Below are 243793 nucleotides of genomic sequence, written 5' to 3' on the forward strand. Positions count from 1 at the left end.
GTCTGAAAGATTCGTATGAAGGTGCTTATATCCTATGGCTTCCTCACAACAGGGGCAGGTAGGATGTGCATGGAAAGCGGATTGAATTAGGATTTGGAAGAAAGGCTGAAGGGGTGGGCTGACCCAATTTGCATGGCATAAACCACGTCGGTCCTTGAGATTCAATTTAGCAGGAGGGGCATACGTACAGAGCTTTCCTTGATGTAAGTAATATAAATCGCTTTTTGGTGTTTTCTATATGCACATGTTTTTATTACAGATCAGACAGACTGTTATCATCGGAATTATTATTGCTCTTACGAAAATTTAAATTATATTGACAAGAAGGGTTGACGAATACGTATCACTTAAATTATTTTTTATGTTAATCATATTTCTCATTTTCTATCGATTTGTATGAAAATAAACGTTGAAAATTGTAATTTGATGTTTTAGATATCTATTATTACAATGTTTATTTTTCTACTGCACAAATTAATTTATTATAAACTTTTATGCAATGTGCTACCAAAAGTACAATTTAGAGAATTATGTAATATAAATCGTCTAAATCATATTTGAAGGTCTCTTAAATTATGTCATCTTTAAAATTCGAATTTATAAATTACAATAATTAAAATATAGAGCATTATTAATTAATGCTTATTTTATTAATACTTTATTTAAAAAGGCTAAAAATATTTAATTATTAATAAATATTAATAATGAACTGATGACTACGGAATAAAACTTGAATTTATTTTTGCAATTAACATTTTTTATTCATATAAATTATAATAATTTTATTATTATCACTTATTAGACTTACATTAATATAATTTGTTGTAATAAAATTTGTGTACGATTTAGTAAACGTAATAATTTTTATAAAATTATCAAATAATTTTTATAATAATTTTTATAATAATTATAAATAAATTTGCAATTTAAAATTGCATGTCACTTTTCCCTTCATAAAATTAATAAAATATCTAATAACAGAGTCACAATCAAAGTAATATGATGTTTATATTTTAAATATTATTATATCTTTTAGAAAGCATAAATCGCCACAACTATATCTTTATTACTCGGTATTCATGATCCAATCTCAAGATTGTCTTAGGTACGATCTTACGAGATCTCTGCAGCTATACAGTCATTTCATTGAAGTCTTAAAACTATCCATAATCGGACTTAAGACGATCTTGAATCATCTGACTGTGGAATGTACAGGCTGCAGTTTACTCAATTTTGTTTTAACATTGAAAACTGCTTTTAAAATAAACATATATTGCATACCTCTCTATTTTCGATTTCTTCTAAAATATGTCTACGACAAGGAACGTAAACACGCGTACGCGAATCATAGGCGATGATTTGCTAAACACAGGCTCGCTTCTGAAGACAGATGTACGAACATGTGTCTCGCCGAGAGGCGCTAAATGCGCGGCGGATTTATTCAGTTTGTCATCGGATCCACCGCACCATGAAACTGCACGCTTATTTCTCGTATTACACCCACGTACTGTTGGGTAATCATCGTGTAATAGCCGAATAATAATTTCGCCATCGGAAAGAGAAAGAGTGAGAGGGAGGGAGCCCGAGAAGTAGACCCCCGTGCCCCAAGAACGAGGCAGATTACCCGCAGGCTAGGGGACCAATATGGGCACCTTAAACGTCCGCTCGCGTTCGGAGGCAGGACGAGAAAGAGAGGGAGAGACCATCCGTATAAAACCCTATGTATCTAACCCCACTGCGATGTTTATTATTCACTTAGAATGCTCACGTTCTACTTGTTCCCCGCAGAGCTCGATCCAACATCGGCTTACCCCTTGAACACGATGCGGATAAATACTGGATAAAAGTGTCAAGATAAATGTTACCGTAATCGTAGATTGTAATAAGAATGCTGCTGTGCGATTGTATAACGACAAAAAAAAATTAAAAATAATCTTTTGATCAAATGTAAAAAAAAAACTATATGTAAAAATGACATATCTTGAAGTAATAGCATTAAATTTTTGGCCACAAATTTTTTTATAAATTTTTGTAAAGGAAAATCTTACAGATATTTTTTTTAGTATCAATGATATTAATTATTAATTTATTGTGATATTATTGTTTAGCTCAGTTCAAGAGATGCGTTTCAAGACAGAAAGTAACGGCACGTAGTTTGAAGAATTAAAAAATGTATATAAAATATTATTCGTACACTACGTTGTTGGTTTTTTCTCAATTTTAATTTACTTATTTTATTACATAAATGGAAAACATACGGTTACGTTCGCACGTTTCCACGAAATCTATCGTAGCAATTACCCTTTTCCATCAGTGTAAAATACCTCCCTCTCGGGATTTCACTGATATGAATAATTTCCCAAGATATCGGTCGATCATCTCGATCGCGATATATATTATAATATTAATAGGCAATATTCCATCCATTTTAATTCCCCCTAGATAAGTAGCGAGTGCTAAGTATAATGGCGAGATTCGCCATTGGGATTAGAGATTAATTGTAATTATATTGTATTAATTGCTGCTTAATCCATGTACTTGTGCGTATGCGTGCGTACATGCGTACGCGCGCGCGTGCGTGTGTGTGTGTGTGTGTGTGTCTTTTTATTTGCATTTTCCATTTGTTTCCATTTTACGAAAGAACTTTACGAAGTTCATTTCGATCCTTCATAATGGAACCAAATAAAATGAACGTTGAAAAGTCCGATGGAAGCGTGCGATGGAAGAAAGGCAGAACGGAAACATCTGGACATTTCGACTTGTATCTTGTAAAAATCTGCGACTCTCGATCGACACGGGAACGTTTGCGAAACACGCGCACGTATACCACGTCACGGCGAACGATACATGAAACTGGCAGACAGTTCGCGCGAGACGATTGTTGTCGGTCCTAGATTTCAACAGATAGCAGACAGAAAGACGATAACGTCGCGTGTCGACGGACTCGTTTACCGTATTGTAAGATTAATGACTGTTTTTACAGCAAACCCGTGCCCGACCGGCTCAGGATGTTCCCTTTGTCATTTTTCGTTAGATTGAAATCAATATTTACATTCAAGGATTAAAGCCAGGTCTCTCAGGTCTCCCTCAGATTCTCCATTCAATCCTTTCTAACTCAATTGAATTAATATTGTTCGTTTAAAAAAAAGAAAGTTAACAAATCCGACATTTTAGAGGGAATCCATTCTAATATTTCAGAAAGATGCAGTCTAATACTCTTTCGAGAGTCTTTTCAGAAAACTACAAGCTGGACCTGTTTTGAAGGGTCCCTCCTTACTGATGGACATAAAATGTCTAAATCCCATATTTGCTTGTCACTTCTACTTATTTATTTTTTGCCTTAGCTGTTGCAATTACTATTTATTTTTATATTTGTTAATAATTTTGTTATTACATGTTACGTATTTTTTTATTTCTTTAAATTTACTTTTATCTTCCATATATTTTTCTATTTTCTAAAAAGAGAAAACTTTTATTTCTGTTCTAATTGAGACTTTTAGTTTGATCCTAGCTAAAGTTCTTTCACTTCATAGACACATTCTATTCTCATGTTCTCTCGCGATTTCACGGTCCTTTCGACAATTTCACGGGTACAACGAGGGACGCACAGGGGTGCCTTCGGAGGCGTGACTGCTCGATAGGTATTTAGTTAGGGGTGCCTATTGAGAAGCGACAATACACACCGGCGGTCGTCATTGTACGACTCGTCTCAACACGATGATTGTGATGAAGAGTGCTGCACACGAGCCTCGCCGACGGCGTGGATAATTCGCAATTGGATTATCCTAAGCTATATCTGGGAATCTACGGAACCTGGTGGTTCTCTTAAAACGGTATGCTTGGACGATCCGGCGTGAATTTCGCACGATTATGTAAAAATGAGTGTAAATAAAATTTGTCACGAAATTGACGTGTAAGCGTGAATAACTTTATCAGGCGAACAAAGCAGTATTACGAAGAAAATTTGATCTACCCCTTTGAGAATTATTGATAGGCGGAAATAAGTTTATTTAATCTCACCGTGATAATAGCGGGATAATAAAAAAGAGCGATTGTTGTCATCGTAGAAAATTGTTGAGTGACAAAGGTGATCCTGCGTCGTTAATATAACGACTGAGCGCATCGCAATTATGTATTTTATTATATTTTAATTAATAATTATCTCGATAACCATTAAAAATTTAAATTCTTAAAAGTTAAGCATATTTAGCCATTTTTTTTTATTTAAACATTAATTTTACTTATCAAAATAATTAATATAAATTAAAGCATTCTAAATTTAATTAATAAATTTAAAAAATAACAATTTAACGAGTTGCAAATTTTATCAAAACACATCATATTTAAAAGTAGTCTATTTTTTTTAATTGCAATTTAAAATTGTGTTTTCTAAATATCTTAGGATGATATTTTCTCAGTATATATAATATCGAGTTGTGGAACTACAGTTCATAGGGGAGGATTCCTGCTTTACCCCAAATGCTTTATCCCCTTGTAGCATTCACATATCGATCTTTCTGCTATGCCATCTACCACGATGTTTTACTACGAAATAAATTCTCTAAACGTTCTCTGACTACATCAAGTTGCCGCCTTTTCGTTTATCATACAGACGTATTACCAACTTCTGGCAATGTATGAAGAAAATGGATAAAATCGAGTACGTATTAATGAAGACAAAATTATATTAACATTTTATATATATTATATTATATTTATATGGTCTGCACTTCTAGTGCCCTCTATTCTTTTGATCATCAGTGGATAATAGTCGATCTCTACCCATTATATTTCTACTTTCCATCTATCAATACAGTTACATCAACATTTTATTAAAGAAATCTACAATTTCGTGCAAAGATATATATGTCTAATGCTATTTCCATCAACAAGTTAAAAATAATTTAAATTTTTTAATTTTAAATTTATTTTTTACTTATATTCATATTTTTAAATATATTTCCTTATATTCTTTATCTCTACTTTTATTTTTACTTTTATCTTATAACCGAAATAATCTTAAAACTACATAAATATAAAAATACTTTTTATTTCTTGTAATAAAAAAAATTCTGCATAAACTTTATAGTTTTATATTACTATTATCTTTGCAATAATTTACATACGTTAAATTACTTAACATAACATTCAGATATTTGATTATTGAACAAAGATTAATTCGTAAAATTTATTAATTTTTTTGTAAGACATTAAAATTAATTTCTAACTCTGATTATATAATCTTTTTGAATATTTTGTACATTACATATGTATATATGTATGTGCAAAATATTATTTATGCATACATATATAATTAAGTGCAAAATATATACATTTTATAAATATAAGATTTCTAAAAATAATTTTTAAAAGAATACTAAATGCTCAAAAATATTTCTTTTTTCAATGTATGTATATTTAATTAATTTCACATTTAGTTGTTGCATTAAAAAAAATGTTATTACAAGTATAGATTAAAATAACAATTTTACAATTCTAAAAAAACACGTTTTTTTTTGCATTTTCGTAACTTATGACAAAAATACTGCAACTGTTCGCACCCCCATGGACGCGTCTCGCAGATGACCGCATAATAAAACCATTATTAAGATATTTAACATCCCATTGCGCGCCCACCAGCCACGTAAGTCGAGGTATCGTCGCAATCGCGAACAAAAGCGCCGCTCTCTCTCTCTCTCTCTCTCTCTCTCTCTCTCTCTCTCTCTCTCTCTCTCTCTCTCTCTCTGTCTTTCTCCCTCTCTTTTTCTTTATATAGTTATGCCGGGGCACGTGCCCGACATAATTCACCATTGATGGTTATATTCCATTGTGGGCCGAGCCCATTATAGCTTGTACGTGCGAGCTTCGAACAAAACGTCGAAATAGTAAATATAATACCTATCCCGGCGCGCTCGCCACTCTGACAACTATTTTCCCAAGATATTTCCGCGTTACTTTGTCGCCATGTCCGCGAACGATTTGTATCGCGTAATCCCCTAATCGATCTCGCGTCACGCCATGTGAATTAATCAACGACGAACGTAGCCGTTGCTGCGGGAATAGAAAAACAAGATGCGATGTTTCTCGAAATTAATAATAACAATTAACAAAACTTACAAAATTTTTTTATTTGATATATGACAATTAAACATAATTTAATTAAGTCAAATTAAAATTTTTCCATTTGCTTTATGCAATAAAACCAAATTGGTTGAATGGAACAATATTTGATAGAGGTTAAAATATAGGAATAGTTAAATAAATAATGAAAAGAGTGTGATGCTCTTTTAATTTTTTTCAAGAAATAAATTTTTTCAAGAAATTGTATAAAAAGTAATATATTTTTAATTTTTGAAGACTATTTTTTATTTATATTATATTATTATATATACATAAATGATAATAAAACAGCTGCTCAAGCGGTGAAAAAGACTTTACGCAGATAGCGTAGATGAGCCCTTCGTCTACTTACCGATTTAATTCTCACAATACTGTCGTTAATTGCGACCGTGCGCGTATAGAATTGAGCTTGTGCAATGCACGTGTCAGCGAAAAGCAAATCTTTAAAATATGATGCCATGCTTGTTTACGATCTTTGAAGCACTCGATGCTCTCGAGTCCGAGTGGCTCGTAAGGGTGAAAAGGGTCAGCCGCGACATAAGGGGTTGGGGAACAGGTTTTGTTGCTACAGTTAACACTTGTTGGGGGAGTGGTTTTGTTTGGGACTCGATCTGTTCAACCCTCTCGTTCGTAATTTGCCAAGAATGGGACGGAAGACGTGAGTGGTAAAATTGATGATAGATATATATATTCGTGATTGATTTAAAGTTGTCTTCAAAGATGGTTCAGTGAACAATAACAGCTTTTAAGTGTACGTATGTAGAAAGTTTAAACCGTACATTTTTACATGTAAATGGCATAAATCTAAATTTTGTTGATCTGGCGACATTACAAGTATTAGAATACGTCCGTCCGGCGAAATAGTGACGGTAATCTGAAAACGAGGAAGCGTTCGACCACAAAAAGTTGCCAAATTGTGATGCGGACCGGTCGTTACCAAACGACGAAAATAATTTTAGCCGCAAAAGGTTAATAAACTTTATTGACCGGATTTCGTTGAATGGCAGCTTGTTTTACAGATTGACTCGTTAAAATAATGCCGCGTAAAGCCTCAAAATTATCGATTTACATTTATCGAGGCATATTTCACTAATGAAGAAATATTGAACTTAAGACTCAAAAATAGCATTTACGAAAATTTAAGAATTACTTTAAAGTTTAATTTATATTCAATTTTGGTTTACATTAAAATTACGTACAGTTAAAATATGGTACATAGAATTACATGTTAAGTAATTAAATAATTACCAATAAATAACTGTTTAAATAAAATATTAAAATAATAAATTGCAAATTAACTGATATCTTTTTATATTCAATTTTTATATAAATGTGATTACAATCTCGCTTTTTACTTAAAATGTAATTATATTGAGTTGCTTTTATTTATTGACTCTGATTTTTTGTTTATTGACTCTGATATGATCTTATCTTTGCTCAATATATTGCTCAATGTAATAGCAATTTAGATTTTTGCGCAGAAGCGAGTCCGGAGAATTCTAATCCGAATATTCGATTGATGTTCCGGACCATGTAATCTTTGCATAATCGTTTTCTGTCAATTCCGTACCACGGAAGCGAAATCCGCATTTTGTTTCTCGATTGCCGTAGGAAAAAAAAAATAGTCGGGAATCGATTTCCCGCGGAGAGTGCTGACCACGAAGAAACCGGCCGTTGCCGATTGCTTCAGGAATTGTTTCAGATTGCCATTCGAGTGGCAAACACGTTCAGCACGGAGTAACGGCAGTGGAATAGGGCGGATTCGTCGGCGGTGGATACAGTGGTGGAGGGAGGGAAATGCGCGCGAGGGGGTTGTAATCTGTATTATCCCTCGACTATTAGTGTCGAGAGGATCGAGGGTGCACGGATTACAGTTATTACAACAGATACGAGGAATAACATTATGCGTGACGCTTCCCGTGTATACCTTCGACCAGCGGGACCGGCAGTCTCCCCTTTAAACGAACTTTAACCTGTTCCAAGATAGTGGAACTCTTCAAAAATTATGCCATTGCGCAAGGATTGTGTTCAATCGGGAAAAATCTGAAGTTGTTGAAAGAATCTCGAGTCACAAGTAGATAGAGATTATTATTGCTTAGCACTAGAACAAATTATAATTGAAATAAAACCGTGATATGTTTAACACGTGTTTAATTAAAATTGGAAAAAGGCCAACAAATGATTATAAAAGAATCTTAGTGCTTGATAATATTTCTTAATAGTTCTTTTATGTTCTATTTTTCTATAAAGTTTTCTATTTCTTTTAAACTATACTTTCGATTACTTTCAGTCTTAAAAGTAATGGAAAGTATAGTTCTTATATTGAATTAGAATAGTAATATTACAATATTAATTACAATATTAATTGATAATTAATAATAAATGCTAATAATCTTCTCTAATTAATGATGTCAATAAATATAGAATAAATTGTGTTATGAATTTCTTTGCAACATTCTTCTCAGGAAACTTTTTAATAGACTGAATAGTTATCAGTGCATACATTAGATTGATACATATTATCGATACATTAATTTAAAAAAATAGACTGTTTTTATAAAATATTTTTACAATATTAAATATTACTTGGCAACAAGTGTGTTAGAGATACTTTCCGGATTGCAGTTAAAAAATATTAATTTTGTAAAATTAATATTTTAGTTACAATCCAGAAATGTAATAAATATAAGAAATTATACTAATCTCTCATATTATAAATTTCATCTCTTAATTAAAGATTGTAACATAGTACACTCTTTTATTTATGTAATTAATATAGGACCGATAGGATCGATACCGCTTAAGTTAAACAGACAAAAGTGTTTATTGATGCCTCCCTAAAAAGTGACCATCCCCGGCGGTAACGATATCTCGTAAGGGCGTGACATTCGATGCGCAGGGCCACCCTTCCTTTCGACGGCGGACAACACAACTGTCGGCCTATTAAACTAATTGACTGCGCAGTATGCCGATGGCCGCAGTGTCGCGTTCGGGAATCGTGTTGCCTTTACGGACATACGTATTGTTGCCTCTTTCTTCTACCCCCGGTGCGCGTCGCGGAAACCTCGGCGCGTCGATTACGACCCTCGCGCGAAATTTCGCACGCATCGTCGCCCCTGAACGGGCCGATGTCGCGCCCCGAGACCAAAGCTCGTTATGCAAATAGCAAACATGGTCCCGCACGCACGCTGCCAAGTGTAGCATCACCCCCCTCCCCCCGAATCGCATCGGTAATGTTGGACAATGATACGGTCCGGCGAAGTTCTTGGTTTCGAATCAAACCCGAAAAGGACGCGGTAATGACCAGAAAGAATTAAAATCGAGTGTCATAATACTGTAATATGGATTTAAGAATGTTTCTCTCTTTGATATTTTTTTCCACTTAATTTTAACAATTTTGGGAGAAGGAATATAAAAGTGAAACTACAGACTTGAAACAAATTTTAATAAAATTATGACTTTCTACCTTAATATAAACAATGTTTTTCAAAATTAACTTTTAATTCAACTTAAGTTTGACTGAGTCAATTTAGTCTTCCAGTTTAGTTTTTTGTAACTTTTGACTTAAGTAGATTAATTTTATAAGCCATTAATTTTAATTTAACTTAATTTAATTTAAAAATAATATTAATTTACCTTGATGTACACCTTCTGAAATGAACGCCAATGCTCCTTAATAATGCGAAATTTATAAAGAAAATTAACCTGCATAATTTGTAACAAAATATATAACAAAAACTAGTATTGCGCATTGAAATTCATTAAACGCTCGCTAAAAGGAAATTTGTCAAAAGAAGCCCCTGCGTATAGACGCGATAACTACGAGACACCGAGTCCACCCTGAAAGGCAACGGAATACAGTTGATATCGCGTTGAACACATGTCGATCACCGATCATACAAATGCCACAATTGTCAAAAGAAGCTTCTGTAGTACCTAGTTATTGCGGCAGCCGTTGTTCGGATCCTCCCTTCGCTTTCGGATTTGATCGGTATCGAACTTACCAATGCAATCCCCAACAAAGAGAGAAATACAGGGAGACAGAGAGAGAGAGAGAGAGAGAGAGAGAGAGAGAGAGAGAGAAGGGGAGAGAAAAGAGATCAAGAGAGTCGTTTCTCGTGCAAATCGACCGCGTGCGGTCGAACTGGTCGGCGAAGGTAGCTCTAATACCCGACACGCGCCCTCATCAAAGCGATCCCCGGGCATTGGCAGTCCATTCAGGCCCGCGCGCTTAACCACTTCATCTTCTTTCGGTCTTCGGCGCGGCGCGATGCGCCGTTCGGAGCAGAGCGAAGCGGATTCGGAGCCGTCACCGCGGTATCACGCGGCTCGTTACCGCGATCGTTTCGGCACGTCGTTATTCCGCGGCGGCCGGCCGCCGGTAATAGAGCCCGTTTAATTTTATCACCGCGGAAATCAAACGTGCCCGCTACGGGTAATTGGCCGCTAACAAGGAAACGTTTGGTTCCCCTCCCCCTGCCCCCTCCCCGCTCGACCGGTTTTCACGAGCGTCGTCGGGGACGACGTTGCGCCGCGTCAGCTCGAGCAGATAACACACGCAATAATTTCCCCTCTAAATACCGTTTGAGTGAAAATTTGATAGTGTGCGCCGCGAATATATCTCGCAGAGTTATATCCGAATGTTTCCACCATGTGAGGTCACTTGCCTCACATTTAAACGTAGCATTTTACGCTGATAATGTTTGCATCTAATAATACGATATTATGCAGATAAGAGAGAATTAAGCAGCAGTTTAATTATAATATAATCTCCCAGTTTAATAAAGATTAAATCAAAATATGTTATGCATATTATGCAACGTAATGCGCGCGCGATCCCTCGATGTTAAAAATTACAAAATATTAATTTCGAAATTACCCGTTTCTAGTTGCGATTTGGATTACGCGCTGCTGAAGGGTCCTCGAGCGCGTTTCAATTTTACTTAAAAAGCGTTTCGCTTAATTTCGCGAATTACGTGGATTTAATCCGCTATCTATCATCAGCGTCATCGGTACGGTGTGTTAGCGGCGATGTCGGCGATCACGGTGGGCATTAATAAAATAACGCAGTCACGAATTTCCGAGCACTCGACTGCGCGGAGGGTGCGAAAGGCAGGCGGAGAGACGGCGGCAGCCCCGAGGGGGGTGACGATGAAACTCCGATCGGACCTTATGTTCGCGCATTGTATGACTTTTCGCCGAGACAGAAAGAGAGAAAAGGAGAGGGAGATGGGATGCTGGTAGTCCGGCATAATTGGCAGGGGTCCCCGACGTAATATTTATTACGGATCCAAAGGGGCGGCAAAAAGAAATATCGTAATGGCCAACTGGGGTATAAACTGCACCGGCCTCTTTGCGGTTCGTTAAACGAAACCTTCGGCGAAGGGTTCGAAAAAAAAAAAAACATACGCGAATCGATCGTGAGCCCCCTTCAAAAAATTCTAAAAAAAGTCGACCATCAAAATTAATTTTAATTAAAAAGAAACAATAATTGAAATAAGATTTCGAAATTGAGAAAAACAACGGAGAAACAAAAACCTTTATGCTCGAATAATAATTCTTACGATTTTACACACATTTTCTAATTTTTCTAGCTCTTAAATTAAATTAGAATTTCACAATATTAAATTGACAATCAATTTAACAATACCGACGCTAACAAGCATCTATAATTAATTATTTACAAAGTATGTTCTTAATTTTAACTGACAATTTTCAAGTTGACGCTTGTGCGAGAAGTTGTTCCCTTTTTTTTTTCTTAGAAGTTATCTCGAGGCGAGATACGTCCGATTGTGAGCGCATCCCTTTCCAGGATGGCGTAATGTCGTTTGTTTGTCACTGTTGCTAGGACAAGTTATTCTCCGCTTGGTCAAAAGCGTCTCGGCAGATCGCTCCTATCCCCCTTGCAGATCCGTGTTAAGCGGATTTAATTTGCGTCACGAGAGCGAACAGAGACGCTCGCGCGCGCACCCTTTTAAACCGTCTTGAATATCACCGTTGACGTAGGCGCACTCCTCAGCGACGTTGGAGAAGGTTGTCCTACCGCTGTGCGCACGGAAAAGACGTCTCGAAGGTTGTTTTCCACAAAAACTATCCCCTCGAGTCCTTGCGTAATACTCTGAATGTATAACGCGGTCAGTCCGTCGGCGATAGATTCAAGTAGCTGGCAAGCTCGTAACGCGTTTAATGTACCTCAGCAATTAGACATATAAATCGGAAACACTTCCAGAGAGACAGAGCACTCTTGAAATTATACAGAAACCTTCTGTATTTCTTTTTTGTATTTAGATTGTGTTTCAATTAAATTTTTGAATTTCTTACTTCTTGTAATTAGAGAAATATTAATACGGGAAATTCTTTAGAGAAATTTGAAGCCAATGTCTCCTTAAAGATCTACAATTTTCTATTACAAATAATATAAGTGTATATACGTGAATAATTTCCGAGAATATATTTATTAATATCGCGACTTTGAAACAACGGCAAAATTTTCTCGATTCGGACTTTGCTGGATCTGAATACAATCTGGAATATCCTGTAAAAGTCCATGTAAATGCAAGTGCGCTCGCACGCGCATATCTGTTATCCTCTCTTCTTTCCTGTGTGTTTCCCACTCTCCCTCTCAGTCTCTCTCTCTCTTTCTCTCTCTCTCTCCCTCTCTCTCTCTCTCTCTCTCTCTCTCTCTCTCTCTCTCTCTCTCTCTCTCTCTCTCTCTCTCTCTCTCTCTCTCTCTCTCTCTCTCTCTCTCTCTCTCTCTCTCTCTCATCCCCGTTTGTACGCGCTCGTGCGCACGCGAGTCGGGTGCGGGTATAATAATAACGTTCAGTAAGTACGTGTAAGTACGTGTTTGTAGTTACCCCTGAGGTGAGCCACCCCCGGAGAGGCAAGAGAGCCAGGAGGCTCCGCCTTCGTCGGCATGGGGTTGGTTGTCACGGGGGTGGGACACTCGGGGGCGGTTCTTTGCTGCCCCGAGTCCCGATTTAGCGCTCTCGCTCACCGCGGGGTGCCGACCGGAGAGAAAGAGGGTGACGCGAAAGAGGCGCGCGAAGTACGGCCCGATAGAATACGCACCCCGTGCGCGGAGGACAATCGCGAGTAAACCACCCTCGGGCGCGTTCCGCAGTTCCTCGGCCGCGACAAGTACGAGACGAGTATCGTCCCCCGTCGGGACGCGAAGGTTTTGATTGCCCGTAGTTAAGGTAGTTCATACATCATAACAGGAGCGTCACAGAAGGAGCAACGTCGGTGCTGAAGGGACGACGAGGCTTTGTCATGGCCGAAGAAGTAAACCTTTGAAGTGAAAAGAAAACAAAAAAAAACACAAATCGTCGTAGAATCAAATTAAGGGAAGAACTTGAAGAAACTAGTCTTTGATGTAACTAGACAAACGAACTTTTCGTCATCGTTGTAGAAACGAGTGTTCATTCGGAAGTCATATCCGCGGAGAAAACTGTTCGTCGCGATTGAATCCACAGAAGAATACTGATTTGGATCAACGGCCGGTGATCGTGAACTTAAATTGTGAAATAGCCACTTCCCACCAACAGTTGGCACTGTTTGGCGACTGAACTGCATTTTCAGGTACAAATCGGCTTGCACATTTTAACATAATTCTTAATTGTATATATGTTTTATATACTAGAAAGTTTTTTCCTCATTTCTCAGATTCTTCTTATTATTAGATTTTCTATATCCTCCTACAACAAATCTCCTTCCCTTCTTGTCACTTTAAACTTAGAAAAGCCTAGGGAAAACGGATGTCGAATGCGTCGTTACTTTCTTATTTGAGATTTTAATCACCACGCTGTGTGCTTTCGATATCGAGAATAATTCTAACGACTCTCGCCGAACTCGAAAACGGAATCAGTGTCGTAAAGAGATCCCACCCTCGGACGCTGCTAAATAAATTGATAGTCGATTCGCGCGGGTCCTAAGCAAACTGGTCCCGCGGGAATACGCGGGGTCGTTGCGCCGTAGGGGTGCCGAGCGAACAAATACCGTAAACTGTTTGTGCTTGGGATTAGCCGTTGCTGGTTTGCCTCCTAAAAATATCCGAGGTGACAACCTGTGAGCAGATAGACACTTTAAGCAGAAATTGGAAGAATATAATAAAGCGGTCAGATTAAGTGGACATTTATTGTCGCGATACTTCAAATTGTTAGACCAACAGTTGAATTATGAGTCTTATCTTAATGCTGTCATCAAAGATTTATGTGGCAATTTACTGGCAAGAAAATTAAGAGTAAATATAAAAAGTATAAGAATACGTAGTTTAACTTAATGGTACACTATAAACGTTCAAAAGTATTTCCGTTTAAGCTGAAATAATAAGCGCGAAGAGCGTGTTCGGTCCCAGGTGCGTTATCCCAAGAAAGTTTCTCCGAAAGTTTCTAGATGTTTTCGGAAAGACGTGTCTCGACTAATTTTTCGGTTGGCTACGCGAGCGCGATTTATAGCGCCGCTGGACACATTTAAAGCCCTTGCCAAGCGAAATCTTTGGAAAGTGGAAGGATAAACGTCTTTAAGCTTTAAGTGACCCGAGAGCGGATTAACTAACATCTTCAGAGATGTTCGAAAATGTGCTATAAATATTATTTCAAAAATTGAATTTCTACGGAACTACTTGCTTCTGTGAGGAGAACGGATACATTAAAACATTATTTTTATTTATTTAATATTCCATTAATTCTTACATTTAATATTCTCATATTATTATTATTATAAAAATCTGTTCTAAGAAATTTCTAACAAAACATACTTCCATAAATAATTTACATGTTTGTCAATAATGTTCTTTTATTCCGCTAATTTCCCTTTTTCACTTTATTTCGCTTTATCTTCTCGTAGTCGTTCTTTTAAGCAGACTTGTAAAGTTACATGTAACACACGGTGAATCATATCGGCTTGGCATTTGTGTAATTTTTGAGTCGTGAAATATAAATGCGGCCCCCGGGAATAACTGAGCGCGACTCGGCGCACAAATCGGTATTGTAAAAACACACGCGCACACACACATACACCGGGAAGGTAAAAGATCCATCCGTTTCTCCCTGGATGTAGCTAAGTACTTATGATGATCAGAGAGAGAGTGCATTCCGGTTATTAAAATTATTATCCGAGTGGCACTTAATCTCCTGATCCTCTTGACGGACTCCGATAGCAGCCCGCGGCATTGTGTTTGCCTCTGATGCCACTTCAGATGATAACATTTTAACGCGTATACAGATACAAAGGCCAAAGGATTATAAGCATGTTATTGGCAAGGCCGATACACTTCGCCGTGAGAGATGAGAAGTATTAAGAATTAACTATACATATAAATTAATATACGAAAGGGTGAACCTGGGGAAATGGAATTCGCAGAATCGCGGCGATTGTCATTTAAAATTATCTTCTGTGACATGTTATATTTCAAGGGTTTATTGATAAAATAATTGCAATACAATGGTGTAACGATGTAATGGTAATTACGATCTATTTTGAAAATGGAGACAAAGACATTTGTTTCGAGCTCGAAATCCCGGGGGGAAGAGCTCGGCGAGATTTTCGCGTGATCTAATCGGAAGCCAGAATTAAACCCGGCAGCCAGATCGACGGATTAATTGCGGGTGTCAAGCGCAATCACCGCGGCGAGCGTGCGACGCGATGACGTCGGCGTTATTAATAGCGATTTACATCGCGCGTTTGCGCTTCGTTATCCGACAAAATTACGCACTCGCTGTCCCGATTTACATCTCCGTCGTGCTTCGACAGGAGCGGAAGGAAGCCGCTCATAAATTATGCGAAGATTCCGGAAGACGCGTACAATTACCGAGAGAGAGAGGGGAGGGGGAGAGAGAGAGAGAGAGAGAGAGAGAAGGCCGGTATCGTGTTCTCTATAAAGAGCAAGATAGGGAAGTCGTGTCGAAAGAAGAATGGGAGGAGATGGAAGAAAAGGGGAGAGGAAGAAAGAGAGAGAGAGAGAGAGAGAGAAAGAGAAACAGTGTCCGGAGAGAGGCGGGAGATAGTCATGATGGAAGGACGGAGATTTAACAATGTTACAATGAACGAACGACCGAGCGAGCGAGCGAGCGAGCAAGCCCTGCCGTCGCCGCCTCCCCGGCCACGTCGCGCCGCGTCGGCGGAGCCCCGGGATCGCAGATTGAATTGTAAAATAACCGAGAGGGGAACAATGCGCCCCGGTACAACATTGTGTTTGCATTTAAATAATCCGCGAGGCCGCGGGTACGTAATCCGGGCGAGCGCTTCCTCGTCGCGACTTTCTCGTCCCCGCGTCTATCCGTCTATGCGCGCGTGCAATCTCTCGTCTCCGGGTTTCCGCGATGGACAATATTTCTGGACACCCGCGAGACACGTGTCGTGACGATTGTTAATTGTTAAATTTAATTGAACTAAGTCCCCGTTGAGCGCAGCTGAGATTAATCGAAGAACAATTACGGGGAAAATTCGGAATATATCTACATGGCGCGATTACTTTGATAACCGGCGATAAACTTAATTATTATATTTTAATTGAATTACATTCGGAATAAATTGCCATTAAGGCGATATTAAACTGTTATCTGAATCGAGGTTCGCAGATATTTTTTTTTTATGGAGAAACTTTGCTTACAAAATTAGAAAGATTAATTTTACTAAATCTAGAATGGTTTAATATGAATTTATAAAATTATTAAACATAAAATTATATGATCGTTTTTAATTACCGGACAACAACCCTCGATACGTTTCTTCTAATTTAAATGGCATTAATATACATAAAATAACTTTTGCCAAGTCAACAAGCAAATATCTCGTGATCGTCACGACGAACGACCGACCGACCGACCGACCGACCGACCGACCGTTCGTTCGTTCGGCCTGCACTATAATTGTAAGTAGCGAGTAATTAATGCGGTCGATTCGAGTCCGATCCATCCGACCGCTAACCAACGGAATCCGCGAGGCTCGCCAAAGCACGGGCGGCAAAGGGAACGAGGGATGGAAGCGGAAGGGGGAAAACTCGCGACGGCCGGGGGGTTGTTCCGGGTCGGGTACCGACATTGTTTCACGGTGGATGAGAATTTAATTTGCACGGTACCGAAGAGAGGAAACGGTGGAGGAGAACGAGGAGAAGGAGGAGGAGAATGAGAGAGTAAGAGAGACCAGGCAAAGAGGAGAGGTGTGCAGAGAAAGAGAGAGAGAGAGAGAGGGGTGGGATGAGGGAGAAGGGAGCGAAAGGGAGGACGCTCGGATGGGTGCTGCCTTGTTTAAGCGTGGGTGGGGGTGTCAAATTGAATTACCCCCTCGTACCACGGCTCCCCGGGGACGTTTGCCGGGGCGCTGGCGCTCTCGCGCTGCCTCCGGTTGTCGGGGGTTGCATCGGTATCTGTATTTGTGTGCGCGTGCAACAACACGTACACACAGACACACACACACACACACACACACACAGATATACATATATACGTACGCGCGCACTACCTTCTCCGCGGAGGCGTTTTCAATTAAAATCAACACCGGGGGTTGGCCCCGACCCCGTACTCCTCTCGCTCCTCTCCTCGTCGACACGGACCGTTTTGATCTCTTCTCCTAATCGGCGTACCTGTTCCGCGAATGCATCCCCCATCCCCCGAACCATCTTCCCGACTCTTTCACCCACCTCTTTCTCCGTGACGCATCTCTGTTGTCTTATGTGCATTGCGTTATTAACTCGGTTATGTATAACTGTATTACGTATAACCGTATATAACCGCATGGTAACGGCCCGAATTTCGTATTACGTTATTTGGTAGAGGTATACCGGGACCGCCGCAGTGATTCATTTATCATGCATCCGTATTCACGATCTATTGTGCCGACTTTTTTCATGAAAAATTCTCTCGTGTTGGAAATTATTTTTGTAATTTACCATTCAACGTGTACACGCTATCCAAAATTTTTATGTCAGAAATTGTTTTCAAAGAGTTCATTTAAAAGTATTTTTTATCTTTAACACTTCCATTTTCTGTGCGTGCTAACAACACTTAAAGAAAAAATATAATGTCTTTATTTTTTATCAATTTATTTTATTGATATTAATATAATTAGTAATAAATGCAATTTTATATTAAATTTTAATATTTTTAAAAGATTTATATTGCATAGAATATTTTACATTTACAGTGTACATTTGCAATTATTTTGTAAAAATTAAATCAACATTTTTATAAAATCTAATCAAGTTTTTCAAATTGTACTCCACCAATTATTACAATAAATGATAATAATACAAGACTGATAAGTGGATAGAAACAAATTATTGATAAAAATATGCCACCTGTAAATATAAAGTCAATTTGTTTTAATGTTTTACTTTATTTTTTTATTCTTGTTATTTATTAATTATTAAATATTTGATTTGTTTGGTAAATTATTAATCTACTAAATGCTAATTAATAATTTCTTATATTTTTATTTAATTCTTAAATTTAATACTTTCAAAGATGAAACTTATAGACACAATTTAAGCAACCAGTTGTCTAAATTTTACTTCTCGCAACATATTGCTAAAATGCTTACAATAAATTAATTTATTATTGATAAAAGGTTAAATATTGTTGTAATAAACACTTGAAATATAAAGCTACAATTTCCAATGTTCATTTGCGTATGAGTTAGTACTAAATAGGAAATATAATAAAAATAATTTAATTAATATACATTCAACAACTCTTTTTTATACCGCTCATATTATTTATGTTTATTATTATTATTATCTATTTCTGTTGTTTGGTACACATTGCAATGATTTTTAATTATTTGAAGATAAATATGTCACAAAGCTATATACAGAAAGATGAGAGATTTTCTCTTACATCATCTTTCTCTCTTAAAAATTTACTCTTTCGAAAACGCATTCCCGAACGTCTCTGTCGCACGTTAAACTAACGGCGGGGAAATCTCCAGTCACTTATTACAGGCACTTGAAATTTTTTCGGCCTCTTCTCCGCCGTCCCCCGTTAAGAGGATAAAGAACTCGATTCGCGGAGCCGATTCTCATTTTCGCCTTTAGCATTGGTTTTTTTTTTTCTTAACCGGTAGTCGCAAAGGAAGTCTCCTTCAAGAAACCCGACGAATCATTCTCTTTGAGGAAGGCTTCTTTCGCTTGCATTCCTCTTTTCGCGAATTCTCCGTAATTCCTTGTTACTTTGACTTAAAGAAAAAATTACAAGACCATGCCGATTGACAGTTCGACATTTCAAAATGATTTTCTCTTTATTATATTTGTCATGAAAAAACGTAATGCTGATTATAAAAACCACTAATTATAAAGATTAGACGTGCTTCTGTATTATAAAATATAAACATGTAGGAATACGAGAAAATGTTTTTTTTTTTTTTGTTAGATTTTTAACGCAATACATTAAAAGTAAAATTCTATTCTGGCATTAAAGATAATCACTGAATTATATTACGTTTTAAATACACGATGCGATCTCAGTTAAATGTACGTCTGATTAATGTTTAAAGCTATTATCCTTAAAATTAAATCGTTGCAATTGAAAAGAGAAATTGTCTTGATATACTTCGACTTACTTTTTTCAAAGGAATCAAGAGATCAACAAGGGACATCATTGTCCTCGGTCCGATTAACGAATCAACCAATTACCGATTACGGAAAGAAGCCGGAAAGAAGGTTAAGCGAGAGAAACTGGATTTAATCATCCTTAATTCTGTTCCGTAAATTTTCGAGAAACAGAAAGAGAAATAGAGAGAGAGAGAGAGAGAGAGAGCGCGTGAAAGGAGGAGAAAATACGGCGACCGGCGCTTTGACCGCGCGAGTTTAATTTCAGCGGGTCTTTGGATTCGCTTAATCACCGCCCGATAATTAAGGAGGGCCCTTCGAGCGACAACGACGACGACAACGATGACGACGGCGATGAGAACAACTTAATCACACCATTTAATCGGCACGCGTGTTTTCCGAATCTCGGATAAACGCGATCGCGCTTTCGCCCCCCGCCGATTAATCCGGTCTTCAACGTGGAGCGGTTCCAAAGAGTGGACCATATCAGGTGTAAAGATAACAGAAATGCAGCGTCTGAGAAGGTACAAAAATTACATAATTGTGAATAATTAACCGTTAGATTTGTTACTCGCCAATCTCCAACTGACGAGATATTTAAAATCAGAATTTATAGAGAGAGAGAGACATGGAAAACATATTCTGTATAAAATAAATGAGAAAATGGTTTTGTGAAGCATAGTCCTAGTTCTCTGGAAACGTCATTTATAATCCAACCCTCCGTTTTCATATCCGCTTTTATGAAATTATTATCGAAAAGCTCCGGCCTTCATCCTTTTGTTAAAAAAAAAAAAAAAGAAAAAACAATCGAATATGAAATGATGGTCTGAGAGCAGCGCGCGTTGTCGCTTACGTTATGAAAAGTCGCGTTACTGTTCGCGATTTAATTGGCCGGCGATCGGGACGACAGGGCAAAAACGAGGAGGGCCCGATTTAATTGAGCTGAATGCACCGCCGGACACATTCGCGGCGGCACACATCGGGAGAGGGAGAAAGAGCGCTGATCGATAAAGTGTAATAAATATAATTACAACGAGGGTGGAGGAGGTGGCAGAGCGGAGGAGGATGTTTTTTTTATTCCCCCTGCGCGCGAGCGGAAAACACGGAATTTATTATCGGACACGGGCGCACGAGCGCGACCGTAAAACATCAGAGATTATAATCAATCTCGCCGATGATGATAAAAACCGCGCTGAGAGGCAAATTATTGTCGCGTCGCATCGGCGATGCATTTTCCATTAGGTCGAATAGGCCCGGGCGCGCTGGATAACGCGATACAGCCCGGCACGAAATTACAAGCAATTCTTAAAATGTTGTTGAAACGATCACAATTTTTCGGGCAATTATTACACTGGGAAAAAAATGTGTGATATTTGCGACTACAATTGCATAATAAAATAAGTCAATAAAATTGAGTTAAATAATATAGTCAAGAATATTATCTTTATAGTAATTGTTACTGTAATATTGATAATGATAAATATCTGCTTATAATGGATGCTTATAATAATGATTGTTTTATGATACAATTTATTATATTAAAATCTCCATTTTATGACAACCATATCATAAGTTGTATAAACTAATATTATGATTATGAGAACTTTAATATTTATACAAACAATAATTTATATTGTTAAATAATAATATGACTGGGTCTAGAAATCACTATAAATTATAGTGATATTACGGTTACTGCAACTATTTTTTTCTCTCGATGTAGGAACATCATTGAAAGTTACAATTTTAAATAAAAAAGCTTAAAAATTGTGAACTGGGCGACATTACTTGTCGGAAACTAAGATGGTTTTCCCCTCTATATTAATTTTAATTCAATTATATTTTTACAAATACAGTATGTTATATATTTTGATAATTAAAATGAGTAATTCTTCTACATACGTCTACCATAATATTAAGAATACGTACCAGTCTAAGTGTATCTCAATTTCTATATTTTTACTTGCAATATTAATATAAGTAACAGTAATAAAAATATGAAATACATAAAAAATAAATAATACAGACAGAAATGTTACAAATTACATTTTATTTTGTACTAACAAAATAACTGATCTTTTAATGTAGAAAATAGATTTAAATAATTTTAAACCTAAAAAATATTAATATATTTCGCTGTATATTGCAAAAATATTTAAATTAATTTGTCGTAACTGCAAATAAATATTATTTTAGTAATACATACTTAAATTTCCAAAGTTTTTATTTTTATCAGTATTGTCTTAGTAAAATTAAGAAATATAATAAAAAATAACTTAAATGGTATATTCAAGATTCTTTCCTATAATTCATATAAATTTACACTTTGACCCAAGTAACCTAATTATAAAAATTAATTAATAGAGAAACAGGCAAATACTAATACTGGATGTTGTATCAAATGTACTATATCGATAAATCTAACAAATAAACATTTCAAGCTGTAATCAGATCATTATCAATATTAAAATACAAACATAAAGCGCAGATAAATAATATATAATTTAAGTCAGAGCAGAATAGACGTAACAATTTTTTTCAATAATAGTTAAAACAAACTGTGTAGATAGCAGAGATTCATAGATAAGAACGTCACGTAAGAGATGTCAAACTGTCTTATCAAAAAGACTTATTTCCGAGATGCTACACATCAAATGGCAAAAAATAAACTTAAATGAGCAAAATGACACAGAATTTCTACCAGAATCGTATTTACAGATCTTAGATACATTACCGCAATTATAGTCTTAACTCTGATCAGTTGTTAAATTTTTTTATTATATTCACTGCCTTGTCTCTTCCTTCCCTAATTTATTCCATACTTTACTCTCTTTTCCCTTCCTTCTTCTTTATCTCCTTGCTCTTACCTATTTTTCTCACCATAACACTCATGACTCATGTTTTTGACACCAAGAACCACGTTTGTTTCTTTTATTTAAACCGTTGGTTCTCTTTCCACCTATTAAGCGCACGTTTTAACTACAGCATAATCAAACTATCTAGTTTAACTCTATCTAGTTTAACAATTTACATCAAACATATAATACTAAAAAGACGGCCATATTTACAGTCCATTTTTACATCGCATAAAATAAAATATGTAACTAACGAATTTCTCAACACTCACGTTTTTTAAACTTTAATATCTGTTACAGGACATTCTTATCTATGAATCTCCGCTAATTACAACGCTAATTAATTTTGTTTTAAATATTATTGAAAGAAAATTGTTACATGTCTATTCTGTTCCAACTTTAATTATGTATTATTTATCTGTGCCTTTGTACGTTTGTATTTTAATCTTGATAATGATCTGATTACAGATCAAAACATTTATTTGTTAGATTTATCGATATAATACATTTAATACAACATCCATTTGGTTTATTTGCCTGTTTCTCTATTAGTTGATTTTTATCATTAGAGCCTTATAAAATATATTTAATTTCTAAATATAAAAATTACAAACGAGATTGCGATTGAATATCTATAGAGCTCTATAGCTTTTGGTATTTAATTTGGTAATAATTTCTTTTTCAGGATGGATGGGCCGGCGGTGCTGTCAATGCCGCCGCTGACTTCCTCCCAAAAATCGGCGCAATCGCCGCAACCACAATCGCATCCGAAACAGAATCAGGTAACACAGAGCTACGAGAGTCTCGAAATTAATGGATTAAAATTCTAGAAATAAATCTAGGCCAACATAAAAGGATTACTCGCGCGCGAGAAAGAGGAGAGTAAAGAGAACATTTAAAAGAAACCTTTTTTTCCAAATTAGTTTATAGGAATAGTTTACACTAATTCAAAGATCTTTTAAAATTTTGTATCTAGGATTTGCAAGCTGTAAGCTTACGATAGGATTGGCTTGCCTGTCCTTCTCTCACGATAAGCAGAAATCTAATATGAATCCGTAACTACCAGAATTTAGATGGTCACCATAAAGTTTACGATATGAACAGATATAAGATCAAAGTCCAGCAATGCTCCCGAATCTGAGGACGCCGTAGTACATCTAAACCGAATAGGAGTTGCAGGTGGGCACCGTGTCGCTTTACGGGATCCACATCGTGTCGCTGGTGATAGAGGGCCAGGAGCGACTGTGCCTCGCGCAGATCAGCAATACCCTGCTGAAGCAGTTCAGCTACAACGAAATCCACAATCGTCGGGTGGCGTTGGGCATCACCTGCGTGCAGTGCACGCCGGTGCAGCTGGAGATACTTCGCCGTGCCGGCGCGATGCCAGTGTCCTCGCGTAGATGCGGCATGATCACTCGCAGGGAGGCGGAACGCCTCTGCAAGTCCTTCCTCGGCGACAACGCGCCACCCAGGTCGGTGTAAGGCAACCCGTCAAAAATTAAATCACTTTTGCGAGAGATCGTGCAAAAAATCTTGACGAGTAACTTTCGTTTTAATTTATAAAAATCTATGTAGAGTCTCATAGTTAAGTCTGCGGATGGGACTTGGTTAAATTTGGAAGAATTTTTTAAAGGAGCTTATTTCAATTTAGAGAAGAGAGAAGAAAATGTTATCTTTTTGTACACATTCTTTATTAATTCCCTTAAAAATTTTTATACAATAATTTTGACAAATTCTATTTCGTTTTTTGATATACATGGTTGTTTAAACGTCTTATACAGATTGCCCGAAGATTTCGCGTTCTCCGTTCATCACGAGTGCGCTTGGGGCTGCCGCGGCGCCTTCCTGCCCGCCCGTTACAATAGTTCGCGTGCAAAGTGCATCAAATGCGCGTACTGCGGCCTGTTTTTCTCGCCCAACAAGTTCATCTTCCACTCGCACCGTATCGGCCCGTCGGACAAGTACGTGCAGCCGGACGCGGCGAACTTCAACTCGTGGCGCCGGCACATGAAGCTGTCCGGCACCCCGCCGGACGAGGTGGTGCACGCCTGGGAGGACGTCAAGGCGATGTTCAACGGCGGTACCAGGAAACGCCTGTTGGGCAACGCGAACGGTTCCCACCGGGAATCACCGAGTCCGGCGAAGCAGCCGAGATCCTCGCCGACGAGCGTCGCGCAGATTCCCACCCTGGTGCCGACCCCGGCGCATCCCCGGGTACCGCCGTTCCCGGAGCTACCCCTGCCGCTGTCCCGCAGCCTCGTAATGGACTACGTGTGGCATCAGCATCAACAGGCGGCGGCGGTCGCCGCGGCCAAGACACCCAGCCCATTCGCATTTCCGTCCTACGCGCTGCCCTGGTTGGCCAAGCGGAGTCCCGTCCTGTTCCCCGGTAAGGCGAGATTTTCAGGATGACGGACGGATAAAAAATAATCTCTAAATAATGATTAAAGAACAATGTATAGAGACCCTTGAAATATTTTAAAGAATCTAGTCTTAGAAATAAGCGGTCTTTTCCAATAAAAAAATCTATGGAACACGAGTAAAAAATATTCCTGGCTTAAATTATTTTTGTTTAATTAGTTTAAGTTCAAAATTTCACTTATGATAATTAAAAATAGCGTTATTTCTACAATATTAATCAAGTGTACTCAGAATTACTGATAAATGTTCATCACATAATATTGAGTCCACGTTTTTCATTCCTTATATCCGAAATATAAAACTATCGACGTAAAACTGAAGCCGTAAAAAAAAAACTCATCATAAACTCAATCATAAAGCATTCTCTAGTTACTGTCACCCATTTTGTCGATCAATCCCGAGGAGGATGATCGACTCGACCTTAATAATCGCACGCTATTTTCCAGGTCCGCTGCCGCCGCCCATAAGCGGTTCCAGTCCCACGGAGCCGCTGATTCCCGCCGTCAATCCATCCTTGCATCAGTCCGCGTTCCGTCCGGTGATCCGCGGGCCGCCCATCATCGAACCGACGGTCATCCCGGAGCGACCGACGGACGTCAGCCAGAAGGAGGACAACTCCGACGACGAGGTTGACATCGAGACGACGGAGGACGACCCGGTGACGCCGCTCAACGCGAGCCTTCAGAATCTCCACTCGGCCTCGAATTCCGCGAACAGCCACAGCGGACGAAGTACGTCGCCGCAGTGCTGGAGTCCTCCCCGAGAAACGGTGAGTCCCAGGAGTCCTGGCAAGCTTATCGGGAGATTTTTGCGATCGTCGACAGATTTGTAGAGGAACGAAGAGACGGGCGGAAAAGACGGTTTTGCTGAAGAATCGAGAAACCCCCTGGTTCGATCTGAAAATAATTTTATTGGACCATCCGAATAATTACGCTCGTGTTGCTTGTTGGGATATCAAAAAATGTTTTGCAGCATTGCTCGTCATACTTGAACTTTCTTTATTTAGGAGGCTTATGTCAATATTCGCAATATTGATCTAATTAATATGAAAATATTGCTAAGACTAAGACTCGCTTCAAGAGATGACACTGTTCCTCTGATTTCTCAAGTTTTTAGAAAACCTGTTCTATTTCCGTGGAATTTGTACTCGCGAAAATAAAGAGCGAGAGGAATCGAGTCAGTCGAACAAACGAGTGACAGTCCTCGTGTTCCATTTATGCGACGTACTTCTCGTCACGATTGACTCTCTCGAGGAAGCCGGTGCACCATCGTCCTCGCGTGCAGCGAAGTCGATCGCGTGCGCGGCGCGGCGTGATTGTGTTTGTCGGGCGCGCGCGATTACGTGTTCTCGTACGACAACGGGGAGGATTCGCCACGAGGCGACGCTGGACAATATTTCCAGCTGTGTATGATATCCACCGCTTATCGTCGAGTGTGTTTGCGATCGACCGATAATAGTCGCGCCGCCGTTGCGAACGATCGCACGTGCGACCGGTCAGCACGTGGCCGCGATCTCGAGCGCTGTTCTCGAGCGAGGATCTCGAAACAATGATTCTTTTCTTTCAAATACATTACAGAATTAATTAGTTTTAAATGTGACAAAGAAACTCAAAGATTCTTGGATAATCGATTTAAATTTTTTCTAAAATTTTCTGTATAAGATTTTTCAATATTAATCCTTATTCTAATTTCTAATTGTTTTCTAAATATTAAAAAAATGTTCTAAATACTTTTAAATTTTTCTAGATCTCCCTTTGATTATACACGTATCTCTTAAAAAATACATTGTAAGTACAATGTTTAAGAAATTTTAAATTTATTTGTCACATTTAAAAGATAGCTCAACGTTTGTAATATATTTGAAAGCAAAAAAAGAAATTATCGTTTGCACATTTATAATACGCGAATGACTCATGTAAATAACAAATATGTGAATTTTATTCTCTCCTTTCGAGAGGATTGACGTTACCGTGTGCGGTCTGCACGGCGCAACCCGTCGATTCTTATCCCGGGAAGCAATTTATTACGGCGTGACTCTTATTCACTCGCCGGTGAGTGAATAAAGGTATACACGTCTGCGCGGTTTAATAACGGAGTATGTTTGCATTGTAAGGAAAGTAGCTCCGCGCCCCCGCGTAATGCGTGACCGTGCGCGCGCGCCTACCCTGTAAACGGCCAGCGAAATATTTTCCCGCAACACGACACCCAACGGCAAACAAGCTGCCGCCGCAAAGTTAATCGAATTAACGTCGTATCCGACGCACGCTCGTTTAATCGAGTCCTCCCCCTCGAGAAATCGCTTGCCGTGCACACGAAAATGAAGTATTTAGGCCACTGCCGGTGTCAGGAACCAGTTGATTCCTTGCACGTTCCTCTTCGGCCGAGTGTTCTGGAATCAACGTTTCTTCTTATAGCTAGAATTTAATTAGACGAAAAGCGAGCTAATTTGTGCTTCGTTTCTCTCTCACGTTTGTCCTGGAGATAATTATTAAACATAAAACGCATGCAATGATCTAATAATTAACTAACAGAACTTTATTCCTTGCTTAAACTAAAGCGAACTTTAAATATTGAGATTTTATTGTCACATAGCAAATTAAGCGGAAATAAATGGCCAATATCGACATAAGTTAAACATTGCTTTATTAATATTGATAAAAATACGATCTACTTAAGTAATTAAAGAAGAAAAAACTATAAGTCATTTCATCCGCTTACTTTTTTTTATATAAAATATGTTAAAAACGAAAAATAGATTTTCAAAAGTGAATTTAAAAGTATGATTTTTTTAAATAAATAATAAAATAAATAAAACAATAATGAGTAACATTATTGATAGATTAGATCATATTTTATTTGGGTAGCATCTGAAATTGTTTTATTCATATTTTTCTCATAATATAATTTTAAACATAAAATCAAAGTACAGCTGAATACTTTATAAAGACAAAGTATAAAATAACGAAAATCATATATATATAAAATAACGAAAATCATATATATATAAAATAAAATAAAAATCAGGGTTGAGCGTTTACGAGTGAAATATTAATAATTTACAAATTATGAATTCAGGCTTGTTAAAAGGATTAATCTTTTTTGCGATAAATTCATTAAATTATTTCTCTGTTTTTCCAATTTTTATTAATTTTTCACAGAACAAATAACAATTTGAATACGTTATGTCTTGTCTGGAAGAAAGCATTGATAAATCAAGTGATACAAAACGATATTGGTCCGTCAGATTTTTCTCCAAAAAGATAATTATTTTACACATGCACTTATTAGCAAACTTGGTATTAAAGCAAACCTTACAGGACCACTTCTGATCAGAGTTGATCAAAATTATGTTTTTTTAAACTAAACATTGTTTTTTTGTTTAAAATATGTTTTTAATACTCCAGAGATATTTTAAACAGCATTAAAAAGAATCGTGTTTAAAACAAAAAATGTTTTAAACACATTATTTAAGTTTTATATATTATAATTATTTTTAGATTTAATTTTATTTTTATATATAAAAATTCAATATTAGTATTATACCATTATGTTGTACGTTAGATCCGTATTCGCAATATATAATATGACACTATAACACAGACTTGAGGCTTAAAGTTTATTCTACAATTATGGCTGTGTTCACTGTCAGGACTAAAAATCAATAATATACGTAACGTGAACTATAAATTTTTAGTAGTGGCAGTAAATTTTGAAACGCAGCTCATACTCAATTTTTTTTTCATTTTTAACTATAATTGGTCAATTTTTACAGCTTATGGCACTCATTACTTTCATTAGGCGTTATGTTTGAATTAATGTAATATTTAAAACATGTTTAAAATATAACAACCATGCTTCTGATCACGCAGCTCGGGTATCATCCGCTCTAAATAAGCCTTCGTGATTCCGTTCATGACGGATTCGCTTCCGTAATCCGTCTTTGACGGATTCGCGGCGACCATCATTAACCGCGTTGGCAACCGCGTTCATCCGGAAACCCGCGATATGTGCACGTTATATCTCGCATACGCATCGTTTAATCGTGTCGCACGTCGGTACCGTAAGTGCACACGACCAGGCCAGGTTTTCGTTTGTATGTACGCGCCGGGGGTATTTACCGACGCAATAATTATCGCGATTGATGATGACGCCGGGTCACCCACCACCGGGGCGCACCGCCGGCGCACGAGCAGTCAGACCGCAGAGCAAATTCTAGGGATGGAGTCGAGTAGTATTACGTTGCCTGCTACGATGTAAATGGCCGGGGCGGGCACGTCGCTACAATAATTCTGCCAGGCACCCAATTGCCGCCGCCGCCGCCGCGCTGGCTCGTTACCGGCTAAATTGCCGCGGCATAATTAACCCGAGAGCACCGTCGAAAATTCCACCGGCGACCTCGATGTTAATTGCCGCGTCGCTGATGCTTCGCCCTGGCTACAAACGTGCGGGTAATGATCATATCGCGCATGATGTTACGTCGAAAGGAAACCTGGAAAATGTGGAAATAATTGAAAGTCACGGATTAATTCCTTTCTAATGGATGACATTAATTCGAGCCAGTTGAGAATTTCACGTGTGCCGTTAATCGTTACATTACGTTGCTCTCCGTTCTCGCTTCGCAATTCGTGTCACAACGAAAATTTGCCTCGAGGTTTCCTTCGTCTGCGGTTTTGAAGGTTTCTCCTTTGATTTCAAATTACTTCAAATTAAAAACATAACAAAATCCGATTGTTAAAAATATCTTGAAAGGAAATCATACCTTCTGGATCTTTTTTTTTTCCAGACTCAGTTCCCTTCCTTTGCGCACAGACCCCTCAATTAAAATCCCCTTCGCACTTTTCGCTCGAATCTGCTATTAAGAATTAAAGAGTTAATGCCGGTCTCTTAGGCGAGATAACCGATTAACGTATCTTCTATCAGTCTAGAAAAATATATAACTAGCAAAGTGGTCCTGGTAGTTTATCGACACTCGAAAACGTTAATCGGTCGCCGTGCATGCTCGAGAGAAAGAGAGAGAGAGAGAGAGAGAGAGACCGAGATGATACCAGTAAAGGGTCGTTCTCCCTTGAAGAGTAGAGCTCGCGGGAGAAAAAGAGAAAGAGAGAGGAGGAAAAGAGAGAAAGAGTGAGAAAGACCTGAAGAGACGACGGGGATGGACCGGGATAAGCCGTCCGGATTGCCAGACAGCTTTTCAATTCCCCTTGTCAGTGAACGTGTCGAGTGGGACGTATTTTGTCCCGAATCTCTCTCTCTCTCTCTCTCTCTCTCTCTTTCTCTCTCTCTCTCCCTTACCCTGGCTGAGAAGCGTGTACATATACGAGAGATATTTGTCACAAAGGTGCAAGCTTTCTCTCACTCACTCACTCACTTTCTCTCTCTTTCTCTCTCTCGCTCTCTCTCTCTCTCTCTCTCTGTGTATGTGTATCAGATAGGAAACCTAGTTACTGCACCACGGTCCACGATGGAAGGACCCAGAGTACCAGAGTACAAGTGTATCGCGGTAACTGAGTAATCCCCGAACGTTATTTGCAGTTATTTCTCGCTTCGCTGGCTAGACTGAGAGAGGGAGAGAGGAAAGGGAGGGGGAGAGAGAGAGAGAGAGAGAGAGAGAGAGAGAGAGAGAAAGAGAGAGCAGGCTCGGGAGAGACGAGGAGAAAGATATTTTCATTTTTGCAACATCTGTGAATCTTTCACTGGTATGTGTGCGAGTTTCGCAAAGCTGTCCCTTCTTCTTTCAGAACTGTAAACTCGGACCTTGTTACCGAGACACAATGAGATATCCGAGCTATCGTTAATTATAAAAGTACCGATCCTCAAAGCTTCAATGTTCGAGACCGGGTTTATACTCAGTCTCGAATTTTTATACACATTTATTGTAGAATCTACAGTAAATTAATCGATGTTCCCGTAATGAAAAATTCTTGGAAAACCGTCAGTAACTTTCAGAAACATCTTCAATCAAAATTAAATCTCTAATAAGATAAATCCAGTTAAATATATCGTTATGCATCGAACTTGATTTTTATTAAATCAAGATTAATTTAAAATTAATTAAAAGTAAAGGATTGTTTTATGCGTCTCTCTAAATTTGAATAAAAGACCGTTTAATTTTGATAGCATTTGATAGCACAACTAAGTTACTTTTAAAATGGCATTTTATTTAGTCAACGATTGATATATAGACGCTTTGTATTATCCATGTTCATTACAGTACAGTAATACTCTTGTCTGCTGTAACTTTAGCCGAAGCTCTGGACCAAGAGTAAATCGTCGCTCGATCAATTAAGATGTTTTGCTCGATCGTGATTACTGAAAGTCCAAATCGCGCCAGTGAATTCCATCCCGTCGGGCTTTACGGGTCTCGAAAGCAACGAAGATGGAACCTCGCGGAATCTCCTCCGCCATCCATTTAAATGCAATTAAGCAACGTCACGTAGGAGTGTAACGGGGGTCGGAATCGTTTAAATCAAACTACGGCTGGTTTAGTTAGTTTCGACCGCAACTTTTAATTGCGCCTCGACTGTCTGGAGGGCCATTAAATTCCGGAAGAGATACGTTACTTCTTTTCTCTTTCTCAGTACGTGACAATTTTTCCTTTTTCGCATTTTTGCGCGCAGCTCTCTTTCCCAAAGAAATTGCGAACGTAGTAAAATGCTTTTTATAATTTTACTCAAAAGCTAGATTTACAAATGGCAAAGCATTTTAATTATCAGCTAAATAAATTTCAAAACTTGAGAATTTTTTTACCTGTTAAACATCTCTCTCTCTCTTTCTCATACACATCTACGATTCATTAATTAATTTCATTTTTTAGTTATTTATATGCTAAATAATATTGGTGTCACACTTGTGTTTTTCCTTTCAATTTTAACATTTTAATTTTAAAAAGATTATATTCTTATTCATCAGTAGTTGCGCGTTATATTAAAAACTTTTATAACGGTGACCCAATTTACATCGACAAGCAATTGACATTTAAGCTTTTATGTCGCCTGCATTAATTAAAGAATCCCCTAGCTGGCATTTTTAAGAGCCAGTGAGCACAACTAGAGTTACTTCCGCTGCATGGAAATGCCAAGTTCTGACCTTATATCCCCGGTCCTTCGGGACACTCTGTGATTAAATCGGTTGTCGTATACACATTATGACATGTATCCACGTTTGTCTTCGAAACAGCTTAACCCGATAACATTTCGCGACGGAATTATTTTCTCGCGCAAATGTACCGCTGATTCACCAAAGTGATCATTTTTAAGCGCCATGACATCATCAATAAATCGAGGAAATATCAACGTAATGCACAGTGATATCTGGCAACGCTAATTGATTTTAATGGTAGATTACTAATTGTAAGTCCCAATTCACAATTAATGATCTATTCCGTTTTAAATAATTTTTTTTTAATTAAGTATAATAGAAATTTTTCTTTCTGGAGAAAGTTAAAATAATATTTCGAATTGTCCCGCGACTCAAAATCCGACGTTAAAATTTGCCGACGTAGACGTCGCCTCATTCTTCCCTTCGTTTAATTCAACCCCGGCTACCTTTCGCTCAATTCTATTTGCACCCGGATGTCGTCGTGCCGCGTCGTCGCGCCGGCGAGAAATACAGCATCACGGGCCGAAATGGAGGCTCGCTCCATGGAAGTCGAGGGCGGCGACTGTTGATTTAATTATAATCATTAGTCCGGACCAGCTCCGCCCCGGGACTCTCAAATCCAATACAACTCCCGCCGTCTGCTATCGTCCCCCGCATCCCGATCGCTCTTTCTCTCACCTCTCTTCTGTCTCAATTTCCATGCCGCTCTAACGTTTGAGATCATTCGACTTGCGACCAAAATGCCAAAAAGTATTTTTCAAAAATTTGCCCCGTGTATAAAAGTAAAATTAAATATATGTTAAAAACAAAAGTATTACAATAGAGTAATAAAATTAATAATAATAAATAAAGAATATTAAAATACAAAAAAAAAATTAGGAAGAAGAACGTGCGTATTCTAAAAAAATTATATTCATTTTTTAAAATTTTTTGTCAAATGTTATTCAAATAGAATTAGACATTTACAAATGTTAATCAAATAGAATTAGACATTTACATTACATTATTATTTTATTATTTGTACTAATTAATTTAATACTGATGTATTTTTATAATTTCCAGATAACAACGCGTTATACACTTTTGAGCATTTAACGAGCAATGTCAATAGTCTGTCTATAATTTCTGTAAATCAATACCAGATCAATATAAACGTTTCGCTTTTTGTCAACACAGGAGAGCAAAAATCGATATGATTTAACGAAGCTTACTGAATGGTTGAAAAAATAATTTCTATGGCAATTGTGTGGAGATCAAAAGCACCAAAGTTTTGATGCAACCCCTTTTGCTCCCTTCTCTCCCGGATTGAAACTCGTTAGCGCCGTTACGGTGTTCACAGTATGGCTACCTGAATGGAGGAGCTTACGTGAAAATTGTTTTATACCTCGCACGCGAAATTGAGAAGCTGCAAATAATGTTTCGCCGCGGTGAACGTCAATATTTCTGTTCAATATTTCGCGTAGCCTCGAATTTCTACGTTAAAATGGAAATAGATTTTTTTTCTTCGAAAATTTGAAGAATAAGAAAAAGCACATATTCAGAAAAAAAAATTGCTTCTATTTTTATTTATATTTAAATTAAAAGCTTTTCCTTATATAAATTGTTTCAATTTATAGTTTAACAAAAAACTTTCTAATTCTTATCTTTGTTCTTTGAATATCTTACATAACTTATAAAATAAGATTTTTTTTTTAAAGATAATCTTGTTAACAATTTTTTAAATAAGTACACTTTTTGCGAATTGATAGAATTTTGATATTTTTATTAGCATTAATTTAAATTAAAAATTTAAATTATAGAAGATTGAACAAAATTCAGCATTTAGCTGTACAAGATTTGCATGTAAAATCTATCGATTTGCACAAGTGTATATTTACAAATAAAATTATAAACATAAAAGATTACAAGTAAAGCTTAAAACAAGCAGTTCAATCGCGAATACGAACAAATGGATTAGGATGGAAGCGCGTAATCAGTCCGCCATGAAATCGCATCGATTTCGACAGCATCGACGATATCGGTGGCATCGGCATAAAAAAGGAAAAACCGTCGATAATACCCGGAGAATTGGGAGCGAGAGAGTAACTCTTGGGCCGCGCGCGCCATCGGACACGTAACGCTCTTCCGGGGCACAAATCCGGCATTATCGAGAGTATAATCAATTTCCCGACATAATACCGGGGCGGCCCGCAAACTCGAGCGAGGCCGTCCGACCAGAAGCGATTTCGACTAACGCGATTGCGTATTAACTCCGCGCATCACGTGTGTGCATCCCAATCCGTTCGACTTCACAATCGCATTCGCACACATTTGTCCACACTCTCTCTCACGCACACATACACACGCCCGCGCGCGCGCCTTCTTCCCCAGAGATCATATTTATGCACTCTTTTACTTTTCTCATTATATCCACTTTCCTTTGCTCAAACTTTACTAATTCAAGAGTTCTATAGAATTTCCAATAAATTCTTATAACATATATAAAGATATTTAAAAATATTAGGTTGTTTAATACAAGTTGTATAAAAATAAGCGACTAGATTCTAGTCCCGGTCTTCCCCCGTCTCTCCTGGTCTCTCCTCGTCTCTTCCCGTCTCTACTCGTCTCTCCCGGCCTCTCCCCGTCTCTCCCGGTCTCTCCCGGTCTCTCCCCGTCTCTCCCCGTCTCTCCCGGTCTCTCCCGGTCTCTCCCCGTCTCTCCCCGTCTCTCCCCGTCTCTCCCCGTCTCTCCCCGTCTCTCCCCGTCTCTCCCTATCTCTACCCGTCTCTCCCCGTCTCTTCCGGTCTCTCCCCGTCTCTCCCCGTCTCAATGTGTTAAAATTTTAATAATATTAATGAAAAACTATTTTTTACACTTAAATTATGGCCATCATTTTTGAAACACCAAGTATATCCAAAATCAAACCCCATAACAACAATCACGGTTACGAATGCAACGTTGTGTCAAAATTTCAAAGCAATCAGTGAAAAACTTACGGAGATCTTAGATGATAAACAAACATTTACATTTTTATTTATATATAAGTGTAATTATCTTTACAGTGTATAATTAATTTTTAAACATTTTCTTATTTTTACGTAACAAAAATTAATAACTAACAGCTATAATTTATTAAAGGATTAAAACACTATAAATATGTAACTGGCATCGTAAATGATTATAAATTGTACTTAAATAATGCAACGGTTTCTTTCTCAGCGCAGTATTTATATTTTATTAACTTAACAAATTGCTCTACAATTATTTAAAATTTCTTCAACTATTTATGCATGCAACGTTATTTATCTGTTCTTCCAAAATAAACGACAATCAGCGGTAGTCTTGCAACCTTTCTATCGATCTACACTTGGTGGTCGCCATCCACAAAATTCGCGGTGCGGACGGACATTCGGGATTCCTGCAAAAATAAAGAAGACGGTTGCACCGAGCGCCGATGCACCAATGCATTCAGCCGTCGGGTCCTCGATGCACGGCCGGCTCGAAAGTTTCGCCGTTAACGTAAAAGCCATCCCGTACGGCCGGAGGCACCGATAGAACCTCACCGGGGTGCAGGAAGGGGGACGCGGGGCGAGGGAGGGTGCCGTCCGCGCGTTGCACGCTACGATTGTTTCGCCGTAATCCTTTATTGGATCAACAGGGCTGGAAACAATCGAGCGCGCCATAACGCGAGGATGGGCAGACGGCCGCGTCGTCGGTCGGGCGGGACGTGGACGGGTTTTTCGGTCCGTCGGACGCGGCGCGGTGTATGCGGCCGCCACCGTGGGTCCCCGCCGCCGTTTCGGGGGTGGAAGAGGGGGGAAAAGGGGTGCGACGCGTCTAGATAAGCGGGGGTGGCGTCCCTCGATGATGGGGGATGGGGCGCAGGATTTCTACCTACTTTGCCGGGTGAACGGAGTTACAAATGGGAGAACGCGGAACTCATCCGCAAGCGGAAAACTCGCCGGGTGCTCTTCTTTCCCGTGTCTGTTTCTCTTTCTCTTTCTGCAACGCGAATACACCCAGTGTCTTCGCTCCTGCACACTTTTCCTCCTGTCCTCGTTAACCTACCCCTGATCTTCCTTCCCCGATTGTCTTTTTCCCTCGATCCGTATTGTTTTCAGTACGAAACATCTTCCCCCTCCTCTCTTCTCTCTGTTTATTTTCGTTTTCTCTAACAACAATATTTATTTCAATTTGTCTTTGATTTTATAACTAGCAATCTTTTAATTTGTATAAATTTCTATATATAAAAAGAACCTTTTTATCTTCTAACGGCGATAAATTCAGCTCTATTCTACTCGACCCTTACGACGTTTCGCAAAACCTCGCAACCGGTCATCTGCCAACGATTCCGATGTTCCTGCTACACGTACACATACATCCGGAATATTTTCACGCTTCCACATGAGCCACGGCAGCATTCGTACACGTCACGTGCCGGCGATATAATAACGAGGTGGATAACATAACGAGACTTACATGCCTCGAATTTACGCCGCCGCCGTCGGTCCGACTCTCTGCGATTTGCGGCAATCGTTTTTGTTCGTACTCTCTCTTTCCCTCTTCATAAATTCTCCACCAGCCTCTCCTTTATCTTCGATAATCCGTCTCCCGAAGGATACTCCTGGGAATACTGTCGCAAATACATAGGAGCAGTTACATCTATTCCGCGCGTTTCACGTCATCTTCAACGTAATATAATATTTAAGTAGCTTCGGGTGCAAAAATAAAATGTCGCGCAAATGAAGATTTAATTTTAAAATGCTAAAAAAATTTTGGAGCAAATATTTATATCTACTACGAAGAATCTGAATAAATGTAATCTTTTATTTTAACCAAAATTCCGTATCAATTGCCACTGCACGTTAAAGCTAATGTTAATTAGAATTTTGATAAATTGATGAATATCTTTTCACCATTAATTACCTCCGAAATAAATTGTCTATTAACTAATCGAATTGTTATAATAGCGATTGTTATAATCTGCGTTTTCACAAGAGCAGAATTTTCGAGGAAAAAAAATTATAATTTTCCCGATTTAAATGTGACACACGTTCGACTCTTTCGCGCTTAAATTTTTTACATTACAAATACGAAAGGGGACATGAAGAGGAAGCCTGTAAATCTTTCGGCGAGCGAGCCTCCTCGTGACGCGCGCGTTTCATCGCTTTTAATCCGTTCTGGAGCATACGGGACTCAAGATCGCTCGTTCATCGCGTGGCGAATTGATCTTTTACGAGAACAGATTCGCCGCTAAACACGAGCCCTCCATGTGTACATACACGGAGGTTGCATGGATATCACGAGGAACATATGTGCCGACGACCCCAAAGATATGTAATGGCGCGTCGACTTCATGGGATATACATCGTGCGGGCCACCTGCTCTACAGCGAGCAGCATAATCGTGCTGTGTGCGATAACGTTCCAGCCATTTGCTTCTGCTTTAAGAATCAATCAGTACACTCGATCGATGCAACAATTAAACAAAATTTTTTGACAAATTAATTATCTCGTGCTTATCTAAGCAATAAATATATACTACACTTTCAATGAAAAATTACTATATACTTAATAAATATAAATTATGAATTTTAGAAAATATTAAAAAATGTTTACGTCGAAGTTTCAATCATAGATCGACACAATTAAATGTACATTAATGTGTTTTAATTTAACATTTAAATGTTAAATAATTAAAGAAGTATTTATAAAAGTTATTAAAGAGATTATTTTAAAGATAACTTTCTGCTTTCTTTTTTAAATATAATATTAGCAATAATTGAGAAAGTGATTTATATTACAATAATTAAAAAAAATTAAGAAATACAAAAAATTTTATAATTTTTTTAATACATATATGTCTATAAAACATTTAATTTTACGAATTTACTGATAATTAGGATTCAATAAGAACTAATCTTATATCAAGAGAAAAGAAAAAAAAGAAACAATTGATTATTATACACTCATGTATTAAAAAATATATATATATCTATTGTTTTACTTTATTTTATTTTTAACAAGTAATTATTTATTTAATCGATTGTAACATATAACATTATTAACAAAAATTGTATCTTTTTTAAGTTTCTCGTACTGGTGTTTACAGACCTTTTAGAGTAAATATTAAAATAGTCGGTCGAGAAGGTGAAAAATAATATCGTGGGGTAGAGAGTGTATTTTTTTCGGCATCGCGCCTGTCGAACAAAAGTCACCCTCCGTAACGTTTTTACCTCGTCGAATTACTTCACAATGGGTACAGCACGACCCCTTTCGAGCCCAATTCTTCCCCCCACGCGAGCAAACCTCTCTCTTTCTGTACACAAAACATAATTATCCTAAATCCCAAACAGCATGAAAATTTTATCGCCTCTTTGTTAGACGTAGTCCATTAAAGCATCAGTCGATGATTAATTCTTGCATGGAGGAAGGCTTGGACGATACAAAGAAATCTGAAGGGATAATTTTTGCTGTGATTTCGAACTATTAATTGCAAACCTAATTATCTAAATTGCATCCTTTATAAATGAATCTAAGTATCTTCAACCTTTTCTCTCTTTAAATTCAGAAATTTGAATAATTGCGATACAAAAGTAACAGAAAGATAGTGAGAATTATGTCACTTAGTACGGAAATCCGAGAGCTTTGCTTCTCGAGCTTTATAAACTTTCAGATTTCAGAGACGGTAGTGCGCTTGAATGGCGAGATGAAGGTGGGCAAATTGCAGACTTTTTCGCTAAACACTACTATTTGAATGTGCGAATATACTTTAATCGCAAAGCACACAGCGCGGAGCGCCGCGCACGTGTACGTCGCCCGTACATCGAGATAATCGTTGAGATGCACGAGTCGCGATAGGAGGCCTCGAAACGGCAGTTAAAGTCGATTGTACCCGTAACGTCCGCGCGCGACATGAAATATTTATACCGCGACGATTACAACGTCACACGTAACCGCGGACGGAAGCTACGATGATTACATTTACTTTTGCAAGGGTGGAAAAGAGAAAAGGAGAAAAGGGGTAGGAGGAGACAATCGTTCGCGTTACCATCAGTTAACAATGTTCGTGTTAGCGTTTCTGCGCAAATCGAGGGGCTCTTTACGTGGAAAAATCTAAAGGAATTTCTCCCGCCGCCTCGTTGTAATTATAACTTGCAAAAGTTACACGCTAATTAAAACTTCGACCACGCGACGTTAATAATTATTTCGCGTTCGATCTCCGGCGATGTTTGTCGGAGATTCCGCTATCGGTTTATTAGTCAACGTTAATTAGCAATCAAATCGTTTGCGCACGTTATTGGCGACTTTATTTTTTTCGGATTATTCAACGGCTTAATCATTGAAATCTGGATTATATAACATTACATATGTAATATGTAATATAATATTATAATGTTTTGTGTTAATCAAAATAAATCAAGTGCAAAATCTCTCGTATTTTCACGATGTTTGGATTTTTCCGGCCGTCGTATTCATTTAATCGATCTCGCCTTTGAGACCCGCGTGGAACTTATTCGCTTATGCAATTAACTTCCACTATACTTTGCGCTCGAGAGCGACGTAAAGTGATTACAAGCCGCTCTATTTTCCCGGGAGTAACTTATGTGAGCCGGCTATAACTTATATGAAGTTCACGCTCGGGCTTCGTGCGACGTAGTTGCTGCTATTTCGTAACGCGTTTAAGCTAACGAGAACTCGCGCGAGTTGTGCAGAAAGCACGGGCGTCGTTAAAAATGCATCCTCGCGTGACGCCTTCTTGCCGTCGCGGGGCCGTCGCTACGGCCGCGCGTAGTTTTCGTTCCTCTCACCACCGTGAGCACCGTGACACGCACGGAATCGGTAAGCCGTGACATATGCCGATTTTTAAATAACATCCCTCCGACAGACCACCCGTGGCAAATTCTCAATGCTTCGACGCTAAAGCAAAACCCCTTGTTAATCGTCACGCTAATGAGTCACGGTACTTGAAAATGCAAGAATTTTATAAGCTTGTAGGAATTATCAGTAACATATAAGCTGTATAATTATTAGTAACATATAAACTGTATAAAGTGTTTTTATATATTTTTATAACGCATAAATACTTGTGACATAGATAACTGTCTTAATTACTTGCCGCTTTTGTCAAATGTATTAGAACAAAAAGTATATTAGGATAATTAGAATAGAAATATTAGACTAAATTGAATAATTGAGGAAGTAATATTAGGTGCGACAGTAATCGAGAAGACAGTATTTAGGACAATGTCTAATAAGTTTAATATCATGTATTTTTATTTCTTTTATTAAAAGGCATGAGAGCATTATGTATTAAAAATATTAAGCATAATTGAGTGTATTACAATGAATAAAGAAGCCAATATTAAGTACGTAAGTACACAGTTTTAGAAAGTTACAAACATGTAAAATGACATATTATTAACAATATCCCCTATTGCCTTATTTAAAGTGTGCAACTTACAAAAGAAGTCATGCAAATTTTATTTTCGCTTTTAAAGAATTTAGTAGATTTTATGTAGAAGAAAATATAAACTGTAAAAGTTTTTATTAATACAGTGCAATTTAGTTTCCGAAAAATTAGAAAATGCTTTAGAACATGTTGTCTCTATTGGCTGACAATTTTCCTCTACATTTTAAAAACTACAAAATAAATATAAAGATACATCAATAGTCACTTATATTATGCTTAAAGCGGTAATAATGACAGTTATCCTATCAGTTTATTAAACGATAAAAATTCGACTTTATAAAAATTATAAAAATTAAAAAATAAAAATAATATATAAAATTTACGATATAAAAATTTAACTTTATCTTATATACGTAATAAAAATATTGCTAGAGGCGTAATGGAGTCCTGAAAAATGCTAAAATTAGAGTGCATCAATGGCACTACCACGTAGAACACAATAATTCCGCGAAGCGATCCTTCCAAATAATTTCTCAGCTCGACATTTTCGCACGGGTTGTATTCGCGAGAGGGAAATCTTGGAATTTTCACAGCTACCGTCGGAAATCCCGGGGCACCTCGCCGTGACGCAAAATATCGCGCGCATACAAGGGGCGAAGTCGCTTCCGAGAGGCTCCCGGGGGGCCGGTAAACCCCCCCCCTCCCTTCCACGGACATTACGGTAAACGCGCGTTTCCGTGACTTTTTAATCGGCGAGGCAGGCGGTACGCGCTGCTCGTTTTGTCCCTGGGCGTCGTTCGAATACAGTGAATAATTCACCTCGATCGATACGCGCCCGACGACGACGGAGCGTCAACATCGATCGCGCGCGAGCGAGCGAGCTGCGGAGGGAATTAATTTAAGTAATTCGACGATCGCTATCGACGGAAGCATTAAATAAAGCACCGTGTGTGTCCCGCTTTGGGCGAACCGCGCGTTTAGATTGTAGATCGCCCCGGAGAACGATGCGCGCGCGGCCACCGTCCTTGTCAGGACTCCCGCACCCCATCCCTCACCTCTCGCCGCAGGCCATCGTTGCATACCTGAGTGGTTGATCAGGATGAGTGGGTCGTCATCCATTTCCACGGCTGTCATTACGTCAAGGAGTCGCGACATATCGCGGCTGTGTTTGCCGACCCCTGCTCTGCCGTTCCCACCCCGCACGCGTCCACCTGTCTCCACGAAAATGACGATTCCTGTTTTCAAACGCGCGACGATATTATTACTGCGGGCTCGCTCGCTCGCTCGCTCGTGGCTGACTAAACGCTCCGCCGGGCTCCTTAATGTCAAATGAAAAATGCATAATGCCCGAACGTCTAGAGTTTACATCGCGAAACGTCACGATTGTGACGTTACGGACATTAGAGCCCTCGTCAAAGTAAACCGACGGCCGGGAAAACAAACTTGCAAATTATTACCACGCTACTATAATTACTGTACTCGTTATTATATTACTATTTTAATATGAGAAAATATAAGACGTTCTTTCTTCTTCTTCCCTCTTGCTGCGCGAAGAAGAAATATGAGGGAGGAGAGCAATTGGTTGAGTCAATGCAAATGTCTTGGATCCTTTTTGGCGTTGCTCTTATTACAGTGTTTCCAACACTGGTGAATATTACAACGAATTGTATATATTATATGTATAGTGGAAAAGTGACGCCAAGAGCTGTCTATAAAAAAAGATTGATGCTATTTGAGTCATTTACAGATGCTATTCTGTGTAAAAAATTCGAGTTTAAAAAGAGATGTGTGCTATTATAATATACGAGTTTAGGGACAGAAACAAAAAAAATGATGAATGCTGTAACAAATATCAGTGATGCACTTGAGAAATTCCCAGTCTTTTGCAGCATCCACCATTTTTTGTTTCTTTCCAAAATACATTATAATCACATTTCAATTGTCGATGATACAAAGCAGCGTAAGTAACGGTACAAACCTTTTCTTTTATAATTAGTTCTTGTCACTTTCCTAATAATATATAGATTTTTGTAATATCTGATAACAGTGTTGATATGAAGAAAAGTTAAGACTTTTTTGTTCATCTAATAGAACTCATTTTAATTGTCTACTTTTAAAACGCGCTTCTTTTAGACTTTGCACGCATGTGTCTCACTGACAGAAATTAATCGTATCACAATTTTATCGCTAGGAACGGGAAGCTGAGAAGATCGCCGAGGAAGCTCTGCGCGACGTGAAGACAGAACTGCCGCCGGCGAGAAGTCCCGAGACCTGGCACGGCAGTGCCTACTATCGACATCTCAATGTTTTGAAGGGTGAGCAAGAGATCCGCCGTGCAAATTAACTGTTTGGAGTTGGGGAGAAATCCTTTTGATAAATCAGAACCTCGAAAATGACTAACTTCTTTATTCACAATAAAACTTTTATTATTTTATAAACATTTACTAATTTATTAACACCAAATTAACTATCTATAAACTAATTAAAGAATATTTAAAACTCACAAACTTTTTATACCGTACTAAAAAGCAGATATTTCATTAATTAGACTGGGATGTACAAGAGTGTAAATAAATTGCTGTTAAATATTTTCTTGGAACGTATTATTCCATTAATTAAATATTAAAAAATGTTTGTATAAACATGAATCTAAAATAGCTTAATAGTTTCTAATACAAGGAATCTTATTATAAAAAGAATGAAATATTTTGAAAACAAAGTAATTGACAAAAAAATTTCAGATAAAAATGATAGTTTAAAGAATGTTTTTCGAAGAAATCGATTTTGAAGTAATTATTTCACAAAAAGTTCTTCCTAATACCTAAAAATTAAGCATTTCTTGATTCGTTTATATGAAATACTTTTTTAATGTCCGACCAGTGGAAATATGTATCCCTGAAGAAAATATACATTGTACACTTATTAATTTATCCCGTACAGATTTATTAATTTATCCTGTACAGATTTCGAAAATATTTTAACACGTGAAAACAATTAGCAAAATATTGGCGGCAAAAATATAAGATTTTATAATATAACGAGTATCAGCGTGCTATAAATTACCATGATAAATTGAAAACGTCACGAATTCGGAATGTACAAACCGGGATAATTCCTGGAATTTCCACGAGAGACGGCATTTCCAATTAACGTCGCTCGAAATGCGTTTTTCCGCGATATAATTCAGGATTCCGCGTCGGGCTTCAGTCGATGTCGCGGAAAATCGTCTCTCGCGCATTTTTGCAAACGGCCCCTCTCTCTCTCTCTCTCTCTCTCTCTCTCTCTCTCTCTCTCTCTCTCGTGCTACGTTTACACGTTATTTTCGCATGAATAGCTGAGAGGGCTCCCAATGGATTCAAAGCATTTCGCCTGGCGCGCGCCGTTCTATATTATAGAGAAACGTTGTGCCTCCATTGATATTAGTAATTAATTAGTAACTACCATGGATCAAGCGGTTCGGCGAGAAGATCGGAGTTCCAATTAATTAGAGTAATTAGTCGTGACCGGAGTGTTAAGTGGAAAACGCGCGGAGGGTTGCCTTGATATTCAGACGCGGGGGGTGGATCTTGCCTGGCTGTAATAACGCGGAAATGGGGTGCGGGTGACCCTTCGGCCGGCCAAGGGGCGTGATTTGCGTCGACGCTTGCGCGTACCTACGGCGGCCGTTACCGACGTCGGCGTTTCGTCGGCGTCGCGACGCCCGCGATTCCAAACCCGACGACGAGATGCATCACAATTCACAAATATCGTGTGACGACGCGCGTTTCCTTTGGATTAACCGGAATTCACAGGGAGTTATCAGTTTATTGTTATCAGCTAATGTGTAGATGCAGACAGGACGAGTCAAAATTTAGTCAGAATTTTGATTAATATTAATTATACAAGGTAATAAAAAAAATTATAATTTATAGGGAAACATTTTTTGGAAGATAATTAAATCTTTGTAATTGTCACAAGTTTTTAGGCTCGCAAGTTAACGAACGTCGTATATGAACAGGAAATGTAATTAAAGGAGTTACTCGAAAGTTAAAATTTAATTTTTATGTATATAGCCGAATAAAGAGTTAAACTCAGAAATTCATTTATTTATTTTCCTTGAAATCGTTGATATCGCTCTTTTACTGTATGGAAATATTCTCGACGAACGCGATGCGATGATATAATATGTAAGCACAGAGAACACGTTTACAAATACGATGCGCGTTTTCAGGAAACAGCATATACACACTTCTACGTACTTCTACGTACGTGCATACACACGTTGTGTATATACACGCGTGTGTCGCTCGGGGTATATCGATGGACCCATTCAGCGCGGGCGTAAGCCGAAAATAACGAGATAGGTGCCGCATCGGCGCGATGAATACGAATACAGGATCATTGGCAGTGAACGCAGGCACTTTGACTAACGTACAGCCGTCGGAAAAAGCCCGCACTTTCCAATCTTCTTCCTTTCCTTTCCTGCGCTGAGCGCGACAGCACGATCTTTTCAGAATTCGCCTTTTAAACCCGCCATGCAAAAACAAATCCGCCCTCTTGTCTGGCTGAGCCGTCGCTTGCGCAAATTAGTCGAATGAGACTAATCGGTCCACGAATAAATCTTTTGTGAATCCTAAGCATTACTCTCTTGCTAATTTAATTGACGTATCAGTAAGAAAGAAAATAGATAATCTTATATACATCAAGATTACACTTATCTGAATTAGAATTATGTAATTCTGCATTGCATATTTATAATTTTAAATATTATTTTAATTTCTAAACTCTAATTTAAAAGAACTAACTCTTTTAAAATCAAATTAATTATTTTCAGATATGCTCTATTTCAGTTTGTTTTCAATTTAATATAGTAAAATCTTTTTGTATGTAAGGAAATATTAAATGTATTACTTTACACGTTATTAAAAAAAATAACGACAATAAAAAAAGATGACAATTTAAATCTGACAAAAATATATCAATACTTGAAAGAAGATTTTAAAATAATTTTTTAAACATTAAAATAAAACTTGTTTAGTAAAGAATATCAAAATTAATGTTTAAGCAGCATTTTTCTGTATACCAATATACATATGTATTTTATGTTTAAGTTTTTTAATGATATTTTCATATTGAGCACGTTTGATTAAAAAATACGTCAGGCTAATTAAGGCTTCTATTAATTTATTTATGATAATTCTTTGATGTATCTGCAACAAAGATTTTGTTTAGCTTCTCTTACAAAGGATTGATTTTATATAACGCATTAGTCGATGTTCAGTGGGCTGATTGGGGGACTCCGCTAATTACCGGATGATAATTATTGCAGGGAACGAGTCGGCCGCGGAAAGGGCGGGCTCCGATTGCTCGGCTTGCCGTCCTCCACGCGCTGTGTTTTACGGCCAAGTCCACAGTCCGTCCGCGCCGACCAATTAATCGAGCTGGACCGGCTGAATTAATCGACACGCAGGAGCTGCATCGTACGAAGAGGAGGACACATTTAACCCGAACCGTTCCGTAAGCTTGCGACACATCCGTTGCCTTAAAGCACACTCTCGTCGATATCTCTATTATCTTCAAAACTTAAGGAAATATTCTGTAATAAGTCTAGAGCGCAAGAAGTTTTGCTTATTTTTTGGAGTTTTTTTTTTTTTTCAAAGAAAACTATTGCGATATGTTCAAAGGTATTTGCTCATTCTGAATTGTATCTCTTTTTTATGCCTAATTCCATTTAAATTCTACTATAGTATAATCTTTGTAAAATATTTTTAGTCATCAAAATTGGCTTAAGCCTATTATCAGAAAATTATAAAACAAAATTAAAATTAACTCTCTATTAAAATTTTAAATATTTAATTGAAAAAAACAAAATTGACAAATATTTTTGAGCGGTAGTGTCTTTTTCTGCACTTTTAATCATCTACTTGTACATACATATTTAGTATATAAATTTTGGAATTACTAAATTTTCAGCAGTTTTTATGTTACATAAATTTAAAAACAAATGCGTTTTTTAAATATCGTTAGCATAATTTCTTATAAATTACAAAACTGTCAACTTCAATTTTTGAATATAAATGTGTAAAACGTACATGTTTGTTTATCAAATAAACTAGGATTATTGCAATATCTATATATTAACTATTCTTTTGTACATACATGTTAAATCAATTTTTTTCTGGGATTTAATTAAGATACCATCTTGTAAATGCTTGTTAGCATCGAAAAATATTAAATTGCTAGTAATTTGGTAATTTTGATTGTAATTTTAAGAATTATACACACAAACATCTAGTATTGGTTCGTTGGCAATATTAAATATGTATATTTATGATTGTAAAAATCAATCAAACCGGTAATAATAAATTTTCTAGTAGTCGTCTCAATCAATTTTGTTAAAAAAATAATTCTTGTTTTTTAAAATCGCGTTATTCAAAAAATTTACAGTACATTTTATTTATTTTAATTAGTTTATTTATATGATAAACAGACATGTATTTTTACATATTCGCAAATTTGAAATTGATAATTTTAGTAATTTCTAAAAAACTGTGTCAGCCAACTTGAAAAATGTGTTTGTTTTAAATTTAACATAAAACTAATAAACATTTGAACAAAATTTATAGCTATTCACTAAATATATACAAGATGTGTATAAAAGTATAGAAGAATATATGCGGCAGTTTGTTTTAGAAAAAATTCTCAAAAATGTGTAACTCATTTTGTGCTCCGGACTAGAACATTCCCCTTAAGAGTTAAGATGCAACAATGATTTAATGCCTTTTTCAAAGAGCCCGAAGAAATTAATCTTAAAATTAGGTTTAAAATTTAGCCAAACTATAAACAAAGTAACAAACTGAACTGTAGCATAATTAATTTATAAGTTGAATTTCCAACGAACGCTATTTAAATCTAATCTAAATTAATGTTCCCGATCTTTTAGAAAAACGTGTTGAAGCAATGTTGCGTCAGATCCTCCAATTTATAATTCGCTTCACGTTCGCGGCATTCGCTGAAATTCGGGTCCCAGTTTTGTAGCCTCGAGGCCCCTCTCCGCGCAAAACGTGGACCCGTCACTAGGATACGTTAGCAAATGTTTCGTCTTACGTCTATTTGTGATACCGGTTAGAAAGACAGGCATCGATTTTATCGCGTCGTCAAATGGCAGCTTCTTGTCACGTCCGGTAATGGATCTTTACTGGTAGGACGGCGATTCGTTTTAGCGGGATGTTTGCGCGTCTCGTCCTTTTTACGACGGCATCGTAAGCACGGCGAACAGATCGATCGAATCGTGAAGCTCGGCAGGAAGTCTTTGTTGCCAGCGTACCCGTTGTGAATACAGAGCGACGCTAGAATAATGTTCGCCGGAGACATTCTCTGTCGTCTTCGATAGAGCAAAGGAAGAGGTCACGTTGACGTTTACGAATCCGACGATTTCCAAGCGGATTCGCTAATCTACTCCTCGTATTACTCCGATCGCCGTAATTTTCTAGTGAAATTCGAGAGAAGCTCATTGCGACGCACACGTCTATAGAGAGAATGCAGAGATAAATGAAAACAACCGTGAGTTTTCGATACAACATGGAGATGCGTGATTTACGTTCCAGAAATAAATGCTACATTTATTTTCTACGAGAAAGAAAGTCGAACAAATCTAAATAAGATATCTTCAGTACGTTTAGCTTTTGATCTTTTTCTAAACAAAGCTCGTGAGAAGTATACGTTATATTTATCATGCAATCATCTAGTTGTTTCCTTCACGGATTATTACTCATACTTTGCAAAATGTTGTGATAAAATTAGGCACCATGTTAAATTTCCAGTAATAAAAGATTGTCATATATTTATTGAAAGCAGCTGTTATTTTTATTATCAGGAATTGATAATAAAAACTGATTATTAGATGACGTGGCTGTCTTTAATAAAAATTTTATTAGCTCATTATATCGAATTTTTCTCCTAAAAGAATAACATTATTAACGGAATATTCAATATTATATGCGGAAACTGATTTAATCCATTCAGTCATGCACTTCTAACATGATACATCTAATATAATGCGTCTCAGAGACGAACGTCGGTTACGCCGTAATCTATCGCGATTTCGTCGGGAGTTCCACCGTTAATCGTCCCCTCCGGATCGAGAGCAGTCAGTGTAGCTTAGAATCGATAGACGTTTACCGCGAGGACGCGATATACACAGTGCAATTATACTCCGTTGCGTAATCGATTTAGGCCGATCGAGGATGAAACGCGAGTCGAATTAGAGGAGAGGAAAGAATTTTTCCCCGCGCTTTTACGCCGTAGGCCGCAGCTGTAAGTACCGCCACTCTAGTAGATTAACATACGTAAGTTGCATCATTGAACATATTGTAGATGACAGCGTGTGTGAAAAAAAAACCACGAGTGTAATCCAAGGTTCTAATAAAAAGTCTTGATCGCTGAAAAACTCTTGACGTTCACTCTTATCCTACCAGTAAACGACACGGAAATCTACATCGTCTGTTACTGATATTTTTGGTCTGTGACGTAATTCTAATGTATGATATTATTCCACTTGATTTTTCCTTAATTAATGGTATTCACGAATCCATAAACCTGGATATTTTTATCTTATTTACAAAGAATATAAAGTAAATACAGGCAATTAGGAGTCAGCGCGGTTATTAATCCGCAAAAATATAACAAATCTTATTCTATAATAATAAGATTTGTCATATTTTTGCGCATTAATGACCGCGCCGACTCCTAATTGTCTGTGTGTATTTACTTTATATTCTTGTTTTAATACTCAGAAGTTCTAATAAATTATTATATTTCTGATTTACAAATCTCCAGATAGCGTTGTGGAAAATTTTTTATAATAAATGTTCTTCACAACCTTACATAATTTTGAATTGCATAATTATCTTCTTTCTCGGTTTGTAACATTTAAAATGAAGAAATCGCTCATTTATGTAATAAACAAAGATATATTAATTTAAAGTTTGGTCGGATATATTGGATTCGCGAATATCAGTTAAGGAAATTTCGGAGCGAATACCAATTAGTGTTAAGATCCAATTCTTTCAACAACAAAATTCTTTTGCAAATAAAAGTCGGTAATGATGATAATAGCTTTGCAAAAAAAAAGTCTAAACAAGTCGTTTAAGTTGCAGCTGAGATGTCAATGCGATGTAATGAACAAAATTAATCAAATACGTACACAGCAATTATCTAATTGACAGAGAGAACCGAATAAAAACGGTAAGTAAAAATTTATGATCTTGCTATATGTATAGTATATTTTCGTTTAAGGAAAAAAATTCGTACAAGTCGCACACAATAGAAAATATTTTGTATTCATGTCAAAAGCGGGGCTCGTTAAAATTTTTATATTAAGTTTCTAACATATGCAAGTGTCAATTTACCATAATGTAATTACCGTAATGTAATTGTGTTATTTGAATATTTTATACTAAATTAATATTCGACATTTTTAGTGTTAAAATAACAATATATTAGAATAATTTCTAAATAAACAAATAACAAAAATAATGTAGTTGTAAAATATAAGTTCTAAGAAAAATTAATAAAATGCACATATAAACTTATTATAAATATTAATTTTACTGAAAAAATATGTTCCACAATCTCTTTTCAAATTGTGCCAAAGTCTTGCACTCTTTGTACTAATTTTTACATAACATTTATATTATTTTCTAATTATATTTATCCCATGTGCCTTAAATTAACATAAAAATTTGACCATTTGGGACAAGCGACATTAACTTTGACACAAATTTTGCAACTGTGTAACAATATAACTGTATACAATTTGATCAGTTTCGTAAGATCACAGTACATCAAATTCAGAGTAAAGTTTCGAAAGATTCAACGAAGCTTCCTTCGCACGGTGCTCTACTTTCGGGATGTGCACTACTGCGCTAAAACCACCGAAACGTTATCGGAGAAATGACGCCCCGACTGCCCTTTTCCCCCGCAGAAAACAAATCTTTTTCAATTACGGGGGATACAACGCGGCAGCGGCGCGGCGTTGCAGGACGGCACGGCGTAATCTTAGCCTTCGCCTGTATCCCAGCCCGTGTAAAATCCTTGGGGAGCCCTCCCGCGCTTCGTGGTACGTAAGGACGCTTCAGTGAGCAAAAACCCTTAACTGATACAGCCCTGCCGCGGTCCCCGGTCGTCAGCAGAATTCCGGATCTGGACCACACATGGTACTTACGCGACGCTCTCGAAAGTATCGCCGTCGCTACAAAGGTTGCTCCGAAATGCACGATTGACAGAATTATACATATTTGGTTGACAGACGTGTAATCATAATATTGAGTGTAGTAAAGAATTTAGTGAAGAAGGGCCGGCGATTATTGCACAAGGGAATCGCTTGCGTTTTCTTGAGATTGTTAATTTATTTATATAAACATTAAAAAAGAATAATATAATATCTACTATTATTCCTCATCATTAGAAATTATAAATTTTATAAATAAATACAAATTATTATAAATGTTAAGGAAAATAAAAAATTCAGCGCATATGTTGGTCAAGAATGTAAGGAATAATTGTAAGTAATGGCCTTTTTCTTTTTTTTTTCTCTTTATCTATCTGTCTGGATGTTTATTTCTAATTTAAGCAAGGAAGTGAAAGAAATTTCTCTATCGAGAAAAATTACGCTTAAAGCCTCAATGCGGCCCATTGGATTCTGCACGATATCGGTACAGAATGGTAGATCACGGCGAGAGAGTGTCAATAATGGACGTTCCGGAGGAAACATCGTCTGCGTCTAATGTTCCGGCAAATTGGCTTCGCGAACGTAGCCTCGCGAGTCGTCTCCCAGGAGGAATCTGCAAGTACGAGCGGAAGATTCTTCTCGTTGCGCCGATTTTTTTCCCCCGTAAGTACGTCACGTATACTCGACGATACCGGGGGATGTATCCGTCCGCGCGCGCCTCGCCGAAATCGGCTCCGTTTCGCGAGGCCAACCGACCCCATAACTGGAAGAATTTGTAAGGAAACGAGAGAGAGAGAGAGAGAGAGAGGGAAGGAGAGACAGAGAATCTCTCTTCGCAATTGCGCACGTAAACGCGCTCTCGTGGCTGCGTAAAATTGCCCGGGAAGGGAAGGAGATGTACGGCCAAAGGGAAGAACGCGGTCACAAGTCAAACTGGTCGGCGTTCCAAAAGTTGAAACGGAAGATACGATGAAACTCGATCGTTATGATAAAACGTTAAAAAAAATCCGTAACGTCTCCTTAGTTTTATTTTCTAATTTATTTAAATTGTATTTTGCTGTTAGACGGAAACAGTGATCTTGCGTGAATCATTGTGCGTCTCGCTCTGTGCTCTCGAGGAGAGTACTCCCGGGGAAGAAAACGTAAATGAGAATTCGACGAGAGAAATATCGACGATATAGCGTATCGATTCGTTTCGCGCCACTTACGTGCGCTTCCATCTCGCGCAAAGGTCGCGTATAACGAGCCGCGATTTAAATACGCGCGTTTCAAACGTCCACAATGGGGGATGCCGTCGGGGCGGCGGATATTTAAAGAAATATTTTAATTGCAGGACGTAAGCGGCTTACGCGTCCCCTCTCTCGTACGTTAATAAAAAACAGCGCCCCAACCGCCTGTATCAAGAAAGCGGTTCTCGCATTTCCGTGACCTCGGTAAAAAGTAATTCGACCTCCTCCCTCACGTTCCGCCCGGCCAAAAATTACTCGGCTCCCGCTCACCGGCATACACCCTCGCTCGCGCGGGAAGAAGAGCGGCTCGATTAGAGGATCGCAATCCCGTGTTAAAAACAGCCTTCCTCCCCCCCCCCTTCCCGCTCCTAACTCTCGAGAAATTCTCGAGAATTCTCTAACGAGAACTTTATAAATCTCTTTATCAATTTTCCATAAATCAAAGATCTTTGATTTACAGAGAGTCACGAGTTCTTCTCTACGGAACGTCTCCTCTTGCAAGAGAAAGAATTATATAATCATACACGGAGAGAATTTTCTCCGTGTATGATTATATAATCGGAGAAATTACTCCGAAAATCATGGTAATTGTGAGATAACGTAAACTTTGAAGAATTTTACTATACTTTTAACAAAACTTACTAAAATTTTAATAAAATTTGGCAAAGTTTTAGTAAATTTTGTTAAAAATATAGTAAAATTCTTCAAGGTTTACGTTGTCCTACAATTACCACGATTTTCAGATTAATTTTTAAGAGAAACGTCTTTCCGTGTAGTGGACGCATATTGCTCTAAAGCGCGTTCCTCTTTTTCGTTTTAATCAGCTAGTAGTTCACATTTTTCTAGCGCGAGCTTTTATAACACAACCGTGCACGTCCGTATAAAATCGCGCCGGTCTCTCCCGAGGGACGTGCGATTTAAGCTTTTCCCCGTGGTAAGCGTCCGTGGCTCGGCCGTGAAGGAGGAACGTATAAAGAAGCGGCGCCTCTGTAATTGGGCATCAAAAGGCGATATTTCGCGCGTTCGCCGACGTGCGACGGCCACCCCGGCGCGCGGTGCGGCGCGGGAGACCCCGGTGGAGGACCGCACAACCGCGATCCGGGCTCGCTCTCGTGGATCCCCGGGACACCACGTGGCCAGCGAGCGAGGGGGATGGTCTTTTACGATATAGGGTCGTCGATTCTATTCCCACCCCCGGAATGATGATGGTATGCCTTGTTACCGCGGCCGCCGAGAAGCGAAGTCGCGCTCCCCCGGGTAATATCGCATACAATTATGTCCACAGAAGGGAAGACACACATGCATTATGGATGCGGTGTGCCCCGGACTCACCTCCCCTCCCGCCCAGCTGTACGTACCCCCCGGTAAATCATGTCACAGGGTTGGTTAACTCTGCAAATGATCTGAGGCGTTACGCGCCTCGCCGGCCACCCAAGCTTTTCTTTCCTCTCTTATTCCAATTTCTTCCTTGCTCGCTTTTGATTACGTTTCTGCACAACAAGTAAAATTGAAAAAGAGAGAAAAAAGAATATTATTATAAAATGTGCATAAAATTATTCGAGTAACTAAATAAGATTTAAAAATAATTCTACTTCATAATAATAAACATTGTTCTTTTTTTTACTGAATGTAACTAGAAAATAAAGTTTAATTAATTTTAATTTTAACATAATTAATTGTATTGATTTTTCCAGAGTTCGCTAGCTGTATCAATTAAAATTGTAAATAATCGTTATTAAACAGTTCTTGCGTTTTACGTGAAGCGCAAACATTGTAAACGATTGAACCTATGTAATCATTAACAAGATAAATAGAGAGAATAGAAGATAATTTATAGCGTTAACACACAATTAACGTTTAATTGTATAAAGATAAATACAGACGGATACACAGAGTATATTCGAAGTGCGGAATAAAATCCATGTCGTGACATAGAGCACACTTTATTTCTCAATTAGTATTATAATAATCATTTAGCATTGACCGAAATCGAATATATATATCGTATATTTCTCTTTAATCGAGTTCAATATAATCGTAGTAGATTAATTCATTACCAATACAAGTGTAATTAATCGTAATGTATTGTCTGAAAGTATCACTGTGTTGCATCCACTGGTCGCCCCCTTCGCACTTCGTCAAAACGGGGATCAACGGGAAACGGCTCGTAGCGGGGGGGTGCGTCCGGGGAGGGCAGGATATTGTCGAGAGGGCACTGAGTTTTCTTTTTTTTTTTTTTTTCTTTCCTTAATAACGCGCGCGACGCATCTCGTGTCTCCCGCAAATCCCGGATTTTCTGGCGCTTACAAAATATAAGTGGGCCCGGCACACTGTCGAGAAACACGAGATTCGTGCCGATCCCACACGCATGCACGCAGGAAGTCGGAGAGACATTTATGTTCAAAGGAACATACGCGACAGGTAGGAGGACAAATAGAGAAAGAGAGAGAAAGAGAGAGAGAGAGAGAGAGAGAGAGCAAGAAGGTAATTGTGAGAGGAAAAATGGGAAAGAGGGAAAACACCAGAAGCTCCTTTCGCCGTGACCAAGGATGCCCAGTGATTTTTTTTGCGGGGACCGATAGATCCGGCGCGTCCGCTCGATCCCCAAATAGATTAGATTACAATTAGAACGCGGAGAGCTCGTGACGCTCGCCCGAGAAACACGCGCTTATATTAACTTTTTTTTTATTTCTATACAAAATTTGCTCATTTGTTTTCTTTTTTCTTATTTTAAATATAAAATGCAATAAAATGCAATAATACGTGTACCGAATAAAGTTAAATAAAGTACGATTATTATTTTCAAGATAGACAAGCAGATTTTTAAAAAATTGTAGCACCTATAGAGTTAATATTATAAAAGTATTTTTTCAATTGCATGAAACATTAACAAAATTCTATTAAATATTTAAAAACGTTAAAGGATAAAACTTGACTACGTTAAGGCGATGACTCGTGTAGTTTAAATAAAGCGACTTAAATTTTCTCGTGAAATTATATTAGATTATGAAAAACTACAAATATTAAAATAAAAAATATGCAATAAAAACGCGTGTTTCTCGTGCAGAAGCGCGCGAACTCGACGCTGAACAATATTTCAACATTTAACAATAGCCAACATTTATAGAATAAGATACCGATTTTAGTATTTATCGTTAAGTCATTCTCTCTCGCCAATCCCGCCGCCGTTCTCGTGTTTCTTCTTTATCCAATATGCCAGATTGCGCGAAACGGTCCGCGAACAATCGAACGCAAAGAGCGGACCGACGCGACACATATAAATCAACATAGTATATATCACGCAGCAATATAAATTTCTTCCCGCACAAGTAGTAATAGTACATATATGTATATTTCTCTCTCGTCTCCCTCCAGCGCAGTGTTTCTCAAATTTATCACTTCCTCCTGCCGATCGGCGAGAATTCTCGATCAGGGACAGATTTATACGGACGTTGAAAATATTTAATCTCGGGTCCGGTAACTAATCAGGTAATCCCCATAAAAATTTTATTCATCTCATTTAAACAGTTACGTTGTATCACAAAGATACTGCCATTATCCTCTACTTTAAATGCTTCTGCAATTAATTGTCCAATTAAGATGCTGTTTTAAAGATTTACTTCAAATTGCAATTTTAGACAATATAGCACTACTTTATGAATAAAATTATATCACTTATTAAAATTTATTAAAATTGTTTTAAATATTAATCTGTCAAAAATGTTAGATATTGTTAATTCTTCAAAGACTACTAATACGTTCTGATAGTGACAGTAGTTTTGAGATACTTTGTTAATTCCGTAGAACAAGAAATTGTTCTTTTTAATTTTCATTATGGTCGTGCACTGGGGTTCTAAAAATTATTAACTTCGGACCCTAAATCATCATCCGCCCCTGCACTCTCCGTACGAGATAATCAGCGTTTTATTGCTATCATTCTAATTGACAAAGCTTCACCAGTCTCTCATCAGTTATATTGACAAAAAGCATAATCCCACTACGATCGAGCTGTGAGGGGTCGCTTCTTTCAATTTTCGGTTATTCGCATCAGAAATATAATAAGCAATTCTTTATCTTCTATATATTAAATAAAAATCTGTCATATATAGTGCAAATTTTATTAAAAATTAAACATTATCTATTCAAAATGTAAATTAATTCTTAATTTTATCATCACCGCTTTGCGCGTTATTACATCATCAATATTTCAATGCAAGAATTATTTTAGGCCCATCAAAGTATGTTGAACAATAATTTCGAGGCATGTTCGTTTATATATATCTTAGATTCAGTTTCGCGAAAACTTTAAAAATCTTGCAAAAAGTAATTCCATCGCAAGGACGCATCAAGTATTAGTATACCATGCGAATAACCGAAAGCGAAAATTGTCGTTACCGAACGATGTTCACGTTCGTTCAATGGGGATTTTTCGCTTCGCATCGGACGATATGGAACGAAAGTGACGGGAGAGTGCAACATGATTTGCGTCACTTTTTACACAAGAGAAGAAAATTAATAAATTTCTGGCAGATTACAAATTGCTCTTCGCACTATCAATTAGCAGAAATATTTTTATTATTAGTCCAATCCAAAACAAATTGCCCTTCATTTTCGTTCCATCTTGCCGCCCCTCCCTTCCATTTCCCAAATCTTGTCGCAATGTTTTGAGAAACACTGATCCAGCAATGGCCCCCACCGGCTAAACACCGTGATGTTAAACTCTTAATATTGCACAACATCGATAACACTTCGAGTTCCGAAAGGGATTTCGTTTTTATCTCACAGCGATTAATAGTAGTAGGTAAAATTTGCATGCGGACCTTTTCTTTTCTTTTTTTCCACGTTCCACGACTTGTCCTCCGTTTATTACTTGTCGTCCGTCCCGAGTAAGGACTTAACTGGCGACGGTGACAGCAGCAAGTGATAACATCGGTGGTATTGTTAATCGTTATAGCGATCGTAAATATTAATTATGTTTCAATCATGAACGAACGTGTCTTCTAAATTATCGGCGTATCGCTCTCTGCGGGACAAAGAACATTCTCCGATTTGACTGTATTTCTACTACAGCTACGTCACTTTATTAATACTTGTATATACTGTACTCTAATTCCAACGGAATGTAAAGAGATTATCACTATTTTAAGCCATTCGTCTTCCTTTACATAGCGCTACACTACACGTACGAAAATTCTATAATTCTCTTAAAAATTCTTTAGCTCTATGATCTATTTAGCGAATCTTACCGTTATCGCTCAGAAAGTAATTAAACGGCACAAAATTATCTGGGAAAAGCTAAAAGCTACGAAATCAGATTAGCCTACGTCTTCTGCGTATCTCCGCCTTATCCTAAGTAACGGCACACTCAATTCGGAAAATGTCCCGAGTCTTAAAGTCCTTCGATTTAATAGAATCCCATTCTGAATTCAATGTATATATGTAATCAAGAACCAGTTTCGCCAGTACGGCGATTACAATGATATAATAATGACAATAAAATATATATAGATATATGAACAATGATAATGAAGAGATATAACGCGGTCGGGTTTTTTCGCCGTCGCCTCTTTATCGACAATATGTATACGTGTAAGTAATATACTCTAGTGTCATTATATTATGCTTAGCAAATATCTCGCTTGAAGATTTACCTAAAATCCACGTGGCAACAAATAACCAATTTCCTTAATTACTTTCATTGTTCTGGCGGTTGAACTCTCATACAAAGTCAGAAGGGGAGGAAAGGAAATCTGACGTTGGAACGCTACGAAAATATAATCGTATCCCGGTATTCGCGTAAAATATATACTTAATGTATAAATATTCCGGGTCAAAAAACGGTAAGTCTGTTATTCCACACTCTCGTTTTATACTCTTGCGCTGCTACATCAAAAGTTAATAATTAATTAAAACTATTATGTCTGGCCGTTTTTCAAACGTATATATACGAAACATACAAACGATATTTACACTCTCTCTGGTTTATTAATTAAAAATGCCTTTAAAACGACGTAAATTGTGTAAAGGGTATCGGAAAAGTTTCGGGTGTGTTGATTAAAAAAATTTTGAAAAAATGAAACTCAAACATTATAAATATTAATTAAAAGCTGTATTATTTTCTATAACTTTTAAAGTAGTCTGGTGTTTTCGACACAGAAATAATTTTTCTTTCCGAAACTATCACAGCAAGATATTTCGATAACCGACGCGTATATTTTTCTACAATTAAAAATAAATCAGAAATAGATGCGCGCATACAAAAGATAGTTGACTGAACGTTTCCGATAAATCGATCTTTCATTAAATTATATTTACTTCATCATCAACACCGACCCGGAAGTTTTCTAACAACGAAACTATATCGTCACTGTTAGACACAATTAATGCCAGCAATTATCTATAGTAATCACAGATAATGACTTCGTGGAAGAGATTTGCCGCCATTTCGAGGTTCGCTTAAAGTAAATCCTATCTTCTATAGCTAGAGTCATCTAGCAATTAATAAAAAAGAAAGGGGAGAAAAAACGAAGAAAGATCGGTAAGCAGCCGAAAGAACGGTCGATCGACTTAGGAATGGAAACACGAATTGCGATAACAATGTTATTATTATTATAAGAGTACATTATACGAGTAACGAGTTTGCTGTGCCGCGCGGACCAACGCAAAACATGTGCCACGGTCGAATGATCGAACTCTCGCAAGGAAAGTGCTCTTAATTAATTAACATGGTAAATGAGAGTCGTGAAGAAACTTACGCGACTTAGTGGCCAAAGTATTCTTTGCATTAAGAGCGAGTAAGTGGAACGGGACAAGTACTGCTCCAGCCGCATTAAAAATTCACTCTCATGTAACAATTAAATATATAATAATTAAAAATGTACAACAGTTATAGAAGAATCTCTAGATCATTTAATAGTGTCTTTTATATTGGAAGCTTACTGACTTCTCTTCTAGTTTGAATTGACATTACTTCATCGAATAATCTAGTATTGATTAACAAGTCCAGTTAGTTTCTCTTTTTAATATTAACAATTATATTAATAATAATATTAATACCATTATAAATATATTAATATAATATTAACATAATTATATTATTAGTATTAATAAATTAATATTAATATTAATAATATTAATGTTTAGAAAAGATCTAACCAGAATTAACGCTAATTTCGACAATGCGGTAATGTTCGAGCTAAAAGCCTCCACTTACCTCAGCGACGAATTTAACAAACGGCTGGAGTAATCTCACCAAGTCCACAAAGCGAAATCCATAAGCGATAATACATAATATCCTGACCAAAGTATAGCTTGCAACAGAACAAACGAGCGCCGAGTTATCGGCTCGTTACCGGAACGACACTTTCGGTGCGGCGAAACTAATTAAATGCCAGAGGGAACTATCGGAAAATTCGCGCGCTCCACTATAAATCGATTTACGCTAGGCTCACGATTTTCTCCTTTGTGCACTCGAACTATATTGAAAATATCCCGAAAGCATCTCGACAAGAGACGGAAGATAATATAGAAAAGTAGACGATGAGAGAGCCGCCCTTGACAGTGAACTGCTATCGTAGGTATTTGTGTCTGAGTGTTTGTATATGCGTATGTGCATATAATATGTATACGTATTAATATAGATATTTGCTTATTTGTGTCTGTATATATATATATATATATATGTATAATAACGTCTACATGTATCTACTTGTACGTACTTCCTGGGTATGCATTCGTGTGTGTGTGTGTGTGTGTGTGTGTGTGTGTGTGTGTGTGTGTGTGTGTGTGTGTGTGTGTGTGTGTGTGTGTGTGTGTGTGTGTGTGTGTGTGTGTGTGTGTGTGTGTGTGTGTGTCTGCGCGCGCGAAGGTCCTTACGTCGATAAAATACACTATAACATTATATATGTACATTAACATGCGTAACAGAGGTCTATTCTCGGGTTTGCGGGGAGAAGGGGAAGAGGTTTAGAAGGCGGGCAGAAAGGTCTAGAGAAACTCGGGATCGTGTCTTGGACGTAAGCATGTAACCGCAACGTAAGTGACAATAGATAGGTAAGATAAAGTCGTTGAAGGGCCTAGGTCTAGGTTTTAGGCTAGCTGGAGAACAGAGTAATCCTGTAATGGTAGACGCTAGTGAACGAATACGCAGGGTCTTTGGCTTCGAGATGCGCGGCGTCCTCTTAGGGTAATGGCACTACGACCTGCACGTAGGTCACGGGGAAGTAACCGGTGCGGCCGTCCAGACTGCCCTCATACCAATTCTCATCGATTTTCTGGGTCAAGGTGATCGTGTCGTTCTCCTGCAAAAGAGGATAAAATGTTATTAAGATGTAAACGCGTCATCAATCATTCGCCTCTAAAGAAATTAAGAATTCAAAAACCAAGAAAATATTCGAACTAAAGCGTAAAAAGTAGCCAATTTTGGGGGAATTTAGAAAAAAATTGTTGCACATATTCTTGTCAAAGCGTAGGCTTTTACATACTTGTGTTTATTTAATAAATATCTACAAATTTTGACACATCTAAATGTTTATTAATCCAAATGTTACGTAAATTTAAAAATAACCAATGTTTCAAGTCGACTGATTTTTTAGAAACTATCGATTTCAACTTTTGCATACATATCTGTTTATCGCCCGAAGATGTGTAAAAGTATAGAAAAAATATATGCAACAGTTTATAAAAATCTTTAAAAAGGCAAACACCCTAGACTAAAAATATTCCCTTAAGAAAGACGCTTAAAGAAAAATGTTTAAAGTTCCGAATAATCGGACGGAACACAAATTAATCGAACTCGTAATCCATAAGAGCTGCTTTTTAAGTCTAAATAAAATCATATCTAAAATAAAATAGATAATTGAAAAGAAATTGTTTGACAAATTAGGGCATCTTGTGTGACCTTCTAAAGAATATTACAAGTTTTTTCCAAATATTACAAGTTTTCTAAACATTCATTTTTTAAAGGACGGCATTACTCAAACACTTAGATGATAATAATAATAACATCGTAAACTCACCTTAAATCCAAGTTCACCAGGATTCTCGGGTTCGAAGTCATACAGGGCTGTGCAGCATGGTGTTCTCTGTGTCATCAGCGGCGTTCTCGCTGGTGATTTGCTCGGCGAGGGCAAAGGTGAAGCTGAAAATAGTCGGCAAGAGTGTGCTAAACTACTAAGAAGCCCGCGCTAATCTAACATAAAAAAAAAATACGTCGCAGTGTGACACTGCATGTCGCATCGCGTACATTCAAACTACACACTCAACACAATCTGCCATGTGATGGCTTTGAATCATCTTGCGCGGAAAAAGTCGTGTCGCACAAAGCAGCGGTATGTGTGTTGTTGATTTTTTTCTAAAATGCGAAAATAAAATAATCTCACCGAGAAAATGCTCGAGGATAATAAGGTAAACTCCTCGAGCGAAATTAATGCTTACTCGTCAGTGGAAGCTGCGTGAGCTAACTGAAATCTTTGCAGCAAGAAGAAAGCAGTTCTTCTAATGTTTTTTGTACAAACATTTGTATTATAGCCTAAAATGATAAGAAATATTCTGCTCTAAAACGACAGAAAAGTTTACCTATTTTAGAATCTTTTTTTAAAGAAAACTACTGCATTCCAAAAAAAAAAAATAGGCAAACTTGTTCACGTTTTAAAATACCTTTGAAAAAAGTAGAATATTTTAAATAATTTATTACTTCCTAAGAATTAAAAAAAATATTGAGTTAATAAATAAAAGAAAGATTATATTCTCACATGTTATTATTCTATAAAATTGCTGCAGCTTTTTAATTAAAATATAAATCTAGTTACATATTATTACAAATAAGAACCGAATATATTTTTAGTTTAACAAAATTTATAAAAATTGCAACGTTTCCTTCTTGCTCGCCTTAAATTTCATTAGATTACCTAAAAAACTATTCTCAACGCAACCCTCTTCTACGGCACGGGGTGGCAGAACACTATCTAATAAACGTGCATGGTGATCAGTCATCAGCGTCGTTACACGGAGAAAGCGGTGGAGAATCCCATCGAAAGAAATAAAAAAACATAAAAGAGAATCGCGCGGGGGATCGGTCGCACCAACAGCCTCAATTACAACCTAATCCTGATGTGGGACTCGACATCTGTCTCTCGATTGTTGTTAGGTAAAGAGAGAAACTTTGGATAATTACGGGCGCTCTTAACAGCGCAACAGTTGGCGCGACCGCCCTCGAGTGACTCGAAAGGGGATTCGTTTGTTCGGCGAACAGAGAGAGAAAGAGAGAGAGAGAGTGAAACGAGGAAACCCCCATGCAAAGTTTACCATTGGCAGATTGTGGCGGGTTTCCGGCCGGAAATAGCTCGAGCTGCGAGCGCTTCCCGTCCGCATGAATCGGAGAGCCGGCCCGACTTGCCCCTACATTGTGTCAGAAGGACAGACAGGTATGCCACATTATACACACAGCACAATCGGAGCAAGAATGGATGTGATGTGTGTGGCGAGAATGCGCGTATGTGTGTGTGTGTGTGTGTGTATGTGTGTGGATGTATCTTCGCGCGTAATCGCGGAGATCGATCCCTTGACGGATTAACATCTGTGTACGCGTTTAATTGATAACACGACGTCCGTTTAGCAAATCGGCGAGAATTCATCTTGCGAGAAACTTAATCGAACGTCAATGTTCCATTAACTCCTCGAGTGAACTTAATTTATATTGTAATCCTTAAATACGTGTTTCATTTTCCCCAATCCCACTTGCATCGTTTCTTTTCGTTCGAGCATGTCGATAAACGTGAGAAAATTAATGCTTCTTATTTCCGTGTCAATTGTCCAATTAAAGCCTCCGTTTCGGTTTAAATAAGTATTTAATCTATAAAAAATAGCAAAAGAAAATATTTTATTTGGATTGTAAAGAAATATTTCGAAAAATAGGTAACCGCCCAGCCTTTGACGTGTGCATAGTAAGGTTTGTAAAGTGTGAAAAAAAATACAAAACACAGAATATTAGACGCATCTCGTTGAATATTTCGTCGAAAGGCGCTCCATACAGGGTAAGAGAGACAGAGGAATGCAATATATTGGTCAATATAGTACGTAGGAATACGTCCCCTCCCCCTCTGGCATGACAGAAAGAGAGTAAGGAACAAGAAACACAGTTAAACACAGCCAAACCACCCGAGTGTCGTCGCGTGGTGTAGTGGAGTATTTGTGAAATGCGTTTTACCGTGAAGAGAGAAGTTCCCACCGTTCATATGGTCCGTCGTCAATCCACCTTCTACGTGCAGATCCGCCAGTGTCTTCGGCACAAATTCCAGCTTTGGTCTATTTGCGGCCTCCTCTTTCCTGAAGAGCAATATAGATACACGTAGGCAACAATAGTCGAGAAACGAATGCTATATAGCGTGGCTATAAGAACAGATATCTCCATCTTCTCTTACGTATAAGATTTATTTATTTGAGTAGATCTGTTCCTGCCAATGTAGATTAACTTTAATTTCAGTTAGTTTACTTTCTAGCTTTTTTTCATTCTTAAAAAAAATGAGAAAAAGATAGAAATTGAATTAAATTAACAAGAGACCCGTCACACAGTTCGATTCTCTTTAAAAATAAAACAAAATATAAAATAAAATATGTTAAACACAAAATCTAACTTTTTTCCGAACCGAAAATTTGACGTTTATATAATAATTATGTCTCTATTCACGTTCGTTGGTTTATAATTGTTTAATGGCAAATTATATTATGGTTAGACTTCAACAATATGTAAATATCTGATTTTAATTACTATCACAGTTTTTTATGCTGAAGAAGGGCAAGTTAGTCCGAAACTGTACGTTATATTGTTTAATTTATTCTCAATGTTTTTTAGCGTTATGTGATTCGAGAATAAATATTATAATTTCTTAATTGTTTACCAACTTAACTTCTGCTCGTTTTTGACCGTTTTTCCCCTTTTTAATTTGCGTCTGCATTTTGCGAGCTTAAGAATCTACATAAAAGTTTATTTAAAATATTTTTCTATATCACACTTTTATTCTATTTCTTATCGTTAATAAGTGTTTGAAATCAAATATTGTTTTTAAGAGATTGTTTTTCCCCATCTAAATTGGGCCGATAAGAAAATACTTGTGTGACAAGTCCCTTGTAATTAAAATTAATCTATATTGGTAGAAATAAATATTGGTAAAAAAATATATATAAGAAGCGCGTTTTTTAAATATTTCTGGCTTATATAAAGTAAAACAAAATAAAAACTTAAATCAATACAAAAAAATACTCATAATATTAAAGATTATAAGCCAATAGAGTAAGTTGGCTGCTATTTTCTTTAATTAATTTTTAATTATATAAATAGTATTAGTGATTACAACTGAAAAAGAATTAAGTCGAAACGTAATTATTAATTTATTGACTAATTAAAACTTTAGTTTATTGGCCTATAACTTTTTACTTTTTACGTCATTACTGTCAATATAAGCTGAACGAAAAATTGAAAAAAATATTTACTTTTTAAATATACATTTCAAAAAAAAAAATTAATAGAAATCAATCTCATAATTGATACATTCAACACTGAGTTTTAATTGCTTTGTATGACTAAACGTACTTTTCCAAGAGAATTTCTGTCAACCCCCTGAGAACCTCAGTGCATTGTTGATGATATTCGAGAAGAGCCTCGCTGAAAGTTGCCAATTGTGCCACTTGTTCGACCTGCAAAAGAACGACGTAAGAATCTCGATCTCGATTACGCATTGCGTAACGTTTCACATTAGCACCGACTCACGTCGTTCTCCAGCAAATTGAACATGCCCATTTGTGCCAGATGGAGGCTCTCCGCGAACTTCTCCTCGGCTTGACGAATCTCGTCGTCTGAAACGTGAGAACCTGTTCGCAAACGGTTGCCCCGCCAACGGCATTAAAAAGGTTGCACTACTGGGTTGCTTCATTTTCTAAATCTAAACACTTACAATACAGCGGATACAATAGAAAAGCGTAATTAATTCTACGATCGCGCAAATGTTTCTAACGCTATAAGAAAGCGTGTTTAAGTGCCGTCGAGCACTTTAATAGAATTATCATTTTACTATTACACTAAACCTACCAATAACACATATGAGACTCAGCGACTACAGTTTAAATCTTAGATTGTTTAGATATCTCACATAAATGTCTATTTTTTAGAATATTAAAAAAATGTGTTTTAAAAATGTATGTTTAAATATTTCAAAAATATCCTAAATTTCGCTAACACGCAAGTTTTAAATATTTTCTAAATTTTATTCCTATTTAGAAATTTTAGGGGAAATTTACAAGCGGTCGCTTGAAAGCATAACGATATCAATATACAATATATAATAAATTTCTAAAAATATATAATACAAGCTCTTAGGCACGTACAACAGAAATCATACCATACGGCGACGAGGTGACCGATCGCGCTGGACTTCCAAAATGCGGACTAGCAGAATTTTTTCCAGTCGCTAATAATTAAGCGTCAAAAACAGACACCACACCGATCATCAGCAGGAAACACGAATTTATTCCGAGCAAATAATATAAATGAATCGCGACGCGGCAAAAAACGCAACCAATAAGTTCGAAATGTATAAAGCACACATAAATTGTTTTAGACAATTGTTTAAGATTCGTCCTTCTCGGCGATCAAAAATATCAATACTAATTCATTTTGTGTTGTGTAGCTGCTAATTATTTATTAAATGTTAATTAAACCCATTATCTATTTCATTCTGAATAAATTTAGAATCGAAATTCTTTATAAGTATTTTTTAATATGTATTTCGAAGTCTTCTTTTTTCTCAATTTTCACAGACACAGATCTGACGTATTACATACAATGTATTATTTTCTCTTGTAAAATATATGTCTATGTACATATAATATAAATTAATATATTATAACAGTAGTATAAATTTATTAAATACACGACTTAATATTGCTGCGCTTAATAAACTGAAATATATGAATATAAAACTCTCTTGTCGAAACAAAAGTACAAGTTTTTTTCTATAATAATGATTCTGATGCAGTAAGCGAGCTAATCACATGAAAAATAATTTCTCTGCATAAAGTGCCCATTAAAGAAAAGTATTCTTTTCGCGTCCTATTTTCAACGTCTACATTATTACGCAGATTTGTGATTCTACTTGATCGTGCTCATGCAACGCAGCATGCGAATAAAAGATCTCCCTTCTATTGCGAAAAAGTTGTACCGTTTGCAACTATTCATGCAATGATTTTTATCGTGCCAATCCTATTCTGAGTAAGCGAATCGTATATACGAAACACAATTCTGTTTTCCCACACGCATGCCGATTGGAAACGAAACTCTATCTTCATAAAGAGCTTAAAAGTCCCCACCGACGTGTCGTTACGCTGGAAAAATATAAGTAAGGAGTCGAAATGGAAATTGTCTGAAAATCTCGAGAAGCACAAAAAAATGCTGTAATCGTCAAAACGTTTGTCAACATAATAATAATAAAATACTGAAATTATATAGCAAGAATAAGAAAATCTTAGATAAGATTAAAATTATGTCACAAGAAAAAGGTATCTCACAAAGGTGAGAAAAAAAAACTCCAAAGCTTCTCGACTTTTATTTTAATATATATATATATTCTTTTTAAGTACACAGTCCCTGGGAAAAAGAATTACGAAAAAAATTATAAAAAGAACGAGTAAAGAAAGCTTTTCCGTTGCTCGAAAACGACATTTTTGCGGCTGTTAGTCTTTTCCTCGCAGGAAGTCTTATTCTCTCGGGGGCGCTTTATTCATCACGTCTCCCATTCAAAATTGTGATTTTGTAACTGCGAGAACTTCTCCCTGTCGGACGAAAATCATCTCCGCCCCGGACACGGGGCACGTTCGTCTCATCGACGACAATTCTGCAGACCTTTCGCCATTAGAGCCTCCCCGGTACAATTTCGTTTTCCTCATTTTTTTTTTTTTCTTTTACGACACCGTCATCTTGGAAACAAACGTGCGATCCCGACTCCCTCTTTCCCGCGCCGCGGACGCAATCGCCCGGCGTTCATTACTCGCGTTATAGCGCCGTTGTGGTTTTTATTTTAACTCTTCGAATCACCGGTGACACGTCGCGAGCGACGACGACGACGACGACGTATTCGTGCAAGGACACGCGCGACGACCAGGCTCGCGCGCGGCTGAATAAATCAATAGGAGCGCGGAGAGACACGCGCGAGGACGAGAAGCGAGGGCACAACTCATGCGGGGGAGGGGGACCTCAACGTACCTTTCGCCTGGCGTCTTCGCTTGCAATCGAAGTCCAGCCTACGGCCCTGCAGTTTCTTCCGGTGGTGCTGAAATCAACAACAAATCGGATCGGAGATCGAACGCGTGCGGAGCGTGAAGAAGAAGAATAGACCGGCCGCCCAGCCGCGTGCACTATACAACTTTTCCAATAACCGTACCATCACTTCTTTGAGATCCTTAGTTTGCAGATGATGCAGCGGCTCGAGGAAGTTCTGCTTGATGTTATCGTCCAGCGAATACTTCACGTCCGCCATCTGCTTCATGGCTTCGCCCATTTCAATGAGAGCCTGGGCTGCAAGGATTGATAAAAATGGGGATGCGAGATAAGACAGCGGCTTAGACAATACGACCTATCGATCCTCGATATGTCTCGCTTTTTTTAAAATCGTACGATTTAAATGTCATTAACTCTGATGTATCTTGAAAGGATCTCACGTAAAGCCATTTTTGTCGTTATCTGAGGCAATTAATAGATAACTCCTATCGCCTGCAAAAAGTTGCCGCGTAAACAGAAGAAAATAATATCTTTTTATAGAAAAAAAGTGAGGAAATAAAAAAAATTAAAAAACGCACGCGCGTATGTATGGAATAAATTTTTTCTAGCATAAAAATATTTAGAAATAATAACAATAATCGCCGCAAATTTTGAAAAACAATTCCTATTCATTTGAAACATTTTAGATAAGAATCGAAATTCTCCTCGACACCGTGAACATACAACGTCGAGATTAAACTACATGTACCGAAAATGCTGTCCTCGCCCATTTTCTTGCCGTAAAGGAGCATGCAATCGCCAAGTACACCTTCCGGCTGAGGGTAGGTGGACGCCTTCGCCTGACCGCTAAGCTTGCTGATACCCTTGACCGCAGCCATTTTCGCTCTTGCCGTTGGGTTTGGCTGGAGGAACTCCTTCGTCTTCATCTGTAGCTCCTCCACGAGCTCGTACGTGACGTCTGTTTTCTATACATGACGTGTTTATGTGAAGCCTTCGTCCCTTGTCAATTTACTTCGACGAGAACGTCAAGAAATTCTTTATGAAGCTTTAAAATAATATTGACGATAAATGCGAAATGGATTATCGGTACAAGTAGAGTAAAACGATTCATTTGAGAAATCGTTATTTTTCTCGGAATATTTTTCTCTGTAAGATTTATTGATGCACAAATTCTTAGAATAAATTTCACAAACGCTTCTTCTTTCAGAATTATCCTATAATATTCTCTAATCATATTAAAAAAGGATTACAAAATAAGGACATTTTTCTGCTCAGGAAGAACACTTTCTTGGTATTGTATAAATATTAAAAATGTCAGAAATGTAAAAAATAATCAGATTAGATAAGAAGAAACTCGATCCATAAAACCATGATTAATTATATAAATCAATTATCTAAATCAGTTATCTAAATATAGTATAGTATCTATAGTAACCATGTGATATATTTATTTTTGTCATGGCTAATAAGTAAATTAATAAAATATTCGCTCATACTAAAAAAAAATAATTTGACTAAATTTTTCAACTTGATTAAATTTCTTCCGTTCAAGTATTTATATATTTATAAATTACAATTAAATCTATACTAAAAATTAATTATGGTTTTACGAATCGAGTTTTTCCTTATCTAATAGTTATTTATGACATTCCTAATGATCATACAATACAAAAAATCTTAAAAAATATTTTAAAAAAAACGTCTTTACTAATCCCACTTCCTTTCTTTAATTAATTATATAATTGTTCTCTAATTCAACACCCTCTACATATTTAAGAAGAGAGGATTCATTCTTTGTGAACAAATCTTTATATTTTCAATAATAGTAAAATAATTCTCCGACCACTAAATGTTTTAAATATAGATAAAGTTAAGATCATCTATTCGGTAGTCTTCAGCGACTATTGGAGCTGAATATAATTTTTCTATTAATATTCCTAGCTCATATAAATTGTGTGCCGACAACTTCGTCAATTGACGCACAGTTACACAGTCAGATTATGCTTTATTCAGCACCAAGATCCATTGTAGATCGAATAGAGGATCTTAACTTTATCTATATCATTATATTTTCTTTAAAAAATTCTATTAACATAACTCTTGTAAAATCTGGCACAGATTTTTTTCTTAAAACTAAAACTGCTTGTTTGTCGAAAACAGATCCAATAACATAAAAATGCATTCAGAGAATCATAATCCGAGAGTTAAAAATGTTTGAGGTAAAGGAGAAATTTTTACAAACGCTTCTCTATACAAAAAAAATTGTATCGCCTCATTCATCTTATATCGAAGTTACAGCGAAGTCTACAGCAAAGAAGAAAGTCAACGGTAAGAAGTTTTTCCTTCGTTTTATAACGCAGTCAATCTCGCAACTTCTGACTTCTAGCCTTACGTAACAGAATGCGTTTGAAAGATTGATAAGATACTTTAGCGCAGTCAAAAAAATGCCGTTAGATCTTTCAAAAATTCAGTAATGATAAAGTAAACCAAGAATACGCTAGTCATCCCATTCCTGACGTCCTCACAAAGAAACTACGCGAAAATGTGGAAGGCGCTCTTCGCACACACTCAAGACGTATACGAAAATACACTACTCACCCTCTCCATGTCCACGAAATCGACATCGAGCTTCGTACCCTCCGCTCCGCCCATTTTCTCCGTCATATACTGCAAGAGAGACAAAGAAATTCGTTATCCTTTATAGCCTAAAATCTATAGCAGCTGAATGAATAACGCATTTCACAAGATTTTACGGATTTCTTAACCCGACCTGACATCGTAAAAAATATGGATCGGTTTGATCTGACAAAATTTCTCGAGACTTCTTTAGTGCGGCACTTAAGCAAAAATACGTTACAAAAGTCATCGACACTTTATCTTTTATTTCAACAAATGTCTCATTGATTTAATGAAATAATTTATTAAAATAATAATAATAGCTTTAAAATTTTATCGTTTATTGCTTCCAATCATAAGTGTGAAAATTGTATTGTCAATAAAAATTGTGACTTTATCTAGATATATTTAAAAATACTTTAAAAAAATACTTTAAGAAAACGTGAGCATACAAAGAATTGTGATAGAGACCTCGAATATTTAGAGATTGAAGAAAAATAAAATTATAAAAATAATTGAAAATTTTTAATATATCAAATTTAAAAGGCCAACATATGTTTCACGTTTAGAAATTCTCATCAATCTCAAAATCTTGAGCGAGATTATTTCACGCTTGTACGATTACCACCCCACGAACGAGATCATTCCCGAAAATGTCCTCCTGGACTACGTAAACTATGCTGAAAATGTGAGAGTATAATATTTTCGCAAACCACGTCGGTTGTACGAGGTCAGCTAATCGCTCGTAAATCGGGATCGTCCTGAAAAGCGGCGGGAGATTTTCTCGGGCAACGGGATATTACCGTGGACGAAGTGAGGAGACTTTGAAAAATATCGTGGAAAAAGTACACAGAAGGAAATATTAATGATAGAGAAAATATTACATCGGGAAAAACCGATTCTTTCTATACTTCAATAATATCCACAGTAATAATAATATACAATAATATAGCCATCGATCCGTCCGTCGTCCACTATCTTTGCAAATGCTAGAAAAAGGACACGCATCCTGCCAAGGGTTGCGAAAATAGGTCAGATAACTTGGCACGCGAGCATTTACAATGACTACGCAATTTCGGCTAAACAAATTTCGAGTGCCCGTTTCGAGATTACTCCAAAACTTCGATGAACTCCATCAATTATATTTTATTGCATTAACCACTGACGCGTGTCAAAGTTACCTACATTACCGAATTTAAAGCAGATTAATGTCGTAAACTTCGATAAAATTCTTTTAATATTTTATCAATAAATTTTCTTTCCATAGTCTATCAATAAATCAATTTTCGATATAATCATCATTAAAATTTGTTAATTATCTGACAAAAGGTGTATTTTTTTTACTTGAATTCTTTATGTTACCTAAAAAATTGAAATATAATACTACATAATGTATTACATAAAAAAAATTGCTATAGTAAGATAATGATGCAACCTTGCAAAATTCAAAGTAAAATTGCAACACTAGAATCAAGATTAACTCTCTTATATTGGATTAACAATCTCTTTCTTCCCCTTTCGCCTCCTTTCTCTCTTTACCTTCGCTGTTTTTTTTTCTACTTTAAAATTTCTGTAACACAAACAATGAGAAGAAAGTTACATTGAAGCTAGCACTGTCGGCAGTTCTTTTCTAAACCATTTTAAAGTCCTTCTAAGTGCATTTTGCGCGCATAACTCGATTTCGTTAACACAAATTCAACTGTTTACCTTGGTAGGGAGAACCAGAATTTCAAATAAGCAAAAGTGCTAATTCACAGCATCGTATTCTTAAAAAAAAATTATTCCTCTGTTTATGAACAAATACAACGTCCGATGTACAATGCGTGAAATTCGTTTTTTTTCTGTGTAATCTCTATGCAATTGTATACGAAAGAAAAAGGAATAAACAAAACACGGAAATAGTATCGTACGTACTTAAGCGCTGAACAGTAAGCTTTGAAAGCAGGATTATACACGGGAGAAGGAGGAGAAAGAGAAATCAGAGAGAAGAGAGACCCTGACCCATTTAACGATGACCTACTTCCTCAGATACGCACAGGGATGTCATTCGTACGCAGTAAACGTCATCCTGGAGTAAATTTCACCGGTATCGCGTCACGCGCAATGCCGCGCGTTTTACATCGACGAGCATTCCGTTTCCGGCGATTTAAAATCGCGCTTGTGAAATATTATGATGGATGTCTCCATAAATGGAACATATCGAGCCGATATACATATGAAAATCATAGAATTTAAAATTTTCCTGCGGCAAAGAAAAAAATGTTGGGTTTTTTTTTATTATAGAAAAAACCGTTATATTAAATTTGTGCAGAAAAACAAATTTAATATCATAGCATATCACAGTTAAAGTAATAAAATGTTTGTTATTTGTTACCAAAAAATTGTTTTATTTTTTTTTTTTATTATATATAAATCTTATACATTCCTATTAAAATTTAATTTAATATAACATATACATAATTGTTAAAACCTATAATAATAATCTATATACAATTATTTGTTAAGTATTTCTCGATAAAAAGTTAGTCTCTCTTACTTTTTTATCTTCACTCTTTGTTACAACTAATGTATTTATTTTTCAAATATCTTACTCTGTTGTCGACTAAATTTTCAGAAAAAACTCTTTTTACCTTTAAATATCAAAGATCTAAAAATTTTTATTTAAAATTACGATTTAAAGTAGAAAAGGAGACGCACGGGAGACCTTCTGTGATATAATGGGTTAATAATACTGCAAAATAAAATGTGAATAATAAATAGAAAGTTTCACAAAAGCAGTCATTTCTTCTCTTTATTCCAGATAAGAAGAGACGTAAAACTCCAGGATCTATTGAAGACTTTATTAACAAATTATTCTTCTATATAAATGATTCTATATAAAAACTTTTGCTAAGATCGGTCTTATTTGTAATTTTTGCTTTCCTAGTAGCTTCCACAATAACGCGGCTGACGTAAAAATATAATTGGAAAAGCGTCATCAGTTAGAGATTGAAGCTATGATGGCAACGATATTTATATCTAATTCATAACTCTTGTAACGGCAGGCGGAACTTAAAAAATCGATCGGCTCGAATAAGATCTAAATTTTAACCGCTGATGCAGTCTCGGCGCGTATCGCAAAACACTTGACACACATTCGGCGCGGACTCGCGTCGCTCTTTCGGCTTTAAAGCGCCTTTTTAAAGCGGGGCATCCGGATTCGATGAGAGTGTCAATCTAAATGAGAATTAATTGCCCCACTCGACAGGCACATTTGTGCTCGTATGAGACCTTTGCACTCGAATTAAAGCAACAACAAAGCAAGATTGACCGGTACAGGCATCGAATTTCGCAGACGTGTTCGTTCGGACGATACCGAAAAAGTATCAAGCGTTACACACCCACATCCTGTATCTTCTGAGAAAAAAAAGCCGTCACAGAAAATCTGACCTTTAAAATGGGACGGCATGATACATTTTAGTACTTTCTGCTAACACAGAAAATTAATTATGCCTGCGTTGAATGTCAAATGTTGAATATTAACTGAAGCAGGCGAAGTTATTCACTCCATTATATCATCAATGGCTTATTATCTCTGATGCAATATTGACGAAAAGATATATGTAAAAGCAATCGACGCGATTACATCAGCTAATTAATATGTTTTTTCCTATCTGTATCTGATTATTTTATAATTCCATACCTTGCTGCTGCACGTGATTATATTTACCCACATTGACGTTGCGAGTTTAGCATTTGTAGTTTCAATCGTGAGTATTATTTAGAGAAAAATTTAAAAAGTGTTATTTATAAAGACATTTCTCCAAATAAAACCTGTACTCCATTGATAAAATATACTCTAATAGCGACATTCCAGTTTTCTATTAAATTACATCATCATTCGATTGGCGTCGAACACGTGTAACCGTGTTATTGTTGCCGGGGATGGTGGTACCTTTGTAAATATACCCGTGTACACGCGCACAAGATCGAATTAAATTTCAGGTAAACAGAGAGGAGGAGTGCGGAAAAGCGGGAGCACACGCTCGCGGAAGCTCGGCACGGTCGATCAGGCCCGTGGTAACATCGTCGGGCGAGCGAGTTCACGGCGCCGCGGGAGGCATCGACGCGTCGTAAAAATATCCGTTTGCCGTCGTCCTAACATCGATAACGGCGAACAGGACATCCGCGATATTGCGGGGGTTCGATTTAGCGGCGGCACAACACGCGCGACACATCGCAACGGCGACGGTGCATTTAGAGCCCCACATTCGCCGCACTGGCCGCGTACATACATCGCGGCAAATGCAATTAGGACACAGAAAGTGAAGTAGGTGCACGTGTGTGTATGAATGTGTGTGTATGTGTGTGTGCGTGTGCGTGCGTCCGATTCCGGGTTTTCCGCGCGGCGGGATAGACATGCAATTTTCGCCGCGGCGCAATACGGTGAGGCTAGGCGTTATTTACGAGTGCACGCAACGCTGAAGGTTTATACGCGAAAAATAGACAAATGCGCGTACAACGATAGTCGGGAGGATCTTTAATAAATTGCAGAAAGAGCCTTTAATAAATCGCCATCGAGCCAATCGAGGTTTCACAAATAAAATGCCGCGGTATTTATATCAGTTCATAAATATCTAATCATCACGAATGAAAGTGCATACGAATTTATATTTGCGCCGTTTCCTCTGCCCCTTATCTTCGATTAATTTATTAAAGCTAAATTATTTATTTATTAAAATTTATTACGTTATTATCAAAATAAAATTAATATGTTAATTAATATTTTAATTACTAAATAAAAAGGCAAGTCGATCTTTTAAAAAAGATTTCTAGATTAACATTAAATCATGAATATAATAAAAATTAAACAATACACCTGAATCTAACGCAAAATGGTAAAAATTCATTAGAGAACAAAGCTTTTTCTTAAATTATAAAAATTTTACTCTTAAAAAAATATGTATATTTAACATGTAATTAAATGCAAAATATGATACTAATTTGGAAATAACGTTTCCAAACCAACAACAGAGACCCATAAAAATTAATTTAATAGCATATTAATTTTTATTACGAAAAAATAATCGCAAGATCGGTATTGATAAATAAAATGTGTGTATATCAGATTACAAATATTTATATATGTAATCACAAATAAAAGCGTATATAAATTTATCTACGGTTTTTTCTCCGAATTTTTTAGACTCTTATAGCCTTCTCTGATAAAAATTTGATTACAGCATCTTAAAATAATATGGAATTTTTTGTTACGCATTGCTATAAATGTATTTTGAATATAAGCATTTCACATATCACGCCAACGCACAGTGGGCTGAAAATCCATCAAACTATCCCAAAGTTATAAAACAAAGATTAATCTTTGTATGGATATAAAAATACCTATAAAATGATTTTTTTTTATTCGAATTTCAAATACAACACCAAAATTTAAAATAGCAAATGCAATATGACAATTTACAATAAATGTTTATAAATAAATTATTAAATATTGTAGAGAGAAACTGATTACATCAATCAATTCTGCGAGAACAGTTGCAAAAGAAGCACAACTTTTTCAAGTTATCTTTATTAATCTTATTCGTCTAGTCATGAACTGGAACAAGTTTCAATAAATCATGATACTTTTATTTTTTTGTACAATCAAAGAACGATGAAAAAAATTAGATTTGTATCTTTTATAATTTTTTCCGCAGAATTGATTAACGTAATTATTTTCTCTCTACAATCAATATTTATCTTTATATAAAATTTGCTATAAAAATTGATTTTTGCAATATTCTTGTTATGTAACAAATATATTTCCAACTGTCATGTTTTTACTAATCTTACTAATTTAGCTGTGGGTTATATTGAGCTTAAAAAATAAAGTTAAACTTTATTTTACCTTGAGACTCTCATTCCAGAAGTTCTTATCTCCCTTGAAACCATACAACTTGAAAAAAATCGATATTCCCAATATATTTAATGCATTCATTAAAATCCTGTATTCAGACACCTTGTATTTAATAAAGAATTATTAATAAACAAAAACCAGAAAACCGCAACTCAGTTTTAAAGCGGACATCTTATATACAATAGCATTATTCCTCTCCAAAAAAACCTTGCGGATAAATAAGCAGTCATATAAGAAAAAAATCATTATATTACTAATCGCTTATTATTTTATATAATCATATTACAATCTTTCAATACTATTATAATAATCTTACTTTTCTCATCCATATAGATGAAAAAAATTATGCAGATTTAAAAAAAAATGCTCAGATAAAAAAATATTTTACAAAAGTAAATCAAGAGAGAGAATATCAATTTTATATATTTTTTTACCTTCTATTTCTGTTAACTATAGACAAATTACCCCATCAACATATAATTCTAGAAATAAGTACTTTCCAATGTCTACTTTATAGAAAACTTTGGTAATTCTGCATCGATATATTACACTTGGTTTGTGATCACTTTTTGGAGCGTCTCAACCCACTGTGCGATGCACCGATCGATGCTTCTCGTTTATTATCAAGATTCGAAGGTGGTGTGCACAATTAGGCGACGCAAAGGTCAGAAGCTGTGGCTGCTATCACCGCGGATCATCGAGAATTTTCGTGCGAGAGGTTACTCCGCCACGGTCGGTAGTTAAAAATTGCCTGTTACACAATCGCCGTAAGCGCATTGTCTGTCGCACATCGCTCGCACGCTTTTCGCCCAACCGAATCGTCTGCGCTTTAACGCTTAGAAATAGACATGGTTTTCCATTTGGCATTTGCAACCAGACTGCAGTGCGGTAATTAAGGCCAGAATAATATTCCCGCCAACGCGTGTCGCGCGGGTTGAACCGCATTAAAACTTGTAGTTTTTCTTACGCTCAATTCTCTCAGCAAAAATCAAGATACGCGCAGCTGTTTCTCTGCATCAAAAGTCTATGTAGCATTAAAAATAAGGCTAACAAAAACTGTATGATATATAAGATAATATAAAAATGATAAAATCAAGTAAACACAGGGTAAAATATATAGTAAAGTGACTGACTTAATTCTAGATTGGAAAAGATAATATCAAAAATTAAATATACAGAAATGATAAAATTGAGTAACAAAACAGTACAGATAACGAATGATTCAATTCTTTTATAGATTATGTGTTTTTGTGAATCATGTTAATTGCAGAAAGTGCAGAGACTGTAAGTATCGTTAACTTTTATCCATATTTCCCCTCGGAACAGCAAACTGACGCGTTTGCATAATAGCAAATAGTACTTTACCGTATTTTAAACAGCAGCTACCGGCGACTCATGGGAATAATTGCAGTAATTTTCATTATTGCGCGTCGACAATGCGCACGGCAGAAATGCCATATCGGCATGCAGAATTTCGCACGACACAGTAAGCGCGTGCATCGCGCCTCGTTTAACGCAGAAAACCTCGCGCAACCTCGCGTCGTCAACGTTAAGAATTTCATAATCGAGTTTTCCACGGTATTTAGAGCGTAAGTTACGCATGATGCATTCAACGAGATTTCCGTCATTTCCATCCTGTGTAGATTTTCGCCGAATCCGCGGGGTGAATAAATTGCAAAATTAACAGAAACATACCAACACAAAGACCATGCGGGTTTACAATAAGCAAGCGTAATTACGAGAGATATTATTCGAAACAGCGGATTCTGACAATTTCAACTTCCAAATCAAGAAGACTGTCAAATGACATTAATTCTCACTCAAGTGGAAAGATTTATGTTTAAGATTAACCTTTTTTTAAACGTTTATTCAAATAAAAATTAATGAGATTTTAATGTTTCTGCGGATTTCCAATATTATACAAATTGTGTGATTTATCATTATGTCTCTTAACTATAATAATATCGTTTGCGAATATTGTTTTGTTACTTTAATGACAGTCTTAATATTTTGGAAAATCAGTCACATCTCCCATGATCCCGTTTCTTTTATCGTAAAAATTAATGTAATGTAAAAGACCGTTATTGATTCGCTAAGCATGTTTTGTTTCAATTAATAATTAGCCGTCAATTCGTTACGGTCTCACTATGACTAAACTTTAGTATCGGGAGCGCGCTTCTGTGCTTCGGCATTTCGAGATTAAACGTCGACAGCGTGATAATGCCGTGGCTGCAGTTGATACGAAAGTTCTCCGCATATAGCATGCTGGACCAAGTGATAACTCGCATCAACTGGTTGCCAAACTTGGACAATCTCTCGAGCTTCCTCAGTAATGTGCAGATGAATGAACTTCAAAGAAGTGAACTTCGAAGAATCCCTTAAAACTCGACGTATTATTTTTCGCACGAGCAAACGCAAAGAAGGAATCGCTCATTAGCGTTTATTGACGAGACAAATTTTTTTTTTTTTCTGTTCACGTAAAATACGTACGTCTCTACGATACCGGAGAGCAATTCCAAGATTCTTTTTCTCGTGTTTCACGCATTCCTTCTTTCTTAGATTTTCCTCGGATTCTGAAGATCCTCGGATAGCGAGATTCTTCAATAATAAAATTCCCATACGTACATCGGGGGCATTCTCGACGAATATCGATTGCGCTGATGCAAAGACTCATATATTAATATTTCATCTAATAACAGTTAATCGTGGGCATCGTTTTGCTTGTTATTTGCGTCAGCTCTTGCGGGAAACATCGCCGAGAATCTGGCTGCGCGTTACGCGAACGTTATATGAGTTTTACGTGATCGCATTAAGGCACCATCACGTATTTCGACGAACGGGCGCGACTGGCAGTCGAAAGCTCACGACGCCCAAGTAGCAATACATCGCCGGTAATTTTGGCGTAACGTAGTCCGATATACCGACAAGCGTCGTCGGCGTTTTAACGTGGACGATTAAATTTTCAACGCTGCTCCGCGCGCGCAATGAATACGGTCCTATCGGTGAATCGTGCGCGCCACCACCGCCGAATCGTTGGCACGGTGCTCCCTTTAACGTTCCTAAGCACTAAATCGATAGCGTAGTACGACGCGTGAGGCGTTTGACTTGTCGTCGGTTAGTCGAATGAGAACAGCCACTTAGATTGGAACAATTGGAGTTCAAGGTAAAATTTCGCAACGGCAGAAGGGAATTTTAATTACGCTGTAGAAGAACTTGTTTTAATTATACTGCCACCTTTTTCATTGTGGTATTAGAATAAAATATTGCCTTGTGGCGTAAGAATTATGAGTCTACATTCTGTGTCAAAGATTCCAAACCGCTTAAAATATATTAAACTTTTAATTAATTATCACCTCTCGGAAGACAATGACAAACCACCGAAAGTATCTTTGCTAAGACAATTATTATGAAGCAAGCATGAGCATGCATCAAATAGAAATCACGATCTTCAGTCATAAATCGATTTGAGAAAAAGATTAGAAAAGAAGTATGAGAATCATATATTAGAAACGTTTTAATGTTAAACTAAGGCATTTACTTACATTAAAAATTTGATAACACATGATTCTGTCATATTTTTTACCAAGCAAATATTTTTTGCACGAGTAATAAATAAAAGGAAAACGACATTAAATATATTTTTATCATATTTAAATAATCAGTATTCGAGATTATTATTTTGTGTATATTAAAATTTTTACTTGAATAATAATGAAAAGGTCTGTTTATTATATATTTAAAAAATTAAAAATAAAATAAATATATTAACTATATGTACTTGAAGCGGCAGTAATTGGAAATGTACCTTCGTTAAAATAAATTAAGTTCGTCGATAAAAGAAATAACCCACGCGAGACGACTCCTCCGGACGATAAATAATTCCTTCTATCAGCATAACGCATATTGATTTTTTATTATTATTCAATATCAGAAAAAAGTATTTCAATATTTTCATTGAATATATTCATTCAGAGATCATTTAACGTATTCCACTTTCGAAGCTCAACTTCTGTTCGCATACCAGTTATATATTCCATGGAAAAGAAATTATTGATCCCGTGCAGCGGGAAGATCCATTGTGTCAAGTCAACCGCAGAGTAAGACGGCTTCTATGACGAACGCTTACCTGATTCGCTTTGTTGATCTGCTTCTTGAGTCCGGCGAACGCCATGGTGCTGTCGTGTCGTTGCTTCCCGAATCACGCGAAAATCGTCCCCGAACTGCAACAGAACGGAAACGGAACTGTCAGACAAACCGCACGTGTGAATTCGATGAGAATGATAAACTCGCACAAAGAAAGAAAGAGAAAAGAGAAGAGAGAGAGAGAAAGAGAGAGAGATCGAATTGAAAAATAAAACAAAAGTTTCAAATTTATGGTCGTGACGAGTGCTGGCCGTTCGCCAAGGCGAGCGGGATGATTTTCAATGCTATCGATCGACTATGCGCCGTGTTTTTCAGCATCATGACTCGGTCGCTGATGTAACTGTCCGCCTCGCGTGCGGCTCGGTCATGCAGGTGTCGGGCGGAGGCGCGACGGCGATGGCCCTCATCGTCTCGCGGTGATCTCACGTACGTGTGAAACCGTGCGTCGTAACGTGCGCCATCGACCTGACCTCTTAACAGGCTCTAATGAGAGTAAGTAATGCGTGCTCTTATTAACGGCGGACAGGCACGCATCGATAGATCCCTCGCGCGCGAAATAAAAAAAAAAACATCAAACTTCTATGCGTTCGTGGAAGGAAAGTTTTAAAATAAACCTCTTGTTAAATCATCGAAATAATTATATAAAGCGCTCAAGCCCAGAATGTTTAAACTTTTTGCAGCATCGCGCGTCCGACGTAGTTTTTTTTTAGCAAGCGTCAAAATTATTTTCAGATCTGTATCTATATAAATAGTTAAACTTTTACTCCAGGAAAACCGTCCGTGTATAAATCGTAAATCTTTTTTTTTTCTTAGCACGAGAATATTTCTCTGCGTGTACAATTTTCTAATTGAGACGAGCGATATGTTATAAATCCATAATTTATTCAAATCTGCTGACTGCAGAGTAGAACTTCTCTATCGTTCGATCAATGAGCGTGTATCTATATTGGGAATCTTGTTAGAACGAGTAATGTGTTGCCACTTGTTAATGCAACTGCGTGTATCGATTTCTCGCGGAGATTGGCATGCAATAACGTCGCAGTAAAAATAGTAAAAGTGCATGCATTCTAAAAACTTACGGGATAACTTAATAATAACGAGTTACTGAACGTCGTCCTAATAATGGCAATATATTGCGAGTCGATAAATTCATATATGGAGATGTTCAGTACAATGCGGGAATTTCATTCGCAAAATCTATATTAATGAATCTTTTAGAGGAAATTTGTTCGATTAATAGTAAGTGACGTATTACTTATTGATAGCTCTCTTGTGTGAATTCTGCGCATCGAAATAAACGTGTATAACATAATAGAAGAGTAACGAGATACTAATAAATCCATGGCAGATTTCACTAAAAGCAACTCGTACATCAATAAACTTCTCACGCGACATGCCGCTAAATAAAAAAGTTTAATTTAACACGTAAATCCGGGAATACGAAATAAATCTATACGACAATCAAATACACGAGCATGACGCAAATGAATCGACAGATTTCTGACAACGTGATTCTCTTACGAGATCTTGAGGAGTTCTTAAGAAATTAATCTCTCTACAAATTTTTTCAAGAAAGAAGTTCAACGAATATCGAGCTAGAGAAGCTCTACAAGCAGGCGCAAAGTCTATAATTGACCCGAGCAAAAGTCGTCGGGACCTTATGCGATTAATTAATCTCATGGAACCTATATATCAAAGGAGAAACTCTTCACACTTTGCACAATCAGCACTCGCGTAGTCTTCGTGAAAAATCACCGGTCGACGAACTCTTTCTGTATGATTCTCGTCGATATCGTAGAATCGAGATTTCCGTTGACGTGCCGGCGCACAGCGGAATTCCCCGAAGTGAATAAATGCTCTATTAACTAGAAGAATCGCCGTCTATACGGTGAGCTTCCAGAATGGCACGCATTGACCGCGACGTAACACGTCGAACTTCTCTCAGTGGTAGGCGTATATAATAAACGAAACTTTTTTTTATATTAATAAGCCTAAAGAGATCAACGATGTTGCGGGGATTTTGTTAAAAGCACGATGACTCGGTTGTGTCACAAGAGTTGGAAAAAATGAGGTAGATCAATGAAGGGAGGGAGACGAAATTCGGTAAGTGGGCGACCGGATGGGAAGATGGAGGATTACTGACACAGTCCGGACAACAACGGTTAATGTCCCTCTTGGCTCTCTTGCGACACAACAACTTGACCGTCATTATGCTGGCCGCGCCGTTAAAGTTATTTGCACTCTGAAGATAAACTCTTTCGTCTTAATAGAGGATGTTATAAACGGTAATATAATAAATAAACGGACGATAACAAAACATTATAATATTGAAAGAGTAGATGGCAGTGCAGTATTGAATAGTAAAACGTAGACTCGTAAAGATAATAGTGAAATAATCAGAATAATGAAATTTAAGTGAAATTTTTATGTGAGAAGAGAAGCGCGCGCGAGAGAGCGATAAGATTAGATAAAACTAAGGTAAAAGCTGCGGCAGGAAACAATAATACGCAGCCAAAGGACTGCAACGTGTGTAGGCTGTAAGTACACGATATCGAGAGGGATAAAATTGCCACGGTAGGTTAGCACCGGGTGGTAGCACGGAATATAGAGAGCTCTAGGCACCACAATAGGCAACTACAGTGTAAATGCTACGTCAGGTAAAAGCACGAACGTAGAGGGAGACCGACCGATCGCAGGTAGATGAAGAGAACAGTCGCGTTAGTAGAGTCATGAGCTGAGAGAATATATACTCCGGTCACCAAGATCTATTCGTCACTGAGCTCGAGCTACAGCCGGCGGCAACCACGTCTCGTGCCATCCACAGTCCGCGAACGGGACGACACGTCGCTCTCCGTGGGAGACCCGTCGTGCGTCGCACCGCGCGCACGATACCAAATTTCCTCGCGCCGGGAAAAACCGGAGGAACGATCCGCTGGGGCGCGATATCGTCGCCGCGAAGTGGATAAAACGCAGGGTACAGATGCAAGTGCGACAAAAACTCGTGTCTCTCACCTCTGAGCGCTCCAAACGCGGCCCTGCGAACCGCTAATCGGACCTAACCACCCCCCAAAATGCACGTCCTGGTGGCACGCCGTCGACGTTGGATCGCGCGACACGAACGGCAACGCGAGACAAAGAAAGAGAAAGAGAGAGAGAGAGAGAAAGAAAGAAAGAGCGGATGCGTGCCTCTACGGTGCGTAAGGAGCAGGAGAGGATCCGCGCGTGTGGCCGAGCACCGCGAGAGAACACCCCACTGACTGCCCCGTACGTGATCGGTCTTCTCGCACACTGCCAAGTCCCCTGCTAGGGGGGTAGTTTTCTGCTGGCCGATCGATACGCGCGGCCACGGCTCGCTTTCTCGGTCTCACTCGCTCGCTCCCCTCTTCGGATCCCTCCTCTCTCCCTCCCGCTGGTTCCCTTCCCGTTCTCACCCCGCCTCTCGTTTCGATATCCCCCATTCCCTACCCTTTCTCTCGTGCGATAGCCACCTCTTCCGTCAGGGACGGGCCCAGGGAGGAAACTGTACGGAGAGTGAACTAATTTCTCGCGTGTCTCTTAAGACGTTCTCCATCATTTAGGGTCATCATCTCGCGACATGACGGGTAAAATATCGAGGGTTATGATGATAATAACAATTAGCTTCTTCTCGGTCGGGTGAACGCGAGTGTTTTACTCCCGTCGTAATTTCTCCTGAATGGCTATTTTCAAGATCCACCTCTGTCTGCCCTTTCCCTGTCCTCTCGCCTCCTTCCACGTGCGCGGCAACCCTCGACTTTATTCGCGCGCGCCTTTGCTCCCTTTACGCTTATACCGGGTGTCTGTAGCGGCGTGAAGTCACTGCGGTATGTCACCTGCTTCTGGAATTCGCACGTGCGCGCGCGCAGCGAGGATAAATAGGGTGAACAATGTTTGTCATTTCCCCGAGACAAGACGAGACAACGTGAAAATCCCCGTATTCCCATAAACGACATTTAATTTGACGCGGTAAATTCGTTAAATGGAACGTTATAAGGTCATAAGCAAAAATAAATGAAAGCTTTCACACATATTATTTCGACACTGTGTAACGTAGAAAGGGAAAGGGAGACCCGGCGTTTCGATTTTATTACTAGTTCTAAACAACTATGTCAGAGCAAAAAAAAACTTTCTTGTAATGCAAATTGATAAAAAAAAAAAGGGAACAATAGATCTACATTCATGAATTAACATGAATCAGAGTTTTGTCTATGAATGGAATCTTTGAATAAAAAAAATTATGTATTAAGGTTAAATGTAAGAAGATTATAGATACAAGAGATTAATATTTATATCATCATTTAAAAAATTGTGCATTAAGATTGAAAATTGACATATTTAAAAAGTTTATGAATATATTTTTTCCTACGTCTTTCGTTTAACTTTAAGCTTAAGAAAAAGTGGCGAGTAATGATGGTTCTGTCAATGCCAAAATATTTTGACGAAATATCTTCTGATTTATTTACAAAGCAAAATTCTACTACCGTTATACATCTATCTATTTTACATTCCTGCAAAAAAGTATAGGATTTATTTATTAAAGTCTGCACTTTACATTTAAATTTTCTCGCTTGCTTATTTACAAAGCAAAATTCTACTATTACCGTTATACGTCTATCTACTTTACCGTCCCTGCAAAAAAATATAGAATTTATTTATTAAAGGCTGCACTTTACATTTAAATTTTCTCGCCTGCTACATCATTTCTTTGATAATCCCGAAATCTTTTATAAGACATTTGTCAGAAACATCCTCGGAAAGTAAGCCACAAAAATAACACTAATTTCCCTGATATTTTTCAAATATTCTTCTAGGTCGTCGACCGCATATATTACTCTCTTTATAATCGGACAAAAATCACAAGAACAAATAAGCTCCTCGAAGAAACGAGATTGGTAAAAGAAAATGAGCGAACGAGCGGCATAAGGCGAATCGATTTTACAATTCATTAATATCCCGTTTCAAGAGAACCTTTTTACTTCCCTGTCGTTGTGAGTGCGCGTCACAATGCTCGTAGTCTCAATGACGTATCAATTGCAAATATAATCAGCCACTCTCGTAATCATTGTTCGCAATACGATTTGTCGCCATCTCTTGAATCGACGAGCTCTCTTTCCTCTCCCTGTCCTGTTTCTTTCTTTTCCATTTGCGCCAGTTATTCACCTCGGCCTTCCTGTAGCCGTTCATTAAAGATGTCGCGGGATACATATATCTCTTTTTTTTCGTGAAGTAATTCTTTTTAATTTAGGACACGAACTCGAGAACTCTGTCCGCGAACCGTAGCTTCTACACTATCGCATTTAATTTCTCAGAAGACGCTTAATTAGCGTTAGAAAGAGATGAGCCTTTGGATCAAAACATCCTTTTTAATCAAGTCTTCCGCAAAAGATCCGACAGCTAAACCCCTATAGTTTCTTAGAAATCAATTGCTAACGATACTGCCGTATAAAGAAAGAGAAATTCTCAATTCTTTTAACAATTTCTGGTTTAATATATTATAATCTTTTAATAAGCATATCGCTGTCTGTTTATATTAATAAACAGTATAATTGTCAAATGCAACAATGTGTTTGTATATAAATCATATACGATTTTGCGTGTTACAGAAAGATTACTCGATGCATATTCATTATAATCACCGTAATATAATAATATAATATTTAATATAAGTATATAAAGCAGTACAAAGTGATATAAAATTGTGCACTTAATATTATTTAATTTTAAAGATAAATGAATTTCCAATTGCATAATAAATCGCTAAACTATATAGGTTCACGACTGGAATCAAATAATCCAAAAAATGCAATAAATGAAAATTTTTCCTTTGACAAAAATTTATCGATGTAACATGCGACAAATTCGAAAAAAAAAAGATTTTTCTATGTTTACAAAGGCACACGTGTACATCAAACTGACATAAAAGCTGCTTTTCTACTCTCGTTAAGAGAGCTTTACGTGTGCCGAATGATTCCATATTTTTCAAATCATGTTCTCAGTATCGTATTTCCAGAACGATCAAAACTATTAGTTAAAATGTATAATATCATTCAATGTATAATATCATTCAATGATTAAATTATTCTGTCAATATACCCACAGCCTCTCATTAAAACGTGCAATTAGCCTTATGAAGAACCCGCATTTCTCAATTTTGATGCGCAGATATTTTGTATAGAAGCATTCTTACATTTGTATCTTTTTAATCTTTGAGAATGAGCAAAGTTATTGCACAAAATCTAAATAGGGAATCATAATACCACTTTCTCTTCTATTAATTAATAAAATTATCTTTATGTTTATGTATCTTAACAGTCAAAATTTCTATGTATCAGTATATACAAAATTTTATTTCTTATTTTTATTATAAAACAATTGCTCGAAACAAATTAATCAGATGCTTATAAATCTTTTTGAAGATATCTTGAGAAAATCTTTTAAAATGTCCATATAAATAATTTAGTAATTTGCCAATTATCAATAAAGTTATCAAAGAAGGTGTTGTAATCTACAAAAAATAAAAAACAAATTATTTGTCATAGTGAGAATTGTTATCAAAATTCAAAATATCAAAATTCAAAAAGATAAAAACATCCAATGAAGGAAGAACTTGTGGCGTAAAGTTTATAACAAAGTTTGAAATTTAATGCGCTTATGGGCATCTTTTCCACTCGACAAGCATAAGCTTTAAATGAAACAAAACTAGAAACTTATTATTTAATAAGAGTAAAAATTTAACTTTCAATTTCAGAATTTTGAGGCTAAAATCAAATTTATATATAGCGATCCAAAAAAACCCTTTGAAACCAAGCTCTTCCATAAGTTACTTTATTAGAAAGCTCTCATTTTCAAAGGATTAATGATACAATAAAATTATGCAAGAGGTAACGCGTAATCTAATATTTTTATGTAAAAAACAAAATACAATTTATTATTGTTATATTGTACAGAAAAAGAATTAGCTCACATGTAATTTTATGCAATTCTCTTGTACGTGACGTAACTGCATTATTTTCCTCATTATTCCATAATTAATAAATTATATCGGAAATCCTTTTGTGCTTTAACTTTTCACAGAGGCATGCGCGTGACATCTTTTTATTATTACCAATTTCGTAGCGGACAATTCTTTTTCTATGCTCGCGCGAGAAATACGTGTCGCTTATTCTCAACTACTTTGCGAAGCTCATCAGACCGGTATAAAGAACAGTTCCCAGCTAGTTTCCGTGTCTCGTATAAATCGGGTGAGATGGAATTTTCGCTGTAGCGAAGCCTCAGTGCTGATTTGTTCGGGATGCGAAAACTTTCTGTAAATTCACGAAACCCGTCCGCGACGGGGTGGTTGCTAAGGAACCTTCATCCCGCAGAGCACGTACGACTGGGTCATGGTGCCGATATAATCCTTCCCCTCCCTCGTGCGTCGCGATGGAATCGAAATATCGCTGTATCCGTTGTGCGAACCACCCCCGCCTGCAAAATATTTCTAAAAATATGCATCGCACGCAGCAGGAGGCGGCCACGCGACTCGCACCCTTTGTCGCGTTAACACGCCTTATCGTCGAAAGCATGCGTGTGCTTTCTCTCGTTTAATCAACCGGGCGCACATAGCTTCGGTGTTCGAGATATACAAAAGCTGATAACAGTAACACCCGACATTTCGCGGAATTTCTAACAGTAACAGTTCTCATTGCCTTTCACGTGTAGATCCTGAAAGAATAAATTTTGTACGAGTCCCTATTACACCTAGATCTTTAATCTTTTTTTATAATTAAAAATAATACAATTTTGTTCAAAATTTAACAGCTAAATTAATTTTTGTAATGCACTTTAAAACATTTTATTGCTATTTTATTGTTCCGCGATAAATCCTCTGACGTACTATATATAGTTTCTTATATATCGTAAAATCCCTTATTGTAAAATGAAAAAGTTCCTTTTTCATTTTTTGTAGATTGACGTACAACACTTTTGTTGATTACTTTACTTATAATTGACAAAGCAACTAAATTATTTAGTAGAGCGTTTCAAAAAGACTCTTGAGTTATTTTCAAAGAGATTCACAAGCACGGAATCTAATTTATTCTCGAGCAACAGTATTATAATAAAAATAAAAAATAAAATTTTTGATATAGAAATTTTTGTTAAAATATGATAAATAAAATGTAAAAATACCTAAACATAAAAATACTTTTATTAATATTTAACACGTGTTTTCTATTCTCCTCAATAAAATAATAATAATCATCATATCATTACAGTATTACAACCCTTTGTGGGCCTTGTTTCCTCTTATAATATCGGTTTTTAAAACGTAAGAGAGATTGTTCGATGGCTTCTACGTATAACCTTCTATGATGGCTAAGATAGAGAGACTTTGAGATATAGAATACTCTTGACCTGCCGTTCTATCGAAGTAAACAATATAATATAGTACAATAATTTATAAATCTACATAAATATTTATATATTTATAATAATAATTTTTAATTTATGTTTTAGATTGATTATGTTATGTTATTGTAAAAATGTATACTGTCTTCGTCTATAAAGTCTCCATCAAAAAATCTTATTTTATCAAGCGCAAAAATTTCGTGCGTTGCACAAGTCTCGCGAACATTGCGTCAGGATTCATTACAAGCAATTGCGATGATTCGCACGAGCACGCATTTGCTATAACAAAATTTCAGCGGTCGCTAAATTGTTAGGATAGCAAAATGGAAATCGGTGACTGCTACGCTAACATCACCGATAATTAGCCACTGTAATTATTTCCCAAGGAATCTATTTCCGTTGAGAGGAGAAAAAAGTAATCGTAATTAAATAACTGATTACGCTGCCATAATTGTAGTCACGTAATGCATCGTCAAAGTGAATTAATTCCTATGTATTAAAAATTAAAGACTTAATTTTGTTAACATAGGAATCAGTTCATTTTAACGACATATTGCGCTTTTTAGTCTGAAAGGTGCGAATTTGAATAGTTCGAGAATTTCGAATCATCGATTTCGTTCAATTTCAAATCGCTCGTCTATTTTGATTGTTCCATTTATATCTTATGTACATTCGATCTTCGCGTATCAGCGTACCAATGCTCGTGCTTGATTGTCGATTTTTAAAACTTTTATCATTTTTAAATTTATTATTTGTAAACTATTCAAAAATACTGTACGTGATAAGCAATCATTTTTGTAAATTTGTTTCAACATTTGAAAAGTTTGAATTATAATTTCATAGAATTTAGGAAATTTTAAATTGTTCCATTATATTTTCCTAATAAAGTGCATTGAAATATTATTTTAATAGTAATTTGTATATGTATTCAATACTTATTTATAATCCTCTACTTTTTTAATAAGAGAAGAAAGAGAGTATACATCACTTTAAAAAATTCTTTTCTAAAATATTTACGAGATTAATTTTTTCATTTATTAAATAAAATCTGCAAAAAATATTTTATTACATTTAAATTATGTAGATTAGTATGTAAATTCAGAAAATTTTGATTTAAATTTGAATTTAAAAAATTCAATCCGATTTAACGTAAAAGTTTCAGATTTGACTCGATTCAATTTCAAATCCTATAAAAAATTCCATTCAATTAGATCTCACAATGTTTGATTCGCACCTCTAATAATTTCATATTTTCACAAATATTAATAAATATGAGAGTGCAGTTTGTTCTGCATTCTCTTATAGTGATAAAACTCGATTAATTCATCCTGGTATCGATTTTATGCCAAGATTGATTACTATGATAGTTGCGTAACGAATTAATGTTACTTTTCATGACGATATTTCCGTCATGTTCACAATTTAGTACAAAGTTATATTGTTTGTCTTTTGTTGACAGTAAATCACGGGATCGTATTATTAGCTCATCTAATTCGGATAAATTGTCGTAATATAATTCCCATAATATCGCATGCTAATTCAATTTTGCTATGACGTTTTAAATAACAGAAGAAAAATAGTATCAGGCATTAGTATCAAATTAAAATTAATATATTCTATTTAATAATTTGTTTCATATATAAGCAAACAATTACAATTGTACTTAGATAAATTTAATCTTAAAGAATTTAATAACTTAAATTTCAGCAAAATATTTATTTTTATTATAATAATCATTTAAAGAGCACAATATAATATATAAGTGTTTTAATAATATAAATTTTTTTTCATTTGCAGCTATTATCATTTTCTAATATCCTATATTTTTTCCTCTCAACTCACAAATATTAATATTATTATTAAATATTAAAAGTGTATCTTTCTTAATAAAATTATACAAAATTTCTACCTGTTAGCAAGTATTATGTTTGTTTGATACTATATAATCTCATTTGAATATTTAAATTTCGAAAATAAAGATATTCTCAAAATATGTTCTTTCTGCATAGTCAACTATAAAATACACTTGACAGCGTCATTTAGAACGTCATTCGCATCAAATTAACATGTACTTAAAACAATAGAAAAAAAAAACATTTGCAATTTGTATTCCGCAGCATATGCTTTACTTTCATTTGCGATCCTAGTCCATCGCACAATATAATCACCGGTGAAATCATTTCTTACGATATAAATGGTATCAGTGATAATCGACTATCCGCCGATATCGGAATTATCGCGCATTTAGCGGCAAAAATCTTCTGCGCGAAATATTTTATTTTCGAAGAAACCGTTTGATATTTATGACGCATTTATTTATGAGTCGTAATTTTATATGGACACTGTATCCGAACTCGTAACAAATTACGTATTATTCATACAATTTTATCCGCCGTACATTATTTATGATATAATATATATTAACGTAGATTAACACTTTCTGTGTAACGCGCAACTGCAATCTCCATGAAAACTTCAAAAAATAACACATTAAAATATAAATAAGAAATCAATTGATAGCATGGAAATTTCAGGGAAAATCCACGTTACGCGGAAATATAAAACACAAATTATTGGCGAAGTGCAGTAAAATCGCGTTAAATTCCGCCCACTCGTTATGTAGAATCTGGCGCATCAAAATATTAATTAATACCGGCATTTCATTATGTAGAATTGCGTACATACATATTGATGTAGACATTGTAATCCAATCATACCTAGCTTCGTTGAACGGCTTATTCTGCAGTTGCTCGTTTCATACAATAAAGTATTAATGAAACTCAATTTTTATTCGCATAAAAATAAAATTCTCAGATTCGCATGAATTTCTTTCAATAACGCACGCCTTCAAGCTGCGCTCGGAATCTTAAAGAAAATTTCCCCGAACACTTTCTATAATATGTTCAATATTTTTTTCCCTCGAATTTTTATAAAATTTATTATCTTTTCTTTCGAATTATCTTATCTCTTGTATCACACTAGGCGTAATAATAAAACGTTACTCATCGACAGTCGCTCATAATATTGATCGCGGAAATTACAGTAAACACAGAAGGAAACGGATAATACAGAAAAATAAAAGAGAGTTTCCAAACTCGAATCTGTACGAAGCTGCAGGCTTATAGTCATTTATAATTTCACATTAATCTATCTTAGCTCGCCTATTATTCTCCTCAGAAAAGTCGCGACCTCGCGGACCAAATCCCTGTCAATACTTCTCCATTTCTCCTATCTTAATTCAACAAATCTTCTATTATTCAAACTGGCTCGCTCTCAAGTTCGCATACAGGTTGAATCCAGAGCCCCGCGTTACTCAGAAGTAATTCTCGAAGGGAAGTAATTCATCTGCCGGTTTATATATAAACTCCCACAAATTTATCGCTACCTGTGAAAGGGATGCAGCTTTCTTTATTCCATGACGAATAGAGTCGGGCGACGACGAGGGTCAAGCGCAAGGTTTTATCCCGGAATTTTCCGCGATCGCGCAGCTTGCGGCCGGGGCAGCTGCGAACGCGACGACGAATGCGACACGCGGTAAAAGTCGGAGGTCAAAATGGATGCGCTGAATGGCAATAAAAAGGATGGCAAAGCCGAGAGAGGATCGCGAACGTGCGAAAGCAATTTTTCTTTTTCTGCCGCTCCCGGTAGCATCAATACCCCTCGACGTTCGCGTATGTGATGGGCGGCTTGCGGCGAATATTAAATTATTTGTCATTAAGGAAACGTATATATTACGGAGATGTAGCTCTCAGCAAAAAGTGATTGATATTATTGAGGACATAACCGTGTTGAAGTTTTTGCATATCCTTGACTTATATTTTAAATTAGTAAAAGATTGTTTATAATTATTAATAAAATTTACATACCGTTTATATTCTTAATTAAAAATGTTGGATGTTACTGTAGACAGTTAACTTGTGACGTTTTAATGCTTACCTATATCTAAAATTTTTCAACAGCCTAACTTCTAATTAATATCTTTGTGACAATTTTTTTAATCATTTTTTTAACAGCATTGCCCAATTTTCCGCTATTCGTTTTAGGTCATATGCATATTTTCATCAACTTTTTACATAAATACAAAAAAATTACATGACGAGTAGAATTAAATTTTTAGAAGAACAAGGATAAAAAAAGTTTGCTTTAACTATTCATATAATTCTTATGTATATCATAATATTTTAAAAAGTAACGTAACATGTATCTATCATAAGATGCCACGTATAAAACTCTAAACTTAAACTTTTATGTTTTTCTTTAACTTTCTTAACTTTCTTAATTTCTTAGAAGGTACACAGTCAATTGATTTAAAATTTTAATACAATTACTTTTGTTTTAAATAATGTTCCATAAAATTTTTAAACAGATTAAAGTATTGTGATTTTTCGCTCGTACTTCTTTAAGCGACATGAAAGTCGGACTGGTGTGACCGGATGTGAGTCGTATATCGATTTTCCACGTGACACGGAAAGGAAAACCGCGAAACAAAAATCGGCGAGTTTATTATAAATGGGGACATTCCGATTTAGACACCAATCGAAGCTAATCGCTAATTGCTCGTTAAAATTAAGAATCATTTCTATCGATATCCTTGATTACAATCACCACCGTTTATTGCATTAAGCCTCGTGTCCACGATGCTAGAAATCGCTCCGAGAGCTCGTACGCGGAGAGAGAATTGACCGATCACATTAGTCAATTGGTCGAATTGTTTAAATGCAATTTATCAATTCTTTCTCCGTCCGAGAGCATGAAGTGATTCCTAGCATCGTGAACAAAAGCCTTTATAATACAAAGACTGTACACAGAAAAATATCAATACTGCTAAGATATAAGTAACTACTCAATTTACCTTCTTTCTTCTAGTAAGTAACGATTGTCACATTTCTTCAACAGAAAATATTTTCTTAATATTTATTTAAAAATAAATTCGTCGCTAGAAAGCCTCCTTATCTATACTATAAAAAAGAATTTATACTCGATCCTTCAAAGAATAATATAAAATTGTATCAAAGAAAAATTAGAATAATAAGCAAATTACATTTTTGTTTTGACTTAATACTCTTCACTGAAGTTTTAAATTGCCAGGATTCAGGTATCTTGAAATAAATTTACGGTTTACGATAGACTTGTAGATATATAAAATATTTGAAATAGAAGTAATATTTACTTAATTCAATGTAACGTTCTGTGGGTAGATACAGAAGTTTATTTAAAGTAAATATTACCTATTTGAAATGACGAGTATGTTTTAAGACTGTTGTCAAGAAAATATTCTTTGTGAAGGCAACCGTTTACTTAAAGAAAGAAAACTAACAATAGAATATAATCGCTTTTCTTAGTTTCGTAAACGATACTTCTCTGCGTACGCGGGAGAAAAGGCGGATAATTTATTAATGTCTCTCAAAGCGAATTAATTTCGATTAAATCGTTTCACTTTCTACCTTCAGTCTTTGCTGGTCCGCAAATAATACATAGAAGATTGGAAATTATAAAAATTAATACGGACAAAGTGAAGGTTCGTGTTACGAGAGCAATCGACATTAGTACAATCGAGAGCGCGTTCGTAATCCATCGTAATCTACGGTAATATTTACTGAGCGTTGAGCGCTAAGTCTTTGTATACCCGGACAGAATTGTAATTCGTAAAGGAGCGAATACTCAATACTCCAGCTGTGGGCTCGGAGGCAGCTGCAGCCGCGAGGGATCAAGGGGAATCATCAATGGTTTCCCCCGAGATGCATGTACGCGCGAGGGCCGACTACAGATACGCTACGATCGGTCACGTGATACGCCCACGCTGATTCGCGATCATTCAAAAATCCGCCGGGTCACCCCGCCGCGACCGACCGGCGGCGGCGACGGCGGCGGCGGCGACGGGCGCGTAACGTCACCACCATTGTACGGCGGCCGGCCGGATCGAAACGTATGTTGGACGTAAGTACGCCATCGTTTCGCCGACACGCGTAATCGGCGGTGGCGAGGGCACACGCAGGCGAGCGTCGTCGAGCGCGGAATCGATCGAGCGCGCCGTACACACGTAATCGGAGCAAGACGGGGAGCAAGACTTCATTACGCGCGTCGTTGGGTTGCGTGAACGTCGCGAGTACACGAGTAATGCACATTTCGATTTCACTCACCGCAAGGAGAGCCTCCGCTGGAACGGCAAGCGCCCGGTACCGCGATCCGCAGCAATCCTAACAACACAGCAGGGCTAACCCCCCTGCCAAGATTTGACACACGAGCCACACACGGGCGACAGCTGTTCGCGATTACGCGCACAACCACCAGACAGCGCGAGCGTCGCGTTCGGCGCGGCAATGAGTCATCCCGTAGAGCGGGGGAGAATAAAAGCCGATCGGCTCCCTCCGCATCATCCCGAGCGAGAGAGTAGGAGGGAGGTATCGAAACGTGAGGAGATCGATATATGTATATCGACTCGACGAGGTGATGTCGACATCAGGAACAGGGACGGCGATTCATCGGCAACTGTGCGCGGGAAATCAATGGACGAAACTGTAGGATGACCGTCCCAATTTATCGCCGCTTTAAGCATATTGTGGCAGTATATATATTTATGATATTGATATATATTTATTTGGTAGTTTTTTAAATATATAATGAACACTCTTTTTTCGTCATTATCCAAGTAAACCCAAGATACAATAAAAGCAATAAGCTCAAAAATTGATTATTTAAATGTAATGAGAGAAATAAAAATAGAAATATGAACTTATTATTACCAATTAATATTCTGAATACTGATTCGTCTCACCGATTATTGCCACACGTCACATCTAATATTGTTACCCTATTTACTGTCACACATTTACTTATGTTTATATAATAATTTTAAGTTTAACATTAAAACATTTTGATGCTGCAATTGTAAAAAGCAGCAGTAATGAAAACAATTATGTTGTGTTGACCATACCAAACACAATACAAAAACTCTGTAAAAGCGATATATGTATCTTGAAAATATTATGTCAAGAATAACTTATTCTTCTTTAATTATGATAAATCTTTCATTGATTAAAAGATAAAGTATGTTAATATATTAACAATAATAACTAAATAGAACCATAAATCTTGGCTAAAGTATTATTTTTCACAATAAATTATTTATTAAATCATTATAGTGTTTCAAGGAGAAAGAATTTTATATTTGTTAACATTAAAAATATTAAATTGCTTGTCAATTTAATTTGTAAAATTACGCATTTTGGCTTCATATAGTGACTGTGTTTCGAGATCGACAAAAATCCGACATACATTTCATATGAGCTGGAGATAGTAAAATCACACAAAAATTATTCGGCACAAAGATCCGCTACAGACCTATACAGGCAATATCAGTATCCTTTATCTTTATATCAGTTGCGCATTTTTATAATAATAAAGGATGATAAACAACTAAGTGATAAGACAACTGCCTATACAATCAAAATTTGGATTCAATTCACAAGCTAAAAAATATTATACCACTGTCCCAAGGAGTCAGAGACTGTAAGTTTTAGAAACAAACAAGGCCAAAGATTACTTTTATTATCGTTATTAGTACAATGAAACAGATGGTAATATTATACAATAAAATAGTACCGTTTTATAGTGGAGCGCCGCAAAGCTTCGTACATTATGTAGCATTTGTCGAACATCCTGCGTTTTGATCTTGATTCTCCCTTACAGCGATATGTAGTCCTTGAGTTGTTCTTCGATCTCGGGATTAAGAGTAGCCAACAATTGATCAAATTGCTGATCCCCAACTATACTTCGCAACGTGATCAACTAACAATTTCGAAAAAAGATTTCAGTCTTTGGGAAATTCCCTAAAAAGTTTAGAAAATACTTCAAGAGATTCTCACCTGACTTTGGAGTGTATCTTTTAAAGATATACTGTGTACAGGATCACTGAAGACGAGTCTCTTTTGTCGTTGAGCATGTTCAGTTTCATAATCTACATTCTCATACTGCGAAGGACTGGGTTGATCAGTAACCATTAAGGAACTAAAACAATTTTCATTTGAATGTGCATATTTTCAAGTCCAATTTCTTTTTTTTTTTTTTAACCTTGACCAATGGAAGTAGATTATGATATATCGAAGTAAAATAATTATCAGCGATAAACAATTATAAACAAAATATATAATTATAATTTTTTTAATTTAAATAATTATTCAAATTCATTAATAAACGTTATTACATGTGTAACATTGAGATTATATGAAAAGATCTATACTACAGGTTATAGTGCATTATTGCACTAAAAAGATTTAAATCTCACATATTGCTTTTACTCCAATCGATATGTATACAAAAAGATGTTCAAGTCTTACTCGACAGGGTAACCCATATCATCAAACTTGGTGATGTCGTTGAGTGTCTCGACAATGTTCGATATTATGTGTGGAAAATATTCGAGAACCGGTGAACTGTTTGTCCCGAGGAAAGAACAGAGCGCAAGAGCTAATAGTTTGCGCCTTTCAGTCTGTGTCACCATTGGCATCGTACTGACCCAATTGTGCACCAGTTTTCCAAGTACAACGTCCCTCGTTTCAGTTCCTATCGTCTGCGCTAGATCGTTGATTATCTGCGATAATATTACTACTGAGCGAATTTGTATAAAAAAACCACGATCGAGATGTAACTTTTCTCACCTGTACAAAAATATCACGGGAACTTAATAAAACTCTCGCAACTATAGACGTATACATGGCCATAGCCGACGCCTGTGTCTCATCGTCATCATTGTAAACTCTCCTGTTAACATATCGCATCATGTTCTAAATATCCAAGCAAAATATTTTTTAAAAGCATCTACTTACTCAAATATCCTTGGCAAAATGGGTTTTAACAGTTCTGCACCCTGCTGAGGGGAAGCTCGAAGACAGATCTCAAATAATATCAACATCATTACTCTACCCTCTGTCCGCAAATCATTGAAAAGCGTTTTCAGCGATTCGATGATCACCGAACCCCTCTGAGTGAAGAAATCTTGCGGACTTAATAACACGTACGCCTGAATTATATACAAACATAAACGCAGATTTTCCGTGGATTGATCTGAAAACGACAGAAGGAAAAATCAATATCATCGTGAGTCACAGAGTCCTGTTAACAGCATAAAGCTATGTTGCTAACCCAATAATGCTGGCATATTTCTGAAGAGATCCATTATAGCTGGCGTCGGGGTAGGCGTGTTTTCCAGTAAGGCTACCCACAATTCTAATCCGTCCTCTAACAAATAAACATGTCCCTCTTGATTAACATCAACACTCAGAGCCACGACACCTACCACTAATGGCTCCAGAATAACACTCTCGGAACCTAAAGCCTGTTTGTACAATGTTAGAAAAAGATTAATAGCATTCGTCTATGGATCCAATAGATCACACATTTACCTTTTCCAAGTGTATCAGAGTCGATACTATGGCGCACCTCAACATATTGTATATTTCAGATTGCTGCCAAAGTTCAGGTAGATACGAACTCAGTGCACCAACGTGCGGCTTAATTTCACTACCAACACGCTCGATGATAAAAGACAGCACATACAACACATGCATCTGAGAAATAGAAAAAGTGAGAAATAATGTAAGAGTATTGAGAGAAAGTAAATGCTAATTCTTCATACTTTTGTATCGCACTCGTTTACTTCCTTAAGGAGTGCAAAAAGTCGAAAAAAGATTGGTTCTAAAAAGGGAGAAAACTCCTCCGAATTGAACTGGAAATCATCAATTGCCTGTTTCAAAGCATTGCTCGCTGCTAAACGAACTCCCAAGTCCTCTTCAGGGTTCAATGCTTCCGTCATGAGTTTGTACAACTCCGGCCTTAAATCTGCACTTAATTTGATATCTGCAATAAATAAAAATTGGTAAATAACAAATGATAAACACTCGTTTCAAAAGTCTTATCAGTAAAACTTTCAACATACTCGTCCATTGGCCAATCAACCAACACACGCGTCTTCTTATAATTCTATAATTATTATTTCGGTTCTTTAATTCTTCTTTTAAAGTTGTTGAAAACCATTGATCAAAGTTTACCTGTTGAATAAAGACATGATTAAATCAATTAAATGTTTATATAAAATTTTTGAAATACTAGTAGAGTATTTCTCTTACCTCGTCATACAAATCAAATGCAGCCAGACCAACTGCACGATAAACTGCATCTTTCACTAGAATCGCAGGCAAGTTGTTAGGATCGACAGGTTGATGATGCCGTCGCATTAGATCAACTAGTACTGAAGCAAGAATGTCTCTAAAGTGATGGAAGATCGCTAAAAATAAGGACTCTGTGCAAGGCTGCAATATAACATACATTCGTGTTATATTTCTATAATTTTTTTATACAATAGTTTTATTTTATTAATTTTTACAATATCTTAAATTACTTACCCTCAAACTATATTTCCATGATTCTCCGCCATCGTCAATAGCTAGAACAAGCAATATCTTTCACATTCTATATTGTTTGTCTTTAATTATATCTTCACTTTATTAATGATATTAGATATAATTTGAAATATATTATTATATGATATGCTACACTATATTATTAGATATATGCTGTACTCACCGAAATTTTCTGGATGAGTATCCCACATTTCAAGATCCGCAGATGTCAAAATGAAATAATGTGTGACAAGCCTGGAGCAAATCTCCGTTAATGTTTCTGGTGTAAAAAATTCTTGCCTCAATTGGCACGCCCTCAAAACTAATGGATTTTTCGTCTCTGTTTCGATGAAGAAAGAATTGTGTTAATATAGAATACATTATAGATAAGAATAGCGATATATACAACAGTTTATATACCTTCGATAATTTTAGCTGGTCTGTACCACGTCGATAATAAAATCATCTTTACTAAATTTAGACACTGAATAACAAATCTTTCAAATGCTAACGCTTGGCCAGCTTCTGTGAAGCAGTAAAAAACGGAGAACTCTAAAGAAGTCGGTATAAGTTCCACATAGCAAAACGGATGCATCTCTAAAACTCCTAATAAAACTTTGGTCAAATGTATTATAAACTTTTCGCACACGTCCACCTGTATTCCTCTAGAAGCTAAAGTTTTTCCTAAGAAAAAAAAAACAATAACATTTTTATAAAGCACATCAATATAAAGGTGTTTCAAAGAGCATACAATGTTTTCTTTTTAAACAAAAAAAAAATACTAACGGCACTCAAGACAGGTCCTTGCACGTTCAAAAACGATTTTCAGAAACAACATGGCATCTTGAGATTCGGATGGCTTAGAAAAACCATTTACGATCAGTTGCCTAAGTATTCTTAAGAGTAGAAGTGCTTTGTCTAAGGTTTCTCGTGTCTGACTAGCGTCGGCTCCATTAGACGCCATTATCAGGAAGGATTCAGTATAAGTATTCCATAGATTTAGAATAAAATTGAACATTGATGCAGTCAATTCTCGGAAGATCCTTTGTCCTTCAGGCAAGCGTCGAGACGCCAAAGCCTTGACAACATGATGCAGTGTTAGCACCGCTTGTCGCTGTGCCAATGGATTTTCCTGCCTTATAACTTCCAACAATGTTGGTACCAATGTACCCCACTCTCTAGGACAATCATACCTATAAAATAAAATGTAAAATAAAAAAATTAGGAATTTCCATTTATTATAAAAATGAATCTTATGAAGTGTTTCCTATAAGAACCAAACAAGTTCAAAAAATTATTTTAAATAATTTTTCTTTTTTTGTTAATGTTATAAAAATAGATAAGTATAAAATGTTACAAAATAAACAGATAATAAATATAAAATTTCCGCAAAAACTAAATAATCTTTTAAATAAGTTTTTAAAATATTAATTAAAAGTTTATAACTTTATTCTTAAATCTACTATATATCTGTAGAAAAATTATCATATTGATACAATAACAATTTAAAGGTAGATTTTTTATTTCTTAAAAATCTATTTAAATTTAATTTTTTGGACTTTAACTTTTTGTAGAAAATCCTTCATACATTATGTTATATACCTTACCTTGCTATTTTGGATATCAGGACTGCTAATTGTATAGCTAATGGACTCATAGGTTCATCAAAATTTCTAAGCAGATGCTGGCGCAGAAATTCTTTCTCATTATCTTCAATCGCACTAAAATAACATTACATTTATCATTAAGTATATCCTATTATTAATATAATGTTTGATTGATTCTCAAACACAATGCTCTCTGTTAAAACAAATATTTCTTACTTTGGTGCATTTTTCCTCCAGTATCTCTCGACTCCAATCTTAAGATATACTACAGCCATCCATCTAACTTCAATAGCCAAGGAATGATTTGAAAGAACATTCTAAAAAAACAATTTCTGTATGGTCAATCATAATTTTCTGATCAACCCCCAAAAATATGTAATAATAGGTAAAACAATTCTTAGGAACTGTCTGCTAAACACACCTATATTATTGTTCCATGTAACATTCCATAAATTCAGTACGTACATGGAAAAATATTTAAAAAACTATTACTTATAGACTTATAGGCTTGTGAGAAAATTCTGTCATTCCCAGCCTAGGAAACTTACATATAACGCTATATAAAATCCCTGCTGAGTCTCCCATTGCTTCAGTGTTTCCTCCGCAGACTTAAGGACATTGGGATCCTGACTGACCGCCTGTCGTAGAACTTCTACCACTGCGGCTTCCATGTTTTCTTGCTGCATACAATATTGGCGAATATTATCATGCGTATTCCGGCGCGATTCTCACCCCAACAATATTCCTGCGTTAATATTATCTAACGTCGCGCAATTGCATCATCCGTCGTTTCGGCTCGAGGAAAAAAAGCGGACGTCCTTTAACGAAGTCGACTATCACAATAGCGGGAACACGCCGAGGAGCACGCCGAGGAGTACATCCCCGGGAAGTGCAACGAGCATGTGGTCGCTCGAAGAAGCCGAACGCGGATCTACGTGAACGTGAGACGCAAATACGCACAAATCACGCGGAACGATATCTCGCGGAATCATGCGAGTCTCGTTACGTCATTTCACGTCGTCGCTCGCGAATTACCATCGCCGTCAACGTCGTCGTCACCGCCGTCGTCGCCGTCGCTGTCGTCTCGGTCGTTCCGGTGAACGAGATACTCTCTAACCTATACGGATGCGCGACGTGACCGCGGGGCGGATGATACGGGAGGGGCACGGGGACGAGGCGGCTCGGAACGAACGTTTTCATTTTTTTACCTGTCTCGTAACCGCCGGTGACGCCGCAGACTCTCATTCCGCGTGCTCCATCTGCCGCTCTCCGTTTTGCGCGCGAGGGAGAGAGTATTTATGTGGTAAATCGATACATAACGAAAAATCCTCCGGCGATCCCTCCTCCGTCTCTCGTTGTTCACCGGAGCGCCGTGCACACACACACACACAACACCACACACACGCGCGCGCGTACAGCCACACGCGACGTCGTACGTGTCCGGTCCAGTCCGGCGGCACCTTCGGGATTCGTTCGTGAGCCCCAATACGTTTTCCTTTCCGCCCTCTCCACGGCGGAGACTTCGTCGTCACTTCGTCACCCTCTTCTTCTCGTTTTTCTTCTTCCTCTTTTTTCTTTCCCTTTCTCGAGCGACAGCGATAATGACAGCTGTCACGCGCGTGCGTATGTACGTACTACGTCTCCCCTCGCGTCATACGAGGAAATAAAAGATCGTCATTAAGCTCTGATTAGATTAACCGACAGTTAACGTGACGCGCAATGTTCGCCGTAGCTCGTTAAAACTGTTTGACACGTGGAACGGTGGAAGGAAAAGCAAAGAGAAACGAATCGCGCTGTCAAAAACTGTCACGGTCAATTGGAGGTTTCCGTCGGCATCATTTTTATAAATGATTGTATCATTATAATTATTAATTAATCTGTGCTTTAAAGATCCGATAGAATTTTTAAAAATCTATATAATATCCTATCGTGTTTTTGGTTCATAAATATCAGATTTTGTATACGGTATATGAGATTAGATTGTATATGATATATATTAGATAATATTTTAATTCTAGATCTTGTTTTTAAATGTATAAATAAATAATATTACTTACATACATAAAAGTTATAAAAATTTTGTCTATATACGATTATTTACGTATCGTTTTGTTATTGTGACTCTGTGTTCTACTCTGGGAATCTTTTTCATGGAGATATAATATAAGCAACGTATTATAAATTATTATAAGTTAGCTAACACAATACAGAAAAAAGTAATTAAACTATAAAAGTAATTAAAAAATAATTGAACTATAAAATTGTTATAATATACTTGACTTTTAATATTAATAAAATAAACATATTCGAATGCTTCGTGGCGTCCCGCTGGATAATCAGCGCCGCGCGTCACGCGCATGCGCAAAAAACGCATGTTTAGTTTGACCGGTTTGGCGGCAGCAGCGTACGCCCTCGTTCTCTTTCGTTCATGGCCCGTGGCACTGTGTGATTTGCGTCACGATGAAGGTAAGAATCCGCGAATATTGCGAGAATCGCATGTCCCTCGCGCGAAATATAGATTTCTTTTGGCGCGCCAAATCACCGCCGACGCGGCGATATCCTTATGTTCGTCGGGGCTGTGTTTATCCGCGCGTAGCATCGATCGTAAATAGGCATTGACGTCGGGTGATGTCAGGTGAAACACGCGGACGTTACGCCGTATTAATTGTGTATATCATTGTGATTACGATCCGTGATCACGATCTTCTATTGTTTTAATTAACAACTTATAGGATCGACACCATAAAGGGGTCGTGTCTTTTTCTAATTGCTGGACTCCATACAAGAAACTCTAACCTCAAAATTTTAACCTAATTGTAACTTGGAGGTCTTGTATGTGTCGTACGTAGTTCTTCTAATCCGTACATTCGGTCGTTGCAGCTGAACGTGTCGTATCCCGCGACAGGATGTCAGAAGCTGTTCGAAATTTCGGATGAGCACAAGCTCAGAATCTTCTACGAAAAGCGCATGGGTGCCGAAGTCGAAGCCGACGCTCTGGGAGATGAGTGGAAGGGCTACGTGGTTCGCATTTCCGGGGGTAACGATAAGCAAGGTTTCCCCATGAAGCAGGGTGTTCTGACGAATGGTGAGTCTATGATACATTTTACATGATACAATCAATATCTAAAAAGCTTATTTTTTAAGAAGATACTAAAATTTTCATTTACCTTTAACCTTTTAGCTATTGTGTAGTCACTGTAGCTTCTCTCTAAACAATTGTTTAAAGTTTGGAACAGAAAATCATTGTAATGATTAAATTTGTCTTTATTTAAATTTTTTATTGTATAATGAAAAAAAAAGTATAAAAAATTTCTTTTTTAATTGCATTTGATCACATTGATCTGCAGCTAAGCTATGCACACAGTAGTATAGCTCATTTATAGCTAAAAGGTTAATCTATTGTCATTTTGGGTTTCCTTAAATTTACAAAAAATCTAGAATCTTTGCAATCTTTCATATCTAAAATTTGAAACGCTAGAGACCCACGCTATTCAGGGTGTAATTCAAGATATTCAATTTTCTTGAAGTACTATCGTATGTGTGGGAGATGAAATTCGGTTTCTGATTTGAGAAGCTGCTTTATTTAGCTTTTTCTCAGTGTATGAAAACGAAACAGTTTTCTTATCCCCATCCTGATATACCAAGGAACTGATTGTTTTTAATACGATATTGTTTGTACAGGTCGCGTGCGTTTATTGCTTTCCAAGGGACATTCTTGCTATAGACCACGACGAGACGGTGAGCGTAAACGCAAATCCGTTCGTGGTTGCATCGTAGACTCCAATTTATCCGTGTTAGCACTTGTCATCATAAGAAAGGGAAAACAGGTAAATCGAATGTGACATATTTTTTGTAGACGTTAAACGCTAAAAACCATGTGTTGTTCAGGGTGTATTTGAGATATTCATTTTTCTTGAAATACTATCGGGCACATGGGAGATGAAATTCGTTTTTTGATTTGGGAAACTGCTACATTACTTGTGCTTTTTCTCAGTGTACGAACGAAACAATTTTTTTATTAGCTTACTTTGAATTTTATAAAAATAAAATTTTGTTATTACATGATCATAAATTTTTAATCAAAAGTAAATTTTAAATATAGATCGAAATTGTAAGATTGATTTGTAAGACTTAGTTAGCCTAGGTTACAAGTGAAGCCTTTGGCACACGATACAATTTTTCATGCTAGATCGCATACGAGGCGTCTACGTATCCTCATTGGCTTACGATTGGTGACATAATTATCCGAGCCAATCAGGATACGTATTAAGATGCCTCGTATGCGATCTAGCATGAAAAATCGTATCGTGTGCCGAAGGCTTTAATTACAAATTTCTTATTGTGATTATAAATCGATTTCAGGATATCCCAGGATTGACTGACCTGAATGTACCGCGTCGTCTGGGACCGAAGAGAGCGAGCAAAATTCGCAAACTCTTCAATCTTTCGAAGAAGGATGACGTCCGGCAGTTTGTAGTAAAACGACCAATTCAAAAAGAAGGAAAGAAGGAACGTTTTAAGGCGCCGAAGATTCAGCGTTTGATCACTCCGATCGTTCTTCAAGTATGTAATCGAGAAATACATAGAAATATCAAAGTTTTTATATCAAAATTTCTTTTTCGTTTTTAATATGTTAAACATAACAATGTTTTGTTTACAGAGGAAAAGACACAGATTGGCATTGAAGAAGAAACGCTGTCTGGCTCGCAAAGAACAAGCGGCAGAGTACGCGAAGTTGCTGGCGCAAAGACAAAAGGAGGCGAAGAACAGGCGTCAAGAAGAACTCAAACGAAGGCGCAGCGCCTCTTTGCGCGAATCCAAATCATCGACTCAGACGGCACCAGCGACACAATAAACTGGATCCTGAAATGTATTTACATGTCAATAAAAAAAATTTCATTTATCTAATTTCTTTTATTGCAACAATTTCCTTAAGACTATTTTGATGTGACAAGTGTAGATACGAATTTTTCTACATAACACAAATGATGTTTTCTAATAATTTATATATTTCTATTGTATATTTATTCTAGTATAATAATTATTTTTTTATAACATATATTGTAAATGGAAAGAATTTCTTTGATGCTGAAAAATATTTTCATGCTTTAAAATCATTAAAATTTTTATTAACTAGTGAAAAAATAAAAGTAAATCCAAATTTTAACTTTAATTATTTTAAAAGACATTTCTATGTTGAAAATTTATCAGTGTGAAAAATTATAAAGTATTTCTACATAAAAAATATTTCTTTGTTATTTTACGTACAGTCAATTTACAAATAAAATAAGTAATAAATTTATTTAATATATGTCCATATTATAATTATTTTTGTTGATTACATTGATATGTCAATCTAACTTTAAAAAATTAATAATTTCTAATTTAATATTAATTATCAAATTAGAATAAAGATTATTCTGTTTTTGTCTTTCCCTCCACTAATTGTCGACGTATCGAATCCACGAAGGTTAACATAACAAAACAAGTGACAATCTACTTAAAGCTAGGCATCTCCCGCCGTTTCTGCTAATTCGCGTATGTCCGCGTATGTCAAATTATGGGATCACAGTGAATAACGTAATCATGTGAGTTGACTTTCATCATTTCCAAAGCGTGTAGATCCGATTATCTTTTGTATATCTCTTCATGATATGGCAAATCCTTCCATACGAATGTCCATAATTGTACAATTGCGAATCCTACTCTAAGGCCGAAACCTGTATAACTTCAGTGAACTTGTAAATATGTTTGTATATTGTGTTATAGATACTTGTTTTTTTCTGCTCTTTTTTCTAAAAATTTCAATATGTAAAGCAGTAAAAGTAGAAGTAGAAGTGTTTTATATTAGCAATATTTGTTGGTACCTTAACCCTTTAATATTTTTCCTTCAAGAAAAATAAAAAAAGGATCGTGTTCTTTAGTGTTTATATATATTATTCTTTATTATAGAAAATATCTATAAAAGCTTTTCTGTAATAAAATTAATGTAGAATGAGATAATAATATTAATCAAGTTATTAAAAAACAAATTACATAGCAAATTTATTGTTTGAATATAAGATACCTAAAGTTAATAAGGTCTAATGCAAGTAATTTATGCAAGAAGCAATATATAAAAGCTTTTAATCTAAATATAAGAAAAAATGAAAAAAAAAAGTATGCCAAAGAGAATGAATCTGAGCCTGTGACATTTTTCTTCATTCTACATTTAATCTCTTTTTCTAAATAGAAAGATGCCAAAACTCAGGATAACTATGAATGAGACACATTCTCGACCGCACTTTGCCTGCCACACGCAGTCCTCTTTGATGAAGACACGGACACCAAAGAAATTGAAAAAGAACAATTCATCATTAACGAAGGACATGAGCGAGCCAAAGAAGTTACAAGGAAATATCATTTCCAGGCTAAACGGAGTCCACAAGAGGCGAAGCAACATTATAAAACAAAGCAAAAGCATGCAGATGCTGATAATGATTCTCAAGCAACAACGAGACCGTCGCATAATCGATCTTTCTTCTAGTGGTAATAGCAAACTGGCGGAAACGAGTTGCCTGTTGGAAAGTTCGCTCGTTTCTCTTCCTACTGATTTGATCAAAGACATCTCTTGCGATCTTAAACGATGTACCGGCAGTCCAGCTAAATCAGTGACCCTTTGTGCCAAGGAACAGACAAAAGTCGTCAACAAGTCCGAGAAGTCCATTGAAGAAGATTCGCACGATTCTTCTCAAGATGGATTGAACTGTGCAGAACGAAATAATTCGAGAGATACCCTCAACTTTGCTGAAGATAATGCAACCGCAAACATCGCGTGTAAGCTTGAACTGCATTTAAGTAATGAAGAGAAGAAATCTGCAGACTCGCGTCGCGAAGTCGAGATCCATAATCAGATAAAATCCAATAGAAGTCCATCTCCATCGTCTCGGTTCTACTATCGCACAGAATCTGAAGAAAAACATAACGACTTTCCAAACAAAACTTACTCTGAGGCGCAAACACGTCCGGAAAGTGTAAACGCCACGACGACGAAGCGCAAATACAAAGTTTGGCAAAAAAACAAAAAAGCTTGGACCCGGAATGAATACGTCGATAATCGACAGAATAATTGGACGGCGAATGAAAGATCAGTTGTAAATACTAATGCAACTACCTGGAAAAGAGACGCTTTTCAAAAAAATCTCGTTTTTAATCAACGAGCTTGGAGACCACCTGGCATCGTGAAAACTCGTATCACGGAAAGCCTAACATCTTTGCAATCATTGTCGCAGAAATCCTCTTTGTCTGGGGGAAAATCTATTGCCTCGACGAAGAGCAAACGTTCGTCGATTGAAGATATTGAGTAATAACATTTTTTTATTATATTTTATTTTATAGCTATAGAGTTGCTTTTCGTGTTTATAACTGTTGCAACAAATGTTCATAAAGACACTATATGTAAATTCTAGATACAATATTTTATTTTTAAATTTTTATATCTTTATTTTTTAAATTCTGTACATAATTATTATTTATTAATAATCTTATTCTAAATAAAATAATGCAATAAAAATAGTAAATAAAAATGTCAAGCTTCTTCGTACAAAGCAAATTGAGAAAATGAAAAAGTTAAGAAACGAGCAAAAAACAGGATGTGTTGAGATAAATATAAAATAAAGTAAAAATAATAGATTAATAGACTTAATAACTATATTAAGAAATTTACAAATATGTGCAAAACTGAATAGGAATAAAATATAACTTCAAAAATATTCTTATTAAATATAATTTTAGATTTTATATATTTTCTGTATTTATAATTTTATATTGTCTAATATAGCGAATCTACGAGTGCATCAGTATCGACAAATCAGACCACGGCGTTAATGAAAGAAAATAGAGACCCTCGTGCAAATCGCATGACGAAAATCTCCGAACATCTCACGTAAGAAACATTTACTTTCCACATAATACCAAAATGATTGAAATAACGTTTATACATAATAATTTTATTACAGAGAAACGAAACAGCGCCAGAGGCTGCAAGGCGGAGGAACGTTTCCAAAAAAGAAACGATCGAAGACAAAGATCAATCCAAAAGTTTTAGAACGCGATGACGCAAAATTCCCAATTCCGAAATCGAAATCACGACACTCTCAAACGCAACCGATCATGCCGGAAGAATCCTCGAACATTTCGAACGTCAAACAGCATTGCACCGAATCCACCGAATCCCTGATTTATAGCAAAAGAACAAAAACTCAGGAAGTAATTCACACATTAAAAGAGATCATTGACAGCGTAAAGGAAGATGAGAACGCGGATAGAGTCGCCACGAAGAATGACAACGATCATGAGAAAAACGACAGCAAGATTCCGAAGTTACTAAATCGCGATACTTTAAGGAGTAACAAAACTTGTACGACAGATGTAAACTGGAATAGAGCAGAGATTCTCTCTCCTCGAAAATCAGTTAGCACACAGACGGATTTTGACATCCCTTTGCATCACAAAATTGATACTGAAAAGGAAAAAGACTCAATGGAAATTTTAAAGTTGACTCAATCTGTAGCTACGCAAACATCACCCAGTTATAACAGGAATGCAGTTGAAATTGGATGCAATACTTCTAATGTCGTTTGTAACGATGTAGGAGTTTCCTGCAATTTTATAGACCCCATAAACTTAAAAACAGAAGTCGATCCAATCACGATTGAAAATGAATCGTCAGAGGTTTCTTCGTCTCTCAAGCACATTAAAATTAACACTGGAAGCGGAGATATTAACAAAAACGAAGAACATTCACTCAGTGAACGCAAAAAGACGTTAAATACAGAGATGAGTTTAAAATTAAAAAATTGTAGTGACGTGGAAATTTTATCAAAAATGACAAATGATGAAGCAAAAAAAACCATGCATGAAGAAGCTTGCCAAGTTTCTTTACAATCGTCTAAAAAATTTGATAATAAAACAAACACTGATATTGATAAACAGGAGGAATCCACAAAGTACTTTAACAATCACGGCGCAAGCAGTACTTCAGTAAATAATTTATTTTTAGAAAGATCTAGATTATCGATTTGCGAGTACACTGCGTCTTGCTCTTCCGAAGAAGTCGCGGAATGTCTCGAAAACGACGAAGAAACAGTCACGTCAGAACTGAGAGTAAAGGACATACCAAGCGATGTGATCGCGGCCTTCGAGCTTGCAGCAGAGCGCGCGCGCAATCTTCACAAAGCCTTCATTATACATCGCGAAAATCTGATGTCGAAAGTATCTGAAAAACGAAATGAGGAAGCAGTCGATGATTGCGACGAAATGCCAAAGCAACGCGATCATCAGCATTGTCTCGAAAAATGTGCTTCTTTTGTAAATTGCGGAAATGAACATAACACTCAAAATGAGAAGATAAACTCGGAACATGACTTTAGCGATTTCATACTCAGATGCCGTGGCATAGACACGGTCGAATTTTCGTCTTGCTCGTCCAGCTCCGAATCTGAATTGGATTATTTGAGAACATCAAAAGATCATGATCAAAAAGAGGATAATGAGCCTGAGGATACGATGTCGTTGATGGCACTGATGCACGCATGTGGTCTCGCGCAAGATGAATATGCGCTCGAGTTATTACGATGGGAAAGAAATATTGAACAGAAAAGAAACGAAAGTTTTGATGTGGTAAGCATGAAAAATCATAAAATTTTAGCTCTTCCCGCAGCGATTAAGGAAACTTCCCTTATGTCACGTAAGAATCTGCTTCCTCTTATTTGTTGCATCGTCTGTACTGTAGTGTTTTGGTTCTTGCAATTTTCATTCCAATGCAACGTAACAAAATAATTTTTTTTTTGTAATTTTATATATTTGGATTCGTGCAAAATGTAATTTTGATTTTATTGATATTTTCGTTTAAGTTGTGTTCTTTTGTTCTTTGGTTTCAATAAATACATTCCCTGTACACGTTACATTTTATTATATTATTATATTATATGTATATTTATTTTTATTAAACATTTTACAAAGTTATGAACTTATAAAAGCTTAGAAAAGAATGCATTGTAAAAAAGGTTCTCTCGCAGGATAACGAAGAGATTCTGTAACAGATGTATCACAATAAAATGTTTTAATACTAGAAAAAAAGGTTGATTTTTATTTAGTTCGACACATTAATAATATATCTGTATGCATTAGAAATATTAACTTCTCATTAATTTCATCATTATGTACAATTTTTATTAAAGTGCTTTATTATATATTATGTTATATATTATTGAAAAATATTAATATTACAAATAATATTTTCAAAAATGATCAATGTAAATTGATCATTTACGTATAATAAAAAATGATGAATAAAATGGATTTATTTTGAATCTCGGAATAGCAAATAAAAATTCTCCCCGACAAATTAAAATTTTTTGAAAATTAGAATCAGATTCAGCGGCTTAAAAATTACAAAAAAAAAACCATTGTTTTTACTTTATTTCAAAATTAGTTCCTTTTACTTTTTGTAAAAATGATTGGTTAGACATTCACGGATTATTTCGATATCCAGATGAAAGTGAAATATTTCATCCTGTATTATCACTGACCAGACGATTCAACCAAATGCATCTGACATTTTTAGGGTAGCGATTGATTTAAATTAAGATTGAAATGAATTCGAATCGTCGCGTGGTCATTCATTCGGCTTCAAGGACGTCGACAGTTGCGCAACCAGTGATGTCGACCAATTCTTTCGAAGTGAAAGTAGCGATTATCTTTTGCTCTCCGGACTTTTGCGGCACGAGCTGGTGCTCCACGTAAACGTTTTCCTCGGGCTCGACGTCCCTGAAGACCAAGGTTTTGTTCCTGGAAAGTCCGGGCCCGGCATAATTGAACTGACAATTGGTCAAGGTTCTTTTCAAGGGATTCTTGAAGCTCAGCGTGATAGTTGATGGTTGTCCAACTACTGGTTCACCTTCAATCTATAGCATAAGAATAGTTTGGGAATTTTCTTCTAAGTAAGAGAAAATTCTTCAGATATTATATGTGTATACGGAAAGAATTTTCTCTTAAGATTTACCTTCAAAATTTGATAATTGTGGGATAATGTATAAGTTCGAGAAATTTTACTATAGTTTTTAGTAAAATTTAATCTCAAATTAAGAATGCATATTTAAAAAGAGACTTGTAATAAAGATATATTTAATAAATAGTTAAAAAGGAATATTTATTTAAAATATATTTAATATATTTAAATAATTAATATTTCTTGTCATTGTACCTTGATTTCGATATTCGGCTTTAAAACCTGAAAATCATCCTCATCTGCCCAAGTTTGTCGGGTTTCCTTGACTGTGGCGATGCAATACAACTTCATAATGCAATACTCCACTAGCTTGTCCAGGTAATCATTCACCGTCACGGTGAGTCTTAATTGTTCCGCTATAATGAAAATGAAAATTATAATTCCAACGTAAATTACATATCACAAATGATATAGCTCATTTATGCCAATTAGCACAAAGAAGCTAGATAAAATGATGCAGTAAAAAAACTACACGGGTAGTGCTTTTTTTATTCACTGATTACTCAAAAAATTATTATCTAAGAATTCCAGAGACAAAACTAACGAAACTAATCAATCGCTTTTCTTGCTGATGATAGAACATTAGCATTAACATTTATACTGTGGAAATAAAACGCGTTAGACGTTGTGAATTTAATGTTTTACGTGCCAAATTTATTCTTGTCTATTTCCAGCTATTTTCAGAATAGTAAATAGTTAAAAAGTTAAAGTTAAATAACAAAGTTAAAAAGTTAATAACTTTTAATTTAATTTTAAAATATTTTATTTTTAGTTAATTATTCTTTTCAGCTAATTATTTTTTAAAACAAACTGTAATTTATTAACTCTTTTAAGTTAAAGATTTACATATGTAAAAGAAAAAATTATAAAAGGAAAATACATTCGCACATTTCTATTTCTTTGTTATTACATAAAAAATTTAATTTACAACAAAATATTAAATTTATTTGATGCTCTCTGTGTCATGATTGTTTTGAGTAATTTAATTTTAAAAAATTACGACTTTCTAATTTAATATAATACTTTATAAAATTAAACTTTTTTTCAAATTTAACTTAATTTAATCTTGATGTAATTTTTTATTCTTTTTGCTCACGTAACTTTTAACTTAGTTAAATTAATTTTATAAGCTATTAACTTTAACTTAATTTAGTTTCAAAAAGTATTAACTTATTCAATCCTATATAATCTCCAATATTACGTACACTTCTAGACGTTGAGTTTCCTTATAAATATAAATTTCATCAATGAGTATTTCGATTCAGAAATCACTCGGCTTGAACTCGTAATCATTTAGTTTCGATTACATACGAATTCAAGAATTATCAACGCTTTGACAAACTACTGTTTTTGCTCGTCCACTTAAATGCAACATTCATTAAAAAAAGAAAAAATTCTTACTGGCATTTGGTTGAAGCTTGAAGTCACCGGATGCTCTCTTTACTAAGTTCGCCTTAACTCCGTTATAGTAAACGCTGCCGGCTGACAGGATAGCCTGAATGGTGCGCGTCTCGTTGGACTTGTTCATGATATTCACGGTCACGGCGAACGGCTCGCCGATGTTAACGCGTTCGAGTTCGACAAGATCGAACTCGACGTCCTCTTTACCCGGTGACGGCAACGAGTAGAATCTCTTCGCCATCTGGGTACTGCGCACCGCCCTGTACAGAGTCAGCCTCTCGACCTCGGTGCCTAAAAGTCGGTCAAATTGCAATTAGTCACCTTTTAAGAAACAATGAGAAATAACGATAATTGATACAATATAGATTATTAATTAGTATTGCAGAGATACCATCCAAATTTAATTTAAAAAATGACCAGATACGCACTAGTTATAATGGCAAGATTGAAAGCAATTAGTTGACTTCATTTACCTTCCTTGGCTTTATAGAGCGCCGTTATGTCTTGCCTATCCCTATCTCCATTAGGATCGAAGATCCATGGCGCCTTCGTTAGAATCATTCGGCCGACGCTAAAAAAATAATTTATTCAGCATGTGCGCGATACATAGTATAGTGATGAAATCTTTTTATTATCCAGGATCAGTAATAATTATTGCTTTGCAAGAAGAAGACGAGAAGTATGGAATAACTCAACAATTAACATGATATTATTAATTAATACTCTAAATAATGAAGGAAAAAATAAGAATATAAATGGGATTTCTGTTTTTATCACTGGAAACTCCTATAATGACGAGATAAACGTGAAAAACAATATTGTCTGGAATAAAAGATAATCCATTACAAAAGACATTTATGATTGTAATTTAAATAAGTTGACCGTCAAGATTTATCATATTTATGCTTCGCATTAACGTAGAAATGCCTCCAGCATTGAGGAAATTATGCAAATCGCGAGTACACAGTTAATTCATGCTTTACGACATATTGAAGGACGATTGCAATTGCGAATTGCAGGATCAGAAAATAGCGCAAGGATTGCATTTCCGTTTTCGTCACTGATACATCCATCGATGGTACGCTCGTTCGACTTGTTTTTATGTATTTCACGCTTCATAGCTGTCATAGCTATTTCCGTCCGCAACGAATTTGCCTGTACCGTGACTGATCAGCGAGTACATTACCGATGAGTGAAATCATCACAGAAGAATATCGGATGAAACATTGTATTCTTTGGGACAGACTCAAGGGGCATTCTTTATTTAACTCGGTTGCTTCCGAAAGTGATTAAGTAATCATTTCGAAAAATTAAATAAAGACTGTTCCTTGAGTCTGTCCCAAAGAACACAATATTTTATTCAATATTCTTCATCCGATAACACTCAATGATGCGAAATCTAATTGAATAAAATTTATCAATTCAAATGCAATGTAAATTTGGAAAATAAAATATAAATCTATCAAATTTTAATAAATGATTTAGCTTTTAGTACAGCATTTTTCAAAACATTAACGAAAAATATATTTTTTCCTATATTTCTTTTTTTTTACAAATTTTTCGGAAAATACTGAAAAAATTACATTTTTTCAGAATTTATTAGAATTTCTGTATAATTTTATAACTTTTTAGAAAATTTATCAGATTTTTATAGGGATTTTAGAATATTTCAGAATTTATATATGAAAATTCTGAAACAAATTCTACTTATAGAAAATAACATATTGATAGAATAAATAAATTTTTGTTTAATCCTAAATAAATGCCTATTTGTGTGACCATTGTTATGACCATTGTTATTTACTCATTATGTGTGAGGCTTACATCAAAGGATGATTTTCGATGCTGCTAAACTTGTGAGAAACTAACATTTGCATGCAAATGATTAAAAATTTCTAAAGATTAGAGGAAGATTCATTAAAATCCAAACTAAAGATAATTGTGATGTTTAACAGTGAGCCTTGAGGGATTTTGTTTCTATAATAAATAATTATGTTAAAACTGATTTAGAAAATAATGTTTAATTCCTTCATTATTTTTTATTTATTTTCAAGATTTGAAATTTATATTACTTTCAAAAGTTCAACATTACTCTATACTCACTGATATTTGTTGCAATCGATCTTGGAATATCCCAGATCGCTCTCGGGATCCTCCTTCCATCTCATCAGATCCGCATTCACGGACGCCACCATGAAGGTCACGTCATAATTATAACCGACAGCACCCTCCTTAACAGCCTCCACCGACGCCGGTCCGCACTGATAAAAGTTGTCCGACATTTCCTGAGGAGTGGCATCGATAGCTTGCCAGCCACCGTAACCCTTGGGGAGATCCGGTCTCGCCATCCACACGTCGTTCCACACGTGATAGTTCCAAATGGAATCCTCGCCCATCGGATTGTTCGGATCGTATTCGAGTTCCTCGTTATTCAGATCGTAGTAACGATCCACCGACAACGAGGCATTGGCGTCGTGGGCCGAAACCAGATTGGACACCACTCTCGACGGGATTCCCAGGGCACGACAGACCGTGGTGACGACACCGGCGAACACCCAGCATTGACCGTATTTCACCTCATTGCCGGTTTCCCAGAACTGCTCGAGGATGGGCACGCTTCCGGTCCAGGTGGCCGGCGCGGTACCGTCGCTGTATTCGCCGTCCCAGCGGCCAGTTAACACACCCTTATCATCATTGGAGTTTACCTAAAAGCAATGGAAAACGAAATTCGTATTTGATTCTGATTTAAAGATAAATTTATGAAAGAAGTTGTAGCCTTGTCATTTCAAGTTTTATAATAAATTAAATATTTTCTTTGGAATTTTCTTTTAGAATTTACTCTCAAAAACATAATAAAAATATCTCACAATTCTCGAGATTGCCCGAGCCATCCTGACAGGGTCGCCCCTGGAGATTGCCTTAATACCGGATCTCTCGAGCAACAACTGACAAGCTGGTAATACACACGCGTCGAACTGTCCGAAGACCCATTCTCTACCGCGGCAACTACCCCATGGACCCACCCAAATCTTCCCGACGTCATTGAGGATGTACTCGTCGAGCAGTTGTTCGTCCTCCATAAACACCAAATCCTCTAACAATAAGTACATCATGTTTTTTTAAACATTAAAAAATAATCGTAAATCGTAACATCTCAATTATAATAGAACAATATTAAATATTTTCGGAATTAAAAAGTCCGTAAAACACACATGAAATATTTATAAATAATTTGCCAAATCTTCTTTAATGCCAAATTATTCATTAACTGATAATTACCAAGCTAAAACATCAGATTCAAATCGACGAAATATCTTCAGATATTCCGTATGTTATTGATCATGTTTAACACGTTTACCTTTCATCCACGGATTGAAGAGCAGGTAGATATCTTTATCGAAGCTAAGAGTATTCGGCGCTTTTCTTCTGCCGAGGGTATTAGTCTCCACGTTCAGTTGCCACACTCCCACGGGACTGTCGATCGGACTTCTGACCTCGACGGACAGATCCACCCCGTGAGCGCCGACCATGCGAACGCCCCAAGCCTCCAAATCGGTCAGGTAACTCTCCCTGTTGGTGACCGTGTTCACCCCTCTGGTGCCCCGCAGTACATTGGGATTCGGACCAAAGCTGAAGAGCAGTCGGACAATGTCGGTTTCGTCCACGTACTCGCGGTTGAATCTCAGAGCCATATGAAAGGCTTGTCCTCGTCGGAGAACAGGAATCGCCGGGTCCTGATGGACCATTTCGAAATTTATGGTGCGATGAGCTTCAGCATTTTCTTTCTCGTATAAATATACCGCTTCAACTATCAGCGGCTCCTCGAATGACATCTGAAAAGGTCAGCGAGATTAAATTATAAAATATAAAAGAGTTTAATTAAATTAAATTAAATTGTAAAATTTATTTTCTCTTAAAACATCAGAATATTATAAGCGACGGAAAAATTAAACAAGCCGTTGCTCTTGTTGTTCTGATCTATCAATCTAATTGTTTCTATATTCTTAATTATTCTATATCTAAAATCCTTAAATTTTTTAAATTATTTTTTAAATCAATAAAAATTTGTATTCTTTTAAATCAGTAATATAATAATTACTCTAAAATTTAGAGTAATGTAATAACTAGTAAAAAAAAACTTATGATATTAAATATTTTTTTAATAATAAAGTTAAAAAGTTAATAATTTTTAACTTAACTCAGATAATTTTAAGTTAGTTAATTTTTAACATCAATGAATTATTTTTAAAACACATAAGCGTTATTAACTTTATTCGTAAATGTATCTATATGTTGAAGGAAAATGTTTACAAAAGAAAATACATTTCCACATAAAAATAATTTTTTTTGTTATTTTATATAAACCTAATTTATAAATAAAATATTAAATTTATTTGATAATCTATATTACAATAGTTTTAATTTATGTTGATATTGATGTCAATCTAATTTTAATAAATGAGGAATTTCTAATTTAATATTAATGCTTTTCATAATTAATTTTTAATTTAACTTAAATTAATTTAATCTCAACGTAACTTTTAACTGAGTTAGTTCTGTTCATACAACTTGTAACTAAAAATTGATTTTATAAACCATTAACTTTAACTTAATTTATTATTAAAAATTAACATGTCAAAGATATTAGTTTCATACAGAAATAAAGTAAAATTTGGAGTAGTCAATCGCAATTCTGCAATGATTCCTCCGATATTGCTACAGCGAGGCTGCAGCTGACACGCGTTCTCATTATCGGATCGGATATGAGTGGTCGGTATCCGTCACTGATTCACCCGGAGACATTGCGTAAAAGTTTGGAAAAAAATTCCGAGCGCGTAATCCGCGTAATCGTGTCTCGTAAAGGGACGATCGCTCGATCGGCGACGCCGAGCGACCTCGATCGCTGATTCACCTGATCCGGTCTCCACGCAGGTGAAATGCGGGAGATTCCACCTGTGTCACAGTGTCGCGGCTCACGCATTCCTGACCATCCGGTGAATTACCGTGACAACAACGCATATATATTATTATATATATATCAGTTATAGAAATAAAACCGGTATTTCTCCCGAGACAAACCATTTCATTTGAATAAGCCGTGTTATGCAACTACACGTTTCTTCGTTTTGTTGTGAAAGCACGTTGTGTTCTGAGATATCTTTTTATGACTAAGTCTGAGCTTGATAATTTACAGAAATATCAATATTACTAAAAATACTTGAAAAGATATGAAATACTTGAAAATACTTTAAGAGATAATCGAATAAGAAACAACAAGATTTTACACACATTATAATATTCAGGGAATAGAAAAAAAACTAAATATCTAATTAATCTTTTAATAAAAAAATTCTTTTAATAAATAAATAAATAAATAAATAAATAAATAAATTTAGATAATATAAGTAAAAGTCTCTTAAATTTAGCACGAAAGTATAAAACATAATATGTAAAAAATAAAAGAACAGTACTATTATTAAATATTGCTATATTGTTAAATATAAAAAAAATTTTAATCAATTTTAATTTCAGTGCTTATTGTTAAATTTTATTGAGTCAAATAACATTCTGTTTTAACTTTCATGTATATGTCAAATTGTAATATTTTAACACAAACATATGATTTAAAAAACTATATTTGATCAACTTAGTTGTCTGTAGTTGTATTGCTTAATTTCAAAATAAGCATTTATATTAACATATATAACTCTAATAACAAATAATAAATAATAAATTTAAGTCAAATTTGATGCTTTTTTTAAATAAATCGTTCTTCTTTGATTTAATTAAATTAATAAAATTGAATAAAAACAGTTTCAATAATGATTAAAAAATGACTCAAATTCAATGTTACGAGTTTAAAAATGTGCACATATTAAATATTTTGGACATCAGTTTCTGTCATTTTTTAATGTTGTTGCAATAATTTATTTCAATATAGGTGCATAATTTGATCACTGAAGAACTATACCATATTTTCTTTTGTATTTCACTTTGTTAACTTTATTATTTAAAAGAAATAAAAGTTGAACTTACCTTATCTGTGGCTTTATTAAAAATTAAAACGACAAAGAAACTACGATGCAAAAGAACCACGAACGACAATCAATTTACAAGTTACACCGCAAACGCACTGACGTTTCTTAATGCGTTCTACGCCTTATATGAGACACAGCTTCCTACAGAGCAACCGCAAAATCCCCACTACAAAAATAATTGCGTGTAGCATTCAGATACTCTCTGAGTAAACAATCCATACGAAGCCGAAACGCATTATGAATAACACATTTGAAACAATTAATCGATTAATTTTATTATTCAAATATTTATTTACATAAAATAAAACAATTTATCTTAATAACTTTCGAGAAATAGAAAACTAATTTTGACAAATTTCTATCAACAAATTACAGAAAGCATTTTTCTATTACAAGACAAAAATAAAATTAACTTTGTTTATAAGATATATAATGCATCACCGATTGCTTTGAAATTTTGACACAACGTTGCATTCGTAACCGGGAGTGTTTTTATGGGGTCTGATTTTGGAAATACCGTGTGTTTCAAAAATGATGACCATAATTTAAGTGTAAAAAATAGTTTTTCATTAATATTATTGAAATTTTGACACATTGAGACGGGGGGAGACGGAGAGAGACCGGGAGAGACGGGGAGAGACCGGGAGAGAGAGGGAGAAACGGGGAGAGACGAGAAGAGACGGAAGAGACCGGGAGAGACCGGGAGAGACGGGGAGAGACGGGGAGAGACAGGTAGAGACGAATAGAGACGGGGAGAGACCGGGAGAGACGGGTAGAGACGATTAGAGACGGGGAGAGACCGGGAGAGACGGGGAGAGACCGGGAGAGACGGGAAGAGACGGGGAGAGACGGGGATTTCTAAATCCATGGCAGCTTTTAGAAAAAAAAGTTAGAAGTACGTGAATGAATAAATATTAGATTTATTAAGATAGATAAATGTTTATTCAAAAATAAAATAAAAGAGCAACAGTAAAGCAAGGCTCTTAAAAGTTAAACAACGAAAGCAAAGAAAATTTGAAAAAACGTAGCATAAGAATAGAGAGCCACAGCAACGCGTGGCATAGCTAGTAAGATATATAATGCATAATTTTTTTAATTAGATAAATAAATTAGAAACAGAAAAAATCAATATATTGATTAAAATTTTTTTTATTTATAAGATATTTTAAAATATCTAATTATTTTTCATAAAAAAAATTATACGTAGACTCTTTTAGTAACTCAATTCTTCTACTATCTTTGACTATCCGTTTTTTATCCATGTATTATTCAAAATTCAAAAAATAGAGATATTGCTTTACATTTTAAAACACGTGTACTAGTATAATAGTCATTTAGAATAGTAATAAAAATGCAGTTTTTTAATAAAACCCGCAAAAAAGTTAATTCAATGTTATTCAATCAAAATAAAGTGTATAATTAGATGACCACAATAGTCTTATCGACTTATAGCGATAATTAACTCGATAAACCGCAGGCTCTCGTGAATGGACGTTGCGGTCAGTTTTGCAAATTAATCACTGGCAAATGGGAAACGCTTGCGTAGAAGGAAACGGGATGAAACTGGGGGATAAAGTGAACTGCTCGCACATCGGCTGGATTGTTTTCACAAATTTATTTGCGTCCTGTGTATCGAGCTACACAAATTACGTAGTAAATGATTGGTCTGTAGTTGTTTTTGGATTCCATCCCGCCACGCAACTTCACGCGTGCGCGCAATAATTGTGAGATCCGATAATTGCGGGCACGAATCTCTTTCCTTCTCTGCGGTCGCGCAATTTTATCATGAAACAAATATTCTCTCAATTGTGCACTTCGCGTATCGCATTCAAAGACCCCTTCGCCACCAATATCGCAATTAAGCTTTGCAGAGTTAAAAAATCTTTAAAAACTTTTTATACTTAATTTTTATATCTTCCTTCAGAGAATAAAATGTATATCAACATAATAGACAAATAAATTAGAAATTTTCATACAAAAAAAACAAAACTGTGTTCAATGTCCATTTTAATTGTACTAAAACAAATTTATTTTAATATCAGTTTTATAAAATTATAAAAAAGCAACTATGCATACATTGCATTAAAAAATTTGATAAATTTATAGAATCATACTAAATTTTGTGTAAATTATATCATTACACGTACAGAACAATCTCTATTGCAGCTGCCCATCATAGATAAGTTGCTTAGAATTCAAAAACTGTTATTACAACTGTCCAATCGCATTTATGTCGAAACCTTCAATTAAGGCGATACGCGAAGCGTACACATCCCGACATCCATCTTGCAGCACATACACACTCGTATATATCTTTAAATAAACCGTGTGTATTGAGCACCCATCTAAAATGTCTAAAAACATTACGGTAAGGCAAGTAGCAGTCATATATAAACAAGAACGAGGAATAGGTACTATCGACTACGCAATACAATTAACTAACGCAACATCCGCTTCGAATAATTTCCGGATTTTCGGGGATTTATCTTGTCTTGTGTGCTTAGCATTATATTTCTCTCAATCATCTCTCTCACGCTTCACCGCGGTCTGTAGAGGGCAAAAAATTGCCCTTTTTATCGCCGATTCATATGATGATCATTAATCAGCGATCACTCACAAAAACTGATAATATCGAATAAAAGAATATTTAATATGTATATATTTTCATTACATATATGCCAAATATTTTTAATTGTACAAGTATATATAATTTATATTATATATATATCTATATAAAATATGAGAGGAATATGTAAAATTATATACCTCTTTAAATTAAACTTCAATTCATAATTTTACAGAATAATTTTTCTACATAATAAAATTTTATTAATTTTTTTTTAAAGAAATCCATGTCTGTGTATCAATATTAATATGTTAGATAATATTTTCAATTAAATATTATCGAGAAACAATTATAATTATTATTAGTAAATTATAAATAATTATTTATAAAAATGTATATATAATTATTGATACTAATTTTGAGACTTTCGCGGTCATTAATTCTATTAATATAAAAAACTTTCAAATGGATGTCGCATGACACAGCATTGTGCCAACATTTCATAAGCATTCCAGCTTGCATTATCAGGGCTTTTATATTGATAAAATTAATAATATAATTATTATACTAATTATTAATATAATTATATATATATAATAGATAATTGTCTCGTCGAAAATGTTATTTTTTGCGAATGATCACTAATCAATGATCGATAACTTCGTAATGTCGTTTCGTTGTGTGAAACGATTCCCAATCTAATTCGACGTAATTTTCCTCCAACAAATTTTTTTCGACTCCCTAATATGGCGGAAAAGCTGTACGAGCGCACGACATTCGACAGGAACAAGCGTGTCTTCGTTAAGGATATTTCACTCAATTTTTACCAAATTTGGCACAGGACTTGGCTGTCGCATTTATTGGCTACGATCCTCACAAAACGTCTTTTCCTAATTTCTCTCACACCGATCACTGTTGATTTCCGATGTGAAATTGCTCTGTCAAGTTCAATTTATCGCCACATAAGAAACAAATTATAAAAAATATGATAAGAATAATAAGAAACTTATTTTCTCTTCTTTTATTTGTTTGGTGTCAAACGTTCAAAACATTTTATAAATTAAACTTCTCAAAACTTAGACCAATATTCATAATCAAATCTTATTTCAAGATTGTCTCAAGTAATGTCTTAAGATGGTAATACAGCTGTACGATTGGTTGATGATATCTTAAGATAGTACTTAAGACGCTCTTAAATAGAAGATTCAACTATGAATACTGGTCTAACAATCTTAACAATCTTTAATTAGATATTTATTTTTTCTATTTTTATTTACTATAATGCTAGATTAAAAAAAATATTTTAAAATGTTTTTGTAGTTATTGTTGTTATTGAAATATTTATGTTTAAAAAAGAGCAATCTCATTCCAGTGATACGTCCACAATAACTGAATAAATTTAAAACAGTCAACAATATTTAGCTTCTGAAATTAAATTTCTAATTTCAATTTACGAAGAAATAAAATTTTAATTTGCAGATTATATTGCTGTTGATTCATCTTAATTTTTCTTTCCTCTCCTTGAATAGACAGTTCAATTATTATCGGAACATCGGAAATCGAAATCGGTTCAGTTCTATTTTATTATCCTTTATCTCGGATGGCAAGACGAGTCTCTCCACGTATGCGATGTGAATCGAAAGGTCGTGTTAAAAATTCCAAAGGTTCATCACGTGTGACAATGCACAACAAATCGGGTATGCAAAATCCCAGTTTGAAGGTTTTTCCAGAAAAGCGATTTACAAGTTTGCTTCTCGTGCGTGTACTCGCGTTTTCAGTATTGGAACGCTTCCGCCTCTTAACGAGTCATTAATAACGACACGTAGCCGATCGATACGTTTTTACTTTATGCCCGAATTAATTCGCGTACGGCTTGGAATTTTTTGCGTCGGCTTGGAATTTCTTCTCGTCACACATTAAATCCGTGCGATTTCGAGCTCGGATATGCGAAAGGTATACTGTTCGTTCCGTTTCATGTTTTCATGATTTTTTTCGAGAGAAAATCAAAAGAGAATAAATAAGTTATCAACTCGATTACGTACATTTAAGTTATGTTATCTCGCCTGATTTCTTCGAGAGTATAATAACGTATTTAACGTAGTCAATCGATAGTCGATCAATAGAAGTGTAACAGTAATGGTAATGGTCCAATAAAAAATCAAAACTTAAAGTAATACCGCTTGTATATCCATCAGTATATCCCATCAGTATAATTAATTGTTAAACAATGTACCAACGTAGAAAACAACGTTTAAAGAATTTTCTTCATTTTTCTCTTTCTTTACATTCTTATAAATATAGCTAATTAATATAACAGCACTTCTCTTAGATTCCAATATTGAGCTCGAAGAGAGAACGATCGCGCTTATCAGTTGCTTCCTTCCTTCTTCCCCCAGCAAAAAAAAGATCTCACTATGTCGCCTATCGCATGTTACAAACCGCATTTCCTGTATTTTCTCTTGTTCTCTTTAAAGATAACGATTCGTTTCTTTAGTTCACAGAAACGAAGATTCGCGCAACAAAAAGATAAACGCGGTCGTGCTCCATGAGCATGCATTCACGATCCTATTATCACAGTCAATCTCCACCCTTTCATCTCCCATATAACCGCAAATATAATAACGTTTTTTTTTTCCTTTGAACATTCCTTGTTTTATCGGAAAGTGCAACGATTTCGGAATTTGTTCGAGTAAATGAAATATTTCGCGCACTTTCGGCGCGCGAGCCGTTTGTCTCAAAAGTGCAGCGAGGGGCGAGTTTCGAAACGCGTCTAACTTAATTCATTTACTTCTAACCAGAATTTAATCAAAGTTATATATATATATATATATATATATATATATGCCGAGAAACTTCAACAAATATGATTTTCTTATTAATATAATTTATAAAATAAAAATTCGCTCGACTAGAAATAATTTTCTTCCCAAAAAAAAAACTTTTTAAGATTGCGAATAAATAAATAATTATAAAATTATAAAATATATCTAATCATAGATACCGTTGTGTTTTTCAAATCTCCAACATCTTAAGCATAAGATGTGTGCGTATAATTAAATAAAATCACTAACAAATAAATAAAGTTAATTCAGTCAAAAAATATTTTATCAATATAAATTAAATAAGTGAATTAAGTGAGACACAACAAATCGATGCCGTTATATGTTTCAGGTTTCTCAAAATTTTGACAAACTCTGTCACTTTCGACACAGACAACTCGCGTGATCGAATCCAGAAAATTTACGCCGTCGTTACTTCTAGAAACAATCGAGAGCGTGTAGTGGGAACAGTCACTCACAAGAGAAAACGAATTCTCTTTCTCTCTCTCTCTCTCTCTCTCTCTCTTTTTCTCTCATATCTCCGATTCCATCTAACCTGCGCAATTTAACCCTTTCAGTACCAAATTAAATATAGGGACGTTAGCACCTTCCTCTTGTTAATCCAATGCAATTTTACAGCCGGCGTTCATTAGTGTATTCGCTTAACATTAACTGTCATTAAGTAAATATTCCCTTACGCTCGTCGCGGGATACAAATATGCAAACGCTATTCTTTAGGCAAGAGTCTTCGTCCTTTTCAACTCGCATTTAAATTTGTCAAAAACCCCTGTTCTCTATTTGCAATGCATTATAGTTTAGTTTATACGCTACGGTCTGTAAAGACATCGAGAATCGCTTAAATGATGTTACAATTAAAATTACCAACAAATAACTACGAAAGTTACATTTTTCTTCAATTAAGAAATATTTTTTAAGAAACTAAAAACCTTGCTAATTAAAAAATCTATTTTGCAATAACAGAGGAGAATCCACAAGTATACTTTTTAGGAATCCGGCCATCGATTTTAAGACTTTAAAGAAGTTGTTTTACTCTTTACTTCAATAATATTTAACGGTTATGTATCTGTAGTTTCGCTATTTGACATATAATGTCACAAATTGTCTCCACCAATAGTTGTTTTGTTTAGTGACAGCGAAAAAAATTAAACCTTATAGTCTCATCGAGATTCGTGAAAATCTGAAGCATCGTGGCCGGAAGCAAGGGATACATCGTAGAATATTTTTATTAAACTTTTATATCATTATTAAATGCAGGTTTAAGGCAGGTACTGAAAGAGCTAATGGCGGATAAGGAAAGCGAACTCCTCTATTATATTTCGATAGATACTTCATCGTCACAGTGAAGTATCGTCGCTTGGCGCACGTGTTTTGCGCGCTACATCGAGATAAGATTACCCAATTGTGACGCTATGTAATATAGTGTCGATGTTTTTTAATATATTTTATATATATGTAGCAGCGGTGATAGAGTAGTGCCCGACTAGCTCGAAATACATAATTAACGAACAAGTAATCGCGAAATATGCATTGTTAATCTATGTCTGTATGTATAGATACTTTATATGTATATAACTGTATATATATACTATATGTATATATACATATACCATTTTTTGTTCATTCTGTATTTTTGTCAGTACCCCGAGACTTAGGTACACGCGTGACTAGTTTAGAAAAAAAAACAACGGAAACTCCTTCGCTCGCCGTGCACTTGCATTCGTATTACCTTCGTTTTCTCTCTGTGTGTATATGTACGTGTGCATATGTGTTTATAATAAATGTCTGAGGTATTTTTACGCATATATGTATAGGTTTCTGTTAAAACAAAGTCTGTAATCTGTAAGTGCCTCGGCTTCGGTTCTTCGCGCAAGTGCTCGAAGTCCGCTTCAAAGTTTCGATTGAAAAAGATAATCGTGCTCGGGATACGCGCCCGAGGTCTCTCGTTTTACGAGATGACTGCCTCTTTAAACTCCCGGGGAAGTCTAGGTACTAAAACGACAATAACTCCTATTCGGAGGATCGATCGGCGCGTTAATTACGCGTTGAGATCGACCCTCGCAGTCGCCGACGAGTAGCGTTCGGCGACAACGAAGACAATGATGACGACGACAACGACGACGACGATAGCGTCGTCGTTCATGAGACGATGCTACGTGCGCCGGCGAGGCGATGGGGCCTCGTGTTGTTTTTTGGCTGAATTAAATCGAGTCCCATCGTCGAGGGCTAACTCGGCGCGTCTTCCGGTTCCACCACGCTGCCAGCCGGTCCCGTCTGGCTACCACCTTGGCTCATCGTCACGAACTGCTGCGATAGTGTCTGCAGACTCTGCCGCACCTACAAACAAATATATTTCCTCATATCAAATGAACATGACACAGTCACTTAGAGACTATTCGATTCGATGTGGTCAACCACGCCTAAGTTTTCTTCGATTATCTATAATTTTAAACTTTTAAAGTATTACGATAAAATCCAAACACCTGAAACGATTACGTAATCGAAATTATCTAGTAAATTTATCTGTCTTATAATTTCAAAAGAAACCGACGTATAAGAAAAAATATACTATAGTATAACTATTTCTAACTTAAAATTATTTTTTAAAGTAATAAAATAATCTTATTTAAACAAATTTAACTTAGTTATTCATTTAAATTATATAAATACATTAAAAAACACTATTTATCAAATATCATATTATAGTGTAATATTTAATTTTCTTTTTTACAATATAAAAATCTTATTTAATGTAATTTAATAAATCTTATTTTATTTAATTTAGTAAAACTACTTAATTTATAGATATAAAATTAAGGAACATTAGTTATCGAGATCGAATAAACTTCATCAATGCAACAGTGCTGAATTTGCACTTCATTATCCGGGTACACAGTGCGTCAATCACTATAACAAGCGAGGCAATTTACCTTCACTATTTGATCCAGATTTGTGTTAAGATAGTGCAACAGCCGATCTTGCGTGAAGCGTTCCGGCGAGACAAGGGGGTGGTTTAAATAAGCGGTATGCAACCTGTCAATGCGCATCATCATTAGAGCCGCCGATACGTAAAGAACTGCCAAGAGAGCCACTAGTATCGCTAACACCATGCCAGGTTTCAATCCACTGGTAAACAGAGATCCCAGTCTGTCGGATTTACTCGGTGTCAGTGCCTTTGTTAATACTGCTGTCTCCAGCCTGAAAGACACGAAAAAGCGAAATTGGCGAAAGCAATTGTGAAAGCATTGAAAGCAATTTCGTTGTATCGTATTTCGCCAAGTTTTGATCTAAAAGAAAACAGGAAAGCAATTTCGATAAATTATCTAAATAGCTACGTTATTGCAATGTTATAAAACCAAATAAGATTTTTTTGTTTTATTATTATTTTTTATTATTACACGATTTAATCCATTTCTTTATTAAACTTTCAATCGATTCATCTAAAATAACCATGCAACATATAATTAAATTAATCATCTTCTTTCTCTTTATTGCTAAGGAAAATAATTACTCAATTTATTTTTTTTCTAGAAAGATTATTTTAACAAAAAATATTTTCTCTCTCTCTCTCTCTCCCTCTCTTTCTCTCTGGACAATTATTTTAAAAAATACACAAATTTTAGAAAAAGTTATTATAAACTAAAAAAATTTTATACTATTTCAACAAATATTATACAATTGTATCGAAAAAAGAACAGAATAATGAGCAAATCAAATTTTTTTAATTTAATATTCTTCATTAAAATATTAAATTACTAGGACTCAGAATATACTTTTAGAATAAATGTGCTAAACTAAGGATAGATTTGTGGATATATGAACTTATGAAATATTTGAAGTAAGTCATCTCTCTAGCTAACAATCAATGTATTATTCACTGCAGTGTTATATTTATACTGTGATACTCAGTGAATATTCACTGTCTTTTAGCAATTTCGATTTCAGAATTAAATTTATTATCACTAGCAGGTCAATGCATTTGTTTTTAATTAATAAATTATAAGTGTAACACTGAAAGTCAGAATGTGTTCTCTGATTGTCATTTAGGGAGATGTATACACTTTTAATTCATGTACACAGAAATTTATTTTAAGTAAATATTATTTGTTTCCGGTAAATAATGAGTGTATTTTAAGATTATTATCTTAAAAGTATTTTGTGCGTAAAGATAACCATTACTTAAAAGAAGAAAACTAAACATTAAGTAATCTCGAGGATGATATTTAACCGCGTGTGAAAGACCTACCTGGTGGGTGGCAAACTCGGCCTGAGGGCCATGGGAGCGTCATCCGTGTCGGGGCAGACGGTCGGCGACCTGGTGGCTGCCGTGAGATCAGTACCACTCTCGGACATGCTCGACTCATCCTCCTCGGCGTTTACCTCGGAGTCGTCGACCAACAGCGTATCCGGCGCGAGGAGCTTGGTGTCTGTGTCGAGCGCCGGCAACGCGTCCACCGTCGCCTGCGGCTCCATCGCCGCATCCCAGACCTGCTTCATCAGCTTGTAGGTGGAGTCGCGCGAGAGCAGCGAGCAGAAGACGTGGCGTTCCTCCTCGGTGGCGACCGCCACCGCGTTCGGTATGATGCGCGCCGTCTTCTCCTTGCTGATCTTCAGCACCGACACCGTCGGTATCAGCAGCTTCGTCACGTATCCGAACACGTTGCTGTAGAAGGCGAAGTAGTTGGGCGTGATGTACAGGTGACCCTGCAGCAGGATGTCGCCCACCAGTGCGCAGCTGTAGTAATTCAGTACGCGCTCGTCTTCTGCCACCTGATTGCGAAATTTCGAAGACTACGCATTAGGTTGGCACTGCCCTTTCATCGACTCGATGAGACGCACTATGGTCCTTCGGAAGAAGACCAGCTATCCCTATTCATTATTCGCACGATCTCGCCAATTCTTTATAAAGAACTAATTGATGAACCATCGCGGAAAGCTGGACTTTATTTTCGCAAAGTGTCCCAGCATTCAGAACCCTTTCAATGTCGGAACAATGTTTTCTTTTCTCCCGCGCTCGTTTCGAATTACTGTATACTCTTTGCTTAACAGAGTCGCCGAGTGACATATTCGTGTTGAAAACGGACTCTGTTTCAAGTTGACACACGATATCTTGTTTATCAAATACCCGGCAAACATCAAGAGAAGGTTTCTCCATTACGTCATACTTGCATTCATTAACAATTCTTACTCGTACAATACTACGTAAACATGTACAGACTGTATCTCAGTCAGGATAAACGCGAAGTTACAGATTTTGATGTATTTAATTTATACATTAATTCATGCATTCCGTCACAAACACCTGGGTCTTTTGCCTCTCTGAAGTTCACCGACAGATGAGGGGAGGTATTTTTACACTGGGCGTATTATAGACGAGGCGTGCATTGACGTACGCGTTTATATCCTACGTCCGGAGAGAAGTTAAAACACCGTCTGCCCGATGAAGATAAAGTAAGTATCGCAATGCGATAATGGATCCGGATTGCAAGCAAGTTGCGTTACTGCATTGAGAAGAGCAACGTCGTCTCTATGGAACGTTCTCTCCTAGCTTCTATCTCGTGAGTGATTTATTATCGTCGACTCTGAGATAAAATAAATGTACCATTTAAATGTAACTCTACCTGACTGAAGTGCCTGTGAAACTTCTTCTGTCTCGCGCTGCTGGTGGATGTCGGCGAGGATCTGCTAACCTTTGCTGGAGTTTGCGCGCCGCCAGCTGCCATCGATGGTGTACTCCTACTCAGTGGCTTCGAAAGGTGACTGTAAGGGGGAAAAATAGAAATGTAAGAGGGCTTTTATTCATAGATATTGAATATTATACGGCAATATATTTATCTTCAAGAAAAAATGTATCGTTCATTCAGCAAAGTTGAGAATATTTTAAAAGATTAGGTGCTACTTAAAATATGAAATAATTGTTAAAATAAAAATTATTCTATATTGGATAATAATAGAGAAGAAAATAGTATTATAGCCTTGTATTATCACTTTAACATCTCCATTATTAGGCAAAGAATTCTAGTGATTATTTATGGAATTATTCGTTTAATAGTCATGCTATGACGCTAATATGCTAATGCTCAATAACTGACATTTCTTATAAAACATTTTTACTTTTGAAATTTTTTCTAAATGTATTTTAGTGTCAAACTACGCGTAGTTCTTTTTTTTGTACTTGGACGTATTATCGCAAAAACTATATGTATGCTTGTATTTTTTTTTTGTTATTTAACATTTCATTCAACTGTACGCATTTTAGGCTATACAAAATTAAACATAAGATTTTTTAATAATTATTCAATAATAAGTTTTATATTATAGTTTTATATTCTATTACTAATAGTTTTATGTATAGTTTACATATATTATAAATTTTTAATATGTGAAAGACACATGTAATATAATGTAATTGGGAGAGAGAAAGATTCAATAATATCACCTTCCCTTCTGCTATGATAATTATTGCAATGTAATAGTAATTGTAGCAAAATAATTATTAAGGCATAATCATAACAAAAATTATTTTTCGTATAACAATAATTACAATTAAAAAAGTAATTTTTGTTATAATATTCATAATTATTAAGATAATTATCATAGAAATATCATTGCAGAATCATAATTCCCAAATACAATTCTCTGGTACACATTCTTATAAAATAAAATTAAATCAACTTGCTCATGTGAAACTCCTATGACCATAACAGATCAGTTAAAATGTCCCTTTCTGCTGATGCTAATATAATTTCATTGTTGCGTCAAGAATATCTTACTTCTTCAAAGATATCATATATCAGGTAAGAAGAGAAAAAGAAAGAGAAAGAACTAGTGTCTCGCTTACGCGTTCGAATTTAATATGCTCATCGATAGCTGAGAATTTTTTTTACAACATCCGGATACAAGTCTCTCCGGAAAAGGATATCGAGCGTTTGAAAGGTCGCTGATCTTTTAGGGGACAGGACGATAACATGGACGGTATGTTACAAGGGTTATCTTTTTAATGCATTATCGGAACCATGGCCGGACCGGCGATGCTGTTTGCCTCATTTTAACACGTGTTGCATAATATTCGCTTTTGTGTATACCACACTATGTTCATATAACATCCAGAATGTTTCAGATTAAAAGTCTCTTTCCAAGACGATAATTAAATGTGACAATTAATTGCGACGAACTTTGGAGATTTAAGACACCTCGCTCTTTTAGATTAATGTGCAATTAACTTTATCTTTAATTTATTTTTACGCTTACGATTCGTCGAAAAATGCTAAATGTAGAATCCTTAATTATAAGTTAAGACAAAAGAAAACTTTGATTTCCGCTCGAGAAAACAAAATCAGGTAATTCTTACCATTAATATCTTATCCTCATCCAATAACAAAAATGAAATTTTATTACTTCTACGTTATTTTCCGAGTTTTATTGAACTTGTACGCTGTCACAAACAATAACAAACAAAAAAAATAAACATTGCTAACTTGTTAGAGTTACTCTTCGCGGTGGTTTCTGCTTTCTTGATTTTTTTCTTAATGGAAATACTCCACAAATCGTTGCCAAACATCTCCACTCGGGTTCCCATTGTTAGATTTTCCGTAACTTCTCGTTTTTCACGTTTAAAAAATTGAAATAACTTCATACGTGCACTTGTACCAATATAGTCTACAATTCGTATAACATACAATGTATCACTATCACAGTTTCACGTGGAACAGTGAAAGAGCTCACGTATCGTAAAAAAATACGAAAACCTTCACCTGAAAATTCCGATATAAGAAATAAATAAAATAATTTACGCAAAATTACATTTCTCAATTTCTTCAACAAAACCATAATTTCTCACTGAACAAATAAAGATTATTTTCTATGCAAATTATTATTTTTTTCAAATGTTGAAAAAATGCAAAAAAATGTACATAGCATTTATCAAGCTATTTTGCAGCAAGGTATTTGTTTACTATTTATAAAAATAAATTTAAAATTTCAAAAACTCTATGTAGCTTTTGCTTCAAAATTGACAGTAAAAATATTAAAATAAAATTGATAATCAAAATAACGTTTAAAATAAAATTAGTAAAAGTTTGTACCTTCGTAATATCTAAACCCACATGCTATTTCTGAAGTCGAGTGCTCGAGTTCAGAGAAAATATTTAATAATATATTAAAAATATACAAATAAATATTCTTCGTTTTCATACAATAAAATTAGTTGTAGCAAAATAAGACTGTCATTTATTTCTTTCATTAGAGTCCCACATCGTAGAAATACGAAAACATTCCAGTGACTCGAGACGAAATCACCGACCACGCCGTTGCATCTCGGCGATCGCGTCGCGTATCGCGCGATTTTCGCACGTGAAGATGAGACCCGTCCGACGCGCGGCGTAACGCGTAACTGGTGCCACGATCCGCTGGCTTAACAATCCGCTGCCGGCGACGATGATAAGCACGTGGGAGACCGTGTCTGGAGCGGCCGTTGTGCCATCTTGTTCGATTAAGAGGCCCGCCGGAACCAAAACGGAATAAAAAAAATCACGTGACGATGATAACCGACAGACAAAATGAGCGGATTCGATGATAGCGTGAATGACAAGATAAAATTGATAGATAGAAATTCGAGTGCGATAAGATATTCATGGAAGCCATAATATTGACAGGATTACTAAGAATCGCAAGCCTCGTGATTCGGATAATTTTACGATTTCGAGGTGAGGCAGGAAATGCGAAACAGAAAAATGTCTGTCCTTCCGACATTACCGCACATACACGTTTATTCGATAAGAACCGTGACGCAGCGCACGTCACTTTCTTGTCATCGTGCTTTTTGCTTGGAATTATCTTTCGCGATACAGGCCATATGTCACTGTATACAAAATGATTTTAATCTTCCTCGGGCAGCTGTTAGAACTGACCTCTGGAATTCCCCTCCTTTTTTTTAGAAACGATTAACTCCATAAGACAAATGTAAATGAGAAATATATAGATTCTATGTTTTATTTCGTGATGCATGAAATGAATATTAATAAGGATAAATATTAGCTCAGATCAAAAAAAGAATCGTAAACATACTTATCGTGCTTATAATATCTGCTTACTTCGTCAGAGTTAAGATATCTCTATAAAAAAAAAAGTGAATACATGCGCAGATCTCTTTAATTAAAAAGTCTCGAGCCAAATTAGATTTCGTAAACACTCAAAGAAACAATATAAATCATTTTCAATGGATTAATGTGTGTAGTATAAAAAAATTTCATGTCATAAAGAATTTTACAAGAGGGACCTAAACGTTTTTCGCAAACATTCTTTCTTTCAATTTTGTTTAAAAAGTCAAGATTGGATAACTTACAGATACTTACATTTTGCATCGAGATAATTCAGACATAAAAGGTAATTTCACCCCGGATAATACACGCGACATCACGCTTTGTACCGCAATAACCGTTTATGAACAGCACGCATGAAGCGGCTATTGTAAGAATGGTCGCAAAACATTCCCGTACGATTGAACTGTTTCAAAACACAATTCTATTTCTCGACGTGATTTAACGCTATAAACTGTCTAACTTCACGGCATTTAACGTTAAGCATACGATGAGAATATCGACCTATATTGGCACTCGGTATGCAAATCGCTCGTTTTTCATGTCCGAAAGACCCGAGTCCAGTTTTGCAAAGCTTATCTCAACTACTAAAATCGATTTACTACACTGCTTCATGATTTCATGAGAGAATTTTATAGAAAAAATAAAGTTCGTTATACAACTAAATACATGAAATAACATATGATTCGAAACATACTTGATACTCGAACTTGCATTTTTTTTCTAAATATGTAGCTGATTTGTAGTGAATTAGTACGCAATTTACTCTATTTCTCATGCATATAAAAAAGAATTTTTTCAATTATCAGTTTGTTTGCCAAAAAAAATCTATCCTTAGGGAACTTTTTAAAATTTCAAGTTCTAAAATTTCAAGTAAAATTAGAAAATTTACATGTAGTTTTAAAATAAATTAATTTTATTACACTTTTGTTAATATATTAAATTCAATCATACAATTTCAAAAAGCCGTTTAAATATTAAAAATAAAATTCTAAAACAATATTAACATTGTACTAAAAAAACTTGAAAAAGTACTAAAAAAATAACATAAGCTTAATATGTAACGATCTGTTTACAATGCGTATTCAGATCACCGGACATACAGAATCAAAAGATTAAACACACAATATCAATTTGGAACGATGTATTGTCTTATATTGTCAACAATTTCTTTCAATAAAAATTTGTGAGTTGCACAAGAATACACGTGGGTATGAATATTGCTAATCGCTTTTGCATTATCAAGAAAAAATAATCAAAGAATCAATTTTGTCAGAAAAAAAGAACAGAAATTTAAAAGTAAAATTCCAAAGATTTCTCTTATTATTAATAAAAATCTCATAAAAATCCATGATTTTACAGGAATAAAATATGAATTTCTTAAAAATTCCCAGTTGTTTCTTCCATACTTTTCTTTTTTCTCGATAGTAAAACAACCTATCTAATATGACAGTAAACGTTGTTAATTTTGTACGTGCGTGTATACATTTTTAAAATTTCTTTTAAGAGTCTTCTGTTTAAGTCACATCAACAAAAGGCCTGCATGGCCTGACATCGCCAACATTATATCATGTTCAAGTGTGTGCAACGTAACAATATTTGAATACCGTAAACAAAAGCAGTTAATAGTGGCATTCGATAATTATGATGTAGCAGCTATCTCAGTAGAAACGTATTTCCCAGCTTACACAGACAAGTTAATTATATCATCTTATCGCAAAGGCATACTTATAACATCTTACTTTTTATCATAATTCCTCGCTCTTCACCTTTCCCTCCCGCAATCTTCTGCAATTCGCGTACCCAGGTGTGACACTATCACCGCCGTTGCTCACTGATAATTTTCAAGAACTGATAAACGATTTCACGCGCGAATCATCTGACTTGCGGAAGCAAAGTTGAAAATAATATTAATTATACAAGAAATAACGGGCAATTTCATTTTTCAGTCGAAGAAGACCGGTCTTGATACATAATATTTTCATATGTCAATTATTAAATGTATTTTTCAGTTCAACAAACTGCGTACCGAAGTGGTTGTCAATTGACTTAAAACGCAATCGCAGCAAACTGAAGCTAGAAATAATATCTCAAATTAATCTGCTCACGCAGATATATGTAAATTTATTCGCACTCCCACCGATCGGAAGCAAAGTATTACTAGCTCTAACGTCAGACTCAGAAAAAAAAGGAGTAGTTTCCTGCAAGCCGCAAACACGTATCATTATAAAAACTAAAAATAATTATAAATAAATAAAACATTGATGACTCGTAAATTAAATATTAAAATCTGCATATTGTGTTACAAATTTGCAAAAACTTTTTCACCTATGAAATAAATATTTACTTCGTCACTAAGCTTTCCCTCTATCTTTTTAAATTTTCCATGCGTTTATAGGAAACTGTAATACTACTCACAGTCATCGATCTTAAGATACGTTATGCACAAAATATATGTACTGAAGCATCAGCGGCATTTCATTTCGCGCAAGAAACGCTGCTGTCATCAAGTTCACGGACGTAAATCTATATCACAGCTTTACAGTAGAACAGGGCCTCACCTGTCGTTACATCTCAAGGCCGCGTGACTAGGGCTCCTCGGAGGTGGAGGATAGCTAGCGCCAGCCACGGTGAGTTGGGACCCGCTGATCGATTGTTGGCCCCCGGCCTGCGGTGGATCGGGGGCGGCTTGCAGGGGTGTGCTGGGTGCCGAGCGTGCGCCTATGGACCCCGCAGACCTGCAAACAAACAACGGAAAATGGAATTTGAGAGAAATTGCGAAAATACTTGAGAAGAGGAGAAAGGAGGGGCTGCACAGCGAACTGTGGAAACTTTGTGTGATTTCCTATTATGTTCCCTGTATTCATCTTTTTATTTTAAAGGGATATATGTGTTACATTTCAAAGTATTATTAAACATTTAAAAAATTTAAATTGTTTTATTGCATGTTTGAATATCTCTGTAAAATTATAACAATTCTGTTATTAGTTTAACAAATTATTTAAAAACTTTTTAACTTTTGGTTTACTTTTGATTTTAATATAAAATCGCGTTTTATGCAAAAAAGTTTTTTTGCAAATTACTTGCAAATGTGCAAATTGCATAAAGAAGTAACATTACAAATTAAATCAAATTTTATATATAGTATACTAATAAAACTCTTATAAATATTCGAAGAAAAGTTCGCTTAGATCTACATACTCTTTAAAAATTATTCATGTAAAACTGTAAGAAAAAAAGTAACTTTAAAAAAAGGAATAAAATCATTTTCACTGCATAAATCAATTTAATTGTTTTTTTTCCTTGCAGCTAATTTCAAAGCCAAAATTCGAATAATCACAATCAAAATTGTTATTTATTCAAAAGAAAATAATAAATCTAAAGAAATCCGCAGTTTTTAATTTCAGTAACTTTTAGCTCGTATTTTAAAATCAAGTATTTCTTATCTCAATCATAGATTTCCTAGAAATAACACTGTCGATAATACTTATAAAAAGTATTATAACTACAAAGTTGTAACTTTCCCGAAGAGTTAGTTCTATCGTTTTTTTCCTGAATCAGTTTTACAAAATAATTCGTGTAACGGATATTTTACAGTTTCGAAACAATTTACACGCAATATATCACCATTTTCAATGAATGAATATAATTAATGTAGAATCAGAAAATCAATCAAAAGTAATATTGCTAATCAGTTAACTTTTCTCAACTTTATTTTGTTGAAATAAAAATGTATCGTCAGAGAAGAATTAATATAAATAAATTCTGATATCAAGGATGAATTTAATTCAAAGTTACACGCGTGTGGGTGTACCGATAAAAAATTTCCACATCAATTTCGTTTTCGTTACGTCCAAATGTTATACATACTATACGGTATCAACTATATTCACGATAAACTTAAGTGATTCCTTTCAACGATGTATATGTCACAATTTTGCGCGGTCATAATTTCAAGTATTCCATTTTTGAACTTCAAATTCAAGAGCCTTCGTATCGCCCTTGATCTCTGATTTGGATAAAACAAATGTAGGTGACGTTATTTACTTTCCTCGAGAGTTTATCTTTACTTTCGCAGAATTCTCACAAATCAAATCAACGTACCTTGCCCTGGTGATCGGGCGGGACGAGAGGCAAAGGTTGATCAGCGCCCGGGTTTCGAACTCCATCATCGTGAAAACGCCCACGTTACGAAATGTATATTATTATTATATTATTGCCGAGACGATATCTGCGAGAATTTCGTCTCTTCGAAGCGGGAGAAGGCTATCGCGCCTTGTAACAAAAGTAGCATCAACGCCGGTTACCAAGTCGATCAGTAATCGACGCGAGCTCCGCGATGAATCTGCGTGATTATCAGACTCGACATCGAGGCAGATATCGAAGTGATTCTTGGTAAAAAAAAATTTACTTGTTATCGAAAATCAACGTCGAGATGAGTCACCAATATATATATATAATTTACTAGTGGTCGCGATTTCCCCGTCGAACGGCGGTTAATGGCTCACACACGCCGCCATCACGTACGGTCTGTTCACCCGACGATAAGTGATGATAATGCAACCTTATCCGCTTTTATCAGGTTTATCGCTCGAGTTGTAATGGCAGAACACGATCGTGGAAATAACCGCGATGGGGAGTGGGTGGCGGGAATTAATACACGGGAACAGATGGGAAATCGCAGCGAACTAATATTACTGCGAGTCGAGTTTAGACGAGCCGTTGGTCGCCCGCCAACTCTAGCGGTAGGGAAAGAGAAGAGGTGGCAGAGAGACAAGGGTCGGGCAAGACAAGATCGCGCGAGAGAAAAATCGAAGAGAAAAGGAAAAAGGGGAGGCCGCGCTGGACGGACGGGGTAAAGCCAAACGGGGCGAAAGGACGCGCGCGGCGCGCAACGGTGACTAACGAACCAGTTTCGGTCCTCTCTTCATACCGCGAGAATAACCGCACCACACGGGTTCAACGAGCCAGGTTGCCTTTAACAAGCGGTGACGGCGGCGACTCGTCCGTGGCCGCGGCCGATGCACAATGAGGCGAGAGCACGAGAGCGGGCAAACGCGGAAAGGGAGCGTTCAGTAGAAACCGCGCTCGTATCGGTACTTCCGGAAGAGCCCTCTCTTCGATTGCCGCCACTTAACGCTCATCAATCGCACGATCAGCCTCGCGAGGAAGATGACGCTCATCTCGAAGCGGCGATTTCTTCGCGGAAGTGAAGAGGGGGGGGGGGAGAGCGATCGTGAACCGATCCAGCGGCCCGATCCTCTCGTCGCGAAGGAGAAGAATCCAGGGAGGGATGAAGATAAATGGAAAAGTTTGCGAGGCCAAGCACGAGATATGAGATTGAAGGGACCGATGAAGAGACGCGCGAGTCCGGTGTACTCCACGGACCAGCCGGGATATCAGACTGGTTGGCGGTTGGATTCGTTCGAAGCTTCTTACCCCCGATCGAGCCGACCTCGCGACCTTCTTCATAATTGACAAATCCACGACGTACACCTGGCTACGTAATGGGAACTCTATAGTCGCTATACTCTACACTCTAGAGTATGCAAGTATACTTGTACTTGAGTTGCATGAGGAGACGCACTACACATTACAGCTGGATCGAATATCGCGTACGTTAATGAGTACGCGAGAACGCAAAATTGACGCTGATGTAGATCGAAATTCAACGAATAGCGAATCGCTTGCGCTTCCAATTACACGTAACATTAAGTTTCCGCTGTGTGCGTTTATTGACGCAAAATAGATCGCATCATAAATTGTTATATTAGCAACATTGTAAACAAAATGTTGGAAGAAATTAATTTATAAATATTCAGAAAGCGCAAAAAAGAATTGGTTTCAAATCATTGTCTTACATATAAGCACAAATATAAAATCTTTAAAGAACTTAATAATTTTGAACGTAACCTGCTCACATTTATATATAGCTTTATTTAAAAAATATTATTTAATAATAATTTTCGTTGAATTGAAAAAAAAAATTGGATAAAAAGTAGGTGTAGATTAAAATATTTAATACTATTATTAACAAAAGAATCAAGTACATTATATATGCTCTTTGGATAATAAATTCATTTTTATAATCATATTACTATTATAATTAATATTGAAATAAAAATACAATATTTTGCTGAAATTTAAAATGATCTCAGAATCAAACTCTTTAAAGATTTGATATTTTCGTATATATAGAAGACAATGATTGTTGAATCGATACTAATTCTTTTTTAGTGCATTTTACAATATTACATTTATTACATAAATAATGTTAAAGTTAATAAAAAGAAATAATTACTAAAAAAAAAAAACAAAGCTGTTCCATACAAAACTTGTAAATTATGCAAGCAATTACACAGTATGTGTGTAAATTACACGCGGTCGTGTAATTAACGTACGTAGAAAAAAAAATCTAAATGCGTTCTGCTTTACATGCGTAACGGGAAAGCAGCAAACATTGTTGCAACTATGATTATATAAAGCGAAAAAGGAGGGTACATGAAACTTCACACCAGCTTGCGTCACTTCGGACGTTTGAATAAACATAATTCCGGCGAATTGATGCATGCGGAAACACACGCTAGAATTTTCCCGAGCAACGTGACACTTCGCTGAACCGAGAGGAAGCGCAAAGTATTTCGCCATTAAGAGCGCTGGTGCGTCTCCACGCTGGAATATATGAGCTCTCGTCGTCGAGTTCGCATTCTCTGGCAGTCTCCCAAAAGGTCGAAATGCTCTTTCTCTCTCGTGATGCACATCAATGAGAGGCGTACATCAGAGCGCGTTTTGACGCGCTTTTAAGTTCTCTTCACGGTCTAAAATCGAATGCCAACCATAGAGAAATCGATCGAGCCTTTCATCAATCCATGCTAATAATGATCGTTCGAACACAGTAAAGCAAAGACCATACGTAGAAAAGCGTACGGAAGCATTATACACGTAACTTGTCTTACATTTTTACTTTTTTTTTGTCTCTAAACATAAAAAGATAAAAGTGTAAAAGTGCAAGAGTACTACAAAATATAGATAGAGATATTAGATATAAATCGAGCGATATCAGTATTAAAATGACAGATAATTTTGTGCTGTGGGAATAACAATGGTAAATCAATCAGTTAGCTATATGTATAATAGTGACTCGCCTGCGCGCCTCCAATCGAAAGCAAACACGTCCGTGAAATTAATTGACTTATTAATCTCTTAAGTCGCGAGATATGCGATTTTGATCGCCGGCTACTTTAGCGTAATGGCACATAAAGTACACATGCGCGACGACGTGCCGGTCTCCGGAAAGTGCAGCTGCGATTATTATTATCTTATAGTCAGTCATACACGGACATAACATAGAATTTGATTAAAAACTCTCGGCCCTCCCCGTCCCCCCCTTCTTTCTCTCTCTTTCCACGGACACAACGATATCAAATAAAAGCGATGCCCACCAACGCACAGTGTCGTGGCGTCCTGCATTATTGAGATGCGCCAGGTGTACGCCGATTGCGCAAAATTTTTCTTGAAGGCCGTTGCAAAAAAGACGTCACGCGACATGACACTCATACAAAGTTCCGTTATTATAGGTAAATCCGGAAGAAGTGTCTGGAAGTTATGCCCTGTGCCAGGACACTGCGTAACTCGGTGCGACAAACGGAAGTTTCGAGAAAATCGATTCACGAGACACCCACCGCTGCATGCGGACGCAAAAACATAACGATATCCATTAACCCTAGTCATTCATATTTAAAATACTACTCAGGATAAAAGTTCATCTACGTAATTAAAATTGTTTTACATTTTCCTTATGATTATTTTATGGATTGCAAAGTGAAAGATAATCGAACTAACACTATTTTTATGTGTGAATTAATAAACTTTGATATTTAATCATCTTTTTTTATTGCTATTACAACCCAAACCCCGAAAGATCTTTATAGAGGCTTTTCAGTTTTAAATTTTGTACCCGTGTCCTAATCAAAATTATTATGTGATTTCAAGCAAGCTTGAAATCACAGTGAAGAACGTAGTACAGAATTAATACAGACATATTAAAGAAAATAATATAAATTACAAGTGAAACTACAAGTTCTAGGCAGCTATTTAGTAGCTAATACTTGAATTAACCCCTGACAATTCACTCAAAGTAGCACTCAACAATGTTGAAAATAAAAAGTATTTAAGAAAATAAGTACTTGAGAAAGTATACAATTACATATCTCTCTGTATAATTTTTACTTTAAGCAATAAAAATATTAGAATCGCGTTTAAATAATATAAAATATTTAATTGATAACAATCAATTGAAACAATAATCAATATATAATTGAATTTATCATTCATTGTTGTCAACAGCATAGACAATACTTTGGACTTATACGAGTTAGATATTATTAAAGCTTGAATAAACATCGATAAACATCAGGACTTGTAGTAATCTTTGAGATAATCGTCGTGCAAGACAAATGACCATGACGAGATAATGTGATAGAGAAAGACACTTCGTTTCGACATCAAGTTGCAAGTGATTCGGAAATACGCAAATACGTAGATGCTGTTGCATAGATTTTCTCGACGACGAATGTGTTTGCATATTTATCGTTTTAACATCATCGAACTGTCAGCTGAATTCTCGAAGTTTAACGCTTATAGTAGAGACAAATACTATTTATTCATGTTATACGGAAAATATGAGAGAATATTAAAATAACCAGTTTTCATTTCATCATTTCAAATAAGCTACATACATCGAAGTTTATGATTTAATATGCAAAATTCGAAAGATTTTTTACAGATTCGAATCAAAAAGGTGTACAGCAAATCGGGTAAACACATACGTTTTTAAAAATTTTCAAAATTTTTCAAGAATAGATATGATTTGATTTGACAAAGTAAATATGTAATGAGGTTTTCGACATTTACGCTTATCGAAAAAAATTAACGTATATTCTAATCAAGATATACACGTAAGTAAATGAACAATAAAAAGAACTTTAAAGTCGCCAGTAATAAAATAAATAAAGTAAAAACTCGTATAAAGTCAACCAACTGGCAAGTTTATTCGATGATCCAAGAAACACCACAACGTTTCAACCATACTTTTGATCCTTATCAAGTGGCAATTAAAGTGGTAGGATTAATCGTTTGTTTCATAATACATTGTTAAGTTCCAATTCAACACTACGATATAAAAGGAAAAAAGGAGATATTTTTTAAAAACCATAGAGTGATGATAAAGTTGAAGAAGATTAAATTTAAAAAGTAAAAACAAGTGACCGAACTTACGTGTAAAACGTCGTTAAAAAAATATAAAGAAATATAAAAAAAACACATTGTAAAGAGAGTGAACGAGTCTTACCGCAATGACGGTGAAATTTAAATTGACGTAAGTAAATGTTACTCCAAAATTACTCGATTTTGAACACGCCGACGAACTCTATTTACATTTCGTTCGAATAACAAGTCTACTCGGAAAGAGCCCATTACCGATAAGCGATTTATCTGTATTGCAAGCACATAATAGTCGATAAATGTTACCGGCAATGGGCGTGTGTTTAATCGCAGTATTTGACTTTGCTTCTTTTTTTTATCCAACTTTCAAAAAACCAGAACTATAATGTCAATAAATTTTTATTAATACCCTCCAAATTTATTTATAAAAGAAACCTATCTCCGTTATAAAACTACTGCGGGGCGCAAACGGAAGTGTAGATAAAACTTCCGAAGATTTTTCGAGGAGAGAGTTTTCAAGTAAGATTTTTCTTACTTAAAAAAAAATTTAATTTAAACTTCTTCTGTTATGTTAAAAACATTAAAATAATAAGCTCTTCGTGCGGCGTTTGCACAAGTTTGTTTTTTCGTATACAACGTGAACGAAAGACACACTCGGTTTACAGAACGAGTACGATCGCGTGGTGCAAAGCGATTAGTCATTGTTGTGAGTTTTTGTAAAAAAGCACGTGTAGTTTCTCCCCTCATCGAACGAATTTCTATATGCACGTGTGCTGGCATCCTTATTCAAGGATTTCAGAAAGTTAGGTCCGGTCATCATCGATGATAGAGAGATACCGTATCATTTTTCATTTATTAGCCGATCATATTTCCTTGTACCAGGAAATTTGTTAACATGATAATATTGATATTGACCGATATCAACTTTCGCGTTTGGGCTCTAATGTCTTATTATAACAAAAATGTCATTTTCGTAGAAAATAACAATAATTGAGAAATTTAAGCCTCCATAAACTCATTAATTTAATTAATAAATGTATTACATTAAATTAATGTGTAACTTTATATTTTACTTGATATCTGTTGTACAGATTTTCAATTAGAAATATTATTCATGTATTAAAATAAACTTAATTGTTGTTTGTATAAAAAATATAAATGCATAAAACTTCCGCAAAAAAATCAAATTCTCTTTATTGTGTCAGTAGATCACTATTTATATTGTAATTTATATACAATTTATATTCAACTAATAATAAGATCAGGACTTTATGTGACAAACAAAACTTGAAAGAAACAAAATTCGCATATAAAATTTAAGAAATAACTTCAGATTTTTGTTCGTTTCATTTTTCAATCATCCATTTTTATCTTAAAAATTAAATCTAATTCAATCTTGACTCTTTTTCCAAAACTAAAAAGTATAAAAGAAAATTAAAAAATCTTAAACAATGTTTTATTTATTTTATACATTTATACATGAGCCAAATGCAAGCAACTTGATATACGAAAGATTTCATCGTCGCGTTCACATAGAAAAGCATTATGGAGGCAACGGATCGAGTGATTATTGTCAGTTCACGGTATTGTCTTCCTCCGAAACAAAAAGAAATCACGCCGAAAAAACATTCCCGACGCGTCACGAGAGATTCTCTTGACTAACAATAAGTAATTTACATCAGAAAGTCAAGGCATCCTCGCCATAGAATTGCCAAGTAGAATGGAATTACCAAGTGAGATCCATGATCCACGATGATTCGATAGATTCTCACAAGAAACTTCATACAAAAAAATACGAAAAAAGCATGTATCTTCTCTAAATAAATTTGCTACTGACTTTTTCTTAGCAAACGCTCCGATAAAAATCACTATCGTAAAATATTTGAAAAATAATTGAATTTGAATAAAAGTTAAATCGTTTCTCAATGTCTTTTTGTTTTCTCTTTAAATTATCTCAAACTTATGTATTCTGGAAAGAAAAATAAAAAATAAACTTTTAATTATTTCGATATACTTAAGTGCTAATTAATATTATTAATGAGTGTATTTTGGATATTGACACAATTTCTAGACTTTATCGTCATCACTGTTTACTCTGACAATAGAAGTTTTAATCTAACATCAATTATGATAATGAGGAAGAATAAACTGTCCTAATGATGGCTTGGTATATATTAAATATTTAATCAAAATCGATTCATAAGAAAATAAACGCATATTTCATCAATCACAATCAAAATCAAAATAACATTTAATAAATCGTATCTAATCATACGTTTATTATGACGTAGAACAGTAATAAGAAATATACAAAACTGAACGATAAAACTCCATTTTATTAAGGATATTGTCGAAAGAAACATTATAGGAAGATTAACCACTTTCGATTTGCCGTAATATTCTTTTATCATTAATACCTTACAATGATGAAACTGGAACAACATTACATTAACTTCGACCGCACTCTATCCCGGACTTACATTACGTTTATCGAACACGCGAATATATTCTTTCTCGTGCCTGCGCCGACGAATCTGAACAAATTACCTTAATGTGGCGCTGCCTGCACTATCATATTTCAATTTACGCAAATATAATATCGCGTGTTTAAATGCTAATACAGGCCAAAGATGGGAATTGCCATCGTAACGCATTTGTGCGGAACATCGGCGTTCACGGTGCACGCAAAGTACACGCGATAAACTAGACGTTGCAAAAGTCTCCCTATTAATAGTACATGCATGTGTATCGATCGACGAGGAGAGATACACACCTTCAAGGAAGCTCGGCGAATCACTCTACACAAAATGATTACCCATTAACGATTCTCGAATATTCGACCACAGACTTGAATCTGATCTCGTGCGGACGTTTTTAGACGAGCGTAAGAAACGCTGGATGATACGTCGCTATCGCGCAACTGTACCGTATATACTTGATGCGCTCGCATAAATGAGAGGCATTATCTAATGGATGTAAAAAGGTAATATCGACTGGCCTTCAAATATAGATTAGGAAACCGCCATACCGCTATCGCGGACAAATATCCCGATAACACGCGAATGTTCAATCCTCGCGAACGAGACTCTTCTCTTTATTTCACTGCAATTTTTTTAAGCGGGGATTGGAACCGCGTATAATTTTACAATTCGTAGATTTCGATGTCTCACATTGATTTTAAAGGTTAATAATAACGTGTGCTCAATTCATGACATGATATACTATATATGGATTAGTAATAATATTCGCGGCAACGTTATATTTGATTTGAAACTATTTTCATAATGCATTTTACAATCAGCAAAATTGTTTTCCCGAACCAAACTTTTTTCCGGAATACAAAAATAAGTTACTGCAAATATTTTATAATATTCAAAATTAATAAGATTGATTACAGAAGTTATAATACAACATTAAAAAATTTATCTTCTCTCCCTCTCTCTCTCTCTCTTTCTCTTTCTCTTGCTCCTTTGATCTTACAGTATACCAACTCGGATCAACTCAACGTATAAAAATCGAATATTGAAAAAGCTGAACTAAAAGATATGACACAAAAGGAACGGTCCAATTACAATCCGCCATTCAATATTTGGAGTGGAGCAGATCGTAGTTCCTATTTTCATCGCGTACACGTTTCCAATAAAGTGTGTAATGTATCAGAGAGCATGGGTATGTAGCCACCCTAACGACAGGTTCTCGAAGAACAATAAAGAAATGTTAGTTTCATCGGTCAGTCCTACGCAAGTCGTTAAAGGATAAAGAACAGAAATATGTTAAAGGTCCCCCATTGACCTCTTCTTCAATTCTTCCCGAACGTAGCTATGATTTCCATCTTGAAAAAATATTAACGTAAGATGGTCAATGATATAAACAAATTAAATTTAAGAAACGTTAATTTCATTTTTCAAAATTAATAAGATAATAAAACTAATATCTAAGATAATAAAATATTATGACTGAATCAAAAAACCTCTTTTTCTATAAAAAAAAATTGCTTATGCATGTATATGTGCAAAATATTAATACATTTGAATATTATTTAGTAATATATTATATAATCAAACGGTCATTTACCGTTTACTGTTTTCTGTGTATTTTCATGAAGTATTGATAATTAATCACTAATAATTGACAGCTCCTATTTCACATAACGATAAAAGTAAATATATGACACTTGCTATATACACGTGTAAAGCGCGTCTGTACTCGACCTCCATAAACCGTTCGATACTCCAACTTGAAAATTTAAACAATAAGTGTCCTTACACGTGCTCATCCTCTCAGCGTCTTCATTTTTTTCATTACTTTGCATTATTCGTTTCTCCGCCTTGTGTCCCAATTAACTCTCGTTTGACCAACTCTTTAAATGCATCTCGTCAAAGAATTACAATCGATTAGTTAGTTGCCCCGTATTACAAGTTAAGAACTCGAAAAATTCTTGAATTTAATTACATTAGTTTTACATACATCATTAATCGTATTTTTAATTTACGATATGATTTCACATTTTAAATCATTTTCATCCATTTCACAAAACCTTGAAGCGCTAATAAAATGACGATCGTCCTCGAGCATGTACGTAAAGTCTTGGCAGAGTTCTTAGTGAACTTGTCAAACGAGGGAAAATAAACGAAAGGTAACCGAGAGATGAAGTGATCGCAAAACATCGTGGCGTTCGACAGAGAGGTACATTAAATAAAGAGGTCATGGCACAGTCAGGGTTGCCACGAGGCAGAAAGTTTTCGCGATGGATGCAGAAAACGCATTAAAACCCGTCGGTCACAGATTAGCTTGTCAGTTGGACTAACATTACGTTCAAAAGATGGCCTTGCAAAAGAAGTATATGTGAAACCAAGATTCTTGAATATAAAATTTGTAGATAAATATTAGTTTACCGTCGTTCACATAAATACTATAAATTTAAAAGATAACTTGAAAAACTTTTCTACAACTTAAAACTTTTTATTCCTTTTACAGAATTTATGTTCAAAAAATCTTCTAAATTCTTAAAAGTAATGGTTCGCCAATGTAAAATCACCGAATTGTTCGACATTATAAAATATCTTCTCGTATATGTTGTAACAAGTAGAAGAATTCCAAGCGCTATAAATTCTGGAGACGAGCTATCTCTTGGTAAAGTGTTCGATAAAAAAAGCATAAATTTGTCAAATTGCGTATAAAGTTATATGTACATGGAGAGAATTTTCTCTTAAAATTTACCTTCAAAATCTAATAATTGTGGGATAACGTGTAACCTCGAGAAATTCTACTATACCTTTTAGTAAAATTGATTGAAAGCATAGTGAAATTACTATACTTTTAGTAAAATTTACTAATCTTGAACTTAAATTTAAATGTATAGTAAAATTCCCCCAGGTCAAACATTATCCCACAATTACCAGATTTTGAGGGTAAATTTTAAGAGAAAATTCTCTCTGTGTATGTAGAACGTTTTATTTTAGTGCCTTTATCATGTATGGAACTACTTCGATGTAGCTTTGACTACTTTTCTATAATATCTGTCATTAAATGATTAGAAGAAACGCGAGGCGGTTAAAATGCCACGTGTCATAGTACATTGATGACGTACCAAATAATGCGTTGTCAAGCGCGATCGAAATTATATATTACATGCAACAATTTATCTCCACAAATTACAACTTGTTTTTTTTTTATTAAAATATCAGTTTATTATTAAAATATAATAAAATTTAAATAAAATAAACCTAAATAAACATAGCTTTGTTATAAATTATTTTTCAAATGGCAATATACATACACAAGATGCATATTCGCGCGGCATTCCACGATAATGTATTTCTAGATTCCTATTTTTAAACGATCTATAAACTATATGGAAGCAAGTAATTAAACCCTATTTGAGCCACTAATTTGCATTTGGCTACATCTCGCTAATTTTATGCAAAACATAATTTCTACAATTTATACACTGTCAAAACAGCATATGAATGTCTTTCTTCATGATATAGCAAATATCTCTTTTAGATAGGATATAATATCATTGCTAAGTGCAATGATATTAAATCCTTAATAAAATATTCTTTATTAATAATTATTACTATATCAGTCATATGCAGCAATAAAAATCAGTCTAAATAATAGATATGTAAATATTATACTTTTTAATGTTAAAATTTAAAGTTGTAATTAATATAATAATACGTTAATAAATAGTAAAATAAATAATAATTCAATTCTTTTTGTTACATACCCAAGAGATCAAAAATATAAAGATATAGATAATAAATAATAAATAGATAATAAATAAATAATAAATAGATAGATAATAAATACATATATATATTATTGAAATTCTGCAGTAAGTCATACTCTACAAAAATGTTTTCAATTAAATACAAATTTCTATAAAAGACTCTTTACGATATTACTACTGGATCATTACAACAATGGTAACTTGAGATTTTCAACATCGAGTTAAAGTATAATAATTATACAGTTGTGATAAAAATTATTAAATTATGGACACAAATTTAAATCATTAACTTTGCTGAAAATATATTATTAGATCACTGAATCTGGTTTCTGTCATACGATTATTGTGTAAATGCCATATGATTATTGTGTAATATCACAGAGAGCGAGTCACCATATTTAGTTTCGCCAATTGAGATTTTACGGCTGCCTGTTCGCTGTTGTATTCTGTTTAGCATACCGTATGCGAGAAATTAATTCTCATCTCTCTTAACGATAAAGCCACAATGATACCAAATGTCAGAATTGAGTTGTTACAACTTGATTACTTACAACGAAAGTTATAGTCGACAATAGTCTGAAGTTTACTTTTAATTATCTCTCAGTTAAAGCTGCCTTAAATTAACTCTTGTTGATAAAGTTTGAGATAAATTTAAATTCACATGTCAAATCTAAAAGTTCGATATTTCTTTCATAAAGTTCTTTCATAAAGAACTCTTCGCTAGCAAAGTGTTCAACACAACTTTACTTAGTTTAGTACTATGCTGTTTTACAGAACAAATTATAGAATGAATTTTATTTAATTAACTAACAAATATTAAAGTATAAATCTCATGACATAATCCTTCTCTTCAAAAAAAATATATATATATATCTTAAAACAATCTTCAGATTCTACTGACAAGACAGCCTTCTATTATACAAAAATTGTATTTTCTCTCCTTCAAGAATACATTTTAAATAATATATAATACACGGATTGAAAAAAAAGTCAAAATGCAAATGTTGTCACTTACTGTAATGTTTTTTTCGGTATTTATAAAAAAATTTCATTACAATGATAAAATGTCTACCCAAAATATATTTCTCTTATTGATTTGATTTATCTGCTAGGAATAAAATTTTTATTTTACCGTATTAAAATAACAATTTACTTTAATAAAATAAATTTATATTCCACGAGTAAATTTTCAAGTGTCTTACTCCCAGTGCAGCCTCGTTAGAAATGAATGAAATATCGCAGTAAAAACGATCACGCGATTTTAGTAGATCTCTAAAAGAGAATCTTTCCGGGAGAGAGTATCAACGTCTTTCCCTACGATGACCTCTCAATTTCGACGGGGCCGCGGACGACAATCCGCCGACGTGCGTTGTGAATGAAGCGATCTGAAGAGTTACGGCGGAAGTTACGGCGATCGCGGTATATACGACAGCACGTCGACGACGACGACCGGCTGAATAACATAGAGCGAGCCACGTGAACGCGTTGTGGAAAACGAGCCGGTGACGACGGACGGCAGCTGCTACTGCGCGCCCGCGAACGAACGAGCGAGCGAGCGAGCCGAGCCCGAGCCCCGAGACACCGCGCCGCGCCGGTTCCGCGAGGTCGTCGTTCTACGAGCCGCGAGGAGCTTAGCGGTATTCCTCTCTCTTCCGTGCGCGTCCCGGGAGCGCCGATGTCGCTGCCGCCGCCGCGGCCGTTGCTGATTGACCCTAGAAACCCACGGGTGCAGCATCGCGAATCTTCTCGGTATGATGACCCCGATGGAAAAATTACGAGCATTACGGCGAGCTTCGCGAATCTTCATGGAAATTAAAATAGGATAAAGCAGGAAAAATAGAAGAAAAAAGAGAGAGAGAGAGAGAAAGAATATCGTATCCAAAAAGAGAAGAAATGCATAAAGAAAAAATATTGCGGATTTTTAATTATAAAAGGTATAATTAAAGAGAACAATTGTAAGCATTATTCAACGCATAAAAGATATATGATATGCAGAAGCATAATAAAAAGCAAATAAAATAGTAATACGATTTCGATAATACGTGTCGATAATGTATTGTGAAAATATATTTATTGAAGCCAATCTCTCGCATAAGAGGAACTTCGATCTCTTTCTAAAATAAGTTGTTAATTTAAATGTTTTTTTTTTCGTACACGGAAAGAACAATCTTTTCTTGCTGAAGTATTTAAAATTTAGTTAAGTAAATCTGAAAATAATTATGTAGACGACACTCTAACTGATTGTTAAAATGTCGAAATTTTTTTTACAGCTAAATTATATTCAGATCTAGCTAAATTTTTTAATATTTCAGCAAAAACCGTTTTTTCTGTAAATGAAGAGAATTATTTCTTAATTAGAATTTACCTCCAAAATGATGTTAATTATGATAATGAGACATTATGGACTCCGAAGAATTTTAGAGAAAGCGAATACTATAATAACATAAACCTCTTAAAGTGGCACTTACTTCTTGGAAATGAAACATTGTTATTAGTACTGATTGAAACATAATCTGTTTACATAATTAACCAAAAACTTAATAAAAAACTTAAATAAAAACTCATATAGCTTTAGCTTTGACTTTTTTCTATATAAAAAAATATAATCTGCTTATGCAATGCATTCTTTTATTACTGAGAACATGTCACAAATGTCAAAGCATTTCTTAAACATAATGAATATAATAATTTCAAAAATAGATCCCTTTATAATTTTTATTCATTAATTTTATAACGATAATGTGTATCTATATTTGCGTAGAATTAATGTGTTCGTAATACGTGAGTGACAATATCTGAGTGAATAAAAGTCGGACCGTATCCCTCTCGTATTTCGGATCGATCGTTAATGAAGATACCATGCTCAACTGGTATCGACTGCCGCGTAACCATAACGGTCCAGTCGAAACCGTTCCACGCCGAGTATAAAGCTGCCTGTTCGCTATTTTGGGTTACGACCGGCACGAGGTTCGATACGTAAAAATGAATGTCCCGATCGTCGACGATATTCAGCACAATTCGGAATAAAACGTGTTCCCTCCAAAGTGGAACGAGTTTAAAAAAAAAACCATATTTCGCGTTCGATGTACCAGTTCGTAAAAATCGTTCTTGAAATAGAATCGAATAGGTAAATGTTAAAGATTCCCGAGTTTTTTCCAGCTTGACGATAGTGTACATTATAGAAAACTGTTGTAAAGTTTCAAGTGAGATGGAATTTTGAAGCTTAATCGCCGGGATCTTTAACGCAGAAAGCTAATGGAATTAAAGAAATTGCCGGTACATTAATCGCTAATTCGTCGCAGCATTTTAATAGAAATATAAAGAGAGAAAAAAGGAAGATGTATATATGCACATAATTAATTTCTTGCAGCAGACGATGAAAGGACCGACATTTATAACTACTCACGATTGGATCAATTGTATCAATTAGAAGATTAGAAGATTGTTGCAACGCTAGATCGTCGTGGCATATTATTCGACGACATGTCGACGGTTCGACATACGACAACGGACTATCCTTCCTTTCGGGTCACGTCGTAATTAGAAACGCTCATTTCTTCGTGTTCGCATCGCACAGCGAAAACACGCCGCGCGGTGAGTTCGCAGCTTTTCACTGAAACACCGACTGCACCACTGTTATTTTTTTCTCGTTTCCTGCAGTTAATTAGGAATCGCGAATCTGTTTTTACTCACGATCATGTAACGCAACATGCGTCACGCGAGATTTTTTGCCGATCGTCGACACGCATACACCTGTATTCTACATCTGTCTTCGTCGTGAATCCCCCCGTTATTTTTAAACGTCTCATTTGTATCCACAAATATCACTCAAATCATAGGATTCGAATCATTAAAAAATTAATAATAATTCCATAACAAATATTCAATTAGCTAAACTTATGACATTCAATTTTATTACACACTTAAGAATATTCACAAATTAAAAAATATTAAAAGTATAACTTAAATTTGGATAAGATCATTTATCTATATTAACATTTTTCAAAACTTTAATGTTTAAGGATCTTTCGAGTTTACAATACCTACTAAAAGTTATAAAAATTTTAAAATTGTAAGCTTATTTTTTTTTCTTCCTAATCAACGACAAAAAATTTTGTAAATATTCAAATATTGATCAGCTAAAATCAGCTTAAAAGGTAAAAAAAGCTGTAAAAAAAAAAACACCAAATTTTGTTTATGTAACAAAGATAACCCTTTTTGTATTTAATAGTTTATTGCAAAAAAAAAATAATACCTCGGCCAGAATTTTGCAATAAATTATTCAAATATTCAATTTATTATTGTATATTTAAAAAACTTAATTTTATTCATAATGCTATTTCCTTATTATAAATTTGCAAATTAGTACTACAAAATTTTACATGAGAATATGAAACAAAAAAGTTAAATAATTTTTAAACCAATAAGAGAATTATGCTCAAATTTTACACAGATATTCAAACGTAATAGAATAATGTATGAAACTTCTTAAATTTTTTTTATAATACTATGAGATAACACACATATCCTTAAAAGGAGAATTGAACTTTTGAAGAGGCTAAAATTCGCATCGTAGATAAACGAGACGAGTTTGTTACGTAACCCAAAAGCGTTCTCTCTAAAGAAGATTAACATTTTTTCTCATAACTTGCAAATTTAAAAAAAAATGATAATTGAGAAGGAGTCAATTCCTAACTGGTTCAAAATAACATCATTAAACTTATTAGCTATTCGCATCAGGCTACATCAAATATCTTCACGCATCCTTGATGCGTCAACATCATGATACGTTAATAACCAATGGCTTGATACGTTTAGAATTTTCTCGGGCGCACATTGACGGCGAGAGGAGTGATTTCCCTTCGAGAACGAAGCCACTTGTCAGTCTAGTAATCTCTGGCCGTGTGCATCTCCGCAAAACTCCAATATATTTTATGGTCGGGAGACGTAGAAAACGAAAGAGAGAGAGGAAGAGACACGAGGCGCGTAAAACCGGAATCGCGGTCGGTCTCTCGTCGCTGCGAGCGCGTCGTTGGCGTCTCCTCTCTCATCTTCTTCGTACACAACCTGTGCCAGTTGTGTGTTATACGCTTACGACGTCAGTGACCCAAATAGGACGACGTATGCGGTGCTAGCCGAGATAAAAAGAAGAGAGAGAGATAGAAAAAAAAAGATACGTTCTCTCTCGAATCTATATTAACCCCTGCGCGCGATCCTCCCTCGGTAATAATTTAGAAAAGAATACCGAAGATACACCGCGACTGTTATCTCTTCTCGCCTGAATCGCGGCAGCGATTTGAAGCGCGCGTAACATCGCCTTATCGGCGTATAATAAAAAAGCACGATTTTCGCCAAATCGTCGGAGGAATCTAATTCCGCCGGTTTTACCACCGCGGGTGAGAAGATAAATTTATTATTTCGCTTTCGCGACGGAGTATTTTCGAGATACGTCTGGGGCGGTTGTGTGTAAAACTGTCTGTCGCTTAATTTGCAATGCACAATAATTCAGATTCACGGTTAAACATCGCGGCAACATTCCGCCCTCGACTACGGAATTCGAAATCAATATCGCCCATTTAGATACCATTTATCTCATCGGAAATTGGATCGATGTATACGCAACTTAAATACCTATAAAACATCCGAGGATGTGAATAAGGCACGAAAACAATAATTGCATAATTGCATAAAGCAATAACTGCAGTTACGAGATATTTAAATAATAACGAATTACGTGATCAGCGGCATTATCACATAGCATAAATTGTCATAATTCAGTGAGCTCTTAATTAATTAGCAATCCGATTGATCGGCCGTTGCTGAGCTAATTCCAGATGCAAAATTAATTAATAGCTACCTGCAATGCAACAATTAACGAACAATACGCACGAATATATAGGCCATAATATATATGCTATTTGTATGTAATTTAATATTTAAATATCAAGTCCCCTAAACATCGAGCCGTATTAAAAAGGGCAAAATAAATGATAAGTTATTCAACTGTATAAAAACAGCAGATTTAATTATTATTTCGAAAGCATTTTCGGGGAATACGGAGTCGAAAAGACCTCGAGCGATCCCCCCACCCCCCCCCGGCGAACGTCTCGTGCAAAATCTTGTACGTGTCGATTTACCTTTTGCTGCGTCGCGCCTTCGAGTCATCCTTCGTGTAGAACCCCTGCACGAAGCAAAGCATCATGGGCTCTCTGAGATGATCGTGCACCTCTCCCATGCACCCTCGTTCGCACCACCCTCACCCTCCAGCGTCTCTTTAAAATCCGCGCGAAGGGTCCCGTAGATCCCGAACTTCCGTCTCTTCTCGGCGACGAGACAACGCTTCCGTAGATCGCGATCTACGTTTCTCCCCCTCAAGGGTTTCCAAGAGTGTTTCCAAGATCAGCGATTCTGATCCCCCCGGGACACTTTTGTTTCCGTGGAATATCCAGAATGACAGCGCGAAGGGTCCAGGTTGAGATAAAATTTAGAAATCGTGCCGAATCTTCTTCCGTTTTTTCGCGCGAAGGGTTTTCGATCAGCTGACGAGTTTCCTCCTCCCTCGGAGCGCGAGCGTTCCGAGTGAATCGATTGTTAAGGAACAAGGAACGCAACGCTTGTCATCGGGAGGTCGCGGGGATCGCTGCGATACGACGGCAGGCACCCTTAAGGTATCGCCACGCGGTTGCCAGGCCAACTACCAGCAGGAAAGGGCGAAGCACTCGTCGTAGTGCTGCGTACTAACGACAAGAAGGCACGAAGCCCGAGTGTGTACTCTATTGATTCTCTCTTCCTCTTTCTCGCTCGCTCGCTCGCTCTTCTCGCCAGTCTCGTTAGGCGAAAATCAACATCGAAGTGTCGTTGACTCGCTGTATTTCCAGCGATTAAAAATTAAACCGATCGAACACTTGTCGAGAGGAGAGCGTGACTCCTCCCCTCTTTCCCTCCGTTTGGTGGTCGATCGCACGTTTTCCTATCACACGTTCGATATTTTACCTGCGGATCTGAATGCTGGAGGAAAGGTGGCCATCCGATACTTCGTCGCGGGTATGTTTTTACTTTCCGGCCGATCGCACAGGAGTCCCTTGATAAAGTGAGCGTTAAAGGATACTTAAAACGTATCCGTCCGTGAGGGAGTCTCATTCGAGGACGTATATTATTATTATAAAAATTCCTCTACGAGCAACTAACGTTCTAGGGCGTCAGGATTTTTTTTCCATTTCCATCGATGGACGCGAGAGCGTTCCATTCGCTTAACTGCCGATAATGATGCTTCGCGTAACTCTTCCTCGCAAATTTATTACTCGGCCGAGAGATGTACACTCTCGCGCAGATTTAATGACACGCGTGCGTCTCCTGCGTGCGTGGTGCAATGATAATGCAATTAAAACCCTCCGCCGCCGTCGAGGCACGCGCTCTCTGTAATCCACCGCGATTTATTTATAAATCGACAATCAGATCGGGAAAGAGAGATCTATCCGGTGGATGGATCATCGTGCGACGATCTCCCTTCAAATCCGCTCCAGTCCCGATGGAACCGTCCAACTCGTTCCCCGCATTCTACGACACTTCATTCATAAAAACAACACGATTCCAATCGAAAAGAAAAAAAAAAAAAATAAACCACGTTTGACTTCAGTTATCAGCGTTATCTCTCGCATCTCCCGATACGACAATCGAAAGTATTCAAATCTCCGCTCGTCCACGAGGAGGAATCCGTGATTCAAATCACCAACCACCGGCCAGGAATCGCCGAAATCGCCGATTGATCGATCCCGCGCGCACGGTTATCCTCGGGGTTACCGGGGGTTAACGCTCCCCGGGTCAGTTGTTCCTGCGGCACCCAGAATGAGAGAAAGAGAGAGAGACAGGGGAGGCACTCGATGGCGCGGATGGCACAGAACTTGGAACTCGAGGGCAGCAGCGAGCCCTTTTTCGAGAGTCGTAAGGACTCGGCACGCGGCACAGCTCGACGGACGGACGGGATGGACGACACGAACGAGTCGTATCTCCATCCGACACTGGTCGGCGGCGAAACGCCACCGCTGCCGATCAGCGCGCGCGTTCCTCTCTCTCTCCACAGCCACAGCCACCGCCGCCGCCGCCGCCGCCGCCGCCGTCGCCGTCGGCGTCGCTCGATACCGCCTCTCTATACCGCCTTCGTCCTAACTCGCGGAGCGACGCGACGCTCGTGTGTATGCACATACACTGGCACGTCACGTGTGCGTTGCACCTCCCGACGCACCTGCAACGCACCATGCCACGCATCGCCTTTATGCACGCGCCGCCGAAGCAGGTGGCTGAGACGCGGGAAATTGGTGTCGATACCCCGTCGTCGTCGCGTGCTAAAAAATCGGCACTTTTCTCACCGGGAGGTGACTGCACGTGCAATAACGTCGAGGATAATCACGGCGCTAATTTTCAAAGGCTGGTCATTATGTGTACACAGTGTGTTGCGGTTAGATAAAATTATTCAGATAAAGTTAAGATATAACTAATTTAAATTTATATATCGTTTTATCTAGATAATTTTGAGGGAAAACAATTTAGAATATAAAAACAATATATTATATATTCGCACATAATTTAATTTATAAATCTTTGTTACTTTTAAAAACAAAAATTCTTCAATAAATTCAATCTGATAAAAAATGTTTCTTTTTATTCGGTTCGATACCTAAATAAAAATAATTAAATAAAAATCAAAAGGAAAAATACAGAGGAAGTATATAATTCATGTTATAACGATTGACAAAGTTCTCCTTGTAGAGAGAAATATTAAAATTAATATTTCTCTCATTTACTTCCACATTAAAATTGCATTCGCGAAACAATTTTTTTCCCATAAATGTTGATGGATTTTATATACACCGCACGTGGCATTTTTTAATATCGATACTCATTTCATGAAATTATATATTGAAAACGTTTCTCATTATAAGAATAGCGACAATATTATAAAAAGAAAAATGTCTTTATATGTATTATTGAATGTTTCTTCTTTCTGAAAAAGAGGAATGCTGTAATAATTTTCTATCTAAATTAATCTCAACAATGGCCTTGCCGTTTGAAAAAATTAAACGTTTTATTTCTTCGCTTTTCTACGCATCATTTTTCGAAAGCAAAAATTCACTTCTTCATAGATTATTATAATAACAAAACTTGTAAAAGTCAAGTTAGTAAAAATGTCTTTTTAATGTTCTTTTTAGTATTCTTTTTAATGTTATTAAATCAGTGATATTTGATGCAACATTCACGATACAATTTTGTTGTATAACGGTAGTATAAAGTCCCCGCTTGTCGAATCAATTGCGACACACAAGTACTTTAATACGAGTGCCTCAGATCCGATTACTAAATTATTGCAAGCCTCGCAATGGACTCTGTTCTTTTTTTTTTTTCCTTCTACTTTCGTAGCGCGCAGCAACGCGTCTTGCGACACGTGCAGGTGCCGCGTGTATCTCTCGCCAAACATACGTCACACTTTCTAGTTTAGCTCAGAACTAACTTTGAAAGCAAGTTACAGTTAAGAGGCAATAAACACGATAGCTTATCTGGATTATCGTATTTTTTTCTCCCTCTACCTTTATGACTATTTGCACGCATTTTATTCAACATTATCCGTACATTGCATATTGCATGAGACGCGCAACTTTCCTCGAGAATTTTCCCCTTCAGTTATCCATCCCGCCTTAACTTTCTGACGCGATTGAATTTTCTGACTTCACCTAAAAGCCGTACGTGATATAATACGAAGTAGCGATCGATCTTGTTACTCGCTGCTTGCAGGTGCAACGTCGTCTTACGACTATGCGGATTGGAAACGAAACGCTCGGTCAATATCTTTAAAAATGTTATTGATAAGAAGGTTCATATGCTGCAGCTCATTCATTTAACGAAAATTCCCGGCTGTAACATTTCAAATAATTATAGACGAATAAATTTATTGCAATGGATGAGGACAAATTTTATATTCCTGCTCATCTGTCGGAGATTTGCATATTCGGATTGCTTGCAAAATGAAAATTGATGGGGCTCACAAGGTTGGATAATTTTTGCGAAACGCGGAAAAAAGATGAGATGAATATACATGATAAAGTATAAAGTGACTACTAGTTGAAAAAGAAAAAGTTCACTGAAGGAACACGATGTTTAATTTTTTTTTACTGATATTGGAAAATAGCGTGTTACGTAATCGAGATCGACAAAGCAGTTGCTACATGTAACTAGATTTCGAACGTCTTATCCGTGCAAAGTATGTTTGACATCTTTGAAAACAACGATTATTATACTTAGACGACCTATTTTAAATGATGTGCCTTAGAGTATTTACACAAATATAACGAGAATAAGTAGCTCGCGATTAGATACATGTTTCATTTCAAGAATCATTATCTTTACTTATCGCAAAATACATAAATAATGATCGAACGTTTCGAAACCGCGAAATGTGTCTACAACAATTTGTGGGATGTATAAAAACTCACTTAAAAAAACTACGTGAGATGTTGACACTGACACTGAATTATAATCATGATGAAATTGTGATTGGCAATAAATTATTTAAGAAATTTAATACGCTTCTCTTTTTCAATTTATGACTATTTTTCATCGATTTACCGTATCTTCTTCTTTTATTAACATCGATCAAGTGGATTCGCCATAAAAGGTTAAAATTTGTATAACTTACGTATATGATTTCTAAGAAAACTTTTCGCTGTTCTCATTTCTTACCCGCAGGATATTCAGGGGAAATCTAAAATACCCGTCAAGAAAACATTAAACCCTCGTTACGAGGACCGTTTCTCATAACGGGCTAATTAAAATTAACTGATTCGTCATTTCTCCCGGAAGGTAAGATAAATAGAAGTACAAAACAAATTATCAACTACAATGAAATTGAATTGAGTTATATAATTTACAATTTATGAGGAAAAGCCCGCACAACAACGTGATATTAAATAACGTCCTTTCGCGCTTCCACCGTCTAAGAAAGCCGGTTTCTCACGCCTATGTACAAATGAATTACCTGTTTCTGAGGGATATTTAATTCTCTCGTCCGGCACCGCACGGTTTATTCCGGATGCGTTCACTGTCACTCACAACGCGTGGAAAGACACCACCGCGGGGATCTGCGATCCTCCTGGAGGCGACTGGCGTTTTCCCTCGATCGACGGAATAAACGCGACGATATGTGGAAAAATTAACGGCGTCGCCGCGCCACGTTATCTGCACCACGGGTTATCTGCGACGTCGAGGACGACGACGACGACGACAGGCAACGACGATATACCGAAGACGCCTCCTCCGCCGGCGTTGCAACATCTGCGCGCGCGTGGAGGCTGATAATCTTCCGCTTCGCCGGCAAAAGGAAAATTGTGGATCGAAGTAGTTCGACGTGTGCATCGCGATAAAAAACCGTCTATAATCGATAAAGTTTAATTGACCATTTACCCGGATGCTTTCAAAGACGAGCTCCGACGGCGAATTGTATGGGATTTAAATAACTTCTGCGTGCGCTTAAACGGTCGGCCATATTATTACGCGGATACATTAATTCGGGCGTTAACCACTTGTGCAAATTTAAGTCCCACTGCCGAGTGATTATTACGTTGTTAGTAAGAGATTAACCATCAAACATTTATTAAAATATTTTGGCGTCAAGTATTATCTGGAAATTGATGAACTGCTGCACAGTTAAATAGATTCCGTGGACTGGTAAATAAACGGTTGTATTTTTCGAATTACTGAGTTTTAAAAAAATCTAAAAGAAAATTCTAAGAATACAATTATATGATCCGAAACTTTTTACTTTTTTCGTATCTGAATTCGAGGCAGATCAGCAAAATGGAAAATTTTTCTCGGTCTCTTAAAACAGAAAAACATATTCTTGTTTTGTTACCAAACAATTTGGCTAAACTATCTTCGTTCAAACTAATCAGCAAATTGTCTCTCGCGCTGTCGAGATAATTATGCGGTAAACACGTGATCCTCGAAAAACTAAGTTTACATTTTTGATATCTCGATGTTTTCCTCCTCACTGCGACTCTAGAATACACACTCGCTCACAATTACGTATGTGTCATGGTAGATACTGTAATCCGTAAATCGTGACATAATACGGACATTACAAGCCGGATACAAACGACACTAACCTAACGCGCAGTCAGAAATTAAAACTGAGGGGCGACCGTCAAACGTTTAATTAATCCGACAGATAATACGACCCCATGAAACCCCTCACGTGACAACGACGCTGGATTTGCGTCAAATTCAACTGGCTTCGCATCATCCTTCGCATTTCCTATCATTATGCGTTATACAATCGGCGAGAATTAAATAGGAACGACAACTGACATTACGGCACGTTCGAATTCACATTCTTTACCGAAACATTATTCAAATATTTATTTTTTTTATAAAATTTTCCTACCCACGTACTCTAATTAACTCTTATGCACAACTTCTGTTATTACACTCTCATGTGTATATACATATATATATGCAAACAGCTATTATATATACTTGCGATACAATTATAATTATTTATTTTTCATTTACTTTTAATTTTAATCTAATTCAGAATTATAAGAAAAATAAAAACCTTAGAATTGTGAAAACGTTAAACTTATTAAACATTTTTTTATTTTTACTTTGCTAATATTTTAAACAAAAGCTTCAAATTTTTTAATTTCTATTAATTTGGACGAGTTTGAAATTAACCACGGAACAGAATTTCATAATTCAATATCACAGATCAATTTTGTATTTATCTGATTACACAATCAAATAATTTAATATCAATCGAGTTTCATTCTTTTTATATGTTAATACACTTTTTTGTGCTTTCGTCTATCCGTCTTTAATTCTTACAGCTCCATGACTTTTTATTTCAAAAGTGACGGGCTCATTTGAGCCCGTGACTCGCCGAAAGCTCGGATACGCGTCTCATTTGTCTCTCATTAACACGATATACCGCGTTCAATGCAGCGCTCGGATCGGCGGTTTCCTCCGCAAAATGCACCGTTGCTTTAACGGAGCACAATTGTAATACGCTCGTTCCATCAACCGTATGCACGCTTGTTAATGCCTTTTGATAGTACGATAACTGCCACGCGCAAGGCCGGCCAGTGGCACGGACGACAGTTCATTGCACCGTAACTCTTTTTTCCCTCTCTTTCGCATCCACCCCTCTCCCGGCGTCCTGCAATAGGCAGCTACAAATAATTTTTTTTTTTTTTTGACCTATCGCCTCCCCAGTCTTTATCATCGCGCGGCCGGGAGAGCGAGAATAATAATTCCCGAAACGATATCGAGAGCAATTACGATCGGGAATTTATCGCCACGACAAACCACTCGGTCGCAATGCACGCATTGCGTTGCCATATAATTGTATTTTTTACGCGTTACATAAAGAAATAAATGATAGCGTTTCGCAGATACGGATAGTTTTCATCGACAGTATATCATAACATGTATAATTACCAATAACGAAGTATTCTCGCGTTGGATGCAAACGCGCGCGAACGGCCAGTTTCTCGTGCTCGTATAGAGACCTTTTTGAAAATTTCAAACGACGTATATTTAGCCGGCGTAAGCCGGGCTCGTTTCTTCCTCGACGTCGTAAAATCGAACGCGAGCCGTCCTGGTAAAGATCAACGTGAACGCGAATAGAAGAGGGCTACGGGCACGAAACGAGTATTAATAGCGGCGAGAGATGGAGAAACGAGTTCACTTTCTAGGGCGATTATCTACGAGGTCCACAGAGTAACGTCGCGCGCGGCCGAACCGGAGGTTATTATAGGTAAAATGTTTCTGGTTAAACCCGGTCCGCCGGATGTCAACCCGGCTAGATCGCGACGCGGACATGTTCTTCCACGCCTACGAATTTTAACCTTGGCAAACGGTTGCCGACATGAAAATGAAAGACATTACGTATGCATCCAAATGATCTTTTCGACACAACTCAAACGTAAACTGAGATATGAATATATTAAAATTAGATTAAAAAATTAAATAAATTTATATTTAATTTACGGTCGTATGTCAATTTAACAATATTGAATAATTCGTATTATATTGTATTAATTTGATAAAACATTGATTTCTTCGATCAAATTTGGGATATGGAGATGATAATTTTAATACAAATATAAAATTTAATTGCAAGCCGAGTAGAAATTAAATGGAGAAAATTTATGTACCGTTTCAGACTTGAACGCATAATTAAATGTATACGCGCGAAAGAACGTATGCGATAAACGCCAGTCAAACGTAAAATATTAATCCGTGAGATATATCAATGTTGAATATGTCTGTGTGCTCGAGAAAAGAGCTAAAAAGAGCTAAATCAACGGGACGAAAGTGCCGCGAGCCCTTAATTAAATCCTCGAAGGACGTTACGGCGTTAAATATAAAACATGCGACGCGATTTTTTACCTTATGGACAGCAACTACACGTGTGACACGCGAGCGTAAATAAACGTCGCTTCTTAATACTGAAATTACTCGTTTTATATTATCCTCGGACAGAATATTAAAAGATATGAAGACTGTAACTCTTACGCGAGTAAACGTACTCTTTAAATTATTACAATCAGCGAAAAATCAATGGTATACTTATAACTTGTCAATCAGTAAAATACACTGATTTCTCAGTCATTATCACTAATTCTGAAGTGAAAATCACTAAGACGGTAAATACTCGCCAATTACCACCAGCTATAAGTGTACCACTGCAAAGTTAGTGATAATACAATGATAGCAATTTGGAGAGTAAGTTAGATGTAAGTTTGAATGGACTGTAAATCTTGTGAAGGATTTATGTGGAACGTACTAATTACAAGCATCATAAACATATAAATTTGTGACGTTTACGATACATCTGAAGACATTGTTCCGCTGATAAATCACGACCGCGTTTTGCCAAGACGATAATACGGGCGCTCAAAGTGAAGGAACTTTAATTGGGCAGCCTATCCCGCATCCTGCTTATCCACCATGGTTTTACGCCATTACGTTCCACCCCATCGAGTGAAGAGAGAAGAGATTCGAATACGTCATTTGCGCAGTCATAACATTATAATAATTATTTCATGACATTAAATCAAAACGATGACACGTAATATAATGTTGTTAGTTAGATATAATGCTATTTTAATTCTCCATTGCTCTCGTACGGCAAACGAACGTTGAAAGCGCTCTCGTATATGAACGCCGTGCCTATACGTGTGTCACTGTATTAGTGCGACGTTGCTATAACACAGTTTTCTCAGAAAAAATTGTTACGTAGCAAAATTGTGAAAATAACCAATGCTAATAAACAAAGTTGTGATTAATTGTAAATCAGACAGTTTCAGAGTCAACTTTTATCTTTTATGTCTGTGTAATTAGAAAAATCAAATGAACTGTGAACTGAACATCCGCCTCATACGGGAGCAATGGAGGATTAACGCAAGTCCCCTCCAAAAGAAAAATAGAGGTTATCTGACAAATTTTTATTAACGTTGCGATAACATTAACTTATGCCCGCAGACGATGTACTTTCATATTGTTATATCGGAGAGTAAGAGACGTAATGTTTAGGTTCGCGACCGAAGCGTTTCGACGATACTAAAAGAAAAGAGAAAAGATATCGTATGTGTAATAAAAAGATCGCGATAGTTTCGCTCTTGTTAAAACAAGAAGAAGCATTACTTCTCTAAGAATAGAGAGGAAGAAACAAGAACAGTGATTTCGTTGTGAGATAAAAGCTCGCGGTGAAGAGACAAAATCGACTTTAAAATCGTTATCTGTCAAATAAATCTTTCAAAGTTGCAGCAAATTATCTTCAAATTACACAGATCAAGTTAAACCGAATTAGTTGATTCAAAATAAAGTTCAGATTTAATTAGACGCGTCAGAAACGAATCTCGCGAGCATATTACCGGGATCGGTCGCTCGCTCACTCGCTCCGCGATCAAAAGCGATAGAAAGCTCACTTTCCAATGTGTGTACTTAACTGCGGTTAATGTCCCATCGTGAGAGGACCCAATGCCAGGCGCAAAACCAGAGAGAAAACTAGATCAAGAAGATTAACCTTAATATCAAAGGCTTAAGCGAAACCTTAGGATGCTGTTTCGTGAGAGAGGGAAACAAATTGCAGGAAGCAGGGATTCCGGGAATCCCGCAAAAACCCGCGGTTGCCCTAATTCATCGCGATTAAGTTCCTTCCGGCCTTCGTCGGAACTCACGCGATTCAGTTCGACCTCGGGCAAAATATACACGCAAAATATCAAATATATGTAAAAAAAAAAAACAGAGATATACAAATCAAAGTTCTTCGCCAAATCAAAACGAATGTCGTTTCTTCATTCGAATCGAATCGAAATAAGTCGTTGAACATAACTTTAAACGAACATAGTTAAGTAGAATTTCAATACAAGTTATAAAAATATTTTTATGTAAAAAGAATAACATTGATAATATCACTTTTTATAAGATAATTTTAAAGATAATTTTAAAATAATCACCAAAGATTTAAACGCAAGTCAAATAGAATCTTACTTGGTTGAATTCGTATTTGAATTGCATGCCGCAACTATATACATTAAAGATATATTTAAGCATATACTGTTCCTTTTATCTGCAGATTAAAACGATAGCAATAATTCTTCAGTTCAGACAACCAGATACGAGGATATTCTAATCAAACGTTACTTATCGTACGAACTACTAAAGAACGGCTGTGTGAAAATACAGGTGGGCATGTTTCGACAACTGCATTCAATGTATGTAATACTTGAATAAATTCACATACACTTCTTTTTTAAACTTAGAAAATATCGTTGTAAAAATCAAATTTTTTCCCGTGTATTATTAAAAAAAAAAAAAAAAAACGTTCCCAGTATCACGATAGTTTTATAATAGGTACAAAGCAATTTCCGGTAAAAGATATCCACTTTCTATCAAATCGTTTCGAAAGTAACGGCCGATCGCGCCGGTCTCGCAAGGCTGCATTATACCATTAAACCTCCACAGACGCGGATCTCTTATTATCGGGGCACTTCCACGTGCGTGCAGCACCCCCTTTATCCGCCACATGCGCGATGCGCCTAGCGGTGCGTCGCGTTGCAAGCTGCGAGGCGCCGCGTAACAGTTTTCCATTGTGTATGGTACGCGCGATTCACGTGTCGACGGTGAATTTTTCCGCCCGGGATCGTCTGTTCGTATAACAGTCCGTATAAATAAACGCTAATTTATTAGTGGCGCGCAACGCGGAAGAGGAAACGGCCGTATTTGCCTGCGCCACGCGATCGGGAATCTGTCACCGCGGGCGCGTTACCGTTCTCTCCAAGCACCGTTTGCCAAGCTCTGTTAAACGACAATAATCATCGATACGGGAAAACGCTGCTGCTCTCTCTCGCCGTGCGGGCGTCAGTCGGAAAATTTTACGCGAAAAGACGCAATTGCGGCGCGGGACTCTCTTCCGTGCGTTTATAATTGCGAAAGCAAATGACGCTTGGCGGGAGGCTCATCTCTATACTCGCGCGTATGCGGAGTCATACGATGTTGATCGGATGCCGTTATAATTGCTCGTTATATATAGACGTATGAGAAGCTACGATGCAAAGGCATTTCAATTTAATTTCCCAGAGCGAATGCGCAGCGCGCATCCATCGCACGTTAATAATTATTTCGACTCTATAAAAATACTGTATACAAATTTTTGATTACACGTGGTTGTTATTGCCGTTATTTACATCTTTCGGTCGAACGTAATAGTCAGCAAAGTACAAACGCGTGAGAAAGCTTCCGCTTTTAACTCGCATTTATCTTTCACATTAAATTGAGATATATTTAGATCACGTTAATTTAAATATTTCAAATTCACGACCGCTTATCATGTAAAACACAAAAGCGATGTTGCCTCGATGTCGACGGAATTTTGTAATGAAATTCACACTTCGTCGGATAAAATGTATAAATCGGAAGGAGAGGGGAGGGGGAGATATTTCCGTCATCAAATCGCGTCGTACTTTAAATCTCGCCCGTGCCATTCTTGGCGCATAGGTCGTCGTATCGATCGCACTGTCAGATATTTACCACGAATTCTATTAAAAGTCTCGGACTCGAGAACGAGCTGTAGAGATAAGACGTCGGTGACAAATTGACAGCAATGAGTCCGTCCCGATGGCGATGCACTTTGGCTACGCGATGAGTTTCAATGCAAACTCATTTAGGCGTGACGTCGCCTTGGCCCGCCCGGCCGAATCATTGATACGGTCGGGTTCTAAATCGAGCATATCGAGCTGCATGCAAAGTTCATCTTTCATTATTACTCGTCGAATTTGGAGGTCGGAGCTTCTTCAAGCTGACTCACCCGAGAGAGTTTCAAGACGCAATTTAGAAAATACAAATAACGACGACGGAAGTTCAAACGTCGTACTAATTTTTTTAAGTGCAAGTATGAAATTTTTTTGTTACATTATTTTTACTTAATTGACATTCTAACAGGCGTTCAATTTTACGATAAACTATCGTAATTGCATACCGTAATTGACGAGCCAGCATGATATTGCAATATTTTTCAGTAACATTAATGAAAGCATTTTTTGCTGTTTTATTAATTTCATTTTTTATTTTAATAACATTAGAAAAGAAATTTTATTAACAAACATAATGATTTATTATAGAAGAATACTTCAACGTCATAATTTAATTGAATCTCATTTTCTTTTTCAAACGTAAAATTCTTTACTTTTCTTTTTATTTTAAATATTAACATCTCTTGACACAGAATGTAACGGAACTTTTGCTGAAAGAATATATAGCAAGTAATGAAGCTATAAGTGTCCAAGCGTTGAAAACGAGTCGAGTGACGTATATTTCGTTGAAAGTCATTAGCGCGCCGAGTATGAGTAATGCGATTCTACAAAAGAGGTGGCTATATTCAACGTCCACGTTTGTTGGTTTATTGTTGCTGTAACGATCCTACTACGACGACGAATTCTCACATTTGCTTTCTAATGTCTCGCATATTACAAGTAAAAACACCCGTTATCTACCTGCTTAACATAAATTACAGCGTGCCAGTTATTCACATGACACGATAAACAACCAAAAAATTTCAACTCCCAAGGAATTGCAAAATTCTCGTTTTTACTAGAATACTAGTAGTTTTTACTAGAATACGCTAGAACACTATGCTATGACAATCGTGGTAAAATGGTAAATTACGCGAATTCATATAAGACATCGTAAATTTATTCACGTTGTAGAATATTATTACTAATTATTAAAATAACTAGTTATTGGTATAAATGCGAATTTACAAATATATGATAAAAAATACTGTTAACATATGTTTTTTATTATTTACAAAAATAATATCAGTCAATATCGATAACTTAGTACTTTTCAAATTACTATTTAATTTTTATATTATCACTCGTTATCAGCATCAATTCTTAAATTGACAAATACTAGTTTTTCAGAATCCATATTTGTGATCGTTTCTTGATTCCAAAAAGCGTATCAAATTGATATTCGAAATAAAGTTTTATATTTTGTACACAAATGGTTCAATAGTTTTATTTTAATTTAAAAAATCCGTGAGTGTATTCAGTTAATTGCAAACAACAAAGATAATAAAATTTTCGTAAAATTTAATTAAAATACTGTATGACCAATACAGAACACTTTCATAATATTCGCATATGGTCTCGATAAAATAGTTATTGAGTAACGTAATTAAATGTCTTGTTTTAAGTGACATAAAATAAATTATAGAAATGATATGAATTAACAATAAAAAGGATGAATGCGTGGATTATAAAAAATTAAAATAAAACTGATTGAAATGTAAAATGCTTGAAACGTCATTTTCATGAAGCAAACTTATTAAAATACGTTCTTCATGCTGTTCTCAATTAAGATTTTATTATAAAATACATAAAATGCTTATGTTTAGCAATTCATGTATAAAACGTTGCATAAATTAACAATATTAATTCCAAGCTAAATATACCAAGATTAATATAATAAGTTATTTACTTCAGCCTATCCATTCTAAAATAATAGATCTACACGTTTATCTCTTTCATCTTTTTATTTATCTCTCATATTTTTTAATTTAATATACATATTATATATAACTCATATAGCATACTTTTACGCGGCTCTCATATCTCAATCATATTACATCGCGAAACTATAGTCGCCTTCCGCGAAATATGTGGACTATAGTCGTCCTTCACGCATATTATTAAACTTTATAATTTGTGACACTAAATCTTTCAAGTAAATTCCATTTCTCTTTACACTTAAAAAGTGTAAGTTTTACCTTCAATAAAGTTGACGTAAGGAGTAATTTTTAAGAACGTAACATTATATTAGCGTCACTTTTCGATCGGATCTGTCGTAACAAAGAGATTAATAAAATAAAACAAAAAACAGTATTTCACTTACCAATATGATGCGCGACGATGATGTTGCGGCCACGTTGAAACTCCCAGATCCTTCTCTTCCAAAGATTTGTTCATTGTACTCACATAATGCGACATAACACTCGCGAAAACGCGGCTAATAACGATCGCGCGTATCACCAGAACAAAATAATCACATCGTACTCCCGTCGTTAATCGCACGCGACACGCACTTTACTATCATATGTTGTCAAAGAGCGATATAAAAAAAAGAGCGGCAATGAATCGCGCTATCATCTGACAAACCAATGATTTAAAAATATGAGATTCGGTATTGCACACGCAACAAACATCGAATTTCGAAAAATCATAAAAAATCTATTAACAAATATGATCAATCGATAAAATAATTACGAAGATTAAAAACTCCGTAGTTATTAATGCTATAATGTTAATAATAATAACTTTCTGTTTATAGTTTTATCAATTGTGATAAAATTTTATTATATGGTAATTTTACTATACGATTATAACACACTTTCAAATATTGATACAGACAAATAGAGATGAGTTGTAAAAATATAATAAAATAAACATTTCTATATAGTAAATACAATCATAATTATAATATAACTATTTTTAACATTTGTAGTAATAATAATAATAATAACTAAAGAAATTTACCAATACTTACATACTGACTACGTTGTTTTTGAATATTTTTGTAACAATTAATGCTTTCATAATAAAAAATGATGTAGTTCAAATTTCAAGCGTTTTTGGAATAAAAAATAAAATCTAATCGAAAACTCTTTTAATGGAAATTATCCAAATCCGTACCAACTTGCATAAGTAGGATAAAAAATTTCTAACAATAGTTTCTCTGTATCTTGTATCAAAATATACAAGTATGAGAATAACTCCTAAGAGCAATAGCATTAGAAAAAAGATTATTTTTTAATAATCAAAGCCCGAAAGTGACAAGCACATTTCGTTTACACATAATACACGAATGTGTAGTAAGCAAATATTAAAAAAAGGTTATATTTACATGTAATTGTGATTACATTTAATGCATGAAAATATTTATTTTATTTTTACCATCCGCATCTTGATATTTTACTGTATAAACAAGATGTTCGTTGAGCATAATACAAGATACATCCGAATTGAGGTATATCACCAAAAAAATTATTACCACGTACAAAATAATAAAACAAATTTATGCGCGGTTTTCGCTTTCCATCGCGTCAATCCGGGTACACGAACGGAATGAGTCGCGCTTCAGCGACAGATAGCCGCCAATAAATTTACGTTCGTTAATCGCGCGTCAATTAAAGCGCGCGGGCCGACAGCTGCGAATCATTCGATCGTACACAGAGTAATCGAGTCTCGATATACGGATAATACGAAGGCAGAGAACGGAGAGGCTTGCGCCCAGCTACCTGCCCGCTCGAGTACTGCCACGTGAATGACAGTATACGGTGCGGCCTTGTGTGCACGAGGTTAAAACAAACAAATATCAAGGTCGCGCGACAGCTGGTCGCCAGGAAATGTTTGGCGTATTATAAAATAATTAGGAAAGTTAATTCCCCGCGTTTCGTCCTCCTCGAATCAATTGTCATCAGCACGCAATCGAATGGAACGCGGAGCTTCCCGTTATCCGAGCGACTCGATGCTGCTCCGTGTACCATTTCGCGTTATCAATCGCAAAACACACCGGGTAAATTATATTTGAACGAGATTAGAGTCGTATCGTTGAAGAGATAGCTCTCTTTACATTTGTCTCGCGTCTCTTTTGCGAATTTTTTTTTTTTTTTAGAAATTTCCCTAATAGATAAATGCAATGATACGCGTTTAAGCGATGGTACGGGTTATATCCGTTAAGTTTGTCAAGAGGATCATTAAATCACACATCCGCCGTCTGCATTCTGTTTGCCAGAGTAATGGAAAGAGAACTGTCAAGAACTCCGTGTAAATAAGAGAGCGCATATACGGAGGAATTCTTTAACGATTTATTTTCGGATCTCGCCCTTGAAACGGTGGAAAAAAAATTGCTCTAAAAATACGTAGGCGAACGCCGGAGTCTGGTTTACGGACCGTGAAACATATCGATCAGGTGTAATGGTTTTTATCTTCAGGGTCCACGTATATAATGCATAGAATCTGCGATATTAGAGCGATTTTTAATGCATCCGTTGTGCCGCGCATTTTTAATCAAATCAACCGACGCGACTAACACAATCATTACGACAAATTAAGAAGATGCTGGATATATAAAGTCCAATTCACAGATGTTAATACGTGCATTTTAATTCTGGAAAAATATTTCCAAATCTATAAAAGAAATATATATGAAATCTTGTTAATAATGACTGCATGAATGACTTTACATTATCGATCCTGATCAAGTTAAAGGCGCACTCCAGCATCCCCTTAAATTTTCACTATTTAACGCGTCAGCAAGTCATCAATTCATATTGTTGAAAAAATTTTTCTATATCGAGAACGGAATAGAATAACTTCTACAAATAATTTCATAGAAAATGCTTTCATGTAATTAATTTTTTTCGATATAATGGTATTATTTTCATCGAATAGAATTACATTTATATCCAATTTAATTTTTATTCTAATATTCAAATATCGGTTATTAATTTAAAACAACAACAATGTTATTTTAAAAAGGTTTGCTACGCCACATTTCAATTAAGGTTATAAATACAGATTTTTATTTCTTTCTCTTGCTCGTAAAATTACCTAATATTTTGATTTATTTGTTCAAATTTTCAGAAAATAAACACGCGCGATATTGACTTATCAGGAGATAATATATGAAATCGCCTCTTATTGTTAGTTCACTTTTAAGAAAGTATATCTCGATGTTGTGTGACTACATCTATCATCGATGACATAAGCAGGTCGATTATCAACAACTTGTGTAAGTTGATAAGCTTTCTGTAGAAATAAGTTATCGCGAAAAACACGGCAAAAATTATTTAGATTTAATCATCGATCTTAATCTACTAAATTACGCATTTTATTAAATTTTTATTCCTTTTTTTACTTCCTTTCAAATCAATACAGATTTTATAATAATAATTTTTGAAAAATGTAATAAATTATATCAAACAACAATATCAAAAAATCTACACCTTTTTTATATTAATTTTGCGCGTAACATTCCACATTATAAAAATTGAATGTTGAAAAAGAGAATAAGATAAATGCGAGTTATATAAAGACTTGCAAAAAGATATGTTAAACATATCACCGCGTTATTCGATTAATCTACTCGATTCAATCTATTCATATCTATTTCTAGCAATTTTTTCGATAAGTAAAATAATCGATAACTCAACGGTTTTTCAAAAATTAAAAATTATTTTAAGAAACAATGACATAATATCATTACATAATATCTGACAATCATCATTAAATAATGACATAATATCTGACAATTAACAACATTTTACGTCTGTTAAATATATAAACGACGTCATATTTTTGAGAGAAATGTTTGCAATAGCTTTCCATATTATAAAACATTAAACATGCTTTATATATGTATATTTATATACATTATATATTTGATTATATGTGTGTGTATCTTTGAATTTATACATTTAATTGAGATTTTAAAGTTCTTGTGTGTATGTTGTATATTTTATCATAATTTAAGTTAACGCGTAAAAAAGATTTTCAGTTTTCAAATTTATATCGTGCGGCTTTATAAACAATAAACCTGCGAATATAGAAAAAGATCACCAACACTGGCACTTTGTTTTCAATGATATTTCTTAAACAAAAGCTAAAGATAAAACTTCGAAAACATAAATGTAAACTGGAAAGTGTCTTCTACCAGTTGGTATAGCAGTTTTTGCAATACTGTTTCATACTTTATTAATAATTTTATTAATAATTATGGTTCTGTAACATTAAAAAAAAAATTGGGCCCTAAACTGTAAACGTTCGCGCACGCAGATCGACACAATGTACTCACCACTCCGACGTACTCTCAAGTACTCGCACCTCCTCTTCGTGATGCACACACGGTATTCGCTTGTCGCATATCACGGATCTCTTAATTCTCAACCGATGCAACACAATCTCGTAATTCGTCAACAAACAGTCCTTGCATGTTCGCGAAATCTTCAACGCCGTCGAGATGTTCTCCCTCCCATTAGCGAGAAATCCGAGCTTGCGGACTCGCAACGACCACTCGGACTTCTCATCGCGATTCCTCGTCATCGTTCATCCGGACGCCACTCGATCATCATTGACGCGATTTACGCGCTAGACGTGGACCATCTTGTCAAAAAGGAACTATGACACTCCCCTCCCTCCCCTCCGTTCTTTCCGGTCGCGATTCGAAAAGATTTCCCCGAAAATTCACGCAGTGAAGAATTCCGGTTATCAACGTTACGTTTCCGCCCGGCGAGCGCTCGGCGAAGAATTATCTACCGTTCGGTAACGACAGCCACCGGATCGACGAGGCGTATCATTGCCGCGCGATAAGACAATGTCCTATTTTAAACACACACGCACGACGGCGGAACGATACGACGACGGCGGAATACTAGAGCGGGAGCGATTCTGTTGACAATGCGGCAAGAGGTAACACACAGAGCGCGCTTATCGGGCGCGACGCGCCGCGACTGTTTGTTTATTATTCGCGTACCTGGCCGTTACTCTCCAGAGCGAGCGTCTGTGCTCGGCGCTGTTACGCATGAGTTACGTATGTACATACAAGAGAAGGAAAAGTTATCGATTCGCGTCGCTTATTACGACAGCCAACCAATCTCGTAATACATCATTGACATATTTTGTTAATTTAAATTGAACCTCATACCCGACTTGTAGGAAAACACGTGTGCTGTTAAAGTTTGATACATTTTATTTTCACAGAATGCGAATAAAATGGAAAAATTATTATTTATTTAACGATTAAAAATTTTTATATTAATATAATATCTTGATAATCAAATTTTTTAATGTTAATTATGCATATAGAAACTCCTTTGCATAGAAAAAGGCAGATATTTAAATTTTTACTAATAAAATTTATATTTTAATAAAATGAAAAGAAAAGTTTGTTTATGATGTAAAAATTAATAATTGTAAAAAACTTAGAGTATAATATTGTGTAATAATGCACAATTTAATAATCAATAAAATATTGATTTACATGATTTTTATTTTTTATTTCGACTCAAATTTTATTCTGCAGTACTGTAAATTTTTGTCTATTTTTATTCTTGATCTGGACCTTTAATTTCTTTTTTTTACTTTTGTTCTTAATCTACTAAACTTTTTTATTACATAAGCTGCAGTTTATTAAAGTATGTCTCGCACTTCTGGTATGATTGGAATTTCATTCCTACGTAGGAAACTGCGAAGGAACAAGGAAATTTTTTAGTTTTAATAATCTAAGAGTAACGCGACCCTCCCATTATCGTATGATTATTATTATTATTTAAAAATAACACAAAGTTGAGCCGAAATGTATGACTCAACTAATTAAATAATTTAAATATATTTAATTAATTATTAAATTACGCGTTATGATACTGCACTCTCAGTCCTTTTGCAATTCATAATTTATTTCTCTCTCTTTTAAAATACTTCATTTATTTCTATTATTATTAAATTTAAAATTTAAATACTCTTGAAAATTGATTATTAATGTTTCTCGGCATTCGAATATTTTTTATTTTATATAATTTTATATTAATATAATATATTTATTAATTTATCTATTTTATCGTTTTATGTAATATAATTTGCATATTATTTAAATTTTATTTGGATGCATGCTGCATGCTTCACAATTAAAACCACAATTAAAATAGCTTTTCAATAACTTTCAAAGTGCTCAGCATGAAACTGAATGATGTTGCATAAGAATTAAACTTAAGATATTTATATTGAACACTCCTTTGTGGCTCAATGTCGATTAGAATCTCTTCTCTTATTGTATCTCGCTCGCAATTTATTCATAAAATCACTCGCTCGCCAAAAACAAATGTTTCAGTAAATACTCAAACGTATTCTTTGGATGCCTAATCGATTTGATCTTAGATATCTATTCATCGAAACAATCTGAATTTTTATAACTTAATACATTTACCGCATTTATAATTACGTTAATAATAGCATCTTTGGTCATTTAATTACTTATAACTAAAGCGTTTTCTGTCTGGGACGTTAATTAAAATCGATGTCAATCGATATTTTAAGCATTCTCTAATTTAATAAATTTAATCTATTTAACTGAAGTATCGCGTCTACTAGTCTTTAAAATCGTCTAGACAAAACTCACCCATTGATGATGGAAGCGGATTCATCGGCGTTAGATGGGCCCGACACCTGGACCTTGGGCACGGTGTAACCGTCCAGGTTCTGTCCATAACTACCCGCTTGACCTTGCAGCCGGTGATGGCCGGTGGTATAGTCATCGCTGTCACTGCTCGGCGGCTGCTCCGACCCGACACCGCCGCGAGGTCTGCAATAAAACGAGCCACCGGGTATTGACGAGCAGGTGAACGAGTAACCGTCGCAGATCTTATTCCGCCGTGATGGCGAGGAACGCGGTCGCACGTGCCTCGCGTGATCATCCCGCTTTAAATTTTGACTCCGCGAAATTTGCACCATTTGTTGTCGGGAACACGAGAACGTGCCGCGCGACCGCGCACTCGAACTGAAACGCACCTTTCCCAGTCGATAGATATTCAATCAGGCCGGTTAAACTATTCCACTCTCTCGCGTTTCACCGTACCGGAGGTCGAGGTTTCAATTCGATTTTCCAAGCCCCGTGGCGTATCGGTTTGTAACGCGGGCGCGTGGATTTTAAATCACCGAATTACCGTCGCATTATACGATATATACATATATATATATGTGTATATATATATCGTATATGTATATATATGTGTATATATATATATATATATATATATATATATATATATATATATATATATATGTAGTCGTATACAACGCCAACGGAGACGTGTATTGATCCGGTTGAGAGACGAAAGATATACAGAGCATCCCCGGCACGTGTAATATAGATGACAATTTCTTTTCTAGAAGTTTCTCTAACGTATCTCGTATCTGTAACGCGTTAAACATTTTTAATCTGAAAAATATAGAAATATATTAAACTTGCGACACAATATTCTTGTTATAAGAGAATTTTTATTGGAAAATAATAAAGGGATATAAAACGTACGGTGATAATATCGAAAATAAATATGGATAATATTGTCGGGCACTACAGGCACTACATAGATTTCCGAGTTCGAAACTAGATCGGAAATACTCGAGGCGTGACGACAGACGGCAAACGTCACGATCAGCTGTCGCCAGAAGCGTGACGAATTCCATCGCGATGCGGATCGGGAAATTAACTGGTTGAATTAACCAAGCCGCGAGTTAATCGACTCTGTTTCACAGAGAGAGAGAGAGAGAGAGGGGGGGGGGGGGAGGGAGAGTATAATATGTGTGTGCTTCAACGAGAGATAATGCGCGCAGAGATTCCTATCTTCCGTGAAACATACTCTTTACGTACATTACTAGAGCAATTGTTGCTTGTAAATCAGATCGCCTTAGCTTCTTTTATTAACGGTATCTAAGTCCTGCTCAGAACAATTAAACACCGTTTATTTTTAAGGATGTTTTGGCTCTACAATATTGTAAAATTAATATTTTACAAAATTAAAAATAGCAGATGTCTTAGGCTTATTTTCTTTCTTCCAAATCAATAATAAAAAATTTTGGTCGTGAAAATGAGTATTTTGACTGTAAAACCAGCTGCAAAGAAAAAAATAATTCAACTTATGCAGCAAAAATGATCCTATTTTGCTGAAATTTTAGATAATTTTTAAACGAGTGAATTGATCCAAATAAACTCTTTTGCACAAATATTTACAGAAAATTAAATAACATTTAATCTAATAAAAAGATTATGTTCAAATTTTACAGAGATCTTTAAATGTAAAAAATGTGATAATAGAACAATCTGTAAAATTTTTAAATTTTTGGTCAAACTTTTCAGCGAAAGCAAAATTTTAAGAATAAACGAGATGTTGAAATAATATTTTCATTATGTGGAATAATTAAAAGAAGCGTAATAATAAAAAGAACAGTTTCTTTTATAGTAATGAAAAGAGCATTCATACAAGATCAAGTTTTAATTTAAACGTAAGATTATTAATAAGAAAAATTTTCTATGATATAATTTTTTAGATAAGTAACATAAATATTAATTTACTCGCAGAATTAAAATAATAATATTGATAAATTGAAAGCAACGTATTTATCTTCTCAAAATTCAATGTTCTGGCAGTCGCTTTAAAATAAAACTTTTTCCGGAAGAAAAATTATTTTTGTAACAATTCCATGCACAAACTTTACAAAAATAATAACTAGACATTGTATCTTTATGCGAGACATCTTGATTCCAATTTATATTTAAAAAACTCAGCATTGTCTCTTCCTTTCTCCTCTACTCGAGTTTTTTGGATCCCTACATCTCGCGGAACAAGACTGCGGAATCGATCCGTCCTGGTGCTCGCGTTGGCATTTCGCCAGTGCAGGCGCATTATTGCGGAAGTATATTTCCAGAACAGCAAATATGTAAACGCGATAATGAGCGAAAGAAGAAGAAAAAGAGAAGACATCCCCTTCAGACCATGCTTTACCATGTTTCCCCCGTATCCGTCGCGTCGTCGGTCGGGCGCGTCCCGTGACAGGACAAATGCGCTTGTCGCCCGACATTGCGGAGCATATTCGTCACATTCGGAATAAAGTCCGTCCAAGAGACAAAAGAGCTGGGCCCTTTCGCCTCCGCATTTATAAGTAAAGCAATGATTTCTCCAATTTCACGTCCCGCATTCACGCGAAAGGCACATTGTTCACGATAAGCTCGAACTATTTTTACCTCGCGGTATTCTTTATCGCGATAAATTAGTGGTGAAGTTCCTTTAGCAGATGCCAACTAAGCCACGTGGCACGCTACAAATTTACATTACAACGGGATTATTTACGAGGTTCCTTCTACTCGCGATATGCATCCCGCGATGTGGAATCGCTGCGTGGCGTGTTACAGAAGCTACGGCTGGAAGCCGTGCAACTGTGCATCTATTTATCAATTGACATAGTGATCGAGTTGTCAAGTAATCGAGTAACACTTGGTATTTTGACTTACTCATTCTCTATTAACTGTGTATTTTTTTTTTTATATAAGTATACTGAGGAAAAAATGTTAATTTGACTAAATTTTCCAACTAAATTAAATTTTTTTATTCAAGTATTTATATATTTCAATTAACTATTAAATACTTAAATTGAAATTTATGCATTTAAATTTAAGTTAAATGCATAAATTCTTGAACTGACAAAATTTTAATTTAGTTGGAAAATTTTGTCAAATCAACAATATTTTTTTCTCAGTGCAATTCTACTAGCAAGAATGTGATCTGCGATTCTTTTAGCCCCGTAAGGGGTTTCGATACCGATCGTCCGCGATTGAAACCGCATACATAATCGCAAGCAATAGTAATAATTGAAATAAGCTGCTGCGAAGAAAATCGAGAAGCCAAGCGTTGTCGAAGCCAATATAACGTTCGCATATGAAATGACGTCGCGTGATAACAATAGACGTCGATGGCGACTCGAATTGAAAAGTTCAGTCTGTGTAACAGCTTCTTTTTATGAAACGTCGACAATTTTTTTTTTTTTTTTAAGAGAGTCCCGATAAGTTAATCTAAATTTAACGGTCGCCCAGTTTTAAGATCGATCCTGTCCTGCATTTTAAAGAAAGCAATTAAATCGCACCTGTACATGCAAACGAATGTTTCAATTATGCAAAAGGTCTATCAGATTCCTCATACTTTCTTTCAGAATACCAATGCATTCGATTGAAAGATAAATTTAGACAAATTGTAATTATAATTATAATTATATCATTATAATTAAGTAATTCTATAAACCTTTAACGATTGCGTTTCAAAACTGCACCGTTGTGAAAAAGTTGTTAATTTGAAATTTTTCAACTCCTAATTACATTTAACTTTTAACTTCACGATTCAAGTATTTATATATTTAATTAAAATACATAAACACTTGAAATTTGGAAATTTAAGTTCAAGCGGAAAAATTCATTCAAATTAGCAACTCTTTTATATTTTTCTAAGCGCAGGTCACAATTGAGAAAAAAAACGAGGGCTCGCCTACGTCGACACACTCTCGGCGTACACGCGGCCTTCGGTGAGCGCACCTGCGGTGAGTGTTATCGTAGCTGGCAGTCCAGTAGAGAGGCGCCACTGTCCCGCGTTATCGCTGCTCGCACAGCGGCGGATACACACATGCAAGGCCTCCTCCTGAGGCTGGAACTGGGTCTCGCCCCACGCGAAGCGCGGCTTCAATTATGCCAATTTTCCCGCATCCTCCTCCTTCCGCTTCTCACCGCGCCACGACGACGAGCCGATGACGCCAGCCGCGGCGGGAACTCCGCGGCCGCGGCTGGCTCGGAGACACTCTCTCCCTTATCAGCTGATAACACCTCTCTCCTCTACTGATGAGATCCTCCGAGAAAGATCCCTCTCAGAGAGAGATCTCCGTCGACGTTCGAGGCTGTCGATGTTCTCCCTTCTCCCAATGAGATCCCTGATGTGTCTCTCTCCCTCTCGCGCTCTCTCTCCCTCTCTCTCTCAGCTGCAACCTCGAGCTCCTCTTCCTTCCTGGTCCTTTCAGCTGTCACGGAGGACCGGGAAGATTCCCGCAGATGTTAGGCGCTCCTCTCGGAAGGGAAGACGACGAGAGAAGAAACGACGTGACGCTCCTCACCTCGATATCCCGGACGTGTTTCCGACGACGGCCGCAGGACGACGGCAATGCGGATCCGCGCTGTGGTGCTCCACTCGCAGCAACGACTCGCCGCAGGGTCTCGGCAACTCGCTTTCGCGGATGTACGACGGTGCGGCACGGTACGACGATGAGAGGCACACGCACACACAGACGGGCGGCAGCGGCAGGCTGGTACCGCCGCGTCTGCGCCGCGTGGCTCACCTATTGACCGAATATCATCGCGATAGCTATATAGAACTGCGATGTGATGCACACACACACACACACACACACACACACACACACACACACACACACACACACACACACACACACACACATTCTCTCTCTCACACACACACACACACGCACGCACACATACACCAGCGAGGAGAGCAAGGCTTGGGCCTCGCTCGGGAGCGTCGCTTCGAGATGAATCCTGAGGATCGCTCTTTTTGATCCCGAGGTCGCCTCCTCCTCGTCGAGGAGTGGCCGCGATGATGGCGACGATCAGCTGATCTCGAGATTCGCCCGACTGTCAGTCGCGAATCGTCCCAGAGAATCGTCCCTCTCTGAGGATCCCTTATCGTTCCGCGTTGAAAGTAGCCGCGATTACGGGGATAATTTTTATCTCTCACCTTCCACCTTTCACTCCCACGAGAGAATTATACGATCAATCTTTCAGAGAGCGAGAGATCGTCTTTCTCTCCTTCTCTGTTTTCTCATTGCCCAGTCATTACTCTAGTCTCTCGTTAGATCTGTTATCTTTTATGTGTTTCTCTGTTTTTTCTTTCTTCACGGGACTCTCATCCGCCTGTTACGCCGCGATGTAACGTCAATATTTTCCATCACCCGTCCATTTTTTTTTCTATTATACACACACCATACTTCGTGTATTTTCGCTACGGATATATCCTACAAATATATATTGCCTTTATACTTATACGCTAAAAGACCAATCCTTATATTTTAGCATCCAATTTCAATAAATACCAGAAAATTGAAACCGACGTTGAATTTAATCCTCCCTAGGCAACCTGAATCTTTTTATCCAGCTTCAAATTTTTTTGGTTCTAAGCTTTCAAAAAATTTAGAAAACTTCCGAGTTTATTTTTCCACATACCTGAAACATTAGTTATTTCACTCAAATGTTAAAATATTAATTTAATATAAAAATCAAGGATAATCGGTTAAAAAGTTAAAGGTCAAATAATAAAGTTAAAAAGTTTAATAACTTTTAACTTAACTCTTAGTTATTTTTTAAGATAAACTTTAATTTACTTTTTGAAGTTAAAAATTTATTTATGTAAAAAAAGGGAAATACACATTCCTACATGAAAAACAATATCTCTGTTGTTTTATATAAATTTAATTTACAAATAAAAAATGTTTAAACTTATTTGGTGCTCCATACTATAGTTTTGAGTAATGTAATGTTAAAAAAATTGCTTTCTGACTTAATATAAATAATACTTTCCAAAAATAACTTTTAATTTAACTTTATTTAATCTCAACTCTTAACCAAATTAGTTTTCTGCTCGTGAACTTTTAATATAACTAAGTTAATTTTATAAGCTGACAATTTTAACTTAATTTACTTAAAATATATATTAACTTATTCAATCTTGATAAAAATTAAAAATTGAGCAGTGAAATTTGAGAGCGAAATTGTGCTTGCGCCAAAAAAGATCCAAATTGCTTAGAGGATTAATATTACGAAATTTTAAACGTCGCTATTGCATCGCGTCACCCCCCACCCCCTCCGTCTTTTTTCGTCTCCTCATCGTCTCTGTATTTCGCCACGGGCGGGTACGCATCTAAACATCATACCATGTCACAAGTACATTTAATTGCCTCATGAAACTCTCTCGCGGCGCGAAAATCACTTCCTCGTTGAAGAAGGGGTCGTTCGCAGCTCGCTTCGTTCGTTCCCAAACGCGATCGCGGAAGTCCGCCGACATCGTTCGACCCGACAAAGGAGGGTCGACCGAGGCAGGAACACGAAGCGGTTGTCGCGAGGGGTAGCTTGGAGTGTCGTTCACACAACAATCAAGTGCCATACTACTTGTAATGCATCGCTGTCGTGAAAATTGGTATTGTAAAAATGTTTATCTCGCCGCTACTAATTATACGACGCAAAGGCGTGGCCAGGTCTTGTACGAATGATACCTCACGGTCGGATTTACAATTATTTCCTGACAGACGCGTCATGAATGTCGCGCGGTAGAGGGAAGGGGTAATCGGGCTATTCTTCTCGTTTAAACGGACGGCTGAACAACGTGGGCGGGGGAAACAATGTCGCGCGTCCCGACGTGTGGTAGGAATCTTTTTCTCCACGTTATCCGCCACGTTACGTCATACCTGGGTTGCGCAATCAGGGACAACCCTCGAGCCGGTCCGCCAGGCATCCCGTCCCGCCGATGCGACGATATTCCTCCTTTGTGCGACGTCGCCTTGACCGAGTGAACAATCACGCCGTCATAGAGTCACGTCGCGGTGAGATCGGGGCCGATATAATTCCGATGAGTTCAGATTCCGATGCGCTCATCTGCACGCGCGTGCCAAGATCACATTTATACTTATTCATGACACCGAGATGATTGACGTGACTTCACGACGTGAAGTCCCGTCATTATCCCTCTCTCTCTCCCTCTCTCTTTCTCTCGCTCGGAAAACTGAACTCTCGATTACATCCGCGTGGCTCCGATTCCCGCCGATTCGAGGAGAAAGGATGGAATGATAACCGGAAACATGAACTGCGACTTACGTGGGCATCGACACGGCAGGACATCCAAGCTGCAGGAGGCTCCTGGCGAGGTACTCCGGCGCAGGTGCGTCACTCGCAGCTTCAGGTACGTATCGCCTGGAGGACCGGAACGATCTGTTGTTCTCGCATCCGCCACCGGCGCATCTGTCAGCCGACCAGGACCCGGCTGACGAGGACGACGTCGACAGCGACAGCGTCGACGACGGCGACGATCTCGTGCTCGTCAGGCGCTCCCGCGCGACCTGGTCCTCGTCGCTCGCCCGTGGAATCTTCAGGGAACCGCCGCGACGCAAGCCCAGCTCGTTCTCTGAAATTTTAAATGCACAATTTACGATTAGTCACTCCTTATGCCGATGATTGACGTGGGCTGCTATTATCGCGTCAATCGCAAAAGTGAAAGCAATCCCCAGGAAAACGATTGAGAAATTCAGGGAACGTAGAAGTTATTGTAGAATCTCTCTTTCACATTTCTTTCAGACTGCAGACTTAGAGACACCAGATGTTCCGGTGTCCCTAATTTTTATTTTTACCTTCACCGAGAAAATTATTTGCGATTGTTTCTTGATTTGAGTTAATTTTTGCCTTTTTAAATAGAACTTGATTAAATTCCAAATTGCACGCTCTTTTAATATACTCCTAAAAAGATTGTGATACTTAAGTAATTATCCGGACATATAATATAAAAGTTTATTTTATTCTACAAATTTATAAAATAAATTATAAAATTATATTATAAAATATTACCATTTTTAGGAAAATCCCGTTTAAAAATAAAAATCTTTGCAAGTAATGCATTTCCATTGAAAGTCTTCTGGATTTGTGGCTTAAAATAAACTCCCAATAAGATTATCTTGTTTATTTAATGTCATTCTGTCATCTTTCACATAAATTTTTGAACTTAAGTAAAAATAAATAAAAATACAGATAAAGTAGAATCAGCTCTGTGTCGCAACTTTATTTAAATGCATCTTTCAATTTGATTTTGTTAACAAGAAGCCAGTGAATTTTTTTTTAGTTTGAACACAAGTTTGTTTTTTATGGATATTCATCAATCGAATTTTTCCTTAAAAAAAGTATTATATTTTGTGAATTTGTGGCCTACATTGTATATCAAGAGGAAAAATAATTGTAATATAATATCAGTGTAATTTATAATCATTTTTGGACCCAACCATAGTTTTATATTCAACAATATAAATTTTTTTGTTTAAACTATATTGAGGTACTCATTATTATAATATATTAGTCTATTTAACTTATGATATGATTCCCATAACCAAAATAGAGATTTTAGTCACAACAAGCATTATTATAAGCATGTGGTTATTATTACTAATAATAATAATTATTATTATTATGAAAATAATATTCCTGACTATAACTATTTTGTATTTATAGTCATAAATATCACACTTTTTTTTCTCGTGTATATATAATATATACTCATAATTAAGTTTTGTTATGAAATATTTTTATATATCATAAACTATATACCTTTGTATCATATTTAGAAATAAAGAAAACATTCCAAAATCTCTTACGTTCTACTCTCGCGAATGAGGCATCGCGAAACTTTTCCGATGCGCCTTCGCAGACCTACCGGCTATTCCCGCGACAACTTTCTCCCTCGCGTGCAACTTCCTCGGAAGAAGGGAAGGCGGACGAACACTAGAAATTACTATGATTTATTGTTACAAGAATCGAAAAAGAGCGAAGCGATGGAAACGCGCGCCAACAACGCACTCGTCGTTCGACCGAGCCTGTCCGTCCCCGCCGTCGACGGCTTTAATTCGTTTAAAACCTCCGATCGCGCGCGTTACGTCAACCCGCATATTAACGCGACTCGCCGTGTCTTCGTGATATATTACCTGCATTACGTGAGCGCATTACGAACGTATGGTGCCTTTAGCTCAAGTGACTTAGAACCGGCTTACCCTGGATCTGGAATACCCGCAGAGCCATGTTAACCAAGATCGAAAACCCGTGCTGCCGACCGATCATCCCCGGGCAATTGAGCGTCACCCTCTGAGTATCGCGAGTCTCTCGAAAAACGCGATCGATCAAACTTTACATATTTAAGAATTCATTAAAATAAAGAATGATGCAATAATAATAAAATGTTTTTGTAAAATCGCTCATTAAATGAATAATGAATTACATATTATCACGTTCAATAATGAATCCAATTGTTTTTGTATGTATATATATGATCTAGAGAATTTAAAATTTTAAAAATTGAAAACACGTATTAAAACTTTGACGAGTTCATAATGATCGATCATGAAATGAATATGAACGTAAACCATAATTTTAATGCAGACACACAAGAATTCTATTACTTTTCATTGACTGTAGACATTAAATAGTGTCCTAAAATTATTTTTATTTAATAAAAGCTTGTCCTTTTGTGAAACAAAAGAAGTCTCTTATCACAAAGTAAACTTGTGTCTAAAATAAATACATAAGTTTGAGATTCACCAAAATTATACCAATTTCAATTTTTAATATCGATGTTAATTGAAGCTTGACGCAAATCACAGGTCAAAACGGAAATGGAACAGACTGATCTATTTTTTTTCTCGTGTGAGAAGTGCTTCACGAATTCAGTTAATGAACGTTATACGACCTCGCAGCCTTCCGTCCAATAACTGAAAATTCAGGAATAGGCGCGCGCGTGTCACATCGCGAAATCGTCACGTTTCTGGCAAAATGCCGCGCATCGTTCTATGTCATGTGGGGAAAATGCCGCACCTTCCGGAAGATTCGACCACGCCGCACGGATCGAACGTGATTCGCGAATTATTTGCGGTACGCCACGGCATGAGTACAGCGAAGCAGTAGGCGGTTCCCTAGAAACCATAATGCTCCGGAATTCTCTTCCAAGATTCTGAAAATTGTAGGTGGAAGAAAAACGACGTGTTTCACGGAATTCACCTTTGCGGCAAGAAAATGCGAAGAGATGAACAATTAAAAATTCAACACAATACGGAGAGAATATTTTGTCTTATTTATTCTTAGAATTGTGATAGTTGTGTGGGACAACATGGACTTCGAAAAAATTAATATATATAATAAAATTTAGTAGATGTTTTTAAAATTTGGTTAAATATTAATAACATCTAACCAAACTATTTTTTTAATATATTATTTATTCAAATATTTGATTTGTATAAAGTAACTACGTTATATTTATCATAATTTGCTCTTGTAAGACAAAATGCAGCCAAAACGTATTTTATACCTAACAAACACGAAATTTATGAGAATGCTTTCATCGATCTATTTTCCCTTTTAACTGCTATAAATTCTTCGCTATTATCTTATCCTATTCATTACAATTAATTTATCCGGTAAACATCGACTGTGTTCTAGACAAGAATGGTCGTTTATAACAATCAAATAATTTATCTTCAATATTAGAATGAAAGTAGTTTTGCTTGCGTAATTATGTCTAATTGCTACAGTTAGATGCAGCTGCTGCTTTGAGAGGAACGTTTAATGCCTGCGATTTCGTCATACATGTGTTGCAATAATTTGACTCAATGCACTGCAATAAATATTATAAATAGACATCGAACTGAAAGACTAATACATATGATTACTTCAAATTCCTTTTAAAAAGCGAAAAAAAATGTAGGAAATATATACTTAATATAAAATGTAACAATAGTATTTCTGTATGATCTTTCTACGTATAAATTCAATAATCATTTAAATTCAATAATTATTTATCAAAATGATGGAGTGGCTCCACGCGAAAGCGATAAACATGTATTTAATCAGATTTGATTGGTCCCAGGTTTAATCTCCTAAGAGGTTTTTTATAACCTACATTTTCTTTGGATTTGGAATCTCTACGTAAAGCAAAATCTCTACATAAAGTAGAAAATTTATCGACACATTACTATTATATAATTAAAATATATGTAAAATGGATTCGAATTTCAAAACCCGATAGACTCTTCTAATTTTTGTAATCGCTTACAGCTTTAGAAGGGTAGAATTCGTTTACCCTTGAGTGATGAAAAATCCAAAAGAAGAGTTAAGGTTTTTATAGGGATGCACAAATGCATGGTATGCATCTGACGGCACTCAGAGGGAATGCTAGAAAAGCTTGAATGTGTTAGGATGGACTCAAGAGGAGCCATCAGTAACATTCGAGAACGAAAGTACTGTCAAAGAGAGACTGGCCGAGTTATAAAATATTTAATCGTAAATATTAGACATACATTCACTCAACATACTTTCAATGTCCCACAATTTCCAATGAAATAAGTCCCAACGAAATACAATTCCCTTACAATAATTATTTATCGCTCCCCACGCACCTCCCCCCAACTTATAATATAATAATAAAAATAGTTATTTCATGAAAATATAACGTTAAATATTTCGTCATAATTATCTGGCAAACGATCTTGATGTTATTTTAATAGTAGCACGTGGCTTCCTACACAAAGATGCCTCATATATTAAGTTTCCTGTGACTGAATTTTTTTCGAATCATTCACAATCAATCACAAAAGTGTAAAATATGTAATAGTGTATCTATGAAGAATTATTGTTATTCATGCAGCGACTCAAATGAGCAAAGAACAGCATGAGTACTATTTTGTTGCATTTGCAATAATTCTTTACAATGGAAAATCAATCTGCACGATTAATTATCAAGTAATTATCGAGTTCCACGATTAATAATTCGCATGCGTATTAAGATGGCTGTTAGTCAAAATGGATATCTCGCGCGAATTCTATATTTGAATCGGAACAATAAACAATCAGAATTACAAATTATAATTATCGTCAGGGAGTATAATATATATGGAAATTAATTATTTCTTGACTCTTCAACTTTTCACTTATTTAAATGCAATTTATTCGTCACCTTTGGACTGAGAATGCGGAATAATATCACAAATCGCCAAATATAAAAGAGAAGATGTAATATAGCACCCCATTTATATTTTGTACAATAATTCTGTTAATAATTCATATTTTTATTATATTTATATTTTATATTAATATTTAAAAACGTAACGATTACATTTGTTAATGTGTTGTTTAATCAAATCTAAATTCAAAGTTACGTAATATTTATTATCTATATTATATATAAAAATATATCATAAAATTTCTAATGACTCAAAAAGAAATAGTAATGTGACCCTCCATTACAAGCACAAATTTTAAGAATTGGTATTCTTTAAAAAAAAAAAGTTTTATTATAAAATTATCTACCAAAATAAACAGAAAATATTACAGGATAAATAATAAAACGTGTATACGTATGTACAAAACTTCCACATATAAATTGCAGTACTGAAAAAACATAATACGTAAATATGTAATGTAAAATCATTAATAATAGAATTACAATGAATTTCAATAATTACTTCGACATGAAAACTTCGAAAAAGAAGCCATGTTAAGCTTGTTGAGACATCAACATATTTAGATGTTACATTAGCACAATTCTATACTATTGTTTAATTTTGTATAACTCAAAATGTGTACAACCAAAAAAAAATATAAGATGTCTAAAAGCACCCATATGTATACATATATTCATACGCTTAAGTTTGAAAAGAATAAGAAAGTATGCGTAATTAAATACTAAAATATATCTTAAAAAATTTCAAAATAAAACTTCAAGCTTAAAAGTAAAAATGTTGCTTGTAACAAATGTTGACTAATTATATATTGGCATTTATTTTTTAATAGTCCACTGCTCTGCAGTAATAAAATATTTTATTTTATTAGTGCTATGCACTAATAAAAGTTAATCTACGTTGGTAGAAACGGACCTAAAATAGAAACATATTGTATATCGCATATCTTTTTAAAAAATTCTCCTAAAATAAAATAAATTAATAGATGTTATAAATTATAATACGTTATAAGATAACAAAAAATAATAATTTCTCTTTACTTCTACTTTGAAATAATATTTCAAAAATTTATTTTTAAAATTCTATTTATAATATTAAACAATTCAAATAAAGTTTCAAAATATTAAAAAGTGTTTACTTATTGTTTATATCATATACATTAAACAACATTTATTGGGTGAAAAAATAAACGTTTTCTCGATAAATGACTCAACGATTCCGAGTATCAATTTTCTCAATGACTGGCATACTTATATATATAGTTTTCTGCCTGTAGAAATTGCATTGTCACTTAGATAAGGTTTAGACAAAGGTCGAAGTTCGCGCTATACAACTATAATAATGCTTCATATCGAGATGATATCAGCAATATGTATGCTATGTATATGTTCAATTCTATGCAAATAAATACGTCAACTTCAGTGATTTTAGTTTGCATATTCGAATCAAACTAGAATTAATGCATATTAAATTTCCACGTGTGTTTTGCAAAAATCACAACTTTCCGCTAGCATATCGCGTGTCAATGTCCAACTAGAATACAACTAATATCAAGTTGTTCTCTAACTCAAAATTAAAACTCTTTACATATTAAATCTCTTTGCGTTAATTAAATTAATGTAAATAATTATAGTAATTTAATAAAATTTAAGAAATAAACAAAATTAAATAAATAAAATAAAATAGAGAATTATATTATAAAATAATGTAATACATGCATCCTCTGCATGAACTCGTAAATCTATGGCGTTCAACACAAAATTATAATTGCTAATAACCGAATCTGTCTAATTGGCCAACATCTCCTCAAAAGATTTTGACAAATCACTTCCTTATTTATTGTAAAAAATAGAATACCAAACGAATAAAATTCCTCTTATACGCTTCAAATTTTGTTAAAAATAAATATTCAATAAACAATGTTTATTAAAATAATTAAAAAATTTTCAATTATAATGTTAATACAAGTGTTTTACCAATTTTTTCAAATTTTTTTAAACATTTTAAAATAAGGAAAATAGCATCTAACATCTAGTGACAGACTTACGTGTTCAAATTATGAGAATAAAAAAACATGTTCAGACGGAGGAATAAGACACGTGCATGGTATATCATTGAGATTTTACTGTAAGCAATGTAATAAAAATGCATTCGAGCAATCAAATACTGACATGCTATAAAAATACTAATATAGACAATTAATAAACACGTCATGGATAAATAAATTTTCTCTACTTTCTCTTGTTACTATTTTCTATTTTTTAAAAGTACAAAATAGTAAGATTAAAATAAAAAATACATATGTATATAGATGTAATTCATTTATCGATAAACAAAGTTTCCAAAGAAATTTACTAGTCATTACCAAAACTAAGTAATTTCGCTATTTTGCTCTTACAAAATAGAAATAAATAAATAAACAATAGAAAGTATAGAAAACTCATTTATCCATATATCAAAGTGTAAAATAAATGTTATATTAAGAGAATGCACATTTAAATGTTACTATTTACTTTTTTATATTTACAATTACTACACAAAATACTTATTCCAAATAGTATTCTTTATAGCTACCTTAAATAAATATTTCTATCACTATTTAAACTAATTTCTCCAGCACTGAATGTATGGCAAAAGCGACAAATCAATTTAAAATTGTTGGTACACTACTCTTCCGTGTATCGCTGAATTTTTATACTTGGACAGTGTCGTTGACTGCACTTGACCGCGGTCGGTCGCGAACTCGACAGTTTTACGATTACAGTGACTTCGTGCGCGTAATGGCCCGTTTGCAATAATGTAGAATGTGACGTCAGTTGTCAGACAGCTGCCAGACGAAGCCGCGTGCGCAGTAACGTTTAATTTCGGAAATTCGCGACACACAACATGCAAACAGACAGTCTCACAATATCTAAAGATAAAACAATCGAATGTCGTAACGGAGTAACATGAAACTATGTCTCGGAGCAGAAAACCGAAGACGGAGGGGCGAAGTCATTATCCTGACGCGTCACGCGGGCTTCGGAGAGAACGTCCCGCCGGGACTTCGGAAAATTGCCTTCATCGTCGATCAACGTAAATCCCGTCGGGAAACTTCAGGCGAAGCCGATAAAAGTGGATTTGCGAAACCTCTTTCACGAAACCTTGAGACGAATAGTGAATCAGACCGAACGCATATCGCGGTTTTGAATTATGCTTGTAACGTCCGCTAAAGATTAAAAGAGCGTAACGAGCGCTTGAGCGTGAAAATATTGGCTGCCGACAAAGTTGATCCCGTGTAAATCAAATGTACGATTTAACTTGACTACTTGCGTAAGTTTCGGACATTTGTTAAAGGTGCCAATTATTATTACACTTCAAAATACACGCGTGCGACGTCTCTGCGCCAAGGCAACTGCTGCCAATTGCATTCACGAACTTTTCTCAAAATAATCTATTAATGCTTGCACGTTGACTTGTGATTAGTCTGTCGTGGAGCATCAGTGTACACGGAACACAGTGTAGCATTTAAATAAATCTGTACTGTTAAATTCAGTGTTGAATTATATCAAATTTGAGTTATTTTTAATTATTTCTATGGATTGCTCTTCAAATACACAACCCCCTCCCTCCCATGCAGCAGAACATCTTTCAGAAAGCTTTCTGAAGGATATCTTCTGTCAGATATCTTCTGTCAGATATCTTCTTTCAGATATCTTTCAAAAAGCTTTCTGAAAGATGTGTACTGTGTGAATCGTTAATTTAACTTAAAAAAAAAAGACAAATAATTTAAATCAACAAACGTTAAATTTGGTTCAAATTTAATTTTTGTTATCTTACTATGTGTACGCTATTTACTTTAAAGTAAAGCAATCAAAGAAATTAAATAAGCTTGTTCTTCTAATTACATGTTTTACGTCAAAATAATAAAATTCGACACACGTGGCAGTTAAAAATAATCCAACGTTATTGATTCAAATTTGAATAATATTCGACGGTGTATTTAAATCCATTTAAATAAAATCGATTGAATAAAATTGAGCCTCTTCCGAAGACGCGGAGCTCTTCGTGACGTAAGCACATGAATCACAAATACACGCCCTCATCGCCGCCAAATGCTTATACTTTTCGCTATTAATAATCTTGTGATGTACACGATAACAACTCGCTCACGCGAAGAAACATAGCGTGTTACTAGTGTCATAATACGTCACATATGTCTCCGATCGTATATCGATATGCATAACATTGCACACGTTTCACACAATGAGGTTCTTCGAGCTCGCGCCTCGCTAGGAAGATGAGTCAGAAGGCTGGTGATTAGGCCTGATTACTTAATCCCGAAATTTATTTTTCAAATAAAGATACATTATTCAGAAAGAACTTTTCTTTGTACTGTTAGAATTTACGATAAACAAAATTATTAAAAATTTTTAATGAGAAAGTATCCCTGTTGCAACGGGCGATACTGTGATTTTTTTGAAGATATTAGCTACATATATTTCGGCACAGATTCCTTACATTTTTATCTTGTTAAATATGCAAATATCTCTAGTACACGAATATGAATAAAATTGTTCAATACACAGAAAATTGATATATGAAATTTCCTCGAATTATTTTTTTTCAGTTACAGATTCTTTGATAAATTCAAAACATACCCTTGACCTCAAAAAGAAATCAATTTCTATATGACATGTTATAAAAAAATGTTTTTTCAATACATTGCAGAAAAAAATAATGATAACGTAATATAAAGAAAAAAATTATTAAAAAATTACTAATTGAAAAGAGACAATTTGTGGATCTTTCGTATATATCGATTCGAAATTTCATCGCAGCAAAAGCACATCTGTTGTAATGGAATTTTATGATTATTTTCAAAACGGAACGCTTAATATAGCAAAGGCAAATATGCACGCGGTGGTTTGATACCGGAACCTAAAGGATATCGATCGCGATGGAAGAACGCGCAACATTGTATCACATATTACGAGCACGAAAATATTTCATTTCTCATAACTTTCACATACAATACCACGATTTCATATTTCTCAACGAGTGTCAAATATCAGATCAGTTTCAATAATGGCGAATCTGTACTTATCGAAAACAATTTCTCAACGTTACATATTTAATCTAATCAATAAGTGTAGAAAGAAACGGAAAACAATTATGTAATATGAGTCCTGATTAACTTAGAAAAATTACAAAAATATATATAAGAAAATTGTTCTCTTTTATAGGAGCATGTTGAGAGAAATTAGAAATTACAGATTATAACGATCTTATCCGTAATACACAGAGAAAATTAAGTTAATACAAATGCGATAAATACAACAAACTTCGAATATTTCTCAATTAGAAAAATTCATTAATAATATTAACGAAATTAATCTTCGCAGGTCTCTTTTCAATCTTTTAACTATAACTCAATCATCTTACCTTCGGCAGTAATTGACGGTATCCTCAAGCTAGTTCCCCGTCGCAGATTAATAATCGCGGCTTCCACTTCCGGTTCCAGCATTCCGTCAGCCTGGCCAGGTCATAAAGGGTAAGAACGAAGTGCGGTAGTCGCGTGGTAACGACGACAAAACTCGGCCAGGCTGAGTTGACACTGTCAACTCCGGCGTCTACTCCTCGGACAGGCGAGGAATTCCCGAGGATGCCTATCGACCGGTTCGTCGCCTATCGCACGGATCGGCCAATAGTAGTGATAGGAAACAGTCACGTGCGGCCGCTTTCGACAGCGTGTCCTCGATGATCCGTCGTCAATGTTGTGCTGCTTGAGTTTCGTAAAGTACACCCGCGCCGTTCTCTTTTATAAATCACGAGCATTCCGGACGTCGGTGTTGCCGATCGGTGCCGATAGTGTCGTCACTCGCCATCGACATCGTCGAGCTGAACGTGCTATTTGGCACTCGTTCACGGGTGAGTCGTGGAATTATCAATATACCACGCCGTGTCGATTTCCTTCCTTTCGTTTCCCACGACGCGAAACGACTGTTCTGTCTTCTTTCACGTTCACGCGAGGCCTTCGCCCGATTTGTTCTGAATCACTCGGTGAAACGAACTGATAATTGATAAGTGAATTATCGAGGAAGAATAAAAAAGCTAGAACAAATGCATCAGTGAATGATCGATACGACAATACTGGGGCGATTATATCAGAATATTTAGATACATTACGTGTTACGTTAAGCTAATATATTATATTTCAGTTGCTAAAATTTTGCAATTGCGTTGATATTACCGGCACTCTGTGTTATATATTATTCATTCATTTTCATATAAAGTGAATTTAAGTTTTAAACTTACACAATTTTATCAAGTTGACATTTTTCTCTCAAAGCGATACAAAAGTCCAAAACATACAAAAGATAATAATTTTTTAGATATTTTTATAAGATCCCTAGTTAAAATTATTTCAATATTTCTTAAAAGTGTTCAATTTTGTATAAAAATTCTAAGAAAAGCTTTTACCAGAGATCTAAATTTTTATAGTGTTTGAATTTATTATCGAGTTTAAAGCAAAATATTTTTCAGAAGTTTAAATCTTACTTAATACTTGAAGAACAGATATAACAAAACCAATTTTAATAAAAAAACTTTGCTAAAAATTCTATGTATGTATAAAGTATCTAAATATATTTCCTGAAAATACTATATTATTTCAGGCGTAACCCTTGACTTTATCATCATTCGCTACGTTCAACAGACAAAAAAGTAGTTTTACAAATAATTTGTAAAATTTTTTAACATAATTAGTTCCTGTCCTTGATTCCTGCCGAATCTAAATATACAAACTATCAAAAAAAAAATCTTAAAAAAAGTTGTAAAGCTGCTTTTTCTACTGAACACATTAACACACTGTTTGATCATGTTCTTCAATATATCATCCACAGATGCAAATATTTTGCAATTAACATAATGATATCATATGTGCGTTCCACCAGAATTAAATTACGACATTTGTAATTAAGTCATTTATTTAACTTTTAAAGTACCATCGTGTGAAAAAAGAAATTGTATCTTTCTAGATCTCTCGATTTCGACCACTTTTTCATGTATTTAAATTGACTAAAAAATTTTTTTAACCGTTTCGTAAAGTTTCAAATTTCTAAGACATAACTGTACTTTATTTTGAAAAGAAACATGTAGTATAACTTAATTACCTTTGAAATTTCGAGAAACTTTCACGGATAGAAATAGAAATCGATCGGACATTTATAATAATACCTTAAGGGTTAAATATGCGTGGCTTTAGGTAAAACGAGGTCGATCGCGATCCGACGAAATTCGATCATTCGCGCGAAACTGCAGATCGCGGCGGTGAACGTCATACTACTGCCGGAGGTGTATTACTTCTCGCGTATTATACTGAAAAACTGTTTATTTGCGATTCACGAGTTTAAGTGTCGATGCGCGTCAGCTTCTAGGAATTTGTGAGATCACAAGCGAGAACGAAATCCGGTTGTCTCTCTATTATGACGTCGGCAGTCACTGTGAAATTTCAGGCGCAAACATTCGGTAGCGGCAAAACCCGATCAAACGAGAACACGTTCACAGGTTTAATACGATGGTGATAAACGTGCCTGGGACGTTGATAAGCGTGTGATTAACTGTGCGTAACGAACGTCCGAGCGCGACTGGGAATACGAGTTGAAACTCTCCGGTGGTTTATTTCTATCGTGATATGTCGTGCCAAAGAACGAAACGCCGATACTCTGTGATACGGCTGTCCACCCAGCAGAAATTAATTAAAGCGCGTGAAATGTGCGCGGGAAATTGATTCTTTCCTCACGCGTTCAGTGCTCGTCGCAAACGAACGGGACGGGAACGTTAAAATATATGTGCAAATTGTAAATGCGCGCCTCTGTCCTAAAAAAGAAAGGATCTAAAGGCAAACAACTCAATGTTTGTTTTCGCAAGGCCCGAACCATGTCGCCGTAGCAATCCAACGTTTATACGAAGCTTTACTCTTTTGAAGCTGCTGTTTCGAAACGAATAAAATAGAAATACGTATTTTTTGCGAACTTTTTGCTACTCTAAATTGGCCAATACTCTAAAAACTGAGGGAAATGCTAATTATTTACTTAAAATCTCATTTACTTTTATGAAATCTTCGATCTTAATTGGAGATCTAATACGTGATGTTCGTCGAAGAATTCAGTGCAACCTCAATTCCTCGCAGAATGAATGCGATTCGCGCGAATGTCAAATTGTTGCGAGTCCAATGAGTGCCCGAGTGTGACTGAGAGGCGAGCAAAACGTTAAAAGTTGGTTTATTTTGGTTATCGCATCGTGCCAAAGTCTCGAACGCATCTGACAACTGGTGATATAGTAAGTTGCGTGACGACGACGTCAGTCTGTCTGACATAAATCGAGCGACATGTTTTCGTACAGAAATCGAAAGATAATTAAATGTAAAATGTCCATTTAGAACGATGTGTTGCCTTCTACTGTCGCTAACTTTTTTAATAAACACTCCCAAGTTAGGAGAAAATGTACATGAATGTATAATACATTTAGATTAAGTGTGCATTTACTACTAATGGATTAACACAATGCATCAAAAAGAAATGGATCAAGGAAACAATTTTATCAGAAGGAGAAAGACAGAATTTAAATTTAAAAGTAAAATTTTAAAAATTTTCTTGAGTAAAATTCCCAGAAAATCCATGATTTTCAAGAGTAAAAAGAAAATTCTCTGAAAATTCCCAATTTTCTCCGGGTTGTGCCCGATAAGTAAAAACACCCTGCTCTCGGAGGAACAAAGGGGTGACAAAGAAAGACGATGTTTTTGGATCCAAGAGCGAATGGGACAATAAAGGAAGAGGAACTGATTTTATTACGCATTAGAAATATTACCAGGCTACAAAGGTCTTCTTGAAGGAATCAACCGGATAGAATAACGAGGAAAAGAAGGAGGAACCAGTCACTGCAGGACGGCAAAAAGAAGAACGCAATCTTAGAAAACTAGCATCTTCATTTTTCTTTCTCGTTCAATATTTTATAAGTATACATAATTGTTCTCACGATTAAAAACTTTCGCACTCCCTTTCGACGGAGACGAGTTCGCCATTTTGTTTCTCATATATCCTACACTTCGTTATTATATTATATTTCACTTTTACGTATCACTGGTGTACTCGATGACTCGTCGAACTCGCTAGGCGAGCGAACAATGCGGGAATTAAGTATCGATTCGATTTCGTTTATCTATAATGAATCCTGCTTATCGCAATCGTGCTCTAGCTACACTCGAAAAAGATTGCTTTACGAATCGAAGAGAGTAATTCCTTGAGCACCAAATTGGAATATTTCAAAGTTTCACGAAAAACTTTCCTTCCTAGCACTCTCTTGGTAGATTCTTAAAATATTTTAGTAATAAGAAAATAATTTTTTCTCGCTAAGAAAGGTCAGATGATTACATAAAAATTTAAATATCATCAACTAATCCTTCAAGAAGTTTCAAGCTTGCCGTGTGAAAAAAAACATATACTTTAAAAAAGAGATACATTCTCTCATAAATATATAAATATATAGAAAATTAGAAAAAAACTGGATATATAGAAAATTAGAAAAAACTATACTGGATGAGAACACACAATGTCAAACGTCTTAAAAGTATTTCAACAATGCCAAAAGCCTTAAGAAGATCAAACTATTTTTGCAGCCAATATAAATATCAATATAAAATACGCCATGTATGTCACAGCATAATATCACACGTATCGAATATGTCTTAACATACGATTTGGACGATATGATAATCACAAAAAGAGAGACAGAGAGAGAAAGAGAAATTATGTTGCGAAATTATTGCGCGATTCCCACACTTATCACTTTCGCATTTATGATTTACCCTGACAAGCAAAACCTTGCGATCAGCTTATCTTGCGGGTTATCGCGTCCCTTTGTCGACCTGAAAAAAAATCTCGCGCACCAATCCTAATCATCGCAGGCCTATTCTCTCGAGATACTTGCAAAATCTCTCGATGAGCACTTTTTCCTGCGGGCGTTTAATCGCCACCTCGATGATACCAACGCTGGCGGAGCAAAACGACTTGACAAGCATCACGTGTGCCGCCATCAGCAAGTCGTCGTCGGTGGTGAAACGCTTATTGCGAAGGAGCGGCGCGAGCGTTGTGACGTCGTCGTGACACCAGGAGTCCCAGAAGTCGTCCTCACGGTAACAGGCGTGCTTCGCGTACGTGGCGGTGAGAACGGCGATCAGATACGCGAGGAACCTGCGGTGGCACCACAACGTCTCATGATTGTCATATACGGTAATGTACTGCTCATTATGCAGGCATTCCTCCGTCCAATACGAGAGCGCCGCCAGGTAGCACCTGAGCTTGCGAACGTCGGTGGTCGAGTAACCGTGATCGCGCTCGAGGCGCGCGACCTCGCGAATACGCTCCAGCAACGTCCGCTCGTCGTCGTCGAGCTCGTGGCGACCCATGTAGAGGAACGGGCCGTCGTGCCTGAACGCGCGGTAGCCGGCGTTGTCGTGCTGCGCCTCCCTGCCCGAAGTGACCATCGCCAGGATGTACTTTCGCAGTAGGAACTGTCGGTAGGAGTACGCGCTGTGGTCGGATACGTGCTGTCGGCACCAGACGAGTATGCTCATCCACTCGCTGTCGAAGTTGAGGCGCCGCAAGCCGCGCGACTCGAACAGGGTCACCAAGTGACGCCGATAGCTCCACGCGTGGTAGTTGTTTGCGTAGCGGTCGGCGCAGGTCTGCACGAGCTCCAGCTCGTCATCCGCGAGCGCTTCGGCGACGTCGGTCCGCGTCTCGGCGTCCAGGACGAACGGCATCAGCCAGCCCCGATACGAGAATGCCTCGAAGCACTTGGGGGTGTGATAGAGCACCGGCCGTGTAAACGACAGCTCGTCGCGCGGGTCCAGCCTGCCGGCGCGCACCAGTTCCCGCCGCATGTTCCAGAACATGGTGACGCTCGGGTTGAATAGTAGCGCGCCCAGCAGCCACCTCGCCACGGTGCTGGGCTCCTCGCGCCGCTGATGGCGCGTCCGCCGATACTCCAGCAGTCGGCGATACGTGTAGACATAGAGCGGCTGGACGCACCACGAGGCCAGGCCCAAGCTGTCCTCCTGGTGAAACACCGGCGACCGGTTCTCACTGTCCTCCATAGGCAGGATCACAAAACTCCTTCTAAGAAGACAGAAAAATTTGCCATCGTGAAATTGCAGCGCTACACTTTGAGCTTGTAATAAAAGAAATGTCCGTACGTTCTTTTTAGTGAGACTCTTGAAAAAGCTAGTATATGCATTTAGACGGGTCAAAACGAAACCTAACTTTGCGAATTTTTGGACGAAGAAACAGAAAGCAATAGAGAAATCGTACTTATTTCATTAGAAAAATTATACTTTTCTCTTAACATTTTGTAATTTCTTTCGGAAAATTACAAGTTTCCTCGTCCTCGTACTTGTCTTCGAAAAAACTTTCATTCCTTAATCCAACAATTTAAAACGACTTTAATTATTAATTATCAATATAAATTACAAGAAAAAAATTTATAATGATCATTCTCTGACTTCGACGAGTTTTAGATCTATCGTAGAAAAACTTATGAGACTTCTACATAATAAGAGAATATTTTACATATATTTTTTTATGCGAATCCACAAATTAGTGTCCCGAAGATAATTTCGTCATATTCGTCATATTCGATATGGCGGACATTACATAAAACCTGTTATGTAAAATAGTGGCGTGAGTAATTATGCGTCTACGACACACTGGAAAACATTGTAATTACGCATATATATCAGATCTATCTATTATGATATATATCAGAACCAATGGTCGAAGAGAAGAATGAAATCAAGTAAAGATGCAGCTCACGAGAAAATTTTTTTTTCCCCATTTCCCGAGAATCCACGGTCGCCGATGCAAAAGCCGAAGCGAACAATTAAAACTAAGTACGTTACGCAAGTGAAGAATTAAGGATCACGCAAACAAACCGCGAGTATTAGCACTCGATGCTCCCCGGATGGCGCTACTTTACGAGCGCCGGACGCGGCTGATTATTTACCACGCACGATCTCTTTGTCGCGTATATATACATATATATACGTATACTTCTATACGTATTTTTCTCTTTTTTTTTTGCTGCCCCTCCCCGCAATTATTTATAGTCGCGAGTTTATTTTACTCTCTAGCTCGACAAAACCGGAATAACGTGATTAACAAGTGTTTTCGACGCGAAAATAATTGGGACCGTTTTTAACAAGCTTTCATATTTCGTACTGTATTCAAAAAAAATCTCTCATTCGTAGTAACGCGAATTCGGAGCCTCGAATTAAAATGGATAAATGTAAAACAGGATGTTAATAATGCGCAGTCATTACTCTTCGCATACACGTTCGCGACATGCGTTCCGTGTTAAGCCCAGGCTTAAGAAGATTGGTTTTAATTACCCTCAAGGCAATTTGAATAAGCCGAGTGCCAACCGTAATTTTCCGATCTCTACGTTACACCCATTGACTAATTATTACATCGTAATCTCGCGGAATATAAATAGATCACGCGTGCGACAAAGAATAATATAATTTGTGTAGATTCAAAAATAAGAGAAGAGAAGTATCTGTCGTTTATTTATACCATTTCCTTAACCATCTCTCTAGATGTTTCAACACGAGTGACACATCACTTTTTTTTCTTTGAAATGCTATAAATACTAATAATGAAATAAATGTTTTTATCGTTTCCTTAAAAAAAAAATGCCAATTTCAGTTCAAACTTGAACGTTTCGAAAAATTGGAACGCCCATCATGTATAAAGTATTATTATTATCTATAAAATTTTATTCTATTCTTTATTTTTAATTAATTTTTGTTTTTACATTCTCAAAGCATTTCATAAAATATTTTAAAAAATTACTATTTAAAATAATTTTAAGTTAAAATACAAGGATATATTGCTATCATATTTGCATTATATGTTAATAAATAATAAATAATATTTAAAAATATTTGTTATAATTAATTTTAAGTTTTGTAACGGTATTTTAAAAGATTACAACTTAATATGTATTACAAATGCAGTTTCTAACCTATATTCATTCATATAAATTTTTAAAAAAACATTTTTATAATTTGAAATTTAATTTGAGAGTCTCTTTATAATTTGAAATTTGAAATATAAACTTTAAAGTATGAAAATATTTTTCTCTTTAAGTGATTTTTATCTTAAAGTTATAAATTTTTATATAAAATCATGCATTTTCTTACTCTGATCTCGTCGGGTATTACTTGTAATATTTATACATAATTTTTAAATTAATCATAAAATAACGTATTTGAGAATTTTTTAATACTTATAAAAAGTAATGAAAAATATTTCTTTTATATATACATATATATATACAAAAGGTGCCTAAAAATAAAAGTGTTGAAAATTAGCTCTCTTCTTTGACAACTCAGAAAGTTATTTTAAGAATAGAAAATTGTTTTAACGTAAAAATAAACTGTAACCAGAAGGTTATATAAATCTAAAAAGTAATTCGCGATAATAGAACTCTCGACGATACTGAAAAAAGTTAATGTTAAATCTCTTTTTCTTTTTCTCTTTCTCTCTCGATATTTCATAGATAATGATCTAGAGCAGTGGTCAATTACGGTTGTAGCACGTGACTCGCGACGGACTCACAGTTAACTTTCATATAGCTATTACGTCGCCGTGACGGCTAGCGGCTTAGCGGCGTGGGCGAAAGTTCACCCGCGAGATCGATCGTCGCGTGAAAATCGCGCGATCGCCGCTCTTTTTTCTCCTCCCTCCCCTCTTCCTGCCGCCACCGCCCGCCGCCAAAGACTCCGCCCTCGCAACTGCGCGGTTAGGACCGGCGGTGCGTGTTTTCGCGTTGCCGGTATCTGCGGATGTTGCGGTGCGAGCTCCAAAACGAGACTGTCTCGGCGCGAGGCCATTTAGGTTAGGATTCCCCCTCGCTACGCGATGAGAGAACTCCGCGGCGATTTTAAATCGATAACGCGTATATATCGGAGGGCATCTCGTCGTGCTTTACCTCGCTCGCGTCTCCTTCTATCGTTCTAGAGTAAAATCGACGTGCGACGCACGCGTTTAGAACTTTAGACCTCGAAAAGAGCCGCGGAGAACGGTCGTGGAGCGAGAGATGTAGAAAATGCAACCGAAAAGAGCACAGAGAGATCCGACGACGTTGCGGGAATGTTAACCGCAACGAGAAATCGTGACAGTCGAAGCGACTTGCGCCGAGTTTAAAATCGTAGACGCGCGTTTTGACGGTATACAATACGATCGAGCGACTCGCGACAAGCGGTGAAACGACAACGACGACGACAACGGCGACTTGCGACTCGAGCGCGGACATAAGAGTGTCCCTGATCGCGCATCCCGTCGCTTGACGGACGGACTCTCGTCACTCGCATGACTTCACACCACGATTTCGATCTTCGGGCGGTTTTCCGTATTGGAGAACGCGGCGCGGAATAGTTGGACACGCGGAACAAAACCGCGCGGACCGCGGGTGTGTGCTGTGCGTGCGGGCGCTCGCCGCGAACAAGCGGAAACAAAAGGTAGGGGACACTCACATGGTGGGATTCCTCCGGATGGTGTTCTCGATGTCGCGGAGGATCTTCTCGGCGGCCGGGAACTCGTTGTCCACCATCGTGCGAGCCGCATCACATCTCTCCCTCGTGGACGTATCAATCGACGGCGGACGCGCCAGTGTGACCACACCACCCTCGCGTCCTCTCCCTGTCTTTCTCTCTCTCTCTTTCCCTCTTTCTCTTCTACCCTCACTCACTTCCCTCGCCCTCGCGTTTGCTCCCTCTCTTTCCGCCTTGCCGCCGCAAAACGACACGTCTCACGTTACAACGTATACGGCGGTGCGGCACTGCGCTCTGCGGAAGCACCGTCGGAGTGTGCGGCGCGGGTGCACACGTACGGTACGGCTGCGCGCGACGCGAAGTCAGCCGCGAGTCGAGGCGGGCCGGGCGCGCCGCTCAGGCTCGCCAACTTCACGCGGCGCCTACGAGCAAGCAGCTTCAGCGCGTCCAGCCACGTCCCTACTGTGCGACGAATCGAATCCTACTTTATGCGAAAAAATATCGATAAAAACGATATGCGATGAATGTTTCAATTTCTCGAGTTTGATGAAGAGGCATGCTTTCCAATTTTAATTATTTCCCATTGTGTACCATTCTTTTTATAATTACGTAAATAAAGTATATGTTTTACATATGTATATCACAAATACGTGAATAGAAAATAAAAATAATTAATTAAAACACATAATTTATTTCAACAAACAGCGCCAAAAACGTTTGATATAATCGCACTATCAAAATAGACATTCATATTTCCATCAAATCTAATATGAAACGAATGTCTCCTTGTAAAGTGATTCTGAATCTTAACCTGAAACGCTCAACACGAGCAATGCAACATCGTATTCTCTTACAAAGGCATTATATAAACTCAAGTATATAAAGTGCAGCTATACCTTTCTTCGTTATCGATATAGTTTAGGCGCCTTCCAGGAGATTATCGTGTCGCGGATTACCTCATAAACACTTTTACGTTTATAAACGTCCGACATGTTCTCATTGGACGAGACGCGATAACCGCCGCGACCCGGTGGAAGCGAGCAACGCGAGGGCAAAGGATGCCAAATAACAATCTTACCGGATTCTTGATAACGACGATCGCGCGTATCCCGCTGCTCGCCGCGCGATAAAGAGTCCGACGCATTTCGCTCGTTTATAGATCGCGATAAAATTCACGCGCAAACTCCCAACGAACGCCGAACGAAAGACCGCGCCGCCGGCTGAACATGGCTGCGAAATATCGATATGCAAACGTTAACGACCTCTATAATCTCTATTCTCTGTTTCTGTCGACAATCGAAATCGAAATCGAGATTTCTCGACGGACGGATGAAGTGGGCGCACGAGCCGACACATAACCCCATCACGTCGCATCGCGTCGTCGATCGTACAGTTTCATTTCTATCGACTCGTCCTTGCCTAATAAGGTAAAAAAAAAAAAAAAAAAAAACACGGAGACGACTCGACCCCTCAACGCGGTTTCTTCGGTCCCCTTCGTTGAATCGCCTCTCAAATAGAGACGAAGCGTCTGTTTCGAAACATAAATAATGTCTGATCCGCGCATAAGAACTCTCAAGATCAAGACGGGAGTGGTAAAGCGCCTTGCAAAAGAGAAGATTACATACGAGAAGGAGGTGGTGCAGCAGCGCGAAAGGATACAAAAGTTGAAAGAACAAGGTGAGAATCGGCTTTTCGATTACGAAGGGAGAGGAGATGCACGCGATTCCCTCCCCGTATCACGTGGCGTTGAAACACCCGTCCCGTAAACTGCGTAATTTATATTGTAGATAAGATTTCTCGCAGCGCAGATTCGTCTGAGTTAGTTATTTTGTAAGATTGTTCTTTTCCGAATATTTTAATTAATTTTACTTTATAACTTTCCTTTCTTCAATTTCTAAAATAATATTATATCATTAATAAATTATATTAAACAATTTTATAACAGAAAGTATACGTGTGTTGTAGATAAAGATGGCTACGACATAAAGAAGCAAGAGGAAGTGCTTCAAGAGTCTCTTATGATGGTACCAGACTGCCAGAGGCGTCTTGTCAAAGCATTTGAAGAACTCAAAAAAATTCTGGATACCGAGCAAGACTTGAAAGAAGTAGAAGATTACATTGAGGCTGAAAAAGTGCTGCAGGAGGCGGAGGAGCAACTGCCAAAGGAAGGAGACATCCTGCAGATGTGTTAAAAGTGCTCTTTGATGACTTTTGCTAAATTATTTTTTTTAATATTATCTAATACATTTTCATTTTTCTTACCTTTACTAACCTCTTACGATTAATTAATTTTACACTACGAACTATTATAGAGTCTAAGCCTTTTTTGTTATTGTTCTCACTTGAATGCACATTTATCATATCAAATGAATATGTACAGTGGTCAGTCTCTCCAGCCAGATACGACTGGACAAACTTATGACAGTGTGCATTTTAACATGTATTATTCGATTCAGCAACCATTTGCATATAATGTAAATTATGGTGGAAATATGTATTATGTTCATCCAAGCCATGTAACGTGTGATAACAGTACTGTTAATAATGCGACATCAATCGATAGAGTAAGAACAAGACAAAAAGATGAAAAGGCCATTGAACAGTTCCTTCAAGAAGCAGAACGGGTAGTTCCTACCAAAAGCAAACAGAAAGATCGTGGTTCTAAGATCATGGTCGCTAAGAATGCGTTGATATCGGTGATCAGATTAAACAAGCAACTCGAAGCTGTTTGCACGGAGCTCAGGAGCAACATTAATTTACCGCAAGCACAATGGCAAGAAAAGATCAGTGCCTGTAACGTTGCGAAACACGAAATCTGCGAAATTTTAAAACCCATAAAAGACATAAACTTTTTGAATAAAGTCAAGAACGATTTAGAGAAACGTAAGAAAAAACGTACAAGGCAGCAGCTTAGAAGAAAAGAATGGAAAAAGGAGAAGTTAATGAAAGAAGAGAGAAGAGTGAGATTGCATGCGGAGGCTGACGCATGGATTCGAAAGGAGCAAGCAGTAATTGAGCGAGAGAAACAAGAGGAGAACTTGCGGAAGGACGCAGATATGATTTTATCCGACGTTCGAAGTAAGAGAAACGATGCACGAAAGTATTTAGGAATTTTGCAAGAACTGCAAAACTTACGAAGAATCAAGACAAACATTGGTCGAACAAGAGGCGAGAAATTATCTTTAGCAGCTGAGAAAGCATTCAATGATACCATCGGTAGTATTTTATTACAAATAATTTTTAATTTTTTTCAGATTTGTCAAAATGTAAGATAAAATTAAACGCATTAATAATAAACATAATTTCTAATTTTAATAAAAAATAATAAAAATACGATTAATAAGATTTGAATATTTAATAGCAAATTGATTATGAATTATACTCTGCCTTTTCCAATACAACGTAATATAAATTATAATTTATTATTTTATTTTTAATCATAATGTAAATGTTTCAGTTAAATTAACAGAACAATGGACTACTTTGGATCGAAACTATGCGACAGAAGAACAAGAATTAAAATTAACGCTAAAAACGGATAACGAAAAGAGAATCGAAAAGCAAACCAAAAATTTCTTCAATGATTGGGAAAATGTACTATTTGGTACAAATATATTGGCTGCTGAACAATCTTACAAAGATGTAGATGGTTTTATCATGACTCGGTATGTATTTCATATTGAGACAGTTAATCTTAGGTAACATCAATTTTTTTTCAATCAAGGAAATTATTTTCTTTTTTCCATTTCAGTGCGGCCTGGGATAAATTTATCAGTTCGGAAAATGATGCAACAACGATTCCAATTGGATGGATAGTGCCTGAAAAACCATCTTCTGCTGCTTGGCAAAAATGTCTCAATAAGGAGACTTCTTGAGATAAGCAAAATAATGTGTCAATTTAAGTTTAATTAACAAAATAAACAATTTGCTAGAATATTTTAATCAAGCCATGCGACTTGTATACATTACGATAAAGTTTTTCACTATTGCAAAAATTGTCATATATATGGAAAGAAATGTTATTTTAATTGAGAGATTGAATTTTGCTATTCTTCATTCATTAACAAAAAAGTTTAAACCGTTGCTTGTTTACTTATTTTGAGAAATTTAATATTGTAAAATTATGTACAAAAAACCTATTTTACAAAAAATTATTTTAAAATTGGTGATTTTATATAAATTATATTTAGACTATATTTAAGACAATATTACGTTCCGTTTGAGCAGCGTTTGATGGTTCCAAACTTCGACTTTCCTTTATAGCAGGCAAAGAAGACGTTTCAGCACTGGACAAAATCGTCTGCATTGAACCTTGCAATTGTGTCAAGGCTAGAATTAATTGCTCTTCCTCCTGTAACTTTTGCGACAGTATAGCGAACATTTTTCGTGCTTCTTCTGACAGTTCATCCAAATGATCCTCATATACGTCTGGCAAAAACATATTTTATTAATTTAAAAAACGAGACTAAAGAGAAATCCAAAGAGAAATATTTAACACTTGCCTAATAACACATTCGCTACATGCAACAACACTCTTCCAAAACGAATGCTGCCGATGTATTTGTTCAAAAACTTAATAATATTAACCAGTGATTTGCCGTCTCTACCGGCCAAGGCTCGCTTTAAACCCTCACGCCTAATAAGTTCTTGTGTAAGCGCCACGGTAACATGCGGCGTTTTGTTGACTACGTAACTCATCATTACGCAGTCGAGCGCCTTACTATATTGAAACTTTCGCAAACAGGCGTCGTGCTTACTCATTATCTCTTTGACCTCCTGCTGGACAACTACGTCGACACTCCGTACATGTAAGTTTTCGCCCGCGTTTCTGTAAGATACCTTTTTGCGTTTCGGTTTTATCACGTCTTTCACGTCTTCCTCACGTCTCCTAACGGAAATCAAACCGTCTACCATACCGGCTACGACAGTTTCGTCACCTGCCTGCAATTTAATCGCATTCAATTTGCTTATATCAATTTTTATCATTACAATGAAACCATGTTATTTCAATAATTTTTATAAACCAATATTACCTTTATAATTTAATTTAATAAGAATAATTATAATGGAATGTAAAAACATGCAGATTTTAACATATATAACAGTAAAAAACATTTTTCTTACACTAATTCCTATGCTGAGAACCGCATTGGGATAGTCCAAAGCATGAAGAGTTTTATATGTTCCAGCATCATATACTTTAACGTGCCTGTCCAACGATCCAGACAATATTCTATGACCATTGGAGGCAATTTTCAGGCAAGTTACAGTTTTATGATGTTGCGTGATTTTTGCGAGCAATTTACCACCCGCGAGAGCGTCCCACACTTTGATATCTGTTCCACCTTAAAATCACAAATTAATAATAAACATTGTTATATGTAAAACATTGATTACATAAAATTATATATATAATAAATTATACATATTATGTATGATAAAACAGAAATCTCAAACTGCTATACAAACTATATATATGAATAATCAAAATATAATTACCTGCAGACAGGAATATTCCCCCAGTCGGCAAAAAGAGTAAACTTTCCACTGGTGCATCATGATTAACACTAAATATCTTCTTATTCGTTCTGGTGTCATACATATTTACAATCTTGTCATATCCGCCAGATAGCAAGATGTCGGTGGACACAGGGCTTACTGCACCAGCTCTAATATAATCCGTGTGTTCATTGAAGGTTATTAACTGCTTCTCACTAGGTATGTCCCATAATGCTACAGTCTTATCGTCTGAGAACGAAGCAATGTGAAGGTCGTCAGCTGTGAAGAAAACTCGGTGCACCGCACGTTTGTGTCCAGAGAAGACCCGTAACATGCTATTGGAACCAATATTGAAAAGTCTAACCATCGGTTCCTCTCCACCGACGCACAACAGCTTGCCATCCCTGCGAAAACAACCTCCATATGCAGCTTCTTTGAATCTGCTGTAAGTTTTTGTGACCAGTTTGGTGATAGGATTATACAGTTGCACCCGTACTGAGCAGGTCACCGCGAAATAATGTGGCTCTACTGGTGAGAAATCAATGTAGTCTATCAGACCAAACTCCTTTATTAAAACAGGAGGCTGTAAACATATAGTTTATCACAAGTATCATTCTCTATGTGTACAGTTTTAATAAATGTAGAGCAGAGATTACAAATATCTTAATATTCTGCACATACAATCTGATAATTTTGTTCTGCAATTTCCTTTCTTTAAAAAAAAACTAAAAGTACTGTAATTAGTTATAATATTTATATATAATTTTATAAAATAAAAACACAAATATTTTTTAAACTGTTAAAATAAGTTTTTAAAGATTTTTTTACATTTGTAAAATAAAAACTATTTCAAAAGTATTTAATATGATTTAACGATCTAATATGTATAAAGAAGGTGTCAAAAATGGGTGTACAAAGTGTTAAATACATTTAACTTTATTAGAAGTAAAAAATTATGTTTGTAACAGGATAAAAACACGTGCTATGAATCGTTTATAGGTTATGGCCGACACATAAACGCAATAAGTATCTTAAATCAAGTTTTAAATATACATACTGTATATTTCTTCCAATATATATTATCTTCGGTTAACTCCGGCCCTGTTCTAGCAAATACTTTAGTATTTATTTTCTTGAACGACGTCATGTTTATAACAAATTTATAAAAATAACTCACGTCTGTATCAAAACACCGGCAAACTGCTAAGGCCTGGTTTACAATGAATGTCGTAAGTCATGTCGTAAGAAAACTAGCCAATCATAGTTGATCTTGAGAAGAAAAGCGAACATGATTGATTAAATTTCTTACGATACAACTTACGACTTACGACATCCATTGTAGACCAAGCCTAAAGAAATGACCAATTATATTCGATTATTCTTCTTACATTCAACTGTGATTGATCAATTTCTTATGGCTTACCTTATAAAACCAGGGGCTCGATTCTTGAATTTATTCGCAAGAAAACGTATGCGTAAATACTCGCTCTAACAGAAAAGTTGCAAGTTTATTGGTTAAAAGCCATACGATAGCCAATAAATTTTCAACTTTTCTGTAAGAACAGGAATTTGCGAATACGTTTCTCTTGCAAATGAATTCAAGAATCGAGCCCCAGAAAGTAACCTGAGAGCGGTCATCGCGTGCAATACCACATGTACATGATATAAATTCAATTAATTGATTTGATAAAAATTCACTCACCGATTGCTGTCGCTGCTCCTGCTGTTGATCGAGCTGCTGCTGCTACTGCTACATTCCTTTTTGCTCCATGGATGCCACTTTCTACTGACATCATCCTGCTATTTCGAATCGAACCGCACATTAATAACGATCGCCCGATACTTTATTCGGCACTCCCGATATTACGGATATATCACACACGAGTAAAAAGTAAACCGCGCGCGAGAATTTCACTTGGCGCGACCGTTACATTTGAAAAAATACGTGAAAAGTACGACTCGTCTGATTGGCGGCGAAAATCAACATGGCACGAAAGTGGCGTAACGTCACATAACATCGTTGAATCACAGGCTGAGGAAAGCGGTTGAATGAAAATTACGCGCCGAGATACAACAAACGGAGACAAATTCGTTTCGAGAATTTCGTATGCTCGCACGACGATCGACTAGTAGCACTTCACTTAATTGGCACTCGTGATATTCTACCGAAAGTATCCCCTTGGAGCAAACGCTTTGCTCGAACGTGCACGCGAACACTTCACTCGAAACCGAAGGCAAACGCACGATGCCGCACTTTACAAATGAATACGACCTCACGTTATGTATGATCTCACGTATGATCGTTTGCTAGCGCGACGGCACTCTAAACACAACACTGTACCTGCGCACAATGAATTCTGAACACGCACGGAGTCGACGGAACGTCTGACCGGCGCTGGAGTGGCGTACGTGACTGCTGGCAGGCAGACTCGGCGTTGCTAGGCGACCGACTTGTTGACTCGCCGCGCCTGCGCCGCTGCCGCCATGTTGCTCCGTTGCTCCGCGCTCCAGTCACGTACGCCACTCCAGCGCCGGTCGGACGCGCTGTCGACTCCGTGCGTGTCTCTGCGTGTCTCGCGTGTTCAGAATTGAATTGTCCGCTGTTGTGCAGGTACGGTGTTGTGTTGAGAGTGCCGTCGTGCTAGCAAACGATACGCGAGCCATGTGAGATCGTATTCATGTGTAAAGCGCGGCGTCGGCCTTCGGTTTCGAGTGAAGTGTTTCTCGAAGGGGATACGTTCGGTAGAATATCGCGAATGCCAGTTAAGTGAAGTGCTACTAGTCGATCGTCGTGCAAGCATACGAAATTCTCGAAACGAATTTGTCTCCGTTCGTTGTATCTCGGCGCGTAATTTTTATTCAAACAGTTTTCCTCGGCCTGCGTTTTCACGAAGTTACGTGACTTTCGTGCCGTGTTGATTTTCGTTTCGAGCAAAGTTTTCGTGTGCGCGTATTCGCTCGAGGAGTGTCGTACGTAATCCGTTCGGTAGAATGTCGATCGTGCCAATAATGAAACTTTACCAATAGTCATCACGCAATCATACAGAGATACAAAACTCTGGGAGCAAATTGATTTACTTCTGTTCCGTGTGTCTTGACGTGCCATATTTTTCTAAATGTAACGGTCACGCCAAGTGAAATTCTCGCGCGATTTACGTTTTACTCGTGTGTGATATATATTATCCGCAATATCGGGAGTGCCGAATAAAGTATCGGGCGATCGTTAATAATGCGGTTCGAGAATAGCAGGATGATGTCAGCAGAAAGCGGCATCCATGAAGCGACTCGGTATTAAAATATATATATACTATTTTTTCAAGTGATACGTTTCTTTACCTGCTTTTGTATTTGAGTTTAGGAATAATATATTTATCACATTTTCAGAATCAAAACCGGAAAAGGAATGTAGCAGTAGCATCAGCATCAGTAGGAGCAGCGACAGCAATCGGTGAGTAAATTTTTATCAAATTAATTATTTTAATTTATATCATGTACATGTGGTATTGTACATTTATATATAGAACACGATTATGCACATTTGCATAAAACAGATTTAAAATATAAATACATATAATTGTAAAATTTACGGGTATAGCATGAAACAGAACCAAATAAACGTGGACATAGCATAGAAGAGATCCAAAAAGTCATGCACATTATCTACGGGATTCATAGATATTTGACTACATAGTTCAATGTGCACATCTTGTGCACATAGAGGCGTTGGTGGATGAATACACCTAAAACGACGCGAAAACCGCTCTTAGGTTTCTCTCTGATAAAACCATATTAGAAAGTTATTAAAATATTTAAAACAGAAAGACACGCGACTATACAAAAAAACCGAACCAATTGGAAATCGTTACAACGGTTGTGCTTTTCAATTGTATTTACAGAACTCTAATCGGCCTTAAGGTTAAGAACCAATCATATTAAAGAACTTTATGGAGTTGACGTAAGTTGCTTTTTCTGCTAAATGCAGCCAATCCTTCGCTACCACCGTCATTACGCGTGACATTACATTTCTTTATGCCACGAACTACAGCGACTACAGGGTGGAGGTGGAGGGAGGGAATTTAAATGACCCGGGTCGCGAGGGGACCGAGGCGGGAGGGGAGACGATTAGGCTGATGTTGACAGTTGTTGGAGTGCACGTGGTGGAAAACCATTGTAAATCATTACGCGCGTCTGACGTGCCGGTCGTTCTTGTCATGCTGTCGCGATAAACGGCCACCTCTTCCCTCCCCTTTCCCCCTCTCAGAGACCTTCGACTACGCCGGAATCGGTGTGCGTCGACGGTGCATCGGCTGGCTTCTCGCTCGGGTTATCGAGGCGCTGAAGCGTCGCCTTCAACATGGCGGTGCCGTTCGTGCAGTCGTCCCGTGCGTTTCCACGCTCATCATGACCACGGTGGATCGTACTGGCCGTGCATTGTCTCACCGCAGTCTCAGTCGCACGGCAACCAAGATCGAACGTGAGCATCGGAGCCCGTAAGGAGAAGCGTACGAAGACGGGCAACGTGCGACGTCGCGCAATCGTGCGTCGTCCTGAGATACGACGAGAGCGCGTACATCAGCAAACGGGCATCCGACTTCGACATCGAACAGTTGACCTTTTCTTTGTGGAGCGCTGTACTGCGTCTCGAGAACGGGGATACGAAAGTTGTCCAATTTCTCCGCGTAGGCCTCGTGCGTTCTCGAGAGGAAGAAAGAGGCGGAGAGGAATGCCTGCCGCGACCCGATCGTCCTCGTAAATCGCCACCTCGCAACTCTCTCATTGTCCTCCTACGGAGTAATTACTGAAACAGTAAGTAACGATAAAAAAAAGGAAAGACTTTCCCTCCCCATGTGTAGATTTCTTTATTGAAAATAGCTAGAAATTTTCGAGCCGCTATATATTACACGCGCTTAGAAGATAGTATCTGGTCAAACAAGCGCCCAAGTAAACGTTTCAGACCTCTTTAAAGATAAAGAAGTCTGCAAAGATAAATATCCTGATTCATACAGAAAGAATTTTCTAATTTCTTCTACGAAAATTTGTTTCTATTTAAAGTTTCTCTAAATGTTATTAAATTAAATCTAGTGTGATAATATATGTCTTTAATTAGTAATTTCTGGAATGTAAACATTTATCGTATACATGTCAGATTCTACATTGCGTGGAAATACTTATTTTTATTTTGCATGTCTTTATCTAAACATTGTTTATTTTTTGTTGAAACTTTTTAATTCTAACTATTTTTTAAATATGACTTTTACAAATTTTACACAAAGAAAAGAGAAAATGGCTTTGTATAACAATTATAATAAATTTTATATATACTATAAATTTATATCTATTATAAAAAAAAGCAATTTTTTAAGTAATATTTTAAAAGCTGTAGTTTAAAAATTTATATACATATATATAATAAAAAAATATTGCCTACCATAAAACAGAAGATAATGAAACACAGACACACACAAATTATAATATTATTCTTATATAATATTAAATATTTTTTTGTGTTGTACACTAATTAAATTTTCCATTGATTATTTTAGATCTCAAGCCGCTTGTCAAAAATATCTCTTGACAGACGTATCTTTGAATCAGCCTATTTATAAATAAAGCTATATTTGTTATACTTTTCACAGATACTGATACTTCTCACAATAGAGTATCGACATTGATTGGAGAATTTGTATTTTATTTATACAAGAAAATAATCCAATCAATTGCTTCCAAAGATTTCTGTAAGCTTGCAGGAAACAGGAGTAATAGGACTAAGTAAATAATATATTACTAGAATATTATAACAATTAGATAATTGTATTAATTTATGAAACAAAAAGATTTTAATAATACATTTCTTTTTATATATCTTAGAGATAATAATGTAGAAATAAAGTAGGTTTAGTTTAATTAACTACGAAGGAGTTTAATTGATAATAGTTATGTAAAAAAATATCTCACTTAACAATACAACTCTTTTAAAAATATAATAGTGAAATATACATATATTCAAAATCAAAATATATTAAGAAAAATTGATTCTATTGGAAGCAGATTTGCCTGATTTGATTAGATTTGCATATCGTGCCTCCTCATTTTATCACTGTTAGTTACTTTCCTTACAAGAGAAGCTAAACTTCTTGCGAGTTTTTAAAATCTCTCTGAAATATTTTACAACATATTACAATTTGAAAAGTGAATCGATTGATTAGTGTCATTGCAGTCTACTAAAATTTTGCAAATAGACATTTAAAGATAAAACAAATAGAAATTTGCAGTGGGAGAGGAAAAAAAGACAACGTTTAACTTGATTAAAACCTCGTAAGGGACTGCTTATATATAGTAAAAATTAATGTTTGAATTGCAATATATTGCCAATATATGGTGATTCTTTTCTCTTTATTTGATGAATAATTATCACCTTTCTTACTTTTGCCAATAAGACTTACCTGTTCAATAATAATACTCTGTGTTCCTTGCAAGTTGCCTGAATATTATTAAAGTTTGTTAAACTGTTAATAATGGCTGAGACACAAAGAATGACTGTGTATGGGAGACATCCTCCATGTGCCAATAGCAGCAGGCTAGACGAGCGTCGAGCTAAGAGGTAAAAATTAGTAATATAAAGTTTTAATTTTAACGTTACGTCATAACTGAATTATCTGTTGTTGGGTGTTTTTTTCAGATTGGCATTACGACATGAGAGAAATAGGAAGCCAGACAAGCCGGATGATTTTGTATGTTACGAGTCGAGCGACGACGAGGCCGAAACGGTGACTGAGGGCAAGCAATTCCTGAGAACGTCCTTCAACTTCGTGGATTACGTGCGCGCACGTGAAACGAATACGCGCGAAGTGCGGAATATCAATCAGGAATACGGTTCCCGTCACATATTAACGCACGATTTGTTCAAAGAGTACTCGGTTAGCCTGAACAACATGAACAAAGTATTTTGTTCTCAGTGGTTGAGTGATAGACAAGTAGTATTTGGTACAAAGTGCAATAAGCTTATGGTTTACGACGTGGCGACGCAGAAGCTGGATCAGATTCCATCTCTTCATGGAAGACAGCTCAGCCCGGGTGGTAACGTTATGCCCGAGCAGCAATGTGGCATTCATTCCGTTCAAATTAATCCCTCAAGGTGATTTCATTTTCTCTTCTTTTCTTCCAAGAAAATTAAAAAATAAAATTTTTTTAATCTGTAATTGTAAATTAATATGTCTTTGTTTTATAGAACTCTTTTATCTACCGGGGCGAGAAATAGTAATGAAATAGCGATATATAGATTACCGACTTTGGATCCAGTTTGCGTAGGCGAGAGTGGCCACAGGGACTGGGTGTTTGACATGTGCTGGTTGGATGATGAATTTTTAGTGTCAGGCTCTAGAGATACAAAAATGGCTCTGTGGCGTATTGATAGTGATCTCGCTGAAGCTCCTGATAAAGCGGATGTGCCTACACATAGGTAAAATGGAATATACAATTAAGGAGATCCTGGAGTGCCTTTGAAATTTGATCTAGGTCGATAATGTAGAGTCATTTATGCACATTATTAATGAGATTTAATAATGAGATATGTATTTCTTGTATAGATTTAGAAATTCTTTTCCAGAACTAAAGAAGTACACATTAATATCAATCTATGAATTAAATTTCATATTGAAAACGAAAAAATTTTTTCTCATATTGCTCTACTTATCGACTTTTTATGCGTATATAACCTAAATTTTCATTTTCTCATTTTCCAATTTGCGGAATGCGAATCTTTTTCTAGGCTTCTAATTTTAATAAAAAAAAATTTATTTTAATGTACATTATAAGGAAAAATCAAAAATTTTTATTTTATGATATCAAAATAGATTTTATCTTTTTTTATCCAATGACTACAGAGATGAAGTATTAGAAATATAGAATTAGTAATAATTATCATTTTATTAATGTTATTTTTATATAAATTTAAGTATTTTTTTACTATTGTTAACGTAGTTATATATATATTAGTCTTTAAGAAATAACTTCTAATAAATATTACTTTCTTTTTAGGTTGATTCAACCTGTCTGCGTAAAGGAATGTAAGTCCGCGCAGAAAGTGCGAGCGTTAGCATTCAATAAAGCATACAAGGAAATCGCGGCATTGACCCTCAATAGCTTTATACATATCTGGTCGGCCGAATCTTTCAAACAGAAAATATCTAGAAAACTGCCAGCTTGTCAGGAAAACGTTTGTCTTGCTGTACAAGATGATGGTGTTTACGCGATTGGATGTAGGTCTTACACTCTTCTGCTGGATGCACGTACATTACAACCAATTAAAAAAATACCATCAAGGTAAATACAATTTTTTCTTTTTTGTAATAATTTAAATAATATATTTTACATTCATATTTAATAAACAAATTTTTAAATACAGGTATAGCGGTTGCGGAATTAGATCAGCAAGTTTTCAAGGATCTGTTCTAACCATCGGAACTGGTCTAGGAATGCTTATGTTTTATGATGTTAGGGCTCAGAAATATCTGGAATCTTCTATAAATTCTAATAGGACTGTCGTATTGAAAGCTTCGAAAGGATATGTGGTATGTTTTGTTACATCATTTAATGAAACACATTTGTAATTAATAAATAATTTAATTAAATAACTATTGTATTCTCTAATGGTAAAGATATTACGAGATTACTTTATTGATGGTCATAATCTTTAGTTTTGGAAATGTTTTGTAATTGCAATGTATACTTATAAGTCATGTACTTATACTTTTGTGGGGAAAGTACTAGTGACAATAATATTTACGCGCGCGCGCGCGCGCGCGCGCGCGTGTGTGTGTGTGTGTGTGTGTGTGTGTGTGTGTGTGTGTGTGTGTGTGTGTGTGTGTGTGTAAAATAAATGCATATTTTTTAAAAATATTCTAATTAAAAATTAAATATTTTATTGCATTTTATACATGTCCAATTTAATTTAATTTTATATATTCTTATGAAACAACTGTATATTTATTCCGTGGGTATTTATTGCAGTTTCCGGACGAGGAATATATAGATGGTTTTCAAAATGTGAAGTACACTCCCGCCATTTACACACATTGCTATGACGCATCGGGTACTCGATTATTTACAGCGGGTGGTCCATTACCCGCAAATTTGTACGGCAACTATGCAGGATTATGGCAATGAAGGTTTAAGCGAGTGAAATCACAAGTATGATAATTGCTAAATTAAACAATTAGAATGTAAGTTGTATGTATATGTCCATGAAAGGCTTGACTGTTTGATTATTTCACAATTACAAACTATGCATGCGTTTGATAGTTTCTTATTAATTTAATATTCTAGGTCTCAAAAAGACGATAAACTTGTCAACAAATTTTTAATACTGTTCTGAATTATTCAATTCATTCATTTTTTTTCTTTTCAAAAAATGATTAATCCTACAAATTTTGAAGTAAAAATTTATTTTTAACTTCACGATTACATTAAAGCTTAATGTAAAAAAACTTTGTTTATTTTTTTATATTAAAAAGAAACATTTATTTAATAAATAAATGAATAGCATTACATATGTGATAATTAAATTAATTTAAGTAAGTGAATTTAAAAAATGTGTTTTTTTATTTCGCCAATTTAAAATTTAAAAAATTGGATACTTTTAGATTATGATAAATTATTCTATAAAAATTGAATTTATTTATAAATAAAATATCAGATCATTAAAAAAATCAACGCTGGTCACTATTTTATTATAAACAGATAAAAGTAATATCGTATTTAGATATTACACGAGATAAAATAAAGCTGCTTTTAAGTTCCATAAATATTATTTGATATTTTGAGCATGATTTTGAGCGAATATTGCATAATTGAACATTTTTATATGACAATTTTAAATTTTATAACATGATAAAAAATGCAAAAGAAAAATCATTAGTAACTATGAACATATTAAATTTTAATTATTTTGATTTATTTAAAAATTATTAAATTTATTAAAAAATGTATCCAATTTGGATTTCAATATAAATTAAACAAAAAAATATCACTGCTACAAACAGTCAGCATATGTATCTTGCTTATGTTGCTTAAATTATCGTAATATTATGGAAAACATCTATGACAATGTTAAATTATTTCAGAATTTTTTTTATCTATAAAAAGCAATTTGCTATTTACATGTATTTCTATTTTCTTTTTAATAATCAAACCCAGTAGAACGAACATATCAGGTGATATGTGGAATTTTATGTTGTTTAAAAAGCAAAAATGTGATTTGTAATTTCTGTATGCAAGTATAATATATAATATTATGTGCATTGTTATAATTTTCAGAATGTTGATTATAATACAGCTAGACGAAATTGCAAATCACAAAAGTTTTCTGCAAGAAAATTTATTTGTCCCTAATTTAATTTAAAGTGAAGTATGATATATGTGTGTATATATATATATATATATATATATATATATATATATATATACATATAATTTATGTATCATATATGATATATGATATGTGTGACATATATGATGTATGATATATAATTGCGAGACAAATGGCAGAAAAAAATTGTCAACGAACATTTTACAGTGATGATTAAGTTTCACCGAATCGAACTTATCAACTGGAAGTTGGAACACTGGCCTGAAAACAGCAACATGCAATGAATTTTGTTTAATATATACTTATTTTAGCGTAACAATACAGACAATTTTGACCTACATATTATTATATTCTATCTCGCATATTATAAATAATATAACAAGAAAAATCCCCTGGCAGTTTTTTACTACAATTAACTACGTGTCCGACGGAGAGTGTTATTTAAAAGAATAATAGTTTAAACAAGGAGATTCTAAAATGCATCAATAGCACAATAATCTAAGAATATGTTCACTTAGGAATACATCTTTTATATTTATTCGTCTCTATTGCTTAGCTTCGAATTAATTGTATCTTTCGTTAGAGTTTTGCTATTGAGTTTTTTAACGTGAATATAATCTAACTGTTCATGTTTGACCAAGCGTGCCGCTTAGCTCCCATCGCGATGTCTGGCGTACGTTGGAGGATATTAATGGAATTAAGCGTGTGCATTTAGTAACAAAAAGCGTCGACCTGTGATTATGTAAAAATGCCGCGTTTGTTATGTGCAATCGAGTATAGCATTTGTTTCTATTATACGCTGCATATGCTGTATTCCCTATCGTCATCTCATCAAATATCTTATAACATTAGAGTTCGATTTTTAGTCGAACACGCTCAAACACGATTTAGGAAGTAATCTTCTTCCTCTCCCTTTCAGTTTAGCATATAAATATGCTATGTAACGCGGCGTTACTTAAGCGAGATAAGATTCATCTAATTGAATGTATCAGTCATCGCGTGACGAGTCGTCGCAAGTGCCGCAATTTGCGCATTTTAGTATAGGGTAGCACATTTACGAAGCGAAAAGATCCAACAACAATGAAACACGATTAAAACCGTCTTAGTACATAATGAACACGTATGCTAACAAAATATATTCCCAATCCGTATATTTATGAAAGTGAGAGTGGGAGAGAAAGAGAGAGAGAGAGAGAGAAAGATTGCAAGTTGTTACCGTATAATAATTATAGGATTTCACAATATTAGATAAGATAGATAATTGTGTGTATTGTATCCGATAGCTCTGTAGTTTCACCGATACACGTTCATCTCTCTATATAAACAAGCCGATATATAAATACACTGAAAAAAAAAAATTATTAGATTGAAATAAATATTGTTTCTAATAGTACCAAGCAGAAGTTTTGCAAAAAATAAATAATATTTATTTCAAATAAGATCATATTTTCTGAATTATATAAAATATTATCTTATTTGAAATAAATATTACTTATTTTTATGGTACTATTTGAAAAAATATTATTTCAATCTAGTAAATTTTTTTTTCATGTGTACACAGGATTCACCGAATGACGTGAGGCCGAACACTCGTTCATTCACAAACATTCATTTTGCCAAAAAGGAAAAAAGGGTAAAACAAGGATCCGTCACTGTTTACCATAGGGTTTCCCAAACTTTTGTGCATTGTGACACATTTTTTTTAACTATAAACAGCCGTGATTCTCTTAACTTTAGGGATTATAAAAAAGCGGAGGGAGGAAGAGAGTAAAAATTGATTATTTACTCATACTTTTCCTTTTTTAATTGAATATATTGAATATATTATTGAATATAATTTTATAAATTTATTTTTTTAGATAGTGAAAGTGTGAAGCATATTTCCTATTTCTATTTTACTATAATTTTAATATTTTGCATTGAATTATTTTAATGCACGAGTTTAATAATTGCAGTTTGTTTCGAAATTTAACTTTGATTTCGCGATTCACCATAAATCTGCTCGATCCATTGGTGAATCGCGATCTATATTTTGGGAATCTTTGATTTAACACATAATCATAGAGAACACTAGCATACCACACTATGCGTTCATAACATGTATGATACTTACGGATACTTAAATCTAATATTTTGACGACCAAACATTTTACGGCGGCCCGAAATGCTGTACGTAAAGATTTGTAAAAATATCATACTCTCTCTCTCTGACAGGCGTTTGAATTCAATATTTTAATCGTAACACTCAAGCATCTCTGATAGCCTATTTTTATAAATGAGCAATAGTCAACGGGTAGCTTCTCGAGAACCTTACTTGGCATCGTTTCGCGCCGTCACCCCCCCCCCCCCAAATTATTTGAAAATGTACAAGAGGGAACAGAAATTCGAACTTCAAACCGTTGCCACTCTCTACTATACTTTTGATTTGTAATAAGTAAAATTATAAACGAATGACAAATTGCTAATTTTATACTTGAAAGATGTACTCGTAGACGTAACCAATGCGATTCAAACGTTTCAGTTTGTCGCGTTGTCCCGTATCAAAAGCTGCTATCGTAATAGCGTGAACGTAAAACACCGTCGCACAGTGGCAGGGTTTGAATAGTAATTTTTGATAATTTTCCATAACACTACGAAGATACCTTTGCACGCGCACTGCAATTCGATCGAATGAGGAAAAACGACGGATGAACTATATCATTGTGACTTTATATATGTGCGACTTCTATATCTATGTAAATAAATATAACCAAGCTCTTGAGACTGATACGTCGTTCGTCTTCTTTCTTTTCAGGGTGTAAGCCGTAGCGATGAATAGCAAAAAGACAAACAAAATTGATTTGTTAATAATTTATTAACGGCATGGTACTCGTACATCTTTTAATATTGACAATCATCACAAATAACGTGTAAAGTGGGTTGTACACCGCGTACAAAAGGCGCAAAATGTCACTAAAATTTTCTTTCTCTTCTACAATGTCCTATGCTAATAATCATCGAGATCGTCAAATCACGATGAAATCAGATATGTAGAAATTGTTTCTTTACTCGTATGTTATAAAAAAAATGTGCACGTACAAGCAACAGCGCTAATAATTGATTATGTGTCCCTCGCAACGCACATTCCAAGACTTGCAACGTGTGCGTCCTGTTTGTACGTGCACAAAGATGATCAATAAATTTAATTTTATTTATTTTTTTCTTTTTTTTTTAGGAAGTTCGCATTTTTTTAAATCGAGAAAAAATTGAAACATGGCGCAATAAAATTTAACTTAAATCCGTAAAATATCCAAAAGAATGGTGTAGCACATTTTTCTTAAACGTTATAAAATTATAGCTCTTTGAAAACATATAATAAATAATTAAATATGCTCTTAAGGTGAAAACCTAGTTTTATCTCAGCGGCAATGCTCTCTAAAAAGGAATCGCGAAAGGAGATTACATAGACCACAAATGTGTCGCGTGACCATCGACTTCCAGTCGACACGAGAGAAGGAAATTCCTCGCTTGGGCAATTCATTATTATTGCACGCGACAGTACTAGTACATCACACAGTTTAAAATGGGAAAGACACCTGCCACACTCACACTAAATATTTCGGACTCGTTCACGAATAGATCTTTGCAATTTTCGAAAACGTTTTTCCGCTATTTTTTTTATGCATCGCGATAAACGCAAGAATGTTTTTTAACCACAAATTTTAGATTTAATTTCGAAATTGATCTTAAAATATTTAAAAAATGTCACTAACTTTAATTGTATTAATTCTCGTTTGTGATTGCGCAGTTTCATTACGCGATTGTAATTCGCTAAAATTACGATAAAGATACAAAATTAAATCTGAAAACAGAAATAACTTCCTATATAAATTAAAAATAAACTTTTATAAATCCGGACAAAAGAAATGGAAAAACATTTTCCTTAAATTAATAAGAACAAATGTCTTAAGTCGAGTTAAACTCAAATATGTTTACAAAAAAACTGGTTTCAGGAATAACGTTTCATCTTCATTCCCCATACATACTCCTTTTTGGTATGAATCGATAATCTCGTAATCCTGCATGTAAATATACGTAAATACATATTCCTTTTTGGTATGGATCGACAATCGTAAATCTGCACGTAAATATACGTATATAATACACCAATTGCGCAATGCAGGTGAGATGATGCTATGTCCTTAAAATAAGCGGAGTATTAGAGTAGACAATTATTGCATAAATCGAGTGAGCGAGTGGTCCGCACTGGGTGTCCCGACCCGGCTACTGGGTGAGAGTGATCGCGAGCAAGAGACACGTTTTTTTTTTTTATTTTATTCTACCGCTACGAGAAACTATACTGTCGTCACACTGAAAGTATGCAGCACGCGTACATTGCCTATTTGCCGTGAAATAAAGTGCAACGAAGCGCGCGTGCCCAACGGGTCGTCCAACGCTGCGTTCGTCGATCGACCGCGTCATCATCGATCCCGATCGCGAGACCGCCGTTGGCGAAGGGGATGGTCGTCCACCCGGCGACCGGACCGCATTGTTGGCCGTCGACTCGTTCTCATTAACTTTACGTGATTATCATTCGTATAGAATAATCAAAGCCGCCTGGCATCCAACGCCTTGTTGAGGTCACTGACTAGCATGCCGAGGATCGGTCTGTGTTCGGAGTCGTATCGGAACACCGAGTCCAAGAATTTGGGATACGCCAGGAAGTCGAACACCTGGTCGCATCGTTGCGACGACTTATCCGTGAGGTGCGGCTTTATCAGCTGCTGCACCAACGATCGACAACGTTCCATCGAACCCGTCAGGTACTCCTGGTCGTAACTGTAATCCACCTCGTAGAACGACACGACGGTCATCGCCACTGTCCCCAGAGCCTCCCGGATCTCCTCCAGCTTCTCCGCGTCGCTCGAACGGAATTGATGACTGCGCTGCACGAGCCCGATCTATAAATCGCGTTTTAAGAGGTAATTTACACATCGAACTTCAGTTTATTGAAAATTTATACCGTATAAATTAACACAAAATTATACATTTAATTTATACGATAACACAACTGATAAAAGTAACCAATCATTGTGGAGCATTTAACATTAATATTATTTTGATCTTATAATTACATTATAATTTCAAAGTAAAATGAGGTAAATTTTCGAAATAAACGTCTTTATTAAACTAAATATATTTATTATCTTGTATTAATTATTGAAGATGATTTAGAACGGTTCATTGAACATTATTTTAAGGGGATGTAAGATCCTAGCATATTAAAAAATAGAATATTTTCAACGTAAAACTTATTTAAAAAGATAAATAAATAATACGTTTCTATTTTGAAAATATGTATTTCTATTTAAAAAATATAATGCAGAATTAGCATAAAGGTATAAAAATAAATAATATTTAGATAAAAACATATTTTCAAAATACAAACATTTATATATCTTTTAAAAAACACAAACACATTATCTATCCCATACCTTTTTTAATTTTTATTATTTTAAATTTAAGCTTTTCTAAGAATTTCAATTATATAGCGAAGATATCTGTAAATTTGAAACATTCAAGTTTACAAAAGTAAAATTTTTTTTTTTATTCCTATCTACTAAAATTGAAGTCGGGAATGTTTTGCGGTACCTTGATAGACAATTTGATGATGTTCTTGAGGACCTTTTCGGGTTCCTTCTTGTCCAAGTGTGGGTTGCTCTTGACGACGCTTTCCATCAGTTTGTACAGATTATCGAGCAACGATGTCGTGGCGTCGTCGATGAAGAGCGACCGGCCCGCGTTGGTGGACACTATGCGACCGAGAAGCTTCTTCTGGGCGCGAAGCCCTAAATCGCGGGTGCGACTTCCGGTCCCGCCACCGCTGGGATACGATCCGCCACCTCCACCCCCGCCGCCGCCGCCGCTTCCAATTGTGTTCGCCGACTGCATCACTGCAATATATTTTCGCACAATGAAAGGCCATACGCGCTCGGGCCCATTGTGCGCGCGTTCTCGCTTTTATTATTATATTTAGCGGTAAATGCGACCGTGCGACCCCACTGAATTTCATTCGTTCGTTTACTCAAAACGAAACTTGCGCTCGCTAAAGGTCATTAATTATAAATATCGCAATAACATCCTTATTTTATCGTCCCTATTTAATATTAGACGTTGCATTTCATATTGAAAATATACAATCGGTATTTATTTAAGAAAATGGATTTAACATGAACTTTACATTTTGCATTCCATCCAATAAGTTCAATATTTTAAAATGTATTGCGTGATGCATTACGCGATACATGGGAGATTGTGTTTAACGTGAATCTATATAACAGGTCGCATTCATCGCTAGACATGCAGTGAAAAAAAGAAACGGGTCGCTTCCTCCCAAATCTGCATACGTACGATTTAACAACTCGTCATCATCGTGTGAAGGAAAGAACAAAAGAATTGCGTGCTCGAATATGGCACAAAAGTATATAGAAAGTCCGACGACTCAGGGAGATGGAACGTTACAATTTCATCAGCCTCCTGAGAACACAGCCGCGAAAGCGGAGTTGTCGCATGTGCGTCTTCACCTCCTCTCTCTCTCTCTCTCTTTGAGTCTTCCTGTTCGCACACTTACGACGAACGTACAGTGAACTTACCATCAAGTAGCCACCATCGGTTGACCACCGTTTCCTCCGGATCGTGATAGCAGAATCGGATCAAATTAAACAAAGAAGCGGCGATGACTGACTGCGTGCGTGAATAATATGGCAAGTCCGGGGCAAACTCAGGCAAATGTAACTAAAATAACCAAGGGTTAAAGGGCGAATTGTGTCTTTAACGATCACAAATGCGTAACACAAAACAATTGTTGTTGCGGAATGTTCATGTGTTCATGGAAGTGCGCGGGATGCGACGAACCACAGTGTATCTTCGCTACCTTGATTGCAGTCGGTGACGGCGACCAAGTGATAGAGCAGCCAGCTCTGCAATTCCATCACGGCTGTGCCCCACGCCACCTACGAGAAAAACAAATGTCAGGAAATATTTACAGAGAAATTTGTGAGTATTTGTAAGCATATATTTTATATAGGACATTTATAGCGTCACGAACCATTATCTCTGAAACTACGTGGTTAAGAGCAAAAAATGTTCCAGACAAAAGTTGTATGTGAAGAGAAACAAATAATAAAATTAATTTTCGAAAAAAAAAAAAGATTTTTTACGTAGTCATACATTTAAATAAAATATGATTTTTTAAATGATATGTTTCTTCTAATTATTTTGTACAAAAAATGTTAGAATTATCGAAAAATCATTAATAAGAGATTTGATATATATATTTTTTTTACATGAAATATAAAATGTCTCTAAACTAGTAATTTTTTATGATAATTGTATCTTTATATTGTACAGAATAATAAGAGTCAATTGGTGTAAAAAAAACCACAATTCCTTGAAACGTAGTTTCAGGAGTAATAATTTGTAATGCTTTAAATACACTCTGTGTAAAACGCTAACACAAAAATTTGATGAGAAAATCACAGTCTCCAGAAAGTTACTTGCAGAATTTCTCGTAGAAGTTTCCATCGCGGGGTACGTTCTATTCACAGGAATAGAATATCCATAATATAACAACAATATAGTAAAATTTTTGCAGCGTTATATGTATTGCACGCGTCATTACCGCAGAAATTAATTTCCATATAATTATACAGTTAATTTACATTATAACACAAATAGAATAAAGAGGATATTTTGCTGTTTTCAGAAAGTATAGCATTAATCGAGGTAATTATCATAGAATTATTGTCGCATATAAAATTACCTCCAATCTAAATTTCTCACGGAAATGTTTCGTACGTAATGGCACAACCATAGTCAGTGTCGAAAGAAAGATGAGAGACCTCTCCATCTGTATAATCTCACGATTCATTATTAACGAAACAAAACGAGCGAGATACATTTCGCCCGAAATGCATTCGGCGAATCGTTTGCCCGGTTCCTCGGAACACAAAGCCGCCACAAAGCCGCTCGATAACGTTAATTACGCTTCGTTGCCCGGGTTAAAAGCATCGTCAAAGGTATAGATCAATTCGTCCGTAATCCAAATTTATTTCCTAATGAGAGAAACGCTCTATTCGACAATATAATAATTTCGCATTAAATGCGAAATAATTTTCTAAATTTCTTAGAGTGAAAATACTGCCACTACAATTTTTCGAGTAATTTTCCACTCCATAAAAGTTATTTTTCGAGTGATTTTCCACCCAATAAAAGTTAAAAATTCACTTTAATACAAAATCACTCGAAAAATTGTATTTTCACTCTAAGAAATTTAGAGAGAACCAAGAAATAAAAATAAATTATTACAAATACTCCCCCCTCCTCTATGCTTAAAAAGACCACAGAAAGGTATCCTTTATGTTTACTTAATGTCTCGTAAGTATCTCATAAATGCCACCTACACCCTTTTACAATGTCAGCCTTGACATAGATAGAGGGTCTTTCAAAGGACTTCGGGGATACGATGCTCATGTCATTTCTCTTATGTGATACCCTTAGCCCGGATCTACAATAGGTGTAGTAAGCCTTATGCCATAAGAAACTGACCAATTAAAATTGAATATGAGAAGAATAAACGAATATAATTGGTTAATTCCTTAGGGCTTAAGGCTTACTACACCTATTGTAGATCTGGCTTTAAGCGCGAGATAAATTCATGTCTATAGATTTGTAGAAATATTTTCAATTTATAAAATTTCATGCTTTTCTAGATTGAACTCATAGCTATATCTCCTTTTCAAGAACTCGAATTCGCATCGAAAAGGACGTCGTCGTGTGCCGCGCGAAGAGGTTTTCTCTCCCCCGCTCGTATACAATTCGTCTTAACGAGTGCGAACGATCCTAATGCTGGAAATTAAATGTAATGCGAGCCGACGTCCGTATCGCACGCTATCATTCGCGTTTTATATGTGCGCACGTACACATGGACGCACAATATAAGGCACCTTTGCCCACAGTTGGATCGATTTGTAAGTAAGGAGCGTCAAGGCGAGCCAGAGACTCTCATTCGCTTTTGCACGGTCGAACTGACAGCGGGCAGTCGATTGAAAACACGAGTGATTTGCGTCGAATCAGCCTCTTCCGTAAATTTAGATTTTGTTACCTCAATAACGTCAACTTTTTCCTCAGTAAATCAAACTTCACGTACAATACTATTACATATAATATAATGTTACATAAACAGAAAAGAAAATTGAAAAACTGAAAAGATTAAGAAATAAATGGCAACAATGAGACAAATTCAAAAAAGTGTTGGGTATTAATTATAAATTTTAATATATATAAAAGAAATATATAGATAAAATAATGTGAACATCTAACACACATTTTTTCTATTAATAAGAAGTTAATTTACCATTTGTCTTTATTAGAGATTTTATTCTTGTTGGAATAAAGTCATACAATAGAACGTACTATTCTTTTAATAGAATATCTTTCAATTGATTATATAAGTGATATTGAAGAAAAATAATTGTCTTGTCACACTATCAAAATTACCCTCTGTAACTACCTGCTTTAAATATCCTCGGGTAAGCAGTTTTGAAGCAGAGTGAAAAACAGATATCTCTCTTCAATATCCTTTCCTCCGTGTTTTGCTAGAAGAATGACATAACGACACATTAAGCATTGTGTATATTCTTTAAACAAATATATCTGTATTAAAGTTGTGTCTCTACACTGAGAAAAAAAATGCTAGATTCAAATAAATATTTCTTTGAATAGTGCTAATAACATATTTTATAGAAAATCAATAATATTTATTTCAAACAAGTAATATTTTCTAAATTATAGAAAACTATTACTTATTTTAAATAAATATTATTGATTTTCTATAAAATATGTTATTAACACTATTCAAAGAAATATTTATTTAAATTTAATATTTTTTTCTCTCAGTATAAGGGTTGGTTGTTCCAACTTCTTGGTAAATTTACCTATCAGGTAAATATATGTTTGTCTTTATTTATTTAAGAAAAGAGAGAGAAATGAAAATGGATACATGCTTACCTGGTAGGTAAATTTACCAAGAAGTGGAACAACTGGCCCTAAATAAAGATATCTGTATTGAAAACAAATGACGGCTAATCTTTCAATAAAATAATCTCTTAATAAAATAAGTGTCGTATTTCTTAGGTGTTCACATTATTACGTCTATGCCCTGTATTACGTTCACTATCAATTTTTCAAGACATCTTTAAAACAGAAATATTATTTTCAAGCATTGCAGAGACATTCTTCAATTTAATATATTATTGTTTAAATTTTGAATAAAAAGGCAAAATTAATTAAATTTTGTCTTTTTTTTTTGCTTATTCTTATCAAAACTTTAATTGAGTTCACCTGCTGTGTATTTTTGCAAAAAAAGTCGCGCTTATATCAAACTCTTTTATTATTCAATTCAACTATATTTTTAATAATCGAAATAAAAGGAGAATAACACGAAAAATAAATCAAATAAAAAAATAGATTTCAAAGTCTGAAATATACTCGGATAAGTCGTAAAAGCTAAAACATTTTTTTATTTCCAGTTTTATCGAATTTTTTTATTCCACCTTCTAATATTTTTTATTTCCACAATGTCGCGTTAATTCGCTTCATTATAGGTACCCACTTTTGCGAATCACAGCCCCGCTGTTCCCGAATTCTGCCACCCCCGAGAAAACCGCGGGAATAATGCAAGCGGGAGAACACGTTATGAATGATCGATCGCCGGATACTTTCGCTCTCTCTTTCTCCTCTCTTGGCCTTTTCGCCGAGATAGCTTTGTTTAGGCGCCCACGTCGTCGAGCACCTGTTTGTTGTCGCGTGCTCGTGCAAACAACGTTGCACCCGATCAACCAACAGTCGATTGCAGGCGTCGGACTGCGCAATTTCTCGCGGAAAACACGCGCCGAGTCACCCGACGCGAAAATGTCACGTGCGAAGGCGAAATTTACGCACGCGACGGATTATCGACCGTTCCGGCGAACAGGATGTTCTCGTCCCGTCGACGGATGATTTGCGACCGACAAATATACATTTGTACTGAATCCTCGATATAACAGACGACAATTAATATTTCAGAAAATTCCCTTTCCGGCGAAAGAGAGAAACGACTTAAGTCCGTTGGAAAGTTTGATGAGACATACCGGACGTGCTTGTATCGACACCTGAATTTCTTTTAATTTGACACGGAAGCGCATTGTTTGTAGTAAAGGTTTGCAGAGATAATTCAATTCGAACTCGTGGAGGACACGTCTACTTATTATCTACTTTACATCTATTTCTAATCGCCGACGGCGACAAGAGGAGAAAAAAGACCCATGTAAAAAAGACCCCCTCCACGTATAGATCCGGTTATTTCGCAATGTCGAATAATTAACACGAATAAACTGGAATCCCTCTTGAGATGTACAGCTATTTCTTTTCCGCATGCATCTTTTACGACCGTCCATCAAGTGGCTTGTCTTCAGAATATTCGATCGGCCAGCTATAAATAACCGCGTATATCTCCCCGTGATTGATTCGATTTACCTTCCCTTACTACGACCAACCTGATTCGATATGTATGTACATGTCGTGAGAGCTTTCCGTGAAACCACAGCGTTGGTTCTGCGAAACCACGAGGAAGGATCCTAGTCGCTTCGTAGCCAAACCGGTTGGCTGCGACTCGGGGTCTTCATAAAATATATTCGCGCTACGACATTCCGATATGCGCGATGTTTTTATTAGAATCTCGCGAAAGAAAAACTCCCCGCAAAAATCTCCAATTTAATTTGCAATCGAGTCTTCCTTCGCGAGAAACTTCTCTTCTGTATAATTGGAGAGTTTCGTAGAAAAACCAAGCGAGACCAAAAAAGTTAAATTTCCAGGAGACAAAAATTTTCTCGTCCTTAAAGCGTTCGTTATATAAAATAAATGATAATTCTCTTTCTAATAAATCCCTCTTCAGACACGTAATTAAGAGGTGTAAAAACAAAGTTGTAGGCTTTGATCAATGATTTCGAGGATCCGTTTAAAAAAGGCAAATAAAAAACCTTTGGATGACTTGTTCTTGCGGGAATTTTATATATATTGTAACATTAATTTAAAATTAATTTGAAGAATCCATTTTTTTAAAATTGATTTGTTCTTGCTTTGTTTTTCGTTACTCACCTATTTATATTTTGTGATTTTTTTTTTTTTCACCGGAATAAAATTGAAAAGATATACAGAGCAATTTATCTTCATAACCCAGTTTCAAAAGGCCAAACCTTGTTTGGTGTTGCACAGAAAAACTTTCAATTATATTTATTTAGATTATCGCAAAACTAATTGTGTTGACAGGGCTCCCCGTAGTTTTCAATAAGCATTCCTTAAAGTTCTCGCCGTAAAATCGATTTTATACAAACTTAGCTGCTTTAATTGAATACAAATCATTATTATATAATCGCAATCGATTAGACTGTCGTCGGCGAGGCGTACATGTAAATTCGTTTGTAAGTGTCTGAAAGCCTCTGCTTTATCTTCTTATCACTCAGATTTATTCGATCTTTCAAAAGAGGTCGAGAGAAAATAGACTCTCGAAAAATGACTTTTGCCTCCCGAGGATGGAAACGCGCTGATCAACCAGCGGATGTATATTTTTTTTCCCCCTGTTTTCACGCCGCGTCAGAAATTGCGCTTCCATCCAAATTGTAGGTACACGGTGTGTGGGCTTCGGAGTGCCTGACGAGTGCCATCGAGTATTCGGCCCGACGAAACAATGCCGCCGTAAATAAACTGACGGCCGAGGGCAAATGTAATTATCGGTTTCTCCGTGCACGCGCGTCCACGTTTCGAATATCGTTGACGTATATGTATGTATATGCATATATATTGTGTATATCGATGTGTCACCATTTCGCTCTTGCTCCTCGGGAAGGGCAGGGTTTAAACGTTTACGTCAACCGGGGTTAAACGTCGCGTCGACGTCATTGCAGCGAGAACCCTTTCTAAATTGCAATCAGTGTATTATCACTAATTTGCAGTGGTATACTTATAACTACTGTTAATTAGTAGGTATTCACTATCATATATCTTTTAGTAGTTTTCGCTTCAGAATTAGTATAACCACTATGTATTTATTTCACTGACTTTTCACAGATTGTAATTTAGACGGCGGACTATGCTCGTTAGACGCGGATGAGGGAAAGAGAGATACTCGTTCGCAAATTATCTCGCTCCTGGTACTTGGTACACGTGTGCCGAAAACACGCGTACGAGCCCACGTACGTGCGTCTTCTCTTCGCGACGCGGGCGGTAAAAAAAAATCCGTTGTCTCGTGAACAACACGGTTTTACAGCCGCAAGTTCCGTGGACGGGTCCGCGGGGACTCGTCACTTCTAAAATTAGTCGCCGGTATTATCTGCCTCTCATTATCGCGACGACGAGCGCTTCGAAGGACGACGACGAAGCGACTAACAATCAACATTTTCCGATATCCGTAAATTTAGCACGGTCGTTTAACGGGAAACGTCGCCGACGATCGGCTTTTCCGCGAGAGTGAAACGGATATGTCGATACTTGGTGACAGGGTTAATCGGGGGTTCAAATGGCATACGGTTCCCGATGATAGAGCCAATCGTCACTAGAAAACCGTTTAAGCATGATCTAAACTTGCCACGCGCAGAAAAATAATATTTTCTACGAAAAAAACGAATAGTCATTCTTAATTTTCCTCTTTTAAGTAACGATTCTCTTTCAAAGAATATTTTCTTGATAATTATTGAAACAAGTAATATTTATCGTATTTATACAGAAGTATATATACTTGAATTAAATAATTCTTTCAACTATTTTACAAGTTATACATACATATATTAAGTTAAAACAAAAAAAAAATCAATTCATCATTCTGATTTTTCTTTGATTAAATTTTATAATATTCTTCGAAGAGATTATGATTTTTTTTTCTAAGTTTTTCTAAAATTTGTGATGAGTACATTTTGAAATAATTATCAAGAAAATATATTCTTTGTGTTAAACATATTGATGATTACTTTTCTTTGAAAAGTAGAATTAATATTTTTCTGTGCGCCTTCATAAAAATCCAGATTGTTAAGTTTAACATTATTTATTATTTTGTTTAGAATCGCGATATATTTATTCTAGTTTCACAAGTATTCTTTTATCAAGAACAAAATGTGCTTAATATTCTTAGGTTGTTTCTCCCTGGAAGAATTTTTATGAGAATACTGCGCGTATAACAAAGTCATCGTAAAATGTACATATCAATAATTTATGGCCAGGTTCATCAAGCTATTATATTTTTAGATCTTGGATGGCTAAAATAAAGAGAAATGAGAGAAATAATAGCAGTTTAATATTAATAAAGTTTCACGTAAAATGCTCAGAAATGAAACGAATAATATAATACTAATTAAGAAAAATTACCATAATTACCTACAATTTGCAAAAAATATCAACTAAATCGTAAGACACTCTCTCCTTTTCGCAATTTTGATTTTGAAAGTCGAGCAATTATCACGAATTACTCGGAAGAAAATTTCTTTTCCGCGAAATTTCCAGAAATCTCTCGAAGATCCCGCGACCTTGTTCGATCGCCTCTTTACTTTCTCGCGCAAGTTTCCCCACGAGTTTTCCTTTCGCGCGTGTACTCCAGGCGCGCGATATAATTAACGTCCGGGTGAAACAGATCGAACATCGGGGTAAATAGAGAAGTTTTTACCCGAGCACGAGACGAAAGTTCCTCTGCTTTTTTTCTTTTTCTTCTTCTTCTTCGCGACTGGATACTTTTCCACGGTGGAAAAACGATCGGCGGACCGACTCGTACACAATTCGTAATGTTTACGGCACAATGTACTCCCGGACGAGGTCGAGAGCCAAACCCGGAGGGCCGAACCCCTCGTTCCGTCGCTTCTTTTTCGCCGTTGCCAAGATGCAGCTGTCGCGCGCACCACGTTTCGACAGCTGTCCCGGTTACCCCTCCTCGTTAAATTGAGCGTCTTGTCGCTCGGGATAACCACCACCTGCCCCCGGACTAATGCACGCGGGCACTCGAGATATAGCGGCGACTAGCACGTGGTCGTCGCGCGAGTTCTACGGACTCGTTAGAAGACGAATTATGCGCGCCACAAAAGCCCGCACGCACGTTGGTCCGTTTAAAGACCTCGTGAGAGCGTTTTGCGCCGCGGAGCGCTGCAGCGAGCTCCGACCACGGAAATAGTTGAGATAACACGAGTTATAATTTACTACCGCGGAAGCGAGTCCGCTTGATGTGAAAAGTGATGGAATCTCAAAGTTATACATCTCGACTAATCGTCTTGGTTAACCGAGGAGATGTTCAACGGCGAATTGAACGTTGCAAAATTGACGGAGATAAACTTTTTACGATGAGGATAAGATAAATTACTTTCTTGAATGCATATAAATTAATTGCGCATGTATTTGTCTCACTGTGTGCGCTACACAAGACGATGCCCGCGAAGGCGCGAAACTACCCATACGCGATGTTAACTGATGGACTTTGGTGATGAAGCGTTGTAGACGAAACGCGCGGTATTCAAGAGACCTTAAAATACATGCTCGAATATAATATTATCTCGAGAAACACAGATTTGATTTTAAGTATTAAAAACGTCACACTCTATCAAAACATAAAAATCATCTTTTGTTCCCGCGCCCTCAAAAATTGCCGGTTTCAACTCTTCCAGGGTCGGTTGTTCCAACTTCTTGGTAAACTTATCTACCAGGTAAGCATGTGTCTATCTTCATTTCTTTTCTTAAATAAATAAAGACAAACATATGTTTACCTGATAGATAGATTTACCAAGAAGTTGGGACAACCGACCCCCAGTCTTGTCTCGAACAAAATGGAGTAGCTCATGACGAATCAGAACAACAGCAATATGCCAACTTCGACGTGTAATTAGATATAGATATTGTTGTTCAGATACGCACGTCTTGCGTACCTTGGCGTAAGAAACTTCGCTCGAAGGATCGCTATAAATAAGTCGTTTTATTCGCGAGTACGCGTCTCGTGTAGCGCGGGAGATGGTACGTGGTCGCCACGTGGTCGCACGTGCGAGAATACGGAATCGCGAAAGGAAGGGAAAGAGGGAACACCTTGGGCGAGGAGTGCGCCCACGAAATATGACGTCGGGCGATCGTTACGGCCGAAAAAAAAAACAGATGCGATACGTTATTTCCTGCCAGCGACCCTCACGGCCGAGCCTCTTCGTCTAGCTCTTTCGACCGTACAAGAATATTGCAAACGATCTCACAGGAAATTACGCCTACAAAGGACACGCGCTGTATTACGCAAATGTATACGGTCTCCTACCACGCATCGGGTATATTAACATGTGTCTGCGGAAAATATGAAACAAGACAGGAAATTTTTAATATTTTTATGATAAGATGTATGTGAATGTGTTTCTTCATTTAAAGATGTTCTAGAATTGTTACAAAAAATAAATTTTGAAATTCTTTTTATTTCTCTTTCAGACGACAGTAGAGAATTTTCCGATGTGTAATCTTAAGGAGAGGCATATACACCTAGATGAAGTAAAAGTGAGGCCTTCGTAAATTTTTGTGATAAAACGGATAGAGATTATTTTTGTTTATGTTGCAAAAAAATTAATTACAAAATATAAAACAGTATTATTAAACTGCTATTATCATCTGATAAAAGACTATTTAGTTTACATAAGAAATTATTTGGAAATAGTGAAAATTTTTAACACATTTGATTATTAAAAAAATGTTATAAAAAGCATTTAAGGAAATTATTAATGCAAACAAAGCTTAAATTTTATTTATTTCTTGTTTCTTTCCCTATCTTTCCTGAATTTATTCTTTTATGATGTTTTTCTGATTTTCTCCGTTTTCAAGTCTTTGACAACACTCTATTTTTTAAAAATTTATTTGTAAAAGAAAAAAAAGAACGAAGTTGAGAACTTCGTTCTTAGTCTCAAATTAATTTTGCTTTAATGAAAATTTTATGTAAGTTCTCTAGTTGTGTTGTATAAGCCAATCTCTTTAAATTTAATATAACGTTACACAAACGTTCCATATTTTCCAGAAGCAGCTGCTAATTATTTTTCAAATTTAAAATTTTTATTAAATCTTTGACACGAAACAATTTGTCCATCTCAGATTAATTTAAATTGCATATCCACGTATATTCATCAAAATGTAATATAACAAGTATACGCTCGAACAGAAATAGCTTAACATTAAAAGCCTCATCAGTCTTTCAATTAAATTTTCATTAACTAATGCGTGCGTTATTATGAGGTATGGGATGACATTATTAGTATACGCCACTCCTTAGAACACCGTATATTTCATTTCTCTCCCTTCCTCCTCCCTCTCTCATAAAGGTAGACTGACCAAGGCTATAGATGATATGAATTCTATGCGTGCTTAAATAATAAAAAAAGCACACACTCTAGGAAAGAATACAAATGTATAATATTACCTTACCACGGTCGCAATAATGGAAAAAAAAATTAATGCAGCGTTGCTACATTAATGGGAATTGTGTCGATCACTATGTTCATGTATTATGTTGTAAATACAGGATTTCCTCGTGTTTCACTCTTCGTGTTCTACAAAGGTTTCAAAACGCAATTATTCTGTTGTATGAAGCTAAAATGTTACGTCAAACGTTAACAGCTCAGACGATTGAAACAAAGAGCTTTGCAACGAGCAGCACAAGTCCCGCCAGCAATTCAATAACCAACAATAACTTAAGAAAGGTTTAATTAAAATTGATAGATAGATAGATTAATTAATTCTTTGAGTAAAACTGTAGTGTAAATTAACGATAAATATTTTAACGTGTACCAATTACTGTGTGCGTGATATTCTGATTAATTTCAATATTTTTGCAAGCTTATTTGTTTCTAAACAAATAAAAAGTATAATTTAGATCCCTATTCTGGCCGAGTCGGTTAAATCATGTCAATTATCGTTTGGCATTCTCTTGCGTAATAACCAATATTAACCGCACGATTTCTTCGATCGATGTACGAGCGACGCAAAAAGATATATACGTTTGAACGTAACGTTTGTACGGAATCGACATGTAATGAATAAAAAAACCGTAAAAGACGTTCATAAGACTGCAAGATAGTCATTTGCGAACATTTATCGTGCTGAATGCGATCATCACGTCTATTTAAGATCATTCATTCGCGAACAAATTGCGCTTCCTCAGCAGCTCTCTCTGTCTCTCTCTCTCTCTTTCTCTCTATCCTTCGCGCATCGATCTCCTGAAAAAAGGAAGAAAACGCGAGAAACATGTGGAAGATACACGAGTTTCTTCCAGCATCCCGCAAGTCTACGGAGCTGAGTGCCGAGCCGCAAGGATTCCATTTAGCTGTCTTGATTAGCCACGTACGGTGGTTTAACTCCAGATTATCCTTAATTTTTATTTACGTTGTCATTATCATGAACCTGAAAAGCTTGAGCACTTTTTTCTGCTCGTATCTTACATAAACATTAATATTCCTTAACTTGTTTAATCAAGACGCTTATTCTACTTGAGAAAGTTTTATTTTGAAATTATAAGTAGGAAAAAAGTTATAAAGTAAATGGTCCAATTAACAGTGTCCTAAAATTGGAAATCCAGTTTTAAATAATTTTTTAAATTAGAAGAATAAAATATATTTTTAATAAAATGCTATAACAATAAGTAGACCCGTTCGAGAACAGAATTCAAGTAAAATTAAATACAATTAAAAAATTTTCTACAAAAACTAAACAAGTTTTTTTTCTTTTAAATCTGACATCAAATTATTTTCTATTAGTACTTGTTTTGACAAAAATTAAAGGGGTAAATATACGTATAAAACAGGTATGTAAGTATAAAATTTTTGTCAGAATCGAACAGTTCAGATGCTTTTTATAGATATTTTTAATAGACAAATCTTAAAGCCTAAATCTTTGTTCGTACACCTATTATATGTCCGAAGAAAAAAATAATCATATTTATATGATATAGAAAGAAAAATATGAAAGAATGCTTTCATTAAAAATAAAATTTCTCATTAAAAAGAAAAGCTTAACATTAGATTTCCAATATTTAAATCACTTTCAAGATTTAAATCACTCTCAAGAACCTACTTTATAACTTTTTTCTATTTATTTTCCGAAATAAAGATTTATAGACTTGTTTGATTTTTGTAAAAAATCCTTTATTTGTGTATAAATATTTAAAAAAGATGGCAATTCTAGCATTTGAGATTGTCAGTATATTTAATTGGGCCATTTATTCAATAAAAATTTGGCGTATTAGTTAAATTTTAAAAGTTTCTGCAAGGATCTCCCACAGATCTTTAGTGGTTAACTTAAGGTTATTACGACCATTTACACGACCGCGGGGAAACGCAATCGTCGACACGTGTGTTTAGGTTACACGCGCGTAGCCGCGTGGAATTATGAAAAAACCGGTGCATCGCCACCGTTTCTCCGCACCGTAATTGGAAGCGAGCGCGCGGGCAATGCGCTAACAACAACCTCATTCATCGTGGCGATTACTCGTTAGCTTCTTCTATTTACGGCGCGCCCATGTCCGTGCACGATCGTACGCACTCTCAAAGAACGACTTGCTCGCGTATGTACGTCATAGAACGCAAATTTCGTGTCGCAAAACCTCCTCGTTAGTGACAAGGTTTTTTTTATTAACTTCCAACTCAAAGGAGAACATTAAAATTAATTTATACATGTATTAAAATAATTCTCGAGTTACAAACAAAAATAGTTTTAAGATAATTGAGTTCTCTCGTTCACGAATTAACGCGAGAATACGATCAAAATGACGTGGTGTACTTCGATCGTGTAAAGTGAACTATTTTTTTTTCTCAGAATGTTAACTTAATCTTTCGTCTGCGATCTGAGTTTTTTTTTATCTAGCTTAATTTTCTATAATTAAAGGTTTTCGAAAAATTTGAAAAAATTCAGAGTTACTTTTCAACATTTCCATTACAGTAATCAAATAGTTTAACTATTGCACTTCATCAAGCGTTAAAACCTTTATTTAATAAAAATTGAGGTTCGAGAAGGAAATTTCGCTTGTGCCAAGAAACGACTCAGACTGCAGACGAAGAGTTAATTAGCAAGTTGCTCGGTATTGGATATTTAATTGGGATCAATAGTGGCGTAGCAGAAAATTACCTTCAAAGAAAAATTCACTGAGTTAAGTTACCTTACATAACCCTGTACATCTATAAATTGTTAATTTCAAAATAAACGAATTAATAGAGTAAATCATATATTAAATTGAAAAGTATTACTTTATTAAAATAATAAATCAAACTTTTCCGGCAACAATTCTTTAAATATATTCCAAAAAATGTTACAATATCCTTTATGTTTTATTCTATATTAGATTAAAACAACCGAAACATCGCACATTCCATATTTTCAATATTTCTCCGATAACACGTGCACGTGTCTGCACCAATGAAATTCATGCACCGTGAACGGATTTTACGCTGTAACGACCATCGATTTTGTTCGCCGGAGGCCGCGGAAACTTCCTTTTTTCAGACGTTTATCTCTAAATATAAATTATTGTATCATATTGGCGTGCACCTCGATTTTATATACTAATAGTTTTGAAAAAAATACCCAACATATTGATTCACTTGCAACTAGAGATTCTCAACAGTATCTATTACGTATTATTGAATATTTTCGTGCATAAGCTATTATTATTAAAATTACAAAATTAAGATTAATTCTAGAAAAATTAAACCATTTATTCATCGTGAGGAAAAACAATTTTTTTAAAGAAAATACAAGAAAGAGACAGAAAATATGTCATCTTTATTATTCAACATTATAAAAGTGCTGTTGCAGTTTTGAATTTGCGCTCCAATTTTAGGATTATATTAAAACTAACAGCACTTTTATTGTGTTGAATAATAAAAAGATAAAAGATCATATTTTCTGTCTTTTTCTTTGTATTTTTTAAAATTGTTTTTTCTCGCGATAAATAAATAATTTTATTTTTCTATAATTAATCTTAATTTTGTAATTTTAATAATAATAGCTTATGTACAAAAATATTTGCAAAACACTTCGTCTACAATATTAAAAAAAAAAACAGAAAAAGAAGAATAAAATCAAGCGAGACGGCGCGGCTGCAGTCAGGCCTAAAAATCGATTTCCTCGGCCTCGGCCGGCGCTAACTATAGTCAACTATAACTGCTTTCTTTTTTATTATTATCAAGATTCTAATATAATGCTCTAGACACAAAAAGAGAGGGAAAGAGAAAGGGAAATAACAGCGTGTGTAGGAGATATCCTCAATGATCCAATCTACGAACACTTTCAGTGCTATCGACTAATTATTTCAATTAGTCGATTCTCTCTCTCTCTCTCTCTCTCTCTCTCTCTCTCTCTCTCTCTTCAGCTACCACTGCGGAAAGCGACAAACAATCGCAGTCGAGTCTAACGTAATTGATATCAACAAAGCGTTAGTTTTCGCCTTTGAAGCAACAGTCATCCAAATGACGCAAAGTCCAAATCATGAAACGACATAATTAAGGCGACTTCTCGGTTGCGAAACGCGTTTTTCCATTTCCCTTCCGTAGCTCGGATTGCTTTCTGCAGTATAATCTCTCGTCCGATCATTTACGTTTTACCACGATAATGGCACTGGACGAGTTCGAGGTAATGGATGTTCGGGAGGAGAATCTGTCCGTCAAAAAAAGTTCGAACAAAGCGTCTTTTAGATAGTAGATCAAAGTTATCTCTCTCTAAAAATCGAATCCCTCTTCAATCTGTTTTTTTTTTTCAAAATAAATGCAGCGTAAAAATAAATCGATCTTTTATAATTTAGAAACAAAATGTCATAGAGACAAAAAGACAACTTCAACTTTGTTCCTTAAAATGCGCGTTTTGAAAACTCTGCAATTTCTCTCGCCAATATATAAATTATTATGAAATAATAAGAGAACATCGCAAATATACATTTCTCTTTTTCAAACTTTTGGCCTGCAGTGTGTTCGTAATTTGATGTTGAATTGTAGTGTCTTGCAAATCAATCGACTCTCCCGCACATTTTCACGATATAAATTCTTCCTGTCCCGTCGATTAAATTCCTCGAATGTAGAAAATAGTTACTATTAACGTGATATTTACGCCCCGTATATCTCGACAATTTACGCGATCAGATTATTTCCCGATAATACTTTAACTTGCTAATTGCATCTCGATGCATTTCTACTCGGTACTATTATCCTGGCAAACATAACGCTCTTCACATATCGATAATCGTGATTCTGTAACTTTTATCGCTCTATCGTACACACATTATCGTTTTACTGATAATTTACGGGGACATCTTCCAGCGATGATTCACGAAGCTATTAATTGTCGAGTCATTTATCTTCTCGTACTCTTACAAAACTTCTACGTATTTTTTTTTATCTCTTCCAAAGTGCGGGTAATGAAGAATATATTGCGTAGTATATATAAAATTTGCCGCTGTTCTATTTAATATGATAATGCACCCTCGGGTATTAAGGCCGCGCGAGGTAATTAAAGTCGTTAAGTAAATAGAGCAACATAATGATCGTCCAACGGTAAATTTATTATAATAATTATAAAATTGTAGAAAATATGATACAAATACTTATCTAATAGTCATCATATAAAAACATTATATTTGTTAAAAATGTTAACTTGTCAAATGTTAATTGTCAAAAGCGTAATATTAAAGTCTCAAAGGATTAAAAAACCGTCTAACGTTTAATTAAAATAAAAATTCAACATTAATAATAATTTTACGTATTATAATGTGATATTACCTAAAAACTAATAATTATATTTCAATGTCACGTGAGACACACTAAAATTAAAGTTAATCTAAGGTTTATTTTTTATTCCTGCACTGAAGAAAAAATATATTTGTCTTATTCTAACTTATTGCACCAGTGCAGCAGTGCAGGAATAAAAAACAAACCTCTAATATTAAAATTGACTTTTAATAAAGGCCCAATTATGGGTGATCCGTGTCCAACCAATTTCTATCTACGAAAGTTTCTCAAAATTTTAAAGATGATTAAATTTTATCTTACATTTTATTTTTTATTTTAAATAGATGAAAAAAGTGAGTCGTGAGATATCCATGATTGGGTCAATAAAGTACACTTCTTCATAAGAGTAAGAGTTAAAATTTCGTAAGAGTTAAAATTAACTGATATCGAAGTTAACCGTAAGGTACAAGTGTGTTTGTGATCGAAATGACGAAATGGCAATCGAGAAAAATTTGCGGCCGGAGAAAACAAACGCCTTTTAAGGGGATACTAAACCTGTCCTGTTTTACTGATTGTTTTGATTATTTCCAATTCATTAATCTTTTAATTGTATTTACAGAATTAAAAATCCTTCTTCACAATCAAAATACAAACGGTAACATAATGCGTACGTAAGAATTTTATACAAAAAACAAAAAAAAAGTTAATTCTGTAAATACAATTAAAAGATTCATGAATTGGAAATAATCAAAATAATCGGGAAAATAGGACAGGTTCAGCATCCCCTTAATGTCTCCGATTACGACAAGCTGTCGAAACGTCGGAAATCATGAGGATTCGGAAATCAATGCGGAAATTCCTGATACTCGATATGAAGAGCAACGTAAACATGTTTCACATATTTCGAGATGGGAAAAAAGGCTAATATATTTTCTATCTAGCATGCCAATGTATTCTATCGTGATATTATTACTTCACATATTATTTATTTGATACAATAATGACATAACTAAAAAAATTTTCACTGTTTGCAAGAGTTCTGATAAGAATTTAATACGCTAAAAAGCGAAGAACTAGTGGCATTTTTATTTCTTTCTACAATCGGTTGGTGATCAGTAGACAAAATTATTCGAACTGGAAAACTGCCTTTCTAAATCTCATAGAAAATTAAACTTACACAGTTATTTGAATATAATTTATCAATCTATAAGAATCAACATTTACTCCTAAAAAACTCCTACACACACAGAAAAATATCATTATTTAAAAAATAAAACGATTAAAAGACAGATATTGGTCGACGCAGCTTTCGTAAGATAAAGTAAACGATGGGAATATTTTACTAACCGCTGTTTTTTTTTTTTTTTTATAATTCATCCGAAAAGAGGATCCTTGAACTCAAGTCGTTTCCGTCGAGCATCAAAGAAATAATCCGCAGATGAAATCCGACGCGGTCAATGGGGAAATTTTAATAAGGACGACGCTAAAGCACGGAGAAGAGAGGGCCGTACATTGATCTCGATGATAAAGCTAAAAATTTCGCCGTAGAATATCTCTCGGCGTTCTCAGCAACAGCCTTCCCTGCCGGGCGAATTTTCACTGCCTTGTCCTCCCCCCCCCCCCTCTCTCTCTCTCTCTCTCTCTCTCTCTCTCTCTCTCTCTTTCTTAGCCTTTTATCTCAATTCTGTATCTCTCTATCTCTCGAGAGTCTTTTCCCAGGCAGTTTCTCGCATGTCATATTTGTGAATAGACGTACATTGCACCGAGCGCAACGAGCGTGTCCGAGAAATGTACGTCGACGAATCGACCCGGAAGTGACGAGACAAATGAATCACTCTAATCGTCGTAGTAATCGTCTCGGGTAATAAAATTCGATTTCGACATTTCTCACACATATATACGCGAAATTCGAATAATTTATATAAAATTCTGATATCTAAGAATTTTTTTTTTTACTGAAGGCCGCGTTCGCTTCGGCGCTCGTTCCATTTTTGTTATCTGTTAAATATAATAAAACAAGGACAAACGAGCACCGGAAACGCCGCATAAAGCGAAGAAAACATCAAAAACAGAAATATAAACTTAAATTCTTTTGTTTTTGTTTTATCAAGAAGAAAACTATCGAACGCTCGCTCGTCCCGCGAAACTCGAACGCAAAATCGCGCGTGCGCGCGCGGACGAATTTTAATTTCATTCCGATTTGGATGAACCTCGATGCGCGATGCACCTTGCTCTACTCGGCTCGGTAAATGTGAAAGGTACGCTATATTATGCCGCGCGGTTACGCGTCAAGGTGGCCACGACGTGCCGCTCGGGAAAAGACGGACACTCCGCCGTTTTTGCGCGCGACGATTCGGTCAATTTGAATTTCGTCGCGCCATACATGCACGCACACATACACACACACACACACACATAGACTCGCATACCAACCTCTGCTGTTGTTGTGGGCCGCGGAAGCGCGACCCGACCTGCGAGCTGGATGAAATTTCTCCACGGGCGCGAGCCGCCGCGCACGCTGACGTCGGGTTTCGGCGTCGTCGTCCTGGGAACCGGAGGCGCTTCCGTGTTTTACCGATTTGCGCGGGGCAACAGAAACAGAAAGAGAGAGTGAAAGATGACACGTACACACGCGTACACACGCACGCACGGTTTGCGAGACGCGGGAATATTGCGTATTCGAGTTACGACGTAGCAGCGCTCGGTACACGCACATCCGTCGCGCTGCACGGCCGAGCGAAGTCTGCTCCGAATGCTCCGATGCGCAGCGCGCGAACCCAGTTCGGTCGGTTGCCATAGCACCGAGCCGTGCGATTGGCGGAGAAGCGCGGCCAGGTGTAGCGCTAGGTGCACCCTCGCTACACTTTCGAAAAAAGCGAGGGAATTACGAAATGTCACGAGTGAAAGCGACGAAAATGACGTTTGCCGAAAATAAAAGCTCCCTCGAAAGAGTAATCTCCCTCTCATACTTTTTTAAATTGACATCTAATAGGCATCTCTACAA

The 243793-nt window shown here is 36.0% G+C and overlaps 13 protein-coding genes and 2 long non-coding RNA genes across 33 annotated transcripts in view; 7 read left to right on the plus strand and 8 right to left on the minus strand.

The window, feature by feature from the left end:
• Positions 1 to 672, plus strand: part of LOC118647875 — an 8876-nt gene extending 8204 nt beyond the window's left edge. The window contains exons 2-3 of the long non-coding RNA XR_004965024.1: positions 1 to 203; positions 260 to 672. The exon at positions 1 to 203 is cut by the window's left edge and continues 31 nt beyond it. This is a non-coding gene — a long non-coding RNA (uncharacterized LOC118647875). The remainder of the gene's footprint in view (positions 204 to 259) is intronic.
• Positions 673 to 12883: 12211 nt separating this feature from the next.
• LOC105835870 (SKI family transcriptional corepressor 2) lies at positions 12884 to 46799 on the plus strand. Of its 5 annotated transcripts, none has more exons than XM_036293787.1 (8): positions 12886 to 13701; positions 19689 to 20190; positions 23207 to 23303; positions 23692 to 23993; positions 24303 to 24910; positions 25389 to 25711; positions 42623 to 42746; positions 45740 to 46799. In XM_036293787.1, exons 2-8 carry the CDS (start codon positions 20174 to 20176, stop codon positions 45844 to 45846), a joined length of 1578 nt encoding a protein of 525 aa, XP_036149680.1. In that variant the 5' UTR covers positions 12886 to 13701; positions 19689 to 20173; the 3' UTR covers positions 45847 to 46799. The 5 variants fall into 5 exon arrangements, with proteins under 5 accessions (XP_036149682.1, XP_036149680.1, XP_036149681.1 ...); XM_036293788.1 differs by having other exon boundaries at positions 23701 to 23993; XM_036293789.1 differs by lacking the exon at positions 19689 to 20190 and having other exon boundaries at positions 12884 to 13701.
• An 8897-nt stretch (positions 46800 to 55696) lies between these two features.
• On the minus strand, positions 55697 to 83097 carry LOC105835871 (endophilin-A). Of its 7 annotated transcripts, none has more exons than XM_036294136.1 (12): positions 82980 to 83097; positions 79777 to 79870; positions 69737 to 69805; positions 67887 to 68103; positions 67302 to 67435; positions 67124 to 67190; positions 64637 to 64737; positions 64460 to 64563; positions 63077 to 63195; positions 62176 to 62268; positions 60888 to 61009; positions 55697 to 60170 (listed from the first exon to the last, which is right to left on the minus strand). In XM_036294136.1, the coding sequence occupies exons 2-12, from the start codon at positions 79819 to 79821 to the stop codon at positions 60051 to 60053; spliced, it is 1191 nt and encodes a 396-aa protein (XP_036150029.1). In that variant the 5' UTR covers positions 79822 to 79870; positions 82980 to 83097; the 3' UTR covers positions 55697 to 60050. The 7 variants fall into 7 exon arrangements, with proteins under 7 accessions (XP_036150029.1, XP_036150031.1, XP_012534948.1 ...); XM_036294138.1 differs by having other exon boundaries at positions 64637 to 64722; positions 82806 to 83097; XM_012679494.3 differs by having other exon boundaries at positions 63098 to 63195; positions 82806 to 83096.
• Positions 83098 to 95713: 12616 nt separating this feature from the next.
• Positions 95714 to 101370, minus strand: LOC105827896 (importin-11). Its single transcript, XM_012666110.3, has 17 exons — positions 100752 to 101370; positions 100420 to 100520; positions 100204 to 100317; positions 99383 to 99789; positions 99017 to 99280; positions 98781 to 98936; positions 98600 to 98640; positions 98324 to 98506; positions 98134 to 98245; positions 97834 to 98054; positions 97601 to 97765; positions 97341 to 97533; positions 97025 to 97262; positions 96857 to 96959; positions 96536 to 96789; positions 96065 to 96206; positions 95714 to 95987 (listed from the first exon to the last, which is right to left on the minus strand). The coding sequence occupies exons 1-17, from the start codon at positions 100887 to 100889 to the stop codon at positions 95883 to 95885; spliced, it is 2937 nt and encodes a 978-aa protein (XP_012521564.2). The 5' UTR covers positions 100890 to 101370; the 3' UTR covers positions 95714 to 95882.
• Positions 101371 to 102531: 1161 nt separating this feature from the next.
• LOC105827936 (40S ribosomal protein S6) lies at positions 102532 to 105106 on the plus strand. Its single transcript, XM_012666142.3, has 5 exons — positions 102532 to 102669; positions 103084 to 103288; positions 103885 to 104030; positions 104566 to 104766; positions 104864 to 105106. The coding sequence occupies exons 1-5, from the start codon at positions 102664 to 102666 to the stop codon at positions 105056 to 105058; spliced, it is 753 nt and encodes a 250-aa protein (XP_012521596.1). The 5' UTR covers positions 102532 to 102663; the 3' UTR covers positions 105059 to 105106.
• A 419-nt stretch (positions 105107 to 105525) lies between these two features.
• LOC105827915 lies at positions 105526 to 110322 on the plus strand. Of its 2 annotated transcripts, none has more exons than XM_036294139.1 (4): positions 105526 to 105944; positions 106436 to 107545; positions 108023 to 108127; positions 108201 to 110322. In XM_036294139.1, the coding sequence occupies exons 2-4, from the start codon at positions 106440 to 106442 to the stop codon at positions 110020 to 110022; spliced, it is 3033 nt and encodes a 1010-aa protein (XP_036150032.1). In that variant the 5' UTR covers positions 105526 to 105944; positions 106436 to 106439; the 3' UTR covers positions 110023 to 110322. The 2 variants fall into 2 exon arrangements, with proteins under 2 accessions (XP_036150032.1, XP_012521574.1); XM_012666120.2 differs by having other exon boundaries at positions 105526 to 105791.
• LOC105827925 (hemocyte protein-glutamine gamma-glutamyltransferase) lies at positions 110095 to 118906 on the minus strand. Its single transcript, XM_012666131.3, has 8 exons — positions 118691 to 118906; positions 116013 to 116487; positions 115522 to 115748; positions 114758 to 115359; positions 113128 to 113225; positions 112655 to 112945; positions 111449 to 111609; positions 110095 to 111149 (listed from the first exon to the last, which is right to left on the minus strand). The coding sequence occupies exons 2-8, from the start codon at positions 116485 to 116487 to the stop codon at positions 110865 to 110867; spliced, it is 2139 nt and encodes a 712-aa protein (XP_012521585.1). The 5' UTR covers positions 118691 to 118906; the 3' UTR covers positions 110095 to 110864.
• A 3113-nt stretch (positions 118907 to 122019) lies between these two features.
• LOC105836603 (membrane-anchored lipid-binding protein LAM4) lies at positions 122020 to 193585 on the minus strand. 4 transcript variants are annotated; one of them, XM_028191676.2, is made up of 8 exons: positions 192984 to 193575; positions 182671 to 182977; positions 175375 to 175557; positions 135755 to 135931; positions 129717 to 129855; positions 128342 to 128886; positions 127026 to 127293; positions 122020 to 126432 (listed from the first exon to the last, which is right to left on the minus strand). In XM_028191676.2, the coding sequence occupies exons 1-8, from the start codon at positions 193063 to 193065 to the stop codon at positions 126322 to 126324; spliced, it is 1812 nt and encodes a 603-aa protein (XP_028047477.1). In that variant the 5' UTR covers positions 193066 to 193575; the 3' UTR covers positions 122020 to 126321. The 4 variants fall into 4 exon arrangements, with proteins under 4 accessions (XP_028047477.1, XP_028047478.1, XP_028047479.1 ...); XM_028191677.2 differs by having other exon boundaries at positions 126295 to 126432; positions 128342 to 128865; positions 192984 to 193585; XM_028191678.2 differs by lacking the exons at positions 182671 to 182977; positions 192984 to 193575 and adding an exon at positions 182265 to 182657 and having other exon boundaries at positions 126295 to 126432.
• Positions 157870 to 167290, minus strand: LOC114254091. The gene is made up of 2 exons (XR_003625484.2): positions 159677 to 167290; positions 157870 to 159403 (listed from the first exon to the last, which is right to left on the minus strand). It is a non-coding gene; the product is annotated as an uncharacterized LOC114254091 (long non-coding RNA).
• Positions 193586 to 196509: 2924 nt separating the features above from the next.
• LOC105836604 (protein prenyltransferase alpha subunit repeat-containing protein 1) lies at positions 196510 to 202245 on the minus strand. Its single transcript, XM_012680762.3, is given in 3 exon segments — positions 196510 to 198718; positions 202135 to 202226; positions 202228 to 202245. Coding segments are annotated over 3 exon segments (1317 nt in total). The 5' UTR covers positions 202231 to 202245; the 3' UTR covers positions 196510 to 197496.
• LOC105839631 (tubulin-specific chaperone A) lies at positions 202223 to 204418 on the plus strand. The gene is made up of 2 exons (XM_036294065.1): positions 202223 to 203829; positions 204118 to 204418. The coding sequence occupies exons 1-2, from the start codon at positions 203700 to 203702 to the stop codon at positions 204342 to 204344; spliced, it is 357 nt and encodes a 118-aa protein (XP_036149958.1). The 5' UTR covers positions 202223 to 203699; the 3' UTR covers positions 204345 to 204418.
• Positions 204419 to 204481: 63 nt separating this feature from the next.
• LOC105839630 lies at positions 204482 to 206098 on the plus strand. Its single transcript, XM_012686088.3, has 3 exons — positions 204482 to 205368; positions 205610 to 205817; positions 205904 to 206098. Exons 1-3 carry the CDS (start codon positions 204519 to 204521, stop codon positions 206025 to 206027), a joined length of 1182 nt encoding a protein of 393 aa, XP_012541542.2. The 5' UTR covers positions 204482 to 204518; the 3' UTR covers positions 206028 to 206098.
• LOC105839629 (U3 small nucleolar RNA-associated protein 15 homolog) lies at positions 206076 to 208887 on the minus strand. Its single transcript, XM_012686087.3, has 5 exons — positions 208709 to 208887; positions 207652 to 208234; positions 207277 to 207497; positions 206655 to 207093; positions 206076 to 206580 (listed from the first exon to the last, which is right to left on the minus strand). The coding sequence occupies exons 1-5, from the start codon at positions 208796 to 208798 to the stop codon at positions 206339 to 206341; spliced, it is 1575 nt and encodes a 524-aa protein (XP_012541541.2). The 5' UTR covers positions 208799 to 208887; the 3' UTR covers positions 206076 to 206338.
• Positions 208888 to 212318: 3431 nt separating this feature from the next.
• LOC105839622 (DDB1- and CUL4-associated factor 12) lies at positions 212319 to 221865 on the plus strand. Of its 4 annotated transcripts, none has more exons than XM_012686077.3 (8): positions 212319 to 212457; positions 213195 to 214252; positions 214331 to 214786; positions 214880 to 215110; positions 215689 to 215973; positions 216056 to 216221; positions 216661 to 216840; positions 220812 to 221865. In XM_012686077.3, the coding sequence occupies exons 2-7, from the start codon at positions 214167 to 214169 to the stop codon at positions 216814 to 216816; spliced, it is 1380 nt and encodes a 459-aa protein (XP_012541531.1). In that variant the 5' UTR covers positions 212319 to 212457; positions 213195 to 214166; the 3' UTR covers positions 216817 to 216840; positions 220812 to 221865. The 4 variants fall into 4 exon arrangements, with proteins under 4 accessions (XP_012541531.1, XP_012541530.1, XP_012541532.1 ...); XM_012686076.3 differs by lacking the exon at positions 220812 to 221865 and adding an exon at positions 218225 to 220786; XM_012686078.3 differs by lacking the exon at positions 220812 to 221865 and adding an exon at positions 216976 to 217061.
• On the minus strand, positions 220855 to 243557 carry LOC105839623 (tumor necrosis factor alpha-induced protein 8-like protein). 2 transcript variants are annotated; one of them, XM_012686079.3, is made up of 4 exons: positions 243223 to 243557; positions 224931 to 225009; positions 223649 to 223950; positions 220855 to 222957 (listed from the first exon to the last, which is right to left on the minus strand). In XM_012686079.3, exons 2-4 carry the CDS (start codon positions 224986 to 224988, stop codon positions 222604 to 222606), a joined length of 714 nt encoding a protein of 237 aa, XP_012541533.1. In that variant the 5' UTR covers positions 224989 to 225009; positions 243223 to 243557; the 3' UTR covers positions 220855 to 222603. The 2 variants fall into 2 exon arrangements, with proteins under 2 accessions (XP_012541533.1, XP_036149663.1); XM_036293770.1 differs by lacking the exon at positions 243223 to 243557 and adding an exon at positions 224650 to 224791.
• Between the last annotated feature and the right edge of the window lie 236 nt (positions 243558 to 243793).

This window comes from Monomorium pharaonis, chromosome 11 (genome assembly GCF_013373865.1).
Source record: "Monomorium pharaonis isolate MP-MQ-018 chromosome 11, ASM1337386v2, whole genome shotgun sequence".
Classification (NCBI taxonomy): domain Eukaryota; kingdom Metazoa; phylum Arthropoda; class Insecta; order Hymenoptera; family Formicidae; genus Monomorium; species Monomorium pharaonis.

Coding starts and splice junctions, on each gene's coding strand:
- LOC105835870 (XM_036293787.1), top strand. Junction 23,304..23,691: donor CGCATCCGAAACAGAATCAG/GTAACACAGAGC, acceptor TAAACCGAATAG/GAGTTGCAGGTGGGCACCGT. Junction 24,911..25,388: donor GAGTCCCGTCCTGTTCCCCG/GTAAGGCGAGAT, acceptor GCTATTTTCCAG/GTCCGCTGCCGCCGCCCATA.
- LOC105835871 (XM_036294136.1), bottom strand. CDS start 79,821: ATGGCGTTCGCCGGACTCAAGAAGCAGATCAACAAAGCGAATCAG. Junction 67,436..67,886: donor GGGCGAGGACAGCATTTTCG/GTACATGTAGTT, acceptor CAATCCTTGCAG/CCCAGGCTCTCATTGAAATG. Junction 64,738..67,123: donor GCGAAGACGCCAGGCGAAAG/GTACGTTGAGGT, acceptor GTTTGCGAACAG/GTTCTCACGTTTCAGACGAC.
- LOC105827896 (XM_012666110.3), bottom strand. CDS start 100,889: ATGCAGCAAGAAAACATGGAAGCCGCAGTGGTAGAAGTTCTACGACAG. Junction 98,937..99,016: donor ACCAGCTAAAATTATCGAAG/GTATATAAACTG, acceptor TCATCGAAACAG/AGACGAAAAATCCATTAGTT. Junction 98,055..98,133: donor GTTGATTGGCCAATGGACGA/GTATGTTGAAAG, acceptor TATTTATTGCAG/ATATCAAATTAAGTGCAGAT.
- LOC105827936 (XM_012666142.3), top strand. Junction 103,289..103,884: donor GCAGGGTGTTCTGACGAATG/GTGAGTCTATGA, acceptor TTGTTTGTACAG/GTCGCGTGCGTTTATTGCTT. Junction 104,767..104,863: donor TCACTCCGATCGTTCTTCAA/GTATGTAATCGA, acceptor TTTTGTTTACAG/AGGAAAAGACACAGATTGGC.
- LOC105827915 (XM_012666120.2), top strand. CDS start 105,754: ATGTCAAATTATGGGATCACAGTGAATAACGTAATCAT. Junction 105,792..106,435: donor ACAGTGAATAACGTAATCAT/GTGAGTTGACTT, acceptor TTTTCTAAATAG/AAAGATGCCAAAACTCAGGA. Junction 107,546..108,022: donor TCGTCGATTGAAGATATTGA/GTAATAACATTT, acceptor TGTCTAATATAG/CGAATCTACGAGTGCATCAG.
- LOC105827925 (XM_012666131.3), bottom strand. CDS start 116,487: ATGTCATTCGAGGAGCCGCTGATAGTTGAAGCGGTATATTTATACGAG. Junction 115,360..115,521: donor CTCGGGCAATCTCGAGAATT/GTGAGATATTTT, acceptor CATTGCTTTTAG/GTAAACTCCAATGATGATAA. Junction 111,610..112,654: donor CAAGCTTCAACCAAATGCCA/GTAAGAATTTTT, acceptor TTTTCATTATAG/CGGAACAATTAAGACTCACC.
- LOC105836603 (XM_028191676.2), bottom strand. CDS start 193,065: ATGCTGGAACCGGAAGTGGAAGCCGCGATTATTAATCTGCGACGGGGA. Junction 129,856..135,754: donor GCCTTGAGATGTAACGACAG/GTGAGGCCCTGT, acceptor TCCCCCTTACAG/TCACCTTTCGAAGCCACTGA. Junction 126,433..127,025: donor ATCTGGATCAAATAGTGAAG/GTAAATTGCCTC, acceptor ATTTGTTTGTAG/GTGCGGCAGAGTCTGCAGAC.
- LOC105839631 (XM_036294065.1), top strand. CDS start 203,700: ATGTCTGATCCGCGCATAAGAACTCTCAAGATCAAGACGGGAGTGGTA. Junction 203,830..204,117: donor ACAAAAGTTGAAAGAACAAG/GTGAGAATCGGC, acceptor CGTGTGTTGTAG/ATAAAGATGGCTACGACATA.
- LOC105839630 (XM_012686088.3), top strand. CDS start 204,519: ATGAATATGTACAGTGGTCAGTCTCTCCAGCCAGATACGACTGGACAA. Junction 205,369..205,609: donor AGCATTCAATGATACCATCG/GTAGTATTTTAT, acceptor TAAATGTTTCAG/TTAAATTAACAGAACAATGG. Junction 205,818..205,903: donor GATGGTTTTATCATGACTCG/GTATGTATTTCA, acceptor TTTCCATTTCAG/TGCGGCCTGGGATAAATTTA.
- LOC105839629 (XM_012686087.3), bottom strand. CDS start 208,798: ATGACGTCGTTCAAGAAAATAAATACTAAAGTATTTGCTAGAACAGGG. Junction 208,235..208,708: donor TATATTGGAAGAAATATACA/GTATGTATATTT, acceptor ATATGTTTACAG/CCTCCTGTTTTAATAAAGGA. Junction 206,581..206,654: donor TGTAGCGAATGTGTTATTAG/GCAAGTGTTAAA, acceptor TGTTTTTGCCAG/ACGTATATGAGGATCATTTG.
- LOC105839622 (XM_012686077.3), top strand. CDS start 214,167: ATGGCTGAGACACAAAGAATGACTGTGTATGGGAGACATCCTCCATGT. Junction 214,253..214,330: donor GACGAGCGTCGAGCTAAGAG/GTAAAAATTAGT, acceptor TGTTTTTTTCAG/ATTGGCATTACGACATGAGA. Junction 214,787..214,879: donor GTTCAAATTAATCCCTCAAG/GTGATTTCATTT, acceptor TTTGTTTTATAG/AACTCTTTTATCTACCGGGG.
- LOC105839623 (XM_012686079.3), bottom strand. CDS start 224,988: ATGGAATTGCAGAGCTGGCTGCTCTATCACTTGGTCGCCGTCACCGAC. Junction 223,951..224,930: donor CGTCACCGACTGCAATCAAG/GTAGCGAAGATA, acceptor AATATATTGCAG/TGATGCAGTCGGCGAACACA. Junction 222,958..223,648: donor TCATCAAATTGTCTATCAAG/GTACCGCAAAAC, acceptor CGCGATTTATAG/ATCGGGCTCGTGCAGCGCAG.